At 34.9% G+C, this 288358-nt stretch overlaps 8 protein-coding genes and 1 long non-coding RNA gene across 19 annotated transcripts; 4 read left to right on the plus strand and 5 right to left on the minus strand.

Moving 5' to 3' along the window:
* The first annotated feature begins 477 nt into the window (after positions 1–477).
* On the plus strand, positions 478–165288 carry LOC132560847 (RNA-binding motif, single-stranded-interacting protein 3-like). 11 transcript variants are annotated; one of them, XM_060225542.1, is made up of 12 exons: positions 555–635; positions 97597–98002; positions 120435–120595; positions 133970–134028; positions 137812–137903; positions 147032–147254; positions 148567–148661; positions 148774–148820; positions 149356–149500; positions 159276–159374; positions 159646–159704; positions 160130–165288. In XM_060225542.1, exons 2-12 carry the CDS (start codon positions 97943–97945, stop codon positions 160137–160139), a joined length of 1050 nt encoding a protein of 349 aa, XP_060081525.1. In that variant the 5' UTR covers positions 555–635; positions 97597–97942; the 3' UTR covers positions 160140–165288. The 11 variants fall into 11 exon arrangements, with proteins under 11 accessions (XP_060081522.1, XP_060081525.1, XP_060081523.1 ...); XM_060225540.1 differs by lacking the exon at positions 555–635 and adding an exon at positions 14766–14893; XM_060225543.1 differs by lacking the exon at positions 555–635 and adding an exon at positions 77917–77964.
* LOC132560859 (uncharacterized) lies at positions 3205–13642 on the minus strand. Its single transcript, XR_009554674.1, has 3 exons — positions 13223–13642; positions 7900–7986; positions 3205–3348 (listed from the first exon to the last, which is right to left on the minus strand). It is a non-coding gene; the product is annotated as an uncharacterized LOC132560859 (long non-coding RNA).
* On the minus strand, positions 165283–184240 carry LOC132560849 (oxidoreductase NAD-binding domain-containing protein 1-like). The gene is made up of 7 exons (XM_060225551.1): positions 184127–184240; positions 182719–182776; positions 173783–173889; positions 172965–173106; positions 172040–172318; positions 166818–166914; positions 165283–166008 (listed from the first exon to the last, which is right to left on the minus strand). The coding sequence occupies exons 1-7, from the start codon at positions 184213–184215 to the stop codon at positions 165842–165844; spliced, it is 939 nt and encodes a 312-aa protein (XP_060081534.1). The 5' UTR covers positions 184216–184240; the 3' UTR covers positions 165283–165841.
* Positions 184241–187797: 3557 nt separating this feature from the next.
* On the minus strand, positions 187798–194684 carry LOC132560855 (cobalamin trafficking protein CblD-like). The gene is made up of 8 exons (XM_060225559.1): positions 194667–194684; positions 192696–192764; positions 191946–192081; positions 191220–191401; positions 190773–190875; positions 189626–189762; positions 188915–189001; positions 187798–188602 (listed from the first exon to the last, which is right to left on the minus strand). The coding sequence occupies exons 2-8, from the start codon at positions 192711–192713 to the stop codon at positions 188408–188410; spliced, it is 858 nt and encodes a 285-aa protein (XP_060081542.1). The 5' UTR covers positions 192714–192764; positions 194667–194684; the 3' UTR covers positions 187798–188407.
* An 817-nt stretch (positions 194685–195501) lies between these two features.
* On the plus strand, positions 195502–202858 carry LOC132560845 (RISC-loading complex subunit tarbp2-like). Its single transcript, XM_060225537.1, has 7 exons — positions 195502–195522; positions 196638–196800; positions 197244–197355; positions 197943–198118; positions 198495–198628; positions 200012–200270; positions 200983–202858. Exons 2-7 carry the CDS (start codon positions 196638–196640, stop codon positions 201117–201119), a joined length of 981 nt encoding a protein of 326 aa, XP_060081520.1. The 5' UTR covers positions 195502–195522; the 3' UTR covers positions 201120–202858.
* Positions 202859–211843: 8985 nt separating this feature from the next.
* On the plus strand, positions 211844–213244 carry LOC132560864 (mucin-3A-like). The gene has a single exon (XM_060225568.1). It carries the CDS (start codon positions 211844–211846, stop codon positions 213242–213244), a length of 1401 nt encoding a protein of 466 aa, XP_060081551.1.
* A 10308-nt stretch (positions 213245–223552) lies between these two features.
* Positions 223553–238402, minus strand: LOC132560858 (protein white-like). Its single transcript, XM_060225562.1, has 19 exons — positions 238227–238402; positions 237752–237951; positions 237039–237087; positions 236610–236799; positions 235934–236005; positions 235040–235305; positions 234043–234114; positions 233643–233745; positions 231948–232046; positions 231708–231727; positions 230119–230224; positions 229596–229733; positions 228011–228103; positions 227083–227140; positions 226003–226080; positions 224956–225061; positions 224639–224739; positions 224118–224209; positions 223553–223746 (listed from the first exon to the last, which is right to left on the minus strand). Exons 1-19 carry the CDS (start codon positions 238400–238402, stop codon positions 223642–223644), a joined length of 2124 nt encoding a protein of 707 aa, XP_060081545.1. The 3' UTR covers positions 223553–223641.
* A 7311-nt stretch (positions 238403–245713) lies between these two features.
* On the plus strand, positions 245714–252981 carry LOC132560865 (E3 ubiquitin-protein ligase TRIM45-like). The gene is made up of 5 exons (XM_060225569.1): positions 245714–245880; positions 247808–248912; positions 249477–249644; positions 249759–249797; positions 250293–252981. Exons 1-5 carry the CDS (start codon positions 245725–245727, stop codon positions 250904–250906), a joined length of 2082 nt encoding a protein of 693 aa, XP_060081552.1. The 5' UTR covers positions 245714–245724; the 3' UTR covers positions 250907–252981.
* A 2947-nt stretch (positions 252982–255928) lies between these two features.
* LOC132560866 (bifunctional 3'-5' exonuclease/ATP-dependent helicase WRN-like) lies at positions 255929–287149 on the minus strand. The gene is made up of 29 exons (XM_060225570.1): positions 286945–287149; positions 286212–286502; positions 284180–284871; positions 283359–283451; positions 282594–282681; positions 282175–282250; positions 280825–280892; positions 278173–278281; positions 277781–277855; positions 276484–276566; positions 275609–275715; positions 274892–274998; positions 274154–274311; positions 273305–273396; positions 272118–272190; positions 270171–270279; positions 269940–270044; positions 269105–269185; positions 268271–268394; positions 267739–267845; positions 266999–267030; positions 266365–266557; positions 265597–265756; positions 264364–264476; positions 262128–262281; positions 261421–261504; positions 259383–259542; positions 258960–259171; positions 255929–258472 (listed from the first exon to the last, which is right to left on the minus strand). Exons 1-29 carry the CDS (start codon positions 287147–287149, stop codon positions 258323–258325), a joined length of 4101 nt encoding a protein of 1366 aa, XP_060081553.1. The 3' UTR covers positions 255929–258322.
* Positions 287150–288358: the final 1209 nt, after the last annotated feature.

Here is a 288358-nt window from a genome sequence, read left to right on the forward strand (position 1 = left end):
ACTCGTGACTGTAACTCTACACACCAGTATCATACTGTCTAATTGATCTTGTGAAGAAATATACCTTCTGAAATAAAAACAGGTGAAATAGCATAGAAAGCATGAATATGATACAAAACAGAAGGAAAAATTGCACAAAACAATCATAAAAATTTTGTTTGGAACATTTTGGATTATTTATAAATAAATTTATGTGTGTTTAAGTTAATGGTAGCTTTATTTTGTGTACCTATCTGTGTGTACTGTTCTGATCTCGCAGATAGCCCCAAACCAGCCCTCAAGTCTATCAAACTTTGCTGTATAACTAGCTGTGTGCATACCTTGTACACTACAGAACCCTGTCTGATAGTATAAAATCTGGCCTCGCCTCTTAAGTGTTGTATATAGTATATTTTTTTTCCCTGTGATCCTGTTTCTACTAGAGAAGTCTATAATACTCAACAGTAGGGATGTGTTCAGCTGTGTATAATGCACTTGACCACGGGCTATCAACTACAGGACTGACCCCTGGCACCGCCTACAATCCCGACCCCCTCCGACTGTCAATGACTCAGGGTCGGAGGCCCCAGCAGGTATACACAGGAGTTCCGGATGTGATTCCCACATCACTGTCAGGAGGCTCCATGCATACCAAGGTAACGTAATAGTGTGTACTTTTCATTCACAGGTCTGGATGTTTGTGGGGGTATATACTTAACACGCATCCCTTGTGACCTTTACGTGGTCAGTCATCCATGCAGATCTACCTGTCACCAAACCTGTTCAACAGCATTCCCTCTCATTAAAGATATCGTCTACCCATTCATGAACGACTGGATGAGAATTGAAAAGCTTGAATAAATATGTTATGCCTACCTACAACACTGCACATGTATGAACATGTATATGGTCTTTAAAAAACGTGTTTCTTTTGGTTAAGATTACCAGCACTGTATTAGATGCTCAGAGCAACACTGAGAAATGTGAAAAAACTTCTTTAAAAATAGCAACAGAATACAAGTTTTTTATAAATATCTGTGACCTTTGACATTTGATTTTAAACAGCATTGACTTGTGGCAGTTGACCTTAAATGACTTTTGACTTTTTTCTTCGAATATTTCCCTTGTGATTTGACCTCTAGAATAGTGTCATGTGTCAGGTGATCAGACAGAAGAGGTGGTCATTATCCCTGTAGTCATTGAACATTAACTGACCAATGTCCTTATGTCACAGACAGGAATGACCATATTAACATCTAACACACTTGACAAGGATTATTTTTCCTCCAGCAATTTTTCGATTGGCCTGGTTCAAATGAGGTTATTCTTGGGTTGTCACTCAATCTACCAATCTTACATGCCCACATCAGATGCTGCTGGTGTGTTTCCACAATAGCTTTAGATCAGCCTCATTCTGGGAATGTATTCAACCCTGTCCCACAATGGGATTTGTACTTGGAATAGACACTTATGGAGAGTATACACCAAAATCAACAAAAAAATACCAGCATGTGAACATAATTATAATTTAAACTCGCATTCATTAAAACTAGAGCAAGTGTCCCAGAGGAGTAAGTATTTTCTACTTTGTTGAAACACACTGTACACCCAAACCCAGAGCTGTGTTCAACCTTGTCATATAATTCAGCTCTGTCCTTAATAGAAACTTGGAGACTGAGTACACACCAAACGCAGGGATGTGTTCAACCTTGTCACATAATACAGCTCTGTCCTTAATAGAAACTTGGAGACAGAGTACACACCAAACCCAGGGATGTGTTCAACCTTGTCACATAATACAGCTCTGTCCTTAATAGAAACTTGGAGACAGAGTACACACCAAACCCAGAGATGTGTTCAACCTTGTCACACATAACACCTCTGTCCATGATAGAAACTTGGAGAGTACATTCCAAACCAAGAGATGTGGACAATCCTCTTACACATGGGGATCTGTCTTTGAAGAAACTTATATAGAATACACACCAAACCCAGGGAGGTGTTCAACCTTGTCACACTAAGGGATCTGTCCATGACAAAGACTAAGACAGGGTACACAACAAACCAATAGATGTTTTCAACTCCATTACAAAAGGGAGTCTTTCCAATGTCAGAGTTTTAAGACAAAAGAACAGTAGATGTTTAACACTGTAACTGAAATAAACAGAGCAGATCTATGAAATACTGTAATTTACTAAAATAGAAAAAGAAAATCCAACACATGATTGTAGTTAAGTGTTCGTTAAAGTACATTGTTGAATCATGTGTTTTCACAGGGCTCAATCTGTGTGGATTATATTCCAAAATTTGTGTAAGATTGGTTTGTGTGTAAAAATATTATTCAATAAATATAATTGTAACAATTTTAATAGTTTGTGGACACATCAATTTGTGAAATGCATGTACACATCAATTTGATGAACATGGATTCCCCCATGAAAAGGAACGATTTTACGGTACATAACACTGGCTCTGATCAGTTAGCTATGAATCTGACCAATATATATATTGATAAATTCTGTAGTTATAATGAATATAGATAAATTTTCAGCTAATTTGTCTCAAGGCACAGATTTCTGTAGATCAATGAATGTGCATTGTCTGGTGGTCTGTTGTGAATCTTGATAGCACATTAGAACATGCTTGTGCTAAGTAAGTTAATTGTCAAGAGTGCTGCCTGAGAGATTTCTCAAATTATCTCAGTTGGTTCTGGTAATTGATGAAATCTAGTGTATCTTAGAACTGTACATCCCTCACAACTCTGATTCCATGGTTGTAGGCATCAGTGAGGGATTATATGGGGAACAATGATATTTCAAGGCAGTAAATACAATGATATACACAATTTTGAAACAAGACTTAAACCACCTTATATCAATCACTCTTTATCGCCTTGGTAAAGTGCCGATAAAGTCTTTTTGTGGCAAGAAAACCATGCAGACTCCATAGGGGTTTTTAGAACCCATGTGGTGTGGCAGGTAACCCATCCCTTTTTCTGTCTGATTGGGGAGTTTCTTCACTGAAAGAGGAGTAGATTCCTTACCATTGCATCACCCGACCACCCACTGTAAGGTGCCGTCATGATCAAATACATATTAATTTTGTATACATTTTTCACAGTGTCAGGTATAACGAAAAGACAAAAAATGTTGTGATATATATGTTTCTTATTAAATCATCTTGAGATTTCTATAAATAACAAATAATAAAGATGGATGACTTTACAAGAGAACAAATGTGAAATAAAAAACAGAAATTTGATCCACACTGACTAGTTCTGATAGGATGACATAAAAATACTGATAAATCTGAGAAATAAACAACATTATGGTAGAGACACAACAGCTTAGTTACAGGTAGGTCTAGAATCTGCAATAAGAAAGAAATGAAATTATAAACAAAGTGGAGATAATATATTAGACAAATGCAGATTTAACAAATAATCCAGGGGTCAGGGGTCAGGGGTCAGTGACCAGTATTCTTAAAAGATACTAGTCATAAGTATTTTCAAAGCAATATATTAGCACATTAAGTTTGAAAAAATGTTTCAAAAGATTTACATAGTGACTTTGCTTTATGGTAGTAGATTGATTGTGCCCTACTCATTGGAGGATGTGAGGTTGTGTATGTGTGTTGGGGAGACGGGGGAGGAAGCGGAGATAGCATTACCCATGTTGGTCCATCACATCTTGTACAGAATCAATGTCATTAAGTTGAAAACCACTTGACAGACTTTGTTGCCCAATAGTATCATAAAATCAAGTTCTACACCTGATCAGATTCTGGTTTGAATCCTAGGATTTTGGTTTCCATGTTCTATAGACATTTTCTAGTTGAAAGAAATTGGCCTCCTTTTACTCTGGAATCACACCTGCATTGTATGATGGCTAGTAGATTTCAAACACCTGTATAGATAAGTACTGATTTACTATCTAGGATAGCCATTATGTGGACATTACACACTATACTGGCACAGGAAGGAACGACAGAGGGGGAATGTATAATAGGAAGGTGAACCAAATGATATTGAGGGGTAAACGGATCATGTGGAGGTAGAAACCGACCATGAGGAAAATCATACAAACAGGCTGTTTTGTGTTAGTTATTTACAGGAATCTTTCTGGTAGCACCATTTATAAAAGAATATTTGAGAACTCAAAAAACAAAACATACAACCCCACCACCAAAACACTAAAACATACAACCCCACCACCAAACACCAACACCTACAACCCCACCACCAAACACCAACACATACAACCCCACCACCAAACACCAACACATACAACCCCACCACCAAACACCAACACATACAACCCCACCACCAAACACCAACACATACAACCCCACCACCAAACACCAACACATACAACCCCACCACCAAACACCAACACATACAACCCCACCACCAAACACCAACACATACAACCCCACCACCAAACACCAAAACATACAACCCCACCACCAAACACCAACACATACAACCCCACCACCAAACACCAACACATACAACCCCACCACCAAACACCAACACATACAACCCCACCACCAAACACCAACACATACAACCCCACCACCAAACACCAACACATACAACCCCACCACCAAACACCAACACATACAACCCCACCACCAAACACCAACACATACATACAACCCCACCACCAAACACCAACACATACAACCCCACCACCAAACACCAACACATACAACCCCACCACCAAACACCAACACATACAACCCCACCACCAAACACCAACACATACAACCCCACCACCAAACACCAACACATACAACCCCACCACCAAACACCAACACATACAACCCCACCACCAAACACCAACACATACAACCCCACCACCGAACACCAACACATACAACCCCACCACCGAACACCAACACATACAACCCCACCACCGAACACCAACACATACAACCCCACCACCGAACACCAACACATACAACCCCACCACCGAACACCAACACATACAACCCCACCACCGAACACCAACACATACAACCCCACCACCGAACACCAACACATACAACCCCACCACCGAACACCAACACATACAACCCCACCACCGAACACCAACACATACAACCCCACCACCGAACACCAACACATACAACCCCACCACCAAACACCAACACATACAACCCCACCACCAAACACCAACACCTACAACCCCACCACCAAACACCAACACCTACAACCCCACCACCAAACACCAACACATACAACCCCACCACCAAACACCAACACATACAACCCCACCACCAAACACCAACACATACAACCCCACCACCAAACACCAACACATACAACCCCACCACCAAACACCAACACATACAACCCCACCACCAAACACCAACACATACAACCCCACCACCAAACACCAACGCATACAACCCCACCACCAAACACCAACGCATACAACCCCACCACCAAACACCAACGCATACAACCCCACCACCAAACACCAACGCATACAACCCAACAACCAAACACCAAAACATACAACCCCACCACCAAACACCAACACATACAACCCCACCACCAAACACCAACACATACAACCCCACCACCAAACCATCCAACCCCACCACCAAACACCAACACATACAACCCATCAACCAAACACCAAAATGATAACCCAACCCCTCCATGCCTCCTGACTAATTAACTCCTCTGCCGTGCACTCTAAACTCTATTTCCCTTCTACATAAAAAAACATGCATTTTCACATGTACAGCTGCAAAGTCTTTGTAGGACAAAAATTGAACCGGAGTAAATGGAAATTGTTGCCGAGTGCTTGGTGTGGTACACATGCCACAGATGCTGTGTACTTAATGATGATTGAGATACAAGATTGATGGCTGTTGCAATTATTACACACAGTTTATAGACAGTTGCTTTGGAACAATAATCATCACATTGATAATACTCTTTGAGATTATGTCATTATCATGATATGGAAAATGATTTCCATATTAATTTGGAACACTGAAACTATGATGGACCATTAAAAGTGAGTAAGTGGTGTGTTTTTAATACATATCAGACCTGTTGATGTTCTATCAATGTTACACCAGCTGATACGTGCTATTGGCCTTGAACAATCTTTTGCTATGTTAATCGTCTTTCTGTAATTGATAAGTTTAATGATTTAATTTAACTAATAAAAAAATGATTTACCTCCAGATGTTTTTGTCATCTCTTTTTCAATACACTCCATATAATGAATCTTAACTAATATTCTCTCCTGTAATACTGACTATCAGTATGATCTATCAAAAGACTTTCCCTCATTTTTCTGCCAGTTATTGACTTAATCATTTAGAAAACTGACTTTCCCTCTATATAACGACAGTTATTAACAGTATGATCAAAACTAATTCCTCCATACCACCGTCAATTAGTGATGTTTTATTGACCTATTTGAGTGACCTTCACTGTTCTCTACCAGTTGACAATACTGATCAATCAGGATAACTATCACTCTATACACTACCAACAGCATTGTCAGAATTCTCTTCCCTCCATAAACTGCCCAAATAGCAACACTTAGATTTATTAGAGTTGTTTCCCTTTTCTAATTTTTCACTTTGACCTTTTGACCTGTTCCAGAAATTTGATATTAAGGCACAAGATATATATGTATCTGATCTCTGACAAAAAGAAATTAAATTGGAAGATGCTTACTGCCAATATCCAGTTTATTACCTATTGTGTTTGTTAAGGAGTTAACACTATCTTTGGTTCAAGACGATATCAAGTTTCACGTTCCTAGTTAACATTTTACTGCCTGAACTTATCAGGAGAATGGAGACCGAAGGTGTTTATGGCTCCAGAGACCTGTCATCATCCAAACGCAATCAACTGAATAAATTTTTCCAATCTGGACTATAAACTATTGGCAGTGTGCTAAAGTGATAAAAATGCCATTTTCTTCGATCCCAGTTTGAATACACTTGATATTAGGTGCGTCATATAGGCCACAGGGTTTCAATAGCACTATTATTCAGGCTAAATCCACAGGTTTTTTAATGGCTGGTTACCAATCCACGTTAATCATGAATTCATCATTGGACGATTAAAATGTGTGTGAAATATTTTCAAGCCTGTTACCCGAACTGGAGACATATGTATCCTGTTTGTGTTAAGGTAGATTTATCGGGGTCCCGACTAGGCTGAGGTATTGAATTTTTGCTGTCCTACCTAGATTTACCTGTGGCTGTAAAACCTCTGGATTCCCTTTAGTATCAGATGTGTCCTACTCCACATTAGCTTGCCATGCTTAACATATAAATTATCCCCAACAGACACAACATTTTTTTTAGATGTCATTGTCTGTGTTGTATCGTCATCTCCCGAGGACATGCCATATTAATTAATGAAAATATCCCAATGATGTTTTGTTACATTTTTTTTAGATCTACAGTTGTTCATAGATATATAAACAAAATTACTGTGACTTCTAATAATGGTAGGGTTGGGGTAGGGTCGGATGTGGGTGGGGGGTTTGGGGAGGAAGGAAGGGGACACCATAGATGTTTGGGAGATTTTTTAATCAATGAAGTGGCTATATTTGTTGAAAATTTGGAAAACTAGAAACACTAGTCAAACCTCATTATACTGCTATCATTTGTGTAAGTATCAGCATTATAAGGCAATTCTGTAACATTTTTCAAAAAGAAATTATACAAGTATTTATATAGCATTTCATATTGAGAAAAATTATCATGCATATGATGTGATGTGTATTTTATCATTTGACTGTCTACTGAAGAGTCATTTTAAGAGGTTTGTAACTTTGTGATGATATTTTGTATAGATTTTCTGCTTGTTTTCAATCCATATTTACAATTAGTTATTTGTTAAGACAGACAATAGGAGTTTTTCTACAGACTACATACCAAGGATATAAATGCCGTGTTCAAGGACACAGTAAAATTCTTCAATCTGTGAAATCTACAGTCATTGACCTTCTGTTGAAGCTATTCCTGAAAAACAAAAGAGAAATTATTCAGCAAAATGTAAATGAAGGCCTTGAAATAATTTCGCAGAGATTAAAGCATCTGATATAGTTTGAATAAGGGACAATATATCAAATTTTAATATTTTAAGAAAATTTTCTAAATGAAATTAAAATCCGCTAGTATTCTGTATAATTCTACAACACCAATACGTATGGTAATTTTGTTCAATTGATTTCCGGAAGATCCATATCCTAGGTTTAAACTTGCTGGAAGACAGACAGCTGTTGCTTGTGCTTTCATTGGAGTTCCTGTTTATTGATCTGATATTCCCTTTAGGTGTAGTAAAAAAAAAATGGTGTATTGATTCGTAGGTCAGATGTCATTGCCATTTACGTAATAAGTGAGAACGAGGCACAACATCCTCTGAGCGGCTGAAAGCACTTAGCCACAAAAAATTTCTGAATTTGATGTTGTTTTATGGGTTAAAATTTCCTTAGATTTTTTGTTCTTCCTGTGGTAGGAGATCAATCTAATTCATTAAGACAATGGAGTCTGGCCTTGTAGCCTTATTGTCAGTACTATAGGTAAACTGCTTCCTCAAATAGTCGCTTCACTGTGGGGACGGATCAGATGACTTTAAAGTACACTGCATGCCCATTAATTGACCAAGTGAAGGTGGTGACATTTTAAACAGAAAAGTACACCCTGAATTATTCAATGAAGACGTAAAAAACTGAGGCCAGAACACAAACCAAATAAATGTATTGGAGACAGATGTTAGGGAATCTTTTCAACAAAAAAATCATCTGTATTAGCCACTAACTAGGTTAGATGTTTTCATTCTATCACTGGATTAACATGTTTTCATATCCTTTATATCTCAATGTCCATGTCTATTGAAATAGTTTAATGTCATTGATGGTTGAAATAGTTTGGTGTCGGTAATGGTTGAAATAGTTTGGTGTCAGTAATTGTTGATACAGTTTGGAGTCAGTGATGGTTGAAGTAGTTTGGTGTCAGTAATGGTTGAAATAGTTTGGTGTCAGTAATGGTTGAAATAGTTTGGTGTCAGTAATGGTTGAAATAGTTTGGTGTCAGTAATGGTTGAAATAGTTTGGTGTCAGTAATGGTTGAAATAGTTTGGTGTCAGTAATGGTTGAAATAGTTTGGTGTCAGTAATGGTTGAAATAGTTTGGTGTCAGTAATGGTTTAAATAGTTTGGTGTCAGTAATGGTTGAAATAGTTTGGTGACTGTAATGGTTGAAACCATGTTTTATATCAGTATCAGTGCTTACTGAAACAGTATGGTGTCAATGCTAGTTACAGTAGCTTGCGTTGATGTCAGTGTTTGTTGAAAAAGTTTTGTATTGGTGATTAATTAAAACATTTTGATGTTGGCTAGTGCTTGTCTGCAGATGTTATTTAGGGTTGTATTTTTTCTTTGAAAAGATTTGAAATTAATTATATGAGAAATTTTACTGCGAACTAGAAGATGTTTGCTGGTGGGATTTTTTTTCCTCTTGTTTAGCAGTTAAATCCTTGTTAACAAGGTGTAAATCACAAGATAAACACGACAGTAAAAAATTCGCCATAGTGATAAATGTATCATATAAACAGCGGAGATCTGGTGCAAGAATGTACATGTAATTCTGTGCAACTGCCAGATACTACAACATACAGAATATATACCACAGGGATTCTGGCTCCACCGGATGGGATGTCAAGAGATCAAACAAATAAACAGGGCCTATTATAACAAAAAATAGGAGGGAGGGACCATAAAGAAGTCATTCAGCAGGTGTAGATGATGGCAAAAACATCCTAAATTATCCACTTGGCATTTTGTTTTAACTTCATCGTAAAACTTCATTTGATTTTTATTGATTTTTTTTAAATGATCTTCATTTAGTAGTTAGTCTTCAAACGTCATCTGTAGATACACCGAAAACTTAAATAAATTTCTACAAAACGTTTCAGATGAATATTGACTTCTCATACAGAGTCATGGTAAACAAAAATATCAGCTGATCATGAACAAAGTTCAAAATGTCCTCTTTTTTATGAGGGATATGATAATGGAACAGGCACTGCTTACATCAATTGTTTGATGTCGAAATCAATAAAATTGTTTGTCAATGAGGTATAGGGAGGATGCATCTGACAAGTACACAACATGCAGTAATGTGGCTTCATACAATGTTGCACATGAGCGATTACACAGAATGTTGTGACGGTATTTAGATTCCAATCATGCATGCAGCAGGCTTGGTTGTATTTATATCCTGGTTAACGATGCATTAAAAAAAACCTGGTTTACACAGAATCCTAAACGATGGTGAATGAGTCTTTGATCTGCTGTTTAGTACACAGCTGTCAGTCAATCTACCCGATAACAAGGCAAGAAAATTGATTTGATTGTTTAATCAAATATTAATCTCAGAGTTTGGAAGCCATAAAGATATGGAAATCAAGCTATGGAGTATCTTGTAGGTTTGTTTTTATGAGAAATGTTAACTATCTGGTTAACATTAGATGTGGATGGTTGATCCTGAAGTCCAGTACAATATCATTTCAGTTATACCTTAATGTGGTCCGAGACTATGTAAAGTCCAAATGTAAGTTGATTCACTTTGGTTTGAGTTATGGAGGTATGTTTTTGTTAACAGGTTTGGTAGTTTGTTTCATAGTTATTGATTGGTGTTCGATTCTGATCTGTATCACCAGGGTTGGTGTATCATAAGACCTTCTGTATCCTAAACATATAAGGTTTGGAATTCTTCATCAGTAAAACCTGTTTGATAGGTCACTTGTAGAGACCAGACAGTCAACTGAGTTCTTATCATCTGATCTACCAATAAGCCCATGTCTGTTAATAAGCCCACCTTTGTATATTGCTTTGAAGCACCAGCAACTGCTTTTTTTTTAGTGGTACTTCGTCATAACTTCATAATACATTTATTCACTGTCATCCATTGAACAAGTGCCATTCTGTAATAAGCCCACCCTTGACTTACAAAAATAAATATATAGTGTAGTGTATAGGGAGTGTGACATGCAATTGTGTTCGTTGTAAGGACCTATGGCATTCGTCAGCCAAAAGAATTATCATGACACCTAAATTTACACCACAGCTCCAAATCTAACTTTATAACTTTGTATTTGTTATATGTTCTATGTGTATTATGTAATTTATGTAATATTTGTGTCTTGATAAAGGGGCAGATTGCCTCGAAAATTTGACAATTCACATGTCCCTACTGTCATTTTTACTTCATTGATCATATATTTATTACTTTACAATAATTTCTAAGCAAGCTATCAGCTTACATTAATCTCTCTTGTTGACCCAGGTGGAAACCAAAGCACTAGGGACAAAACCCCATGTGTTCGGGCAGGTGACCCATACCTTTTTTATGTCTGTTGCAGGAATTGAACCCTGGATGGAAAGACAGGGGTGTTACCACTGTGCCACCTGACTACCATCTTATCTTGATTTGTTTGCTAAACTTTCTCTATTAAGATCAAACTTATATAGTATATGCCTCTGTGTAATCCAGACATTTTGCTATCAGGTCGTAGAGAACACTGTCTGAGCAGACATATGATCTGTGTTTATTAATTTATAACAGGATATTGGTATGATAGGGTTTTAAAACGAGTCATTTCACATGAATGTCTTGGAATGGATGGAATTCTATCCTAACATGGACTAATTGCCTGATTTGCAGATGAAACTTAATTGATTTGTGTTTGGCTGTGACCTTGTGTTGGTTTCCAGCATCAGAAACAGATTAAGTGATAGCCTAATTTTATGTGAAATCCTTATAAGGGTATTCCTGTTAGTCTTGTTGGTATTTACATCTCCTACAATCATTTCTGTTCCTTTGGCATGATTTAAATACCAGTATTTTTTTGGATTCATTATGCACTCATGCACTGATAAAATTTCATTTTGAATATCAGCCCTGTATTGAACCTAGGCAAATAAAGCAGACTCTATTTTGGATAGCTGCGGTAAAAAAACAAGTAATCGTGTTCGTTCAAGGTTTTCCCAAGATCCTTTTAAGAACCTGCATAATGTCAGTATGTTGATTAACTAGTGGTTTGAGTGTATAAAAATCTTAATACTGTCAAAATGGCTGCACTTAACAGAGTTGTCTCTCCTGATTTATTTCAAATTCCTAATTTAGTGTTTTCATTACTCTAGTAATGACTGTTGGAGGTATTATTGTTGGTGATCGTGTTCCTATTGATCCCGATGTTAGCCTCCCTTTTCTTTGTCACTTGCACTTAAATAAATAATTTGAAATTTTACAGAAATAAAAAAAGATCATGTCGCTAGAAAATTCTGTTTTCACATTGAGCTGAAAAAGTAATTATTGGAATAAAATTATCTCTGTTTGACTTTGTCATAGTCACTGCAGGGCTCGGTGGCGTGCATGTCAGGATGAGGCTTGTCTCAGTGGCGATTTTTGTTCATCATAAGAGCCTCACCCTGGAGCCAGTGTTCAATTTCTGCACAGACATAGATTGTCAAGTTTTTGAGAACAATTAACTTTTGGGAAAATCATGTCCTGGCTAAAAAGAGAAATGGCTTCAGGGGCTGATTTCAGCATGAGAAACAGGATTGATCACGATTCTCTTTTCGAACATTAATATTTTTTCACTTTTTTGTTTTTAAGGAGTAATGTAATCGGCATGTGGAAAATCTAATCTTCAAAAACTAGAAACAAGATCGGATAAAGTTTCTTTTTCTTTTGTAAGTCGATAATGTATCATTCTTCTTACAACCTTGCATGTTTGATGGTGTTTCAACCATTAAACAATTAGATTTAAAGAATGGAATTAAACAGATAATTACTGGAATGTGCTGATTAAAGATGGATCTCATTTACAGGCAAAATTGATTTAGATGATAATTGAGGTCAGAGTTCAAATGATATTCGATCAATGAAAACTTAGAATTTGATAATGAAAATTTGATTGGAGAGCTCTATAGTCTATTAGCTAATTGAATCAATTGTTTCTGGCTGTAACAGGATTGGTAAAAATTGATTGATCTGGTTTTTAGAATCCAGTTATGTTATCAAATCTCACTGTCTTTAGAATCCATGATTTAATCAGTGCAAAGTTTGATAATCTGTTTCATTATGCATCCCGTAATTTTTAAAGGGAAGATTTGGAAAGAGGGGGTTGGAGGTGTTAAGGGTTGGGGTGGGGGGGTTGTCATTATAGCATTAATCTTGCCCTTCAGACTTACTTGACCACTTGTTATGAAAGGTCATTTGTCATGGTTGGTTGGTTGAAAGGTTTTCCGTCCTTGCGACTCCTCCCGTGTCCAGTATCATCTCGCTGATGGACGCCAGTGTTCTGGCAACGTTTTATCTGTCATAAGTGAGCACCAATCATAAGAGACATTCTGTTACATCAGATCACCTGTCTTAGGTGATCACATCAAGAAAGACCACCTGTCATAAGTGATCACCTTTCATTTGAGTCCTCCTGTCACAAATGATCATCAGTAATGAATGATTTTTACTCGTCTTAAGTGATCATTTCATAAGAGACCACCTGTCATAAGAGACCACCTGTCATAAGTGACAACCTGTCATTAGTGACCACCTGTCATAGGAGACCACCTGTCATAAGTGACAACCTGTCATTAGTGACCACATGTCATAGGAGACCACCTGTCATAAGTGACAACCTGTCATTAGTGATCACCTGTCATAGGAGACCACCTGTCATAAGTGACAGCATGTCATGAGAGACCACTTGTCATTAGTGACAACCTGTCATAGGGGACCACCTGTCATGTAAGAACACCTTTCATAAGTGAAAACCTGACATCAGAGACCACCTACTGATCAATATTGATGCATAACGATCAGTCTTAAGTGTCCTCCTATGAATAGGGACCACATGTTGTTACAGATCAGAATAAAAAAATTAATTACAAAATTCATATAAATGTAGAAACTTAAATGGCAAAAAAAAAAAAAAAAACCCAGAAAATTAACTTAGCTAGTATGTCGGGGGAAAAAGGATCAAATATTGAAATCTGAAGTCTGAAGATTTTGTTCTTGTAGTTACTATGATGAATCTTCTGCGGTCTTATATCCTAACAGTTTGGGTAACAGCTAGCTATACATATAGTCTGTGTGCCATTAATCTTCATAGTTTTTGGCCAGGGTCTATATGCAATGACTTCTACAAGGCACATCATGTCAGGCCACGTTACTCCATGTCGCCACAATATGTCCGTGGCAATACTCACTAACAATAAATGATGGGCGATTAGTGAAATATCAAACCACGGAAACCGAGCTGTGGTCACCCTAGAGACATTCAATTCTCTAAAAATGTTTACCCCTTGGAGAATTTCAATCCTTTCCATCGATCCAGATATGTAGAAAAAAAGCAGGATGAGACAAGGCTGTTAGTACAAATTGGTGCTAATGATTTTTGAGCCATCTCCAACAGGTCTGCTGTCGTGGTTCTATATAGGTCTGTAATTGACGTTCCCTGTCACAGAATCGAACACTTTTAACACATATAGCTCTATTCTAACCATGCTGATCTATAATAAACCACGTTATCATTTATGCAACCGTTTTCCTAAATGCTTGGATCTATGTTAAATGACATTTATCGGAATGTCTAAATCTGATAAAACGTTTCCGTATTTGACATTCTTGCCCAATTCACTCTGACTCGGAAGTCCTAGCTGGTATTGTCAGTAGCTGCTGCTGTATTCTCTGGTTCTACAGTCAAATGCAGACAATATACGAGTGAGTCGCTGCAGGCGTTGAATACTTGACGTTTCAGATCTTGTAGTAGGAAAGCACCATATATTCTTGTATTGCTACTTTGTGCATATTATAAATTAACTCTCCCAGCAGGACGGGATTTCACCCTAACCTTAACCACGGTAAGCCATGTCTATTAAGTTGTTTTATATGAGATACTCTGGTCGTGTTTGTAATTATAAACGGCACCTTGTGTTCCTATTTATCTGTCTAATTGTATCATCTAACTGTAGGTATCCTGTCGAATATAACTGCTTTTTTATCTTAGTTTTTGTGAAGAAATACTCTGCATGCTTTAGACTTGTACATTCTGAGATTAAAAATTTCAATGCAAAGAGTAGATTTCTATATTTAGATTTAAAAGATCAAGGTCAATGTCATTTTCAAGGTTATTGCATTTGTTTCTGCTTGTGTGTGTATATATGTTTAACAATGGCAGTCCTGATTTGAAGGATGCCGACTGTTCTAACATTCCTGTAGTTCTGAGTGGTGTGGGAGAAGTCCGATTCTCTAGCTCCTGTTAATGGTTTCTTTCATTAGCATGGTGGGAACATTTTGTAATCTGCATATCTGTATAACTATTGGTGTTTTGGAATGTCTGTGTGTATGTGAAGATGTTAATAACGATATATATACTGACGCCTCAACATGAAATTATGGCCATGATATAGCCTACTAAAAATGCACGCTATAATGACAAGCTTTGATGGCATGTTTGTAAGATGAATGTACTTTTATTTAAATGACTTCGTCTTGCTGTTGAAATAGAAATGATTTCATAGAAGTTTTGAAGTTCCTATACCTAAATAATTTGAAAGCAACAGTTTTTTTTTTTTTTTTTTGCTAAGTATATGCGTTTGTAGATAAATGTGTTACTGGTCTCAGTTTCTGCTGGTGGTCAGAGTGTGTGTGATTGTATCAAAATTTGGTTAAGAATATTAATGAAACATATCTCGTAGGGGAGAATTGGTTAAGTTTATAGACAGTCAAACTTTGTAGCAGAACTTTAAATTAAGCAATACATCTGTATAATGATAGAGGAAATAGCTGTCACAGTTGTTTTTTTGGCCAGGCATTTAAGCAGGGTGTAATGTGTGATATTTAAAACAATTTGGTACAAACCTTTCCTTTACATGTTATTTATTTTCGAAAATTTCATAGTTGAAACAGTTAGCAAAAATGATTGCCGCAAATTAAGACAAGGATGATAAACAACAATTACAGTGTAATGTATTCTGTGTCCATGAAAGCTAGTTCCCGAGAATTGTTGCGACGCAAAAATTGTGAACGTTAGAAGCCACAGTATAATTTTAATATGTTTCTGTCGTAATGAAGCGCAGTAATTTATAACGATAATAGCAATAAACGTCATTTCAGAAATGATTGGGTCACTTTCATTTCAGCAAGCATTCAGCAGGTTTATTCTTATCAGTCTGACCAAAATTCCTTAATTCTATGTCCTCTCTAATAACACCAAACAGAAGACAGAGTTTGATAGTAGACAAATCCTTAATTAGATTATATAAACCGCAAATGGTTTGTTTTCAAAGTCATAAATAGAGGTTTATGGTCAAGTTGGTGTACCGATGTATTAAACAAATGACAAGGTCATTGTTGAAGGTCACATATCACAACTTCTGCCTCATTTTCTACTTTTTCCAAGTGTTTTATGTGTCTGTGCCCGTATTTCGCACCTTTGTAAAGTTCAGGTCAACTTCAGTCTCTTTTTGCTGCCATAATGAAATTATCAAGAGAAATTCTGAGTTTAGAGCTATAAATGGTGGTCACTTTCAAGGATCATATGTCACCGTTTGACAAAGACTAATAAAATATAAAATTATTTCAACGTAAAATCATTGATGCCTGTATTGATCACTGATATATACGTCAGCTTCAACTGATATCAAGTGGAGCTAGAGCTGAATGTAGTTTCCAAATCCTACATCGTAAAATCCATACCGTATTTAATCTAAAATAATCCTGTGCTTAAAAATAAACCTGCCCACATACATCATTGTTTAATAGAAATAACTAATGCTATTTCATTGTCCTGTAATAAGCCCAGCGTTTTGACTTTTGAGACAAGTTGAGGTAATGTGTTGGCCTCTGGGCTTATTGTTTGGTTTTATTGTTGTGTAAAGGCCTATTAACAGCCAGGGTTATTGAAGTACATGCCAGATTTCGGTGGTGGAGGAAATCAGAGTTCCTGGAGAAAATCCACCGCCCTGCAATCAGTACCTGGCAATGCACCATGTAGGCATCGAACCTGAGACCCCAAGGTCAGAACAGCGACTGTCAGATACCTAGAACACTCAGCCGCTACAGTTTATTGAAGGTTATATACAATAGGAATGCTCTGTCCTATCTCTGAGCTTTCTTTTTCTTTGTGTTGGGACTATTTCTGCTTTAATTCTTAAATACATTTTAATCCTTAACCTCAACGATCATCAATAAAAAGAGTCTTTGGTATACAAGATTAACTTAGCAATCAAAATTTTTTTTTTTTAAAGTTTGGTTGTCATCTACAAAATATCCGAGAGAACTCTGGTTTTAGAAAAACATTATGTTGGTAGATGACTATACAAATAATGAAGGATGGTCTTGAACAAGAAATTCAACAATAGACAAGTTGAAATATCTGCATTTCATTTATGGACGAGAAAACAATTTCTCTATTATAATCCACAGGCAGTTATTATGTTGAAAAATAGAAAATTATGTCTGAATCCCATCCATTTAATAGAAACTGGCAGTAATGAGCAATTAGGATAATTACTGATATAAATAATGGAGCTTGATGGATCTGACTCCTGGACTATGGCAAAAATGTGAAATAATTTTCTAGATCACTGTGTGGATAAGCAGTATTATAACAGGAAAATTGTGATGCACTCTTCATGTAGGAGTCTGGTCTGACAAGATGAGAGGTGGGTGAGGGGATGGGGGTTAAGGGGCAGACTGTTGGAGTGAGGGGTTTGAGAATGGGATGGGGTTAAGGGGCAGACTGTTGGAGTGAGGGGTTTGAGAATGGGATGGGGTTAAGGGGCAGACTGTTGGAGTGAGGGGTTTGAGAATGGGATGGGGTTAAGGGGCAGACTGTTGGAGTGAGGGGTTTGAAAATGGGATGGGGGTTAAGGGGCAGACTGTAGGAGTGAGGAGTTTGAGAATGGGATGGGGATTAAGGGGCAGACTGTAGGAGTGAGGAGTTTGAGAATGGGATGGGGGTTAAGAGGCAGACTGTTGGAGAGAGGGGTTTGAGAATGGGATGGGGGTTAAGGAGCAGACTGTTGTAGTGAGGGGTTTGAGAATGGGACGGAGGTTAAGGGGCAGACTGATGGTTGGTGGAAGATAGATTTAGATTTGAATGGAGAAGTGGGTAGCATGGGTAAAGGAGATTGGATTGGGTGAGGGGTAAATTACTGTTAAGATAGACAGGGCTGGGAACTGCTAGGAGTAAGGATAGGAATGGAACGTCAGAAAAGTCGATAATGATCAATAATAATTAAGGAAAACAACTGTTGGCATAACTAAAGACCAAGACTTGATCAATAAATCTAACATGAAAGGGAAACCCATTTTATTTTTAATGTTTTGTCAAAAAACGATGGGTGCCCATACATCCTTCCTATTCTAAACAAATGAGGCAATTTGATCAAATTATCTGTCATTAAGAAATGTCAGTGTTATGACTGTGTTAAGGCAGTCTGATGTCAACTGAAATGCACTGAGCGCTTATCAACAGTTCCTTATCGTAGATGTCTTAGTATCAGGGCTTTATATGATATTCAATGTATTTTTCTGTATTCAAATCTATCCTTTGAAAGCTTAAAACTGATGATTTGTAAAACGTCTTTTTGAATTATGTTTAAACATTCCATATGTTTATCGGGCATCATATTGTGTCTACAAAGCTGTTAAAAAGTAGTCTACAGAAGAGAGGCATTCCCTGCTATTGAAGGAAGGTTCAAAACAGGACAACTTAGCTAAAAAGGGTTTATTCTCCCGAAAAAAGAAAAAAAAAGATTTTATTAAATAAAATATTTTCACATAAAACCTGTAGGTTTTCAAGTTACCAGCAGACTATGCAGTATATCAACTGTTCCCAGCTCTCAACAACTGACAATAAGGATATTACATTTTGATGCTTAAAATTGACTTCATTGCTTCCAAAGGAAAGCGTTCTCAGTATTCAGAAATAATTTTTAGATCTCTTATCAAATTTGAATGCAATAACTGTTCACAAAAAACATTAAATTTCTACTAGTATTTTAAAGTTTTTATCAAAATCTCCTCTGTTCCTAGGGGAGTCCAAACAGGCATCGTTCCACCTGTATTCTGGTAGTATGTGTTGTTGAATACTGTTAGATATAGATGTATGAGTTCTAACATTAGATTATAGACAATCTCCCAGAAAAGATGTATCACAGAGCTGCATGCTGATGGCATTGTGTCTGCAATTTGTTCTCATCTTTTGGTTCTAGACAAATTATAAAGCTTAGGTGACAGACACACAATGTTAACAGGAACATATTATCCCATTGGAGTTGGAGGAAACAGGTTGACGCATGTAAAATATCTGGATCATGACAAATCAGGGCGTTAAAAAAAATAAAATTGGTAGGAGAAATGGCTTTATAGATGATGGGGAAAAATAAGAGAACTTTTAAGAAGATATATATTGAATTACATGTAGTTATCCAACACTTCATTAAACATAGGAACCTGCTTACAAACAATATATGTAATCTTCCATTACAATGAAAGTACTATCGTTAAGTAGGAAGTACCCTCATTACACAGGAAGTACTGTCTTTACACAGGAACTACTGTCTTTACATAGGAAGTACCGTCATTACACAGGAAGTACTGTCTTTACATAGGAAGTACCGTCATTACACAGGAAGTACCATCATTACACAGGAAGTACTGTCTTTACATAGGAAGTACCGTCATTACACAGGAAGTACTGTCTTTACATAGGCAGTACCATCATTACACAGGAAGTACTGTCATTACACAGGAAGTACCATCTTTACACAGGAAGTACTGTCATTACACAGGAAGTACCATCTTTACACAGGAAGTACTGTCTTTACATAGGAAGTACTGTCTTTACATAGGAAGTACCATCTTTACACAGGAAGTACTGACTTTACACAGGAAGTACCGTCTTTACATAGAAAGTACTGTCATTACACAGGATGTACTGTCTTTACATAGGAAGAACATCTTTACACAGGAAGTACTGACTTAACACAGGAAGTACTGTCATTACACAGGAAATGTTATCATGTATCATTACACAGGAAGTGCTACCAATACACAGAAAGTGCTCTCATAACACTTTATATAATTTTGTTATGCAGTTACACCACTTCATAATTCATTCAGGTAATTCTGTGCTGTTTTAAAAATAGCGCTTACATAGACAATGATTTGGCACAAAGTACTATTATTAAACAGGTGTTGTCAACAAGTTATACATTCTGTAAGTTTATAAAAAAACTTATTCAAGTAAAAGATTGTCTAGATGTGTTCATTCATTCAGCACATATGTACTATTGTTCCAGTTGTATGTGTAGTAATTAGGGTAAAGGTCAACAGAGGTCATTACAGCTGTCAGGGTCACACAATGTAACACAGGGTGCCAGCTACCTATATCTTTCTGGGTGTTGAATCTGTTGTTCTTGTCCCTGGTCATACATTGTCCTCTACAGACTAAGCATATCTTCTATACTGTTTCCTCACATCCATCGGTCAGCTTTATGCATGTTTAGTTTATAATTTAATCTGTTTTGAATACATTTAAAGTATTTCCAACTTCATTTCCATTAAGGTATCGGTTTGAACTATTTTGGTTTATGAATATGTGGAGTGAAATGGATTTGAAATGTTCTTAAAGGGAATTGAAAAAATGAATGAAGTTGACTTCTCAGTGAGAAGACAATGACAAATAGTTGAGGACATTAGCTCCAGTTCACTAGAGGGGACCAATATTACACACCACTATGTATGTTGTCATATCCTCCAATTTATCTTACTGTCCAGACATATAAAATTCTTAAAATGAATTTACAGAATAAAATCATACACCGAAGAGCAACAGAAGCATTGAGCTTCTCACTTAAACGCTTTACACTCTCCTCCTCCTCCCTGTTCACTCCTCCTCTTCTGAAATTGATTTCTGTGATGCTATATACATTTATGAAATGTCAGTGACGAGTTTCTGTAAATTTATCACATTCTGTTCAAACATTTTTGTTGCATTCAGTCATATATCCAGATCATGCTGGTATATATGTTTATAATTCTACTCTGGGTGTATGTAATTTCCAAAACACAGTACAAATTTAATGCTTTCTCTGGTCGTAAACTTTGGCTAAGTTAATTAAATTCAATACTGACAGACAGTTGGCACCAGCTGGAATTGTGGAATTTTCGACACAAGGTTTTTGCCTGTTGATAATATGATTTAACATGTCTGTTTGACTATTCTTCATATGACAAATCTCTGGGTAACAATTCTGACAGTTAGGATATATAAATCATACTAATGACCTTATGACCTTTCACATACATAATTATTGAGACATTGTAATTTCATAATACTTTGTCCTTTGCAGAATATTGCTCAATGACATTGACACAATTTGGACTTAATCTACTCTGTTTTGATATTTCAAAATATCAATTTAACAATGGAGCTATTAAAAAAAAAGCGAAAAAGTATTTATCTGTAATTATATAAGTAGGTGTTTTGTGTTTAAATGTTTCTGCCCTTGAGTCCATCATTATATATATAAGCTCTGATTTTTTCAAGTCAATGGATTGGTTAGTTCAACTGAGTGGTTGCAAGGTTACATAAAGCTGACATGTCTCTGTTGACTGTGTGTAGCATAATGAATGTTAGTTAAAGTGTTATACACTCCTTTAAGTTAGTTCAAATAATTTACAGTATCATTCACCTGAATTAGACTGGATAGTACATGTATTTAGCAATTTTCTTAAGCTTCATGAATAGTGGACCACCTACCTCCAAGTTGAATTTTAATAAAACCCTTCTTGAAAAACAATTTTAATAAAGTTATTCTTCAAAGGAATGTTTAAAACTTTAAAATCAAAATAGAGAAAAAAATTGAAACTTTCAAAGTGAGATAAATATATCATTGCCAACTAATTACTTTCGTCTCACCCACGCTATTATTGATATGAAAAATGTTTAATGGATACACTCAACATACTTAATACAAATAATTGGTACAATATGTAAGGGAGATAACTGATATAAATCAATGGTATCATATGTAAGGGAGATAACTGATATAAATGATTGGTATAATATGTAAGGGAGATAACTGATATAACTCATTTGTATAATATGTAACCGCGATAAGTGATATAAATCAATGTTATAATATGTAAGGGATATAACTCATTCATAGAATATGTAAGGGAGATAACTGATATAACTCATTTATATAATATATAAGGGAGATAACTGATATAACTCGTTCTTATAATATGTAAGGGAGATAACTGATATAACTCATTTGTATAATATGTAAGGGAGATACATGATATATATCAATGATATAATATGTAAGGGACATAACTGATATAAATCAATGGTATAATATGTAAGGGAGATAACTGATATAACTCATTTGAATAATATGTAAGGGAGATAATTGATATAAATCAATGATATAATATGTAAGGGAGATAATTAATCATTGGTATAGTATATATATATGGGAGGTAACTTACACAAAATCAATAGTATCATATATAACAAATACTAATGATTGGTAAAATTGTTAAGGGAGGTATTTAGAACAAATTAGTGGTAAAATATATAATGGCATACTCCCTTAAAATGTGCATGATTTGTAATAGTAGCCTTGAAGGTGAAAATGCAAATGTCCCCATCAGAACAAATGATTTGATATGATCGTTTGAAGGCCAAATTACATAATATTCATCTCCATGGTAGCAGCTCTGGGGAGAATCAAATCAACGGAGCAAATTGACAGATTTATCAATATAAAACTGTTTATAGCAAACAATTGTGTACAACTGACTGTACATATCTACTGAGGTATGCTTGTAGGTCTGCTACATAATGATGAACATCACACATTGAGGCGGTCTGATTGGGCCTGCAGTTGTTTGTTATTTAAAAGATTTGCAGAGAACTTGTTTGCATCATTAGCAGTTTCTGGCTCTGTGATCAGTGTGGCATCAGATACATATGTTGTCAAATGGGCTTTTTATGAAAGGATATATACATATATTTTCTGATTTACAGTAGTGTTTCCTGTGTATGTTAGAGTTTTATACAGTAATCACTTAGTGCTAAATTCTTCATTGTTTATAGATAAAATTCTGTTTCAGAAAAATTCCAACTTCAAAAAAAAAAATTGTCTTACTTTATTGGTTTGTATTTTGTTTTCCTTTTTTCAATCTCTATTTATAGAAATCAGATAAAAAATACTTATATATATATAGGTAAAGATGATCAGGACAATCCTTTCATTTATCACTGTGTCTATCTAATAGTGTAGCTAGTTATCAACTTGTCTGAGATAAAAAAATTATTATTTACATCAGTACACCAGCAAACAGAAATATAATGCATCATGTGAATTCATATGTCAGTATCCCTAAAGGACTTCATTTGTCTATAATTCAAAAGAGAGTAAATCTGATCAGAAATGTTTGATTTAAGGTATAGTCGAGAATTATGTTAAATTATCATAATCTTTTAAAATGTTATATCAATAGTTTTATTGATAATTTTAAAGAAAAAAATGGCTTGATGTAAATATGCATATCATTTATCATCAATTCACAAATATAAATCAATTTTGTAAAAACACTGTTTGTAAGCTGTCATTCAGCCTGATAGGATAAAGGATTTCTGGATTATTAATTGGGCACGACAAGAAAACCTTGATTTTAGTCAATATCTCAATTTTAATTATTTATAAGGAAAATTAAAGTGAAAACATTATTTAGAAAAGATTTCAAGATAAATGGCTATTAAAAGTCATCATCATATTAGAAAGTAATTCCCAGAGATGACAATTACCATATTTATTTGTCATGAAATAAGCCTACTGATATAAATTAATGATTGTAGTTCCAGAAGTCATGCCAGCAAATGCTACATTAATTTCCTGTGGATTACCTCCCTTTGTTGGGTTCGAGATTGTGAGTTATCACCCCTTATGGTTGAACATAGTGGAACAATCTAAGTTAGGTTTTTTTTTTTTTTTTTTGAAAAACATTAAACAGGTGCTTAAATGGTATCTGATAATATACTGACCTGAAAGGGAGGTAATCACAAACTGTGACTTTTGTATGCAAGGTAAACATTTATTGCATTGTGAAACCTGTGTTGGTACTTGAGTCAAAGGTTTTAGGTAGATAATTTACTGTTTGAAGTTGACTAGCTGTGGCAGCTAGCAGCTTTGGTGTACTGCTGGACACATGCTTTGAATACTTCACTTTGAAATTGTACCCTATTTTACAAAAACAAAGCTTTATAACCTGTGACAATTGTCAGTGTGAATGTCCCACCTTTCTTTTGTACACAGGTAGACCTCGCCTCTCTAAAGTGACACAAATGTCACATCTCTATTTCATCAATAGGTAGACCTCACCTTAATAAAATAAAACATGTGCCACATATCCTTTTTTCATCAACAGACAAATGTCACACTTTCAATTTGTCCACAGGTAGACATTACCACAATGAAATGAAACATGTACACCACACCTTTATTTCATCAACAGACAAATGTCACACTTTTAATTCATCCTCAGGTTGACCTTACCCCAATAAAATAAAATGAATGTCACACCTGTAGTATGAAAAGAGAGGAAGAATTTTCATTGGATGAATCAGTTAAATATTTGGCTTAAAATAGATACTAATTGACACTAGTTTAGGCCAAATTAAAGTAGTCATCACTATTTAGTAGCCCTTGTACATGCTGTACAGTTATTGGGAATAACTACTCACAAAAAGAATTCAACTAGAAACCAGAATATTTTTTTGAGAATGTCTTAAACAGACTTATTGATCTTGGATTAAGTCTTTGCCTGGTAATAAGCTCAACCGTATGTAATCCTATTTACTAAAATTATAAACAAATCCTATTTAATTGTCCTGTATTAATCACATCCCCTGAGCTGGACCAACTTTGACAAATACTCTGTGGGATTATAGCAGGAATAAGGCCATATTTGTTTGGACAGTAAGCCTATTCCTGGCAATAAGCAACACTTTCTTATATTCCAATCTCAAATATACAACCAGCCATTTTTCTGATTCAGTATTTACTATAATAAATTAATCCTCAAGTTGAATCGGAAGTAATGTGTCGTTCCCCTAGGCTAATCATAGTATAAAAACATGAAACTACAACATTCAATAAAAATTCAGAAAAATGGATAAAAAATATTGTTGAGGATACAGTAATGCTGAAGGAAATGATGATGTTTCGTACCTTCACGCTCATTATGATATTGCAGCCATAACCTATCAAGGAGATTAAAAATTTTATTGGAAATTAAGATTGGATAGGTTCCTTTGAAAGAAATTGATTTTATGCTATATATAGATTTTGAGAGCTAGGGTAGGGGTTCATTTCTTGTTGAGTGTGTTTTAAAAGGCGTAGAAAGGAAGTGATATTATTCCCGAAAGATTTCTCCGGAAGCTTGACAATGAAGCCAAAAAAGTTTCCCCTGAAATCAAAAGCCAAATATGTCCATAAATATGATCCTCTCCTGACATAATCTTTAATCTGCTTTTTGCTTTTGATTCATTTGAAAAAAAAAATTATTAACATACCACATGAAAAATATAGATTTTGGTTAAAAAATAATTCAGTTTTTTATATTTGTACCTGTTTAGCTTGATTAGGGATGTGTTAAGAAGCTTTAGATAGCATTGTGCACTTACACCACATACAGATTTGTCAGCTTTAAACTATCATGAGAAAATGTTCCAACAAAAGGATGACTGAGAAGTAATGTGGCCATGATTAAATTTGGCTTCCTTTGTTCTTGATAACATAAATGAAGGTATTCTTGCCATCTGGACATCTTGATGAAAGCTAAAAATAAAAAAATGGCTTAGCATGGGCAGGTTTTTATTGTACATATGATGGCTGTTGTCACTCACTAACTTCCTGTGACAGGGAATTTCCATTTAGCTCAGTATGAACAAGTGATAGAGTGGTTGCTGGACTGGTCCAGTGTTTAAAAGGCTTTGGTGGAAACAAGACAGAAACAGTGTCATTGGACTTCCTGTGGTGACTTTGGAGTCAGGGATGGTGTCATTGGACTTCCTGTGGTGACTTGGGAGTCAGGGATGGTGTCACTGGCCTTCCTGTGGTGACTTGGTAGTCAGGGACGGTGTCATTGGACTTCCTGTGGTGACTTGGGAGTCAGGGACACTGTCACTGGTCTTCCTGTGGTGACTTGGGAGTCTGTGACAGTGTCATTGGACTTCCTGTGGTGACTTGGGAGTCAGGGATGATGTAGGGTTTGTGTAAACATTCCTGGATGCTGTAGTATAGTGATGCCGAATTTATAGGGTGAAAACACATAATGCCCATGATAAGCCCACCCATATCTACAGATTTACTACATTTACAATTACTAAAAAAGGCTATTTTATTGTCCTGAAAAAGTCCGGTCTCCGATTGTTGATCCTGTGATAAGACAGAGGTAACCTTTGTCCTCTAGTTTACCAATAAGTGTAATTCTTCTTTTCAGTTGGTAGAGTAGTGGATTGGAAAGTCATTTGTCAATGGTTTGAACCATTGCTTTTTTAATTGATTAGAAACACTACCACTACTAGCCTTGTTTTTAAGATGAATATATTTTGAAATGCAAATATTAGAAAACTTCTATCTTGTATGTGCAAGGCTGTGACTGTATCCAGATGTTTGTATTTTCTATAAACCTGTTGGACAAAACATAAAATGTCTTACATAAATGTGTATAATGTATTCAACTGCATTTTAGGAAAAGTAAATAAACTCACGGGATAGAGAATGTCAACAGAATGAAGAAAATGTCAGAATTTGTGCCATGGAATGTATGACACTGAATATGTATGAAATTCTTGTGAAATATGAACTCTTTTAATATAGCAAGTACTCTGTCATTTGGTACTTGACATATCAACTTCTTAGATTGGTCCACACTTAGAGACATTCTACACATGCCATGTTGGCCTGGTGGTGTCCTGTTGACTATTTCACCATGATAAGTCATCTTCTCTTCTAGAAAACGGATCAGTTCCTTATATTTTGATTGTCTTTAAAGTTAACATATAACCAGGGAACTAAACCAACAGATGTGATTTACAGCTGATTGTGTTACACTAAACAACCCAAAGGAGATTCTACAGACCCGAAACTTCAGTCATATTTGACACTTCCTTGTTTATCATATTGCTCTTGCTATGACCTAACAATGGGCAGACAACTCTTGATGAATTTACATGTGTCTGTGATGGATAGAACAGCTGCAGGCAGATCCTCCAGATCTGTGACAAATTATGTTGTAGTTGTCCTTCTGATCCTTCGGTTAGGGCTTGACTTTATTCTCCTGACACACTTGAAGGGAACAGCCTTCTACATTAAATCACTTGTACAACTTTATTGATGTCGATGGAAGTGATTGGCCCTATTTGCTGGTGAGAATAAGATGGTGTTGGTAAAATATTTTTAGGGGACAAACTGTTTAGCCTACAATAAGTCTACAAGTGTGTTATTGAGTGCCTTAGCTTGTGTCTTGATTGGTGATTACACAATATGTATATACGGCAGCGATGCAGACAGACTGAGATATCTCGTCATACAAACGTGACAGAGGAAACTTGTTTCTCGTCCTCACTATCAAGTATTACATTGTTATTCCAGTCTACTTGTAGTACCCCCTAAATGTCGTATTAAACACTCATCACACATATATAAAGTGATGTAACAATATGTTGCTAGCATTGCTCCACATAACTACACATGGTCCCCCTCCCACTTTACCACACGCTAATCCTCAGTGTGTGATGATAAAACACAATAATGGGAGAATGTACTATGGTAATTTATAGTGTAGTAGTAACACGATTTATAGTGAACTTATAGAATGTACTTTGTTTAGCTGGGTTTTATCTGTGGTAGGTATTAGTTAAGATATATGTTTTGTAGTCAGTTAAGGCCCTAGTGATGGTTGTTTTAACTGCTGTAGGCATTGGTAAAAAATATTTTGAAAATAAAATCGATGAAGCCAGTTAGATGGAGAGGATATGATTACATCTGAATCCTAGAAGATGTACGTTAAAAATATATTTTGTTTGGAATTTATAAAAAATGCTTTCACAAGTGAATGTAAACTGTAATGCGATCTTTTAAACACTGGTAGGTCTAGTTAAAAATTCATTTTAGGAAAATGTACCACAAAAAAGTAATTTTACAAGCTCCAGTAAGTCTGAAGATGATGGAAGTTGGACTGTTGTTGAACTTTAGTAGTACTGGGTTTAAGATACATAGAAATCAAATCATGTGTTTTTACTAGTCCTATTAGAATACAAATACTATTTTGTTCAATCCTATACATAATGTGTTACATGCCATGCCTGGATATAAAAGTATCACTAATTAATGTGATTAAATCAGTTTTGTGACTGCTGTGACAATACAAGTTATAATATAGTTCCAAATGAATTGATTTTAAATATACACAGTTATGGCCCTTTATTGAGCTCTTGTCATGTTGGCCCATGCTTAACTATGAATATAAAAACTACGGTTGAGAAATTTTGTATTGTAGTAAATATTGCAGTGTCACCTATGAATGTATTATTAATGTTATATTTGGTTTGCAAAATTATCATTCTATTGCATAGATCAAATACTCTTCATATTGAAAAAATCCTCTTTACTGAGAATTTAATTTTTAATTTCAGAAATATTAAAATCTCTTTGTGATATTTTTCACATTTAAAAAATAAAAATTCTTGATATTGAAAAATCATGAAAAAACAAATTTGCCTTCCTATCCTTCCCCTGTTTAGGTGACAGAATCCCCATCTACACATATTATCTGTGAAACATTGTGACATATTTCTTTTCTGCATGTACTGGAATGTACAGTACAGCCACTTAATGTCAGCATGCGTGTGTTATTGAATATCTGGTGTGTTGCTGATAATGCAAACATCATTTCCATGTAAAAGTTGCATTTGTTCTCAATAACGTCGCAAAGGGGGAGCAGAGATTTCGTTTTGGTTTTATGGGCATCAACTGTACTCTTAGGATAGTACAGTAGATTGCATGTCTGTAAATGATCTGTAGGAGTGGGTGGGATGAAGTGTGGGATGTGGGAAGAGGCTACCTTTCTGTAAATTATCTGTAGGAGTAGGTGGGATGGGGTGTGGGAAGGGGCTACCTTTCTGTAAATGATCTGTAGGAGTAGGTGGGATGGGGTGTAGGAAGGGGCTACCTTTCTGTAAATGATCTGTAGGAGTAGGTGGGATGGGGTGTAGGAAGGGGCTACCTTTCTGTAAATGATCTGTAAGAGTAGGTGGAATGAAGTGTTGGATGTGGGAAGGGGCTACCTTTCTGTAAATGATCTGTAAGAGTAGGTGGGATGAAGTGTGGGATGTGGGAAGGGGCTGCCTTTCTGTAAATGATCTGTAAGAGTAGGTGGGATGAAGTGTGGGATGTGGGAAGGGGCTGCCTTTCTGTAAATGATCTGTAGGAGTAGGTGGAATGAAGTGTGGGATGTGGGAAGGGGCTACCTTTCTGTAAATGATCTGTAGGAGTTGGTGGGATGGGTGTTGGGTGTGGGAAGGGGCTACCTTTCTGTAAATGATCTGTAGGAGCAGGTGGGATGGGTGTTGGGTGTGGAAAGGGGCTACCTTTCTGTAAATGATTTGTAGGAGTAGGTAGGATTTTACACACAAATCTAAGCAAAATTTTATTTTTGAGTATCCAAATGCTTCTAGTAAGGTTGGAGAAGGTACCAGGGGAAGATCATGGAATATAAGTTGTGTATAATAATCAGTTTTTTTAACTTAGGATAAGGTTTTATTATTTATCTATTTATCGTGTAATTGTTTTGTGCTATTGAGGTCTTTACCGTGTCTAGTCTTGTCTGTGTCTGACAAGGAAAGTCGACTCTGTGTAACATCATGTCTAAGTTATGTGGCTGCAGCAATTGTATGTTTGTTATAGATATAGTGTAGCATGATTGTCTGTGCACCATGTTGTGTCCAGCAGAACGAGTTGTTTACCTGTATGTCTGATGATGCCTACCATAGTCATTCTGCAGTAAGTCCAGGTGGCCAAAACATAACCTCGGACTCAAAGTCACAAAAATGGGCATATTAAAGGAAAAATGGAAGTCGGTTAATTGATAACTTTTTAACAACACTGGGCTTATTACTCACTGTTGGTTAGATTTAAGATATGTAGTAAAATCTTTTATGATCAAATGGTTAGTGAATAAAATATGGACCTATCATATGACAGGTATTTAATTGTCTTGACAAGTTTTGATGTAAGATGTTTACTTTAATAGCATGTAACATAAACTGTAATAGCACTTCAGTGCTGACTGGTAATAAAGATTCTGTATTCGGTCTGGAGAACCACACAATACAGACAGCCAAGATAAATTTGAAACTTCTTGCTCATTGGTGTAACATTACAGGTAAGACAAGAATTATTCATTTCTCTTTGGCCACCCACATGCAGTCCTTAATGCAAGAAAAATGCAGGTTTATATCAAAATTAACTTTAAGGCACAGTTGGAATGCAGTGACTGGTAAATAATGTCCAGTATATCTGATATTTACTAAGTAACATGTTTATTTTATGTTAAAATTCACACACTGGTATTTAGTCAAGTTACTGAGCCTGTATAGATACGCTACCATATATATCCCAGGAATGTTAAGACCTGTATTTACTTAAGAGTAAGAGTGAACACTTCATGCTGTGTTATATTGTAAAGCAATGAAACCAAGGCAAAGGTCTTTTGCTTCAATACCTGCTTCTTCTTTTCAGCTCACTTGGCAAGCGAGTCTACGCCATGGTAGGGTGTTCATTGTCATAGGATAAAGCCTGACAAATTTCTAAAAGAAATGACCTTGACCTATATTCAAGTTTATAGGGGTCAAACACTTAAACAACTGCTTCTTGTTAACTGAAACACCTAAAATCAAGGAAAATAGTTAACAGATTTCTGTGATGAAGCCAAGATAGTTTGTAAATCGAAATGACTCTGGGGTTACAGGGGAAGAGCTTTTTCTTCTGATTAACCAGGCGGCTCTGATTCATATCTGGCTGATATGTTTCTCGAAAAAAGTTTGAGAAAAGAAAAGAAGTTGAACCATATCAAAGATTACAAGTATCAGATCAAAATGTTAAAATCTTGAGAAGACTGCTTCTCATTAACCAAGATTTTAAATGTTTATGATGTGGAAAGTTACTATATTTGTAAAAAGCATTTAATTGCAGATGAGGTATGCAGGGCCCATTGGGCCTCTTGTTGGAAATTTACTGTGAATTTATTAGCTTTTTAGCCCGAAAAGTATCAATATCAAATCAGTATTAAAGAAAAACAATTTTAAAACGAGGGATAGATGTCCGGAGTATTTTGCCTCCTTTATGTTTAATATTTAATCAAGGTCAGTAACTATGTAAAAGAAAGACCAATCTGCTTTTGTAATTTTTAGGTCATATATGGTATTGAATCTATTTGAACTTGAAATGTATAAGATACTTTGTGTGATAAATTTCATAATATTTTATATGACAAATCTGATTATTGGTGAAATACTGTTGTTCTGTCTCTGTTTTCTTATCAGATCCCAGGATAAGTTTTAATAGTATAAATCTGGAATTCAATAAAAATGAAATTTCTTGATAGGGATGAAGGCTACTTCATCATTTATATAGTGAAATAATCATGATGGTAATTATGACTATTTATTGACTATTAGATTCTAGCTGACATTTACCTCTAGAGTATCAACTGAAGTTACAGGTATATAAATCTCCATATCGTCCTCAACCAATGACAATAATTGTATAATATTGACTTCTAACAGCTTGAGAGCATTAACAAAGATTTCAGTATAATTAACCATTTATAAGATAATGATAAGAGATGATATAGTATGAAAGTGTCACATAATTATCTACATCAAATATATAGTTACATTCAGCTTAAGATAATTGAATTACAAATTGATTTCAAGAGTTGAGCCGTATATTGTTAAGATATTGTTAAGACTAAATTTAATTAAATGTTTGCTTGTGCTCCAATTATCTTTTAATGTGAGATTAATGAAAATTTAATGAAACCTCATTAATGAGTCCCAAACTTCTCCAGTTCAAAACAATCTTGAATTGGTTTTACAAAAGAGTCTTTCGTTTTAGCATTGTAGCAATTTCTCCAATTCAAAAAACTTTTGAATTAATTTTGCAAAGTAGTCCTTGGTATTAGCGTAGTGGCAAACTTCCCTAAATCAGAAAAATCATGAATTGGTTTTGCAAAGAAGTCTTTCATACTTGTCAGCTTATCAGATTCAAACTGAGTGAGAAAAGAAAAAGCCTAGATTCTAAGAGTAATTATAAGGCTCTGTTTGATGAAAATGATGTCACATTAACAGACACAGTGTATTAACTTTGCTTCATTATGCTATCAAATTAAGGAATTATGAAGAATCCAAATATGACAATTTATAGTGATAGTTTTGCAGAGTCCTGAAATAAAATGGTCTTTTATCACATATATCAAGCTGGAATAGCAATTCTTTGCAAATACATTGTCAAGGCAACTTAAATAATCGATTCCAGTGGGATTAACACAAACACCTGTGCAGCTGACTTAATGCGATTGTGCTTTTTCAGAGAGGGTAATTTATTACTATTATAATGATATCCTGCCATATACTGATAATTAAATACGCAACTACAACTATCTCCCAATCTCCTTTGATACTTATGTTTACTTGTTATGGATGATGGACACTTACTTAGTGGAAACCATCTGATTTGTATATCCATCACAGGAAAAATTTTATTCGACCATTATTTTGGGACTTTTGAAGTTGACTTAAAGAGTTAGATGACCAGTTTTTGTAATACCTCCAACCAGCGAACAGTTTCTCAATAGGTATGAGAATTTTTGGATACTGAAAATTGACTTAAAGTATATCTTGACCAAATTGTTTTGTACCTCCAACCAGCAAAGAGTTCCAATTTGTCTAGAATTAATAAGACGTTTGATTATCTACCATAAATATCCTGTATTAGGTCCAGGGAATCAAAATCATACCAATAACTCAAAGCAGGGAAGTGGTTCTATTACAAGACAATGACTTGGCATTTACTGGCATTACTACTAAACCTCTGGTAGATGTGGGTGGGCTTATTACCAGGCATGGGCTTATCACTGGTAAAATATATTGATTTGATAACTCAGTCATTTCTGCATTTCCAAAGGACTTAATGATTTGCAGTTGCATGACTTTATGTTTTTGTACAGCACATCTCTGACTCAGATTTTTAATACCCAAGAGATCGATTTAAAAGAAATGCATTCATTTTAATCTTTCTTTTTTCACAAAAGCATCTTTGCCACAGGGATTTGATCCTAAGAACTCTTGCTGACGAAGTGGGAGTCAAATCATGATATTTGTTATGTTAAAACATTACTGCAGCGGCGTTACTAGAAACAATTTTAAAAAGGTCTCACATACCATTTAACAAGCTCGTAACTTTCAAGTTGTTTTATAGATTTAAAAAAAAAAAAAAAAGAAATGATTGCATTGAGTACAAGAGTGTCAAGTTGGATCGTCTACCTGAAGACATAGCGTGTATGAAACGTGTTTCAGCTGGAATAAGTAGATATCTGGAAAAGAGAGCATACCTGGCATTCAGGTATGTGTGGATTGCCTTACTGTAACAATATTGTATACTGTGTTCCTCCTTGTTTCACTGTTACGTTACACAGTTAGAAAGTTAAATACTCATTTTTTATCCCAGAATCAGAAAGAAAGGAAATCCGATGCTACACAAAGAAAAAAAAATGGGAAAAAAGCCATCTCTGCATCATTCTTATTAAAGACAAAAATCCCTGAAAAATCAATTTTCAAGAAGTGTTTCTTTTCGGATGTTTAGCACCATAAATCAAGTTGAGGCTGAAGAACTGTCAGTAGAGAAGGGTAGAAGCTTAGAAATCCAAAGATTTTCCAGATTTCTAGACCTTAAGGACCAGACACTGGAGTATAGCTTATTTGTTATAGACACTACTGTGATGTACATGGATTTATTTTTAAACTTTCTTCAAATATATATACTCAAGTTATTTGAGGTGAGCATGGACAGATAGGTTTTTCATTGGAATTTTGGCTGAAGAATGCATACGATTCATTTACCAAAAAAAAATTTTAAAAAATGGGATTTTGAATTCTTTCCCATTGTAAATAAGCATTGCTTTAGTATAGGAAAGTATTCAGTGCCAAGTATGGGAATTGAGTACTTTTTCAGCTAGGTATAATATTTTAGCATTTTGATGCTAATTAAAATAATTGGTTACAATAACCATTTAAATGTTTGTTTCCTGTATCTGAGCGCTTTAACATACTTTGTATAAATAAAATCTTCTCTCATGAAAAAATGGCATACTTTGTATAAAAAGAAATGTTCTTTTATGAAAAAATCGTACAGAGACTCTGTATTTGCAATCCAACACCTGTCTAACCTACAGATAATTCTTTACAGTACACGTTGTGTGCTAATGGACTGTATCACGTCTGTGGTTGGATATTGAACTTTTGTTATGTAACACTGATTTGAAATTGTAATTTAATATACAATCAATCTTATAGAGATAATTACCCATCTGAGCCCTCGTGAAGTACTCTGTTCGTGCAAGCTCAAGTTACTTCTATTCGCCTTAACAGAAAATGCTGTTCAGATTAAAAAAAAGAATTTCCTTGCTAAGCACATAATTATTAAATATTGGAAGTTGTTAAATCTCTTGGTGATTTATAGGATGTCTTTATTGAAGATTCTATACTACACCTCAGGTCGAACATTGTTGTTGATTTATGTACCTTACAGTAGGTGCTAGGTGTGATGTAAGAACTACCTTTAACATAAATGAACAACTTATTTAGTACCTTAAATTTACCCGTTGTTTGCTTCAATCCATTTTGTTACAGAATAAGAGACCAATGGAATAGAGTAATAGACGCACATACACTTGTCATTGAATACAGGTTAAACCTGTCGCAATTCGTCAAGGCTGGGCCTATTGAGATGTATTTGGAACTTTTAACAACAGTGGTATAGTGTAGTTGATAAGAGCAGTATACAGCTTTAAATCTATTCAAGCTTGGGTAAAATGAACCACATTATCAGACTGTGAATCTGACATTTCGACCCGATTTTAAAACACTGGGCTTGAAAAAATACCAGATAATGTCCAATACCATAGATAAAGACTCTAGAAGTCTTTTGAATATTGGTGTATTGAGTGACGAGATTGTTGGACCTAAAATATGCTAGTTATTGTCATAGCTGACTTGACTGTATCCTATTTAACAGACCCGTAGTTGGTTGCCTAACTGTACCAACTGTTGGTCAATCAGGTTCTTATAGATAACCACTCACCAAATTTCATAAATTTCAAATATTTTTTTCATTTCTTCCAAAAATTAACAAGAAAATACCTACATGTCAACATAATCATAACCAAACTCAACCTTTCAGCACTACTTTTTTTTTCATTTCTACCAAACTCAATTTCCCATTATAACAAATACAATCATCTCTACTGAGCTAAATTTTCAGAAAAAAAACTCAATGCTTGATAATCAAATACAAAACTCACTTTCCTGTCAGAAAGTAACTGCTTCCATCATTACCAAATTCATTATCCGATCGTAAAGAAACACAACTAAATTGAAATTCTTAGCAAACTCAATATATCGTTTGTTCCAAACTCGAATTCTTATCGCATGCTCATTGATACATCTCTGTCTTTTCGAACTTACAAACTCAAGACTGTTACTCCATCTTATCTATGGTATAATAATAATAATAAATTTCTATTTTTGCCTTTAGATATTTTTCTGTTTAACACAGATAAGGCCGATGAATGCCTCGGGGTGTTGAGAGTGTAATTTTATATCAAAGTATAACCGATTGTTGACTGCCTTTTTTGACTCAAGCCTGATCTCAATCTTTACCTGATATTTTAAGCTGCTTTCGTTTTAGTCATTAAAATCTATATATCTATGTCATAACAAAACTGTGTTGTGTGTCACTCTCCAGCAGTAGCATGTAAAATGTCATAAGTGTCATAAAAACACTAAGGAAATTAATGTAGATGACATGCTTGTAACCTACATTTTCTGTGCACTCTATTAAGGGAGTATGTTACCGTTCACATTACAGTGAGTTGTTTCCCTTATTAATCAATCTTGTTTTTTTCCCTTTCACATTGTTTTTTTTTATTTAATTTGCCTGTGGTTTGTTATTTATCCTTCCTACCTAATGTCTCTGTGATTGGCAAATTACTTCCCTGAAATTTTAAAATGTTTAATGTGCCAGAAGTACACCCCATCCCACTGCCTCAGTTCAACTATCAACACATTTACAACTGATGCTTTACTTTTGTGGACATTTGGAAGTTAACATGTTCTGTAATCTATATTTTTCAGATTGGATAGTGTAAAATATTGTGTAAAAATGCAGGTAGATGTTAAAAATATGGCTGCGTATGCAAGATACACTCTGTTTCATAGGTATGGGATATTGTCTTTTCTGAGTGTTAAAAAAAATCCTCTGTGAAACGTGTGTATTTTGCGATATATAACAGAACGGTATCTGTATTTGTTTGAATGGTTGAGTGTTAATGGTTATTAGGGTGATTGGCCGATATCCTCCCTTCACTGTTTTGTTTCTGACATTATCAGAAATCGATACAATAGTTGATCGGCTGTAGTAGAATTAGGTTATATGACCTAAAGAGGAAATGAAATTTGATTGCATTAATTGTGCATAGTGTTTTAATTGATTTTTCGGCCTGGCGTGTGATTGTAGCGACACACTGTTATAATGGTAATTAAATCCATCCACACTCAGCCATGCAAGTTAACCTAACAGGTATTGATGCCACAGCCAGGCTTTTACTAGGAAAAATCTACGCTGTTTTAATTGCACCACATATAAAACACCATTTTACGAATGCTGCATTTAACATTTTGCTCAGTAAAGAGTGAAAATGGCCATGATTTCTGTCACATTAATTCGCCAATTATTTTTTTTTTAAAAGCTTCCATTTGCTGTTGTGTACTAAGTGGTATATATAGATGTAAGAAATGGCTCGGGAACTCCGCAACATTACACAGAGATGATCCGACTGTAGTTTTGGGCGCTAGATCTGGTTTATATTCCCATCTCTGCCAGAAAACATTGAACAGTTGCTGTTACAACTCATCGCTGGGAAAATATTTTGAGTGCTATGTTTATCCTATAAAGACCATTGATGGGAAGATTGAAACACATGAAATTCAAATTCCCACCAAATTATACTCATCTGTTGGTTTCTTAAATCTTAATTGCAATTTGTAAATTGCTTTGAAATGTTTTGAATGACATATCTAATCAGTGAAATGCAATGATGAAATATTCTGATACACATGATGTTTAAGATCTCCCATAATACTGTGTTCACATGTCAGTGTCTCAAATGTTAAGTACTATAGTGATGGATTAGTCATGCACATTTTAACAGGTCCCTCCAGGTCATTTTGACGATTGTTCCTTAATAACACAAAAAGAGATCACGGGTGATTTTAAGTAGTGTTTTCATAACAGATAATTTATACTGGTCCTGTTCAGAGAGGTAACCACCAAATACCGCAGGAATGTCCTGCCTAAAATTACCCTGGCTGGTCACAGCGCAATAAACCCAGCTTCTGCTTTGATTTCCTGAAAGACAAACGATGAAAAAAAAAATGTAATGTGAAATGTGTTAGGAGATTTGAGAGTTCCTAGATGATATCTTTAGTGTGTGTCTTTCAGATAAAAAAAAGAAAAAAGAAAACGAAATGTGATTTGTAGAAAGTCTTCGAAGGGAAAATCGACTGTAAGTTGGCATTGAGGAAATGACATATTTGATGCTTGGATTACAACTGATCAATCTTCATTTGTAATATTGAGAGATTGGACTTTTCAATCGAGAGCTCTAGAAAGGGGAGATAATCTAGCAATAGGATGACTCTGCTAAATCTCAAACCCCTGGGAATTCGCTTCAGGAGATTTCGCCGTTAGACAACTGAACATCATTTGTACACAACGAGACAACGTCAGATTCTATCTCAATAAACATATCAGAATAGTAATTCACTGTTATTATGTAAAGTGCTATTTCTCACTTGGCCACATCAGTTACCATTTCTGATGCCAATTTTACAGTTGTCCTTATGTTACCATGGAAATGCCATTTTATTTGCCACAAATCAAACAACGGTATTTGCCAAATTTATATAAAAACCTTCCTGATTATTAAAAGACTACAAAACTTTAAAATGACTTAAAATTTATATTTAAACTTATATTTCCATTTGAAGAATATCAAGAGCTTCAGTGCTAAACGGCACTAGTTGAAAACTGAAAGTTACATTTTCTGTACTTGATAATTGAACACCTAATAAACAGTACTTTCTGTGAGAGACTATTATAGGAAGAAACCCAGAAATGCCGAACGATATACCATATAGGGTAATGTTCATGAATAATAACATTTTGGTTCTATTCTGAATCCTTTTGTTTGGATAAGTCCATGGAGAGTGTCCTTCTCATTGTGTTCAATTCCTCTCGGAATAAGCCCAGGTACATTTATCTCTCTCACTCTCTTAAAATTTTTCTTAAAATTATATTCCCAACACACCATACTTTGTGGCAAAGTTCTCCAAAGTTGCACCATGTTGTGTATGTATATATTGTCAACCAAAACATGGCCCTCAGAAAATGAATGTACACCATGTATTTCAGAGTGTCACTTAGGGATATGACCATATTGCTGTGAACATACTTGACACAATGAATATTGTTTATCTCTCATCTGATATGAAACCTGTATTCAAAGTTTAAAAGCCACAATTCATAACTCTCTATAAATAATGTATGTGTTAACGTATGTCTAATGGTTGGTGTCAAAATGGGTTTTTTTTTTCTTTTTAAATGATTCCTCTTACAACATTACACATATTTGTAATTTAACACATGATGTGTTAACATAATATAAAAATGTTATTGTATGGTACTTTGTCTGTGTCAGCTTTTCTCAGAAAAATTTGAAATTGATGTATATACTTCTTAAAGTCTTAACACTAATCATAATTTATCTTATGAAATATGCAAACTTTCACAATAGAAAGGTTTAGGTTTCTGTAGACATGGAACAAAAATAGAAAATTTGAAATAAACATCTGTGACTATATGTCCATCCTATCTTCTTCATTTCATGTTGTCGCTAGGCTCTCTTCGTGTCGGTAGTAATTAACAATGAAAGGTCGTACAAAGGTTAATTATTAGAATACCTCTAAGAAGCTTGTGTTTCTGGTTTCACAGTCAATACTGCTGTTTCTATTTGAAAAAAAAATATATATCAACTTATATCATTGGAGGAAAGAAACCCAAGTCGTAGTTTTAGAAACATTCCACATGTTAACTTATTGTCAGTTCCAGTGTTTATGAAATGGAACAAGATTGTAACAGTTGCCATTACAACTTTGAATAAATTTGTCAGAGAGAAAAAACCATCTTAGTTAACTTAATCAGAATTTCCATAGATATTGAACAGTGGGTTCCTGGTCTGGATGTCCAGACGTGTAAAACACTACAGGTATTTGTATACATTCATTAACATAGTTCACTTTTCATCATGGTAGCATTAACAGGTGAATGGTTGTGATTTAGCTAAATGAAGAGAAAAATTGATTTAAATCTGCATTTTAATCATTGTCTATCACAGTATAATATAGAAATAAATACCAATTGGAGATTCTATCATATAAATGTGTTCAACACCCTTTCAGTCTGTGAGATAAAATTAAATATGTTGATATATAACTTACACGTGGTTTCATTACTTAACACCGTTTTTAGTTGGTATTTTTTGTGTATTTAGAATCGGTGTCCAATGACGGGACAGACTTCCATACTATCTAGCTACTTAAGGTACATTAGCTGTTCTTGTCATGTATACTGAAGTAAGGTTGTCAAAGTCTTTATACTAACGATAATGTCACACAGCGCATGCATTGCATATTAGCTATGAAGTATATACGATAATAGACTGAAAACCCTGCCATCATTATCTAGGCACGATAAAAGGCTTTTTTCGTGTGTATAGAATTGTCTCCCTTTGAAGTCAGTCTATTAGTATTCTGTACATCAACATCAATAGGACAGTGTCTTTTAAAGCTTTTTAATGTAGACATAAATGCTCTATTTTGATGGTTCATTTCGTTTAATATTTTAGAATGAAAAGTATCATATAGATCAATACAAATTGACCAACAATAAATTTTGAAAAATTATGGTCCCCTTAAACATGGAACTTTCATAACACACATATCTGGCTGTGAATGGTTTACTCCGTAATATGCACAGATGATAGTATAATCTCCCTGACAGTGTTAGGACCCTCTAACATACAGAGATGATAGTATAGTCTCCCAGACAGTGGTAGGACCCTCTAACATACAGAGATGGTAGTATAGTCTCCCTGACAGTGGTAGGACCCTCTAACATACAGAGATGATAGTATAATCTCCCAGACAGTGGTAGGACCCTCTAACATACAGAGATGGTAGTATAGTCTCCCAGACAGTGGTAGGACCCTCTAACATACAGAGATGATAGTATAATCTCCCAGACAGTGGTAGGACCCTCTAACATACAGAGATGGTAGTATAGTCTCCCTGACAGTGGTAGGACCCTCTAACATACAGAGATGGTAGTATAGTCTCCCTGACAGTGGTAGGACCCTCTAACATACAGAGATGATAGTATAATCTCCCAGACAGTGGTAGGACCCTCTAACATACAGAGATGATAGTATAATCTCCCAGACAGTGGTAGGAACCTCTAACATACAGAGATGATAGTATAATCTCCCTGACAGTGGTAGGACCCCCTAACATACAGAGATGGTAGTATAGTCTCCCTGACAGTGGTAGGACCCTCTAACATACAGAGATGATAGTATAGTCTCCCTGACAGTGGTAGGACCCCCTAACATACAGAGATGGTAGTATAGTCTCCCTGACAGTAGTAGAACCCCCTAACATACAGAGATGATAGTATAATCTCCCAGACAGTGGTAGGACCCTCTAACATACAGAGATGGTAGTAAAGTCTCCCTGACAGTGGTAGGACCCTCTAACATACAGAGATGGTAGTATAGTCTCCCTGACAGTGGTAGGACCCTCTAACATACAGAGATGGTAGTATAATCTCCCTGACAGTGGTAGGACCCTCTAACATACAGAGATGGTAGTATAGTCTCCCTGACATTGGTAGGACCCTCTAACATACAGAGATGATAGTATAATCTCCCTGACAGTGGTAGGACCCCCTAACATACAGAGATGGTAGTATAGTCTCCCTGACAGTGGTAGGACCCCCTAACATACAGAGATGATAGTATAATCTCCCAGACAGTGGTAGGATCCTGAAACAAACGGAGATGATGATACACTCCCCCATTAGTGGTAGGATTTTCTAACAAAAAGAGACAAGAGGTGCTTTGAGGCCAGAAAAGTCACATCATTTGGCTACATACCAAATGTATTATTGTTTTCTGATAGTTTTTTGTTCTAGATTAAGTGCAGTTGATTATCTCCCCCTGGACTACCAGTAGGGGTCTTGACAAATTTGTATCGTCAAAAATGTTTAAAAGAACTCTCACAAGAAATCATCATTCATATCTTTATTTCAATTAGAGAAATAAAAGGTACACAATATCGCAAGCTGACTACTTTGTAGATCAAATCCTTAGCAAATTTAGTTTGTTTTCATTTTAAAATTCAATTGGATTAATTGATAAAAAAATTTGCAATAGGTAAATCTAAATTTATGTAGAATATATTGATATTAAATCATTTAAATTTGGTTGAGTCCATATTGGCTCCAGGAAGTTCTCCAAGGAAAGCCTATTACCTGTTTCTGATACAAGTAGAAGATTCAGAGATTGAAACTCTACATGTATAATTACACATCTGGTACCTTGAGGAAATCTCAAACAGAAAACTAGGTATGTTTTTAACTGTTGCCTTACTTTGTATGTTTTTTTACTGTTCCCTTACTCAAGCAGTGTTTTTATCACTCAATTACAATAAAATTGTGGCAGGAATGTGTTTTATCAGAAATGTAATCTCATTATGCCCTGCAGGTGACATTCACCTCAACGAAAAGTATTTCGGATCTAATTAGCACACTCTATAAGTGTAGGTAATTGTGTAAGTGAAATGTGTGACTGACGACATCAAGGTATGTTATATCACCTGTATTTTACCTATAGTGATTGTGGGAAGGAAGGCTGGATGTGTAGTTAGATGATCCTGACCAGTTGCAGTTTTTTCGTTTCTGAGGAAGCTGAGATTTGAAGACTATCCTGGTTTTGTCCTTAGGGAAGACACTTTTACTGACTTCCACTCCATGCCATGTGAAATTGCTCTTAATGACATGTGACTGGTCTTCCATATGTTGTTCATTGAGGGAGCCACCAGCTTCTACAAAGAGACTTTGTCTCCAAATGGCCCTAATGGTACAGCTTATAAACAAAACTTTAACTGTAGTGTTTTCTATATATTAGATGTGATCCCAACACCAAGAACACTGGAGACTTTACAAAATTTCATGTAATTGATAATAACAATATGTATGTAAAAATAACTGTTTGTTTGTAATGGCTGTGTAGTTAGTCTCTAGGGTAACGTTTTCACTTTAACTTAATCAAAGTTGACCAGAAATGGGAAGAATACTTGCAGTCGTTAGAAAATCTTGTTCTATTTACAGTGTCCAGGAAGTAATGCCATGTGTTTATAGAACTATTAAACTTCACTTCAGGGAAACATTGTTGTTTCATTGTCACACTGAAAATGTTATTTTAGATGTTCTAATCTTATTTTATTGGTTTAATTGAGCTGAAATTTCCCCGTAGAGTCATTGACTAGATTTAATGTAAAGGTACTGTCTCCGTGTACATATTAACATTCTCACTACAACAGTAATTAGCCATTAATGTTGGTTTCATAGAAAATTAAACTGATGGTTGACAATAATTAAACTTCTATCCATATTTAATCATTTTCTAATAAAGATTACTTAAATCTAAGACCAACAACACAAAATGCTGCTAACTAGATCCTTTAGAACTGTTAAAAGAAGAAGTTAAAATGTTTTATATCAAACACGTTAAATCTCATTGGTCACTGTACTTTAAGAAAGCTATTTATAGCATTGAGTAATGAATTAATCCTATGAATATTCGCGTGAAATCTTGATGCCTTGATCCATTCATGCAGTATCACTTCTATGAAGCGGAACTTGGTAGCAGAGATGTTGTCGTGACATTTTCAGATTTGTCATTTCTGATTTGTATGAGTAGATAATGTTAAACTTACAAAGCCCTGGAATCTTGTTTAGATAAGGGAGATAATCTTTGAGTGTTAGCACTAGGTGAAGCAGACACGATAATCGATAATCGTAAAAGTACAGACACACAAAACCGTCATATGTCACAAGTCTGATATATCACATGCCTCATCATATCCCCTTGATGATATCAGCTTTAAAAAAAAAAAATTCTGTTTTAATTCTTTCTAATTAATGCCATGTAGTTCTAGATATATTTTGTTTTTGATATAAAAACATATAATATGTGAAAGAAATCTTGGGAATTTGTTTTTTTTATTTTATGAAAAATTGAGTGAATGTGATCGTTTTTCTATGGAAGTTTTATTATGTTAAGCTTACATAGCACATATACACATCTGTAAATAGATCAATATAGCCGATGTGTTGAAACTCAGAAGAATTGTTATCTTTTTTTATGTGTTTGATATTAATCACATTATGCCAGTAACTAATATCAAACCACATGAATTATCTAACAGGATAAATATAGAAGAATTGATAACACGTCGATAAAAATCTGGTTCATTTCATGGTTGACCATTTTCTATGGTTATCAATATCAATTCAAATTTAAATCGCTAACAGACATTGTTACAGCGTTTCATTGTTGTTTCGGATTATCAAGGTCCAGGGGTTGGCCACATTTGGATTGTACTTGTTCACACATGCGTTGATAATCTGGTAATTAATTATATACATAGTGCCCCTGTCTGACTGATATTGTTTTTATTATGACAGATTTTGTCTGATTTTACAAGTCAGATTATATATATATACATTTCTTGATACTTCCATTTAGTTTGGTGCTTATAATCATTACTTATTAAATCGGTGAATAATTTTGTCATTGTCACAGTGTAATAAATAAGTTAAGTCAGTCCAACATAAAATACTGACTTTCCAAAATCATTTAAAAGTAGCAAACTGAAATAAGACTGACTCATTCCCTAACCTCCTCCCCAACCCCCTCAACCCACTCTTATTTAGCATTAATTGACATTAAATAATCCTGTGGGGTATTCTTGTTTTCTGATTTAGCTGCAGCAGGAAATGGTTTGACTTTTATAAGTTATAATTTCCCCACATTGTGCCCCACTCTAACATTAATGACACATGCACACACACACATACAAGTGCCCCATGTCCAGACTGTTACAGTGCTGACACCCTCTCCATAAGTCGGCTATAACACTCAAGCAGGATACCAATAAGGGCATCATACAATTTTTTACATTTAGACATTTCCAAACCAGGGGTGAGTCCATCTTATTTTTATATACTAACAATGTCTTTTCAACTCTGTGTCTGGTAGCATGCTGGTACTACCCTACAAACAGACATGACACTTGATGATCTTAGCCAGTTCTGACTCGGAGCTCAGCATCAGTCAGGTTTACAAACAGAATATGGCTGCCCCCTGATGTATCCAAGAGGTCAGAGGCTGACCTACACGGAAAGGGTTCAAGAATCATGATAATATTTGTCTGAATTGGGGTTTTTAAGGGAAGGAAGGAGTTTGTTCTTGAGAGGAGTGGATTCATCAGGTCCTAACTGGGACATTAAACTGGATCAGATTACAATACTATCTGTTTACATACTGACTCAGTTACAGTATTGTTAATAGATGATGGAGGTGGGGGGTAAATCCTCCTCCCCAACACCAAACAATCAGTGGTTGACCGACATCAGGGATGATGTAGAGGTGATTCATTGTTTCAAACACACAAATTACTTAAGTATGTATATATGTGGAAACTAAACAAGGAAATAAGTAAATCTACCTTCATTTAATACATCCTTTTTTCAGAAATCCAGTATTAACAAATTTGGAAAATAACCTGCAGTTAATTCCTACATACAGACTACAAAGATGTAAAAACTCATCAAATTCCAATGATATGTATAAGTCACGTATATGCCCCTAATTAAGGTATTGTGCTAACTGACCACAATATTGACTCCACTGGGTTGACCCTCGGTTATTCATCCTTACTAATCCACAACATTTGCCAGACTATGTCCATTCCTTCCCATTGTTATACCTATGTACAGGACACCTGTAGTATGTTTACTTATGGTAATTTACTATTTATCTCAACAATGCAGTTTTGTGGTCTAAATGTGTAATTAATGAACATCCTCCTCCTCACCACCACCACTACCACCACCACTACCACCACTACCACCACCACCACCACCACTACCACTACCACCGCCTCCACCACCTCCATCTCTCTGCCTCCTTCTCCTCCCACACCACCACCACCACCACCACCACCACCACCACCACCACCACCACCACCACCACCACTACCACCTCTACCACTGCCACCTCCTCTCTGCCTCCTCCTCCTCACCACTACCACCACCACCATCTCTCCGCCTCCTCCTCCTCCTCACCACTACCACTACCACCACCACCTCCATCTCTCTGCCTCCTCCTCCTCCTCACCACCACCACTACCACCACCTCCATCTCTCTGCCTCCTTCTCCTCCTCCTCCTCCTCCTCCTCCTCGCCACTACCACTACCACCACCTCCATCTCTCCACCTCCTTCTCCTCCTCCTCGCCACTACCACTACCACCACCACCTCCATCTCTCCTCCTCCTCCTCCCCCTCCTCTTCCTCCTCCTCCTCCTCGCCACTACCACTACCACCACCTCCATCTCTCCTCCTCCTCCTCCTCCCCCTCCTTACCACCATCACTACTACCACCTCCATCTCTCCGCCTCATTCTCATCTTCCTCCTCCCTTCCTCCTCCCCCTCCTCCCCCTCCTCCTCACCACCACCACTACCACCACCTCCATCTCTCCACCTCCTTCTCCTCCTCCTCCTCACCACCACCACTACCACCACCTCCAATATCTCCGCCTCCTCCTCATCTTCTCCCCCTGTTCTCCTCACTTAAACACCTGCTGGCTGTACAAATATTCTCCCCTACTTTCTACTTTTATCTCTTACATCTCAACCATAGTAGTGATCCAACCAAAGAATGCAACAGAAATTAAACTTGTTATGTTTTGTCCTATGTTCCTAATTCCCAGGAATCTCTCTCGCCCCCACCCCCAAATCAATCACTGCTCTATCCCTGGGGAGACCTTAGTACAGTTAACTGTATCAACAAATCATCATGTTGTATAAATTTTCGTCTTAATACAAACTGATCACTGAAGATAGCTTCCATATGCTGCTGTTCTTTCTTTCAATCTAATTCTGTTTGAACCCAAATTCACTTAGATACATCGCATGAGAGGCCTGCCCTTGTGAATTGGTCTTAAATGTTTACTGCTGCTTGCATGTAATTCAGTGTAGGTCCTTAGTGTAGGTTTATTTTCTCTTCTGTTTTATATATAAAATATTACATAATGATTGATTGTAGTGTGTATCTGTTTGTCGGGGATCAGATAAATTGACAGAGCTTTCCTTGTTGTCGCAATCACATTGTACACCACTACACAAAAGGGTGTCTGTACTTTCAACATTAACCCAGAAACAACTGTTTTAGCTTAAGGCTTACTTAAAATTTGTCACAAATACATCATAACAGAAACATGACCAAAAAATTAATTTCAATATTGTCAATGCAAAATGGCTGTTAGTTGTTGTCTGCAATAACCTGAAGGGAAGAGGGACTGAGGGGGCTGGGAGTGCAGGATGTTATGCTGATAATATTTGATCATAGTTCTACTTAAAAGCAAGCAGTATGAGTCTAGCACACTTCATTTTTAAGGTTTATAACCAGATATTGGCTTATTTGTTCAATAACTACAGTATGTGTTGTGATATGTTGAAGAAAACTGATGGAATCTAACGAGCGTTTGAATAGAAGGTTTATTTCCAGACATGGGCCTATTGTTGGATAACTACAGTATGTGATGCGATATGTTGAAGCAAAAATAATGGAATCTAGTAAACGTTCCAATGGTAATCAATGAAAGATGGAGCCGCACAAATAATCTGGAAAATCTCAAACATTTCATACTATCATTTGCATCAATGGAGTCCAGGGTTTCCAGAATTCTGCATTACTATCCATAAAACCAGACCAAAATTTAAATTAATTGAGAATTAGTTGAGAAAGGAAAAGAGACAGCAAGATGGGGAGGATTGATGTGAAGTATTTTTGGGAGAATATGTCATTGGCCGATGTTCCATATAGGAATTTTTTTTTTAGATCAGGGTCAAGTAGCCCCCACTTAGACATCAAAGAGTAAGCATTGATTCAATTTTAGGTTTAGGAAGTCAGTGGTGCTGTAATCACTGTGGTGATGTTGTCGCTAAGTGTAACTATGGAACATTGGTAAGATATGGCTAGCAATGATACATAACTCCACTAGTGTTTTGGTTGCTTTTGTCTTATCTTGTGTTTTCAAATGGAAATAAAACACCAGTGGCTGGCGATCCTATCAGTGCCTGTTGGTTTCCCAGGGTTCTTTGAGGGATTTAAATAGACATAGGTAGGGGACATAATCACATTGTAATTACATTTCCATGCTTTTTATCACCCTCATCCACATTTACCCTTTAAACAGAAATATTTCTGTCCCCCTAGGGTCCCCTCACAACTCTGTCAAGTACTTTATTTTAATTAGTGTGGCAAAGGAAGAGCTATTTCCTCTGTTTAATTATAGTTTTTGCTTTTGGAACTCTTTCACCTCGGCTGCAAACCTTCAATGATATTCTACAACTTGTAGACATGAATATATTAATGGTTGCTTATTTTTGTATATATTCTCAGTGGTACAGTTTTCTTCCAATTTTGTAGATGTGTACAACTGTAGTAATATATTTGCTGTCAAAAAGAAGACAATCTAGCGGTAATTGATTCGTTGAAAAATAGGCAAAAAATGTTAAATTAAAATTGCCTTTGGTCAAATATTTATAGATTTAATTTTCTAGAAATAGTGGATGTTTCAGGTATACCCAGGGAATTTCTTCAATCTGTATTCTCCTTTTTAAAGCTCTTCCAGGATAAACAAACACATACAATACCTATTAATGATTAAGACAGGTGGCTCCCCCTAGGATACCTCAGGTATGGATAAGCCCTTAAGTAAGTATTAAATACTTATACCCATTAGGTACCTCAGTCGTGGTAAATCCTTAAGCACCCACCCCATAAGTGTCTAGGCACTGAGTCCTTGTAAGTACCTGCACAAGTCCACTTAATGAACATTGTATCAGATTTATTTGTAAACATATGACATTTGTCAAAACAAACAAAACCCAAAGGTGTTCATTGTCTGTTATTCATTGTTAAACATTCCTCCCTTTCAACTCTCCTGCAGAAAATAAAAAGGAATATTGTATATTTCCTTTAAAAGCATCAATTGTCAATTTTCAAAGGGAAATGTTACATTAAGCAGAAAAGTGATATTAACCACTGTTGATAAATATGTAATTAGCTAGTGTATTTTACATTGATACTCCGTGATATATATTTCAGCTGTAAATATTTCTTGCCCTAAATTGTGTTAAGTTGATGATAGAACCCAGAATGAACATTTCTCATAAAATATAAGTATGTCTGGACGTACTGAGTTATGGTTGACCATTAAATGTATTATATGTCTGGTCATCAGGACCAGTTAAATTTGTATTACCTATTTACCTTTATTGTTATTGTACCTAAATATGATAGACACAACATTTAACCATCATTCCACCAGTCACCATGACCACGATATGCAAATATGTAATTAACTTTTAATGACACAAGGGACTAACTTGTTTTGTATTCATGACAAACATCAACGATCAATGTCTTTATCATTGTTTTTAAACAAACAACTATCAATCATTGTACTGACCATGAACAGGAAGTGGTAGAAGTCAGTAACACACAGATGAGAAAGATGTCTGCAGGTAGTGAGGCAGTTCAGCTTCGAATAAAGTATTCTGAGACTAAAATGAAGCACTCTGGCCAGAAAAGGGAAGGCTTTCAAATACTCGGTAACAATATGATGAAGGAATAAAACACTCCGGCCAGAAAAGGGAAGGCTTTCAAATACTCGGTAACAATATGATGAAGGAATAAAACACTCCGGCCAGAAAAGGGAAGGCTTTCAAGTACCCAGTAAACATATGATAAAGGGAAAGCGTTCCCAGAATCAATAGGTGGAACACTCTGGCGGGAAGAGAGAGTTCTGGCTAAATAAGGGTAAAAATTCACAGAACCAATAAATGATAAAAGGATGGAACATTATTGCCAGAAAAAGGAAAGGGTTCATATTGACGGAGCGGTCGGACTATAAGAGGGAAAGGGTTCAAATAATCAGTGATGAAGGGATGAAACAGCTGGACCAGAAAACAAGAAACACCTATACAGGATAAGATAGTCATCATTTTGAATGATGAGGAAGTATTCTAATAGCAGTATTACATAAACCCCTACAATAATACTTCACTATGATATAAAATTGATTTCCAGCATTCTGCTTACAGTTATTTCGAAATAATGACTAGAACAATATAGCATTAGTCCCGTGTATCTATCTGTGTTACAGAATGAAACTGAAGAGATTGAGAATGAAGGAAGGATTCTGTGTACTTGATATTCAGCAATATTGCCATATGATCAGAATTCCAGAATGATGTTTGCTGTAGGGGTGCATGTTGCCATATTTTAAGATTATATCTAGTGTCCTGTTCACTCCATCAAGACCTGATGTATATAGACAGTATATAAGCTTTGTGGATCTGTAAGCCCACAGTGTGATGGGTTTCATGTTCAAATGGACCAGTCATATCCTGTGCATGGTGGTAATCAAACACAATAGTTCAATGTCAGATGTCAGTCCTGCTGATTCAGGTCTCCGCTCCATGAATGTATGATACTAGTTCCGAGTACGTCTGTTGACTGCTATTAACATTACTGATATGTGGGTTCCTTGTCAGTCCAGCTGATCTCCCGTCTCCTGTAAATTAGAATATGATGTAGGGTACAAACATGACATTAATGAAAAACAAACTCACTTGTTTCTGATTGGTTGATATCAGGAGCCTTCACTAACCAAATAATGCTCAAAGTGATATGTTGTATCATATCAACGACCATCAAAAATACAGTATTCATGCCATGATTTTCGTTGATGAATTCATGAATTCATATGATGTTGCTTTAATAACCTTGAAGTCAAGACCATTTGTGTACTGTATTCATGGCCACCAAGGTATTGTATTCATGGCCACCAATGTACTGTATTCATGACCACCAAGGTACTGTATTCAAGGCCACCAAGGTACTGTATTCCTGGCCACCAATGTACTGTATTCATGGCCACAAATGTACTGTATTCATGGCCACCAAGGTACTGTATTCATGGCCACCAAGCTATTGTATCCCTGGCCACCAAGGTACTGTATTCATGGCCACCAAGGTACTGTATTCCTGGCCACCAATGTACTGTATTCATGGCCACCAATGTACTGTATTCCTGGCCACCAATGTACTGTATTCATGGCCACCAATGTACTGTATTCATGGCCACCAAGGTACTGTATTCATGGCCACCAAGCTATTGTATTCATGGCCACCGAGGTATTGTATTCATAGCCACCAATGTACTTTATTCATGGCCACCAAGGTACTATAATCATGGCCAGTAACATACTGAAAATAAGGCCAAAAAGATTCTGCAAATTATTACTGCGATTCATGGCCACAAAGGTACTGCAAAATTATAGCCACAAAGTTACTGCAAAATTATGGCCACAAAGGTACTGCAAAATTATGACCATGAAGATGCTGCACTCATAGCTACAAAGGTACTATTTTTAAGATCATGTAGGGATTGCTATGATAACCTGCTTTTACCAAGAGTTTTCAAGGTCCTGTTTTCATAGAGAGACTGTGTCTATTTGCAACATCAAATGATATGTGTCTGTTAGTAACATTCCCCACTGGATGTGTAGCCCTAGAACTAGGAACTTAATGTCGGTTGTTATGATGGTATTCACAAAGACACACTGTGATGTACATGTTAGTAGGTTGATTAGGAACAACTGGAACATCAGAAGCTGAACTGCGGACATATATATCATACTACATACAAGTGACCATATAGAAAGTGGGCATAAGACAATTAGAAACAGCAGCAATGTCCAAGCAAGGTTTGTAAAGTCCTAGCAAACATACATACACATTCCTGTCCACGTAGGGTTGAGTAGACTGAAGGTCTCTATGCCGTATGGTGAGCCATTTTCCTTATTGTACATTTCAGACCTAAGAAAGACAGTTAACAGTATATCACAAAGGTGTCTTCACAGTATCACCAACTCATTTGGTCTTGTCTGGTCAACATGATATCGACCGTATAATGACCTGCTCAAATCATGAGAAATGCTCAAAGCTCTTGAGTATTCAAAAGTTTGGGATTTCATTTCTTGGATCCAACATAATTATAATAATGATCAGACATAACAAAAAAGATCAGCTCACCACATACAAATGTGATATAAGATAGAATTGATTTTAAGGTCTTTTTGCCCGAAGACCCTTTAAAACGCCCTCTAGCCCTTGATTTTGAAAGTCTCGACCAGATATTATTTGACAAGAGGTTAGAAATTCTGTTCTGTGCCATTTTATTCCAACATTTTAGACATATAAACATAGGACAGTATATCACTAATTTGTCTTGGTTGTTTAACTAAGATCCACAAATTACCACATTAAAGATACAGGTATCAGGTAGGAAGACTGTATTTGTACGGACTAACCGTCTGTAGTTTATGTTCATCAAGGTTTTATTAACAAGATTGGGTCTAGAGGTATTGAGATGTTGTCCCGGCCATATTGGTTGCCTTTTTATTAATAAATGAAAAACCTCCGGCGCATTTGCATGCAGATCCACAATATTGATAGGTATTCTGTGTTAATGGTTCTGACATAAATCCCAGCTAGGATATTGTCAGTTACCACATCAAAATTGTGACAAATCGTTTGAAAATCCCAATTTTTGCAAAGATGTGGTTTAGCAGATGACAATTATGAAAATCATTGTGATAGATTTTAGCTGTGAGGATTGGTTTTGGTTTAGATATGTAATACTGTATGATTGACATATGGTTAATGGGATAACAGAAACGGGGAATCACCTTACACCTGGACTGACATATAAGGATGAGATAGCTGAAATTTGAGAAAGAGAGTTACTGGGAACAGTTTTGTTTGACAATATACCATAATTACCCAAAAATGGCATTAGTTGTGCTTAACATGATGTTCAGGAGCTGGAAAAAGACAAAAAATTTTAAAAACTGCATCATATTGAACACTGCCATATGAAGAAACGGCTCAAATAGTTGTTCAGTTTTCTAGTTGTAGTTCTTTGTTGCATGAATCATGATATTAATAGACAGCTTGGTTCATTCATTCTTTATCAGAATCAATAGAGCACCTGTTTTTTTTCATTAATGTTGCCTAAAAATGAAAAATGTATGACGTTCGAGTACAAAATCCCTGAAGACCCCCTCATGAAGCTAAGTATATTAAAAATTGTTTATAGATAATTTATATTTTCGCAGTTTGAAAAAAAAGGATTGCTTTTGACAGAATTTATGAAACGGAGAAGGAATACTAATCAATAGATTTTGCAAGGTACAATTCTTTACAATTTTTAGTTTTTTTTTCCTGTCCTTGAAAAATAGAACCTTCCAAAAAATAGCCACATTAGCAGGGAATTTTTTTTTTTTTTTTTAAATTGAAATTCTGATGCTGATTGGTTGAAATGAAGACCCTTGAGTAGGGAGAAGATCAATGAAAAGCCAAACAGTCTAGAGGTGATTTGTTTTGTGTCCTTCATTTTGTGGTCTATAGAAACTGGACTTTATTGATAGCCGGACTGGGAATACTGAGAGCAACACCCCATATTCTAATTTTACAAAGTAAACATGACACCACAGGCTATAGATAGGGAACTAGGTGTGACAAAACTCTCCATCGATTTTGTTCCTCATGGTGTAATGCTCTCTACAAATATTATCTCATGTCGTTAGCTTTGAGGAAATCTCTGGGTAATGTAAACTTGGACAGATGATGCTCACGACCAAATATGGAAAAGAGATAAACAATTTGTTATTCTAGCTACTAATACTCTACACAAATAAATAGTGCACAAGGAGAAGTATGACAGGACAACATCTCTTTAAAACAACCCTCGGAAAGCATCTCTCCAAAATATTGATCTGAAGAGAACAATATAGTGGGTTCCTTCATGAAATAGACATATATCTCAATGTCGGAGATAGAATCAGTCATTTATGAGAGACCAATTTTATGAAGACAGTAAGCCTTCTATCATACCAGCAATCCTATGTTAAAGGTCTACACGATAAAAACAATTTACTCTTGTGTGCAGGGTACACCACCGTATTGTTTACCATCAGTAATGGCTCCTAACGAAAAGTCGTATAGGCTATCATGTGATTTGAGCTACTTTTGGAATTTTGGTCCCATGTGATCTGCATAATGAGACATGATATGTGACATACTTTTAGAGAAACATTCTTTTGGGCATTGCTATCTTTCCACTTGTAGTCTGTTTCCATGAAAAGCCTAAATATCGTTTAGCTAAAGAGTGTGTGTTAAATTCATCAGAACCAGGATGAATGTTTGTTTGTCATTTATAATGTGAAGGAAAACCGTCTAAAATAAATGAAACGTTCCCAAATTACTAGTGAATATTGATCTCAGTTGTTTTATTTGACATGGCAGCTTTTGTACACAAGTTGACATGCAGTCGCCACTGATCCTGACCAATCAGATAACTTGTTAAATGTTTGAACACATTATCAGAGGTACCGTCTGAGAATGTCACTGTCATCAGAGATATGATATCCCCTTTGTATGGTAGAAAGGGAGCTGAAGGTAAACCCTGGAATAGAGATACCGCAGTCAACTTGTTGTTAAGGTATAAGTCTGTCCCCCACAGATAGTCTAGGATTCTCACTAACTCTGTGCAGTATTGATCCAATCGATTGATCTGCACATATATATATATCTACACCATGACATCTGTCTATACCTTAATGGATATTTGTGTTTCATGTCTTAAATTCCTGTGTGAACAAAGTAAAGAAATGTTTCGTCTTTTTTTAGACACAATGACTCTCATTGAAATATCCTGCCTTCCTTTATTGGATGTTCAGGCTGTATAGTCTACTTTCAGTTTATTAAGTGGAAAATGCAGATATACACAGTCTACAATATATTTATCTTGGACACTTTTAATTGTACATGTTGTAGTTGATATTACAGAAAAAATCTGTGTCAGTTTCCTGCAGGTTTGGGGAAAGAATAGAGTCCCTCTGGCCTCAGTAGAACTTCTGTATTCTGTTGAAATCACCAAAATTGATGCCTCTACGTTTCTGATCAACCAGATGCCCCAAGAGTGAAAAACAAAAATTGATGCCAATTCACCTCAGAAACCAAAATTATTGCCTCTTCCCACAGCAAAACTAGAATTCTTTCCCCCGACAAACCAAAATTGATGCTCCTTTCCACTGACAAACCAAAATTGATGCCCCTTCCGCCAACCAACCAAAATTGATGTCACTTCTCCCAACCAACCAAAATTGATGCCACTTCCCCCAACCAACCAACATTGATGCCACTTCTCCCAATCAACCAAAATTGATGCCACTTCCCCCAACCAACCAACATTGATGCCATTTCCTCTCATTCTATTACATCCCTTAGTATGTTTTTCCTGATTCTCTTTAGATGTGACTCCCTATGTATCTCTCCTTTATTAAAGGACTTTGCCTGTTGCAAGAAACTCCAACACTGAACAAAACTGTAACAATCTCTTTCTGATTAAACATTTATATCTGCATTCCTATAGTATTGTAATGCATTGAATATTTTAAAAATTAACTGGTGTATTGATTGAAGAGATTAGAAACGTTGCTTTTATGCTGAAGTCTCCTGCAGCATGTTCTGTAAAGCTTCTTATTGCGTTTAGACGTCACCCTGATTTGGTGTTTGACACCAAAGACGGAAAAAAAGACATAAGAGGTGATATTAGATGATGTCATCCAACAGACACAAGGGAAAAAACTGGGGATCTTATGTTGTGTCACCATAAACACTCATTAATTTCAGAGAAAAATAACATATAAGGATATAAATGTAGAGACGTAACTTGATCCTATCAAATTAGGACCCAAAGCTCTTCAGGTCTGAAAGTGATATAAAGGAAGTGTCATTCAATTTCACCACATCAACACTTGGCTACATCCTTAAGCTTCACAGATCTCGCAAGTCCTTATTCTGGATTTTTTTCAAACCACAAATTTATTCTTGATCATATTCTTGATTGTGATAAAGGCTACTCGTTAATATAAATTCCTTCATTATCATCAAGGGCAATAACTCTCTAATGTTTTCCTTTACGATTCTCAAAGGAGAATACTTTCAAGCAAATTCCTACACGATTATCAATGGAGACTATTTTTTATCATATTTCAGTACACTCATCAAGGGTGACTACTCTCTAGTATATTCCTTAGCAATTATCCTGAGAGATTACTCTCTAGTATGTGTCTAGATGATTACCAGTACAGTACTACACAATTACCAAGGGATATTTCTCTCGGGGGGTTTTTCCCCAAAGAATATATATTGAAACTATTGATATCATTTTCTCAGACTACAATTTTGGCAGAATTAATTATATTTTCAGGATATTGCCAGTGTTAAAAGTAGATTAGCTACATAAGTATCCAGAAAAACATAGAAGGTAATTTTTTTGGTATATTTGAAAAGAATTCCCTGAGATATTGAGATAGGACACCATGATCAATATGAAATCAAAACTAGAACTCACTTTAAAATCTGAGTCGGCCTAGATCTAAAGACTGGTTTGCCTATCATTAGTATCCTGTATATTACGGTAATAAGCCCATGCCCAATGATAAGCCAATCCAATTTACTGTAAGTAAATGATAAACCAGCATCATCTTATTGTTCTCAGTAAACTCAACCTGTTAACTTTGAATAAGAGGTAATGTTTTGGAATCCTCTGGACTATCTAGGACTTGTACTGTTTATGTATTTGAACAAAAACATCAATGAAAATTTGTTTTTAAGGATTTAAAGAAAAATGTTTATGTTTTTTTTTATTGTTATAAAGTAAAAAAATAAATGGAAATATTTTCTATATTGGTTTGTCAGATAATACAGTATCTGTTGCATTAAAATGGTTATGTGATACAATATAATGGGGTTTACTGTCACAGATGGCCGATGCACTAATCACTATATGGAGATAACGTCCCATGATTCATTTCCAGACTCCTTGTATTACATCTAAAATTGCATGTATATTCAATTCTTCTGTTGCTATTTTTAGAAAGTATGTGATTTAAAAATCACATGATTTGGATGACTCTGTCTGCTGTATGCCGAGGATATAAAGGTTTTTTGATGTCATCGTTGAATTTTATGAGACGTTCTATCTTTTGTTAATTTGTATGCTTTGCAGGTCTCTAATCTGTAATGTGAGTGTTTTTATTTGGTTGAATATTAGATTTACCTCATAAAGTTTGAGATATGAGTCTATACACAGAATCTTTGTCCTCTTAGTGGGTTTGCAGTTTTTTCTACATATTAATATCCTGAATTATATGATCTCAAACTGCAGTATCAGTATAATAGGTGGTGGAACCTTGGAAAATCTGAACTACCTGGATTGTAGGACAACTGTCTCATCGGGACAAACTAAAGATAATTAGATAAACTTTGACGAATTCAACACTCTAGTATATGTGTAAAAATTTCCAAAATTACATAATATGAAAAAGTTAAAAAAAAAAAAAAAAAAGATAACCTCAATATGAAAATTGGAAAAAAAATAGGATATGTGAATTAACCAAAAAAAAAAACAGCATTAATTCTATTAATTATTCTTTTGTTACACGTTTAAGTACCCCAAAATATGGACCTGACCACCAACTCAATATTTACTCACAACCAACTTTCATATTCTGGCTAGCACATACCAAGGTCCTCTTAATGACCCACAAACAGTTTCTTTTAAAAATACTAAATACTGTAAGTAATTTAACTTTCAAGCAAAAATGTTTTTGATTTTTGTAAAACAGTAAAATCTAACACTGGTAAATTTTAAACTTGATGAAAGGACAGAATTGGAAACCAGCATTTCTACATACTGTTGTTGATCCTGTGTTAATTCATCTTTGTTGTCTCCTTATGGAATGTTAATGAGTAAAAGATTATTACTTACATTCTTTATAGGTCATCTGAAATGAAGCCTTGTTAGCTTAACATTACTATACAGCTTTATACAGAAATTTCCAATACCGAAATCTGAAATATTTTCCAACTTTATCGTTTGAATTAGACATGAAGTACTCTACGAAGATGTTTTTTATTTGTTAGATTTAGCAAACGATTGATGTTAATATTTACATCAATTTTAGTGTAAATTTTTTAACAGAAAGTTGACTGAAACTACTTAGAAAGCAATGTTGATATCTGCAGGCTGATGGGATTTCTATAGGGCTATGTCAGGGAGGTGTCTTTACACCCGACTGTTTATGTAAGTAGAGATCTTGTGATAAGTGTTGGTCACACCACCCTCCAGCATACTAAACCACTGTGGATGAATTGTTTACGGATAATACCACAGATCTATCAGATAATGAAAGAATTTCTTCTTTGTGTGTAAAATAAACTGAAAGAATTGTTAAGTGGTATCTTATTGAACCAAGATTGCAAAAATACCCTGGGCTAACATGGGTGGACACTGGGTGAGCTTCAGATCTGGAATGTAGAAGATTTTTTGGTAAAATCTACTTATTTATATTTCTTTCCAAGAAATGCCTTCAGACAAACTTTTCTTATTGACAAATGTCCACAGCAATATTTGATACAATTATATTTCGTACAATTTACATAAAATAACACTTCGTCAGGATATGTCATGAGACAAAATGACGAATATAGAAAAAAAACCATTTAATTATAAGATTTAAGCTTACATGTACATATCTACACTCAATAATCAGCTGGAGAGAGAAAAAAAGTCAAATATGAAGTATTAATTACGAATAGATTTTTAAATGCTTATAATATAATTAATTATTGATAAGCTGATAACTGAATTTCAGAGGGGTTGGATAACATAGTTGGGTAGGAAATTAAACGTAAGGTAACCTGTATTATGTATGTAGCATATAACCTTAACTTAAAACTATAAAGGAGGTGAGAACTAGATGTAGATTATTTAATGGGAAATATTGTTTACTGTTGGTGAAATTAATTCAAACACGAGTGTTCATTTCATTTAAACAACACCCACTGTGTGGAGGTCAAAAGGTTTCTAAAACGAGAAGGCATTTAGGTTGGAATTACTGTAATCAATCTTTGTCGTAAATCTCTATTCACTGAAGTCTTACATCACAGAATAAATAAATACATTCAGCTAGACATGTATGAATGTCGGTTGAGAATTTTGTTTGATTTATATATAGATTTTATTGTTGCTCCCAAACAGATATGTATCTCATGTCGTTAAACAAAGTTTTCTTTTACGGAATATTTTTAAACGTTTGCCTAGATGTTTATTTAAAGAAGAGTGAAAATGATGTAAGACCATTACCTGTCAGCTTCACTATTGGCAGGTCTGTCATTACTGCTACATGCCACCACTGTCATTTTGTCAGATAAGATGGTGGTCAGACTGGTCTGTTGCAGTTATGATATTTCAGTGTTATGGCACAATAAAGACCCCTGAGTGATCTTAAAATCTGGACTTGAAATGATTTTATCTGTAGGAGAATAGTAATACTTCAGTGAGAAAAAAAAAACTTGATTTGAACAAACCTCCCTATTGAGGGAGTTTTACACTTTCTTTGAATATTTTGTGATTTCTACCTTGAGAAACACCAGTGTGACTACTTAAGAAATTCTCAGACTACCATTACAACCCATTGGCAGTGTCGTTATCTGTATTATAATTATACTTTGATTATTAAAGATGTTACTTAAGGTTATAACATACCTTACCGTGACCTACAACTACTTCCCAAAAGAGTCCTTACCTTCCCTACATGAGGCCATTGTGATAGGAGCAGATTTTGCATATGAACACTTGTTGCTAAGTTGCAGGGATGATGGAATATTGTACTTAATCATATTTCAAACCACTTTATGTATATTTATTAGCCCTCGATTTAGGATTGTGTGCCATATTATGCAAAATTCAAATTTTGTTTTGTGTGTGTGTACTTCTTGCATGTAACATCACATTCTCAAATTAGATCATGTATTCTTTGACATGCAAGTAAATTTTTATGCCCCCGCCATTTATGGCCGGGGGCATATAGCATTGCCTATGTCCGTCCGTCCCGTCCCGTCGCGTCGCGTCCCGTCACGTCGCATCCCAAATCAGTATATACCACCTAACAACTTCATTCGGAAGGCAATTTTCATGAAACTTCATACAAATATCAAGTATGGAAAGACCTCATGCAGTGTTGAATTTCTCGCCATTCTAAAAAAAGATGGCCACCAGGGGGAGATAACTCATAAAAGAGGACCATCATCTTATTTCTACATAATTTGGTACTTGTGGGTTTTAAGGCATAAGGAACTTATATACTCCCTCATTTTTTCCAGAGAACAAAATTCCAAATTCATGTACGTTAAATCAACTTGTCAATTTAAGTATGAAACTTACAGACATTTTCTAGTTTTATACCAAAGCTTGGAGTTGAACATTTTCAGTTTGTCCATCTTGAAGACATGATGATTTGTTACAATCTATCAGGTTTAATGTCTTTTAACTGAATTATATTGTTAACTTGTACAATTTAAGAACATCCTCAGGGGCAGATAACTCCAATGAAAATAAAGGTATGCTGTGCTTTCTAGGTAGCATGTATCCTTAAGTCTAACGATCTATGTCAGTCAGATGTTTCAACAAAAGCTATTTTAGTTGCTGATTAAACAGTCTAAATCTCATTAATCTATTTCATGTAGGTGCTTGTCATAGTCTTGTTATTATTATAAATATAAGTAGGCATTTTATTTATAGATGAAGAGTTGGTATAATGCTACAGAATTGTTTCCGTATGCAAATCAGTGCCTATTATCATTAATTATATATCTAGTAATGTTTTACTTGACATAAGTAAATGCCCATGAAAAAAGATAAATGTATTGTAGCAGAAATAACTTTGGCAAACAATGAGATGAATACATTGTAGATTAATATAGGAAGACAATGCTATCTGTAGGTAAAGGACAACTATTTAACTGAGCTAGCATCCCAAACACCTGCTCAGCCAAATCACATTTTTTGTAAGGTAGGTTGACAAACTTGCTGTCACAAGTGTTTACCAATTTGACATGTTATATTTATCTCGCAGTATGACCTTGTCTGATAATAAGCCCACCCATATACGTCTCTGTTTAAAAGGATTACAAATCAATTTTCTCTCATTGTTCTGTAAGAAGCCCACCCCTGACTTTCGGTAAGAATGGATAAATACTGTGATTCGTCTGTGAATACTTAAAGGAAGTTCCGACAAAGTTTGACTTGGGAGGTATTGCAAACAGCATGTAAAGTTAAAAAGATTACAACACAAATTTCTAAAAAAAAAAAAATTGAAGATAGAATCACAGTATGATATTTATAAATTGCAAATGAATATTGATTAATCGATGCTTGGTAAATAAATCGCTGTTTGTAAATTAGTTGGAATCCTCACACACCTCATACATCTCATCCACGAGCACATATGTTTGTCATGTGAGATCTCCAGCCGAGTCTACTGCAGAGGTAAAAAACTTAATTATTTACCTGGCCCCACTTGTATAAAACATCTCAACTTGAGATTTCCTCAAGTCGAGATTTTCCTCAGCTGATATCTCCTCAAAAACGGCTTTTATAAAATTTTCTCAAGGAACAGGAGGAAGTCATCGGCTAGGATGTCCTGAAATTCCTTGAGGAATTTTCATACAAGATATTTTCAAGGAGATATCAGCTGAGGGAAATCTCGACTTGAGGAAATCTCAAGTTGAGATGTTTTATACAAGTGGGGCCTGTTTCTTTATGTAATGCTGCGAGTACTCACCACACTTGGGGGAGGTGGAGGCTTGTCATACATTCTATTATCAAATAAACCGTTTATCAATGTTGATATACTGCAGATATGCTAACTGCTTAATACCTTAATTAGGGACAATGACCTTGACCAAGGTTAAGTGTTAAATTATATCTATAGCCAAATACATATGATAGATGTATGTAAGTAATCACGTCATACATAAATGGAATGTTTTCACTTACTCATACTCAAATTTTAATTGGACAGAGGACAGGACTCTGGAGTGTCTGTCCCTTAGTGGGCAAAATTTCACAACCAATATTCATGAAAATTATGATAAAAATCTCCAGTAGTTCTACACTGTTTTTATTGAAACTTTTGAATTTTTCAAATCTACTGTTTGACTTTTGTTTAAAAAGCACTCCTTTCTTTCTGAAATAATTGGTGAACATACAGATTGACTCCAAATAAAACTTTTCCCGGTCAATACACATGCAAATTTGTGCAGACGTTTAGTACTATTGTTACACAATGCAGACATTTTTTATTTGAATTGAACAATATTGTTGGGAATTTTATCTCTTTGACATCTTCAAGTATCGAAAATATCAAATTATTCTGTGATTCTGTCTTTATTTGGTAACATAAACATTTGTTATATATTGTAAAGGAATAACATCATAGAAACATCTGTGTCACTTGTAGGTTTGAAGCTGTTGGTCCAATAAGTCATGTGGTGAATTTTACCTGAAATGAAGAGCTTAATGACTCCATTAAATCCGTGTCATGATACGTATATGAAATACCTGAGTTGGTAGGGGTCCTTCTACTTGTAACATTATTACGAGAACATCAAGGTTTTGAAGTGTGTATCCCTTTGGTATACAAATCCTTCATGAGATTAGCTTTTTAGGGAGGAGGTGAAATTATGTCATTAAGTGGATATATACTGTACAGGTAGAACCAGGTGTATTTCTGTAACACCTGAGAGATGACATACCTACGTGTCGTTAGGAATACCTGTATAAGGTATGTTGAAGGCCCGGGCTACTTATCACTACAGGAGAATCAGATCAGCGGCTGACCCACAGAGAGGCTGCTGTAAACACCGCAAAAAAAGAACACCTGTAACTAAAACCACAAACAAAACACAAGTACCTGGACAAAACCAATCATCAGACGTCTAAAAATGTAACAAGTGCTCAAACATATGGAATTAAGGTCACAATACATCAACAATTGTCCAGATTTCTCATATAAGCAAGGAAAAGGGGATCAGAGATTTAGTTCTGGGTCACGATTTAGAAGGACCTATTTGTTGTTAAATCAGGCTTAAATCCAACAATGGCTTTACAGACGCCCGATTCTATACCAGATACAAAACAAGACAACTTGATGGGACAGAGGTAACACAGAAAATTTCACACTGTGCTATATGCCTTAAGAAAAAACATGCTGATGAATTTTAAGCAGATTTTGTCTGAAATCTGAGTTGTTTGTATACAGTGTTGTCGTGTCACCCCGCTGGTAACTCTTGATTATCATGACAAGAAAAATCAGTCCATTTAAAAACTACAATATTCAACTTATACATCCTTTCACCGGGATAAGTGCTTCATGAATTCCCATAAAGAAAACAATTTTAATATATATTCATTTTTCATATAAACTATCTTTGACAACAAAGAACCCTTTCATTTGCTAATGTGAGAAATTTTCATGCTCCAACGTATATCGATTCACACTCATCACTGAAATGGAAATTTATGGGACACCATCATGTGGCAAAGTGTTTTGAAAGATATAATTTTGTTTAAAAGTAAAAAGTACTGGTTTCTCTTTAAGAGATATTTCCCTGAGATTGAGTGCAAACATGTAATTTTTTCACACAATTTGAGTGTATCTGGCCTGCTCAACCATGTTATGGAATGTCACCAAACACTAGAGAAGTTTTTATTTTTATATGGCATATCAGAAATTGGATCTGGTTCTCTAATGTTTTAAATAATGTGTAAAGACAATTTTGAAAAAGAAAATGCATAGCGAGGAGCTTTAGTAACCTGTCTAGAGAGACCACCTCCTATTGCTACAGAGACTCTGTTCCGGTGACTAGTTTATAGAATCTCATTCTGATTCCTCAGTAGATGTCTTTAAAACTTCACATGTTCATTAAGATTTCTTTGCTTCAGAAGACAATCTGACCTAAAAATCTACCACATCTGTAATAGAAAAAAATGCCATCCTATTGGAACAAGTGACCTCTTGCAGCGTGCACTCTGTAACAAGGTTTGAGGGAAATTCCCTACATTGGCACAACATAATTACTAGGATATTGATCTAATTGGGTTTTATTTTTTTTTTTTTTTTTTCCTCTTTATTTTTTTGGTCTGCATCTACTATTTGTCTTTTTTTTTTTTTTCAATTTCAGTGTGTCTGTGTTATATTTTATTGTTGGGCAGTGTACGTTCATTCCAGGTTTTCAGGAATACTTTAGATTTAGAATTGAAAAATAGAAGACAAACTTTATACCAAATCTGTTTTATCTTGTCCTGTCAGATAGATATTTCTGGGTAGACAGCTAACTTAGACCAGATGCTGAATAACCCTGTCTGCACAGTGTTCACAAAAATATTCCCAGCATGCAACATATGATATCATGTGACATTTCCCAGCATGCACTATGGTTTATTTCAATGAAATATAATGTTGTTTGTGATGATGTGGTTTGAAGTAAATCTCAGTGAAGATAAATGAAAAGGTTTCTGTAACTATATTACAGAATACCAACCCACTTACATAGTAGCAGATTATTGAAGCCATCCTCAGACAAAATGTAACGGATGAGAAAGTGATAAAAATGACATGTATGTATCGGATTAATGGTACAAACATAAGATCAGAAAAACATCGTCTTATCAGAAAAATCATTTTTAGAAGATGATATCGAAAATCTAGTCGAAGTTTTTACATTTGAATTATTATTATAGTGAAAAGTCATTTAGACAAAAAAATAGCGGGGTTTAGACCTACATGTATTTAATAGTCATAGCCAATAACGCGCATAAGAGTTGCAAAAGTTGCATGACATCGAAACGATGGCTTATACTTTGCCAAGGGAGATAACCCTATATATCCGAAAACATTGTGTTTTGTTTTATCATACTGCGTTTTTTTTATGGGGAATGCTGAAATAAAAATGGAAGATAAGATTTGAATTGCAATATTTCTTCTTGATTAAGACTTGTGTTATATGCCCTGTACTTTATCTCAGAATTAAATATAAACATGATCTTGAATAATCTTTGTATACATACAAAGATTATAATTGTATATAAGATGTTTGTTTCCATCTGCAAGATTTATAAAGGCTTCAATTTACAGGTCCAGCTTTTATCAAGCTTTTTCAATGATACTTCACCAGATTATCCCACGCCTGAATTATTGGGTTGATAATTTTACCATTCTATAAGGGAGAGTTGTGTCCCATATCAGACACGTTATCGGCTAATTAAACAGATAGCATTTTGTGGGTACTCCATTGAGGTCAGAGTTCACTAGATCTGCATTCATGTTTTATGTGTGCCAGACAAACATTGGTAGTAATACGGTAACTGTTGATAAGGTAGTCCTGTTATAGCCAGGAAATTTCATATTCATACAAGTGTAGCACCGGACATACAAAGATATTACTGGAAGCAGCCATTTTGAATTATCGTTACCATAGCAATGTACCTGAATCAACAGCAGCATCTGCCACAGACAGCTGTCCCTCTTGTTCTGGTAAGAAAATGCACAAGAACATTTTTTTTTTTTTTGCTGTTTCAAGATCTGCAACCCTTGATCAGGAGAACAAATGATTTGTACTTATTTCAGCGTGCTGTCGGTTTCGAAGTTTTCTTTCAGCAATTTGATAATTACAGTTTAGTACTGTGCAGAAATTCTTTCAAAGGAACCTGTCAAATTTTCAGGTGGTGAATAACTCCACATCTAGCAAAAAAACAAACAATCTTGAAAGGAATGTATACAACTAAGTTTTTGGCAGAATAACTAGATACAGTCTTTAATTTGTTGTTCATTGCTGTCAGAAAATTGAATTTTGATTAATTCATTAAACAAAAAAGGATGATGTGTGGGAAAGGTAAAAGAGAAGGATAGTATTTGCCATTTTGCATGACCTGCTCAATTACAAATCCAGTTCCTGTAATAAACATTTCCCATTTCTAATTATAATTGTGTTATTAGACTTTGAAATATGGATTACAAAAACAAGATAATCTGTTTATAGATTTTTATGCTTAATTGTCATTGTCAAAATGTTGTCACACTATTGCATAAGCACTCACTGAATCATCAAAACCTATATCTGAAATAACATAAAATAGTTGAAATTTCTTCTTTTCACAACATGAATCTTTTTAAGGTAATATATTAACCAAATTCATGATATTTCTTATAGATATTTTTGAAGATTTAACCTTGAGTGTCCTTCACAGAAATGTATCTTGTCCTACAGGATTGAGTTTGGGAGTGTCAAACACAGCCTACCTGTAACCTGACGATAGACACCAGTGTATCTAAAGGGGATTGAAATAGTTTCGTGAGGGATGGGGCAGAAATGCTACGGTGATTGTTACACGTACCCTGTACTGTAGTTATCGTATCTCCGTAAGGTAGCTGTCATGGTTATAACAAGGTGGCAGAGTGGCTGTCATTTTCTCCACTCACACATGTTTCTATAAGTGCTAGTTGCCCGGAGATGCTTTGGTTAAATAAATAACTCTAACACTTACAAAGGTTTCTCAAAGAAAGGTCCTGAAAATATCCCCAGGTTATGGTCAATCTTGAAATAACATTGTCTTATGACACGATATGTCAATTGAACCTGTAAAATAATCAAAATGCGTCCGTATATCTTCTCTACTCTGGATTTTGAACTATATTTTGTCTAGAAAATAAATCAGACCTTTAATCGAGATATTATATCAAACTTCTGAAGAGCTTTTCTTCTGTCGAAAGATTAAAAAGCTATAATGGCGGACATTAAGCATGATATGTAAGTAAGTAAAGGACAGTCAGATTTAAGACAAAATGTACATAATGGTAATATTAGTATGAGTGATTAATTGTTTTATATTTTTTATCGGATCATGAATCTTAATTATGTAACTGTAACAAAGTTATGTAATACTAATATCATAAGACTGTTTGTACCAGTACTTACCAAAGTGATCAGAAGTGGAAAAAAAACACTGGAGTCTCTTAAGAGACATACATCGTTGATAAAAAAAAATGCAATGAGTGGTTTGGGTTTATAGTTAGCTGTGTTTACCTACCTCAAGGGTAAAAAGATGTAATATTACCCAAGAGCTGCAACAATTCATCATGATGTTGATTGTATTTAATTATTTAGATTAAAATCAATTTGTTGCTGTGGAAGTTTTCCAATGTTTTCATTGCTTTCTATGGGACATATCTTAAAATTTTATTGAATCATTTTTTTTTTATTTATTTTTTTTTTTTTTGTGGTGTTAATGAAATCACACTTTGATATGTCAATAAATTTTACAATTTTTGGGCCTGCTATATCTAGAAATGTCAGTGTTTTTATCTTCTGTTGGTATCATGTGACCAAATATCATGTGATCGTTGTCAATAGTGACCAAACTGTAGTGCTATCTATTGTTGGATTGATAAACCGCCGAAGTTCATTAGTTTTGTTAGATTTGAATGAAAAAAAATGACATTAAGAATTAATCAATAGAACCTATCAGTTTGTTGGAACATAAAAATTTTGCAGTATAATACCTGTTCCTTCAAGCCTATCACTGGTATTATAGTGGCTCCAGAGATTAAAAGGAAATGAAAAAGTACCACTGATCTCCTTGAATTACAGTCTGTCATAAACTTTTAATTATGGCAAGCAAGGTGCTGGCTATGAATTAAGGAAGCCTGGCTTAGGAGAAAAACAGATTGTGGTGATGATAGCAGAAAATTGACGCGTATGACACAGAGAAGATTAATACCTACTGACAGCACTTAAATTTATTGATCAGGTGTAAAATTCAAACATATTTTTTCCCCCAAGTTCTTATAAGATATTCAATTACCAGAGACAGAATCAAAGAAACATAGATCTGTTTGTAATTTGACTCAATTTAATTTTATTCAATACTTGTTTATCAGTTGTATGTTGAGATTTTATTGATTAGGGGAATACATTTCTTTAAACATTTAGACATTTAAACTAAATGGGTTCAAGGATTTTTTTTTTTCTTTTTTGAAACTGATATGAAATTGGTTTCAATATTTCTCTTCATTCATCGATGAATTACATGCTTGTTTCAACTTCACAATACTTAACCAATTTTTAATTTCATTTGTCTACATTTGAAAACCATGAATAATGGTTAAAGGTTTAAAGAAATTACCAATCTTTGATGTTACTTTACAAATGAAGTCATTAATCTAGACACTGGATGTTTTGGTACAATTTGTAGGTAATTTCTATTGGAGTTGATCTCTCAAAACATTTCGTTTCTGTCCGGGGTGGTTTATGTAGACAGATTTCCTCTGTGGAAGTTGGTCACTCCAGACAGTTTATTTCTGTTGGAGGTAGCCTATCTCTAGAAAGATTACTCTAGACAAGTGTTGTTTTAGAAGGTGGTCTCTCTAGACAGGTTACTATAGACATGTGTTGTTTGTAGGTGGTCTCTCTAGACAAGTGTTTGTAGAAAGTGGTCTCTCTAGAAAGATTACTCTAGACAAGTGTTGTTTGTAGAAGGTGGTTTCTCTAGACAGGTTACTATAGACATGTGTTGTTTGTAGGTGATCTCTCTAGACAAGTGTTTGTAGAAAGTGGTCTCTCTAGAAAGATTACTCTAGACAAGTGATTGTAGAAGGTGGTCTCTCTAGACAGGTTACTCTAGACATGTGTTGTTTGTAGGTGGTCTCTCTAGACAGGCTATTTAGTTAAAAGTACCCTCTTTCTATACCAGTTACTCTAGAGAAGTGTTGTTTGTAGAAGGTGGTCTCTCTAGACAGGCTGTTTCTGTTGGAGGTAGCCTCTCTGAAGACTGATTGTTTGTTGGAGGCAATCTCTCTACTTCAGTTTTCTCTGTAGAAAACGGTCTCTTTTCAGACAAGATATTGCTGTAGGAGGTAGCCTATCCAGACAAGTTTATTGTGTCAGGGGTAGCCTCTCTAGACAATTTTCAATAGGAGCTGGCCTCTTTAGACAAGTTTTGATAGGAGCTGGTCTCTCTAAAAAGGTAATTTCTTTTGGAGGTAACCTCTCTAGTTTCTATAAGTAATGGCCTTTCTAGACACATTTTCTTTTTAGAAAGTGGTCTCTCAAGAGAGGCTTTTGCTGTTGGAAGTTATAGGAAGTGGTCTTTCCAGACAAGTTTGCTTTGTGAGCGGTTGTATATATTGACATGTATTATCTATGGGAGGCGGTCTGTGACAGCTTCAGCCTAAGTTGGTTGTCCCAGTAGACAGTTGGTTTCTGTTTGAAGGTGTCCTTTACTGGCGAACAGTTTGGAGCAGACATGTTTAAACATTCAATCACAGTATTTGTCTTATTTAACATCGATAAATGTTAGGTTTTGTTAAAATCCTGTGCCCTTATATGGACTGTATACCTGGTGACAGGGTTGGTCTACCTTCTTAGGGGTATTAAATAGTGATTACCATGGCCACACAAATATTCTGACCACTCAGATCTGTCAACATATCTTATCTCACTGACCATAGTATTTCATAATAGAATGAGATATTTCTGTAGACAGATTTACTCAAGTTTCCTCCCACCCCCCACTTTTTTTAATTGAACCAGTACTCTCATGGATAAAACCCTGTCACTGGAGTACACCTACATACATGTAATATTTGGAATTCCCTATTAGGGATAATATAGCTGGACTGGCCACTAAAAGATTGAAGGGTCACCCAATAATTGAATACCGATCCTATTTCAGGGTTTGTTATCTCATTTAGCCTATATATATCGGTGGAGATAAAACCACTCATTCCGAAATCCTTCCAAACAATGTACAAACAGCCTGCCATTGAACCGACATAGCCCATTAGTCCAATATACAAAACTTTTTCTCCTTACTAAATAAAAGTGGTCATTGAGAGAAAGCCTTTATACAAAGATCCTATCTGTTCCTCAACAATTACTAGGTCTAAACTGTCGGCCAACAGATCTACAGGTTCAGTATAGTTTAATCCCTTGATTGCCGTTCTCTCCCTCGAGATAGGAGAAGATCTCTCGTACTTATGGAGATAGAATCCGATTAGTACCAGTCTCACCTGTCCACTTCTAGTTCAACAATTTTCTTTTTGATTTGTCATTGGCTGTATTCTATTCCCAAAGACAATTTCAAAGTTTTCTTTCAATTTGATGAAGTCAAAACCGAAAAGGTAAAATGAATTAGAAAAAATAGGTTTGTTGGCAGAAGAAAGGAAAAAATTTATTGCAGTGGAATTTTACCCTTCTGCTTGCAATAATGTCTTAGTGATGGTTGACATGTTAAGATTTGAGAAGTTTTTAAGGAAGTGTGATATTGTGTTTGACAGAATTCTGATGTATAGCCCTTTCCTAATAACCATTCATTCCTAAGTTGTTAGGTATATCAGATTACAAACATGATTTCATGATGCCTAGACTTGTTATCAACATTTTCAAGTGATCATAACATTCTAACTAAACGGTTTTGTTGTTTGTTAATTGAAGATGAATTTTAATGCAGGTTTCAAATTAACTAGTTCATTTACATTTGTCTCAATATCATTTCTGTCAACAATGACAAACATTTCAGTGAAAGGAAGTAATGTGTTACATTTATCAAAAATCAATTGTCATGTTCTTTCATTTTCTTTTCTGTTCTTCATCATATTGAATTCAACTAAAATGTAGTTGAATTACATTTATTTGAAATGTTGACCAAATATTGGCGACTGTTGTTGCTTAATAAATCACATGTAGAATGATATTGATCGGTATTAGTTATCCTGTTCTCTGTGGCGTGTGCTTGTCTATAAGAAATATGACACCAGGCATTTATACTGCCAGAATCTTGAGAGCAGACATAATATCAACTTTCCCTCAATCAGCATTGCAAATTTCTCCCGGAGTCATTTAACTATGCCAAACCCAATCTTTATGGTTATTTGTAACAAATCTTTACATATTTTATTCAAAGGAATTGAATCTTTAATTTTATACTTTCTGATAAAGAGAAAGATCTTAGGGAAAAACTCCACGCTTTTGTTGATTAGAAACACTAGCTGTTAGATTGTGTATTAACTAGACGTATTGTGTTGTGAAACAGCATTAGATCTAAATGAAAAGCACATATTTAGATATAACACAGCTAAAACATCAGATACAGTTATAAGATGTAAATTAATGATAGAGGTTTCCTGTACAGTATTTTGTACTTTTCAAACCTCATTGCATCTGATTTGTGTCGGACAATAAATATTTTGTAAATGACTGTTATAGTATTGTAAACAATTCCGTAAGCCGCTGATAGTTTTTCAATTAGGTAATTACTAATCAGGAATTTGTGATGGCGTGTTCCAGAACAGTAAAAGCCAAGTATGTTGCATGTTGTGGAGACTAGCTAGGAGACTGATTGGGAGGGAAATTCTGCCACATGACCCAAGCGGACACAAACACACAATACCCCTGGCTTAATTCAGTCGTTAATTGATTGACATTGGTCCAAAATTGTCGTTAGCTCCTAATTATAATCTTGATTGTTGTATTGCAAGCCTGAACATGCTGCTCAACCCCTGCCTGATTCCCCCTCCCCTTTCAAAATAGCAGATCACGGTATTTCTATTCAAATATCACAGTGAAATACCGGGGCCCCCAGGTTAGCATGATTTATCCATTTCGAATGGAAGCAGGACTCGAAATCAATTACACAGTAGAAAAAAATGTCTATGTTGTTGAACAAACTACTCAATTTATACCAAAATTACAACACATTGCTGGATAATTGATGGTTGTTGTGATTTTTACGACAGGCCTACAGCGATTATAAAGAAAAACATGTATTTTAACTAGATTGATATCAAGCATACAAAAAAATGAGATATCTCGTCGGTTTTTGAAATGCATAGCAAAAGTAAACGAAATAGAAGGTGATGTATTTGTATGGTAAACAGACATCAATAAAGTAGGTCACATGGGGTGGCGAGAAAACACAGTTCAATGGGATAACTTCGAAAAAAACATGTTTTAAATTGCTCGTCCTTAGTTATCAAAAAGACCTCAACTCTGTCCTTTATATCCTAATTTTTTTTTCCCTCGGTGAACTTTGTTCTGAAAGTGTCAGAAGAATGAAACATATCTTATGCATGTATTACCAGTAGTGTTTAATTATCCGTGTCATGTCCAACATTCATAAGATCGCTTTGCTTATTCAAGCACTCCTGGTAACCATGTGTATTATCTATCTTTCACTCCCTGGTTACAAGCCTTGGGAAAATGTTTACTAGAGGATGGACAAAAGGCTGAATTTGAAGCTATTTAAGATATAGATATGGTTACTTTCTCAGATCAGTGGCATCACTCAAGTGGAACTTTGTATAATGTATGAAAGTAGCTCAGACTAGCTTGAGGTCCTCCCTCTTTAGTGTAGAATTTCTCCTGGAAGGAAAAATGATCCAGGGTAGATGGGTTGAACTCGTACTTGTTTATTTAATGACCAGGGGTCTGAAATCTGTCTACAGAGAAAAAAAGCTTGTGTCCTCTTGTTGTTTTTACAGTGTATATGTTAGCTTTAAACCATATCTGAATTTATCTATCATACAAAGATAACAGAGATATTACTGACACATTAGCATAACCTGTTTAAGATCAGATTACTAGAGCAAAATTTGAGCAAAAGAAAGATCTACATGGAGACTTCCGAAAAAGTAAAAGGAAAATAGGACCAGGTGTTCCGGAAGGGTAACATCTTCTGCAAAGTAATGGCATGTTTTCACTTGATAACAAGGTAAACATTAACAGAGCCACTTGGCATACTAATGAGCATCAAACACATCCAACTTCATATTGTAAAATTCATCAATGAAATCATTATGATGCCTGTAAATCTTTCCCTGATCTTCATCAACTTGCATCTCTTAGCTATACAATGATGTAAATTACCATGTCAGTTGTCAACATGTTGAAACATGATATAAGGTACAATCCCTGGTACATCAAATCATCTGAAATATGTAAGCATCATAGGCAATGGGGATACAGTTAGTGTTGCTAACCAGAAATGGAAAATTCAAAAAAAGTATTTGCTGCTTGTAATATCTAAGAAATTACAACTAAAAAGGTATAATAATTACTTGTGTTTTTATCCCTTCCCACACCCAGTCAACCCCCCGCGCCCCCATCCCCCTCACCCCCTCACACACAACACAAAACATATTAGTAGTAACAGATCACATGACCTAAACTTGCTGACCTTAAAAGAATTCCTAAGATGTATACCAGTATAGACGAGGTATAAAAATTATATTTGGAAAGCAAACTTAATCGGACAGAAAGGAAACAATATGTGAGATTACTACTATAAGGATGACTTTTGGAGTCTACTCTGTATTTGAAAGTTTCACAAAAGAGATGAAAAAAATAGTGACAAATAATGCTGGAATCTTTTCATCTCTTATAAACGTACTTAATATAGTACAATATTGAATAAGAGCACACTAATTTCTATATGAAGAAAACTGTTCTTAGTGCATATATTTTACTGCAAAATATTCAGCAAGAATAGGGCTAAACTCAGATTACAATATGGATGTTAACATTATATCCTCTCTGGGTGCTTTAATTTGTATTGAATTAATTTCATGCCCTGGAAGTTAAAAATATTGTTTGAGGTCAAGTTGAGGGATTTATGACCTTGACACTGATAAAGAAGTGGACATTTGATTCTGTGGAGTCTAATGAACTCGGAGAAAGTCAATATTTATCTGGAGTCTTAGCTATTTGGTGTTGTTGATTTTGACAATTGCTTGGAGAATATTTCCAATTATTATCCGTATCCAAGACAACACAAAATATGTGATATAATATAATATAATACGAGGTGTATTGACGACTGTTTTTTGATGGAGTTTAGAAAACACACCACTGATAGCTTGACTAAGTGATTTCTATTGTAGCGCTAATTCAATCTTTTTTACTAATGGATTATTGGGAAATAAAGAGCTGTTTTCTCAAAGATATTAGATTTTCATGTATGTAGTGTGGAGTATGTGTTTAAGAACTGCACAATATCATACACTGTCAAAATCACTTATCTTCACTCTGCAGCCCCTGAAATCGCCATAGGATATTCTATTAAACAAAAAAAAAAAAATCAGAAACAGCATTATTTTACCATCATTCAGAAAATTATGTTTCAGTGTTGTGCTTTTGATCATGATGGAAGACGGACACTAAAAATCACTGCAGGAATGATGAAATGATTGGTCAATTGAATTGATTTGGTTTTCAGAAAGGTGTAATCCCTACAGGGCATTGATAATCTGTATTAGAAACGCATGGTTTCTAGCACTACAATATAACAGTGCCAGCTATACATCTCATTGCTACCTTCTACAGAGGGTTTTAATTAACATTAATTGATTCTAATTGGATATATCCAACATGATAATTGTAATTGTAGTAAATATGATATCACACTGTGACAAATCTATGATTTTCAGGATAGTAGACAATGAAATATCTACAGAGTTAGTAGTTTACTTGCTAATGACAGCGTACCTTGAACTGGTACCTTAATGCTTTATAACAAATCTACTGTATGCTTGTGCCCTCTGGTACCTCAGTAGGTTTTTTGGTTGATAATTGAAATACATTTAATATAAGCCCATTCATTTTTACTCACTCTGTTATGCCTCTGCTGCCTTGATAAAAGCAAATTCTTGATGCAATAGTGTTTTAATACACTGCAGATAAAACTGCAATGTTCATGCTTCATATTTCTGAAATTGTTCTTTGTTTACAAAAAAAGTTTTTTTAAAAAGCAAATACATAATTTAGACCCAAATATAAGTTTGAAAGAAATGGACAAAATGAAAGTTGCATTCACTAAGGATGATGTCATCAGATTGGTGCTGCAGTATACTGTTGATAGCATGTCTCAATTATTTTCTCCATCATTACTGATGTTGATAATGGTTGGAACGTCGCACAGGGCAGGAACACTGTTAGATATGCAGACTTGTTTAAAGTCATATTGTTACACACTGAGAGGATTTTTCTTGCAAACTTCATGTCAGCAAACCTGTCCATCTCTAGATTGATTGGGGAGGCAAGCTTAACACGATCTATATTTACATGTTGCAGTTGAGTCGATATTCAAGAGCTTGTTTCTAATATCAACATTTCCTGTGCAGGGTTTCAACAGTTGACATAAACTATCAACACAGGCTTTTGAGTCTTGTAAGTTGATAATGATTATGGAAAAGCCTTATGGTTTTCACAAAGACCTTGTTTGGAAATATTCTATTTTATTGTGGTATATAAAGTTGAATGTTTTTTAAAGCCCATCAGTATGTCTTGTTGTTCTGTTGTTGTTTCTCATTTCAGAACAAGACATTACTTATATTTGGTCTTGGATTGTCCGAAATGTATAGAACATGGTTTATTCTCAATGATCAATTTAATGGTCACAAACAGTCCGGGATGAAACATGCATTGTCATTGGTCCTCAGTCACCAACTACCAATGATGAAACATGCATTGTCATTGGTCCTCAGTCACCAACTATCAATGATGAAACATGCATTGTCATTGGTCCTCAGTCACCAACTATCAATGATGAAACATGCATTGTCATTGGTCCTCAGTCACCAACTATCAATGATGAAACATGCATTGTCATTGGTCCTCAGTCACCAACTACCAATGATAAAACATCTGTTGTCATTGGTCCTCAGTTACCAACTATCAATGATGAAACATCTGTTGTTATTGGTCCTCAGTCACCAACTATCAATGATAAAACATCTGTTGTCATTGGTCCTCAGTTACCAACTACCAATGATAAAACATGCATTGTCATTGGTCCTCAGTCACCAACTACCAATGATGAAACATGTGTTGTCATTGGTCCTCAGTCACCAACTATCAATGATGAAACATGCATTGTCATTGGTCCTCAGTCACCAACTATCAATGATGAAACATCTGTTGTTATTGGTCCTCAGTCACCAACTATCAATGATGAAACATGCATTGTCATTGGTCCTCAGTCACCAACTATCAATGATAAAACATCTGTTGTCATTGGTCCTCAGTCACCAACTATCAATGATGAAACATGCATTGTTATTGGTCCTCAGTCACCAACTATCAATGATGAAACATGCATTGTCATTGGTCCTCAGTCACCAACTACCAATGATGAAACATGCATTGTCATTGGTCCTCAGTCACCAACTATCAATGATGAAACATGCATTGTCATTGGTCCTCAGTCACCAACTACCAATGATAAAACATCTGTTGTCATTGGTCCTCAGTCACCAACTATCAATGATAAAACATCTGTTGTCATTGGTCCTCAGTTACCAACTACCAATGATAAAACATGCATTGTCATTGGTCCTCAGTCACCAACTACCAATGATGAAACATGTGTTGTCATTGGTCCTCAGTCACCAACTATCAATGATGAAACATGCATTGTCATTGGTCCTCAGTCACCAACTATCAATGATGAAACATCTGTTGTTATTGGTCCTCAGTCACCAACTATCAATGATGAAACATGCATTGTCATTGGTCCTCAGTCACCAACTATCAATGATAAAACATCTGTTGTCATTGGTCCTCAGTCACCAACTATCAATGATGAAACTTGCATTGTCATTGGTCCTCAGTCACCAACTATCAATGATGAAACATGCATTGTTATTGGTCCTCAGTCACCAACTATCAATGATGAAACATGCATTGTCATTGGTCCTCAGTCACCAACTATCAATGATGAAACATGCATTGTCATTGGTCCTCAGTCACCAACTACCAATGATGAAACATCTGTTGTTATTGGTCCTCAGTCACCAACTACCAATGATGAAACATGCATTGTTATTGGTCCTCAGTCACCAACTATCAATGATGAAACATCTGTTGTCATTGGTCCTCAGTCACCAACTACCAATGATGAAACATGCATTGTTATTGGTCATTCTTAGGGTTGTTTTGTAACATCTGGCCTGAATAGAGGGAACTGTCTTTGCTTTCCCACTTTCATTTTCTTAGAATCAATCATTAATGCATGGCCATCGATCAAAAGGTCTTTATACCAAACTAACCTCTATAAAAGAAGATTTCCAATAAAAAAAGGTTGCTGCCTTATAAATACTATATGGAGCTATTTAATGCTTGAGGTATTCATTTCTAGTTATTACACTTTACGGGTAACTTGCTTCCAATTAGTTGCCTATAACATGTTTTGATACATGCTTGAGTGCCTATTCAGACTGCCTATACTAATCACACTTAAATGCATATGTTATATGGATGTTTGTTCGGAACTGTATAAATTTTTATGTCTTCATTTTATGAATTTCCACCTCATTTTTAGTACAAAGGATCTGTTTGATTTACAAGTGACAGTGAAGTTGTAAGGGTTACGGCTTCATTAATAATGTTATAGGTATTTCGAGAAATGTTCGTATTCAAACCAGTTCTAAGGATTCGGTTTAATCTAACCATTGAATGAGAGGTAGAAATCTAGTTTAAATAATCTTGTTTATGTTGAACTTGCATATCTTACTTCTTTTTGGAATTTACTAGACAGTTTTTTCTTCTGTTTCCTTTTCTCAGATTTTATCACTTTAATTTGTTGTTAATCTAGCTAGTGATCTCAACACCTCTTTTGAATTATAATCTTTTTCCAGGGGACCATCAGGGCAGCTGGATTTGTAAAAAGATGGTGTTCAGTGTCCTTTTACAAATACATAAATATTTAAATGCATATCAAGTATCATGGATTTAACTTCAAATTCTGTCTTTGCAATATAAGTAAGATTAGAGCTGTCTTTTGATTCTGTGACTTTCTTTTATTAGATAAACCTGTTCATCCCTTGTTTTAAAAATACAGATATATGTCACTGCAATGGTTTGGATCAGTCTAAATTGTTGTATAGGGTTTGAAGGCAGTGATTTTCTCCTAAGAAGGCCCCTCTTGGCTAGGTTTTATAGCCTTCAAATAAACTTGACAAGTTTTACATGCTAGGATCAGTGTATATAGAACCATACTGTACCCAGCATGCATGAAGAAACACTGCAGTTCCTGTACGGCACCAAACGTGCACCAGATCTCACTCAGGTATCACTACAATTATTTGTACATTTATCTAGTTAAACTTACGATTAACTTTTTAACCTTTTTCATAACAGACATTTTGAATACTTTTATTGATAAATGATTCAAGCGAAAACACTTTAGAAAATATTACATAATATCTGTATTCATAGTTTGTACTAACTCCCTAGGTACCAAGTATCTAGAGCTTTTAATCATGTATATTCACAATGTTTATAAATAGAACTTTATATCTATATTACTCTGGGTGACCTTTACAGTAAGATAACTGTAGAGTTTGGTACATATTTGTATGGATGTATAACCAGTGTAGAGGACCAGGGACTCCAGTATAAAGTAAGGCAATGATGGGATAGGTATTATCTAACATTTCCAAATAACTTGTCAATATCTCTATTGTAATGTAAATGTATACTAACGTATAATATGTTTTTGTAAATGTCTGATTTAGGTTCTATTCCACATGTTTTATGTTTGCTCTTGGTTATGTCAGCCCAGATGTTAACTGTATATATGTGTATATATAAAGTTCAATGAAATCTACACCAACAAGCTGTACTGTACAGAAAGGATACAGAGGGGGACTCCATATTCTGTGATAAGAAAATTATGGAGTAATTGAAAACCCAAAATGGCTATGAACTGTTATTCGGTATGACGGTCATGTCTGAATCTTTCGCAGTCTTTCATTTTGGATTTTTGAAAATTTTACGCAAGGTAATCTTAAAAGGATGTTTTTTGTGTATTGAAGGGCATTTGAAGGTGACTTTGGGAACGGTCTTATAAAGGTCATTGTCTGGAATGTTATCAATTTTTAAGACATAGCGACAGTTGCTGCAGTAAAAAGACACCGCTGAGAGAGTTTTTCTTCTCAGTAAAACAATTATTTAAATTTCTGTCTGTCCATGGTAATCTTACCTCGACATCTCAATGATATACACTGTGGTAACTGCATCAGTTTGTGTGCATTAGGTCTTGTTGACTTGTCACTGTCATTGTTTGGTACAAAGGCCCAGAGGCTGATATGCATTATATTTGGGTGTAGGTGATCTGTTCAGCCCTGGGGGTCAGGCATGTTAATTTGTGCAGAAATGGCCATTAATTGTTTAGCTACAAATTATTGCTATATACAATGATGTCACTTCCACAAATTAGACTCATAGATTCATTAGGCTGCAGTGGTCAGTCACCTTGGACTTGGAAGTCTGTGTCTGGAATTGACCAACCAAACTTTACAGGTCACATATGGCACATCTATGACAAGTGTGCTTGACCACAGGCTATTGTGTGTGGTGGACAGATAGCCTGTCCATTTCTGTCATTTATTTTTCTATTACCAAGACACTGGACTTGGAGCCGTGTGATTTATTTAGCTAGACACATTCAGGTTGGGTTACTTGTAAACAATAAGGACAGTCCAGTACATATATCACCACATCACAATAGACTTTTGATTTTTCAGTCTGGTCACTCCTACTTCATCAGTGACTTTATCTGTAGACTCTGTCTAGCTGTATTCAAAAGGGCCATAACAACAGATATTTAAGTATGTATGTCCTCCATAGGCCAGAAGATAAACAGACCAGCAGAGAGACTGATCTGTAGGGACAAAGGATATTGAGTACAGATTTTAAACCAGATGCAAAGAAATTATAATAAATCATGATTCTTAGAAATAAGTCAATCTAGTGATACCTATTGATTGAGAGCCTTAAATACCTCATTCTTTATAATAATTACCCCACGCTGGTCCCTGTTTTGGAACTAAAACATATTAAGGTATGAAGATTTGACAAAATCATACCATGAAATATCTTTCTCAATCGGCAAAATAAAACAAAGAATTGAAAAGCATTAATCTAAATTATTGAGATTTTGAGTATATACAGGGCGTTTAAAGATCAAAGTCCTGTAAGTTTTAATAAGTGTTACTGCACTAGTGGATATTTTAGTGTACTATTTATTTTCATGGTTAGACAAAGGGCTCAGCTGAGATTAAACAAAATAAAGTGGTGAAGTTAAAATGAATATTTCCATTGATTCTGAAGTGAAGATTTTCTGTACACAACATTTACATGTATGCAATGCTCAGCTTTAACACTATTTCACTTGTGCCAAGGAAACCAGAACAAATTATCCTGAAAAACAATGAACTTTAAGACCACTTATCCATTGTTTAACAGAATTTAAAAGTTTGAGTTCATACATTTAAGAGGAAGATCATGCCAGGTTACATTCTGTAGGACCCTTACTGGAATAATACCAAAGAATGTTAGTCACCACCTCCACAAACGCTATCTTATTAGCAGGACTGCCAGAGACTTGAGGCACTTGGTCCGATACTGCCATTTCCTTCTTTCTCTATTTTGACCCAGTGGCCCTGTTGTTGGATCCTCCCCAGGCCCAACAGGCACTCTTGACATCAGCCCTTCCCCATGGACTGATACTAAGGGACCACTTCCTGTAACATCTGACCAACCCCCAAGCAACCACACCCTTTAGTATTAAATTAGCAATAGGGTGTCACCTTGGACTAACACCCAGGAACCAAATCCTCTTATCTTGGAATAATACCCAGAGACCCCATCCCTGATCTTTGGACCAACACCAAAGGACCATTTCCCTTAATATTGGACCAATACCCAGGCACTTAATCCCCTAACTTTGGACTAATACCCAAGGACCATTTCCCTTAGCCTTGCACCAACACCAAGGGACCACACCCCTTACTTTGGACCAATACACAGGGACCACACCTCCTTACTTTGGACCAATACACAGGGACAACATCCCTTACTTGGACCAATACATAGGGACCACACCCCCTTACTTTGGACTAATACACAAGGATCACAAACCCTTACTTTGGACCAATACACAGGGACAACACCCCCTTACTTTGGACCAATACACAGGGAAAGCATCCCCTTACTTTGGACCAATTCACAGGGGCCACACCCCGTTACTTTGGACCAATACACAGGGACCAAATCCCCTTACTTTGGACCAATACACAGGAATCAAATCCCCTTACTTTGGACCAATACTCAGGGATCACACCCCCTTACTTTGGACCAATACACAGGGACCACACCCCTTAAGTTAGGACTAATACCCAGGGACCACATCTCTGATTCAGGACCAATACCAAGGGACTACATTGACCTTGTCTCAACACTATGGGAACAAATCCACTATAGTTGGGCTGACCTCTCCTTGTCACTTTGGACTTCTGTAGACTTTTCCCTTTTAATCCCTAAAGCCCTTTTCATATCCACTCCATTTCATCTTCTATTCCCCACCCCACATCCCAGATCAGCCTCACTGGGAACTAATGCTGTGAGCGACCAATCCAGGCCTATCAATTGAGGCTAGCGCTGACTGCTTTGGAGCTAGGACATGCATCACGCTCATTTGTTTGTCCAACTGCGTATACTGGGCACGGTGTAACAAGCGTTGTTGATTGGGACAGTACTGGCCACACGCTGTATTCCTGGCTGGGACAGTGGCGATAGGTGTTGTGTGGTACTACTGTACAGAGGAGGATCATACTGTGAATCTGTAGGCTCAGGTAACTGTGGAGAAGGTACACACGGAATTCCTCGCTCCACTCAGCCGTGACCAATGGTAGGCTATATACTGTGATAAGACCTATCACCTGAGTATTCCACCCATTGGTTCAACCTGTATCTGGACAGCATGCTTTTGGATTCATATCAACTCGTTCCATTAACATCAGTCCCATCTGTGGTGAGTTGAGCTAATTTTTTATTGTCTTTCTCTCTGTCTTTATTGGTCTAGTTTTGTTGACAGAGGCATTCAGTGTTTTGGGGGAAAAGTTGAAGCTAGTTATATACTTACCTGTGTACAGGTATTGTATATAGTACAGGTGTGTCGTGTAGATACTAGCGGCCTGATTGTGTTTCCTCACTCGGTCGCTGTAATCACCACTAACAGGACCACTCAACTCTCCCTCTCACACCTGCTGGTAACTCTCAGCACTAAACCTGGTTCCGAGGATTTCACAGGCTTCAATTGCTGATTTTTTCATCTTCTCAAGAACAAATTTTCAAGTGTGTGATTTTTTTTTTTTTTTTTCAATTTTGTGAAAAGTTTCAAGGAGTATAAAATAATTAGGTTGAGCTGACCACAGAACATTGATGGGTTCACCTGAGTATTACACGATAGCGTGGTTGGACAGACAGGTAGGGTGTTCACTTTTACCAATGTTTTATTTTAATGTTTTCTATCTTGTTAGTTTCTTCCTGAGGTTTACACTGGTTTTGTAAATCTACCTGGTCCAAACTGTTCGTTGTTTGTATACACCTGTGCACTAGCTGCAGGTGTTAAAAGACGTATGGTTATGTGCTGTCAATGATATTCTTCAATTTTAACTCATCTTCATTAAGATTTCTGACATTTGAAAAGCAAATTCAAAGAAGCCCTTTTCTTCTATAGAAAAATAAAATCTAGCAACAAAGTTTAAAATTTACATAATGAATCTGTTAGAACGTAAATATGTCAGCATGTGTAGAGATGCCATATAGATATATAAACATCTGTGGAAAAGCTCTATACATGGAATATCTCTGTGGTGTGTACAGAGAGAAGTTTGTAAATAGGACATAATATGTAAACCATGCCAGGGGCAAAGTAGATCAATATTTGTAATCTACATTTTCCAAAAATCTAGGTTGATTATGCAATGTGTAGAAACCATGCTAATGACATGCCGAAAGTCATTGTTCTTTGTCAGCTTTTAAAACATGTTCATGAATATCAACATCTTCGATAGAATCATATCTCTTATCAGGATTTATTTTTTAAAAAAATCCCCAAAAAGTGCTTTGACATGAATGTAATGTAAAACAGATGTTGTGGCCACAGGGAGTCCACCCTCATAGTACAGCTAGATAATCATAAATAGCTCGACTGTACCAGGTATGGCTTACATCAGACTTCAAATATCGTTGACACAAGGAATCCCCACAATTTTTACTGCCATGATTTTCAAATTGAATTAATTTTTATTTTTTCTGTTTTTTAAATTTCCATTACATTTTTTTCATTACTTTAATTAAAGTTCACAAAAATTTGTGTCATTGTTAAATTGCTGTAAAGTCAAATTAAACAAAAGTCTTCTCAGGTGTTTTGAAAATCGGAATTTGAATATTGGTTTAAAGCTGTCACCTGAAGGAAGGTTAAGGTCGGTGGTAATCAGCGCTGTCACGCATCCAACAATTGTGTTACTGTATAGGTATCAGTTTCTCTCTTAGGTGTGGAATGTCACTCAGGAATTTTCTGGATGCGGTGGTGGTGGTAGCAATACATTAGAGTTTTCTCATGCATGACGGCTACACACAACACTGGGTTTACCTTCTCTTGTTAAAGGCAAAAGCTATGTTAGCTTACAATCAATAAATTCATTTAAATACATTTTTTTCAAAAATATCTAAATCACTCTATTGAAGAAATTTTGTTTTAAACAAGACAGTTATGATAAATCTATGCAGGATCAGGCTTGTTCCGATATAGCACAAAACATAAGGTAAAAACAAAAATTTTATAATGGATTCAGTTTTTTTTGGGGTTTCAAAAGCAAGCTTTTAAGAAAATTCTCGGGAACTATGAAGTAGAAAAGGATATACAGCTCCTACCCTGAATAGAGGGGAGGAAATGCCTTGGTAAGAACACCGCATATATTCTGTCAATTTCATGCTTGACAATGAAACATTAAACTGTCAGGTAAATTTTAACTTCACCTTGATGTGCGGATGTTTGGTGGCATGGTATTTGGGAGGAGAAAAGCAATCTTATCTTGTATTGATTTTAAATTTTGATTTACCGTAGTTATTCTACAATGAAAACTTGTTTTTTTATAGACTTTTGATTATAAGGACAATTTAGAAATTTTCCCACGTCAATATTTGACAGTTATACTGCTAAAGATATAAAAATGTAGTGTTTATTTCTTCTTTATATTACCAGATGTTCAAGGCTAGTTTTCTGACTTGAAAAAATTCATGTTTACAAAAAGTAAAATGAAATTATGGTAGAAAAATCCCTTTATTACTGTTTTCATTCATTTCACACACATTTAAAGATGGATTAGGTATTTAGACTTTCATAATGTTAGTTGTTAGAGGATAAGGGTGGGGTTGGGTGGATGGGGTAGAAAAGGTCAGAGTGTGGGGGTGGGGGGAGTGGTGCAGGAGAGGGGGAGGGGACAACCAGCTTTAGAATAGAAGTCTCTAACTCACCTAAGCTTAGCATGTGTAGCAATAATTTATAGAATTGTTAGCATATTAACTATTTATATGCATATGTTTAATGTATACTGTTTTTGTATTGAGGCTAAATAGGACAGAAATGATTTATAGATAACCATTGATTTAGCCTCTACATTTTCATTATTGTTATCAATGAGGAGAAAATTAATGTACCATTAATGAAGTCACTGGTTGGAAAACACACTGTTAAATGGATAATGGTTGTCCGCCCAGCATCAGTACCACTTTATTCTTTGTCATTTATCATAGATTTTTGTATACAATATATATTTTTATATATGTATTTATCTATACACCTCATTCCATTGTATCCAAGCTTTTATATAAAAATGTATTAAAATTTTTAATATTTATGAAATGAATATTTACTACACCTTTTTGGTCCGATTCTATTAACATAACTATTAATTTTTTGATGTTTCATGTTTGAATTTTTTTTTATTTCTGTTGGTTTTATATACGTTACTTGTGATTGCAGTTTAGCTTTTTATCACCAGGAGGTTGACAAGTGATGTAAGCTTGTGTATCTACAGCACACATACATATAGCCTAATATTTAAGTAAGGTATGTGTATACATACAGCCATTTAAAATGATTATCATTTGATAACCCAGATAGACTGCCCATATCCCCATTCATGATCTCTGGTTTTTATGAGGCATAGGGGGCAGAAAAACTGTGTGGTGATTGAGAAAACATCACAGAGATTTGTAACATCTACTGGTATAATTAGCAGAAGCAGGTGTAGGATATTGGGAAGGATATCAAACCCACAGGGAGGGGAAATGTATATATAAAAAGATGCCCCCACGCTGCATCATCACAATCTCAGTCACACAAACTCTTGTGGAAATTAACGGAAATGTGTTTGAATGACTAAGAGTTTATCTGATAACCCAGATCAAGTTTAATTTTACAAAATGATCATAAATTCCCACACACGTACATTAAATTACACTTTAGGATAAAAATAAATCGTTGCACTGTTTCATTCTTTTAGAGATTATTTTATAATTGGCTTCGTATCAATTACTTTGACTGTTTCAAATGAAGCTGTATGTTCATGTTTAACTCTCACCATCCCAACTGAAAACGAGTACAAAGTTTAAGTGTGGCAGCTATCTATATACATAGCTAATTGGGCATTCAGATCCCGTGTGTAATCTACAGCAGAAATGTTGACTATAAGTGTCGCAACTTATGTCAAGTTTTGATAGTCATGATAACACAACTATGTGCACAGAAAGGAAACGAGCTTTACTGGAGCGATTACTATATGTAAATATTTCAGCTATCATTCAATCGAGGAGATAATTTCCTTGAATTACATCAAATAGGATATGTACTTTATAAATCGCCGTGAAGCTGACTGGTTGTGAAACATAGACAGGTGATTTAGTGACTATACACAGTGATAAACTCGCATTTCTGTTGGATTACTGATGCTGAAAACATCTTCATAGGGAAAACTCTGTGGTGTAGGACTTTACATTTTAGGTCACATCAGTGCAAGTTTAATTTGAATTCAGCGAATTTTGGATATCTAATATCTAGTTCAATAGATTGAAACCTGGAAACTATGTTTAGATTTGATCGACTCCCACCATTGACTGAGGTAAGGACCACTCGTATATCTTTAATGCTTTTTGATATACATTATCAGATGCTGGAATTGTAAAAGAGGTTTTATACGTCGGTGTTTCATATAATAACACCAGTCTTTGGCATGACAGGAAATTTTGCGACCCTGTCCCCCTATCTGGTCAATCTTAACCTTTCCCTCCCCCTTTTCTAACAAACACACCACACACAATTATACAAATCTAGAGCATAACTGACTAAAGATATGTTTGATAAAATGAAAGTGAAAGTAGATTTATGTGGGAATTCTTCAGTTGGTAATGATATTTGTCTCAAAAGTCAGAGTTCAATATAAGACTATAGTACAATTTGGGCGATGAGATGCTCGTCAACTAGCAGTGATTTACCATCACTGCAACAATTTTTTTCCTCCGGCTTAATCGTAGGAAACATCTGTGTACATATGGCAGGCAATTAATTATTCTGACGGGAACATTGATTTTACAAAACTTAATTGTCTCAATAAATTATCTCCCCCTGAAATGATCATTGGGTAGTCAGAATTATCTAAATAAACCCTTAAGGCATAATTATAGATTTTTCTGGTCAATAATAATCATTTACTACTGTATGCTTTTCCTGGAATTTCTCGGAGGCCTATCCCATGATCTGGACATCAGGTTTACGCGCAGATCCCTATTAGATAAAACATGGTTTCGGATCAGAATAATAACCCTCTGAATTGGATCGGTCAAGTGCCGGAGTTTCATTGTATGTAAATGTCATGACTGGCTGGCCAGACCATTATGTTGGAGATCTGTAGATTCAGAAATCTGATTTGACAAGTGTTAAACTGTGGTCCCAGACCATATCATATTGTCAGCCTGTAATAACGAGAAGTTTGCAGTCACTGCCGGAGAAATCTCAAAGGTCACTAACTGGAAAAGTAGTAACTGTCTTTTCCATATAAGGCTGTAAGGTTTAGGCAACTGAAGGAAATTACAGAAAGTAATGACAAGACTTCTTGGAGCTGTTGTATAGACAAATAATGTTTTTTTTTTTTTTTTAAATACCCCACAGACACATCATGTATGTATAGAAAATTGAAGAAAATACCTGTGGTTTCAGATATCCTAGGTTTAATTTATTCAGGTGTATCATGTATCCTGGTTCCTATATCACAGCTGTGAGATAACCAGCTGAGATTTTCTATTAGAGGTGCGTATTATCATACTGGGTCATTATATACAAACACATGAGATTCCTCAACTGTATATTCATTAAGTTTCAGATTCCGCAGACATAAATTAAGATAAAAAATTATTTTCATAACAACTGTGGACATGTGCCAACACATCAGCAGAGTTTTGTCCTGGTTTTTAATAAAAGAGACACTAGCACGCCAGGATGAGCAGTCATGCTTGGTTTAGGAAGTTGTATACCACCAACTCTATGTTTTCTCGACCTGTTGCCTAAATGAAATTATTCACGTTTTTAATGGGACGGGAGAAATAGATGTATGTGTGGAGGTTATATACAGTAGATAAGACTATTATGAAAATTCATATTGCCTGTGGCTTAGACAACACAAGTCCGCATGAAGATTGAAGCATACCTGTCATAGTAAATAGAACAGGTTGGGGATCCTTCCATTGTGCAGCTCCACCTAGGGGGAACAAACCATCCAGTCACCATATATAGGTACCTAGATCACTGACTTCCTTTATAAAGCCGCCTGGATATATACCTGATCACATGCGAAAGGAAACAGCTAACGATACCTGTCCAGGTAGGAATTTATCCGCCTGAATACCTGTCGGCCATACCTGATGAAAAGGGCAGTTTTAGGGCAGCCTGATAGCAATGTGTTGGTATGGGATAATGTTACCAATAGGATGGTCAAAGTCTGATTCCTCTGTAGCTAGTGTTACATTGTCCACTGTATCTCATTGGTTGCCATTGGTTACTTGGAATTTTAAATTTGCTACTTTTATCAAATTTTAGCTTCCTCAGCTTTTTATAATTTTTTTATTCTTGTCATGTTTGTGTTTCTGTTTGGTTTTGAGGAGGAGTTTCTGGTTGAATATGTAGATGCTGTTGGGTTTTTTTTTTTTGGGGGGGGGGGGGGGGGGGGGGGGGAGGAGGAGGGTGATTTAGATTTATGTGTGTGTTTAGTCCTGCTTTTCATCTCATCCTGTTTAGTTGTGCTTTAGTTGAGTTGACAGATCAGTTGAGTTGACAGGTTGTGTCATTAGTCTAGTCAGCTGGATTGAGTTGTTTTCCTTGTGTACACTTAAAGATTACATTGATACTAATGCATCTTTCAGGATCTATTGTTCATTTTTCCAAAGTCAGATGAATGTGTTTTCATGTGATACTGGTAGTTTATCTGACAGGTCAATTTGCATCACCTGGACACTGTCCAGAATGTACCTATACCCATTAAAAGTTGGCTAATAGCTATTATTTCTGTCTCTGTAAATAATTTCTTTCTGATACAGTACCAGCTGTACATGTACTAGTCTAATGGGTCAGAGGTCATTGACTGATTTGAGGTCAGAGGCCGCATGTGTGCCTTGTACTAGTATGATCCTAACATGGATAGCTGACAGCTAACAGACATTGTACAAGTTTCTACCATTGTGGTGACATAATGGCTTATTGGTGAACATAGCACTGTCATGTTCAGTAGCCCTCTTTTGTGCAGTGTTCCTAGGTCATAGATTCTTGCTTTGGGTCATAGGTCAACAGAAAGGTCGACATAGGTCATTAGTGAAGAGGTCACAGGTCATTTACCCTGTTGTGAAAACCTGTATCGGATGATTTTCAGATTCTTGTGATAACGACTGTGATCTATATCATGACAAACTGTAATAGACTCCAGCTTTCCTTTGTGTCCTGATGAAGTGTGGAACTTCCGATACTAATCTTCTACCTCCTTCACAAGCACAGTAAGCATTGTGTTTTGAATAAGTAGGCTCGGCTCCCTGTAGTGTTCTAAAGCGGTCATGACACCTGTCAGACTGGTATTTCTTTAAAAGTCTTCACAGTATATTCTAGACCATGGTACCAGAAGATGGTCTATTCTTATCAATCTTTGACTAAAAAAAAATTACGTCAAACTGATATCCTTTTTACATGTTAAGATTTGAACAGGGTCTTGTTTCATAATTCCACATGCTAATTTTTGAAACAGTTACACCATTATAGTGGGTTTTTTTAAAAGGATGGTATCAAATTTAAAATTCAAAAATTTACAAATTTTACATTCTAAGTTCTGCACATGACTCAATATAGGAATTTAGGTACACTTCAGGGTTTTCTTGATAAAACTTTTCTAGGTTAATATTCTAACACACTGTCTCACTTTTATTGTAAACATTAAGAGATACTTTGATTGTATGCTTGAATGGATCTGATTTCTTTTTAACCCACAGTATTTCAGATTTATTTCTTTGAAATTAACTCAATGCTGTTATTGCTCTACTTTAATGAGAAATTTTAAAGAGACATTTAGAAAGAGGATTTGTGATAGTGTAAAACAGAATTAGTGATTTGTTTGTTTTCAGTCTGGAAAAAAAATACATCTAACAGAAAAAACCAATTAAACTTAAAGGTTAACTGTTTATCTCATTAACTACACAGCTCGCTTTGACCTCTGTTTTTAATAGTCCCATAAAAGTCATACTAGTGTTCCCAGAGGTGTGAAATTAAGAACTAATCTCTAAGGTTTAAAGTCAAAGCTCTCTCCTAGATGGAGATCACGAGAGTTTGATGTCACCGTTAAGTTAACTAGGTCCACCATTGAGACCTGTTGCAATGAAACTCTATCAGCAAAACATGTATTGATCTGTTGCTTAAGGTCTACTGTGCATTTGTAAAGATCAAGAAAATATATTTAGATTTTTTCATTGTATTTTTTTTCGTCAATTCAAGAATTGATCTTTTTAGTATTAGTATGTAAAAGAGCAAGGTGGGTGGGGGGAAGGAAATTTGTCAAAAGAATTTGGTTTATTTTTGTTTATTTTACTAATTTAAGAAAAAAAAATAACCCGTTTTTCAATTCAGTATCGTGCAATATTAATTTCATGTTTAGTTATCAGGTTCTGTTCACAGCTCATCCACGCATTCTCAACTCTATTCCTTACCTTTCATTTCAAACCAGTTCAGCTGAGTAGTCAGTAATATACCTCAGAACTAACCTTTACATCAGATTTTTTTTCTTTCATCTACCGAAGTATTTATAAAACTTGAACAAGACCTTTTCCAAATATTTGTAATTGACTTTATTAAAGGTTTGATAACCCATAAATTTAAAAAGATGGTACCATTTCGTAGATGTCTATCATTTAATGAAGGATGGCTTTTATGTTAAAAATCACTAAAATGCCTTCATGTATTTTATTTGATAAAAAACTTTCAATTGTATAGATATTTTGATGTGTTCCACATTCACAAGGTGTAAAAGTGTAGTAATGGAACAGAGGAGTGAAAACAGGTTCTGTGAATTAAAGCTATTGTATGGACAAGAATTTATTTATTAATTGGTTCCCCAGAATTAATAAAATATTGAGACTGACATTGAAGTTTGGAGACTGTGTGTACTACACAAAGCGGGTTGATAACTTGTACAGAGCTGGACAATGAAGGGTAAATATTGATAACCATTGGCAAACAAAAGGCAAACTCCATTCTATCTAGGTCCTCGGGGAATGAGTGTCAATATTTGGTCTCCATTCTACCTACCTGATAAGGTGTGTCTCTGTGACTTCACCTAACTGTGCAAATCAAACACCACTTGTCAACCTTGCGATCCTAAATTACCTCGACTTTCATGGTCACACTCAGTTCTTTACGTCCAAATTATCTCCCTTTGTTGTGAAGTTTACTTTTTTGATTATCAAACCAAATATGAATAAAGTACATGTTACCCTGTGTTTGATAGGTACAGGAGTATAGGAATACTGTATGTTAGATAGAGACTGCTACTGGAAGGAAGGAATGTCATAAACAAGGGTTAGAAACTAGAATTCTATCTATAGAATACATGTTTTACAAATTAACCAAAAGTAAAACATATTTCTGCAGCTTGATTTACCAAATTCATATCACAAATATAATGTTTTTAAATATGTTTTGGTGATTTTTGAAAGAATCAATTCAAAATGTCCTTTTACAAAGTGATATGCTTTCTATGTTAATATCAGATTTCCAAAATATGAAAAAGTCCCAGATCCTGATCAAAAGTTATATCAACCTTGAAGAATTTTTAAGTTTGAATTTTCTTTTCGTATCTTGACCAAAAGATGATGATCTAACAAGAAATTCAGCAATTTTATTTACCAATATGTTATCATGCTCATATGTAAACAAATGAAAATAAGGTTGTTTTAGTGATCAATGTAAATACGGTCTCAACGCGACACGTTCACCTTTGGAGTTATTCTGCCTTATGTGCTAAAAATAGAAGTAATTTTTTTATTTATGATGCTCATAAAAAAAAATTATTAAAAAGTTGTGAACCGTTACTGCTTGGCTTCAATCCCACTTCACAGTCTTCTTTGATTTTCATTTAACATAAAACCATAATTCATGATCCATTTTGGGGAAAAAATAACCAGACAGCTAAGTGACTTCAGAACACTGTGCAGTGCATTCTCAGCCAAAAACACTTAATATTGCAATTGGAATGTTTCTTTGAAAATTTTTAATGTAATTTCTACAAGATGTATTCAAATGAAAATGAATTGAATACTTCCATTTGATAAAACTTCTATCAGGATTGACAAGCCAAAAGCATAACGTCCTGGTGTCTTCTCTTGAGTAATGACCACGGTTGAAAAGACGTTGATGGGATATGGTTAAAGACATTAGGATGTACGACCAACTTTGTATGGTCTCCTGATCATGTTCAGACTACAGATCTTGCGGTAAAAGATTACCTCTACATTCATTCATTCCTGTGGTTCGAGATGCTGAGTTTGGATGTCAGTTTAAGAATATTGTCATTTCATGTTGCTCGCTGACATACTTCATTATCAGTCTGTGCTATGGTATTTCTAAATACTTGACCCTTTTAAAACATTCTTAGCTTTCTGAGACTTTTAAAGGCCTTTTGTGCTATCTCTACAACAGTGTAATAATATTTAATATGTCAATGCAGAATAGTTGTATACAAACCTGGGATTATAGAGCTGTTTACTTGGGTATCATAACTCTAAGTTGAAGGATCATGTTTGGCCAAAATCTCCACCTGAAGCACTAATAATAAAGGGAAAGTAATTGTGGTCAAACAGTCTAAACTGACCAGTTCAGACTTGTATTATTGACCCAGCTACTTGTAGATATATTCCCCTATCAGTATGTTACCTTTCTATTATGTAGGCGGACAAAGTGTTTATCAAAATGGCTTCCAAAGAGAATTAATGTGTAGATTTCCAATTTGGAGTGTGGGATTTTGTTTATAGAAAGACTTAATTGCTATATATTTAAACACAAAGCCAACAAACACGCTTAAAGCTTAAGTTTACATAAAATTAGTTTTGGCTACCATGGAAACACAAAATTGGGGTAAAAAGTGCTTGATATACTATTTAACAACTTGTTGTTTCAAGTGTTAGTGGGCTTTACAAATTTTTCTGATCATATATATTCAGGACCGTTCCAGATTACCAGTTTTTATTCACATGAAAAGAAATTTTGTATAGTCCCTCTCAAGACAAGTTAAAGCAAGTCAGATGATTTAAATATCTATGAATATTTAGGGGGAAAAAAATGCTGATTTCACATTTTCATTGATTAAAATTGAATTTTACCATAAAATGCGTTCTTGTTATGTTAGAAATTCAAGTTTCAAGCAAGGTACTACAACTGTGTTATTGAGCTAGTCACACTTCCATTTAAATGTACACCGGAATGTCGTATAAAATGTGTTTTTATCGTTCTATTTGGTAGAAATTGAAAGCAGAATGGACCTGTAAATGTCAGTGATGTATTTATTTTTTCAAAAGGGAGCTCAGAACATTGCAATTTAGTTGTCAACTTTCATAGCCTGTTCTGCTGTGTGGTTTGGGGAACTTATACACAGATTAAAAGATCAGTTGCCCCTATAGATAGACACATTCTATAGCCTTACATAATGAATCAATACTATGCCCTTCCATACAAATCCCAGCCCATACATCAACCATCGTAACCCTGTTTTTCTTGCGAGATTATGTGTCCATTTAGTGATATATTTTATATGTGCGGGTCTCCGCGTATTACAGACAACCTTTTTCTGTTCATCTGTTATTTTTGAATGACGTATTGTATATCCTGCATATGCTGTGACATGCACCTTAGCAAACAAGATGTTCAGATATTGCCAGACTTTTTAAATAATGAAAAAAAAAAACATATGATGACTGAGATTACGGTCAAGCTAGAATGACAGGCACTATTTATTCAGGGTTTGATTTGAAAAGAAAGCAAAAGCAGTGATTAGGTCATTTAATATCTTCAGTGGATAGGCATTATAGGGGTCGACGGCAAAGTTTCCGATTTGGATGTGAATGGTTGTGAAAATATTTGTCTTGTGGAATTGTAGCAAGTGTTGCGTGCTTGCTTACACATTGGATTAGGAGAGGCCATTGTGTTATGGAGATTTTGCTGGCCATGTGCCAGACTGTACTCTGTAATTATTCTAAATTCTTCATTATGTCCAGAAGTTACTGTATCTTTTCTTCCATGTTCCTGGGAGTCAATAATCTCGGATCCTCCCATGTTCTGCTTTTGATGGAAACAGGTTTTATTAAAATGCAACAGGCTTTTGCATAATGCTTTAAAATTGGGAAATCTATAATGTTGAAGGATTACCAAAGCAATCCTAATAAAAACTACACTAGGGAGAAGAATTAGGTTAGTCTCTCTCTAGAATCAATAGATCTGTATAAAAGAAACAGTATATTCTTAATATGTAAAAAGCAATTAGGAAAATAAAATTGTTATCTTGTATCAGACATCATGTTTAGTTCGCATTAGGGTCAGAAACACCGCCATATTAGTGAGGAAGGCATTCTTTTATTGATAAGTTAGAGGTGACTCAATAAAAAGGAACATGTATTGATTCATACAAATGTCATTTTTTAAGGGCTAGGTAGTTAGACATCAATTGTTAGTTTTGACATGAACATAATGAAGTTGGCCCTCCATTCTTTCTGTCGATGAGAAACAGAACAGAAATATCTATTCATGCTCATATGTTCTGACAATGTGGCTTGGTTATTTCAGTGGAGATAATGAACAATTTTGCTGTACGTACTTCGATCAACGTTCCTCTAACAATGCTAATTCATTTTTACGCGCATTAGAAATATTTTAATAGTGATATTTGAATGAAGTGAATTGAATGAAATGATTATCGAAAGGGTGGCTAGTTTTTTTTTTGTTCAAATATGTCTGAATTTGACAGCTCATATATTTGATTAATCAATCTGACAAAGAAAACTTTATTTAAGTGTTTATTTGAAGAAATAAACTGTCTTATTCAAGATATTTTTATGATATAATATAAAAAATTGAATTTTTTTTTTTTTTTTATTTGAGGGATTGTCAAAATAGTTTTATAAGTTTAAGTAAATATTGTTGAAATGATATAGATTTCCTTTGGTAAGGTACACAAAAAGACCCCGAAATACAACATGGCTGCGGATAAGGAATAATCAAAGAAATACGAGCAGTCTCGATAATGAACAGAATGTTAAACTTTGTAACGGGTATTGTCTGTAGTTGATATATTTATCACCTTGTAGTTCTAGGCCCTTACTGGTAGACATTAAATATTTGCACAGTTATAAAACACATTTTTCACCTGGAACAAACAGAATCAGTTGAAAGTGACAACTGTATATCTTCAGGGTATTTTGTAGTATGTGACAACATTCAAGTGCAATCTTTTGCTGTTTAGGGTGTACATGTAGGTACGTGTATGTCACCTGTACACAATTAATAAACAATCCAGCAGATTACAAATGTTAAACTTTTAAACTAAAAGAATTTTCATTTTTGAAATTACGAAGATATAATGCCAAAACAGCAAAGGAAATTCCAATTTGACAGTAAAATCCTAATTCTAAATCAGATTTGATAAAGCAAAACATGAAAAAAAAAAATTTACAGGGACTCCTAATAATGTATTAGAAGAACAGACCAGGTGTTCAGGAAATATAAGAGTCTTTTGCTTTATTGACTCAGTAAGGCATAGGATGTATTATAAAAAATTAAAATGAAAAATGAAAAAAAAAAATGTATATATATATAAGATAAGATAAGAAGTGATATATCAGTTAGGGAGAAGTTGTTATCTGATCCCGAGGTAGGGAGAAGTCATTATCAGGTGCTGTAACATTAACCAGGACTTAATTGATTATCTATTAAGGTACTCCTACACGTGAAATCACATGCATTATTTAGGGAGGTTCTTTAGGAGCTGATACACCTGAGATAAACAGTGTAAATCTCGTTAAGGGATTCAGTCAGTTTTTTCTCAGGTCAGGTGCGACTATATATTACAGGTATAATCATATAATAGCAGGTGCATTTTATTCTTCAAAAATGCTCAGCAGCTTTTTATTGCTACCCTTTGTTAACATTAATACTAGTTCTTAGTGTCGATATCAATAGAATAATTTAAGTATTTAAAACCAATGACAAACTCCATAAATATTGATACAAAGCTTTTTTTGTGATGGAAAATACTTAGAACAGATACCTGTATATAAGATGTTCTGAAATGCATTCAAGTTTGCTGACAGATTTTATTGAAAACTTGAATTAGTTCTAATTAATTAACATAAGACAGTATATCCCCAGGGAAACAAGAACTCAGGATTTAAATGGCAACAATGAATTTAATGGATAGAGTATGTAAAAATATTCTGTTATATAAGACGGAGCGACTAATGAGATAGGACTATTGACTGAGGTATGTTAATAATGGACCCCTAGCTACTACAGGCTTGTTCCTGTCAGTCCGTGCGGGATGGGATGCATGTCGGAGTGACTTGTCCGATATCAATCTCATTCTGCTCAGTGCACCAGTAAGGCGACGAGAACACAGCAGGGACAACTGTGATGAAACAACGTGATTCTCTTGTGAGTTTGGGAAAATATTGTTGCTTTCTCTGTAGGTTTAAAATGTGTTAGAAGGGCAGACATTGGACCAGTATTGTAATTTGACTTCAACTGTACTTATATTTTACAATCTGGATATCGATATCGCAAGATACTGTAATTTTGCTGCAGTGTGAAAAGATAATTTAAGGTTTTGTCACAGTAGATTTTAAATTTGATGATCAGCTGTACTTTATACTTGAAAAGGAATGTTTATAGTTGATTAAAATAGTTGATTCAATTTGAATTTTGAAGACTGTCTTCTCAAGATAGTTTGTGTTAACAACTCCTGTTAACAACTCCTGATTAGACTATCAGCATTTGTTCCAATTTGCTGAAAAATTAAAATTTATAAGAAAATATTAGATGAGTGAATTGAGAAGTCTGATCCATGGAGCGATTTGGTTTTTTTGTGGGGTGATTGGTTTGCTCCTGGAGGAAGGCTTATATGTTGTGGTCTTGTTGTTGAGTGTGTTCATTGGTTGTGATTGTTTTCGGTCTCTGACAAAAACAGCAGCAAAATTACCGTGTACATGGAATCACTTGTTGTTTGTTGAACAGAGAAAAGTTACCGATATCTTTGTCAGGTACATCCATATCTTGTAAATTGAAATATATCTGCTGGTAGAGAAAACAAATAGCCGGAACCAGGTTAGCTGGCTAAGGATCCTGGGAGAGCAGTACTGCGCTTGTAGGAGGTGATTACTTCGTACTGAAGTGAAGCATTAGAACAAACAGGCCAGGTTAGCAAAGACGAATGCGGAGGTGTTTACTAGTTCTTAATTTCAAGGCTGTTTCTAAATGGGTACAGATGCTTTTTGTTACATAGAATGGCCATATTGATATGTTTACAGTGAGTTTCATGTGTATGAATTTAGTGGCTGTGAAGTTGTTTATTTTTCATCAAATCTGTCCAATTTTTAACGTTAAATTTCACATCTGATTTTAATGTTATGGTTGAGTAGTGAAGATTGTAGAATCAGGCTATAATTTTTACCCTGAAATGTGTACTCTACAGAGTTTATAGTCAATTTTTTCAAATTTTCTCACTTTCAAGTCACAAAATACTTTTCAAAAATTTCTTCAGCATTTTAAATTGTTAATGAAGTTTTGATGACAAAAGAATTCAGAAGTTTTTAATCTTAAATCACTAGAATATATTTGGCTGATAAATATTTCTGATTTAAGTTTAATCTTCAAAAATAATTAATTGTCATATTGCTCACGAAGAAAATATTTGAATCATTCTAAAGGATAAAAATATTTTGACGATATAAAAGCAATTACATAGAAAATTAATGAGGTGTGTTTGTTAGGTGAATGAACGCACATTTCACGGTATTAAGAAAGGAGAGTAAGAATGGACGGTGACCAGGCCATGTGAGATAGTTGTTGTTGTTATGGCCGTGTGATCTCTGATTGGACTTGAGCCATGACGGAGCCGTGACAGGCCTTAGGGGTACAGTTGTGGGTTAGATCAATACCTGATCACTGATAAGTGATTAAAACTTGTGATCGGCGGCACACCAAACATTTATACAACTATACATACACTGTCCAGCGTTGATTCTGGTATTATGAGGATTTTCTTTTCTTTCCTTCCTAATTTAGTTTGCCATTCACCTGTAGCCCAACGACCCTGGGGTGAAATCTCAGACTGTACAGGTATCTCCACAGTGCTGTCAAGTGTCCAGTACGACATCACTCCCAATCTGCAATATACATATGAAAACGGTCAGGACAATGAGAAGATAACTCCGCACAACTGACTCTCTGGTGATTTGTTTTATTCGTACCCGTTGGAGACATACTTACAATTATAAAGTGGTGAAGCTAGGAGAACTCTTCATTGTTAACATTTGGGATAAAAAAAACACTTGAGTTTAAAGCCCCTGTGTAAAAGTTTGGAATATTTTCGTTTGGTGGACCCTTCTATGGGAATATAGTTGTGATAAATATGGTGGAATATAAAGTAGCACGGATGCTGCCTGATCTGAAGTACCACCCCTACCTACAGGTACGTACCCAACAACGTTTTTTAAAAAGTTGATTTAAAATCCACCTCCCACAGCATGACTGTCCTGTCCACACCCCAATGCCCACCATACCTTCCAACCCTGAGTCTTCCTCTACCCATTGTAATCCTACCCATATCTATATAAAATCCAGGTGAAATTAGTTCCACTCAAATGAGAGTGTGTATCTAGGGCTGGATATGTAAAGGGACACGTTTATCACATAAGCCGTAGATCTCCCATACTACAGGTAGACACAGGTATATACACACAGGTGTGCACTTTACTTCAGCCCATCACAGGTAAGACAGATAGGTAAGTCATTAGCCGACAAGACAACAGGTCAATCCTTGTCATCAATGGTCAGATGTACAGTACATTGTTTTGTACTCTCGGTCAGTGTAAGAGATTTCTTATATAGCAACTTGGGACCTACAACATTTTTGCTCCAAGGTAAGGACGTACGATTAAGTACTGGACATGAGTCAAAAAGATAGAGTCATTAATTAAGATGTAGGAGTCGGTATGAAAAATTAAACCTAGGGGTTAAGAAAGCTGGTCGGTTTTTATATGTATATCTCACACATAACATTGGGAAGGGAAAGAGAGTGTGTTTGGGAGGGGGAGGGGTGTGTGTGGTCTATTGTGGATTTTGTCCTTTCAGAAAAGATAACGAGATATTAGGTTCTTTGGAATGTTTACCTTAATTCTGGACATTCCTTTGTATCTATCAGTAGCTTGTAACCTGTCTTACAAGTCCAGGTAAAACTAGCACAGGTATACCATCTCACAACTACATTCCTGTAAGATTATAACACCCAACACAAACAAGATACAAGATTTGTAGATGGATTACACTACCAATGAATTAAATTTTTTAGATTTCTTTCACATAAAAGAATGCAGAATTCAGTGTTTACTATCATTACTACATAAGGCTGTAGACTGTAGGATTGGGATGGGCTGGTTCTTTTGGGGTTCAAATCAGGGTGTTTGGACCTCAGGCGAGACAAACATGCCTTTTAATTCCTATTTTCATTCGGTGTTCTGTATAACTGGTCATTAAAACTATAAACTGAATATGATTTCACGCTCCAATGTCTACGATAAGGTTAACTATACACATGAATTATTCACACATCATTTGGTATGCCCTCCTCATTTGATGGTTCCTTGTGTGTGATTTGCTTTTCAGGTAGCCCATGTGTATATAGGTAGGATATACAAATGTGTTGCATGTGATTTTATCCGTATTCTTTTGGCACTGACTCGACAGAAATCTTCTTCCATAGACCTGGCAAATGAACAATTAATATAAGATATGTAGGCAGTTATCTTAGATCTGGAAATTTGGATGCTTTCACTTGTACATTTCCCTGTAACATTGTTTTCCTTTCTATAATCATGATAAGGATTTTCCTATCCTGCACCTGTGGAATGGTCAAGTGTCTGTCCATTTTTAAATCAGCCCCAGTTTTGATGTTGTTGAGTGTGTTGAAGTCCTATCTAACAAGGGAGTCCAGTTCAGTTCAGTCAGTTCTTGTCCCCAGCACACATACTCCTCTGGACGTGGGATGGTCGTTCGACATGCAATCAAACAATTCTATATTACTCTGTTCTCCAGGCCATGACTGATTGCAAATTAACTTGACATCCACAACAGCGCCATAAGCGGTGCTCTGCCAGTTAATTTTGTTTTTTTATATCATGATAAAAGATATTCCAGGAGTGCTCATTATGGAGGGAATATTCATTAACTGATGTTTCAGAACTAATCATTAATTACAAAGCTGCCATCTTAAGATGCCTCTGTCTTGTGTGTGGTGTTTAATTAATCTAATAATTGAAGCATGAAAAAGAATTGTAAAAAAAAAAAAATCTTGAAGAAAGCTGCCAAAGGCAATGGCTGCTCATGTAATTCTCTCTCTCTCCTTTTTCCTGTCCTTTGGAAAGCTGTTCTGTTGATTGAATTATCTGGCAGAAATAAAACAATATATAAACACAGTAGTAATTACAGCAGGAAAAAACACAATAAACCCTGAGGGAAAATCAAAATAGCAAGGGAAATCGTTATATCATCATGAATAACATACAGTTGTAGACCCTATAACACAAAGCGTATGTGGCACTTCCACAGAAAATGTTAGATTATAGTGTGCATGGATGACATGCTAAAACAACGTATTTAATATTCTACAACTAAATTCAGAATTTGTTCTTGTAACACGTAAATCTGCGGCTTGATAATGATGATTCACAAGCAAATTTCTTGCCTTTGGAAAATTACTCCCATTTTAGGTAGATTAGAGATTAAAACTTTCTAGTATTAAGTATTAATCTGGAATTAAATCTCCACTCCTGTCTTCTCTACAACCCTTTGGCAGCTCTTCTTCAGGAAGAATTTTCTCTTGTCAATCAGTGATTGAGCAGTAAGTTTGAATCACATAATGTTTTTCCAAGTTATTTGAAACCACCAGTTAAATTTTAAATGATTGTGCCAATTTTCTATATCAAACAGGAAACAAGACAAGTTTTGTACCTCATTTACAGGGGATTTTTTTCCTTTATTTTAATCTCTTTAAATCCTCGATGTGTTACAAATTTACCCACAATTATGTCATGGGTATCTCTATCCTGGCAACACTCAATGACCTGTAATGGAATGGTCCAGATCAAACACTGGATGATATCAAACAGAACATGGAGGGGTTAGAGATTATCAGATTGAATTGGAATGGATTGTAGTATTAGTGGTGAGATCTGATGGAATTTGAATTGAAGGAAGTAGTGTCAAGAGTGAGTCATCTAATACAAAACTGAATGCTGCAACTGCTTCATATGGAAACTGGAAACAGTTTATTCACAAAATAACTTGCAAAATTCTGGTTTTATTCGAATGTCAATAAAACTTTATTGAACAAAATTTATTTAGAAAATTATCATTTTAGGATTCCATTTTAGAGATTATCAATTCAATATAGTAAAGATGTAACAAGGTTTCTTCATGCAGAAAGGAAACGATAATTAGTGGTGAAGTTACGAGCTCGTTAATTCACATACAAACAAACTTATTATTGATTCATTATGTTGTTGCCCAGAGAAACACAGATAAAAAAGTATTGATTTTATTAGTAACAAGAAATATATGAATATTTATTGCATATGTGTTGTTTTATTATCGAACAGATTAAAGAGAATTAATTATTGATGAATGTCTCGTGTAACTACGACCGACACAGCTATAAAGAATATACTAATTAAGGGGATACACGAATTCATAGAGGGGGTAACAAAAAATAAATCCAAAGAAAAATCAAATAAAGTGTGTATTTACTGACATGACAGCACTTATTTCATTGATTTGATATAACAGGTTTAGTACAGTGGACTAATGATACTCTAACATCTACCTGTGGGTTGTAATAACCGGGTCAATACCCTGCTGGGGGGTTAAAGCATAGGAATGATAGGGACATTAAGAAATATAAACAGAACTAGGTCATTGGTATTATTACAGTTAATAAGCCCATGCCTGGTAATACACCCACTCAGAAACATTGCTGTTTAGTAGCCTTACAAACTGCAAGTACTGTTTTGATTTCATGTAATAAGCCTAGTTCCTTTTTTTGGGTTAGAGGTGATGTACTCTATCCTTCAGACATATTGCATAAAAGGTGCTTATCTCTATGTGAAACTCTGAAGATAAAGATAAAATCTACAGAGTGTCATGGAAAATAAGGAAGGATATGAAGAGGAAATTTATTTGCAAAAAGAAATATTGTTCGATATTAGTTTATCTCATGTTTGTTTTCTGATATGTTGGATGGGATAAGCAAGATATTTCGAAAAGCTGGAAGAAGTCCTGGGAGGTTTTGGGCGGGTATGGTTGTTTTCTGAGGACAGTTCTAGTAAGGGTCAGGCATACAACATGTTCAAACATGAGTGTGTGTAAATAACTTCTAATGGCTGACCAATGTTTGCCCTTTACCTCATAATGATGTATGTACAGAAGTAAAGTTGTCATTTTCTTTGAAATTGTAATATTGTTGCAATCAGGTTTTAGAAAATGCTATGAAATACTGATAGACAGTACAGTAATTGTAGTATTATGTAATATCTCGACAGTGGCAGGTAGTCCTTCATTCCTGTGCCTGTTTGAATAAGATTGGAGTTGACACAGTGCAGAAAGTGAACTGCATATAATCAAATTTGTTCCAAGTTTCCGATTAAGTTAAAGTCACAAGGTGTTCGGAGTAAAATGTCAGAGCACATGTTCTGCTTATGGAGAGATCGTATCTCAAGCTTTTATCACAATGGAAATAAATTTAAAACATAAAATTGACATGCATGCAGTTATGACAGATGAATTCAAATAGATATGGACGTTAATAGATCCCAGCAAATTTTCACAGAAATAAAAAAAATTGTCACTGCATCACGATTCTTAAAAATTGCGAATTCCATAAGGAAGATAATTTTGAATAGAAAAAAGATAATTTTTTTTTATATCTCAATATAACACCATTTCAATTTTATATTAAAGTACACTTATAAATTGTCAATTATGTTCTAACTCAAAATACCATCAATTTTGTTACAATTTTACGAAATTTCAAAATAAAGTGCATGTCCTGATATGAAATGCATGTCAATGTTAATACAGTCTCTCTGCAGAGTTGAATTGACAGATATTACATGCACAAGTCAAGGGCCAGAAATAGCACTATCTTAGCTTGATGGGACAAGACATTGATGTGACAATGCACAAATGCAGTAAGCTAAGGATTATTTTAAATGGCAATGCCATGCCTAGAAATAGTGGAAACGGAGCTAAGAATAGCACCGATTTGTAATGACTGGAAATACAGCACATCAATGGAAACCAAGTGTCCGGGAATGTCGAGTAATGTGCAGTGTGGAATCAATACCATTTCAGCTGTAGTAAAGTTATGGGAACTGTGGCATGACAACAGGTTTGATTCATACCACCATTTTGTAGCTATAGCCACTGTCATACCAACGGATACTATTGCATACTGGATTCTTGAAGATTCATTGGAAAGATACTACATCACATGTGTCAGATAGATCTTTTCACCTTCCTAGTAATTAGTGGTTTCAGATTTCTATACTTTGGGATTGGAAATGTGAAATAGAAGATATTTTAGGTGGTGATAAAAAAAAATGTCTATTTATGATGTCTACTAGAAATACTGGATCATTAACTTATGAAGGCAAAATTTTTCTTGGGAATTATTTTTAGAAATAATGTTTGTAATTGATTTGCCAGCATTCTGAAGGAGACCAATTTTGATCTATTATACAGAGATAAAAAAAACCAGTGATATTTGCTGTTGAGTGTGTTACTTGGATTGAGATAAGTTTTACTGAAGACAAGCTCTCTTCTGTGTGAGGAAATTATCTTCAGCTTCATATAATACAGTACACAGTTAACAGGGTAGTAAAGTCTTTCAAAGTACCAATATCAATATACTGTTTACTACTAGGGTAGGTTAGTCTCACTTCCTACTGATCTGTTTCTGGTACAGTTTGCCATTTAACATCTGGAAGTGGTGATTAGTAACACAGCCTTCACCATTGAACTGGCCTGTTACACTAGCTTGGTATGCATGCATGCACACACACTGATATGGTTGGGTGCTATTGGGTCTTTCTCCTATAGCAGACCTGTAGTGTAAGAGGAGGGGAAATCAGAGTAGTGTTAGAGGAGGGGAAATCAGAGTAGTGTTAGAGGAGAGAAATCACAGTGGTTCTGTAGAAAAACCACAGTAGATAGACAGATAGTTTAGATAGAAGCTTACTGAAGGCAAGTGGAAGTATATCTGTACAAGTGGACCAGGCCTGGAATAGTTGCTGTTCTATCTCTCACACCATATCCCAGCCACTGTATCTCCTACAGGAGGAGACTCACCCGACCACAGGGGACCAACAGGGACCTTACAAAACACTGCCCTGTATCCATTCAAACATCACTTGAGGGACGTGTGCTAGTGTGTGCTCAATCTACATGTAGAGGAAGGAAGTATTTTTCCTATTTATCCACAAGGCCTGTGTGATCTTTGACCCCTTTCCTGTTTGTGTGATCGGCTGTAGAGTCAACTACTACAGATTGGATTGACGGAGGCTACATCTAAAGCCACACATCTATATTGCTTCACTCCATTACTGAATCGCTGTTACCCCTCCCGTACGTATACTTCCCCTCCATCACAGTGTAGCTACTGGTATAGGTTTAAACTGCTATACGTAACACACAGGAAGGATTCATCACACAGTGTTCCAGATGAGGATGGTAAGACCTGCTTTTTGTCAACTTTTCTGCCTCGTGTTTCTCAATCAGATTCAAATGATCCCAGTCAGATTCATCAGTAGCTATTTTCATTTATGTTGATATGTATTGAACAGTATGGCGAGTGCATATAGGACAGATAAAGTCACAGCTACATTCAATTTATCATGTATTCTTATGTACCGTAGTCATTTATTTGTAACTCGCATCCCCTCCGGAACCTTATATTGGTCGATAAGGGTAGCAAACTCAGTTCACTCTACATTTTTTCACTCCTGTTTTGTTTTTGGAGTTTTTTCAATTATTTTGGTTTTTGTTGTGTTTTTTATTTTCTAAGATGAATATTTTCTGTTGATTTTGACTGTGAGGTGTATAAAAGATGTGTTGTAAAATACCTCTTGATTTACCAGTGTCAAACTCTTCATGTTAAAAATTGGTTTTCAATTAGAGAATGCTTTTTAGGGATTTTGCGTTTTTATTTATATCTGTCTTACCAAACATAGGTTAATTTTGTGTAAATAGCCTTGATTTACATTCTAATTCCCGTTGAGTTCGCTGTTTTGTCGACATAGTAACCATCCAGCTTACAGGGTATTCTGCATTGATTAACACTGTAACAACCTGTTGATAATTAACACATCAGATTTAAAAAGGATTAACAAAATATTGGTCAATTAATCAACGAGTTATTTAACTATATATTCATAGTATAATGAATTCTGATTTCTGTCGTTTGGTACTTGTTGGTCAGATAAGTGAAGTATGTTTTTAATATCCAATCTTGTACAATCAGTCGATAGTTGATTATGGATGCTTGCTATTCTAGGTTATACTTGTAGCTGTAGTTACAGATGGTGGTTATCCACACAACATACTGATTAACAGGTTTTTTTTAATTAGCATGGTTATGACATATTTAACTACCATGTCCTGGTGTGTGAATGAGCAGGATTATGTGTCTGTGCAGCATGCCTTGCCATATGGCATTCACTGCAAAGCTGCACTAGTGCAACCAACATCAATTGTTGTTACTGGTGTAAGTGGGAGACTATGAAGCTAGCAGGGGCCTTTTGTGTGAGGCTAAACGACTCAATGCTATGTTACGATAATGCAGCCCTCTACTTCACCAATTAATGAGTATAGATTTTCCTACAGAGAAAAATTGTGCAGAAAAATGTGTGTAACATTTGGTTTCATTGAAAGGTAATCTGTTCAAGAATAGTTTCTCGTGGATTGATGAACTTTACAAGGCAACACTTACATCAGAGATTGTTGGACACCCTTTAAAAGATTAATTCCTTTCAATTCACACTTGTACTTTTGTGTTAAGGCAGGGAATTAATTTCCTCCGTTTGGAATTGAGTTATAATTGATTATTAAGCTAAATATAGAGATCTGTTCCTGTTGACTGGATCATTTGTAGCGTGGACAATATAATATCTTGTGCAGCCTTTTCACCGCTCCGGTTCCTCATGACTCATTCATCATCAACTGAGAAATTACTTAGCCTTCAAACGCACAGGCGACACTGTCATTGTGAGTGATAAACCCCTAACTAACACAAAGATCATGTATTGGAGTGCACCCTCTCAATTGAAGGGTATTTATCATAGGATCCACCCATTTTTCTGTTGTTAAACACTTTTTACGACTCTTTTACTTCTCTAGTAGGGCCCCCTTCTTAGCAATTCTCCATCTTGGGGATGACAGGTGCTCTACATAAACACCACAACCATTTCATCCCCCTTCATGTCTCCTCTTGAATGATGCATAAACCTATCTGCATCCTTCTTTTCCTACTTGTCAAGTAGCTAGCCCCCCTCCCTCTCCTTCTCTGTTGGTGATGAAGATAGAAACTGTGTAGTCAGGCCTACACAGGAAACAGAAGACTTCGTCAGTAGATAATACCTACATGATATCAACCCTACAGCTAATCTGAAGTACAGACTGTCAAACAGAAAATATTGTGTACCAAAAATCATCTGATAACTACTCCTACGAAAAATAGATTTACTTATCATATCTATTTATCGTCCTTCTTCATGCCATATCTGAAAATTTAATGGTCTTCATATCAATGGTATGCATGTAGGCTATTTAGAATACAGAAAATTGGATGAGGGTTCTAAATGTGCTTGGAACACAAACCTGATGGATGGATTTGTCCAATGGTTCCTTTAACACCACCATCTAACATAAAAACATTTATTTCCAAAATTACTGATTCATGGATTGACACCCTGTGGTTCCTAAGTATACATATGGACTCTTCCTTCGTTTGATGTAGGTAATACCAAGGATAAGTATAGGGATGGTCAATCTAATAGCATGGATGATTAAAAGTTGAGTGGGTCATGATTACACTAAGGAAATGAGAATTAGTCCTTGTAAGGTTTAAGTCCTCAAGCTTATTGCCTTAAAACACATTAGGTGTTGTGTCTATGGGGACCTGTATGGGGATTAAAAAGGGCCCCTAATCCCAGAGGGGGGTCATTTGGTATCACAAATCTTACAGGATATTGTAGGGTAATGAGTTGAGTCTAACACAGGATGTGCTTGGCCTGGCCCCTAGAGCCAAAATCTAACATACCAAGTAGCATTTCCTATCTACAGGGTAGTGTTTCCTGTTAGTACCAAGGATTACCAAGTACCACTCCATGAAGCTGGAAAATGTTCTCATCCGATGATGTGTTTAAATTTTAGGAACTATTGAACACTTAACTAATCCTTGTCATTTGAAAAATTATTGACCCAGGTCAAAATTTCCCAGTTTTCTGTCTGAATGTTCAGCCACAGACAGGAAATTCAAGGTCACTGCTCAGGTAAATATACAATTATTAAAACTCAAATTCATCTACATATATCTTGTATATTCTGTCAAAATAAAAATGAATTAATTTAACACAGTTAATCGACAGTTAATTGTTAGTGACTTCTAATTTTGAATCTTTTCCACTGACATATTTGTTTGTTTCCAAGCATAAAAGAAATTTGATGTGCAATACTACCAATTATGTGTTCATTAAGCACAACAGAATGCATTGTTGAATTGGCTGTTCATGCATAGCAGAAAGTCTGCTTCTATGAATAAATGAAGGGGCATACTTATTTACCTTGTCAGTACATCCACCGAGGGTGAATACAACATGTTAGTGCTATTTGCGGTTTTATAATTTTTTTGCTGTCGTTAATTTGTTTACGTAATGGATTTTGTCTAGTTTGAGACTCAACAGAAGGGTTTCAGTGAACATTCTCGGAACTTATACGATGTTACAAACGGATCAATATAGATCTCCTCCCTGTCTCCATCATTCCAAAGTCTACTTGTCCTCTCTAACGAGTGCAGCCTCCATTTCTTAGACGCTGTATGAAATCTACACACAATGTGTCCTACATGTATGTTAAAACTTATGTATCAGATTCATTTCTCTTTTAAATCATTGATTTATTGATTAATTGATAAAAATTTTAAAGAGCGGCCATATTCCTTTATTTCAGGCATCAGCCATTGTGATAACGACATGATACACAAAAATATCTACATATATAAAAATTTTGATTTTTCTTTGACTGTTTTCGTAGGTTTTTATATATATAATGTATAAAGTTACATGAATGTTAGATAACATTAGAGTCATAGTGTCTTGTCCGCTCTTTAATACATGGATATGATTACCATGATACAGACTGGAGATTTGATTCAATATTGAAAGCAATATAATGGGTAAGGGTTTCAGACAGCTTAGAGAGCTGTCTAATTAATGATTAGAGGGGGGGAATGGAGGTTGAGGAAAGTGTATGATGGGGGTGGTGGGAAGCTGACGGAGATCAGCTGTAACAAAAATCATTCCAGACAAGAAACAACAATTAAGTCACCCGTATATACACTAAAAGCTTCCTGCAGTATCATGTCGGAGTAAAAACATTGTGGTGATGTAATGATGGTTTGTGATCTCGTTAGAAAATGTGCTGCCCATGGTCGCCAACACATTCACTACCAGCTGACGCCAGTTACAGACTCCGGAACATCTTATTTGAATCATTTGTTTTTCACTCCTATCAATGTATTTTGAATGTTTTCCAACTCTCTTTACCAATGAACCCATCCGTTTTGTTTTCATCACTGGACTTATGCCATGCTACAAGGTTGTTGTTGAGGCCTGTACAGTCAATCTGTAATTTTGGCCTATTGTAACTTACTCCCAGCTACATCTGACAATTCATTTTAAGAATAAATAGGGTAGGGATTTGAAGCAGAGGCTGGTGAAAAATGGACAGTTTGTTAGTAGCCATGGGGAGTATGTGTCATCCTTGCTATGGTAACCATGGCCGACAGCTGTGGACCCTGGACGCCCTGAATTACCCAGGATGCTATTTGTTGGTCTTTTTACCTATCTCAGTCCCTAATCGGAGTGGATGTGTTCCGCAAATATTTATAGGCTGCCTGCATATTTGAGATCTGTTGATTACAGTGAAAAAATATTTGATATCATGCATTTGTGGTATATTATGAAGTAGACATTTAGCAGCATGACACAGCAGCTGTGTAGCTAGTGTTCCAGCCATGATACCAGCGTAAATGATGCATCGAGATCACTGATGGAAACAAAATGGATGGCAGGAAGTTTTTAACCTCTCACCCCTATCATTCTATTGAACTTGTAATTCATGTGTGATGTCCTGGTAGGACAGAATGGTCTAATTCTTAAGAATGCAGGGGTGAGGAGGTTACCTCATCATGGTGTCCGTATCGGAAATGGGGGTAACCAGGCATCCATGTTGGTTCCTTATCTTGGTCTCTGCTGGGTGTTTCCGGTGGCCTCTGACTGGTGTCGACAAAAAGTTGAATCACAAGATGGTTTGGAGGAAATTGTAATCTTGTCTTCAGGAAAGGAATCGTGTAAAAAAACTATTTGTAGGGATAAATTTGGATAAAGAGTAGGGGGCCTTGTGTTTCAGCTGTTAAAGATGTCAATGCCAGTGGCAGGGGATCACTTAACTTTAACTCTTTAATTTGATATTAATAAGAGCACCTGATATTTCCTATACCATCCTGACATGACCCTAAAATCGTAGAGTCAGAAAAACAACAATGGAGCTGAGACCACCCATCAAATTAAGAAATCTATAGAATGAAAAATTAGCAAATGTGAATATAAATTCTAGTTATGGCCCTAGCAGGGCATTAATGTATGCTAATTAGCATGGAGTGTTGTATTAAGATTTATCAATTAGCATTTGTTACGATAAGACAGCTACAGTATCACCTGGACATCACCGAATATTTCACTATTTGGAATAGGCTGTCTATAATGTACACAGTTCAACAGAATTATAATTTCTAATCACAATGAATCGGGCTTAGACACATAAAGAGCTTGGCTAAATAATCGAGCGTTTCTGCTTCATGCTCCTCTAAGCAGTTAATTTGAATTTCTAAATATTTAAAGGAAATGTTGTAAAATTCAATACCCTTGCCAGTGTGATTTGCGGTATGGGGCTTGCTCTCAGGATTCCTTTCGAGATCTGGCCTCTCAGCTTTCCTGTCCATGCCTGTTTCCCTTCAATAAAACATTAGCATATTTGCCGAGAAGGTAAAACTATACAGTGGAGACCTCTTGAAAACTTGGTCTCATCTCTAAGAAAGGCTGGCAGGTCATCTTAAGAAAAGGTCAAAAGGTCAAGTGGGATCTACCTGCTCTCTTTGTTAATCAGACAGTGCTCTGGGCCAGGGAAAGAAAAAGCTCACATCAAACAGACATACTTAATCTTGGTCACAGTTGTGTTTGTACATTTTGTTGTCACGCCTTTGGTCAGAAAACAGGTGTTGACCAATGTCAGTTTTGATACTTTAATCTTTTACCTGTAAGTTATATACATGATTGATTTTTAGAAGCATACTGAGGTCAAGTGACTAGATGATTGTATCAAACAGTCTGTTGATGGCCAAAGGCATGTACGTACAAAATCTCATGTATATTAATATTTTGTTCCTTGGAGAATTCTCAGTAAACATTCTGCTTATGCAGTGTATGTCAACATAGCGAAACACATGAATGTAAATATTATTCGGAGTATTTTAAATTCTTCATTGCTTTAGATGAAATCAGTTCAGATTTGGTGAATTTAAAAAGTGTAGCTTGTTTGAGCATGTGTTTCATGGACCCTTAATAAAGTGTTGAGTGCTTCCACAGGTATATACAATAATACCTACTGGTCTTGTTTCCTAACACTAAAGGTAAACGCGTCAATTTCTGTCAATATTGACGCAGTATACACAGATATTCCTCCAAGGTAAATCTTTTTCTCTCTTAACAATAAAAGTTTGCTTTTTTGTGTACAATAAGATTTTGTAAATTGAGGTGTTAACGAAATCTTTAAACCCGTGAAATTTGTATTGCGGATGATTTGTTTGAAAAATGGACATTATAAGTGTATTGATATTTTCTCTATGTGTGGGCATGATCAAATCATACGTATGGGTCAGTGGTATAGATATAAACTGGCTGGAGTGGTCTTCAGTCAGACTCCGTATTGTCAGGTGTAAATTGGATTAGGAATAGGAATATAAGTAAAGAAAATGTCCAATAAATTTTTATTGACATAGAATTTGAAAAATGATTCGAGCAAACAAATAATATGATTGATATGAATTTATTTGATAGTTAAATCACATTTGTAATCACACAGCAAATTCAGATTTGGACAGTTTAATAAATTGCCTTAGATTTATTTAATTTAGTTGAAATCACACATCTCTGTTCTTTAGCAGAGCTTTTTCTGGGGCCTTGTGTTCAGCTATATAGCCAAGCACTGACCCTGACTCTTAATATAGATCTCAATTATAGAACTAGACGGCAAAAAGCACCTGTCTGTATGTAGATCTGTTTATTAACTACTATAACAGGCCTCATGGAAATATTATAGTAACAGGCACATAGAGTTTTAGATTGAGTCTTTCTAGGTCACACTTAGCACTTGTTACAAGAGAACCCAATAACCAATTAGTCATGGTATTGATGATGTTTACCGATCCTGTAATTATTGGTTCGACTCTCCCCTAGCTCCATCAGTCTTGATATGGCCTACCTCAGATTGGCCCACATTTGTTCGGCCATCTGTTTCCACATCTGGAAATTCTGGTCGAAGCAGCTGACCTTACATTTTCCCATTGCAGATCTGCTGCAGTGGTGAGAAGAGTTCCTGATTTTATGGTACTCATGATATCTTAAAGTGCCTGCTTTCCTTGAGAGATGCTTTTATTCAATTGAGCAGAAACTTCCAAAATTTAGTGAAAAATAGATATGTCTGATCTGGGAGTGATTTAGGTTGAAAAAGAAATGCCCGCACATCTCATGTTTCCACTAATTATACCCCAATAAATCTGAACCGAATTCACACACTGTTTTCAAATACTGAATCTATTGATTGGATTTGAACGAATAATGTCCCAATGTCTTTTAGAAACTAGCTTTTTTATACCTTAATAAAATGCAGGTGCTGGTTTCAAAACTAGTGTTTATCTAGTTTATAATATATAGGTATAGAGTTTATCTGGGTTAAAAACTGACAGTGTATCTAGTGTAATAGGTCTTACAGACTGGCGGTATACACTATCAGATCGGAGATACACATCAGAACTATTCAGGCTTTTTAAAATACACTGCTCTCAAATTAAAGGTCAAATGCTGTTAGATATGATGGACAAGTAGATACAATTTCAAATCTTTCATACACAAGGTGACCTTGGCAAATATTATTTGGAACTGATATCCCTACAGTAAAGAGAGTTTATTTAAATATTGATCTGAGCTGACTTCAGTCTGTCAGGCTTTATTTTAATAAATATGTTTAAGTATGTGCGTGTAAATTTATTCTTGTCTTCTATAAAATAAAATGCAGTGTTCTTCTTTTTTTCAAAAAACATCTCAATTATTTTTCAATTGAAATAATTACAAAATCAGTTCAATCTGAATTTAAAAGTACATCTTTTAGAAATTTTTTAAATAAGACTTTTTTTCTTTAAATTAACCAGGAAAATATTGATATATTTGAATCCAGGATTTGGCACTTCAGTATACATATCAACTGTTGCTAATTTTCTACTGAATAAAATTGAATGCTCCTTACAGTACAAACGCCCTGTAAATATTGATTATGTTTCAATCGAAACCTTTGAAAGTGTGCCAGATAATGAAATGATATGTTTGAAAGGTCTTTCTTGTTTGCGGTATAAATTATCTGTTGTGAAAGTAAAAAGCTTTTGAGAGTTTGATTCAGAAATCATTTTAAGTGTATATGCAAATATACAAATGGAAGTTTGAAAAAAAAAAAAAACGTAACGTCTGCAAGAGCTGGTCTAATTCGTAGCTGAAACACAGTGTACTTGGGAAGGTACATTCCTATGGTTGATGATGAGGTCCCAGAAAGTACGTGGGATGCTATCAATGCTGAATATATTTTATGTAGCAAGGTTTAAAGACCTTGATTATGAACTAAGTTTATACTGGCTAGGGCTGTACAAAAATGAACCAGTAATGTGTGTAAGCCCCAGGAGAGCTACACATTAGAAAGAATTGCCGATGTAGCTACAGATATTGTACCTTTTTACACTCTTGATACCATCAACATGGCTGCCATCATCACTCTACAAACAACTCGGATCAAATGCCTACTGCAATGGCTCCCTTAAAAGCTGAAATCAATACACATGGCTTTTATTCAACAGTTTTAAATAATAAAATATTCTGGACAATTGTGGGAATTTACACAACACAAGTTCAAGGCTCTTGTAGATTTCATTATTGTAATGGCACATGGAAAGGATCATTTAACTTGTTTAGTTGGGTAAGAGCTCTTAATTAATGGAGGTAGAAAATGTATTTTGGCATGGTGTCTTAACTTAAGAGCTGATATTATAAAAGTGCAGAATTCAGGATCTATAGAACAAAGAACAGTGATGTGTAAAGATGTTTTGGCAGTTCATGTGCATGCACCCAGCTGTTTAGAAAGAATCCATTATCACATGACATTGGATACTGACCCTGTCTTCTAATTGTTTTGGGGATATTCTCAACACAATCCTGGTCATCTGTTGATTGGTCTAGTGTGACCTTAGATAGCCTAACACCCATCTCGTGTGATCCCAGAGTTAGATGACCTCATAATCAGCCACCATTGGTCATTCCTACCATTGATTATGGCTGTAGTAATCACACTGGCCAGTCTAGACAGAGAAGCTATGGTCACTGACCACCGCAAGTTCTTTGTCTGGTGAGTGAGAAGTGGGAAGGAGATTGAGTTTTCAGCAAAAGGAATAAGGATCGGTTGGTGGGGGTGGAGGGGGGGAATTCTTGGACCAAAGAAGGAGAGGGTTTGGGAGATTCTCTGACTAGAGAGAGGGTGGGAGCTGTCAGACCAGTGAGGGAAGAGGGTGGGAGGCTCTCAGACCAGTGAGGGAAGAGGGTGGGAGACTCTTAGGCCAGTGAGGGAAGAGGGTGGGAGGCTCTTAGGCAAGTGAGGAAAGTGGATGGGAGGCTCTTAGGCCATTGAGGGAAGAGGGTGGGAGGCTCTTAGGCCAGTGAGGAAAGTGGATGGGAGGCTCTTAGGCCATTGAGGGAAGAGGGTGGGAGGCTCTTAGGCCAGTGAGGGAAGAGGGTGGGAGGCTCTTAGGCCAGAAAGGGAAATGGGAAATGGATTCCACTGGAAATTTTGAAAGTATTGTTTGTGCTAAGATTCTAAGAAACAGCTGGAATAGTTGATCCTGAATTTCAAGATCTGTCATTTGATGTACCTCCTACGTAGATACAGATATAAAAAAAAAACCAAGTGTCTTTCAATTTCTGTTTCACTTCTGTACTGAACTTACTTTATCACACACACACTACAGTGTAATTCCATTGTTGTGCTTTAAATTTGCTCACACCATTCCTGAACCAATTTAACCTGAAAGTGGCACCTAGTTTAATCTTTTTGATCAGAAAACACTTAACAAGATTCGATTAAAGGTTGGTTATGCTTTAAACATTTGTACCTTATTTGATATTCACTGGGGCAAAAATAAAAAATGTTTAATTAGTTTGTTAAGGTAAGTGAAACGTCCAAAATTAGCTCTGTCAATGCCAATACAATTACACACCGTTGATGTATTTCCTCTCGCCCAGTCTAGGGTCAGGTAGTACTAATGTACCTCCTTTTATTGTTTGGAAGCAGAGCAGTTTGAAATGACACCAGCTATTTTGATGACTCTTGTTTAGGTAAAATGTCAACTGGCATTTAAATCAGTGTACCATTTTATAAAGGTGGAAATGTTCACAGAATATTTCATTCATCAAACTTGCATATAAACACAATCTGAATTCAACCTTGTCGTAGAGATACGATTTCTTGATTGGTTGATTCCTCGTATAAAATAATTCTCTATTAATCAAGTTCACAATACGTCAAAATTAAAACATCGACGATGATTAGGATCAAATTATTCATTCTGTACTGACATATCGGCTGCTTGACTACAACAATCTTCACAATACATCAAAATGTGACTTTTAGAAACACATCTGTAATATTTTCTCTAATGTTTAAACCATCTGATTTGTAAAGACTTAAGCACTGTCAATCACCATTGCCACACCCATTAAGTGTATTTATAACCCATTCTGTTCCTGTCAAACTAACATTATTCCACTTCCTCCTAGAGAAATGATTGCCTTTCTTTTTCCTTCGGTTTCTGTCAAATAAGATGTATTATGGATGGAACAGTTTCTGTCCACTCCCTCAAAAACAGCTTCATCATTAAATCCATCATTCCCTAAGCCATGTCTTATCACAAGTTTATCCTCCCAAACTTTCATATGGTTCATTTCAAATATCACTTTTCATCTGACACAGTGTTTTGATACTGGAAAATGAAAGTAGATATAGATTTCTGAAATGCCTACTATTGATCCTAGAAGTAATTCTGATCATAGAGAACAGTGTCTGTCAGATGATATAAGGTGATATTACCTAAATTATTTAGTGACAAATTATATTACTTTTTGCACAAATCCCAAGAAATATTCAAACTGAGCTCTTCTGATACACCATATGGTGATGTGGGATCTAATCTTAGATTTACACATTCAGTCTGTTTATTTTTTCACAGCTTCGCATGCAATTTACATAAACAGCTGCATAATCTGCTGTCATTTAGAGAAGTAGCTAGGTTGACACCACATGACTTCATAAGTATTGAATGAGATTAGCTGTAAATATACATAAATCCAGTGATGGGAAATGCATGTTTTGGTGTTACTATTAACATGCTAGAAATTCTTGAGGTCTGAACACTGTATATTGTGATAAGACAGCGCTGCTTTAATTTCCATTATAAATCAAGTGAGTATATAAATACATGCGATTTACAAGGCCACATCGTATACTCCATCTCCTAGGTAGATGTGTCAATGCTTATATTCATTCCATGGGGATTGATGTCGGTTTCATATGGATAGTACACACCTTTGGAATAAAATGCAGTCTATTACTTTACAGGTTTTGTATAGAGAAAACTCCTAAATCTACCTGTGCTAATCTTACACTGCACGATATATAGCCCAAACGTGTGTGTGTTTTATTAGGTTTTTTTTTCATAGGAGGTCATATGTCAAAGTTGAATGTTTTTACTACTGCATAGCTTGGAATGCCAGGTTTACATAAATGACTTTTGGCTATTTAAAATCAAGTTCATTCTCGAACAAATCAAAAGAACAAATTCGGCCTTTCACAGTTCACGTGCCACAGCCTATAATCAGGACTGGGTTCCCCTCAATCCCTGTTCTCTTCTTAAGTCAATATACACAGAGCACCCAGGTGAGCTATTTTCCGTAGGTGTATCACACACAGGTATTTATATACTTACCTGTAGGATAGAACATTCTGTAATTATGGAGGAAGGGCACCAGTCGTAAAAGATAGACCTCGTGTGTTTAGCTTGAATTACTCCACCAACCAAAGGAAATTACTCAACACTTTCTAACAACCGAGAGAGAAAGATTTTTTGGACAATATTCTATCATTACACAGGTAAGGGCTCAACAATGCTAGACTTGTATGTTATCAAGAAATAGTTTTACTAAGGAAAGGTTCATCCTGTGAAGGATATTAGTCTGGGAGGGGTCGGATAAGGAGGAATCATTGAAAGGGATGAGATAGAAAAGGGTCTTTTAGGTGGGTGTGTCATAGAGAGTAACGGGGTAAGGAAGGGGTTGATAGGAAGGGTCATACAAAACAGAATAATTTGAAAAATTCGCTTTGGATGGAAGTCGTATAAGGGAGGGGTCATACTTTGAAAGAAAAGTGTTGTACTTGAAAAGTTTGCTGTTTGAAGGGTTTGTATTTTAGGAAATCAAAATTGACAGGTTTTTTTTAGAGGAGTGTGAATGATGGAAAATTCATATAGAAAGTAGGAAGGTTATTTTTACAGGGAATTTTACTTAGAAATTCCCTTAAACATCACACCAACATCTTCATTATACTACATACCTCAATAAACATCTCACCAACTCGTCTATACATATCATTTTAGTGTCTTGGTCATAACTTTTCCTGCAGTTTTATTTAACTTCAATCTCCAACATTTTTTGACATTGATGGTCGTATTTATGATAATGTCTGTCATTTTAGATTTCTCTTTAGAGTTGTACAGTCGGTTGTAGTATTGTCATTTCTGTGCTATGTTGAAAGATAAAAGATGGTTTACGAGCAAACTTCCCTAGAGATGAATCCTGAAAACAAATTTACAGTTTTATCATGCCATGTAGATACATATTTATATATAAATGAAAATGTATGCATAATGGATTTTTACTCTTTTTTTTTTCAAGTTTAATTTCAATAGCTGTTGTGCCCGTTTATAATGTACACACTGTGGCACTTTACATTAAATAGGGTGTTACCTGATTTAGCCATACATATATACCTTACTTTTCATTCACATGACCACCAGATATGGTATACCTTAACTTGCACACACCCATAGCATGTAATTGAGGCCTTTATTTGTGTAATACAATATAACAAGCAACCCCCTGCTAGTCCCAAGATATTATAGCCACAAAGAGCCAGTCAACAACATTATTCTGGATTTGAAAGCTCTTTATACAACTATAGATTTGTCTGACTGATCTGTCAGTAGATCAGTAGTGACAATAAGGTGTTTAAAACCTAGTGTCTCCCATAAGTATGATATAAAAATCATATCTCATTATCATTAAGGTAATTTATGGTATATCTGAAATCTACAATGATATAACTATATCATAAGGGTCTGGAGCGCTGAGAAGGAATCCTGTCACCCTGAAATATTACTACTCGAACCCTGCTGCCATCCCTAAATAACACAACCTTTAAATCTTAAAATCCTACCACCTGAGGTTTTCCAGCCTTAAATTATACAATCCCAAAACTAACTCAAAGCCTGCCAAACCCTAAAGTGTACATTTCTTAAAGCCAGGTATTATAAGACCCGTATACTAACACTGAAATACTAAATATACAAATGTCTACCCATAACTGGTACCACTAGGACAATCAGGAAGTCATTTTGATGTCTAGGAAAGGGAAAGCTCTTGAACTTTGACTATTTTCATATCCAGCTTTTTTTTTTACTGGGTTTTACCAAAGTTTTTATCAAATTTTCTGCATAAAGTCAACTGAAAAATAGCCGATTGTCAATGTTTTGCCACTCTTACACTAAATTTGATTACAAAAGCCCAAGCACAGATGACAGGTTGCTGCATACCATGATGTTTTGTGACATCACTTCTTAAATGAAAACTAGGTCGCAGTTACTTTATAAAATAGTTTTGGTAACTGATAATGTCCATTAGAAATCTTCGTCAATTTCATAAACTAAGGAAACAAGAAAGATAGGTCTTTCTGATAATTCACAAAATTGCAATCCCCTAAAAAGAAACTTAATCAATTTGACAAAACAAAAATTAAAAATTAGGTCACTTCAACAGAAGATCTGTTTCATTTAGACAAAATCGGACAACATGACAAGTTGATAACCCTGGACCACAGAGTCTACATACATTGGTAGATTTATGAATGAAGCCAGTACTGTAATCAGTAGTTAGAGATTAATTAATAGATAATGTAACTAGCCTATTGTTAAAGATGAATTAGTTGTCATCATATTGTGATTTGACATGGTGTATTGGTTTACACATGTGTAGAGTTTTAAAGTCTTGGCCAGACTCATTGTAAAATCAGGATACGTGTGACACTGCAAGTCACTGATCAGAAACAGGATTAGTACATGGTTGTTTCTCGACCCTCCACCACCCACCCCCCACCGACATACAAGGTCAGTGAAAAAAATCACAAATGTACATGATGTATAAAAATATCCTGGCTAGGGTAACAGAGTTGGCTCACCTGTATGTCAGTATGGTTTAGACATGTATAAAACAAGTTTAGAACATTCCTGTGGTTACCTTAGTTTTGTTTTTCCGGAAACTAATTGATAAGAATTTTAAAATTGGTGTGATTGTATAGGTATTGAGCGATCAGTCACGCTTCACTGATTCGGCCGACCTCATACACTACAATCACGCCTATCTGACTGTGTCTCATTTCAATTTGTCTTCTGCTATACTGAGCTACAGTTTTTTTTTACTGAATGGGTAGTAAGTATGCCAATCTGTAAGTTGTGGATCAGCTTTTGTATGTCACCAATCGTATAAGCACTGAGGCATTACACATACTAGGAGCATAGTGTCAGGTGGTCGTGAAAACAACGAGTATTGTTATGTTGATGAAGTGCTTGGTACACAACCATATTTATTAAAACTACAGAATTCATTTCCTCCAGAAAGTGAGTATAAGATGATGCTGTAATTAATTAGTGTCATTTGTTCTTACCTGTATGTAGGAATTTCTCAATTAACGTTTTTTTTTTACTAGAGATCTTTCACTGTTCATCAACAACACCCACGATTTCAGTGTAAATTCAAGTGAACAAAGTATTTAGACATATATTTATTTACATGTGTGTGATTTATTATGATATCATTCATTAAGATATATCACGTCACCGAGACAGCTTCTGTCGGATGATTTATCACGGAATTTAAAGAAAAGGTCGCGACATATATACCTAACTATGATGTCAAAAATGTATGTACTTTCTTGGTCATCACCTATTGATATTAAATCGATCACACATATGATGATTTTATGTAAATTTGTCTGTTCTATATAGAGTGACATGTATCTCTCCGATAATGATTTATGATCATTATCGACCCAATGTCTCAGGTGTGATCCGCGATATCTACCTGGTGAAATTCCAATCACATCACGAGTTGCCATGATTTACTCCGGTATTTGTGACAAGAAAATTATTGCCAGAACTAATAAACCTAATTAAAACCTAGATCACAAAATGCACTCATGCGTTCAAATATTAACCGGTAATTACGATGCTTAATGGAACGTAATTGTGGTGTACGACGTAGAATTTATGGGAGTGTTAATTCCGGGAGGGTTGTACTAGTTGTTGTAAAAATGTTTATGTGTTATTTTTAAAGGATATTTTTAAATTAGAAGCTCTTTGTTTAATTTGAGTGATTGTATGAGAAAGATTTTAGTTTATTGTGCCCAGGTGGCTTTGTAAGACTTTAAGACAAATTGGTTCAAAATCCCAGATTTGTTAGCTCAATGTACACAAAGTGTTTGTACAGAAGTCTAAGGATCAGATGTGTAGTATGATCAACACTCTAAAAAGGAATATGAAGTTGTTTTTTTTTAACCTTCCCAAAACGTCTTTTATGATACAGACTGTAAACACAATGCCAATTAAAGCAGCTGACAGTCCAGATTTAGAAATCTGGTATAGACACAGAGCCTAACAGGACAAGGGTCAGTCTGGACAATTCACATTGTTGTCCTGAAATTTTCATACATGTGTCTTCTTAAAATATATTCAGAGTTATGTCCCTTGATTATGTCTTTGCAGGTGGTACACATTTTCAGCTTTCAATTTTTTTTTCAATACTTTAAAATTATAATATATTTGTTATATTGACAGTTGGTTTGTTGGTCAATATTTAATTATTTTGATTTTGACATTGCAGACATACACGCCCCGCAGCATGCCGTCCGCAAGCCCAAACACCACGAGTAGCCTGTCCACTAACCAAAGCGGCCAAAAAGAAATGTTGAGCTGCAGCAACTTATACCTCCGGCACCTAAGCCCAAACACAACGGACGAAGATCTTGTCGAACTTTGTCAAAGGTAAATATCCCTTTAACCACGCATATTTTGATCTGTCCTAGCATTTTTACCAGGTGAAATAAAAAAAAAAAAAAAAACAGCTGAGATTGAAATGTATGTGATATTTACACAGTTGAAAGCATCTCTAAGTATATAAGACTTTTAAGAAGTCTCACAAGGTTTTGATGACAATGAAGTATTGCTGAACGATGCGTTAACCTAATCGTTGCTATGGAAATCATAGGGATGAGTATGTCAATGGCATAGGATACACATCATGATAATGTGTTTTTCTGATGTAGGTGAAATCTTAGTATTAGCATGTCATCACAGAGTTTAGTTTGGTTTCCATTCTCGTGGCTTTTCAAAAAATAGTAATTTGTTGGTATTTAGTCCTAAATTCTTCGTCAATAAGTACAAATGTACTTCTGAGTGGGTTTCTGTGGCAGTAAGTATGGGTACCTATTAAGTCATTGACTAGTGGTCAAAATGACCAATCAGAGACAGCCCTTCCCCATTTGTGTAAGTGCAGGATGATCACAAATGTCTGTTTTATTAGAGGGACTGTCTGTTGTGAAGCTCCCAGCTCTGCTGTTAAAGTCTACACATTCGCTTCTTGTACAACTCCAGAGGAAATTTGAATTTCTCCAATGACTGTCATTACGAAAACATTACCAACAGTTGGTTATGTGAGTGGACGTAGCATGGGTGAAAAAATTGATTTTCTACGTCGGTGGTGTCTAAAATAACATCCACGGCTTGCTTGAACAACATTTAGCATTGTTTGGATTCTGTCTGTTGAAATATTTTAACCCACATGTTGTAACGATTTGTCTCCCAAGAACAGGAAAAACGGCATATCGTGTTTCATTTAGGGTACTATGGTGTCAAATCCTTACAATAAAGAGAGCACAAGGAAGAACAATAAAGGCTCCATTGCAAATTAAAGCTAGAGACATGTTCTTCTTTGAGGAACCTAAAAACCTGTGATCCTTGTAGACAGGGCTTTACTGGTTTAACACGAGAATCAGAGATAGATTTAAGTGGCAGATGTAATTGTTTTTACTCCAGATTCGTCAGTGATACCATTGGCATTTGATTGCTTTTGGAATGATAAACAGTCTGAAGTGATTAACGGGAAAACTAAACACAAAAAAAATTACCTTTCTGTTGACAATTATGATGCTAGATGGTGTGCTCCGGAGGCAGGGTGCTTGTATCGGAAAGGGCAATAAGCATATTTTGCGTTTAAGCAGCCATTGCTTTCTGAGGTTTCCATTAGTAAGAAAATGACGTTCACCTTTGAAAATTAGTTCCTGCCCTTTTATTCAGATATATTATTATTTCGGTGCACTTTAAAGAAAATTTGAGTAAAGTTATATTGGTAGTGCTTAAGTACTTTTGAAGCCTGTAGCTTTGCATTGTTAGGAAGTAGATGGATGTCATGTAAATTGATGGGGATGAGGTGAAGGGGTTTGTACAAAACATCTTCTACACAGGGTAATTCATTATTTACCTGTACACAAACAGGATATAGGATCTATTGTTCATCCTTTCGGGGCCTGATGACTGGACCTGACTCAGTAACGGTCCCAGAGAGGGAGACAATGGAAGAGGTTTGAGGGGTGTTTCCTGTCTTGATGGCAGTCATCCAATATGTAACACAAAATGATGAAGGTGTTTTATAATGACTGGTCTGGTGATGTTGGTGACTAAGCAGCACAACAGCAATTAAATGTCATGTTCATACACACATTACTCAATACTGTAACAGAACAGGTGTTACTGTAGTCACTTATGTAATACATCAAACATTCCTGTTATTAATTTAGGAATCCTATTAATTCACATGCATTAGTCTGTGGTAAATCTGATTAGGAGATTCTTAATTAAGAACTACATTTATTTAGAGACTATATTTCAAACTTCTGATTGGCACTTGATATCTTGTCAGGTAAACTTGTATCAAAGGACCAGGTGTATAAAGAGATCAACTGTCTTTATATGAGAAAGTATCGGACCATTTGTGCTAACTTAACCTGTTTTTAAAACGCCACCTCTGTAAAGTAAACCTCCTTTGTAAAGAGATTATTTGAAGCCACTTTCAAGTTAATTGAACCTGTATTATGAGACCACTTGTTTAAAAGAAATCTCCTTTATACAGAGGTTGTTTCAAGCTTCTTATTACTATTTCTTTCAGCTTAACAAAACCTCTATAACAAGACCACCTGTAGAAATAGCCTTATGTACTTTAAAAAAGTGGCCTCTTTATACAGTTTGTTTGAGCATTAATTCCAGTGTACCACTTTTTTTCATCAATAAGCCCATATTGGTAAATGAACCCATCATGGTCAGTAAATATTAACAAAGGCTATAGCACTGTCTTGTAATAAGCCCATCCTAGGCAGAGTTTCGATGTTGACTCCCTGTTCTAATTGCTGGAGCAGAGAAAATTTTGAAATATATTTAGTGGCTTACACTGTACTTAATATACTGAATGACACAGTGAAAGGTTTAATATATTAAAAAGAATTGCTAGGGTACAAGTTCTGAGATAAAGATATTTCAGAAACCAATTACAAATATTCATGGAAAAGTTCAACTTCAATCCTATCTGTGTCTGTTACCATTAGTGGTAAGGCCCTCAAGTCCGCAGACTCCCAGTAAGATGTTACTTCCTTTCAGGCGGTGTAATTATGTAAACCAAGGGCTGGGGTCACACAGGGTAGGAAGTACTAGAATAATATCTAAAATCTAGTTCCTGTAATGGGGAAAAAAAATTATTTGATATAAAATATGAAAAATAGCTTTATTACACCATATCATTTATCACCAAGAAAAAAATCAACTTGCTAATAGAATGGATTGAAATTATATACATTCAGAGAAAATGATTATAAAGATTGTTGATTTTATTTTTTAAATTTTTCTTTGGCTACTTTTTTCACAATGCATAGGTTTAGCCTTAATTTTGGTCATCGTTTGTTTTCACTACAAATATCGGTCACTCAGATGTCTGGCCACAATATTAATCTCTTGAATGTTTGGCTGCAATCTTCATCTCTTGGATGTTTGGCTGCAATCTTCATCCCTTGGCTGTTTGGCTATAATCTTCATCTCTTGGATGTTTGGCTGCCATCTTCATCTCTTGGATGTTTGGTTATAGTTTTTGTTAACTTTGATATATTGCTACCGTATCGATAGTTTCACACAGACTTCACCTGTATAGTCTTAATCATGGGTACCCAACAGAGATAAAAATACACATTTTATCAAGACTGATGAAGATAAGATAGCTATCAGGTCAGACTAAGTTTCATATCTGTTTGATATATCGGTTTCTTTACAGAGATGTAAATTGATGAGAAATTTTCCTGTGAGGATTCCGTTTCTGTATCTTAAAAATTGCTCCAGTTGTTTTATTCTGAACAAGTCTTTCACTGTAAATGATATTTATGTGATGAAAAGACATTAGATATGGAAAGTTATTTTCCAAAACTGGCAGTTCAGACATAACTTTCTAAAGAGACCACAAAATTCCCTTTAGGTGATATCATTCTGCGTATATTTTCTCAGTGAGGGGTTATTGTAAATTGTTCCCTGACCACTGTGGCTTCGGTTGTTGACCGTGGTCATAGCCGCAAGCCAGATTTTATAATCAGGAAAAATATTTGAATACCAGATAAGGCCACTCTCAGCTATGAAAACCACACTCACGTATGTAATCCTGATACAGAATGAAAGTAATAAAATGTTATTTTTCTGAATTGATGTATATTTCAGTTGATGTATGGCTATGTGTTTTATTGAACTCTGAAAAGTACATATACCTAATGGTATGTAGATTATGTCAAATTCCCACTTTGATCATATATTATCACTGAAGTACAGCCTATATCCCTGTGGAAACACTAGGGACTTGGATGCTTGAGTGGTCAGACTATTCAGTCAATGTGAAAATATGGCTGATTTGTGTCTCCTTTCTTGAACTGAAATTGCTGTATTTTCTGGCAGTTTCTGTCTTTCCCTTAATCTTTTATCCAATTTATCATTTTCAGAAGTTAGTTCAAAATTTAAATACCTAAAATGCCAGAAATCAGAAATACCCTTAGTGATACTTTGTAATATATACATGTATAATAGGCTTTAACAAGTCCTGAAGGTCAAGGTCAATGATTTTGAAAATATAAGATATAGGAAAATACATAGGAATGAATGACATTGTTTTAATTACATCATACTACGATAATGTTATAATATATATGTTCTGGGTCTTGGTGGCCCCTGGACCTGAAATGAGAAATATATCAATTTCTATAGAATTCTTCTCTATCTGTAGAAATGACAAGGCACTAAACAAATTTGGTTTATAGCATCAACAATTGGACACAGACCCCCTGGATGGGGGAGGCGAAGGGGTGGTGATTCAGTTGAGGTAGTAGATATAACAAATTAAGTGATTGATTAGCAATACTGGCCGATGGATGTTGCAAAAACCAAAGATACTGTAATATTGCAGAATCATTCTGATCTTTTAATCAGCAAAGCTGGTTTTGTAAACACTTTTTTTTTAAGTTCTGTATACTAATCTGTGTTGCTCTAGAGAAACTGTATTTTTTTTTCCAATAGAAAGCCATATGACTTAAATTCTATCACCCAGCAGATGAATTGCATTAATTTTCCGTCTGGTTTCCGTTTTTGTTAATTTCAGCTCTGAGATTGCTAATAAATGTCTCAATTTGAATCAATATATGTCAGAATTAAATGTCAAACTCTACTGCCAATATATCCAAACTGCCCTGTCTCTTGTTAATTCCATAGATCCCTTCCTGATTTGAGAAGCTAATGTAAATAAAGTTTGTTCTGTTGAGTATTATCAAATAATTTCACCAAAATTTACAACCAAGTCACACGTCAGGTAAAAGGGACGCTTTGTATGTTTTGTCACCAAATTCTTCACAATCTGTGTACAAACAGACTACTTTAATGTTCTGTGCAGACTTTTTAAGTCGAAGTGAGAAAGTTTGCTCATTATTATCTGGTCTTTATCCATATATGTTTTCTGAATTTGACCAGAAATGAAAGTAAATTCATAAAAATGCTAACCAGTATTATATCTATTGAATTACCTGTATGTCATGTTACATTTTGTAAAGAAGTTGATGAAACATATACAGCTTAACAAGGAAAAATATGAAATATCAAAGCACTGCTGGTAATTTTCTTTTTCTCTTTTTATTTCTCAATGAATAAATTTATCTGTTTTTGATCACTGCATACAGTAAACATTCTTGGATACTGGCGCCAGTCGTTCATTCAATTTTCAGCCAACAAAAAAATGACAAAAACCTCCCTACACACTCATCTTATCAGTAAAGTGTTTGTACATAGATCTGATTCTCTCAAGTGCTTTAAATATAAATCTTCTTCACCATGTATCTTGTATTGATCTAAAAACCAAGTGGGTTGTTTCTTCAATTGTCAGATTTGGTCTGAATTAGGATACCAGCTGTACAGGGGGCAGGGATGAGGATGTTGTTTATCTGTAAAGAAAATAAACTAAATGTTCCTTTTTAATTGTTGTCAGATTACTAGCAAATGGTGGCTGGGACTGGCCATTTATCAAAACCAAAGAGATGGCACGACACACATAAATACAGCCCATTAGTATTGATCTCTTGCTTTTTTAATACAAAGTCAAAATTCCAAACTAAAACAAAAATCTAGGATTGTTAAATGGACTTTGAAATTTTGTTCAATTCAAAATATGTAAAAGAGAAAATTTCACTGTTGTTCTCAATGTCTTCAAATGAGTAAGTCTCAGAGGATCAACAAAGTGGAAATCAATTTTAATTTCAAAATGATTACAAAACTCAGGCGCCATTGATCGTGTAAGAAATCCTACTGCTGTAAGATTCTACTCTTATCTACCACAAGAAGAAATCAATGCTTTGACTAAAGGTTTAAACTTTTTTATATTTTGCTATAAGTTATATGTAAGGTTTTAAATTTTGTATTTTGTTATAAGTTAAATGTAAGGTTTAAACTTTGTGTTATATTTTGAGTTAAATATAAGGTTTTAAATTTTATATTTTGTTAGAAGTTAAATGTAGGGTTTAAACTTTTATATTTTGTTATGTTAAATGTGAGGTTTTAACTTTTGTATTTTGTTATAAGTTATAAGTCAGGTTTTACTACCAAAATGCTTTTAATGTTATTCAGGCTATATTGTAACATTTTACTGCCATTTGGAAAAAGCTTTATTTTAGGAATTGTAGTTATCAATGAAAGTCGATAATTCCATTTACTTCCCTTAATTATGGCAAAAACACATCAGTAGTGTTAGTCAGGTAAATTTTCACAACTTGTTGAACGATAAATATGATGGCAGGCGATAGAGATGGTTGCCATGACAGTTGCAGCCACTTCCTGTTGTAACCATGGCAATGCTATGACACTTGAGTACTAATTGTGATAGATTAACCAATGTCACAACTGTCCCAGGATGCTGGAATTGTCTGACGTTGCCCGCCATTTCCTGTCGTTATGACGATGATTTCACTTTCATCCAGACAGGCAAATAGCATAATTGTGTCATTTACATAAAACTGGCCAAACATACTGGATGAGGAAGTAGCATGTGGCATCTCTATCCGAGTTAGTGTCCACATTTAGACTAGATATATTGTAATTGGAATAAATCAGGGGTACTAACTGCTCGAGGTTGTTGACCTGCATCAGTAGTTATTTGGCTTTTTTCTCTATCTCATCTCCTTTTGTGTCCCTACCCTTCTTTCTTTCTCATCTCCTTTCATGTTCTTTCTTTCTCATCTCCTTCCCTACCGTTACCTCCTCTTTCTTTCTCTGTTCTCTCTTCTGTCTTGTTCCTCTATTTTTTTACCGTAATGATTTTTCTTCTTTGCTTATCTTTAATTCAGTACTCCAAACTGGCTGTTTGGTTTTCAGTGATACTGACCCCCTGGAGTTAAAGCTTGAACCCTACCTCTCCTGAAGTGACAATCCCTACTCTGACCTCTTTGAGGTGACAACCCCCACCCTGACCCCCCCTGAGGTGACAGCCCTTGTCCTCCCCCTCGTACTATCCTAGCAGTGAGAAATTATTGGCCTGCGGTAACCTATCTCATTCTGGATCAGACACACTTGATAATAAATCATTTTAAAGAAAAAATGAGTCATTGTCAGTATTCTTGTGAAGCTAGGTCATTAAAGATAAAGAAGGATACAGGATACTACGGTGTAGTGGATAAGGATACGGAGGCCCACTCATCTGACACTCACCTGAAACATGGTAAAACTATAAACACAGTCATTTATTAGCTCATCTTTCACATCCTGGCTACCTGCTGCCTACCTGTGGATCATTAACAAAGTCATACCTGTATCGCTGCTGGCAGGTAGATCTTTACAATGGCAGGTACGCCCTTCCAAATATGGTCACTATGTCAGGTATTTTAGTGGGTGTGGGAGGGGTTTGAAAAGTTAAAGATGTTTCACATCATATCCTGCACTGTCAGGCAATTAACAATAGATATAAAAATAGTAGGTATGAACACAGAATCCATCGGATACCTACATCCAAATGGCAGCCAGTTTACAATAATAAAATAAGTATGTTTCTTTACTGTAAATTGAGATTAGAGATATATAAAAGAAAGACCAAGGATTTTACTATAGAGAATTGTGACATTCAGGAGAGATAGTATATGACACGTTCACACATGTAAGAAGTGCCTTAGTAACCTGAACAACTATAGAACTTGTCAAGTAAAGGGAAACTCCAGTAACAATGGTAGGACGACTGATTGGATAAATCAGTGTGCTATTTCAGTGTGCTATTTCAGTGTGGTAAAAACATGTCATTTAATATTACAATGCTTTAATCTTATCTTTAATTTACACTCTTCAACAAATACTGATTGTTAGATAAAGAACCTGTCCTAACATGTTATGGACATAGTTTTTTCTGGGACCATATTTGGGATTGTATGAATAACTGTCACTTCCTCTGGTCTGTCACACAATAATGGGCATTGTACCAGGGAGATGATGTATATTCATACGGCATGATCACTATCAGTCTGTATGTATCAAGTTCATTTTTAAAACCGGCAATTTTTCCGAAACCACTCAATCATCGTTATACCTAGTTTATCTAAGGAATTTGATCATCATTATAAATTCTTTATCCTCAGCCAGTCCAAATTCAGCTCTTGTTACTTCTGGTCTGGATGATATTTCATACTTGAATGTCTCCCTTTCTGTTTAATTCTACAATAAACTTTTATGAAAGGAAAATCTCTCTCAAAACAGTGACCACACAGAAGGTTAGGAATGGGTTGTTGACCTGCAGACTTAAGGATTGTCCGAGTAATGACTGATGAAGGTGTGAGGCTGGACAGAAGATGTCCATGCATCATAGAAACTCCTTCCTGTACAAGTATTACAAGGTATCATCAGTGACAAAGTTAATGTCAAAGGTCAAGGAGGAGTAGAATAATGTCAAAGGTCAAGGAGGAGTGGAATAATGTCAAAGGTCAAGGAGGAATGGAATAATGGTCAAAGGTCAAGAAGGAATGGAATAATCTTAGAGGTCAAGAAGGAGTGGAATTGTGTCAAAGGTCAAGATGTAGAATAATGTCAAAGATCTGTGGGAGAAGTAGGAGTTATGTCAAAGGTCAATGGAAAATTGAAGTGGTTGCTTTAAGGTCACAGATGAGAGGTTGAATGTTGTACATTAAAGGTGATGAGGAAACTGTGTAAAAATGAATGTCAAACGTGAAAAACACGTCAAAGCAGAAATGTTAAAGGTCAAAGGAGAAGAGAGAGTTTGGAAGTTGAAAAAGTAAGCCAGATATTGTTAATAAAGCGGTAAAAGTTCAAGAAGAAGAAGGTGATTTATTTCCAACTATAAAAAGCCAGCTCTTTCACTGTTGATGAATTGCAAGCTTTGTTTTTTTGCTGGACAATGACATGAATTATGACGGCAAGTTCTATCTTAATATGAAATCCCCTTTTAAGGCTTTAAAATCCAAATTTGTTGTGAAATAGACATTAATCTTTATGTTTGTGTTTACTGTTAGAGGAAAATTGGCCGATTCAACATAAAAAAGTAAGATAATGTTATTAATTGTACAGTGTTTGTGACAGACAAGCACTTAATAATATTACTTCTATTTACATTTTATCTTTTAATGCTTTACACAAATTAGCTTAATGTAATATTTGTACTAAAGCGTTATGATATTTGATCTGGTCTGAACTGTCAATGCACTCTATCTAGAATGGTCTCGGTTTTCTACATGTTCGACAAAGCAGGCAGAATTGATTATGTTACATAATGGTGGTCATTGTTCCTGATGGAGCCCAATATGGAACCACCGAGTACGATTCACTTATCCACCCCGTGACATATGATTGGATGATTTAGATCGGCAAATAAAAACTACCCTCTCTCCCCCAAAATAAAAAATGGGCCCACTATTCTCTTAGAGAAGAATATTAATCTATCCCTCCATATAGGGTTGAGCACTCATCAATTACGTGTCGAGATTCAGTGCACAGAGACACTAGTCTTAAACACCATGCAACAGCTGATAAATTAAAAGACTTGATTGATAAACTGGTAAAATGACATTTTAGTGGGGGATTAAATTGAAAGCAATTTTTTATTTTCTAAATGAAAATATTTTCTAAGCAGACAGAATTGCGGGCATTGTGTTGTGAATTTGAGACTGTCTCTGAGCTTATTAAGTCTGTCCCTTGTCTCTGTTAGAAACAATTACATGGTGGATAGTTTTCCAACTTTTATTTTAAATTTGAATTAAATTTTATGCTTACACAAGTTGATTTCTATCTCAGATTTAATATACCTGTTTAAGATTATCAATTTTTTTACTAACATTTTGTGTTTATTTTAGATAAATTGAAGATAAACGTATCTTTACACCATGCTATATCATTTTTCATATTAAAATATTTCATTAAATCACAATGATTTAATAGGAATTAGGTAACAGACTACGCCTATGAATATAAGCCCTCTCGGAATACACATTTCCATCAATAGCAGCATTGATAATTAAATCTTTAACATTATCATTTCAACACTGCCTTGTTCATTAAAAAAAAAAATTTGTCATTTGGACAAATAATTACTCCATTCTCTTTCATGCCAGAGCTATCATCAGCGGTTAACAAAGTGAACCCTGATAGCCTGGTAATAAGCCCATGCCTGGTAATAAGCCCATCCACCCCTGTCACTATTCACTAGAATAAGTAAATGTTGTTCTATAATCTCACCATCTAATTTTGAGAGAGAATTTTTGTGTTGGCCCCTGGGTTTATTGCACCGAAGATACAATAGCAGAATTTACTGGGAGACCAGGTTATTTCAGTCCAACTTGGGTGTGCTGTCCATTATCACATGGAAATCTAGGACAATTTGGTGATTTCTAAACACTTATTGATACAAAAGATAAAAAGTTAGGTTAGAAACACAGCATTAAAAGTATGTACATAGCTGCACTAGATAAAACACACACTACTGTCTTATCCGGGGTAGGAATAGGGGACACGGATTGAATATGCATACTGAGATTATATGGAGGAAACAAATATTTGGAAGAAATATTTCAGTTGTTTAGGTTTATTGTAGTGTGCATTGTCATTGTTGCAAACGTTTACCTAGATTGTCAAATAATGCTCATGTCTACAACTGTTTGCCTCTGGAAAAGGTCAGCTAGGAAAAATATTTAAATGAACCTTGTTTTTCAACTATATTCAGTATGAAGAAAATTGCTAATTATAAAATCAATTTGATAAATAAATAACCCCACACCAAAAAAAATTGCCAACTATAAAATCAATTTGAGAAATAAATGCCGAGGTTGACATCTGTATTACTGACCATGTCCCCCTCAATTGATTTGATTATGTCCAGTAACAGATAACAGCAGGAGACCAGCCACTCCAGCCGTAGGTCAAACCAGGAGCATAAGGACAGACTAATTTATATCAAAGATAGATTTTTCTCTTACCCTGGACAAGTCCATGTTTTTAGTAGGATTTCACAGCGCAAATTCATCCATGTTACATCAATAATAGACTAACATTATGTCAACAGGGCTCAGCAGTGAGATAACAATAATATTACATGATTTCCCTCTTTGAGAGTGAGATAGGGGAATCTCAGCCTTAGGGGAAAGATTCTTGAGTTTATGAACACTAGAATCTCTCCCATATGGATGATGTTACCTTACTTACCCTCAAAAAGACAGAAGGTTCTATTACTCTGCCTCTCCGTGGGAGTGAGGGTTGGAGGTACCAAGGGACAGTGGTACAGGTACACAGAGACAGCTTGTACATGACCTTCTGGTTCAGAGGATCAGAACTTGATCAACATGTGTTGGGAATCAAGGGTCATCTCAAGTCCCCAATCATTTATAACATCCCTCCGAAAAGGATCACATTAATTTTGTCCGTCTACACCAGCATTATTAAATTGGTATTTCCGCCTGAATTGGTGGGAGCCCTGGAACATTACGGCTTATTTGTTGACTACTCATTCTGTAACTATCCTGGATAGCATTGATCTTCCTTCTTATCAATTTGTAACGATTACATTTATCTTGTACGGTTTTATTGCATAAAAATGGCCAGATTTTACAACCAAGAACAACCGATTACAACCTACTGCAAACAAACATTGATTTGGTAGATACTTCAGCATATTTACAGCCATCCCTGTTTGCACTGACAGATTTCAAATGCATTAAAAACTCAAAACAGTCATTTCAAACTTTAATAAAATCTGTTCATGTTATCTTAACTTCATTCATTGTGATAAAAATTTTTCTTCAACTTTTTTTTTGTTAATAATTGTATGAGAAATAATGAAATTAACTCCACAGCCTTTCTGCATTGACAGTGATGACCCCTGATCTCCTGCTTTCCATATCCATTATCTATCGTGAACATAGAAAAGCATTTTAATCACTCAGATTTTGTGGTTACTATCAATGTGAGATAACTATGAGAGAAATAGATTGTCCTATCAAGACCGTAAGATGTGTTTATAGACCTTGATAAAACAGCTTCCTGTGCTGCCAATAAACATCTCTTTCTGAAGGGACTTAGATATATACTGATGGTTAAAGCTTTATTGTAAAACACTATTGCTCAAAGAGGTGAAAAGACCCAGATCTGGTATATTCAGAGTGAGGTTTTATTATGAGTGTAAAAGAATTATATTTCTGTTGTAATGAAATTAGCCTGACTTGTTGAAAACCAAAAGACACAATTGAAATGGGAGTGATGATCCCCAATCCCCAACCGCTTCATGATATTTAAAGTCTTGGAGTGAATGCTGGATCCTAGGGCTATATATTTTAATATTTCATTACTTTTGCCTCTCTGCCCAATGTATCTAGACATTGAATGCTGGTCTGCTTTCCAAGTGGAGCTTAACATGTTGTTTTTATTGTGATGTAGAGAATGTCGACTAAGAGTAGTCACCTGTTTCTTGGTCGTAAATGCCAGAATTAAATCTGACTTATGAAGCAATCTTCCCATCCAGCCTCCATGCTATGTGTATTGCATTCAGCATAAAATCCCTCCTACCAGTAATCCACGCCATTAAATACTGTGAAATTGTCGTTTGTGAGCCGAGCTTGTGAATAATCTGTATGCATATGTATTTGCCATTCATGAACTGAATTTTTCAGTATTGAATTAGGTTTTCGATCTAGAATTTTCAAATTGTCTTCTAACAATGATCTGTGACTGGTTTTGAAAACTTTTCATGGATTTGAAATTTGAAACATGCCTTCCCTTGAATTAATCTTGAAGAAAGGCTAATTTTGATATTTTACTTAACAAAAACAAACATAAAATAGAAATGATATCATTATGTGTGTAATAAACAGCATATATTTAAAACAAGATGTCTACTTAGAGAATAAAGAGATTTACAGAGGGAGGAGGGAAAATCCTCGTTTTGCTGCATTACAGCATTATTAAATCACGTAGAATGTTCGGTTTACTGCCACTGTTATAGGTAAGACAAACAGAAACAGAAGTGGTTGATGCTTCAGAAAAATCAAAACTAGCTCCCATCCATCCTTCACTTGGCAGTTCATTCATTAATCAAACAGGTGTTTGAGACAAAAGCTTAAATTTACTTGTCAGAGTGTATGAAATCTAGTAGATATATTCTACCTCATATGTAAGTGAAATATGTGGTAGAGAGTATAAAGTTTCTGAAGTGGTATGTTAGAGTATATTTTGGGGATGAATTAAAGACATGATATTCAGTTATGTGTTAGTGTTGGTATGGATACCAGTCGGTAAAACTTGTCTATCTTTGTATCTTTTCAGATATGGCAAGATTGTTTCTACTAAAGCCATCATGGACCAAACTACAAACAAATGTAAAGGTAAGAGTCTTCAGAGTTACAAATACAATGGGTTACCATAGAGGAATGTTGCATCAGAAACAATGGGTTACCATAGAGGGATGTTGTATCAGAAACAATGGGTTACCATAAAGGGATGTTGTATCAGATACAATGGGTTACCATAGAGGAATGTTGTATCAGATACAATGGGTTACCATAGAGGAATGTTGTAACAGAAATAATGGGTTACCATAGAGAAATGTTGTATCAGAAACAATGGGTCACCATAGAGAAATGTTGTATAAGAAACAATGTTGTATCAGAAACAATGGTTGGCCATAGAGAAAAGGTTGTACCACAGAGGTAAGATCTTCAGAGTGATAGAAACAAGGGCTACTATAGAGAAATGTTGAACCTGCAAGGTAAGATCTTCAAAGTGACAGAAACAGTAGATTACCATAAAAATGTATTGAACCTCTGAGCTAAGATTTTCAGAGTTACAGAAACAATGAGTTACCATGGAAAAATGTACCTCTGAGGAGGGAAACTAATTGTAAATTCTCTAATTAGTATTGTGTTATTTTGGGAGGCTGTACCAAATTGATCTTAATAATTGAAAGTAAAATTACCTTTCTACTGTAAAATTAGCCGAGACTAATGCACAATGTTATGTAATGGTTGGTGCCAGCTTTAATCAGTATGTGTAAGTTACGAGTACGTTTTGGAATGTACAATCAGAATATTTACATCAGAATCGCTATGAATATAAGCAAGATCTTATGCAGTGATGACCGCATTTTCTCACACATGCTCTTGATATGCTTGGAAATACATGGTAAGCTGTAGTGTCCTTACATTAGAGTTGACACCTCAATATGTACCCTTCTGGAGGTGTTGATGGCATGTCTCATTAACCAGAACATTACAGATACAATGGGAAAATCGGCAGGCTTTGAGAATGCTAATTGTAGCCCTCTAAGCCTCCTGTAGATAAGATATGCTTTGTCGTTAACGCCTGGCGCCCTGACAAATGACAATATTTTTCTGTTACGAAAGACAAATAGGATACAGGTATAGGACAGATTCGCTGTTGAGGCATACCTCACCACCATCAACGACTTTTTAATTGGTGTATTAACCCCCTCCTGTGTAGATATGACAGCTATAAGACATGCAGTAATGACATCAATCCCCCTCTTTCATCCCCCACTTTGGTCCCCAACATACGGAACGAATCTGCTAGTTTATGCATGGTAGTGTATTCTACAATGCCAGTGCTATTGCACCTTTTCTCTAGAACTTACTCATTGACACCTGTTATAGCAGTCACACAAAAACAATTGAATTTAAATTTGGAAAAGTACAGAGAAATGCATGAATTTTCATAGCATGACTCCATGGTTTATTAGAAATTGATGTTTTCATTCCAAATAGACGAACTTTCCAAATACTTCTGTCTAGGGTCATATAGAGGTCATCTGGTACTTTTCATTATCTCCTGTAAATTATAACCCTGATTGGACAATTCTTTCACTGCTGTCCCGTTATGGGATGAAGTGTGAAGTCTAAACCCTTTGACCTTTCCTTTAGCTCTCTTAATTGGACATTTAATTCGGATCAAACTGTTCCAGCTATCTCATTGTGGTTTAATTTGTGGTCAGATGTGACTGTCACTTCACAACTCAGGCACCCAATCACGTTTAAACAGAGAATTATTGAGATGTGGCCACAAACAACTACAATCAGGAAAACAAATAGATATCTTATACAACAAAAAAATTTATAATTTTCTACCCTTGTCACATGACATGTTAAAGCATACTCTTTATAATGTTTTCATTTTGTATAAAGATTTTACATTGAGGTTCATGCAACTAAAGATCCAAAAGTTGTCAAATTTCATTTAGACTGAAACCATTAGAGCAATGTAAGGTTACCGTGACCTATATTTTATGTTTGAAATCATTAGAGTTGCGGTGACCTATATCTCATGTCTCGCTGACTATGTAGGCCTTACGCTAGCTTTATTCCTTTGGTAAGGTATGTTTCAGCTGAAGCAGAACCTTACAGTGGTACATGTATGTTTTATTAGCTGATGTAAATAAAAACTGACAAAGATCTTTAAACAATTAGGTAGAAGCATTTTTATCTTTCATGTTCTGTCAGTGACTGAATAATTAAAGAACTTTTAACTTACAATCTTACGAGGTAAATGTACTGGAACATCAAACATTCTTTCTTTTCAAAGTTAAACAACTTTCCACTTCAGAAATTTTCATTGACAACAGTGGGTAAGAGCCCTATGTAGTAATTGTATGCCTCTCTTTAGTTCTCTTTTCAAGTCTGTGACGACCATTTGGGTGGGGAGACTTAGTAATAGAAATACAAATGCTTGACACTCTCTGACGATTCATATCACTGGCATTCATGTGATCTACCCTACTTATTGAGGTCTTGTGTCTGAACACACCTTATTTCAAAATGCATATCAGATTGTAACCTATCAGTAAAAATCAATATCAAATAATATCTGGCAGTTTGAAGTTATAATGAAAATATGTGTCTAGCCAAAATTGGGGTGTGGGGGTGGGGGGATGTTATCAAACTGGAGTCAAAATTTAGCTGATAAAATGTTGATGATGACTAACACTATTATATAAATTTCAAAACACGTAGTTCTCAGGAGTCATCAGTGTGATTTGATAGGGAGAAAAGTTAGTGAATAAGCATTTATATTATCATGGGTGATCACACGATATTCAGACTCCATGTCACAACTAATGAGTATGTCTGATATCTTATTGAGTTAAAAAAAAAGGGGGGCGGATTGTTAGTGTAATATATCATCCGTCTGTCTCCACTGTTAAACTATACAGCTCATATTGAATACTTTTAAATGAAAACAGAGACATTTTTTTTATCAGTTTTTCCATTAATTACAATGATGTATTCTTCAATGCAATAAAATAAACAGAAGGATGGTTGGTTTCCTTCACAGATTCTAGGTTAACAATATATTAGATATATAGATTTGAATGTTTTTTCTAAATCTACAAGCTTGTACACACATTTTAGCATTTGTTTTACACTAACCTCTTTAGTTTATATCAAAGGGTGATCAATAATTCAGAGGCCATGATGGCTGAGTGGTTGAGGTGTCTGACCATTTTTATCACTAGCGCAAGTTTGAGGCCTATGTTGGGGCAGTCGCCAGGTACTGGCAGCAGGGCAGAGGTTTGGGAACTCTGGCTTTCCTCCACTACCCAAACCTGGCACGTCCTTAACCGGCCATGGCTGAAACAAGATGTAAAGTTTCAATAAACTAAATATATTCAATAATTTGAAAGCCTGTTTTCACACATTTCTGAATTGCTTTAAATCACATTAGGAGAGTGGTATAATATTACACCTGTTTCTGTGTATCTGTTGTCTAGTCTATGAATACCTGAGCTAATCTTGTTCAAATATGATCTCAACAGCTAGTTTGGTTACCTTCATTATCAATATTGGTTTATCTGTTCATTGGGAGATATACACATAACACCCACTAAAACTAATTTTTGTATACATTATAATATTTGTTTGGACAATTTAAAGGTTACATGAGGTCATCAACTGCTTACAGTACAATTGAAATCAGATTGATCCTGAACAAAGTTTCTTTCAAAGAGTGCAATGGAAAGAATTTTTCATAAAACGAACACAGAACAGATGATGTATGCTTAAGATAAGACCATGCTTTGTTTTCAAATGGTTACAGTTTCCATTTTCATTAACAAATATTGACTTAAAATGTTCACACAGATTGTTTCTTTTCTCCAGGATATGGATTTGTTGATTTTGAAAACCCTCAAGACGCTGCGGTGGCACTGAAAAATCTACAGGCACAAAATATGCAAGTTCAGATGGCCAAAGTAAGTAGCACTGAAGTAAGTCATTTTACACATACAAGTCTTGCTTGTCTGTAAACAGAACACATCCCAGGATTCACCTTGCTTCACCTCCAAAGGGAGACTACTCTGTTAATCTGATTGATTTGCATGAAAACAGAAAAATAATTCTTTGCACATGTCCTTGGAGACTAGAGTAAATAGCTTATACTGTTTGCAAAATCAGTTAGAGCATTATTGATGTATAAATGAACACTGCCCATGGACTGCCCAAAGAGTCATGATATTCAGCTCTTGCATGGCTTTCAGAGAGAACCAATGTTTCCACTGATTTTAAAATGGAGGTTTGTATATTTGATAACTACAAACAAAAGATTGCTCAATGAAACATATAGTCCAGATAATTTGACAGAGATAGGAAACACTTCTAAGACGATGCCAGTAAATTTAGTCTAAAACAGGTTATCTAGCATTTCACTGTGCCAGAAAAAGCTATAAGCAATATACGATATGTTTCGTTGAATGACTTGAATATGCCAAAGAATTCAAGGTGGATCAATGCAGACACAGCATCAAACATTGAAAACCTTTTATTTACCAAACTTGAATGTAAAACACAGACTTTCAACCTGACTTAAATGGCCCAGATGCAAATTAGCTAGATATTTTGCAATGGAGACACAGAAAATCAATGGCCTTAAACATATCTGTACGTCTTATTGGTTTTGTAGGCTCAGATTTTGTTTCTAAGTATTTTTGCATTTGAAATAAAGCATGAAATTTTTCCCTTTTTTTTTGAGACATTGCTATGATATAATTGTACAATTATATGATATTTTTCAACCTTTGAAATTTGACATGAAATCCCCCTAGTCTTTTCCATAAGAAAATGATCAACAAAATGCAAGTTCTTTCTTGACTCAGATTACATACTGTTAGCATGATCATGGTCATTGGAAAGCTTACTTTCGGATTGCAATTAGGGAGAAATGGCAACCACTAGAGAAGTCTATGAACATACAACATTGTGTTCCGTGCTCCAATCTAAACACCCAATTGTGTTGTAAGTACATCATCCATTAGGCCAAGAGCTACACCAGACTTATAATCAATTTGTCCTCTACAACAAGTAGTGCTCCAAAACCACATCATAAAAACACTGATTGAAGTTGAAATTAGTTTTATAAAGTAGAGAGCTGACTTGTGATCACAATATAGGTCTCTTACAATTGTTCTGATCGCACTTCTCCCCTGCCTGATAGGGTCATACAGCTGTAGATATTGTCATTGATTATGAGTTTCTAGCAAATTGTGAGCTATTGTTAGTATTATTCTCGTCTATGGTTACAAATAACATATAGAAAATTTCAATATATATATAAGTTCGGTCAATTTTAATTCAGCTATCTGGAAACTGTTTTGGTTTATTTGTTGGCTAAATATGGCACAAAGCTTTCCAAATTTAGATTGACACGGCTCAGAGAAATATACATCTGTATTGTGGCAGGTGAGATCTAGTATTGATTTCAGGTTCTTGCCACCATTTGATGCAACTAGGGATTTAATCCAAGTTATGGCTCAGGAACAACATCATTTGGAAGGCATTTGTCCTTTATAAGTACTTCATCTATTCAGTGGCAGCATTAGGGCAGTTTTCTATCCATCTTATGTGTTTTTGTCGCAATGCCAAATTCGTACATCAAATCTTATGATTGTCGCTATCGAAACACACCCAATAAGCTCCTTCATAGTAAGGATACAATTGAGTTTCTGGCAGTAGGCGAAATGAATGAGTAATGTACATCAGTCTAAAGATAGATCACTCATCTTAAAGACAGTGAGGACGGATGTTTCTTAGTCAGATATCTGTGATTTTTTAATGCACAAAGATTCTGTTTCCATGTGAAGCAAAATTAAATTAAGATATTACAAACCATTGGGAGAGATTTACAAAATCCTTGGTTATTTATCACTCAGGAATCTTATTGATGCCAAACAGTACATTCTGGTAGTTATTTTTTGTCAAGAAAGACAATAAGGACTAAGATAAAAACACTATATTAAGATTTCAAATGTTAGCTTGATGTCTAAACAAAAATCTTCTATGAGTATGTATGTTTGATTAAACACATACGAAAGAAAACAAACCCTATGTTGGCAGAGTATTGGTGCTCAGAAGATATGTAGTAACTTTTTGACAAAAAAAATCATGATTGCTGTTCATTTTTATAATTCATTCTTATTTATGTATACAATATTCGTTAGTGCAAGTTCAAGGTCATTTCTTTCGAAGTCTTGAGTACATTTTGAATGCCCAAACCACACATGGTGTCTGGTTAAAGAATCATCTTTAGAAAGTGTGAGAAATTAGGTGAGGCTGTAGAGCGACTTGTGACTAAAACATATAAATACTATGATGTCTTGTACATTTGTTATGTGATTGTTGTGTTTGATTTTGGCTAACAGGCACTTGATAACTACTTCAAATTCTCTAGGATCTTCAAGTTTCTCCTACCCAGTGACAAAACTACATATTTTCATGCTGTTTAACTTCGTAAGAGCTAGTTTTATAATTTCTAGAGATGTACAAACATTGAACATTTTTGAAGACTATTACACTGGAAATTGTTACCCTGTGCTAACAGGGCAGACCAAAAATGATCAATTGATCAAAGGAAAATCAATCTTATCATTACTAGAAACTTGACAAACAGAAATTGACCAATCAAAATTAGGGTGACTTTATCAAGGCCAACTATTGATGTTTGCCATCCTTCCAAGTGGGTTCTAGGAAAAAGTCGGCTATTTAATTGTCGTCAGACATCAGATTTTGAGAGGAGATTGAGTATCGGATAAGTACTGCCCCGATTCTGTTGGTCATGCATCAGTCAATTGTTGTATTTCTGACGTTAATAGAACGTCATATTTCCCCTGCCATAGCCTGTTGGGACAAGTGGCTTATCAATAGTAATGACTTGGAGTAAGGGAATACTTGCTGGCCAAAAAAACCCTTTCATTTTAATATTGTCTTGTCGATTTATTGTCATGGTAACAAAGCCATGCTGAGCTGGTCAGATCTCTCCAGAGTAGCCTCCAATGTACCAATACATCAGACATATTATATATATTACTACCGAGCATGCAAGGATTGTCCAACACTTGGACAATGAGAATGGCTGCCGTGATAAAACCTGTCCGAGTTTTACAGTCAAAAGTGTCTGTGTCAATGGTTCACTTTATAAACCTATGTCTGAAAGATCCACTCTCCTAGTCTTATCTTGTGTTTGCTTGTCTTTGCACTGTTGACAAAGGATCATGGATGAAAGCTTTTACTCTGTTAACTGGCTATAATCATCCCCTTTGGTCAGTCCAAGTATCCTAGCAACTGTCAACACACTTGATCCTAAGTTCATTCAATGTATAGCTAATTAAATTGTACTTCAAAGGTTGGTCACTGCATCCATTGGTCATTTGTCCAGAATAATTGGTCATTGCACCCATTGGTCATTTGTCCAGAATTATTGGTCATTGCACCCATTGGTCATTTGTCCAGAGTTTTTGGTCGTTTGTCCAGAATTATTGGTCATTGCACCTATTGGTCATTTGTCCAGAATTATTGGTCATTACACCTATTGGTCATTTGTCCAGAATTATTGGTCATTGCACCCATCGGTCATTTGTCCAGAATTATTGGTCATTGCACCCATCGGTCATTTGTCCAGAATTATTGGTCATTGCACCCATCGGTCATTTGTCCAGAATTATTGGTCATTGCACCCATCGGTCATTTGTCCAGAATTATTGGTCATTGCACCCATCGGTCATTTGTCCAGAATTATTGGTCATTGCACCCATCGGTCATTTGTCCAGAATTATTGGTTATTGCACCTATTGGTCATTTGTCCAGAATTATTGGTCATTGCACCCATCGGTCATTTGTCCAGAATTATTGGTCATTGCACTCATCGGTCATTTGTCCAGAATTATTGGTCATTGCACCCATTGGTCATTTGTCCAGAATTATTGGTTATTGCACCTATTGGTCATTTGTCCAAAATTATTGGTCATTGCACCCATCGGTCATTTGTCCAGAATTATTGGTCTTTGCACCTATTGATACTCTCACTTGACTTGAGCTTCAATTTTTTTATCCTCCACGCTTGTCAAAACATGAGAATCAAACTCATTACAAAGTTATTAAATAATTTAACTCTCTTTCTCAATAGCAGTAAATTTGTGTTAATTACTGCCCTGTAAAATTTTCACTGTTACACAGAAACGACAAATATACAGTCATAACTGAATGCGGTTTGTAAATATACGGGCACACCTTTATAGATAGGATTCAGGTTTCAGGTCAAAAACCGTTGTACGATTCACGCTTTTCTCATTTCGTTTTGTCATTAAGACCTGTAGAGTATATCGTAATTAGGTTGTAATGTTCTTTACTGTCATCTTTCCCGCTGTTTCTCGACATCATCAGTTTTCCTGTCAGACCAGTAGAGATATAGTTGTTAGGGACCTCCAGCACATACATCTACCTGACTGCTAGGTTTCTTGTATAATCTATCAAACACAGCACAGCACATTAATTACACGAATATTAGGACACATATTTGTCTCGTGTTTTCTGACCACCATCTCGCTCCATCGGGAAAACCTGACTTAAATTACAAGAAAAAATACACCCAACATGATAAGAGGTGTCTGGTTTATTATGGGCATTGCCATGAAGTGTTGCCCTTGTTTTCAAAAGTAAATCTTGATTGTATCTTCAGACTTTTAGTACAGTTACTTTTGGAAAAGAGATACAATTTCATTTCTATTTCCTGTCTGCCTTTAAAAGGGTCAATGACTATCTGTGTGCTGGTTGCCAAGGAGACCTGTCTTTAAACAACACAGTCAAGTGAACATTGATAAGATATACATTTTTTTTTAGATGTTCGGTTTTGATGAAATATACTACTTGTGCAGTGGTCTGGGATGTGTCGCCTCTGAGTGAAGAGGGCAGACAGAGAAATATTTAGACACTTTTATAATTGTGTTATGTGACTTTCAGCATAGATATGCTGGTCACTGTCTAGGTCAGCTGGGGGTGAAATACTATACTGTTGTTATGGTTACCATAAGTATTGGTTTGATTAACCAGTAGGTTTACAATATCATTTGGCATGGAAAATTTCATTGTCCAACAACTCTCAACCTTTCAAAATCATGGTCCTGTGACTTATCCAATCACCATCAACATATCATTCCTTCTTGTACAAAATATACTTACTTATCTACATAGCAAAATCATTCATTTTATGGGAGTTTTAGCTTTAGTGATTTCATGGATATTTGTTATCCATGATATGAAATGTCAACTTAATTTCCATGGAAAACAACAACATTTTGAAATATATGATATTACTGTACTCCAATACCTCCCAGGTTCATTCTTCCCCACCCCCCCCCCCCCCTCCCCTCTGCTCACCTCTTACACCCCACCCCACCCACCCCTACTTTCAACCCCCACCCTCCATCCCCCAAAATAATTACAATCAGACCACTGGGAGAAGTCTGTTGTGGTTGATGACCTGTACAAGTCGATGGATCAGCCTTGTGTGCCCTACACACCTGAAATCACTCAGTGCTACGTGTGATGATGAATCTGTTTCTAGGGATCAGTTCATAAGTAGATCAAAACATGACAAATCTTCTGTACAAGGACTATCCCATCAACATCTGTCCGTGATAAATATCATTGGCGTCATCCTATAGTGTCATTGGGAAAAAAATCAAGAGGATTTTGTTCTTGGAAGGATAGCAGATGCCTTTTTATTGCTGCAGTTTAGAACAAGTTCTGCGTTTGAAATGAAATTAGGGTTGTTTTTTTGGTTAAAGCAGTGCATGCAATTTCTTTTGGAAGTTGCGTATAAAAAAAATCAGCTTTTGAAGCATATTTAGGAAGGAAAAAGCATTCCCTAGAGGCCAATATGTTGATGTTTTATAAATGACTTGCTATGTACATCAGTAGAACCTTATCAACAGGTCAATCACTAAACCCTCAACTTTATTGAAATATTCATGAAGTAAAAATTGAAATTCTTCGACTATGCAAATCTATGATAAATACAATTTAAATCATCCTATTTGTATTCCTAGGAGTAAATTGTTATCCCTTTACACTTAAACTAGATCAGACATGTCCAGAGACGTTTTTTCATGATTTTACATATTGCCACCATCTTCAAATGATGTGAACATTTTACTTACGTGACTGTTTGTTAGAACGAAATATAAATGGTCTCCCTGGCACAAGTAACAACATCACATGCATACAACATGCAAACAGAGACTCTAATTCTGCCAATAACTGCCAAGGTTCAGTGGAATACATGCATGGACCACTTATTTCTCCCATCAGGCCATCTGAGTGACTTCTGACTGACATATCCCTACTGTAGGACTCTGAGTTACTGTCCTAATCACACTAACATCACAGGCTGTCTACCCCAGCACCAACATTTTGAAATGTGGTGCATTTTACTGGTCTGGTTCACGATTTAGAGACTTTCAAGGTAAAGTATCTCCAATTTCACTGATGTGCAGTGATAAAAATGGAGCTTTCTTTTGATATAGATATTTGAAGCTGAGAATTTTTCCCTTCCCATTTAATTCACTGTATGGTTTTGACTGTTTATTTTTTCCTTTTAGTTTAAGCAAGATGTTCCTTTGGGATTCTGATAACAGCACTTTTCAAATGAATAAGTCGACAAATTTCTTCACAAAATTACATTCTTGCCAAATTCCTAACAAGTAATCTACATGTGAATTGGATTGGTTCTTCCTTAAACCAATATTTGACCGCTTAAACACAGATTACTGTATTTATCCAGCAGCTAGCCCATGCCTGGTAATAAGCCCACCCATGTACATAGTACAACAGAATGCTCTCTTGTATTTTGAAACTTGGGGTACAGTGTAACCTGAACTATGTAGGACAAGTTATGAATTTCACCAACTTTGGGTGTATTATACCCTCTTTAAGGTATGATGGTAAACTGTAGTAAAACCCACCCCTGACTTGAATAAGAATAAATAATATATGCCCCATGTCCCCTTCCCATCAATCCCCCACTAATCCTACAACCCACAAACCCAACCCCTGGGCTTATTTCAGGATATATACAGAATATATACATTGACAGACTCACTATGCCAAGTCTCTCTCAGATTTTACCTGTATCAAGAGACCACTTTATAAACATTCATTACAGTTTTTATCATGTCAATAACTGAACCTGTAAGAAGAGACCACTTTATAAACATACATTACAGTTTTTATCATGTCAATAAATTAACCTGTAAGAAGAGACCACTTTATAAACATACTTTACAGTTTTTATCATGTCAATAAATTAACCTGTAAGAGGAGACCACTTAGTTGACTTTAAGATAGAGGTCTCTTAACCCAGGATCAACAGAATAAATACTTGGAAATCTTTCTATATTTAGTCTGTGCAGACTGCATATTTCAAATTTGATTTTCAGTGTTATATACTTTACATGACCCTTTAAATGACAAGAGGCTGACATAAAGTTTCACCTTGTGGTCTTCAGCAATGGTTTTCCATGCTCAATATATTGTTTTTTAACCAGTGTATTTTGCTCATCAAAATATAATTGCACTCAAAATCGGATTTTTTGTCATCTTGTGTCATTGTGTGAAGTTTTATTTTATTTAAATGTCATGTCCTGAAAGAATCTTAACAGGATATACATAAAAAAAATTTATGTTTAAAAAAAATCTACCTTTAACATTCCTTAAGAGACATTTTTGGTTATTTTCCTCATACGAGAATTTGCATAACAAAAAATCTTATGTAGATTTAGAAATGATGGTAGGATATCTTGCAGTTTTATTCCCCCTCTTTTGTCCTTACCTCTGTATACTAGCTCAAGCTCGAGACTGTCTGTGACTTCTATCAGGGAGATTTCCCATTCCAAGCCTTTTCATTAAATCTTTATGGCTAGAAGGCTTTGGCTGATAAGCCTCTTTTTCACTTTTATGATTTTGAAGATATGTATTCATGTGTGTAGAGAACATTTCATTGGTACAATATGGAGCGTAGGATTTTATAGGTGTTTCGTAGAAGTAAAGTGTGAGGTTTATATCCAAAAAGCATATAAAAGTGACTCCCATGATGCAAGTGTTGTAACAGCGAGGAGTAGATCAAAGGTGTTTAGCGATTTTGTTGAAAAGTGATTAAATTTTACAGTGTTAAATGCTCTTCACATAGTGACGTCTTGGAAAACTTAAAATAGCTGTCGAGATCAAGCTGATTTAAACTCACCATCAGAACGAGATTGTTATGTCGAGAAATGAGAAAATTTAATCGAAAGTCAGCGGTGACATGAGAAGTTAATATTTCACAGTATGTTGTTTAAAAGATTGCACCAATTTGACATTTCTAATTAATTAAATTGAGATTTTTTAACTCTCAGGAATATTTTTTTGAAACTCTGAACTAGCCTTTCACCTTCTAAACAATTATGAAATGGGGAAAAAAAAGACAGCATTTTTAATCAGCAGTAATTGGTGTACTGAAGTCCTGAAATGGCCACATACATATCTGACCTAATGAAATGAACTCATATCAGCTGTGAATGATATTTAATGACTGTAGTCTATGGTTGTCAACAAAAACCTCATAACACTTCAAAAAAAAAATTAAAATCTGTAGAGGTAAAAAGATTATTATGTTCCAGTCTCACAAAATTGTTTTGTAAACTTGAATATCTGTGCTTAAAATTTTCCATGTGAGGCAATACAGAATTCTGGTACTATTCAGAAAGAATTAATACTTTCCAATGAGTAGTGTTATGTAAAAGAACTTCTTTAAGCTAAGGAAAATTCAAATGTCTTTAACATTTATTCCAAAAATACTGATAAATATTTGTCATTTTTAATTCTGTTCACATTTAACAAGAACAATTTTTTTGCATTGGAATAAAATATTTTTGAGACTCGGTAGAATGAACTGTTTATCAAATAGTAGAAAACACAGTAAAATGTAGCCCGATTTTAAGAAGACACAAACATGTTTATTATCTATTGAGTATATGAGAATTATAAACTTACCATTTATTTTTTTGTGTCATTACAGCAACAGGAACAAGATCCCACCAATCTGTATATCTCCAACCTTCCACTGTGTTACACGGAGACAAACTTAGAAAACATGTTCAAGGATTTCGGAACTGTCATCTCCACACGAATCCTGCGCAAAACTGGAGACAACACAAGCCGAGGTGTTGGTTTTACACGCATGGAGAACAAGGAAAAATGTCAACAAATTATTGACCATTTTAACGGAAAAGTTCTGCCAGGTATAAAACATATTCTAGTTTATGCCTTAGATTACGTATAGTACATGTCATAATTGTAAATATGTATTCATACTAATTGTACATTCATTATACCGCATGTATGGTATAATGCAATGTAAAATATTACCAAAAATTGAAAACACAATAAAAATTGGATTTTGCCCAAAAAAGGATATGAAAGTATTCCATTTAGCTTTTACTGACCCATCTTTTCCCATCTACCAAAAAGAGTTTTTAAAATTACATTTTTGGGGGTTTCTTAAAAAAATCCCAAAATGTAATAGAGTTCGTCTCAAGTTGCCTTGTGATACTTTTATCTCCAGGAAAGTATGTATTATAATTGGGTTTGACTCCAACAGTGCCATCCAAGCTTACAATCCCATTATTTTAAAGTACATAGGTAGACTTGCCTTGTTTTAATTTCTCATTGCTGGATTTCACAAGACATTTGCACAAAAAATTCCAAGCTAGATACTCGGTGCTTGAGGCTTGAGACTCGTGCTGGCCGTACTTTTGAAGTAATCAAATCGTACAGGTGACTCCGATCATCATGGCAGTAATACAGCCATACATATTTAATCCAGCAATCAGAGACAGTATAGGACAAAACAATTAGAAACAGTTGTAGCGATGGCAGGACATTGTTTGTGCCTACATATCTTGTTAGAATGTACTTCCATCAACCCTCTGTTTTTCTGAGGTTTCCCTGCGTGATGAACTCCTACAATATCTGTAGAATATTGTTTAATACAATGCTATGAAACTACACACAATCTTCATTTGTATGGCATGAATGTTTAATTAGTCTTTACTCAGAAAAGGTTTGAAGTTCTTGACTTCTGAATATTGGACACATTGCACTTGATTGTTACTGGATTTTAAGATAGCTTTCCTTTACAACCAATCAACAGATTCTCACTTATATGAGAACCATTTTTGTTTGTTTGTTTTTGTTTTTTTGGGGTTTTTTTTTATCTGTTTAGTGTACAGTGTGTGAATTTCGTCATTTGTAACTTTAATAAAGAAAAAATCTTGTAAAGTACATAATATTAAACCATGTTGAACTTCCTGGTAATTTTGAAGTTTAAATACATAATATGAAACTGAAGCAACATTTGTAGATATTTGCTTCTAAAAATGAAGATTTCCATTTAGTATGAATTGATACAATGAAAGTGAAAGTAAATTGGACAATTATTTTCAAGTGGAAAATAGAATGAATATATATATTTTTTTTTACTACAGTTTTTTATGTTTGCATGCTATGTAATGTAAATGGAAAGTGAAAGTAAAAATGGTTATTTCTTTTCAGGCTGTACATTACCTCTCCTTGTGAAGTTTGCTGATGGTGGTAATAAAAAGAAAAATACACAGATCCAACAGAAAATCTGGCCAGAAAGGGAAGGGGTATGTCTTCTCCTTAATCATAAAATTATGCAAGTTACCAGATTGGTATGAATGTTTGAACTTTATGTATCAAGGGAGACAACTCTTACAATGAATTTTACTTTCATTTCAGTTATTCCCACTGGCATCGTATGACCAAGCAGCTTTTGCTCAAAATGGGTAAGTAAAGGATCTATATCAGTGTTTTACACAAAACAATTTGTACTGCTACAATCTTGAAATGTTTGAAAGACTTTAATGATTTTTTTAGCAGAGCTGTTTTTGTTTACCTGTTTGACCAGTTGGATTGGGTTTGTTTGTTTATTAGATAAGAGCAGACCTACTGACCTTATTTTGTTTTGTGATGAGTTTCAGCTAAGCAATTTTGGAGCCTGTATTGATATTTTCAAGTCCATCCCAAATTTTGCCTGAAATATTACATTTAAAATGCCAAAGAACCAGTTTGTTCACATCAATGCTAATATCACTTGGACATGATATTATGATAATTTTTTTTGCAATTCTGAACTGATCATTTTACATCAACAGGCTTACTAGATAAATTATCATGATAAAAAGTAGTACTTTTTCTTTTATAGTAAAACAGACACCCATGTTAGGAAAACTTTAAGAATGTATTCATGTCCTATATATTAAATCTGCTTTGATTTTTATCACAATTAGATTTTTACCTTTACATAACACTTGTTTTCAGAGTGGCCCAGGCCTTGATGGCAGCCCCACAAGGGATCCTTCCCCGCTACGCAATGTCAACACCTCAGACTACCTATCAAGTGCAGTCGTCCCCTGCCTGGGGCATGCCTCCCGGTGGATATATTATGCAGCCTCATATGCCAGCAGTAAGCCCACTTTCCTATTATGCGGGCCAGTCCGGTATCGTAGACCCCAACCCCTAAACATGGGCAAATTATTATTACAAACGAAGGTCTTTTAAAATGACATTGAAATTTTTTTAATTCAGAAACTTTTTTTCACAAATTGTCTTCAATTTTCAGCTTTAGAAAATTTTACATTGTTTGGTTTATTCCATTTCTAAATTTTTTTCAGTTTCTTTGAAATAATATTTTCAGTTATAATTACAAACTGATGTTCTTCCTCTAATTTGCGTTTTGCTGAAATCAGTTTATCCTGTAATACCTATTTCACTGCTGCATGTTGAAAGGAAACAAAGGGAAACAACTCCAAGCGACACTAACATCAAGCCGTGTGGCAGTGAGAGTGTGTTAATTAAGGACCACGTTGTCGTGGGAACACAGACGATTGTGTGCACATGTATGTGGTGATTAGAAAATTGACATTTTTTTGTTACACTTTCCAAAAGTGCACTTCACACATGTTAACCAATGGTAATCGGTTCCAGTTTTTTTTTTTTAATAATTTGTGTTCCTTCAACTAAAATCACACAAGTTGAAACAGGCATCACTTCATAATTGACACCATAATTTTTAAAAAGTGTCCAAATTTTTCATTTCTCTTTGTTTATCTATTGTGTGTCAATTTTAATTTATTTTTTTTTTTTTTTCTTTTAAAATTTTTGTGCATATACTATATATGAAATCCTGATCAAAATTTGACAAATTATAACAAAGTGCTATTGGTGCAGGGGTGGTGCTGTGCCCAGTAGACATGGTTGCTAAAAGGGGCACACCAGATGGTGTAACAGTGTTAACTACACCAATCTCTTGTAGATAAATTCATCTTTTTTCCTTCCTTTCATTATTTTTATGTCCTGTACATATTTTTTTTCTGATTAAGGTGAATCATTGTATTTTTTGATGCTATGCTTTTATTTGTACAAGAGATAGGTAAAAGCGTTGCCATAGTAACCATGGACATGTCTGCCTTTTCAAGAGCTCTGGTAATCTGTGTATTTCCCATACAGCAACCTTTAACCTATCTACCCTCACGTAGAAAACTGTTTTGGAAGACAAAATCTATGGCCAATAAGTTTGACATGTATATGTCATAATACAACAAAATGTGGACACTTTCTTGACTAATTTTGTTTGCCGTGTTTGACCTTGATGGAACTCATGACCTTGGGATTCTGCATTGGGTGTATATACACTAACAGAATTATTTGCTACGAGGCGACGCTGATGTTTCCACTTCCTGTCACTAACTCACGGATGGATTTTTTTGCCCTCGGTTTGGACACATGCTAACAACAAGGTTGAGCGGAAATTAAACAGGACCTCTACTCTGCCTTTCTGGATTGGATTTGCAAATTCTCATTTCAGATGCTTCCCCAAACCATGAATTCTGGACCACCTGGAGTTGACCCACAAGGGGTGGTCCCTAACCTCTCCGCTCAGATGGGACAGATGCAGATTACGCAGGGCTCGGTAGGCCATGGTCCACTATAGCACGCTAACACCAACCAATCACCTCAAGCTTAGTAGTGTTGTTGTCATGTGATAGTCACATGCTCTAATTGTTGATAATGGCTGCCTTACTGCTAGGCTGTGAGTTGTGCGGTTTGATAGAGAATGGTCAACATTTTCACATCTAGTTTTGTTTAAAATGAAGCTTGATAGACTATTGTTAACTGCAATGTTTTTTTTAATTATCATTTTTTTTTTATCATAGATCCATTTTTTTAGTTCTAGATATTTCACTGCTGTGTTTTACCATGGTGTCAATCAGCTTTATAGTTTACATTTGTTGCTATAGCAACTATTATTTATGCAACTGTTGCTACAGATTTTTTTTTACAGATATCCCATTCGCATATTTGTTTTAATTATCACAAAAGATTTTAAAATGTCTATATTTCAAACAATTCAATAAAGTAGAGAGTTTGTTTACTTGAATGGCTCTGATCCTATAAGGCTGGTTTGTCACTGTGTCACTCCACTCATTCAAAGAGTTCAGGAGATCCATGTCCCGCATGTTTATCAGAGTCAGTGGTGTGTTTGAGTTTTATGTGATGTAAGAACAATGGAGCACTTATTCATTATCTTCCCAAATCTTGATATAGTTATACAAACAAGATAAATACATACATACTATAGGGCTGACAGATACTGTTCGAATGAGCCTCAGGATTACAGAAATATTGTAGTGTTGTCATGAATTTACACACTGAATGGTTCGTACAATATGACTGTACTTTCTATCTAGAAAGTGAAAGAAGAGGATTGTGCTTTTTAGATGGAAAACAAAATTAGAAGATTGCACTTTCTATATAGAAAGTGAAAGTAGGGGATTTTGAATTTTGATTAGAATTGTGTTCCTAATGTTCGACATGCATATAGGCAGTTAGGCAATGAAAAGAAAGAAGAGATTGCTTTACGTTATGCAAGACATGTTTATATTTAGAAACTTCATTGGTGTCAGGAACTTGAGATTTTAAGTACTGAAGTTTCAGAGAAATTTGAATGGAAAAGGGTTGGTGTTAGAATTAGTTGGAGGTACACCAGTGTGACAAGTAAATTGTAAATAGTGTATATAGTTTATCACCTAACATTCATTTAGAAATTAGTTTTACACAACAGCTCTGTTTACATGTTATTTTCATATATTCATCCTATTTTACCATATTTCTGAAACCTTAATAGGTCAATCCCTTATATAAAATCCTCGTCTCTTTTCAACTTCACACCAGCCAACTTGTAGTTCATGACTTAGATATTCAGTAACGAAAAGAAAACTCCTTTTGGTATTTGTTCAGTATCCAATACACCAAACACAAAATTTTCATTCATAACGTATATGCATTATATTCTAAAATCCACATTTCTAACAGAGTTAAAATTTTCGATATAGAAAATATGTAAACTAAACTTTCAGTATTCCGTGTGTCATACTATATAGCTATACTTTTGCAGTATAATTTTTAGGTATAATTTTTGCAGTATAAATTTTAGGTATAATTTTTGCAGTATAATTTTTAGGTTTAATTTTGCAGTATAATTTTTTAAAAACACCTTCTCTAGTCAGTGTTTGATAGTTCAGCAGTAAATTAACATTATCTAGATGAAACATAACAACATAACGTCGTTTGGAAATAAGCACATTTTATCCAAAATATATATATTCTTGGTTTAAACATATTTAGCAATAAGTAAATCTGTTTGGAAATTAACATATTGGCATTAACCTGTATCCTTTAGAAATGTGTGTACATTCTTTATATGTATTTTGTAGGATATGTTAATCTGAAGTTTTAAAATCTACAAAACACACTCTCAGGGCGTAATTACATTCATGAAATTTTTGCAATAATAGAATATTGACTAGACAGCAAATCCTATTATTATTACACCAAAACTATATACCATGTGTAAATTGTAAAGAAACTATTATATATACCCTGTATAAAGAATAAGAAATCTTGGGATGAGCTGGGATATAGCCTGAATATACTCCGTTGACTCTCTTAAAACTTTAACTGCTCAACTATCCAAATTTAAAAAAAAAAAATGTTCATTTTTTAAAACATTAAAATGAGTATAGCTATAAAAATCATAGAATCATATACGCAGTGCTAAAATATAGAGATGTTTATTTGTTTACTATTTCTCAAGCTGCCAAATTGTTCTGGGGTAACCTAGTATATATACAAGTAGGTCTATAACCATATAACCCGCCCCCAAATATATCAAAATCAGAACATGGTATTCAACACTCGTTAATGTAGCAATGAGATAATAAATATACACATAGACAGGTTTAGCTTAGAGCAGACATAAAATATTTCTATCCCAAATATTGATAAAATTCTTCAGAGAATTGTTTGGAATGTTGGAAAGTTATGCTGAATGTTTCTTCTTTTTCTTTTGTTAAAAGTTATAGGCAATTTATATGGCTGTTATTAAGCATTGTTGCTTGGAGGGACACATTGTAAGATTTTACAAAACATACCTGGTATAATTATTCTTGTAGTAGTTTGTTTCATAACTTAGTATCCATGGTAACCAGTTTGTTCACTTTTTTCGTGTTTTGTCTTGGCCAGTCAAAAGGTTTGACTGAAGTACTCCAAACATCAATGTGATCCTGACTGAAGTACTCCCAAACATCACGGTGATCCTGATGTGCACCACTACCTCAGTATCAGATCTGTGTTATGATGAAGTGTACCATCCGTTTCAATTTCTTACATGTGTTTTTGTTTGTTTTATATTTTTTTTTTTTCCTTTTTAAACTCAACTATCATAACCATTAATGCATATTATTTTATAAACAATTATTTAAATAATTAATAAACACCTTGAAATCAGAGGGGGAAATTCCAGTTTTATATATAAAATGTTTCCAGATATGTATATATGAACCTTGTAGTTTTTACAGTTATTTTTGGTACAATATACCATTATCATTGGATGTGAAGTAGATCATCAATGAAGCATTTCAACTGGTGCTAAAAACATTATTGAGTAGATCTTGGCCCATTGTTCAAAGCCTGGTACCATGTAACTTGTTCAAAATGAATTTTTTCCAAACTCTATTATCTTCAGTGTTTCTTTCTAAAACGGACCATGTTGAATCCACAAGCGGTCAGCTTTAATTGAATATATGACCAGATGAAATTTGAAGAAAACTATCGCAGTGTAAAGTTGCGCAGCTTTGAACCTGTGGGTCTGTGTATAAAGAGAATGTATTTTATAGAATATAATCCATACACTGTCAGGTAGATTTTTTATACAAAATGTTTTAAAGTGAACTACGACATATATATATAGAAGCGAGTCCTTTAAAAAAAAGATACCACATACATAGCAATTTTTGTACTTTTTTATTGTTTGTTAAACTTTTTGATATTCTCCCTGTCTCTTGCCAATATTCAGTTTACCCATAGACAGGTTCTTATTGTTCAATTGAACTATTGACCCTTACATCTATGAATATTCATAACGGACATGTCTTACTTTGTATATATTCAGCAGTACAGGTGTGTTGTGACTGGCTAAGCTGAAAGGGTTTTGTTTTATTTCCAAGTACTCAATTTTTTTTTTTTTTTTTTTGTGAAGAAAGAAATCGGCAGGAATGCTGGAGTATAAATCTTGAATGGCAATATTAAGTATAAGTGGGTCCAAAAGATAATATATTAGTGTATAGTAATTATTATCTCTGTGTAGTAGCATATATCCGTTAAAATTTAAATTTGGAATACTGTAAGATGAAAAAAGCCAAATCGCAAAAAACATATTTTAGTATTTATTAAGATTAGTATTTATTGATAACTTCGCTGTCCATCTTGGCAGATTCTCCCGTCAGGCTAATTTACATATCTTGTTTTCTGTTTAAAAACATCTCCTAGCCTATGACATGCACATGTAACATATAAACAACACAAACATATAAACAGCGATAGGAGTAAGTATCCTTTTTAGATTCTCTTTATGATATAAGGTTAATTTACAAACCTTATCAATTCTCTGTTCGGTGCCTCTTGAAGTGATAACCAGTATTCTTCGACGTTTCTCAAGTGTTAGGCAATGTCTGCAGGTATAGAAAAAAAGGAACATTGTAAGTGACAAAATACATTGAGGCACACACCAAAGTGATACTCGTATATGGCGTTTTTGAATTTTTTTTTTTTTTTTTTTTTATTTTCCTTCATTATTGACATTTTTAACATGATCAGCAATAATTTTTTATTGAAAATTTCTATCTTTACTATTCTACAACAAAAACCTATGTATGTATATAGTGTGGTGTTGTCATGTGACGGTGGTGTCGAAGGATGCTTTTCCGTTTTAAATGTAACTTGTAATCGTCGTAGATTTTTTTTATTGTTAGACACGTCTTATAGGTGTAAGGAAACATTATGTTAGAAAATGGAGCTTTAAAATTTAAATTTAAAGATTTTCAAGATTTTGTTCAATTACAGAAAGTCACACTGGGATTATATAGAATCATTTTGAGTTTAAATATTTCTGCAGTATGATACTTGAAGAAAACACTGGTTACCTGTAGTATTTACTATTCATCGGTAAATCTAAGTGATGTTTTACAATAACAATTTGTAGAAAATTGGGTAAAATCTTATTTAGAAGAAACTTCAAAATATTGCATATAACTTTATTGTGACTTTTTTGATGGAATCATTTTGATCTTTTATAAAAAGAAAGTTTTGGTGGTGGGCACTTCTAATGATTTTGTACATACCGGTATACACACATTATGACACAGTCTGTAGCCATCACAACGGCTGCTGTTAAGTCTGTGACTCGCCTTGTAGCCTCATCCTCATCCACATGTGAAATATGCTTTATTTTTTAGATAGAAATGATAACATTTTCACCATTTTTCAAAGAAATTTTGTTTTATTTTTACACAACTGCATCGAGATTACATATTGCAGTCTTGATATTGAGTATTTGTTTCTTTACAGTTTTTTTAACTGTAACCTATGTGCTGTTGATAAGTTGTTGGCAAATGACGTTTTAGTATGAATGGAATCACGGGAATAAAAGTCATTTGTTCTAGAAAGATTTCTTTTGTTTTTTATGAGATCAGGAAACTTGACTGACAGACACCTGACAGAGAAAGGGCTTCTTATTCTTCGTAACTGATGATAAAATGGAAATAACATATGTAGATTAAACAGAAAAAGTGATATGCTATTTCATTCAAACTGATATCTGATTTGAATCGGGTTTCTGAAAAAGCCTTCTTTGTGGAAAAATCCCATTACCCTCTCCACCCTCTTTCTGGGCAGTGTATTTTTGCTTGTGGTTAGTTTAAGAGGCAGATATGTTTCTAATTTCTGTACAAAATTTAAGTCACCTTCAATCAGAATATTGACCTTCAATGTAATGTTTGACCTTTGACATCACTTATATCATTTACATTAGTCAAGAAATTTTCAATTAGCTGACATGTTAACCTACTGACAGAAGTTAGACAGTGGAAAGATGAAAAATCAAATTCAAGTTCTGCATGTGGAAGAATATAGGAAAGTCATGAGTCTACAGAGGACATCTGAAGGTCATCAGAAGATAAAAAAAATATCAAGAACTCAACTGAAAATCATGGAATATCGAAGTATCAGGCATGCGTAATATCACCAACAAGACCAGAATGAACCACATTCCAACGTAACCTTGACTTTGAAGATCACATTGGAAGGAAATATGGATCTCCATGGTAACAACTTGGTGGTTTTTGGTTTTATTTCCATAATCAGCTTTGTGACTAGTATCCGAGTGTATATTTAATCTACTCCATTAGAGGGCTCCACTGTGCATGGTATTCTTATTGCTTTCATCTGTATCGCCAAAAAGCTTTATTTCCAGGTTTTTACAAATTTGTACTCCAACTTCACCATGTATATACTGGTTGATGCTCTTCATATTACAAGCTTATTTCTGAATTGGATGTGCATTTTTTCATCTTAATACACATGTATTCAGTGTTCATATATTTGATGAAAAAAAACTAACCTTTTTGCTTACAAGAAACAATTACTTAAAGCGTTTGTTTCTATGTTTTGAAATATTATAGATTTTCTCATCTGTTAAATTTAATTGAAAGTTGATAAGACAAGCTCCAATTAAAAAAAAGGAAATATCTTTTATTTCCGGGCAGAAATCAGCTAAGTAATTGGAGAAAAAATATATGTACAATATGTATACATGTATATATGCATACAAGAATTTCAATCCACTTTTTGTGTATAAGATATATATATATATATACCTGTATATTCAATAGGCGTTTTATTCCACATGATTAACATCACTGTATATACATATATATATATAAATTTGTTATATGACTTTTGAAACATTCAAGTTTAAAAAGAAATACCGTATGCATGAAAGCCATGTTGTTTTGATGTACACAATTTTGTCATGGCGTCTGATGTTACGAACATGACTAATGAAATCAATGGTATTTTTAAATAATTTTTTTTTTTTTTGAAAGTTTGAAGGTCATATAATAAAATATTTACTGGCTTTCTGTGGTGAATATGAAATAATATATATATATAGACCAACCACAATTTTACTAAACTAAATTACAAGACCATATTCACCACAAAGAAAGTCCTTGTTTGTTATACATTAACATATATATATTTATATACATCTGAAATCTATTTGTTTACTGCTTTAGCACCACATATATACATATATACTGTGTATTTAGTTTGTGAGTGTCTTTACTAATGATTAGAAGTATATATATTCAGGCACTATATGTAGCGAGTTTTTGTTCATACCCAGGTGCCTTACAAATATTGTATACTGGAAGACACCCTATAAAAACACATACCTTGACTCAAGCTTGTACCATTTTCAAGTAAAGGAAGCTATTCAGCACAAAACCTTTTTTTATTATATTCCTAAAATTAAAATTTAAAATGTATTCAACAAAAATGGTACATGTGTTATTTTAAGGTATATGTTAAATCATTTTATAACCATTTTTCTTCCTGTGTGAGATAATTTGTTTTTCAAAAATATATATTTTATACCTTTCCATTCCCTCAGGTTGTCTTGGACCATTCCATCCATTGTTAAGGAATGGTCCATGTCAGTCTGTGGGGTTGATAGTCTGCATGAGAAGTTTGAGGTGATTGGCTGAGGAGAAACAAAATTTTACATGTATGAAAAATTATATGACACTTATTTACTCAGAATGATGAATGGTTCATGCATTGACCTTTGTATACTTTTGAAATGCTGTATATTTCTGTAATATATCTGTAAGCTCAAATCTGTTACCAAGACAACATTTCTTTATCATGTACATATGAGGTTTTTATTTAATTCATCTGAATATTAGATATGAAATTTGATTATAAAGTAATATATTATATACTAACAGGATTTGTCAGTTTTATATGATGTGTTGTAACCATGCTAACTATACTCCAAGGATATTACCAACAGAACCCTTATATTCCAGCAAATGGCTGTCGAATAGACCCTGACCTTTGACCTTGTAACCCTAGAACCTACTCCTAATTCTGTTATGTTCTGTTACTGAAATAGTCTCTGTCTAGATATGTAGTTTGGGGGTCAGAATCAAGGCATATGGGACAGTCTACGTCATTATGATATGTGATCTACCGTTCAGATATCTTAATTACAAAATTACAAAATATATATACACATTATGTATTCTGTTTGGATGCTGCCACAGTTATGAAAGTGAACACAATGTGAACATCGTTAAAATAAATACTCCTTTTTACATTAAAAATACAGCACCTAAGATATTCTGACCAAACTAGATCCATTTCTGACTTTAATGTATTCATATGTTATATGTTTCTATAAATAACTAAATGGGTGATCAGTCAAATTTCAACTATTTGAATATTTTCATTCCTATTTCTGAAGACTTTCATTTCATTGTTATGAATCATATATTGCATGATGTATCCAATATTTGTTTACAACCTATATATACACATATATATTATTCTGTTCCCCTTACAGTCTATGCTTAATCACTGCATATGTAGGACTTCATCATATATATGGTTATTTATCAATAATTCATGCTTGATTGAATCCCGATGATAATATATAGGTATCATATGACCTGATAAATAACTGTCTGATCAAAATAAATAGCTATAGTTTTTTGGATCTATCAATGGTGACAATGATGTGATCAGAATTCCAGGATGATGATGTTGATTTCTCTTGACAGTTTGTGGCGGGTCATCCAGCAGCCTCTGCAGCGGCGTTCAATCAGATGTATGCTCAGCCCCCAGGGACGACTGCCATGTTACAAGCCCTGCCTTTAGAGGTAGGAATATCACACAATGTTAAAGAGAGACAAAAATTATTAATGAGAAAATAACTACCTTTCAATCTTTATATGGTGTGATCTGGTGTGATGATAGGTTTTCTTAACACTTTGTTAAATAACTTCTTCTCAAAAATGCTGATCAGATTTAAACCAAAATAAATTGTTCAGGAATGTCATTTTTGTAGCTCCATATTTTACATCACTACACAAAGATAAATATAGATATTAAATATCTCCACACTTAATATGATGCTGGTCCAATTTTCAGGACCATGATGCTTTGGACAATACCCCACACTTCCAGACCTACGCAGCCACACCTTCAAGGTAAGATCGGAGTTGTCTGCTCTTGGGTGATTTACAGTTTGGTTTATGTGCTGGTATTACAATCATACCTAGTCTTACAAAGGCTGTAGATTCAAATTTTCCCATTTACCACAAAAAGCTGAAGCAAAAGGATGCACTTTTCCTGTGACAATTGTTTTTCTTTATCAATTTTTATTTCCAAGTTACCTATATTTTTTTTATTTTTTATTCCATACTTGAAATAAGCAAAAATTAGCGTACCCCTCAGTAACAGAAATGCCATTTAAACCAGCTTGGAGGTTATTTATCTAGTCTAAAGATCAGTATTGGTAACATAGGCCATAGGGATTGTAACATTAGAAAAACAGAAAGCAGTGACCTGTGTTGAATATATGTAACTATGATAGTATAAACGATTTCTAACTTATCACATGTTTTGTTTTCAGTTTTACGTGATTTCATCTCGTGTGCCAACAGAATCAAACATCAGCAACCAATCAACACAATGTGAAACAGATCACCATGGTAACAACCTACGCCATCCATATTCTGTTCAAAGTTGAAGGGAGAACAAACTTATGATTCAGACAAGGATATTACAGAGAAATTGTTGCTTAACGTCGCCCATTTGGGGTTAAATTTGTGAACATATTTAAATAGGAAAACTAATTCATAATAAGTGTATTTGTGAACATTTTGAAATAGAGAAATTCAAAATAAATATTTTTTAGGGACGGTAAAAGTGTATTGTTGACTGTGAAGTGGATATTGCCGTGGTAGTATATTTATGAATTTCCCAAAGACATGAGATAATTCCATCACTACGGACATTTTGAAGGCTCACCAATGGGCAGTTACGGCACTCTCTCTAGAGGACAAATTGAAGCGGTGATTGATGCATCAAAAAAACTTGTTGAGCTTAGTGACGGTAGAATAACTTTGTCTATGCCATTGCCTAAAAGTGATCAACTGGATATTATTTTTGTTTCTTCAAAGAAATGTGATTCAAAGATGCGCCATTTTTATTAGTAATCAGTAGATAAGGACTGAGAGTTTTTTGAGTGAATGTGTTGTTTTGAAATATGTTATTTTTTAAGAACTGTCAAGTTATATTACAAAACTTTACAAGCACCTCTCTTCCAAAGCTGAGATTAATCTTTATCCTTATGGAATAGCAGCAGGACTCTCTTTGTGTAGCCACAAAACTTTTCATAGGAGTAAAATTACACCCCCCATATGAAAACCTTTTGTGACAAAGACTGTCCTTACATGTCATACTACGACTTATTTACTGTATAGTTCTGCTATCCCTGAGATATATCGGGTCAGTAGTTTTATCATGCAAGTACAGATATGTGTTTTGTTGGCGGTTTTTTTCTCCTTTAGGAAATGAAACGCCATTCTAAGGAGTTACTCAAGTTTTAAATGGTTACAGACGGTCAATTCAAAATGTGTTTAATTTAATTTTTAACAGTTGGTGATCTTTTTTCGCAAATTAAGCATTAGTTGTTTAGCACCTTAATTAAGTATTGTTAATAACAGGACGTCATACTTTCTTGATTCCAAGTTGATTTCACCTTTAACATCAATCACTAGTTTCAGCCAAATTATATTTAAGAGAGGGAAACAGGTGATGTATTTTACACCGATATTCTTCATCCTGTTCCCAGAATAACGGACAAAATGTCCTGTTAGAAATTGACTGTGAATTACTTGTAACATCACAGAAAACTTGAGCAATTCCATCCCGTTTCCGACTGACAGCATAGGTGTTAGCGATATGTGAGCAAGAATGATATGAGCCAGGAGTCTATATATGAAATACCGGACATAGGCGCCTGATTTATTGTATTACCGGATGACAACTTGAGTGAATGATTTTTATACGACTCTTATTGATAATGTATCTACCAAGTCAACATTTTTAACTGTACATACATATGCTTCAATTGCAAATAATAATTTTTACCGTTTCTTATTTTTTTTTTTTTTTTTTTTAAGATTTTATTTTTAATTCATTTTATGATAAAATATCTTGTGGTCATATGTGATTTACTGTATGCATCCTCAAATGTTCATGAAATATTGCTAGGAAAAATGAAATGTTTTTTAATGACCTGCGCTACCTTGACAGATGTTTTAGTTTTATTTGTTTTTTTCATTTTTTTTAAACATATGATCATGTATTTTACCAGTACATGTTTAACAATCAGAAATACACTTAAAAATTCTGAAACTTAGAAGAATATTATGTCACTCTTCATTTGAAGACCAAGTGAGTCAGTGATTATCGGTTTAAATCTACTTGGGGAAATGGTATTTTGTATAAAAACAGCAAGGTTTCTGTGACTAATATTAAACAATATTCTAATATTATAAAATTGATTTATTATATAAAGTGTTATGATATCAATAAATTTTAGTAAATCTGGTTATACAAACATTCAGACATCAATTAATTTTAGTAACACCAGAATAACATCAAAACATGCTGTTCAAGGTAGCGACTAAGAAATTGTAGATAGTTTTAGTATCATTTCATTGTAGGCCACATTAGTGTTCACTCTGCACATCATTGTAAATATCATCATGTATTTGACCAATCAGATTGTTTCATCTATAATTTGGTTGCTGGGCAACAGTAAACCAACCACCGAAGCTACCTGAAATATCGTCTAGTTTGGCATTACTCTATACTTGAAATAATAGTATCGATCAAGATATTTCAAAGATTGTAAAAGTGTTGCTTAATTGCTGTTTTTTTTTTTATATATATATTTTTATTTTTTAATTTCCTTACGCCACAAAGACAGAATTTCCGGTAGCTGCGGATGCTAGTTTTCGGTATAGTGCTTCTTCAATTCATTGATAGTCTTATGTTTCATACTACATTTAGTTTAACATAAGTTTGGGGAACATTTGTCACAGCTTACCACAACATGAGAACCTAACAAGTTTATCATTGCTTACATCGTCAATAATGTTTTCATCAAAAATAGCAATTTTCCATTTTTTTTTAATTTTTTTTTTCATTTTTCTTATTTCTTTTTCCCCTTACATGTTACAATGAAGTTCACTTGTAATCGATTAAGAACAAACATGAAATATTCAGGGCAATTTATCAGAAGGCACGGGGCTATCTACATATATGTGCATATATGTAAAATGATTGACAGGGGATCCGTAAACTTGTCTTGTACTTATATGTATAAAAGTGTGTTTTTGAAACAAAAAACTATTTAACCATTAATTATCAAACGTCCAAGAATTGTCTTCCAGACTTTAAATATTATTGAAATTATACCATACCTTGCACCTACTCCTTGGCCCCTGCACATTGTTAAATATATATGTAACTTCCAACGCTATTGGTCGAAGACAAATCCTTCATTAATAACACAATATATATATATATCTACATTATGCAAAATGTCACAGAATGACTGTATGCACATTTACGGTAATCTTCAAACATACAAATTTTCTTTTCTTTAAAAGCTTAAATGTTTCTTGTTTTAAATTCTGAAATGATTTTGTTTGATATTTTGAGCTATTGGTAGAACAAAGACTGTTGGATAAGAGAGTTGTAGTGATAATATTCCATGTGGGGCTGATTGATTGACTTGTTCAAACTGATGTCGTGTTTTTAATTTAAAGTTTACCTTAAAGAGAGAATTAAGTGAATTTGAGAAATTTTTGATAAATCCTTATCAAAATTAAGTCAGATACTCCTATTGAACAAGTCATTTCGAAGTTTTGACAAAAAATACACAGTAAATCTTGTAAATGTGAAGGAGTACTTAAAACGTCTGGTTGGACATCTTTGGTTTGTTTGCAAACTTCAGTTCAACACTACAACCTACTGAAGTGAAAGCAAGATGAACATTTAACAAAATGATCACTATGAAAAACATGTCAAGCTTTTTATTTTTTTTTGACTGATTTGTCCCTTTCAGCAATCTGTTCACCACCCTTATCAACAGGTGATAGATAGTTTTAACAGTCAACGTAGAGGTCCCTTTGAGCTGCTTTTGTTTAAGTCTACACAGTCTTAAGATATAGAATTTTAAAAAGCCAGAACAAATAGCTTTTTCAGTTGATTCAGTATAATAAACGGTAATTATCAGGTTTTAAAAACCGATAACTTTGCTAACCTTTATGTAATAAAATGCAGCTTATGATTGTTTGGAGTGTATGAACCTGAAGTATGACCACACAAAACAGTGCCAGTATCACTTGTACAGACTCAATGTGCAATAATCAAAAATACTGTATAAAGATTTGTTAAGTTTCATTTTTCTTTTTGATTTTAGATTTAAGAGAATGTTCAGAAATTGTTTTTTATATAAATATATTTGCTGTACAGATTGATATTGTGTGTAGGGGAACTGTTTTAAGGCACAGGTGTGTAGAATTCTCCATTCCTATAAGAATGATGAATTTCTGTTCACTAGTAGATGTGGGATGAGGAAACCCACCTCACCAAGAATATTGTACATCGGTGAGGTCTTGCACATTGGAAATGAAAATGTGACAAACGTATGCAAGAGGCAATGTTATATTGAGGATAGATAGAACTTCTTTCTTTGTTCGTCCAAACTATCCGTGCATCTCTACTATGGGCTTCAGTTTACATGTTTTTGTCTAGTTTTTTCTTTTTTCATTTTTATACTTGAATGTCAACATTATCCTACGAAGTATACTTCTTTCCAATGCAAGTCCCGTCTTGTGTGGACCTTATCCCATTTCAGCAGGTTTTTACTATTTATCATTAAGACATCAATTTTAATTTCATCATCCTCGACAGGAAATCAATTTGATCATCCCTCTTTGTTTAAAATTACATCATTGAATCATTTTATACAGAAAACCTTCAAAAATATCAATGTTGCATGCCCATTGTTACCTTGACCCAAATGTGACCTTGCTCTTTTCCTTAAATATTGTTTGGTGTTTTGGAGTATGATAATTGCTGCCTAATTTTAAGTGCCAGCCAACCATCAATCAAATAATGACCTTTGAACCCTAGCATGTATGCCAATTAAATGTTTAGTGAGAGGTACAACATTTATTTTGGGATCAAAGGTGGCTTTACCCCCCCACCATTCATGGTCTTTTGTAAGGCTTATTGAAGCCAGGTCTGTAGTGGGGATGGAGGGGTAGGCGCCAATCATGTTAAAGGAGACTAGATGTTGAAGGTGGATATTTTTATTAAATATTCGTCATGTTGAATGTTGAATTTGAGGTGAAATGTTACATGTTGTATGAAAACAAGACCTTTTTTTCATGTGAATTGTTCAAAAATGTTATTTTTTCATCATTAGTTTTTAGTCTGTAACAGTTTAACATTGGTTATCATTGATGTCCTTGGGAAAATGTCAAATTCATGTCAATCAGCTAATTTTCTTACTCCCGTACAACCTGCGTCTCTGTTGACCAGGCCCTTGTTGTCAATAGTTACAAGTGAAGCTTGTTGCTGCGACAACTTGGCAGGAGGTATGACGTGTGTTTGTGTGATGATTTAAATGAAGCGGTAGTCTTAGATGTTCATCATTGTCATGAAAAAAAGGAAAAAAGCAAAAAATAAAATCAATGACTGTTAAAACTGCCTGGATTTGTTTTTATATACTGATTTTAATCACTTCAAATAAAAACAAACAAAACACTGAATTTATCTAGCAATAAGCCCATGTCTCATCATAAGGTCAATTGGTACATTGGTAAAACACTAGCTTCTAACCTTCAGGCTTTGGGGTTTGGTCCCAGAACAGATGTAAATAAGTAGAGGCTCATTTGTTGGACCACTTGGATTTTCTCCAGGTACTACAGGTTCTTCTTAAAGTATAGAAGACTCCATGCATGCCTCCACCGGGCCAACAAGAGTGATTAATATAGACTGGAAAAAGTTGTGTCATATAAATGACGTCATCGACAATAACCTAATCCTAGGGCGACGTAAAAAGTTGTTTTGTACTTACTAAAATAAGTTATACACAAATGCTATTCTATTGATCTGTAACAGGCCCATCCCCTGAATTTTCGAAATAATTCAAATGCTGGGCATATATAAAGATAAACACAGTTAATTGAAAAATCTGCAACCAACGTTTCAAAGTCGGTAACCTGGATAAAAGCAGCTACAGTTATCAGTCACTCTGCTACCACCATTTCTCAAATAGGATCTGCTGTTGACCAATCCCAGCTCCGAGGAGAATAGTTTCCATGGTTTCTATCATAGGGGAGGGGCCACAAATATAAACCATGGTTTTCTCCTTTCTTAGTCTCCTAAACGAATCTTGTATATCTTGGTGGTTAATTCTTCGGTCTAAAACAAAGCCATAACGTTGTATAGTTAACAGATTCATTTTATATCATATTCATCAAGTAGAAAGCTCATCAATAATTATCAACTGATTCTAGGTCTTTGTCTTTAACAACCACACTCTGAGTTTGATTTAGAAGTCTTCCACAATGATATACTAGCAACACAAAAAACGAACTACCATCCTTACTGATTCATATACAAGTCCAGAGAGTATGTCTGTTGCGGGCCGCAATCTCTGGAGACCTACAGTACCCAAAAGTTTTAACAGATATCATGATGATGATTAAAACTTTTTTGTCATGAACACTGTCATGTTAACCTTGATTTGTGATAAATTTCCATCTTATAACATAACTATAGCATATCTGTGCCAAAGGTTGCTGTATTTTATCATCCCATGAACTGCCAACAGAAATATAACAAGGTAATGAAAACTAAAAACTGGTCTAAATCCTCCAAGTCATTTAACACTACTGATTTTAGAAAGACATTGCAGTATGCCATAAGCATGCATATACAAGACGGAAACTGAAAATGATAGAAATATAAGCATTAAACTGCTCTTAGTTTTTAGTTGATATTATGAAAGCCATCTGGATAAAGGAAAATTCAACATGAAGCACAAACTCTATTGAATTTACCCTTGTCTACTTTGCATTCATATTACACGTAAATGCCAAATAAAAGTTGTTAAATGTATGTGCAGTGGAAGGCGTACACTCTAGCATGGTGACAAACAGGAATAATGCATTTTTCAAAAGACCTTGTAAATGCACCTTATAAAAATGTCTTATGAACATGAAGCTTACTTTTTACAGGCAGTGATGTTTTTTGAGTGGTTTCCCTTGTGAGGAAATACTGACAGTCAACACATGGATACTGTTCGACTGCCTCAGATAACTCTCTCTGTAAGATCAAAGTTTCAGATATATCATACGTGGTACTGTAATCTTGAAAAATAATAAAATGATTTTTTTTACTTTTTTTTTGACAAAATTTAAAAAGAAAAGTTCTTTGGCAACTTACATGATCTACCAACTTCATAAGAGTTAGCTCCCTTAAACAGTCGGACGATTGCGGATTATGCGTGAAATATTACCGTTTATATTTTGAAATTGACTGATGTCTCTTTGCACTACTACATCAACAAAACCAGAAACTACTATCAGGGCTGCAGTCTATGATATTTTTATAAACACTACCCCAGGTATCATAATGATTGGAAATTTCAACGTTTAACACTCAGCTGCCATATTGAATTGCAATATCCCTCACACTTCAAGGCACATAACCAATAACAGGCACAATGGGCCTGCATCACTCACCTGGTATTTAACATTTTCACAAATACATTTACCAATACATGTCTTAACTGAAGGACTGGTTTGAATCAAAAGCGAAGAAAACATCAATATGTTAATGTGATCATATTTCAAACACAAATTCGATAATAACAAGGATTAAGAAAGATGAGAAAGATTTATTTGGATGCTTCTGAAAAAGTACAAAGATGATAAGACCAGGTCTTCCAGAAGGGTGCAAGCCTCTTTTGCTTCATTGAAGAAATCTGTCGTCTTAATCCTAGGTCAATGCAAGTAAGTAGTCATATTCTTAAATTAAATTACACCACAATTCATCTACAACAGTGAGTCATGGCAGACTTCAATTAGTACAATTAACAGAGACAAACACTTTGAACAGGTGTTTTATGGTGCCATTTACAGAGACAAACATTTTGAACAGGTGTTTTATGGTGCCATTTACAGAGACAAACACTTTGAACAGGTGTTTTATGGTGCCATTTACAGAGACAAACACTTTGAACAGGTGTTTTATGGTGCCATTTACAGAGACAAACACTTTGAACAGGTGTTTTATGGTGCCATTTACAGAGACAAACACTTTGAACAGGTGTTTTATGGTGCCATTTACAGAGACAAACACTTTGAACAGGTGTTTTATGGTGCCATTTACAGAGACAAACACTTTGAACAGGTGTTTTATGGTGCCATTTACAGAGACAAACACTTTGAACAGGTGTTTTATGGTGCCATTTACAGAGACAAACACTTTGAACAGGTGTTTTATGGTGCCATTTACAGAGACAAACACTTTGAACAGGTGTTTTATGGTGCCATTTACAGAGACAAACACTTTGAACAGGTGTTTTATGGTGCCATTTACAGAGACCAACACTTTGAACAGGTGTTGTTTTATGGTGCCATTTACAGAGACAAACACTTTGAACAGGTGTTTTATGGTGCCATTTACAGAGACAAACACTTTGAACAGGTGTGGTGCCATTTACATGGTGCCATTTACAGAGACAAACACTTTGAACAGGTGTTGTAGGGTGCCATTTACAGAGACAAACACTTTGAACAGGTGTTTTATGGTGCCATTTACAGAGACAAACACTTTGAACAGGTGTTTTATGGTGCCATTTACAGAGACAAACACTTTGAACAGGTGTTTTATGGTGCCATTTACAGAGACAAACACTTTGAACAGGTGTTTTATGGTGCCATTTACAGAGACAAACACTTTGAACAGGTGTTTTATGGTGCCATTTACAGAGACAAACACTTTGAACAGGTGTTTTATGGTGCCATTTACAGAGACAAACACTTTGAACAGGTGTTTTATGGTGCCATTTACAGAGACAAACACTTTGAACATGTGTTTTATGGTGCCATTTACAGAGACAAACACTTTGAACAGGTGTTTTATGGTGCCATTTACAGAGACAAACACTTTGAACAGGTGTTTTATGGTGCCATTTACAGAGACAAACACTTTGAACAGGTGTTTTATGGTGCCATTTACAGAGACAAACATATTGAACAGATGTTTTATGGTGCCATTTACAGAGACAAACACTTTGAACAGGTGTTTTATGGTGCCATTTACAGAGACAAACACTTTGAACAGGTGTTTTATGGTGCCATTTACAGAGACAAACACTTTGAACAGGTGTTTTATGGTGCCATTTACAGAGACAAACACTTTGAACAGGTGTTGTAGGGTGCCATTTACAGAGACAAACACTTTGAACAGGTGTTTTATGGTGCCATTTACAGAGACAAACACTTTGAACAGGTGTTTTATGGCCATTTGCAAACATTTACAGAGACAAACACTTTGAACAGGTGTTTTATGGTGCCATTTACAGAGACAAACACTTTGAACAGGTGTTTTATGGTGCCATTTACAGAGACAAACACTTTGAACAGGTGTTTTATGGTGCCATTTACAGAGACAAACATTTTGAACAGGTGTTTTATGGTGCCATTTACAGAGACAAACACTTTGAACAGGTGTTTTATGGTGCAAACATTGAACAGGTGTTTTATGGTGCCATTTACAGAGACAAACACTTTGAACAGGTGTTTTATGGTGCCATTTACAGAGACAAACACTTTGAACAGGTGTTTTATGGTGCCATTTACAGAGACAAACATTTTGAACAGGTGTTTTATGGTGCCATTTACAGAGACAAACACTTTGAACAGGTGTTTTATGGTGCCATTTACAGAGACAAACACTTTGAACAGGTGTTTTATGGTGCCATTTACAGAGACAAACACTTTGAACAGGTGTTTTAGTGCCATTTACAGAGACAAACACTTTGAACAGGTGTTGCCATGGTTTACAGAGACAAACACTTTGAACAGGTGTTTTATGGTGCCATTTACAGAGACAAACACTTTGAACAGGTGTTTTATGGTGCCATTTTTTACAGAGACAAACATTTTTTGCCATTTACAGTGCAAACACTTTGAATTTACAGAGACAAACACTTTGAACAGGTGTTTTATGGTGCCATTTACAGAGACAAACACTTTGAACAGGTGTTTTATGGTGCCATTTACAGAGACAAACACTTTGAACAACACTGTTTTATGGTGCCATTTACAAAGACAAACATTTTGAACAGGTGTTTTATGGTGCCATTTACAGAGACAAACACTTTGAACAGGTGTTTTATGGTGCCATTTACAGAGACAAACACTTTGAACAGGTGTTTTATGGTGCCATTTACAGAGACAAACACATTGAACAGGTGTTTTATGGTGCCATTTACAGAGACAAACACTTTGAACAGGTGTTTTATGGTGCCATTTACAGAGACAAACAATTTGAACAGGTGTTTTATGGTGCCATTTACAGAGACAAACACTTTGAACAGGTGTTTTATGGTGCCATTTACAGAGACAAACACTTTGAACAGGTGTTTTATGGTGCCATTTACAGAGACAAACATTTTGAACAAGTGTTTTATGGTGCCATTTACAGAGACAAACACTTTGAACAGGTGTTGTAGGGTGCCATTTACAGAGACAAACACTTTGAACAGGTGTTTTATGGTGCCATTTACAAAGACAAACATTTTGAACAGGTGTTTTATGGTGCCATTTACAGAGACAAACACTTTGAACAGGTGTTTTATGGTGCCATTTACAGAGACAAACACTTTGAACAGGTGTTTTATGGTGCCATTTACAGAGACAAACACATTGAACAGGTGTTTTATGGTGCCATTTACAGAGACAAACACTTTGAACAGGTGTTTTACGGTGCCATTTACAGAGACAAACACATTGAACAGGTGTTTTATGGTGCCATTTACAGAGACAAACACTTTGAACAGGTGTTTTATGGTGCCATTTACAGAGACAAACACTTTGAACAGGTGTTTTATGGTGCCATTTACAGAGACAAACATTTTGAACAAGTGTTTTATGGTGCCATTTACAGAGACAAACACTTTGAACAGGTGTTTTATGGTGCCATTTACAGAGACAAACACTTTGAACAGGTGTTTTATGGTGCAAAGTTACAAGTAATTCTACAGTCAAAAAAGACAAAGTCTTTAGGTATTACAACAATTTTGACCCCACTGACTCAAATACAAGTAAAGAAAATTTTTTCCTACATTTTGCAGCACGTAAGCCATCAATTACAAGTCAAATCATATTATTCTATGACTTTTTGGTGAATCAAAAGAAGAAATAAAAGTGATATGATACGATTAAGCCCTGTGACATTTAATATGGATTAAGGTCATTTCTTCTCACATGTGAAAAGCTTCAACCTATTACCAAGTATAGTAAGCTTAATTCAACTATTAAACGGCAGTTCAGAAGAAGCCATTTAAGGAAAATTTGACTGATGACAAATGGATGACCACAGATATTTTACCACAGCAATTTGTGCCAGGTGAACTGAAGCTGATTTTAAAGATTATAACTCATTTCTTCTGGGAATCAAACATGTGTCTTTGAGCACTCATGATCTATTTCTACCAGAAAATAGACACTGACCATACCAAGTTAGAAATACCCTTGTTGCAACTTACCAGCTGATAGTGTTGTTACAGACTGTTTTCTCAGTGATATCTTCTGCTTAATCTTTAATTGTTTTAAGTTACAATTTTCATATCAGTGCATTTCAGTTGTGAATTGCATATTCGAACAAATCAATGATATGATAATGTGTTTGAAACAGAGAGATAGCCTTGAAATCATAGCAGGACTTAAAGAGTTATGTAAATGTAAAAATTTGCTTATTTCACAACAATTGGAAAACAAGCATTTACCATTATATTAATCACTCTTGTTTGTCCAGATGGAAGCACATGAGGGGTCATATTTCAGGGAGGAAACCAGAGTATTTGGAGAAAACTCACTTGGCCAGGCAGGTGACCCTATACCTTAGCATGTTCTGTTCCGGGAGTTGAACCCCCGACATCTAGGTAAATAAGTACATTGTGTATGGATATGAGAGGCAATATTGGCCAGGCAGTCAATTCTATAACTTTCCAGGATGCTGGCATATTCTAGCCATGAAGAGACAAACATTTGTATATTTATATCAAACATACATATTGTATATATATGTTTCCACTTCTTGTAAGTGTCTCTATTTGGTCTCAATCATACAAAGTGTGAAAGATTTAAGATACTCTGATTCCAAAGCTCTTCCATTAAACATGTGCTTCCATACAAACTAATTAATATTTAATACATACCTGAAATATCAGTTCATCTTCAACGCTGGCGGAATACAGCAAGCAAACTTTATTTGGTGCATGGTCGAAGTTGTCTGCCCCTGCTGTATTTTTGTCTAGTATTACAAAATTCTCTTCCTTTTTCGGTAACAGATCTGTTACATGACACAAAATACTGTACAGTGGATTGATTCCGATTCCTCCGGCCAATAGGAGAAGGTCTGGTTGTGGGTCGTCAGGTTTCGGGTCGTAGAATGTATCACCTCCTGATCGTATATTCACTTCAATACCTTCTCTGCACTGTAGACAAACAAGTTATTGAGGAACAGCAGTCACAAACTGTTATTTCTCTGTACATACTCAATAGTTCAATACTATTTTTTCTGTATAATAAAAACAGTGAACCCAAGATTTTTTTTTTTATATATCTTTATCTCCATTTTTTCTTCATTTCATTTTTTTTCTTGTTCATGTCAAAATCTAACAGATATAACCTAGAACCCGAGTCATCTATCAAACATTTTTCAGGAAAAAGAGATAACAAGAATAGTATGAGGACAGACAAAAGATAGAAGGACAAATTGAACGTGAAGGGAGATTTGAACACCCCACTCTCTGACAATGAGTCATTATTTAACAGTTATTTCAACTTACACATGTAGTTATATCATAATGTTACCCTGGTAAATTTTAGCTGCAATATACCGCTACGCTAGAGAGAAAGTCTCTTTAACTCAATCGGTTGAGCGTCAGACTAGTAAAACCTAGGTCCCAGGTTTGAATCATTAAGGACCTGTTATTAGTTAGCCATGCCCCTTATGTCTTTACTTTACTTATCAGACTAGTAAACCAGAGGTCCCGAGTTTGAGTCCTAGAAGATGTGTTGAAATAAATAATGACCTCTGTTGTAATGATTAGATTAACAGCCAGATCACGGGAGTCTTACCTGTGTATGGACCCAATGAGCTGGTGGGTGATTACTTTTCTTAACTGCCAGGTCCAACAAGCCATCCTGAGCTAGTTTCCGTGGTGAAGAACACATTGAAAAACCACCCACTTTTTCTACCTTGGGAATCATCATGTCCACCCTGAAATACAACTTGATCTCTGACGTCAATCAGATTTGGAGGCATAATTGAAAAGTGAGACACAAGGAAAATATGGTTGAGGATTTTTTTTCTTGGTTTCAGAACAATCCATGAATATAAAAAAGAAAAAGATGACTGTCTAATAAGTCTCAAAATTAAACACACAACTTGCATGTAAAATTTGAGATAAATCATACCATTTCTTGAGAAAAGTGAAAACAAAAATTTGTTTATAATGATGATCAGAAAGCCTATGACGAGATGCTGGGAAAAATTTCTCAGCTGACGTCATCTCCTACAAAGGACTGCAGTGATTTTACGAAGGATTTTTTCATGCGAGTCCATAACATCAATTCCAAAACTTTTATTGAGTCCCACTTCTAAGAGATATGGTGGGTTCTGAAAAATCTGAGTGATTTCCACAAGAAAAGTTATGAGTCAACCAGGACTCAAATATCTGAGTCCTAAATATCACTATAGGAGGACAGCTGAAGCATATTCTTGCTGCAGATTTGAACAACAACAGATAACAAGGACGATCTATTGTAACTACAGTCAAAAGATTGATTAACAACCCCGAAATTAAACGGAAAACACCAATAACACAATTGACACAGTCCACATGAAGTGGAAGAGTACAGAAAGGTGCGTTTCACCCAATCAATCGCGTGCTCACCATTGCCCTGCCTTGAAGAAAAAACGCTTATCATGGACCTTCAAGGTCAGCTTTTTCACTGTTGACGACTCATCCTTCACCTTGACAACTGTCGCACCAGACACAACCTGCAAAACACCATCACCCAAAGTTCATTTCATTGACAACGGCAACAGATCGTGGAATAGGGTTTTTCTTCTTGGATTAATTTCTGTAAAGTATCATAAGTATAACGGAGAAAGTAATCAATACCAATAAAATTTGTAGCCTTTATCAAGTTAACGGTAATATTTAGTTGTTGTTGTGAGAAATGAGATAGATTGTAGCTTGCAGAGTGCTGGCCTATGCAACCTCCTATGAAGATTTAAAGTGAATAGTTCAATACTTGTGACTTTTCATGACTTGTTTTTCAGGAAGATGACAAATGGACAAATCAGTGCTGTTGTGGCTGTGTCCGTGTGCTAGACATTTTACCCCAGTATAACTTGTTGCATGCGATGGGTCCATAGTATTGTTCAGTGATGAGGTGGCAGCCATCTTAATAAAGGACAGATGGACGACATGTCAGAAGCATTTTACTGTATAAGTAGAAATATTCCTGGGGGATATAATTTCACTATGTCTGTAGTCATTAGGGATAACACGAAATTAAATGACCAAGGAACATTTCTAGATTAAATGAAAATAGATGTTACTATTGTTTACATGGACATCAGTTCATAATTATGTGCGAAAATTTATATCTGTGAAATAGCCTACAACCAGGTTAACCACGATATAGACATGCAAGGTGCATGATACCTGCCAAGGATTTGTGATTAAAACACACAGAGCAGACAAGGTAATATGACACAAGTAGATACACATCATGAATAATGCAGTCTACATCTGTTAGGTAGACATAGTTATAGGATGTGGGTAGATAAATGTTAAGTAGACATCATCACAAAGCTTTGGAGACAGTCATAAAACTATGTATGGTACATGTGGTGAATACTTCATCACAGCATTTCAGTTTTCTAATAACTCATCACAGTCTTTCAGTTTTCCTGAACACAGAAAGTGTTTCATATTAAAAAATCCGCAAGAAAGTGAAGTCCATGTCAAATGATATTCAGAAATCTGCATAGCCATAGATCAAGAGCTCACACTCATACATAATGGATATCTTGTTTACCTCCATCACTGATTAATGATGACGCACTTTTCAAGTTGACGAGCAGTTTGACATTCATATCTTCACCAATGTAAATACACTTATTGCTGATAAAGCACCACTGCAGGTGTATTATTTATGTAAAAGTGGAGCGTAAAGATCACTTCATCGTACAAGTTTTTGCTGGTGTCTAATGGTAGGGTATTGACAAAGAGAGCAAAAGATACTTTCAAGTTACCCATTAAAGCCATCATGTAAAAAATAAAGCTGATTTTAAATGGCTTTTGTAACTTCAATGAATTTTTAATGAAACATACACAACCTTTTAATGACGTTCAGCAACAGTAGTATCACTTGAGACCTAGTTAAAGCAGGACATTTTATTATGCAATCCTATCACTTTTAAGGCTTTTGACCACTCCACTTGTCATTTGTAAGCTACATCCTTTAAAATTATTGTGAAACAAGAAATGGGTGTTTTTAATAGCTTTGGTAACTTTAATTGGTTACTTTTAATTGTCCTGGTAACTTTAATTGGTTACTTTTTATTGTCCCGGTAACTTTAATTGGTTAGTTTTAATTGCTTCGGTAACTTTAATTAGTTGTTTTTAATAGCTTTGGTAAATTTAATTGGTTGTTTTAATCACTTTAGAAACATTAATTGTTTGGTTTTAGTTGCTTTGGTAACTTTAATTGGTTGCTTTGACTGTTTTTAATAGCAATTTTAATGAGACTTTGCAAGCACAAATCATCCCAGTTTAGCAGCAATTGATTATCTTGTTAGACTGCCATTTGACAAAGCTGGAGCACACATCCACAAGTTGCATGTAAATGATTTCCTTACTCAAAAGAATCTGGATCTGCTGCCGGCAAAATTATCTGACCTTTCACTTAATTGTAGCACAAAACCAATACATTCAGATGAAATGTTGGTTTAAGTAAACTGATTAAAACTGACGTTTGTCTAGATTTCTGGTGGATTTGTTTGCGTCTGAAACAGCATTCCCAAGGCATTTTTCTATAATCTTGTTGAATCCATGCTGCACTGGCACAACATTTCTGTTGCTACTTACAATAGACATACCTAGTATTGACACAGGACATTGTGCCTTTACTATAAAATAGGTGTTCTTTAGACAATTCTTAGCAAAATGATCTTGAATAAAATTTGCCTTTTATAATTCTCAAACTAATTGTACTTTTTGAAGATAGTGTCTAACATACAGGTTGTGTTAGTATGTTTATAACAAGAATATAAAGTATGTAATAGGGGCCACAGTGGTTAAGGTTTCTGACTGTCTTTATCACTATCCCTCCACCTCTAGGTCACTGGTTCGAGGTCAACGTGGAGCAATTACAAGGAAATGACCGCAGGTTAGTGGTTTTTCTCCTGGAACCTCGGCTTACCGCCACCATCCAAACCTGGAACGTCCTTAAATGACCCTGGCTTTTGATAGGACGTAAAGCTACTATAAACTGAACTAAACTTACTGTTTAATATGTGTAAAACTAATCCAGTATCCAAATTAGATTGAGTCCTCTTTTGATGCCAGAAATATCAAATTAACTCCATATTGTTATCTTTAGAAACAGCCAATTTCATTTTCTGCAAGACATCACTTAAACTGTTACTATGTGCTTTACCAAATCCAGTGTACGACTGATTACAGTCTGTAAATATGATGATAAACATGTGGACACAAAAATGTGATGCTATCCTAAACTTTGTGGAAATCGGTACATTTTATTTGTTCTTCAGCGCAATATAGCTTTACAAGATCCCCTCAGCTACTCTCACATGTTAAGGATTATATCATTCAAAATTGTCACATTATTTGTAAAAAAATTTTGATGATAAAACACTTATAAAGGAGGGAAAGATAAGAAGGCAGAAAATGTAGAAATGAGATCCAAACATTCTGGAGTAGAAATTCATAACTCCTGCATCAGTTTCTCAGATTTTCTTCCATCGTAAACATCTACATCAATCTGTACCAAGTTATGATGAAATCCAACACATCTTGTAGAAGGAGTTGTCTCTAAAGCAGACAAGGGCCATAGCTCCAAAATATTTTGGTTATCTGCAACTTCCTTCAGTTCATTAAAGAATATCCTCATATCATACATATGTTTGTATAGATATGCTTCCTATGTGCCAAGTTATAATCAAATTATGTAAAATTAAATACAACAAACTCATTGTTGAATTAATTGCCCTTACAAAGGAATAACAGAGAAAGTGATTTTTCTATCAAAACTTGACTGCAATCTATATGGTCTGATCTTAGTGTGTAAACCGACAGCGCGACAAAATACAGATCCACAATCCATCTGTTGTTGAAAGAAAATGAGCATTTATTTGGCGAAAGACTACACGAACATTTTTGGCTGTAATATGGTTATATTATCGTTACCTTGTAATGATCAGAAATAGGTCAATGATTTTAATTTGGTATGAATACAGTATTCTGTCAGAGTTCGCAAATCTGCTGGTAGCTAAGTTTGTAATCAAGTCACGTTATTCTCCGAACAATTTCAAAAATGACTGCCGCTAAACATTTAATAACGGGTGCTCAAAAGTGATTTACATCCGTAAAAAAATATGACAAAATCAAATGGTTTGTAATCATTGTGTAGTTTAATATTCACTTCAATACCAAGGGTTATTTTATACACATACAAAACATTTTGACATAATTTTTTTTTAATTTGTTCAATAACATAGCTTGGTGCCATACCTTACATTACATTAATCCACATATAAATGATCAGATCATGTACTGATAACAAAAGGACTAGAAAAACAAGGACGTTTTAAATAAATTTTAAAAAAATCTAATTACATTTGAAAAAGCTGAACCTACTTCAATTGAATGTTTATTTAATAAAGCTCACACATTCTTATGTCACTTCAAAGATTATTTTTTTACATATTCAATTGCATTATGCACATAAATATCAGAAACTTTTGATCACCTCAAGACAATGTTAATAAATTTCAAAACTGACAAAAAAAATTGAATCATATTTTCTAATCAAATGTGTTGATTTTTTTAAAAACAAATTCTAAAATTCTGCAATTTAAAAAAAGTATCACAAAACACTTGGAAGATTGTTTTTTACATGTTATCTATGATGCATAACCAACATGATACAGCTGCTAGCATGGGCAATGCAGATGATATATGTTATATACTGTATAATCCTTTTGTGCAAATTTGTAAAGATCTGGCTTCTTGCTTTACAGGTGATAAGGATCCTTATGTTTCATACCTCTTTACTCATGAGTTCAATGAAAATGATAATTTAATGTAGAAGTTCCTTTCAATATTGAAATCATACATTTGCTTCAATGTAATTTTACTTTACAATGCAGAAACCACAAACACAACACAAAACTTCTCATACTTGAGACAGAAAAAATTTAACAAGCTACCTGGTGCTAGATTTTTCTGTTCCCTTCAATCTGTGTGGTACCTTTATTCAATATTTGGCCTTAAGATATCAAAATTAAAATCACATCCTGTTTTTCTGATGTTTAACCACAACGGGAGGCAACCTTATTAATTTGAAGAATTTGGAAATGAGACTAGGTGAGAATTTTTTATGCAAATTTGACACTATAATGTAGGAAAAAAAGAATGTTACCTGTATATGTTAAACATTGATTTATCACAATCTCAGCTTCCTCTCAAATGAGATTTTGTTACGAAAACTATTCTATATATTAACTTGCTTTTTCTTCAATTCAGAAACTAAAAATCTGTGTAACTGTTGTCAGTATTAAAGCATTGATTAGGTAGAAATTATCAATATAACTACAGCACCATGAAGAATCGGTATGATTTCATGGACCTTGTCAGACTCTATATGGCAAAGTTACACATAAACCAGGGGCCTATTCATATAAATGGACAAATCAGTTTGTCTGAACATTAAATAAATGTAATATTTTTGGCATACATTAGGACAAACCTGCAAATGTTAACACAGGCCCTGAAAGATTTATTCGAAGCTTATTAGAAAGCAAATTAAGATCAGTAGGTTTGCCCATAAATGAACAACTCATGTCCAGCTGGTCAAACTGCTAAACAAAAATGGCTAAATAAAGCATGTAAGCAACTACATAGATCAAATTAGTTAGAAAACACACAGCAAAACTGCAAACCTTGCCAGCCATCAATACAGTACTCATCCTTATTAACTAGTGATAAACTCAGATTAGTGAACTTGGACGATTAAAAGAATCATGATTAATGGAATAGAAACTGGTCATATCTAATGTTCAAATGCAAAAGCTTCCTTGGTGGGCTTATTTCATCACCAGAACAGACTCATGAAATTGCCACATTAGTGAAACTGATTTTAAGGGCTTTTTGAGGTCCCAAGCGAAATTGTTCCATATTTAAGTAATAACCACTAGATTTGCAACTTACTACTAAAAATTTTCTTTCAAATTCAGCAATGTTCTTCCTAAAATGAGACAAAAATGCCCAATCCCTAACTGATGAGAAAAACAAAACAAAAAAGTAAATGAAAAAACAAAAATTCAAAAATAAGAGTACCAGTAATATAAACATATTGATTAATCATTCAGTCATTTGTGTTACAAAAGGTACATTTTTTATATAAAGCTGGTGTGTCAATAGACTATGCATGTTCAAAATCATTAACAACTAATTTTTGTACAACAATTTAAATTTCTCGTGAAAACAACACACCCACAAAAACAAAAAAGGTCAATAAACATATACCAGTATATCCCACAAGAAAAAGCATTGGTCCATACCTTATACAATGGAGTCAGGCGGGGCCTGTATCACTCACATTATCAGAATTATGTCACACAAATATGGATCTAAGTATGAAAACATCATCAAAACAGGCTGAATATTTCTATAATTGTCTAATAACCATTTCATATTATGGATCTTTTTAAAAAGCAGATTTCATATTTTTTATGTTGTGTAAAAAGCAGATTTCATATTTGTATATGAATAACTAAAAATGATTGCTAGCAGAATGAAATGATCCTCTTTCATCATATGAAATTTTTTGTTACCTTTCTTTTTTTTATTTTTTTTTATGTCTTTTTTATTATAGCAAACTCATTCATAAAACTCACTTTAGCTGTTTGACAACAAATTTCACGCATGACCTAGTTCTGCAGCCTCTTGGCTATTGACAAGATGTCATAATTTCACCTTGAAAAATTCTAGGAATACTTAGCATGTAGATCTCTTAGTTGTTTCAAAGAAATAAAGTATTTGCTGTTTAAATAACAAAAATGTTGACAACAGATACCCTACACCACCATCTTGACTCATGATTACAACTCATCAAAGATTAAACAATATGTAAAACCTTTTAATACTTCTTCATTGCAATATAAAAAATGTCTTTAATATTTTGATTTACAATCGGAAGAAATGAAACCAGGATATGAGGATGCATAACAACAAAAAAAACATATAGTCAAATTTTGAATAAAATGTTTAACTTTGTATATTATCATGTAACTCTACATTATACATATAAATACATGCAATTAAAATTTTTTAAAAAATTTATCCTTTTGTATTGAGTCTACCAATATCTATGAAATGAGATTCCTATAAAAATTCTTTGATCAATAATCTTTATTGTAAAAGCTGATTATGGTAAGTAAGAATACAAGTACATGCTTGTACACTCCGTTAAAAAAAAAGATAATAATAAACATCATTTTATTCTGTCAATAATATCTTCCCTACATAGTGCCATTGACTTACTATCATCTATCCATTCCATCACTATTTCATAGCTATGGATAATGGTTAGTGTATTTACAGAAAATAATTGTCCTTCTGGCATACCGACGTTGTGTAGGATTCAATCAATAGATAAAATAAATATCTATAAATATGTCACGTTATCATTCATATGTAATTGTTGCACAATTTATGTATGAATGTACTCAACCTATCATTTTTATTCATTTTTTAGATGCAGTCTTTGCTTAATGCATCAGATAATATGCATCCTTCTCAATAAGTTTCAAAGCCCCTGTCCTTATATCATTTACTCTGCCTGTCTTCATATTTATTCCCATACATATGAAAAACAAGAGGCCTAAGGGCGTTAACAGTTACCCGAGTCACAAAGCTTGTTGTAACATGTCATAGAAATTATCTTTTTTTTCAAAGTTTTATAACTTTAACTTTATTGTACACATAATGCAAATGTAAATTGTATATACATTAACTGCTCTATGCTAAGGCTTCTAACCGAGTTTGAATTAAAAGTATTTAAACTTAAAAGTTGAATTTTCCTATACCTTCTGACAAAAAGTTGAAATCTCAATACGACTCCAGGATACAAATCACCTTAACAATGACTGGCTAGGTTCATCTGAGAAGAACATTATTTCAATTTGAGAAGGCTTGGTGAAACTCTACGGATAAAAATGCTGAGAAAAATAAATAAAAAATAATCTCTTTGTACCAAGGAAAATGTGACTTCATGAATTTTGTTTTGTCATAAAGTATGTCTCAATTTAAACATCAACATTGAGAGTTTTTGGCTTCTCCCAAGTAAATTCTGGTCTGCCAAAGTGACCATAGCAAGCTGTCTTTCGATAGATTGGGTCATGAAGATTTAATTCCTTAACAATGGCACCAGGGCGAAGGTCAAAGTTATCCTTTATGACCTTGAGAAGCTGTTCCTCTGTCAGTTCAGATGTACCAAAACTCTGTACCGTTATGGAAAGAGGCCTGGCTACACCAATGGCATAAGACACTTGAATGAGAACTCTCCTACATAAACCTGCCGTCACCAGAGATTTAGCAATCCAGCGTGTCGCATAAGCTGCTGATCTGTCAACTTTGGAGAAGTCCTTCCCTGAGAATGCCCCTCCTCCATGTGCACCCCACCCTCCATAGGTATCCACAATGATCTTTCGGCCAGTCAGACCAGCATCGCTCTGAGGACCTCCAATGATAAATTTTCCCGAGGGTTGTATGTGAAAGATTGTGTTACTGTCAACATACCTCTGTGGAATTACAATGTTGACAACCTTGTCCATGATCTGCTGGCGTAGTTCTTCTGTGGTCACTTCCTCGTTGTGCTGAGCCGACACGACAATGGTGTGTACACGTAATGGTACACAAGCTCCACCATCATATTTATATTCCACCGTAACCTGGGTCTTTGTGTCTGGTCTAGCCCATGGCAGGCCCCCATTACGACGCAGTTCAGCAATTTTTTGGTTCAGCTTGTGAGACAGGACTACAGTGAGAGGCATACATTCTTCTGTCTCATCGGTAGCATATCCAAACATTATGCCCTGGTCCCCAGCTCCAATGTCATCTTCTGAACGATTCTGATGCACACCTTGAGCGATATCTGGACTTTGTTGTTCTAGCGCCATCAGAACATTACACGTTTTGTAATCAAAGCCTTTGGCAGAGTCATCATACCCAATCTGCTGGACAGTATCGCGGACAACCTGTTGATAGTCAACAGTAGCTGAACTAGTTATCTCACCTGCAAGGAGAATCATGCCAGTTTTTGCGACTGTTTCGCATGCAACCTTTGCCTTTGGATCCTGCTGTAACAGAGCATCTAAAATGGCATCACTAATTTGGTCACACATCTTGTCTGGATGTCCTTCCCCAACAGATTCCGACGTAAAGAGGAAGGTTCCTATGTCGTCCTGGCTACATTCCTCAGCATAGTGTTTGTGGATCTCAGTATAGTGATCCTTTCCAGCGTCACAGTTGTTTGTGAAGTCAGACATGTTATGTTTGAATGTTGTACTTACGTTGTGTCTAGTGTTACTGGCTGTTCTTTGAAGGTGGTCCAAGGACATGCGCCTGACACTACAAAACATAACAATGTGTGGTCTTCAAGGATTGTTAGTCATATGTGTGAAAATTACATGAAACTATGTATGATGATTCCTTAGTTACAAGAAACTGGTTTGGAATGCATTTTCAGTTTTGATAACACAGTGTTAAATAATGTTCCATGTCATATATAGCAATAGCTACAACATAATTTGAAAATGTGATCACAAAATGCAATTTATAACTTCAAGATACTGGTATACAGGGACAATATATCAGAGGTTCACTACTAGTTTTAGGTGGTTAGCAATTATCTATCTTTTCTGGCCAACACTGTAAAGTTCATGACTGAGAATCGTAAGTTGGTAACATTGTCTACTTATTTTTGTTTATTTTTAGTAATCGATGATAGTTAAAAAAGAAATTTAAACAGATATACAGTGTAAGAAAATATCAATTTCATTTGAAAGGATTTAAACAAAACTTGGTATGTTATAATGATTAAGTAATAGAGCTCATTATTTCAATTCTTCCCCTAGGATTTGAACCCAGGACCTCTGGAGTACTAGCACTTAACTGATCAAGCCAAAGAGAAGTTCTCTCTCGTCAATTAGTATTTTGCAGTTAGTATTTTACCAGGGTTACATACTACCCCTCAAGGAAATAACTCATCTTCAAGTTTCCAGCAATTCTTGTGGAAGTAATGCAAAGTCTGAGTCCCTATGTGGACGCCCATGTAACATAGATTCAGTTTTATACTCAAGTGATTCTGTCCTAGTCCTGGAATGAGCATATTTGTGATTTTTTTAAAAAGTATTACAGTGTAATCATTAAAACTACTCCTAAATTATCATGGCATTCAGTCGACTCTTATTATTTGACTTGTCAAATCCCAAATTACATACATATCATGAAGACATTCCCTTCCACAAGTCATTTTAGGGGTCAAAACCTGCTCTCAAGGGTCAACTGAATGTCATAGGGTCTACTGGATGCCTTGATTATCATTACAAGTAATAGTCTCTTTGGCATATCAAACATAATTCATATAATTCAGAGAAAAAATAAATCCCGGTTACTTTCTCGAATATAGCGTCAGACCTCTTTTGTTTTTGTGGAAGGCTTAAATGGAGAGGTTCGACATTGTAAGTCGTTACGCAGGGAAAATTATCGCGTTGTAAATTTGGTTTCAATTATGCAGGGTTAATGGCCTTAAATACGAAAGTTGTTAATCGTATCTGACAATATGTCGGTTTTAATATGGTTCCTGCTTAACAAATTGCGATTACATAAATTCGGGCACTCACCTATCAACAGAAAGCCGACTGTTGCGAGAATACAGAAATAAGTTTAAGCCGGCCTACATACACACTTATTACTTACCAGAATCTCGTGGATGCTTTCGACGCTATTCTCAAAAAACTGACTCTCGAGAAATTTGATATGTATTTCAGACAATGATTGGTTATCATATCAAATATCTTCCTCACACGGACTTTCGCATGTTGTCAGAGTGTTCCCGGAAAGGAAGTAGTAATTAGCTTCTAAAAAGGAACCGTATGTCCGGATTATGGTGACACGAGAAAAATATAGCCATACCTCTGATTATGACAAAAGAAAAAAAAATTATAAGATAAACCGGCATTATCATATTTAATGTCAGAGAAATTTTTAACGTGCTCTTCGTGGTTTTGTTTAGTCGCATTCCGTTTTCATTTATGAAACTGTTAGTTCCTCATATTGCTTTCTTTTCAAACTATCATTCGACTTTAATAGGTTGATAATTGCAAACACATGTAGGACTAGACAGCTTTTTAAAACAAGCAAAACAAAGAACTTTTCCAGTTTGGGTCCCACCATAATAAAAGTCACACGTACTCATTTGAGCTCCTACCAAAATTTCCACAAAGTGCTTGCTAGTGATTGATTTAAGATTCAAAGTTCAAAGGTCAGAATTAATGTTACCAATTTTTTTTTTTACACAATGCCCCAAGTTCTCTCAAGCTGATTTATTTTACTAATTTCATTGCTTTTTCATAGAAAGTGCAATAACTTCAGTTCTTTCTGGCCAACGCCATTTATATCACTTCCAATGCTTCCTCACATTTACTTGGTTAGTTGTGTTTTTGTCTCCTTGAATCGTCCCATTTCTTGGTGTTGCCTCTCCGCTGAACATCTATGTTCTGGCTTTACAGGTCTGTAGTTCAAAGGTCCAAGAAAGTGTTACAATAAATGGGAAAATTCATTATCCACAATATCTAGATCTTTTTTAATTTCCTTGCTCTCCTTTCACTAGGTTGTCAGTCAAAGCTTCCTCAAAGAAAACGCTCACTTAGAGAAAATGCTCACTTGTGATTCCTTTTCAAGATTGTATTTGATTTACATGATGCTGTTTATAAACAAGAGGCTGAAAAGACCTGTATCACTCACATGGATATTAAAGAAAGAATAACAAATTATGGTATGTTCTATCATCCCTGCTTAGGTGCCAATACACATCATAAACATTATATTAGTGTTGGTGTTCATGTTTTGAAAAATAATGAACATTCTTAATACTTCTATAAGTGTTTGCATATTTTAGCAAATCTAACCCTAGTGAACATGAAGGCCTTTTTTTTGAAAACCTGTAACATTCCATCCAAGATACATGCTCACCAATTATCAAAACCCTGAAACGTTTGAAATTTGCCCCCCTTTTTAACTTTGAAAACATGTCAAGGTCATTTATTTTGAGTAGCTTCATAGAACTCCATCCAGGTCCCTTCTAGCCAAATAATAACCAACAGTCTTATTGAGCTTTGATGCTCAATGATGGTTAACATGTTTTACTCCAGTGACCTCGAAAAAAGTTAAGGATTTACTCGAGAAAACTTTGTATCACTCCATCAGTGGTATCCTCTGGTTTATCAGAACTAGTGTGTGTTCGATCTTATGAAAATTAAATTCAGATGAAAAAAATTCTTTTATGTTTTAAACAAAGTTGACAACTTTGACTCCAACAATATGTCAAGGTCATCTGTATAAGGAAACATGATCACACTCCTGTCTAGATCTTATTGAACTTGAGAAGAAGTTTCTTGAATGATTTAAACATCGCTGATCTCTTTGACTTTAAAATTATCTATGTACCTGCTGGTATAATATATGGACTATTGGTCTTATGGAACTTGAAAGTAATATTTAAATCTCTTTTTAACATATTTGAAAACCGTGACCTTAAACATAAGGTCATTTATATGACAATGCTTTCAGGTGTTCTATCCTAGGTGTCTGATTGCACGAACTTGGGTTTTACCCGGAGAAGAATACATTTTAAACATATCCGACACAAAGGACTTTGAACATATGCAAGTCATTTATTTGAGGGATCTTAACCACACTCTGTTCTACATACATAATAAATATTACTCAGGTCTTCTGGAACTTGGGAAGACTATGACAGCTTTAAATATATTTTACCCATATGACCTTGAAAACTTGAAGACTCGAAAAAAACATCATTTATATGAGGAAACTGTGAAGAACTATATCTACTACCTGAGGATTTCTTGACATTTGACCTTTGCGGCTTTGAAAATAGGTCAAGGTCAACTATATAAGGAAACTTTGTAGCACTCTATCCTAGGTAAGTACTGATACTGGCAAAATAGACAGACTCTGGGTCTTCTGGAACTTTGAAACATTGGAACTAAATGGCATATCTTCACCATGTACTGAAATAATGGTTTTATGAGCTGCATGTGAATTCCCAAAACACCATCAAGAAGATAGATATTACTTTGATATCCTACATTAATATGTGACCTTACCTTTGCCCTCTGCTGCTGAAAACAGAGGGTTCATCCTCTCATAATGAGGGGCGGATAAATATTTATATAATTATTTTCAGTGTCACTTTTTTCCCTACATGCTCTAGAGACTTTGACCTTGGACTAAATTCTGAAAATTTACTTAACGTTTCTTCTTTACACAGTAAAAGTAACTTTATCCTTCTCCTCACAATTTTAGTATAATGTTAATTAATTTAGCTATACAAGTATGACCCAGAGTAACCTTGTGATCATCAATAGGTCCATCCCCTCCTGAAGTACAGGAAACAATGAAAAAAAAGTCAGACAATTGATACATTTGTATAAAGTTACATTTTTCCTTCATGTACAAGTTCAACTACTGTGCATATGAATTAAACACGAGACCTAAAGGGCTTGTGTAGCCCATCTGATCTGCAACTTTAACGGAGAAGACCTGATAGTCCTGATTGTTAACTCTTTATATTTCTATGTTCGTTCCAAATATCATATCCCTCTTTACAGTATTCTGTTGCAGGCAATTGAGTTAACGAGGTAGCTCTCCATCTCGAAAATCTTAAAAAATGAATTTGAATAACTTCGTAGAATTTTCTCCCAGTATGATACTGACCCTTTTAGTTATCATGAAAAAATTCTGTGAATGATTTTAAAAAACTAGATGCTGGACAAACAGACAATTGACAGACACCATGTCACCAGATAAGCTCACTTGCCCTTCATGCATCAAAACAGAGTATTTAAGCAATATTAAATAATTTATGTCTAAATGTCTAAAACACGTCTCTCCAGGTGAAAGGTGACCATCTTACTTTCATCACGGAAATCTTTGACACATCAAATTTTGATGGCAATGTCTGTAGGACCGTCTGTACTAAAGCCATCTTTCTCATCTTTCAACTAATTGGTCGAAAGACAGACTTAGATATAACAAACTCCATATTGAAATGACAAACGGAAGTGTTTTTTTAGAGGAATTTTGATTTGATAATAATAGATACATTTCCATATTTTATGCAATTCTATACTTTGGCAAGAAATAGACTTCAATCTTTCCATCTCTCATTTGGCTCTGTATATAAAACAGTTTGGTTTTCTTCTTCAAAAGTTTGAAAATCAATAGTAATAATGAAATATGAGCCAGGTATTGAATTTTAGTCGACTTGGTTAACATGTGGAAGAAAAGTGCTTAAAAATAAACTAATCAGAAAAATAGTTAAAAAAACAACAAACTTTTATCTCAAATATTTTTGTTTTTTTATTTGACACTCTTAACATTCATGAATTAATATTTCAATCCACCAATATACTTAAACAGCAATCATATCTACAAACATCTGTATCATTCTTCACTCAAACATTCTGAGACAAGGCAGTAAGAACTCTTAACAGCGACCATCATAACATAACTTCGTTAGTTAATACAAAATCCTGTTCTTTTCAATTTCCATATCTTGTAAGTCCTTTCAGATGATTTGTGTGGATCAAATATGATGACCTTTGATTCTAAATAATGTGCAGTTAAAATTAAAGACTCACAACCTGGATCTTACCAGATATGTAATTCTCAAAAATTGGAAAAACTGCTTTGCATTTTTCCAAGATTGAAGTCTCATAAAACAGAGCTATGAAAACAAATGAAGAACTCAACAAATCATAATACCATCACAATGATAAACAGCTTAATTTCCCAAAAGATTTCTGATTCTCTAATATCTCTCAAGAGATAATTCCTTGTTAATATCTATCAGGTCACTGAACAAACTGTCTCAGTGAGTTGATAGAATGTTAACAAGCTGCCTTACTGTATTTAGTTAAAACACACATGAAAGACATGGCACAGCAGTTGTCACTGTTATGAGTCTATCATCATTTCAATGATTGGGTGTGTGAGAGGTGCATTGGTAAACAAACATCCCACATAGCATTTCGTACCCCAGATATGGTGACGTATCACTTTACAGCACCCTAAATCTTCTATTTCAAATCCTAGTTTACGATATACTTCGTCAGTTTCAAACATTGTGGCATTTGTATGGGGTCCATAGAACTGCAAGAGAAAAAAAATCATTGAAGTTTTTTCTAAATTGTTCCATTACAAGAAATATTGCAAAATTAAAAGCCCTATGCGTAGTAAAACCAGCCGCTAAACCAACTTTTCTGTCAGTATTTTGCTTGAGAAATAGAGAAAGTTTCAGGTCTACTGGGAATGCCTCGCAAAATGAGGGGAAATTTACCTCGTTATATCCCCATACCCATATTTTGTGATAAAAATAAATGTAAGATCTTACATGGATTTTCCTTTCATATGAGATTACGAAATGAGTCTTGTAAAATTAGAGTTTTTCATTTGATTACTTACTGGTTTTCCACAAGATGGATCAATGAAATCTGCCCAGTAATTTCCACTCTCTAGAGCTTCACAAATCTCCTTTGCACCCTGTACAAACTGTCAAGACATATAACACACAGTAATATAATATTTAAATACAGACAAAAGGAATTATCTTACCAGTGATGTTACAAAGCTAATCACTAACATTAATTCTTCTACCCATTATATTTCTTATAGACTTTACAAATGTAGCCCAGATTTAAGCATTACTTTTGTTTTGAAAATGGTTTAATATCCTCCATCAAGGCTATTAAATGTAATCCCATTTACTCTTGACCGTAACATTTTCTCCCAATCGCAATCCTCTTCATCATTCATCCTACATTTCCCCTCGCAACTTCATGTCCTCATTTTTTCCTCCATCTTATACCTCCCTTCACCAGCCCCATTTTATCTTCTACCTAACAACCCCCCATCTTTATCATAAAATCTGTATTTTCCCTCCGTTACAGGTCCCCATTTTATCCTCAATCCCAAATTTCCCTTCCTTTTTATGCTCCTTCCCAGATCTTCCCTCCCACACAAGTCTTCATTTTATCCTTCTTTCCCAAATCTTTATCCATCTTCCTATATCTCGCCTTCTTTCACACATATTTATCTCTCTTCCTTCATCTCCTGTTCTTTTCTTCCTCATAACCCTCCATAATGTTTCTCCTTGCCCAGGCCCTTCCTACTTACAGCTGCCAAAAGTGCCTCTCTCTCTTCCTCCACATCCGTATTCCAGCTAGTCATATCATTGTCTGTCTTCTGGCTGATTGTAACAAGCGTCAAAGTACCATTCATGATGTCTCGGCCGGGAAAAAGGTCTTTAAAATCTGGAATTTTCAGTAAATTTTCTCTTCAGAGCAACTTCAAAAAGAAACCTTGGTGCTTAGATAAATCTATCTAAAATAAACCGATAGATGAACCCCTACTGGTTTATCCAACGATTCTTCATCTTATATTGTGTTTTACCATAGGCATTTTAACATATGAAGTGTCGCTCAGACATTGCAAATCATGTGTATCCGTATATCCATTGATGAGGATAAACACTGATCTAGTAAAATGTCAAAATTTTTCAGTGTCTTCTCTGAAATTTTGTCAAACAGATTCTTACTCAAGCGGGCTTATTGCACAACTGTGAAATAGAATTTGCTTATAATTCTACTTAACAATAACATGTATGGATTGGCTTATTACCAGACATGGCCTTTATGCCAAAAAATACAGTATTCACCAAACCTTAGATTTTCACAAACAATATGTGCTCTGATATCAGGTCACACGGTTTTCATAAAAACAGCTCTCAACACATTTCATAAATAGCTTCCTGTGTCATTATTCATAGGAAAATACTAATGTCTACTTATGGGGCTGCTCAAAAGATGTGTATGAAGAAGTCTTCTTGTCGTAAAGATCAAAGTAGACAGAATTAAACTGACATTATACACCTACTATCAGCAGTAAAACACTCTGATTTCAAAATGTTGCCTTTTAATTGCATTTCTAACTTTGTTGAAGTTTTATAATAATAAGACACCAACAGGTTCTTTCCTCAAGACTATTACATTTACCTGGCACAGAGTATGAAACAGGTGTGTCAATAAAGAGGTTGTGGGTCATGATTCTGAAACCCAGATTTAGACAGAACCTGACGCATGAAGATAATGTAGGCTTCCATCACAGCTTTATGCAATAGAAGTGACCATTAAAATAAACGATAAATTACATCACTTTTCAAATTATAATCAGGTTTTCAGCAATGTTACAAAAAACCAACTGACTAGTTATAGCAAAACTTTCACAGCTGACAAAAAGAAGCTAAAAAACATGGCTTACTCACCTATTCTCATGAGGTATGGACAGTCTTGTGCGACATATTCTAGACGATCTGATTGACGCAGAATTTCCGAATCTTCAGACATGAATCCATCTTCCTCCTGAAACTTTACATTACAAAGGTCGACTCATGAATAATTTATTTCCACAAGTCTTTGAAATCCAGTGATGAGTACAAAACATTTGATATATACTTGTTCTAAAAAGCCTAAGACTTCTTGTGTCAAAGTGACAAGTTCACAAAGGTTTTAAGTCTGGAATCTAATAGTTTGGATTAAGATTTTGAACAAATCAGACAGGAGAAGTTAGCAGCAAATCTGAGGTTGCGAAGGATTCACAAATCAAAATATGATCTATGTAAATATTGGACTTAAACCATTTCACAAACCACTGGACAGTAAGCTACCTCTCAAGGGGAGGGAACCCAGTTATATCACAATAAGGAACATACCATGACTGCTTGTTCTAACACATTACAATGACGATATTCAGGCTGGTTTTCTAGTAAAGGTTGAACAATGTCCATGTCTTCTGGACTCTTTCTCACAGCAAGTGTTGGTGGCTTTTCAAATTTTGGTCCAATAGATCCTGGAAGCGGAAATCTTTTATTTTGAGGTCCAAATGGTCCTAAGTCTGAAGAAGTAAAGAGGAAAAAAAATACACACATGTATCTATAAGCTCACACATGAAAAGTTTTCCCAGTTTTCTCAAAAGATAACTTCATCCATACACACAAACAAATTGTAATTTCATAAAAGTTGTAAAAGAACTTTGAACTCAATCCGTACTTGTATCCAAAACAACTACCATCTCATCTGGCTACTGGTTCTTTAGGTATCAGATACTTTTTAAATATATCTCACTACAGTAAAAATATTTTTATCGTGCAAACGGAAGATTTTCTTTTGTTTTATGATGTATATAGGCCTTGCATGGAAAGCATTGTTACATAACATATTGATTTTTTTCAAAATTGAATTTATTGTGACACTATTTACATTCAATAATGTAATTTGAGAAAGATTGATCCAGTAGTTTTCTTAAGAAAAAACAATAACAAAAATTGTTCACAGTCTGATAGATGGATGGACATTACAAGTATAAAAAAGAAAGTTTTTTTAGCCAGGATAATAGTGATTATACATGTAACATCTACCATCCCATCATACATTATTACCTTGAACAACTTCCTCTGGATTAAATTCCTCTTTGCCCCATTTGTCGCTGCCATTTCCGACACAGAAGGATCGTACATGCTTTAGAGCAGTGTTTAGATTTGGTAAATAAGCCACCACTCTCTTTCTAGTCAACAACTGAAACACAGAAACAAACCCTTTAAAGTGATAATTTTTCCTTGATTTTTAAGGATAGTATGAATAATCTTAAAATGCCAAACTGATCACACAATGGCCAATGAGGTCAATGACACACATGTAGCTGTTTTAATATATCTTATCATTCCTAATAGGTTGCTATATATGTATGAACCAAAATATGGCTGACCATAATGAAATGTACTGAAGATATGACTCTGGATTGTACCAATATATATTACCGTTTTAATTAAAATCTAGCAAGTCCCAACACTGTTACACATCATTTTTTATTCAGTTTTATTGTCAGTGTCAAAACTGTTGACCATAAATACAATATTATTGTTGATAGTAGTTTGTTGTTATATCAAACATTATGTATCAACACAACTAATCTCATAAGTGTATCAGAGTATACCTGAACTTAGAAAATGTCAAAAGGACTGATTATCATATACATGCTCATAACTGGGCAATTTGGATATATACATTATATATAAGGTGTAAGGTAGAGAGCTAACACAAATATCTAAGCAAACAAACTTACAGAAGTTTATCCCAATGCTGTTGGTTTCTTCACCTCTAATCATCTTCATACTTATATGTATACATACCCTTCTGGCCATCGCCATCTCTGTCTTTCTTCTTTCAACTTTATTTTATTAGCTCTTGTTTTGCATTATCTGAAATAAACAACACACAATTCTGTTTATCTTAACCAAATTGTATGAAAACCCAGCATGAAACACAAGCATTGGTTTAAAAAATTTACATCAGTACTTTCTAGAGTAAAACATGATAGCCATCTTAGTTCTTTATTACAACAAATTAACCGATTATTTACCAAGATGCATTACAGATGAGGAAACAAAATAATTTAATATCAAATTGCCCGAATTTGGCAAGGTATGAAACTTGAAGAAGCTAGGGAGCCATTATAAGACAAAGAAACCTTTTTCAGAAAAAATTTGGAAAGTGTTTTCAACTAGAACTATTGCACTATCTAGAATCAAACAAACAAATTCAATAACAAATTCAAAACATACTACATGAACATAATCAGTTCACTGGTGTTGGCAAAAGCTATTTTACTCTGGCAGAACACGGAATTGTCAGTTTTTTCAATAAAGCAGCTGGCATTGGGTATTTTTAATGTGAAACTTACAGCAGCATGTATCTGGATAGATTAAGATTTTTTTTTTTTTTTTTTTTTGATGAGGAAGATTTTTTTATTTTTCTATTTCTGCATTTTGGGAAATATGGCACAGTTTTTGACTGGGGAAACAGTCTACAGTCTTTTCGGTGCTGTAAAACAATGCAAACAAAATCATTGTATAGATACATGTATATATGAATACTGTAAACAGGCTCCTAGCCATTGTAAATGTTTTGATGTGTTTGTGTATCTATTTTGATTGTAATATGCCCTTGTAGTGTAACATCAGGAACTTTGTCAACAGTATCAACATTAACATCAATCCTTTGATGTGAGAGGATGCACTGGAACTCTAATATATCCTCTCATTACAGAGGATTTTTCTCCTCTGAATTCAGACACATTGGTGTATAGGCAGGTTAAAATGGGTGCAACGATTTACCCAAATACACCCCAATCTTACCCAAATTAAGCCAAATCTTACCCATATATACCCCAATATACCCAAATTAAGCCAAATCTTACCCAAATATACCCCAATATACCCAAATTAAGCCAAATCTTACCCAAATGTACCCTTTATTTGGGTAAATTTGGTTATGATTTGGCTCTATTTGGGTATATTTGGGAAAGATTTTGGTGTATTTGGGTATATTTTGGTGTATTTGGGTATATTTGGGTAAATCGTCACATCGGGTTAAAATTAAATGCACAAAACGTCTTTTTCTAATTCACAGTCTATCTAATTTTACAAACATATCTACCATATCATCTAACTGAACACACACATTCTGAAAATGACTTCACATATATTACCTGTACGTGATTTTTTTAAAATCATACTGTGTAATTTACTGCTGTTTACGGAATTGTAAATAAATAATTAGTAAAATTTCATATGATTAATATCATCCATGCCGTTTAGTTATTGTGAAAATGGCGTTTTGTGTGTATATTTTTTCTCAGATCAACTAGCATTTTCCTCTACAACAATGTGACTGAGTATAACGTTAACATTGCCAGCAGAAGACAAGAGAAAAATCCTTTGTAAATAGAATACCGATAAATGAGACTTATATCTAAGACACGTGGAGTTCTAGTTCGTCCTCTCAAATCAATGGACGTTCCAAACCTGGCCAGCGGATTAGTGTGAATTGATCACAATGAATATGTGTGGTATATATTTTATGGAGAAAATAATATCAAAATGAAAATATCTAAATAGATATTGTATTCGTAACCTGGTGATTGTCGACTTACAGAACGACTGTTTCTGTCAACTTGTTTAACCATTTTAATTCCAATATGTCTAATTATGAGTGTTTATGACAAAAAATCATTCTAAACCACTTTTGTAAATGTGTTTCCATTTTCAAATACAAATAAATACCATAAATCTGTATTACAACGCCTATGATTCGTTCGTTACCTTCAGTAAATTTCCGATTTCCTTTTCTGAGGTCAGACGATTTACAGTATCGGGCAGGATCGGGCAGAATCGGCAGGATCGGGCAGAATCGGGCAGGATCGGGATAGAATAGTGCCGTTTTAATGATTTTTATAAATTTCTTTTGCATTGATATCGTCATATGTAACACATTATGAATAGCTTTTAGGGAAAAATGAAGACGTATTACATAAAATACTCATATCTGATTTGGTCGCGCAAGACCGAAAGACGATTTACAGGATCGGACTAAATCGGACGGTTTATATGTAGAATTTGGGCATTAAATTGTTTTTAGTGTAATTATTGTAGTGTTAAATGACATCAGTTAAAATATCATAATTTCATATTGATCATAAACGACCAAAAAATATATTATGTTCTTTTCACATAACATAATGTGCCGCAATGGACCGAAAGACAGGTTGCTTAAAATTTTCGGGACGTTTACAGCAGTCATGTAGAAATCTCTGTGGGAAATATTGTATTCCTATGTGCGATATGAAACCGCATGGACGTCTTCGATGCTAGTTAGTTTGCTTACTGCTTACGTTACTGTAAACTTTGTTCACGTTTTACGAACGTGACTTTACTTACTTGGATTTACTGTGGTAAACAACTAAAAGGTTTTCTTTATAACTGTGTCTCATGTACCTGTAGTTGTAAGTTCATAAATACATGTCGGTCAAAAGCGCTTCACAGTATGTGTTATTTCTTTTTACCTTTTCAGTTAACTCTGAATGCAATTGTTCCGGTTTTGCAAATTCGTCTTTTAGCGACTCCTTCAAAAAATAACTAATTTGGCGGCTTCCGGTCATTCTCTCCGAGCAGCATAAAGGTGAGAGAGAGAGAAAAAACATGTCCAGGCACTTCATTACTCATAATTATTTATCTAGAAATCTTTCATAAGTAAATAAAGGGTTTATGCATAAAAATACTAACCCTGCTTCCGATTAACGTGGTTAGTTTTTCCAAATGACGATGCCGCACGACGGACACGTCTTGTCTGGAAGTCCGCATTCCACACTCCGTGTTGGTGGCACTTGAGGTTCTTGTTCTCAGCAATGTTTTTTATGATGTATTGCTCACTGTTGAATTATCAGCTTTGAAATTAAAGAAGCAGTCATTTTTATGTAAATAGTTTAGACGTATTGAGCACTAGATAATTTCCACTTTCAAACTAGCCAGGTTTACAGTTACCTATGTTTACAGTTACCTATGTTTACATGTAGTTCTGCCTGCAGGACCTATTGGTCCTCTAAATACAGTTTTGTTTACTGGTAAACGTATAAGATTTTAGAAGGTTAAGATTTTGCTTACCGTTACATCAATGTCCTTCTCACATTCTATGAGTTCCAGTGTGTTACCCGTCCATCATATGTAAACATATTAGTGTTGACTGCTTCACTTCACTTTTCCTTTCCCATACTTATTGTAGCCAGTTTCCTCCATGAGAACAACCATGTATATCAAATGTCTAAAACCATGTATTGAAGCCAGTGGCTATATTTCATAAGTTAAAGTTGTACTTGCATGATGCTTTTGACCTAAACTTTACACTACTTTATTGAAGCTCCTTCACAAAGTCTTTGACACCGAAGACAGCAATAACCCATGTTAATATCCCCAAGGAAGCATCTTATTCTCCTATAGCTTCTACTATTGGAGTGGTCCAAGACACTAAAAAAATGTTAACAGGAAGAAGTAACCTGACGAGGTTTGCACTAATGATGCTTCAAATCTCTACCCGTACACACTACCACTTGAATGAAGGAAAATTTCCACTAACCAGTACTAGTAAGGCAAACTGATTTTTCAACATCTACACTTGTATATTTTATATAAAAATTACTCTTACTGTCACATATTTGTACTTATTTTACATCCTATGTGTTACAGCAGATGGCATACATGTATTCAGTGTTTGAGTTATCAATTTCATATTCCTTGTAGATGGCAGTCCCTTCTGGAAAAACACCAATCAGTTTCCTACAAGAGCTTTGTACAAAGAGAGGGATGACCCCTCAATATGACTTACTGGCGAATGAAGGTGCTGTTCATGAACCAGTGTTTATTATGCGGGTAACTGTTGGTGACATTATTGCCACTGGAAAAGGTTAGTTACTCACATTTTGCAAATCAGTCCGTGCATCATATTTTCACAACATTATTGTTTGAAATTTGAGCTTTATTCAACAACTTTCTTTCCAACACTTCTGGGAATGCAATGTTACAGACAAGAATGTTTGGATTGGGGGCACATGCAAAAATTAAATAATAGGCGATGGGGCTGTCATTTCAAATGAATTATGGGTAGTGGACATCATGGTATATCCATATTATATCTACTGTTAATTTTGATGGTCAATGTTTATGACTCATTGTAAAAATTCAATGAATAGAATATGAAAGTCTCTTACATAAAATAAACTGCTATGACACATATATATATATACACTTAATTGAATTTTATGGAATCAATCTTTTACATTAAGAACTGGTACAAAATTTCAAAGATTCAAATATCAAATTTTATCTCATTTTTTCTGTCACATCTAGGCACAAGTAAGAAGAAGGCAAAGCATGCTGCAGCACAGAGTGCACTCAACCAAATCCTGTGCATGCCTAACGGAGTGGAAATAAAAGAAGGATCGGTGCCTGAGGCTACCCAGTAAGCTGAAAACCCTGTAGCTATGGATTAATCTCTAGAAAGCTACTGCTATATGATGCAATGAATTCTGAAACAATTGTTAAGGATTTGAATCTCTTATTTCAGATTTCATAACCTGTAGCTATGGATTAATCTCTAGAAAGCTACTGCTATATGATGCAATGAATTCTGAAACAATTGTTAAGGATTTGAATCTCTTATTTCAGATTTTAATGATTGAGTGAGGCTTTGTTTAGTTAGATTCATTGTGTGTTGGTCTATCTATCTTATTTTCTTTTAAGCTGTAGTCAACTCAAAATTTCTTCATTTCTGAAATTGCATTGCACAACTAGTAAAGAATGAGTCCAAATAAGTCACTTCATATTTGTATGTACTTTATCATTGTAATGATGCTTTAAGGTTCTTTCTTAGTTTTCAAGATTGAAAATACTAAGTTGTTTTTTCAATTTTTATAAGATTATGAGGGGAATGGAAATCCATGGTTTGACAAATGCTCTTCCCTATTAACTTTACGACAAACCTACCTCTTATGAAAATTGAGTTCTCTACATTTATTTTAATTGTAAGTCAATTATTTCTTTCTCCAGACAGAGCCAGTCAGACAGCGAAGAGCTGGGAGCTGGTAATCCTGTCGGGGAGCTTCAGGAGTTCACACAGAAAAGACTCATTAAACCCCCCGTGTATGAGTTCACTACCGAACAGGGCCCTCCTCATGCACGCGAGTTTGTCTGTGTGGTCAAGCTCGGCAAATTCACTGAGAAATGTAGGTAACAGATAACAACAAGGAATGTTACAGTGTGCATGCAAAGTATAATGAAAATAAAACCATAAGCTCTAACTTTGATATAAATATATTTCATATACAAACCTGGACCAAGTTTCTCAAAGCCTTCTTAGAGTTAACCAGCAGTTGGCAAAAAAATTGACGTCACTTTAAGTCAAGTACTTTCAAAGCAAAATTTGCAAATAGAAATGTTAATATCGTTTGTTAGAGCAAAGAAATTTTTTTATGCATATACATTTTGTGATTTGAATTGAAAACAAAATTCATTTTGCTATGTCGTTACAGGTGAAAATTTGTTACATTTGATTTGATGAAGACAGAAATAAATAAAACATTGTTTGATCTCGTTATACAGCTACAGGGCGGTCCAAAAAATCAGCTAAGCGTGCAGCAGCGGCCACCATGCTGATGCACATCAAGAACTTGATGCAGGATGGAGAAAAGACCACGAACATTGAAGAATCTGATGACGATGATGAGATGCCACTGGTACGCTTATATTCTGTTGCGGAATAGTAGAATCTCCTTTTTATGATGTAGACAAGAGATCAACTTGATCATATCAGTCTTTGATGTTAGTCTAGTGCTGATCTTCAAAAATCTTATCCCGAAGGATAAGATTTCTGTCTTGATCACACAGAGATGATTACTTTTCTCACACTTTCCTATTGAAAAAAGTTCTTGTTATGACGGTGAAATCAATACACCATGATATCATTAATGGTGCAGCAGTCATAAGATTTGAGGTGAATAAATCATGTTATTCCTTAGTGATACAGTTACACTACAGATGGGGATGAAGTGACATAATGAGGAGTGACAACATTTTAGAATAATGTTGCATAAGAACTGTATTTGCTTGGGTTGATGGATCAAAACGAATTCATCTTTTCTTAAGTTTTTGAGGAAAAAAAGGAATTCATATATTGAAGTTGGGGAAGAAAACCAAAAGTTTAAAAACATTTACCCAAGATTCAGCTAATCTTTTTATTGGATTGTTACTGAAGCAGGGCCTGGTAAGATTGTGATAAAATAATGATAATTCATTTGCGTGTTTAGTTTTATTCCTTACACCAGATCAGAAGCAAACAAGCTTGAATTTATTCATTTTCCATAGGCTGTTACAGCATGATAACATTTTGAGTGGCCTTGTGAGTAAGAACTGATCATCAGTTTATGAATAGACCATATTTAAAAGCAAAACAAGGAGATGCTAAAGTTTTTTCCATTATATCAAAAACAATGATTTTGGTGGTTGCACTGGCCCTTTCACCTAGATGTCAAGGGTTTGATTCCTGGAATGGATGTGAAAACGTATAGGGTCACCTGCCTGGTCACATAGGTTTTCTCCAGGTCTCCTCCCCTAGGAAGACTCCTCACACACTTCCATCTGGGTCAACAAGAGTGATTAATATAGAAGGGGAAAATTTGTTTTTCAATTTTTGTAAGATAAATACAGTTTAATTTTTTGAAAACAAAGAATCTCCTATGACCAGAATTTAGTCTTTCCTTCTAACTAGTTCATTAGGGTTGACTCTTGTAAACAAATTATCTCCCACAGGTTAGTGCAGGTTTGGTCAATCTGAGTAAGTAATGTCATATTCTCAAATGAGAATAAGGTAAACAATGATAAAACCACCTGGTTATTACTAATTCTATCTGGATGGATGATACAGACACGGGACACCCACTAGTGAGTTTGGCGTTGTCCTTAATTGTTTCAATAAGGTATGGATCTGTGTCACATTCCGCGTAGTTATCATTTTGAAGATTTTATTGCTAATATCGGCCTATGTAAAGTGGTGATGTTGGTGAATGTTGTGATTTCTTTTATTCAGATAAAAATATTGATTTTTTTTTTCATTTGTTTAGTCATCATCAGAGTTAAGAGCATCCTACACCGCCCTGAAGGAAGGCAAGAAAAAGATCCCAGTACCAAACCCCCAGCAGAGCAAGGAGATCCAAAAGTTTTACGAGAAAATCCTAAAAGCAGATAACAAAACCATGCAAAAACTGAAGAAACAGCCACTGAACGCTCCATCAACCAACTACTGCCAGATGCTACAGGAGATTGCTGAGGTCCAGCGCTTTGAAGTCAGTTACATGGACATCGCTGAATTGAGTGCTTCAGGTAATTCACCTATTGGTTTCAACACTTCAGGCCCCTAGCATCCTAGACGAGTGATGAACCAGCTGTATGTTGTAGCAAGGTTCATTATTTGGCTATACTGGATGTGATTCTTAAATTGAATTGAAAGGTGATATTCACTGGTGCATCTTTTTTAGACTCCTTTGTAAGAAAGTCTATGATGCAGAAATATCAGAGGCTGCAAGTGATATTCTAATTAAGTAAAAAATGTAAAAATATATTGATTACCCCATGCTTGTAATTTATTTAACCTAAACGCCTCGATTAAACCATGGATACGGATTTAGAATTGGAATATAGGTTGTGGAGGCTCAAGATTTACAAATATTGTAAGCTGTGACTTAGTTTTTATGTGTTTTCCTTTGTTATGGAATTGGAAATCAAAACTTTTATTGGGAAACAGAAAAAAAAATGACCCCTTATGTAATGCAATGTATATACCGGTATAGCTTAAAGGAAATGACAAGTAAATTGTACGTTCATCAGCATGTAAAAATTGTGAGATATCTTACAAATTGTTGGTGACACAATAAAGTCACCATAAAGCTGCCAGTTGTGTTCCAACTGTATCTATGTTTACCAGTCTGGCGAGAAAAATTATGGTAATTATGGTAACGTGTAATGAGGTGAATTTTATAACACCTCACTGGTTTACTATAAGACATGTATAGACAAGGGCATTTTTATTTTCCAGCCCAGCACCAGTGCTTGGTCCATCTGACTACCCTACCAGTCGCAGTTTGTTATGGAACAGGAAATACGGTAGATGAGGCCCACGCCCAGGCGGCCCACAATGCACTCCAATATCTGAAGATTATGACGAAGTCTTAACAAAGTTCCCCAGGACGTCCCATAGCCTCACTTTGAACAAATGGTTGCTATGGCAACAAACTGCCATAATTAGGACTTGTATTCAGTTGTATGTAATGTTTATTTATCTTTGTTATTTTGATGGAAAGTAATTCTAGCCAGTGGTGATCAATGCATTTATGTTCACGTTACAGAACTATTGGAGATAAAGTGTTCAGTTTTTGATAGTTACATATTATATCAAGTAGCATCTATTTTTAGCCATGTTGTTCAGGAAATAACTTTTAAATTCGTAAAATATTGTTGATGTTAGAATCTCCATTGACTCCATGGAAAAAGTTCTCTATTTTTTGGGGTGTTCATATGATTTAAAAATATGTATTATTTTTGTCTTAAACAGAGGTAATTTTTTTATTTTTAAAGTTTTGGAAGTAATTTGCAGACTCTTGAAGCCCTTTCTGATTTACATATCAAAAGAGAACATGTCATACCAGACATTTTTTCACTTGATATTTTCTAAAGTGTTTATTGGAGTTCCAAAATGACATCTTAACATTTAAATTGAATGCTGCATTTATATATATCTTGTAAATGTGTATAATATACAATGCAATATTTCATAGAAATCGTTTAGGTATCAAATTGTAGTGTTAATGATATGTCGAAAGAGCCGGCCTCTTAAAACTTCAGAACAAGAACCTTGATGGCATCACTGAAAGATGTATAACATTTTAATACATTATATCATATTTCTCTAATCCTTTCATTATCATGTCAAATTGACTTTTTTTGATATTGTTAAATGATTTCAAAGTTTCATTGATATATTATGTACACATATTTAACTGTTACAACTAAAAATCAGTTCTCCAAACATACAGGGTGTGATAGGAAAAAGTTATTTAACTATACGGTATCAATATTCAGATGAGAAAGAAACTATTTTTCTGTGCGATTAGAGTAATTGCCTTTAATTTGATTACCAAGGGAGGCTAGTCAGTTAGGACTGACGTACAATAATTGTAGCTATTTTTAGCCCCTCTACTCTCTATTTCAAACATACAGTGTACTAGTTTAAAAATTATATTGATCATATCAAATGTCTATTTAATAAATTTGAAAAAAATATTTTTTTGAATTATGAGCTTTTTAACTTAATTTATTAATTGGAGAAATGGAATTTATAAGCAAAAGGATGAATATTTTGTTATAACTTATATACAGAAATGTTTTAGAAGGTAAATATGAAATTTTATGAAAAGTTTTGATTCTTAACAGAATTTAACTGTGACATCAGCGTTCACCTTTTTGTAATAATTTAAGGAAAATATATGATATTATTACCTCGTCAATAGTATATGTCATTCTTTTAACTCATTGTTCCTCATCTGATCAATATCTTTGTTGATTTTTGATCAGGTGAAACAGAAACACTTGTGCGGGTCAGTATGTGTATATGTTTGTGTTGTTTTTTGATGATATTTGATATCGGCAGTCAGAGTCGCTGCTAATTTGACAACAGTGAGGTTATGTAATATCCTGGGAAGGATAGCATTTTATTTTATTTTTTTTTTTTTTTTATACAACTGTATTTTTTACCTTTACTTCCCTATTTCTAGTTAGGTATACATGTTTTACCAGCGTTGATGTGTACAATGGACAACAGATAAATATCTGTCACTGTGTTTATCATAGTAATGTTTACATTGTATACAGTGTAGATGTATGTATGATTCATGCAATAAAAATGTACAAACATTTCTATTTGTTTGTTTTATAAAATTACATTACCACATAAACATGTCTACACTTACAGAAGTTGTTTTATACAAGAGATTTTACCTCCCGACAATAGGATAATATTGATGTTATCCTAACTCTGAGGAACAGAGAACAGGACATGACAAAGGAAAGATTTATGCCAAAACCATTGAAAACCTGGGTGCTCCTGAATTGCAAGTGTCTTCTACATCATAAGCTGACAGGTTTTATGTAAATCTTGGTCAATGTCACATTCAAAACGAGATCAAGGTGCTCAATAAGGAAACAGCTAAGTTATTACTATTCCGTTTGAGTGAAGGATACAGAGACACCTACACCAGTGACTTGAACATTGTCCATATTTTCAAGAAAGGGCAGATTTTTGTCATTTTCAAAATGGTCACAATCTTGAAAACCTTATTGCAACTTTTCTAAACTGAAACTTAATTTGACACAGGATTTCCACTAATGAGTTCCTTGTGGTCCACAAATATTCACTCAAATGCCATATTCAACATGGCAACCATAACTGCCATCTTGAATATAAGACGAGACTATCACTAGAGTGGTGTGTATGGTCAACAAACGGTCTTGACTGCAATTCAAACCCATGCCACATAAGGCTACATTTGAAAACTTTTAAGTTTTATTAAGACAGGTCTTCCACTGATGAGTATGTAAGTTCCTGTTACCAAATGACATTTAGACTCATGTCACATTTAGGATGTCCACCTTTGAAAACCCTTTTTAAAATCTCGTGATCACTATTTTTCCTGTATGGAAAGTCCCTTCTTAAGATATGTCGATATGATTAGCTCTGAATTTTACAATTCTCGAATATAACTAAAAGGAAAGGAGGGAAAAAGAATGGCGCTTTCAAGGTACAGTAGTGGACTCCTATCCTTCTGGGGAAAGCTATATCCTATTCAAGGTCAAGGTTACAAAAACTTATCAAAGGTCAAATTGAAGTAACGACATTTCTTCATCAAATCAAATTATACTAACCGGGTTTATCAAAGAAAAAAACTCCCTGTACAATCTGCCTGTAACCCTGTGACAGTTTTTCTTGTTTTGTATTAATCACACGTGACAATTACACGGCAGACGGTCACCAATTGCTGTCTTCCGTTTTCTGATTGAAGGCACTTTGACAATATAAGAGCTAAAAACGGATTCCGAATTTTGATGGTTTTTTTTTCTCGAACAAGTCAATCACATATTTCAGAGAGGTGGTATTAAATGTTTTCAATGTCCTTGGAACCTGAACCCGACATGTATATATATATATGTGTGTGTGTGTGTGTGTTTGATGCTCGTTGGTCTGCCTGTTGACTCCATTTTCGTTTATCTTGTTCTCATTTGAGAACGTGATATTACTTTCTTGGCTAGACTAATATTTATATGGCGGATGTCGATGATGACGGATGATTGTGTTGACATGTTGGCATTTTCTGCTTGTTTTCGATAGTGTTACTAATTTTCACATATTTATCTTTAACACCTTTGGAGTCGCGCTCCATACAACTGAAATTTGTAATTTGGACTTGTCTGTATCTATCAATAACAGAAAATGCAATTTTAAAATGGAGAACTCGGTAACTAAAGGAACTTATACAGTACTGCTATGATAGCTGTACAGAGTAACTCGACCGGTTTCAGAACTCTGATCTGGAAAATGCGTAAGTACTAATACATGGACGGACGGACGGCCTAACGCATGGGCAGAGCTCAATCATTTCCCGCAATGGCGTTTCGCTGGGGGTAATAGGGACTAAACAAATTGGGTACACCGTGTCGCGTTGCGTCATCCGTGAAAATCGCGCGAAAAATAACATGCCGTTATACGTTGTTTTGACGTCACTTCCTGCAGTAACATTCTTCTGAACAACGTTATTTTCCTCACGGAAACACTTGAATAGTTTGGTGTATTGTGAACATGAACGCTTGCTTTCATATACAACATGGGGAAGCGGTCACGTTTCACAAGATTTCGTGATCAAGTGGTCAGGTTTTTAAGTAACATTCGAGTCTGCATGCAAGAGTTATGGTTTACCATTCAAGAATTATGTACACCCGAAGAAATTTTCAACAGAGCTGACAGCCACGAGGGATTGATTTCGCTAACTGACATTTCAAAACCTCAGAGAAAAGACCAATGTACAAACTGTGAAGAAATAGTGAAGGTCAGTATGGCGTGTCAAACCGATGCACAGTTATTTAACAATGCACTGAAAGCTTTAGGAAACTCGGCAGATGATTGTAATTTTGGGAAAACACTGAGACATGCAAATAAGAAACATATATCAAAAACACCACAGAGCGAAGATGCTTTAGAGGGATCAATGCAACAAAATAAAAGAAAACCTTCAAATTTCAACGAAAATTATAGTGCTGAACGAAATCGTAGGCAAGCCGCCACATCTAGTGCCCCTGCCCGTGTCACACGTTCTTCGGAGCCGATAGCAACTCAAACCCCAAAACAGACACGATCTGCTGGATTTGTTGAGAAAGGAACATTAATGCGAGAGGGGAGTATTATCAAACCACAACGCCAACTGAAAGGCATTTTCCATCCCTCTGTTTTCAGCTCGTCTGCGAGAGACACGAGGGGATCAATTATTTCGAAGACAATTTACCATGCCGGTAGACGATCTATCGGAACTTCAGCGATAGTTAAATGCCATGACGCGTCTACGCAGACATTCCTGAGTATAATACCTACAGAGATTTTTCTCCCTCCATCAACGACCCCATCGAAAGTTAATAGAAAGACAAATGCAGTTAGCAGTAACGAAAGTGAGGAACTCATAAACCAGCCGAAAAGTATACAAGACAACCAAACTGCTATCGCTGAAACTCAGGAATTACCAAGTAACAATGTGTTTTATTTTAAAGCTATTTCACCAAGTTGCAAGACAAAGCTTGATAAAGAAGTGAAAATGAATATCAATGTAATGGTTGACAAACAAGGAAAGACAATGAATTCGACCGAGAAGGATTTGTCTGTAACCGAAATGTCAATGTTTAATGATAAAGCCAAGATGACACACGAAGCAGGTGGGAAAGATAGAAAGTCTACAAGGAAGAAAGAACTTCAGTCGCCTACCCAGTCAAACGGAAACAACCAAAAACTTAAAGCAAAGAAAATTTACACGACATCAAAAACGCCTGATGAAAACGACCAATTGTCGACTGAATCCAAATTAGTTAAACCTGCAGAAACAAAGATTGATTCACCGAATTATATTAGCCCAAACACAGTTACTGTTCCCAATGTCGTTATGTGCTCGGACGGAAGGACTGAAAATGGCGATGCATACGGACGTGAAAACTACATTAAAGTTATGCTTTTGAAAATAGTGGAAAGAATCCCGCATATTAAGAAAATGAAAGCAAGACAAGATTCATTACCAGAAGACGACCCCGAGAGGGACCGTCTTTATAAGACAATTAATAAGGAAATAAAGAACAATATAAATGATGGTATGGAGAAATTCTATAAGCATTACAATGCACTACAGCCATCAGAAAGGGCTAATACAGCGGAACTAGAAAAAAACTTCCTCATGGATTTGATCACGGACATGAAAAAAACAGACAATGAATTTCTTGCGGAGGAAACAAAGGCACACGAAGAGGCGCACCTCAGGAAAAAAGGTGGTAACCAATTTCAGTATCCGGAGGTAAAGAAATTGAAGTTGGATACAGATATGGAAGCTAAACATAATCATGGAGTGAAACAATCGCAGGAATCCAAGAGATATGCACAAAGTTCCGAGAACACGCATATTGAGATAATTCAGCCAGCGCCAGCGGAAGTCGAAATAGAGACGAAGTCAAAACATCGAAACAAATCCAGACACCGAAAAAACGTAGTGATAGAAAGCGCAGCACCGCTTCCCGAAGACACCAGAACGTCACATCCGGAACCAAAGAAAGAGGACCGGGATGTAAACATTGTCACGTCAGAGGAAGAAATACACAAGAAAACAGAGGACGCGGGGAAGTTAGTTGAGGAAAACTCATCTGAAACCGGTTCTAGTGAGTACGGCGAGATTATTGATTTGATGAATGACTTTGAAGATGAAGCTCATCGTGATGGTCTTTTAACAAACTGGGACGCAACCCCGTTTGGTGATATTGCCGAGTTTTTCGACAGAGGCCACTACCGAATCGACGGTCAAACAGTTGTTAGCAAGGGAAGCAGAGCAAGCAAGGTAGATGTGCGTCCACAAAAGGTAAAAAGACGAGGCATTCCAAACAAACACCTTCAAAATACAAACAACTATCTGCAAGAGAGTGCCGGAGACATATCAAAAGACTGGCTGTTAGAGGAGGAGGATGTTAATGAAACCAATGCTTATGGTCCAGTTCTTGAGGAACTTGTAGAACCTTTAGGTTCAAATATAGCACATGAGACTTTGGCATGTTTGGATGGAACCGAAAAAGGGAATGACCTTCTTGCCAACGAAGAACCCGTGGTTGATACACGGCATCTGCAGGATATGCCTTGTGATGTCATCGTAAAGAAAAAAGGTGAATGTGATTTACTTGAGGAAAAATATGCAGTTGGCAAACAGCAGAAAAACAAGGCTAAGCCAAAAAAGAAGAAAGCAAAGAAATCGACAATATACGCCGTAAATTATAGTAATAACGCGGATGATGAATGGTCTGACGACGATGACGACGATGACGACGAGAGTGACAATGAAAGTAGTGATGAAACCAACCAGTTTAGCGACGATGAAACAGATTGTGAAAGCGATGAGTCAGAAGACGAGGCTTTATATCAAGCTAGAATTGCACGATATACAGAAATTTTGCAAGCAATCCCCCAACCAAACATGATGGCGAACACCAAGTCTGCGAATCTGTAAATGTCTTCGTCAATAGATTTAAACGCGGAAGTCTGAAGATTAAGAGTTTCTGTCCCTGTCATTTCGAGTTGCTTAACATTAGATTAATTCCTATATTGACACTTCAATTGAACTGGTATAAATATTGATGTTTCTAGTACAATTAAAATTATGTATAATCACAAGGATTGTTTGTTTTTTATGCTTGGTAGAATCTAAAATGTGAGTCTCACATGCAGAGACATTACATACCTGCCTGTAGAAACTATTCGAAATAACTTTGAAGTCTCAATTTGAAGTCTCTCTCCTTTTGCTAGGGTAGTGCGGGGAAACTAGTCACCGTCCAGTCTTACTTCTATACACTGAATGGCTAGAAGTAAAATGTCCGGAGTAAACGCTATATGCGGTAATTTCCTTATTCCATCTTCATCGAGTAAGATTTTAAATTTCCGGATTAATTACTACATACTGTATTCATAGGTTGACATCAAAACTAGGTAAAACTTCGGGATCAATTCAGAATCTTCAGTCCGGACTAACACATCACTACGTACACTCAAGTTCAGAATCTTTAGTCCGGACTAAAACATCACAACGTACACTCCTGGTCAGAATCTTTTGTCCGGACTAAAACATCACTACGTACACTCCAGGTCAGAATCTTCAGCACGACACCGTACACTACAGGTCAGAATATTCAGTCCGGACTAAAACATCACAACGTACACTCCAGGTCAGAATTTTTGTCCGGACTAAAACATCACTACGTACACTCCAGGTCAGAATCTTCAGCACGACACCGTACACTACAGGTCAGAATTTTCAGTCCGGACTAAAACATCACTGCGTACACTCCAGGTCAGAATCTTCAGCACGGCACCGTACACTACAGGTCAGAATCTTCAGTCCGGACTAAAACATCACTACGTACACTCCAGGCCAGAATCATCAGCACGAAACCGTATACTTCAGGCCAGAATCTTTAGTCCGGACTAAAACATCACAACGTACACTCAAGGTCAGAATCATCAGTATGACACCGTACAATCCAGGCCAGAATCTTTAGTCCGGACTAAAACATCACAACGTACACTCTAGGTCAGAATCATCAGCACGACACCGTACACTACAGGTCAGAATCGTCAGCACGACACCGTACACTACAGGTCAGAATCTTCAGTCCGGACTAAAACATCACTACGTACACTCCAGGTCAGAATCATCAGTACGACACCGTATAATCCAGGCCAGAATCGTTAGTTCGGACTAAAACATCACAACGTACACTCAAGGTCAGAATCATCAGTATGACACCGTACAATCCAGGCCAGAATCGTTAGTCCGGACTAAAACATCACAACGTACACTCCAGGGCAGAATCATCAGTACGACACCGTACACTCCAAGCCAGAATCGTTAGTCCGGACTAAAACATCACTACGTACACTCCAGGCTAGAATAATCAGTACGAAACCGTATACTCCAGATCAGAATCGTCCATCCGGAGTGAAAACGCCACACCTTACACTCCAGACCAGAATTGTCCATCCGGAAACAACATTTCGAAATTTACTGTACAGTGCACTAAAAATTTTAACACGGTTAAGACACAACTGTCAGTACAACAAGCAGACAAATGAAAAAAAATCGCGCATCTTACAAGTTTCAAATTCTCAGGTACATTAACATCGGATCAATATTGTAAAAACATCAATGCTCGGCTGTACCTTTCGTATAACTGATGGTGTTCAACTTTTCTGTCACGAGATCCACACTGCACAATACTGCACAATAACTTAGGGATCTGAAAACTGTCGACGTTATTACCGTACAGAGCGCCTTGTCGGTGCCATCTCGAAACCTCTCCGGACCACGTGCACAACAATGAATATTGGGTTCTTGAAATTTATAGTGGAAAGCATAAAGATACATTATATTACATTATGTACGTGTTTTGATCATTGTAAATATTACTATTTTTCATAATGTACTCTACAGTTAAGAGATAGTTGCAACCAACTCTATGAACAGGACCAACAGTGAGAGGTCAAAATGTCAACGCCGGCGGCCATGCCCAAGTCAATACATGACGTCAACTATCCAATGTTATACGAGCGAAGCTCTTTACCTGTAACATGTGCAAGATCTCGTGTCATGGAGCATAGGTGCTGTGCACTTAATCCGTAGTTAGTGTTAATTAAAAGAAAATACCATGACAGCATTTTTGCTTTCCTGAATTTGTTTGGCTTACTTTTAGTTATTACTGAACAAAAAGTTGATTTTACACAATTGAAATTTGCTTGACTGAGGTTTAAAATATATTCCTTAGAGTACTCGGCGCCTAACGCCAATCAGTATCATGACGTCATAACATATACACAAGCACACACAACGCCAAACAATAACTGCGCGATCGACCACTCGCTGTAGTGCGCCATATTTGAATTCCTTGAAACACAAACTAGTCAACAAAAATTTATTTATTTATTTTTTCACTTTCTACCAAGAATGCAATTATGGCATGTAAGCTTCACTTTTTCCAGGATGCCGGACTCATATTGCGTTTTAATCCACGTTGAAATCGTTGTATACAATACTACAGAATACTAGATAATGATTTCAATGTCTGGACAATTACAAACCGATAAAACATCATCTTCTTCTTCAATTATGTTTCTGGTACATTTCAAATGTAAAATACGTTGGAAGTACTTTTTGCGGGGATTATTATTTTTTTGTCATATGCTTAGAAAAAAATTGGCCAGCGTTCCTAAATAACACGAAGTCATAAATACCCAAACTATCCCAATCATGCCATCAAAACAGCGTTATCAAACAATGATAAAACAAACTTGTCGAACTGCTTAGCAACATCACTTAGACCTCAGAAGCATTAGTGATAAATAACAATCCTGGATAGACGATAATGGAGCATGGGAGTGCCTAATCACTGTGTGACAGGAGCTCCACGTTATAGCAACATTTACCAACAGTTTATCTTGTTCTCACGTCACATTCCGGTATTGGGTACAAACGATATGTACCTTCCGGTCTCGCGAGATTTCAAGACGGGTAGGTTATAAAAACTACCGATAACGCTCCTATTTCAGGTGATACTTGAAATCGTCATCGAAAGGAGGGATTTCAGCGTTCCTAAGGTAAGAATGTTCTTTTTTCTATTAAAATGAGAGACAAGGTATTTTATTTTTCATTTCTTCTTTTTTCCGGTTTTCAACGTTCTCGATTACGGTAAAAAAATTCACAACTCAATCTGTTAAAAAAAAGGAATATATGTTAAATAATTTTTTGTTTCATATTGTCAACAGCTAAAGTAATTTAGAGACGGTGTCACGGTATTTTATATATATACCACATCCAGCAGTCGATTTGCAGTAATCATTTGCACAATCTCAAAGCGCAGTTTGATTTTAGTCTCTCTTTTTTGTAATTGAAATCAGTAAGTATTACTAAACAATTTTTATATATCGAGTTATTTTAAATTATCGAACATCATTCTGACGGACGACATTATAGACGAGATCAGTGATGAAATTATTCTCTGGTGCGCCTTTTGCAAACCTCCACGGATTTGTTCTGGCATTTTTGCGCAGGGTGGTATGCCATTACGACAGGTCAATGTTAAATGTTCTCCACAGTATATATATCATGAAAAAATACTCTGAAATATAGATACACTAGTATTTCATATATATCTCTATGCTTTATTAATAGTGTGTAGATATGGACACGCTTGAAGTGGAGATACACTCTAATATGGCAGCGACTTTTATATACTGCAGTGTCTATACATCGCTTCTATAGAAATGAAATGGTAGCTTGAGATAAGGTGTTTGTGGTGATGACAGCGTTAAAAACCAAAATATTATATGGCATTTTATTGACAAAAGAAATATCATGTTACTTTTAAGGCTATGAATTATAAATGTAGCAGTTGTCGGCTATAAGTTCTTATGCTCTCTTTGGTCGCTTGCTTCAAAAATTCATAAAGTTTAGCATAATTAGTATGATAAAGCGGAGAGGATATAAACTACGAAAGGCACTCTATGTTATAAATTTTCAGGTCACAGTACACAATTTATTTATTGTTCTAATAATTTTGTTTCAGTCATGCGGTCCTATCGGATTTTTTGGACATGTGTAATTGGCATGGTCCATGTAATGCTACCTTTTTCCTTTTCCTGTGACGTACCTGGCTGTTTTTGTTTCGAAGATTTTTTGAGCTGTCACAATCTGACGTCATTTCCGGCTAAATTTCCGAAAGATTTAAAAGACATACATTTCTATGACATCACGTTTGAGAAAATACCGACATATGCATTCCGTGATCTGACTGACTTGAAGACTTTTAAGGTATACCGAGGTTCTGTGGAGGTGATAGAAAGTTCTTCTTTCAATGGATTTCAAAGCTTACAAACAGTTTACTTCGATAATGTGTCGATAGGGGAGATTCAGGGACGAGCCTTCGGTAAACTGCGCAATATTTCGATAACATTCCTTTTATCGTCTATTCGCACCGTACGATCATATGCATTTGAAAACATCGGAAAAGCGAATAACCTTGTTTTTGCTAACCTGAAGATTGCAAATATAGAAAGCCATGCGTTCGAAAATATATCTGATGTTAAGTCAATTTCGTTTCGTATGTGTAACATCACATCTATGGCCCCTCGATCTTTTCACAACTTTGACAGGATTGGATCCTTTGGGTTTCACACTAACAATGTGGATTCTCTTGCGTGCGGTAATATCGACAGTGCTATCTCCGCCGCAACCAATCAACTTATGGTGTACTTTTTCAGCAACACGGCTTCTTGTAACTGTGATCTTACCTGGGTTATAAAAAACCCGACAATGACTCATGTATTGTCCTATTCTAATAAGTGTATTCTGCCGGGATCAAAAGGACATGTCAAAGTCAGCTTGGAAGATTTAACATTAGACGTGCTAAATTGTACCCAGCAAGACGCCACTTGTCCCGAAGACGAATCATCAACAGCAACAACGGAAGTGACATCACAAGCGATGTACACGTCTTCATCGACTATAGACATGGTGTTTTCGACATCGACAACTTCTGTATCAACGGACAGTAAACGAGACACTATGACAACCACTGCAGCCTCTGTAGCAGTCGAACCGGATCACATAATGACGAGTACCGTAATATCAACGGAAACCACAGCGCCCTCTAGATCTGTAACCACAGGAGACACACCGTCGCTGACCAGAAGCGAACATTCTTCACCATCCAATCACTTCTCCACATTCATATCAACCACACAGACCAATTCTAGTGTCACGACTCCTCCTACCATTACCAAGGTAACAACAATCACTCGCTCAGTGTCAAGGACATCAGCGATTCCATACCAAACGACGTCTTATATAGAAGCTCAGCACAGAGAGGCCAGCAGCGCCAACTTAGTCATGTGGTCTGTACTGACCTTGACCTTGACATTGACTTTAAATTGCTTATTGTGCCGAGCAATAACATCCGTTTCATTGTGAATATTGGTAGAAACATTAACATAATGTTTTAAATTTTTAAAAATGTCATTGACTTTTTAACATCGTATTAAATGATGAACGGGACGAAGAAAAGAGACAAGCATTCATCTGATATGCTTCCTCTGGGTGTCATATGATACGGATAAATCTGTATTTGTTTAGTGATAAACTTAGTCAGACCACACGACTAAGTTTATCACTTGACAGTGTATCCACCAGTCAGAAAAAACCATTTGACGTAGTCGTCAGTTCTATTCCCACAATATTGACGTCGTAATTGTCAGGTGCCTGCATATCATTTATAAAAAAAAACCTTACTTACTAAATGAAATAGGCATTGTTTTACAAATGTAAATATTTACACGATAAACTGTTACCTTATGAGGTTTACAGCTTATATGAAGCCAGTCCGTTGGAAAATAAAAAGAATGACGCCGTTAGAACGCCATGAATAATTATCTTCCGCCCGGATTGACTTCATATCAACTGTATATCCCATTGGTAACAGTTTATCGTTGTCAAACATGTATAAAAATCAAAACAAAAAAACAGGAATACGTCGTTTATGTTTGCTGACGTCAGCAAGTTCAAATCCTCGTGTCATCATAAATACCCATTGTATTGTGACATGGTGTAGTAGCAAATTTAATTTTATTACTGGTATTAAAGTTTTAACTCTCGCATTTGTTTTCAATAAAATAAGTACATTATTTTACAATATATTTTTTCGTTCGTTTTGAATGAAATTGTACATTGTTATTTCGTTACAACGTGCTGCAGCGCTCAGTCAGATTTACCGAAACAGTATGTCTGGTGCTTACGATACATCACGTTAGTTATTGAGGTTTTCATGTCGTGTCGTGGATTGATGCGATTTTCCGGATAGCATAACCACGGAAATTGTAAATGGCAATCAATCCTGTCAGTAAGTGACGACATTTTATTTGTAACGGATTCTTCACTTTAAATTTTAACTGAAAGGTCGACGTCTACATCAGCAGACGAAATTGGTAATCAAGTATGTTATGGCGATAATAGTGATTTTATGAAAAAATTACATGTTTGACAATAAAATTGGTATTTCAAAATTCGATAGCTTTGCAAACTTACTTATCTTTATGAAGGTCTTACTGAAGTCCATCGAATGTGTATTCAAACGCTTGACCAGATGGGCGTTCATAGTCCGATGTACTCCCATCTCATTTACATAGAAACAGGAATCTGATGATAAAATGGAAATATGACGTCATGCTGTTTGTTTATACTGTGTATTGTGTACATTTTTATTGTTTTAGCATGTCAGTTATATATCATTATTATTGATTTTTTTTAAAATTTAAATTAGAATTTAATGAAAATAAATAGATAGAATTAATAATCAATATAATATATAATGCTAAAATAAGAGAGAAACTAAATATTGAACACTTAACGTGTAATAATAAAAAACGACACTTTTTTTAAAATCGATCTGACAATTCGGTTTTAAAGAAAGACTGATTAGATAAGACAGAGCTTTTTAATTTTCTAAGGAAATCACTGTGTTCCAGTGTATTCAATGTACTTTTATACTAATCGTGTGGAGAATTAGTAATCATAGGCTTGATTGATATGTCAGTAGTACCTTATATACAAGTATATTCATTGTGTGGAACGTAACTACCATTTACAATTTATTTACTCCTGCAAATGTTGATGTCTTTATCATTTTTGTTATTGAGTATCATCTGTTATTTTGATATTGAAGGTTGTTAAGCTTCGCATATAGACAATTTTCTAATCTAATACTGACAAAATTTCTCAAACAATCGGGTTTGTGCACACTCCTTCAATACTAGCATTTGATGTCTTGTTTTTAATGGAATTCCTTTAATTCCGTGCAGGACTCCTCAACTGCTCTGTCAATGAAATAATATAAATACTATTTGCTGTAGTGTTATCCGACTAGATGAGACGGATTTACACGAAATTACATAAATTGTATATATGACTTTCTCTCCGTGTTGTTTTGTATTTAAACATGTCGTTTTGTTTTGTCATTATGTATTTTTGTCAAACTTTTTGTGGAAAGGGTTTAATATAAGTTGGAAAACTTGTGCCCAATCCCATTGAAATTGTTCAATTAATTAATTGTTTAAATGAATTTGAAGTACAAAACATGTATAGAAAAAATTATCATGACCACCGGTAGGTCTTAATACTGGGTAGTTAGGTATAGAATTCGCAAGACTGCTCATGATTTGTTCTGTTCATTTTTAAGTTCATAATTATGTCCATGTTTGTTCGTAAAATAGGTCCTGGTGGCTCAAAGGTTATCTAAGAGTTAACAACAGTGGTAAGTGAAAAAACTGAAGTTGTTTCTGTTGATAAAACAAAGCGCAGTTAAATGCAAAACTAACACTCAAAACATGTCACTCGAATCTACCATACTACAAAATGTACACCTATACAGTTTTTGTGTACTTTAGTTGTAAAATTATGTCCTTGCTTCAAATAAAACGTTACACACAAACCTTACCGTTTTGATGTCGTCATTTGATTTAGCTTTAATCTGGACTGTGAAAACATGTCCTAGTCAACTTATCCGGATTTGTGTACAAACTAATAACAAAAACGACCTAATTCCTTGGAGTTATTTCCCTTTGTGCCGTAAAATATGATCTAATTAGATGTCTCACTGCATATTATAACATTTACATAACATCTTAATAAAGAATGATTTCAATTTTCTTTTATTCATATCTGAATATTTCCATTGTCCCCTGATTATCTCTGACCCGCCTTTGAACAACCGGGACATGATGTTTGTATTGGAGGGGAGTTCTCTGACAATGTATATTGTATCATAACTCCTACCCAGTCTTCATGTCGCTTTTTTGGCAAGTAAATATGTTTAACTAACTGTTTACGCTGACGTCTATATCATCACTGAAGATTTCTATAAGAACTAAACAACAATCACATTTTTTATTCACTGTCCAGAATTCATCATGTCTATTTCTTAGATCATTTTAAAAGTTGCTAATTTTTGTACCTTTTATAAAATACAATGTATTTATTAATGATTTATTAATTCATCAACATTGATGAAAATTCAATGCCGTAGATAAGCGATAGCAATAATAAAAGTAATAGTAGACTTTATTTCAGGAGTATTTAAGAACTTGTTTAGCCGAGGCTAATCTTCTACAGGGTCCTCTTGTTAGTAAAGTTTTTACGACCAGGGATCAGACGAAATGCCACACATCTATATCTGGACTGTGTGTTATACATTGTTGATGAAACACGGCCACAACAGTCATATCTGTCTCCCTATGATGAGGATCCAAACACACAAACAGCCGAGGGAGGGCGCGATAAGCTGGCCTCACTCAGATCGAGTTTACGTAACTGTCTCCGTAGCCAGGTAAACCCATTATTTTATCGTGTACAAACCACACCTTGACGATAAATGAAATGTACCCTAATTGTTCGCTTGATAAATGCATTAGGAATTCAAACATATTTCATAAAGAATGTTGTATACTTTTTTTCTCATTTAAGAACGTTACATTACTTACTTGGATTAACCAAGGTTTACATGGGAGTGTCATCGATGAAGCAGAATACGCTTACTCTTTCGGAACACCTGGTCTTATTCTTCTTCTAACTGTAAAAGTTGAGAAAGCCTAGATTGAAATATTTTGAGTGTTAATTTTGGCTTTTCACGTTATTGTTTCATCAACAGCAACAAATTAATTTTTTCGCTTAACACTGGTTAACTCTAACCAACTTTTGAGGACCTGGGGCCAAGCTGAGGATTGAAGGTGTCCGACAAATCATCGACGATTCCTGTAGATACACTATCAGTGTTTAATTTGGATGCTGTTATAATACTTTTGTGTTTTTCGGATGTCTTTTAATATTATTTTGGTGTTTGTTGGCTGGATTTATCGCCAAGTCAACATCCAGAATAATTTTGGGTTGACTACAGCACTGATAAAATGCGAGAGGCTCGTCGCATGACATGCGCAGTAACTGGGGTAAAGTTTCTTGCTTATGGACATAACCGCTTCAGCACGTGGCTATCCGTTTCTCAGCTTCCGGAGAAACCCAAATCACTCCGAGGAGGGATAGTGGAACTAAGCACCTCGGATATTCGCCCGACTCGGGTAGCAGAGTCAAAGTCCTTGTGACTAATTTCTAGCGCCCCTCTGTTATTATCAAAGCGTTATTGTACAGAATGGTCACATCATAAAAATCTACCTTTCAACTACAAAACTACAATATATGACATAGTAGTTCACGAAACATGTTTGTATGGAGGTTTCATAAAATCTAAAATCACGTCCGGCATTGTTTTCCACGATGCAGTGATGTCGACTCGTTCGTTTCACAACAGTATAAACTTCCCTACCAGTTATCAATATTTCGCAAACCCGCGGAATTCAATGCAAACAAATACATGCAATTTTGTGTCTTGTCGTGACTGTTTTAATCCGTCCACGAAAATTTTCAGGACAGGTTGACGGTACAAACATTTAACAAAACATACAATGTTGTCGGTATTTATAAACTGCTGTTAAGTTAAGTGATGATAAACGTGCTATTGCCAGGATGTTTTCATTTTCGTTTTTATTAAATTGCAATCTAGCGACCCCAATGTCTAACAAACACTATTGATATCGACAGTACTGGTACAAACAGGTACCACAGACTTGTCGGGTAGGTCGATTTTAGACACATCTTGACGATTTGTAAACACACACGGTTCCCACGGATAGACATTCAACCATGCTCGATTGATGTATGTAAATTGTAAAGTAGGATTCATATCACGTGATTTGGAGATCGAAAGGGGAAGGTACAGAAATATTGAAAGAAATAACAAACTGTTATGTATTATGTAATGATCATGATATCTGAGACGAGTGCCATTTTGTAATTAAGTGTCCATTTAATGTAGATATTCGCTCGAAATTCATTAAGCCATTCTACGTCAATTGTCCAAACCTGTTTAAATATTTAAGAATTAAGCCATCGAGATAAATACACAAAGTTAGCGTCTAAAAGAAGAAAGGATAGGATAGATATAGGGGATAGAATAGATAAAGAATATAGAGTAGAAATAGGGGATAGAATAGAAATAGGAGTATAATAGATGTAGGGAGATAGAATAGATATAGGGGATAGAATAGATATAGGAGATAGAATAGATATAGGGAGATAGAATAGATATAGGAGATAGAATACATATAGGAGATAGAATAGATATAGGGAGATAGAATAGATATAGGGAGATAGAATAGATATAGGGGGATAGAACAGATATAGGGGATAGAATAGATATAGGAGATAGAATAGATATAGAGGATACAATAGATATAGGGGATAGAATTGATATATGGAGATAGAATAGATATAGGGAGATAGAATAGATATAAGGGATATAATAGATATAGGAGATAGAATAGATATAGGGAGATAGAATAGATATAGGGAGATAGAATAGATATAGAGGATAGAATAGATATAGGAGATATAATAGATATAGGACATAGAATAGATATAGGGGATAGAATAGATAAAGGGGACAAAACATATAAAGGGAGTGAAATAGATAAAGGAGTGGAATAGATAAAGGGGGTAAAATACATTTCATCTATATAACACTATCCAGTGTATGTTATTTGTGTGAATTATGTAACACTAATAATGAAATGAATGTGACGATGTATGTAATGTTTATTGTAAATGTGGTTTGTGTGTGCAGGATGTAAAGTTGTATGTATTAAATATGTTTGTGTTTGTTATGTTTAGCAATAAGCTGTGAAAAGCTAATAAATAAACTGAAACTTTTGTGTATTTTGTACAACCCCTGGAGACTGCTGACGGTGGGAACTGTGTGGTAACATGTAAGCCACATTTCCATTTATTGGAACAGAAGTGATAAATGCCCATGCTTCTCTGTGCATTTTATAGTAATGGTGACTTGTGCCCATGGATCATGATGTAAAAGTCATATGCAGTATTGATGTAGTTGTCCTTTGTATGAAGTCTGACCTTAAAACATGAGGCTGCTGGAGTGATAACATAGATTTGAGACAGAACCCGACACAACAGAAACAGAGCACAACATGACTAGACCCCACACAACGGAGACAGGACGCGACACAACAGAGACAGAACACAACATGACTGGCTGAGACAGGATCCGACACAACAGTGACAGAACACAACATGACCGGCTGAGACAGGATCCGACACAACAGAGATAGAACCTTATGACTGGACGAGACAGGATCCGACAATGGAGACACAAAATGACTGGCTGAGACAGGATCCGACAAAACAGTGACAGAACACAAGATGACCAGCCAAGACAGGACACAACACAAGGGAGACAGAACATAACATGACTGGATTAAACAGAACCTGACATAACCAGACGAGACAGAACCCAGTACAACCAGATGAAACAGAAAGCAATATGACTGGACAAGACAAAACCTGACACAACTGGACGAGACAATTTGCAACTTGAGTTGACGAGACAGAACACAACATGACTGGACAAGACATAATGCAACATGACCGGACGAGACAGAACACAAAACACCGACTTGATTTAATGTTGTTAGATTTGTGTATTTCAAATGCGAAAAAACAAACAATGGATCTCTTTTAGTTCACGCAAAAATTTATTTGATGTAATATCTACATACATAATTACATAATGCTTGTCCTGGACACATTATTCTGCTATAATTATGTATCTATATAAATCAGGAACTGTCTGCACTTTCCATAAAATGATTAAACAGATATTTCCTTGTTATTTCTCATTTTATAGAAATTGCAGACAGTTTCCACATTGTAGTTGAGAAAACTCAGCACTTCCCGGCTGAGGAAAGCTAAACAACAATATTGAAACAGACATCGCTCATTATTGTCAAGCTGAAGAACAATTGACTAAGTTCTTTCCAAATTATACATTGTAGAACTATGAAGATTGCTGTTGAAATATTCTTAATGTAGGGAAACGATACAGGTTTTCACAAATTGGACTAGAAACATGACTACAACTTTAGCAGTGTGTGACCTTTGACCTTACCTGAAGCTGATAAAACTAAAATGAAACATTGCACATTTAAAGTAAACTGAATAAAACTTATAAAAATATCTCAAATATAAACAAATTTCTTTAATAGATTTAATGTATCAACAAATACTGGAAAAGTATCTTCATTTTCTCTCAGTCTGTGGACACTGTAAAACCATTAATTTTTGTCTGGAATTTATTTTCCTTGATTTCGTATGTATTTACATGTCCTTTAATTTTCCTTTAATTTTCAAGTTTTTTTCAATTTACACAATCAAATGTCCACCGAAATAGCGATTTTTCAAAAACCACAAAAAATTAAGCCCTATAGAAAAATACATGATTTCACTGTAAGAAAATTAAATGAATTTTGTCCGTCCACTTCATGAAAGTAGTCAACAACCTGATACAATATAGATATATATAACAATAAAACAATATATGCAGGTATACCACAAAGCATGTACCTGATTTATCTGGCAATAAGCCCAAACCCAGTAATAAGCCCACCCATATATGTATCCGTTTAGTAGAATTATAGACAAATATTATTTCATTGTCCTTAATAAGCCCAACAACATATATTGATGTTTAGTAGAATTATAGACAAATATTATTTCATTGTCCTGTAATAAGCCCATCCCCTGACTTAGAATGTTGGTCCCTTCGTTCATTGTAGGGAAGATAGGGTACAAATAAAATCTCATCACTTTAATTACAAAAAAATAGTGCAGAATAACATTAAACCAAAATCATCTTATCCCCTCATAACAATTCATTTTACAACATTAGAATGATAATATATCATAGACAAACTCAGCCTACATCTTGTGGTCACAATTTAATTGTATAAAGAAAAGAGACAGTTTGGAGGAGGCAGAAAAATCTAGTACAAAGTATTGCGTAAGATTTCCCTATCTGATGTACAAGAAAAATATGGGATTTATCTGGATACATCAAGCTGGGTTTATTTTTTTTTCTGACAAACCAGTTGGTCAACATTTTAAACGTAATATTTCAGGTGTAAATCAGAATGGACCCACAGGTGTTAATTCAGTCCTAAACAGCTTCTGTGAAGGTTTGTCAGAATGCATAATGCTGAGAGAAGGTCTCAAGTCTGTCTTTATATCATTTATGATTTACACAGTCAATCATTTTTGTTCTTTATTCACTAATTTACACTTCTAAACATGAAAAATAATGTCACATATAAGTAAAACTATTGGGGCAATAAAAAAAACTCTTGAGTATATGTTTTTTGTTCGGTTCAAGTCTATAAACAGCAAAAATAAATATAAACAAAGATTAAAAAAATATATTCAGTATTTACACAAATATTATGTCATGAACACACTACTAAAATTAAACAGTGAATATTGTGATCTTTAACAAATGTAACAAGAATTTATAAACCAACCACAGGTCCAACGAGTCTGCATCACTAACCTTGTATTCAGTGTTTTTCACAAACAAATAAATGACTTTGACATTCAAAGTTGGTTTATATCAAATTTATTTAAACACTTGGAAACAAGCCTTCTTTCATCATCTTTGTTAATATTATCTGTCTAAAACTGAAATAAATTTTTGGCATGTTTTAAAATGTTGGACATTTTGGTCAATTCTTTATGCAAATGATGTCAAGTTATATCCCAGGAACTGACCTGCCTAAAATGATGACCTTTGACCTTTTGAGAAGGAAACTGATCAAAGGAAAAAATATAAAATAATATATTGGACATTGCACCTTGGCATTAGCTCACAAGGCCGTTTGAGCCAAGTAAGAGAAAGAAAATCCTTAATGGACAATTTCAAAAACAGCAACTCATTTCAATCAGTCATTGGCCAAGACAGCTATTCTGGTGTTGAATGAAATTTGACATCAAAAGTTTTCATGAATCGATTATATACTGAAAAACATCAAGGTAAAATCATTTGTTAAAATGATGTAAACATTTACATGTAAATATTGAACAAGAGGCCCAATGGACCTGCAGCACTCACCTGGTATATACAAATATGATAACCCTTCTTCCCAGCATGCTACTGGCCCAATATCATATCCTTGGACCAATTCTTAATTGAGAAGAAGTTGTTTAAAGATTTCAACCCATTTGACCGCTAAGAGCCTTGCAAATAGGTCAAGGTCATTCATTTGAATGAACGTAGTAGCCCTTCATCCCTGCATGCTACTGGCTCGATACCATGACCTTGGGCCTTTTGGATGTTGAGAAGAAGTCAAAATGTAAATTGTTTATGACGCACTACAGACAATGCACAACGCTGGACAAAAGATGATCGCAATACATAACTTGAGACTTCATCTCAGGTGAGCTAAAAAGTTGATACCGGATGCTAGAAAAATGCCGCACTATAGCATAAGCTCACTTGGCCTTTTGGTCCAGGTGAGCTAAAAAACATGAAAACTACCAGTGATAATGGTGTCAGTTTTGAAACATCTGAACTTCTATTGAGTGTTTAAATATATGCAAGATAAATGTAACTTTTTGAAATTATCTATCAATAATCACATAATCACCTATGTGTCAATGAATGAACAGAGTATTCATAACATTTCAGTATTAAGAAATCAAAGAAGTAATTGAAAACAATGGTGGCCAATAGTGGTCTTAAAGCTGTCATACATTAAATTGATTTTACATATTTTAATAATTTTGTATGCTAATTTCTTAAAACTTGATCAATAAACTCAAATTCAAGTAAAAATAGATTTTAAGTCAATTACAATCAACAAAGCTAAAAACAAAACAAAACAATAAAACGTTTTTATCACAGTCAGATATATGTCATTGTCACAACCAGGTATTTACATCAATTTGTTTATTATGATTTAAGAACACTGCAATTTTCAGTGCTAATTACCATCATAAGAAGTTTACAGTAAAATGAATGCCTGGACGTTTTGGGCCAGATGAACAGTTTGGTTTCTTTCTAGGGTTTATTTCCAATCAACAGCAAGGGTCATTTGGAGGAAAGGTTTCCTTGTAGTAGCTGGTAGCTTCCTGAGAAACACAAACTGGTAGGGAGGTGTGAACCATGCACCTTGCACCTAACCTAAATTTTTATCTTATAACCATGTCAGAGGTAAAGGTCAAACCCCAATCAATCTAACAAAATCAACATCTATTTCTCACATTTAAATCCTGAGCCAAAATGACTATAAAAATGACTGTATATAGTTTATGTTACTGAGGAAAACTAAAGTATGAACACCTTAAAATTAATTTCTTCAAATTCTTAACCTCCATCTCATGGACACACTTGATACAAACATTTTAGGAGGTGAGCCTTGATTTCAAGCTTTGGATCGTTTGGCACGGATAACCAGGAAAATGAAAGAAATCAGCCGGAATCCCACAAATAGTGCTGCCAACACCACCAGATCCAGCAATTTGTTATCCTGTAACCATGGAAATATTAATGTTCATTAATGGTGATTTAAATGCTTATCAGTTTTCAACGTAACCTTGAAAATGCATATAACACAAAACTGTCTTAACTTTCATACATGCAAGTCTTATCCAGAAATTCTAGTGATGGCTCTCACATTGAAATTCAAGCTCTAGAATAGGCTCGAAATATGGTATTAGTTTTACCCAAATTCTTAAGAAATGAAATTGCCAGAATGATAAGTGATCTGGAAGGAATTGAGACAGAACAGGACGTGATGGACTCGGGTAATGCTACATGCTCTGCAGTAACATACTTATGACATACAGATCGAAAGTAATATTTACTCTGATACAAATCCCTCGACATCAGCTGACTTACCTCCTTGAAATCAAACCCGTCTAGAATGGCAGTCCCACTACCACATACAGGAGAGCCTTCCGGGGCTGGATAATCTGTCACATTGGCACAGTCTGTAGTAAAAAGATTTACTTAAATCATCGATCCTCCGCTAAAATCAACCCAAATTTTTAAAGATTCAGATGTGGAAGACAAAATCAACAGGTGTCTTTGATTAAATGTTTGAGATACCTTACAGTATAAACAGTGCTTATTCTGCATGTACATATTTTACTGTAAAATTTTACTGTAAAATTTCATCTGACCCAAGATGAGGTGCAGAAACCAGAGGTATCAATAACATAACACAAAGTCTTAAGATTACTATTTACAACCAAAGTACGGGAATTTACACAAATTTTTGCCGCTTGTTTTGTTTATAAAAAATCTCAAATTATTTTTGATATATCCTATGAAGCAGCACAGTTTTAGCACAATCTTGCACAAGATACAGCAGTGACCTTGACATTAGAAAGATCAAACTTGTCAAAATTACAACTCACAGACAGAGTCGACATCTTTCCATTGGTTAATCGAAAGCAGTTCGTTGGAGAACTGGAACCAGGACAGGTACTTGACCCAAATCAACCAGTCAGGAATCGTACTGACAAAATAATTAAAATTATTGATTATTATTAAAGTTATTCTGTTTGACTAAACATGTACAATTGTATCACACAAGAATTGACATCTATTTTCAAAATCTTCTTTATTGTAAAACATTGTCATGAATTTGTACATTTCCAATTTTCGTTATTTTTTAACTTTGAACCTGATTGTATCTGATACAACCCTTTGGACTCTATGTGACAGTATGTACCTGTTGTTGAGGAAAAAGCCGCCAAACAGAAGTAAGGGTGTTATAATAGCTGGAGCCACTGCTAGGGCTACATTTACGCTACTAAACGCCGTGGACACCATGTAACCTGGAAAATAAACAATGTTTATCAGAATATTTTCATCGCCCTATCTATAATTGTGAAACAGGCTCTAAAACTGAATGCTTATACTTATAACAAATTAATGTTACCTTTATTACATAATTTTATTTAAATATATTGTAAATCAATTACGGTGTATTTTTTGTGAGGGAATATATTTCATATTTATTTGCCAGTAGCAACATTGGCGAATTCAAATCCCTCGCAAATATACTTTTGCTGATGTTGTCCTTATATATATATATATATATATATATATATATGACTTTGGTAGTATGGTACCCATAAAATCATATATTCATGAATAAAAAATCAAAATTTCTTTTTATTACATGATAGATTTTCTATTTCACAACATTAAAGATTTTCCCATTCACTAACACTTGGGTTCTGAATGTAGTAGAACACCAGAGAAATTCCTAAAAGATTGCAGTTGGTGACCTACTACCATTACACATCATGAGTAGTACTGGGAATAAAAAAAATTGGAAGCACTATTCACATCCAAATCTCATCATTCAGCGTATTTTACAAATTTTCATGCCAGGGTTAACAACCCACAAACAGCCTGTGTCAATTTGAGGTGTGGAGTCCTTGTAGAAGCTGATAGCTACTTTACTGAACAACATGCATGAGACCTGGTGAAAAGTGTCTTGCCCAAAGACAAAACTATGACAGCGATTACAGAAATCGGTCTGTTTTTCATCTTTCTGAGAAACACAAACCTATATCACCATAGTGAAAGTGGCATCACACATACTGGCCCTTCATCTGGGGTTGTGCAAGCCAATGTTCTATCGACCGTATTATTACTGCACACCATTTCATTTGAAATTTAAATCAACACATGGACTAAAAAATCAGAACAAGAGAAGATATAGGGTAGAGAGCTGATCAAATTTCCTGCTTTAATCTTCTTTACCTACCAAAGGAGCCCGCAATGTTGGCTGAAAATATGATGATTCCACAGAGGATGAGGTAATTATCAGCTGCCTGGTATAACCCTGAAGTGTAAGATAATTACAGGTAAATTCATCATCTTCTTCTTCTAAACAATAAACCTAACAAATTCATTAATCTACACGGTATTTTGTAACAACATTGTAACCATTAAGAATCATTCCCCAAATGTACTAAAAAAAATAGTTCTTAGTTGATATTTTGTGGGAACCATATAAGATCCACTATGAAAGGGTACACAATACATAGATACTATGCTGCATCAACTTCAGACCCAATTTTCTGCTGAAATGTCTGATTCTGAAGTCCCTGCAAAATTACTTCACAACAAGAGTATCAGGGACACTGATGAATGCTCTAATATATCCTTGATACTCCTGGGGTTACAATCACTTTTGTCTCTGCACCCTGAGAACATGTCATGGCAGAATTGAAGTTTCTATGTATTAACTAGACGAAAAGGTTACTTTGATCTTTCGATGTGCATGAAACAAATCTCAAGGTCACGTATTGGTATATTGTAATGGCTTTGAAGTTGGGTGCTGCTTCTTTGTAATATTCAAAAGGAGCATATCAGCCTGTGATTGGTCAGCATTTTTTCTCCTGGAACCAATCAAATTACTTCACTTGTACCTTCAATTTGCCACGACATGTATCGAGGATGTCCCCGAAAATGACTGTATTGGACACAAAATTTTACCAAAGGGCCATAATTCAGTAATTAAGGGGTTGCAGGCCCTGAATGTGGTAAACTGCACATTTTCTTAATACGACCAGTGTATGCACCAAGGTTCATTATCCTAGCTTTAATGCAAGGAAAGCTAAGCTCATGACACAAAATTTTAACAAAGGGCAATAACTCTAACATTTGTACACTACACATTGTCTTCCTATGATTGATATATACAATAAGTTTCATTATCCTTTCTTAAATGCAAGCAATATTATGCTCTGGACAATTACTTTCAACAAAGAGCTTGCTTAGCTGTTGGTAAACTTGTGTTTATCAAATTAATGAAAAAAATGTTAAGGAGTATTCAACTTACCTGCCATCCAGTAGAGGATTGTACAGAATGTAAACGGAAAAATCGTAAAGGCTGGTAGCTGTAAAATAATATAGACTAGAAAATGTCTGTAAGACATGAATGCCCCCCCCCCCCCATGTGAAATAATAGTGAAAGGTCCGAATGAAGTTGTTAGGTGGTATATACTGATTTGGGACGCGACGCGACGTGACGGGACTGGACGGGACGGATGGACATAGGCAACGCTATATGCCCCGGGCCATAAATGGCGGGGGCATAAAAATGTATGATCTGTATTGAGATCATCGATTCACATAAACAATAGGCTCATGGACCCTAACTGTCATTTCATAATATAATAAATGATACAGTAATGTTATCTATATGAACTACTTCAGGGAAAATATGCCGATGTTTTTGTTTATACTATGAGAATTGTAAACTTCTTTTATGCATATATCATGAATTTTGGTTTTAACAAGAGTTGCAGTCGAGTGTAAAAATGACAAAATTCTTTATCTAACCTCTAGTATATGTAAAAAAACAAGCATACTCTTCCCATTCTGAAATAATTTGAGTCTAAAAATGTTGTAATCATAGCTGTATCAATGAAAGGCTAATGACCTGCATCATTTTATTGGAAACGGTCCCTCAAATTTTATCAGCCAATAAAACCAGGTCTTTTAACTATTGATGACATAAATTTTCCATTTGTTTGCATAAACAAACGGGCCCCAGGTCTCCACCAGTCCAAATTCCTGGAGGCCTCAATGGGAGATAAACATGAACAGATTACAGTATACATGTATACTAAGACAAAGTTTCCGCGATATTTTCCTACTTAATTCCTAACTGACACCCCCACCCCCCAAACTCATTAATGTCTTCCTCTATGAACATTGTTAATTTTTTCTTTAATAAATTTACATTTGATATTTTCTGTCCTTACCTCAGCAATGTTCTTACTGAGAAAGTACACATCCACTCCGTAAAGGCCTGATCCATATTCTCTCAGGAATATTGGTAGCTCTAACGGGAATAGCTGCAACACATTGAGAAAATATAAAGTTCACGAGTGTAGACAGTACAAGCAAATAATTTTTTTTTTCAAATTTGAATTCATGAAGCATTGATGTTACCATTTCAATAGGAAATTACTTAATGTGATATGTAAATTTTGAGGAAAGTGTGTAAGACTGATGGAACATGGTGTGGTGATAAACAAAACAACAACTGGGTTGTGTGAATAAAGCTTCTATCTCATGACCTTTTTTATGCATTCACCAGATTGGTAGTTGTAGTTATATAAACTTTGCTAGCCACAGAAGAATTTTTTGGCCAATTTCACAATCAATTATCAGTCAGCGATTAATTCATTAAGGATGGTAACAAAGATGACAGTTTAACTTGGTCTCTTTGCAAAACACAGTGTTGTAAAGTGGAAATTGAAAAAGTAAGTTTGTACATGTATATAAAGCATTTGCCTCCTACATTTCAATACACTATAATACATATCAATGACACAGTCTCTATATATTGTATTACTATTAAGGTGTTTTTTTGTTTTTCTTGCATTTATCTTTCAATATAAAAAAAAAATTATGTTTACAAAAAAGGTTTGCAAACAAGCAATTTTTAGTGATGTCACCCCCCCCCCCCCCCCCCCCCCCCCCCCCCCCAACCTACTCACTCATGTCTTCCTCTAGGGACTTCATAGTTTATTTTTTTTATTGTGATAACTGAGAATACAACAATGAATGGAAAAATTAACTGTTTTACAGTAAACCGTGAACAACCTCACACCCCTCATCTTTGTCAATCAACAAATCTATCCCTAAACAAGAGACCAAAGGGACCTGCATCACTTACCTGGCTTATTCAGCTATTCAGTCATTCAACAAAGAATTTCAAACATGACAAAGAATTTCTGAACTAATTTCCCTATTAGGTTCCAGCCTTGTATCAAACAAAAGTCAGATTTACTATTCATAAAACTTCAGGCAAAACTTGGACAATATCCTGATACAGAACAAGGATATTTAAGAGTATCAACTTCCTTTAAAACCATAATAGGTCCATCAAACATGAATTGCAATGCTCTGATGCAGCCCAGAATAGGATGAGTTATAGAACTTGATGTTTTGATGCTATGGTACAAAATCTGTTGTGTGATTCTCGATATGTGTCAGTGATTCAAAATAGGGCATGGTCCTAAAAAATTGCAAAGGCGTAAAAATATCACTAAACTATGAATGGAAACATGATAAAGAAAGAATTTCTTTAGTCTAGAAAATGTCTGTAAGATATGAACGCCCTCATTCCTAGATAAACCAGGTGTAGAAATGTTTCGATACTATGGGTTAAACATGAACCTAATCTGTCAGGAGATTCTCGAGTAATAAATTTTGGAAAGGGATGCGAAAGGACACAAATACACAATGAGTAAACAGTCTCTGGAAATTGCAGTCTCTTTCTGAGCTTTCAAAAGTGTCTTACAATCCAGTTTAACGATCAGTGATCTTGTAGAGACTTACATTGATAACAGCGAAGAGGTTCATCATTGTCATCTGGATGAGGAGTAGAAATAGGAGTCCGTTGATGTTCTGAACGTCATTCTGGTTGTACTCATCGTTTGTCTTTAGATAGATCAGTCCAAACAGCACAGAGATAACCTAAATATACAGAGATTAATTAAATATACAGAGATTACATAAATCCTTGAGAACTTTAATCCATGTCAACCTTCATTTAATAATCATTTCATGTTAATATGAATTCGTGGATTCAGAGTAACCACTAATTGAAGGAAAATAAATCCAAAAATAAAAAAATTACAGTATAGTATGAAAGGAAAATAAATCCCCACAAAAATAAAAAAAATTATAGTATTATAAATAGAATATAAATCCCCGCAAAAATGAATTTTTTTACAGTATTGCCTGAAAGGAAAATAAATCCCCACAAAATTTTTTTTATAGTATTGTATGAAAGGATTACAAATCCCCACAAAAATTTAAAAAATTACAGTATTGTTTTTATTTGAAAGAAATGTCTTACGCAGGTCTGGAATATCTTTGCTTTAAACACCATCGGATCACGAACATTGGTCACCCAACTTCTCCATAAAACGTTGATGAACTGAGAAAACCAGCCAGCACCGTATCTGTTGTAAAAATACATCACTGTCACCACCGTGTGCATGAACACACTTACTGAAACTTCATTTTTTAACAAACAAATTTGAATAGGTGAAACATGAACTGGTTCCATAAAGTAATAATTTAGAATTTAGATTTCACCAGGTAGCAGTACACAGTTTCTCAGTGTGGCCATGGGTGATTTTTTTGTTCATTAGATTACCCCATTATAAAGGTTTTAATTAAAATTAAAAAATAAATCCTTGCTAAAATTGGTCTTGTCACGTTAGAGTGGACAATGTGGGGGTTTCATTTTTTTCAGAATAATATTTTAGCTTTATGTTGGAGATTACTATTTGGGCAGTCTTGAATCTGTGTCTACACATCAAAAACTAGCTTTACAGGAAGTGAAATTTTCATAGTGTTAACATGTGGTCTTGTTATGAAGAATTTCCGCATTGGAATTTGCTGAAATGTAAGTACTTTGTTACCATGACAGTGTTGTTGATTTTAAGATAGGTGTTTATAATCAATTTCTTCTAGAAAGTTGTAGTGTTAGGTTGGAATTAGCAGTATTTTTGCATTTTTAGCAATTTTTCAGTAGGTAACCATGGCAATCACATGTCAGAAATCAGAGGAAATTTTTTATTTACACAAATTTTATCTCTCAACTGTTAATGTAATTGTTATATAGTTTATAAATATATATACATGTAATGATGTATTTTTCATAACCAATCAGCTATACCTCAAACATGACCAATAATTTCAGGAAAAATGCAAATTAACTGTTTCCTGCTACCTTATAACAACACTATTCTTTCATATGTAGGGGTGTAAGATATTCCACACAAGAGGTCACAAAATGTTGTAAAACCTGAGGCTTTGACAAGGATTTTAACTCATTTTTTTACCTCAAAGGTGGAACATCCCATCCTACATCCCAAAATAAGGAAAATTATTTTTCTTTTCATTTCTGATTCTAAAACATTGAAAAATTATAAACTTCAGACGTCGACAATGTACTACCAAGGACACCATATGATATGAAAATCACATTTTTTCAATTTTGCAAATAATCCACAAGTTGACACAGAAAATTAATACTGAGATACTCCGTATCTACATTTTGCAAACAAAGTTTGCCCTAAAAAATAAAACAAAATATCAGGCAACGATGTAAATTGGGAGGGAACATGTCATATTTCTACGAGCGCCTGGTTGTATCGCATGGGCGGATGTGTTTTACAAGAACAGTGAACCTGGATGTATTACCCTGGACAGACCAGTGTTACACAGGTACAAATAACACACATGCAATTACTTGTTTATTGTTGATTCTGAAATGTATATCAAGTGACATATTAATTAGCCTCTCCTTTTTTTGGGATGTGGGCTTATTACAAGACTATGAAATATTTGTTTTCCAATTCTACTTAACACCTTTATAAATAGATAGGCTTATTACTAGACACAAACTTATTGGTAGATACTGTGGAGTTTTCTTACCTTGAAGAGTCAAACTCCGACTGAAATACAACAAGCACATATTAAAAATCAAATTAAGAGAGTCTTTGATCCTGCAACTGTGTAGAGATTAAGTGAATTTTAACTCCAGGTTTAAAAACATTACATCAGGACCATTATTCTGAATTCTGATTCAAACTTCAGATTTATAGTAAATCAAAGATTTTTTCTCAAGGATTTGGTAGATAGTTTGTATCACTGTATCACAAAGAATGAACTTACACTCAGATTGTGTCCAGTTGAAGAAGTGTCCATTACTTTAGCAATGTCCTCCATAATTGCCTTACAGGTATTGGTCTTCTCAAAAGAGTTACATATAGACTGGAAATGAAAAGTGGTGATCCTGTTATATAATTTTGTAAGTAAAATACAAATATAGCAAAAATATTTTATTATAACTAAGGCACAATTCATTAAAAAGATATTCTGCACAAACCTGGATTTCATCTAATTTTTTTTTTTTTTTTTTAATAAAATCATAAAATATCTACTTATGTTCTAATTGTATGCATCAATCCACCACATACACAAACATGAAAATTGATTTTGTAGAAATTCTATATATAGATCTAGCTAGATAGATTCATAAATATTAGATTGACCAAGAGGGAGCTATAATAACAGTACAAAGTAGTTTTTAATATTTTAAATACTGACGAGAAAAATAAAACACAGAAAGCAATGCAGTTCCGATCCCAGTAGAAATTATAGGTGAAGACTTTTGTATTTACTCCATACTACACATAAAATCTATCATCCAATCAGTCACAGAGTTCCAGATTTCCCAATGGTCTATATTCAGACAGTCAAATTTCATAATGGAAAAGGGGTATTTCCACCAATTTTATAGATAGATATATTGTTGTGAACTACAGTTTTAAAAGTCATTAGAAAAAGTTCCTAAAAGGCACAAAACAACCAGAAATTTACAAACTAGTGCAGAATATCCATTTAAAAGCATCAATATATAATCGAAAGTCCTTTTAATTGGGGACATCTTCATGTAATATAGATATCAAAAGCACATACTCTGGATTTGGAAAAAGTCTGAAATACTGCAAAACCATTAAAACTTTTTGTATATTATTTAAGTATTATGCCTAAATCAATGCAATTTTTTTAATACCTACAACTGTACATGAGAAAATTTTCCTTTCCTCCGTGACGGTTTTTCCTACAGAGCACAATGTTTAGGACTACCACAGCACAATGTTTAGGACTACAAATATGACCGTAAGTCCCCTTCCCCATCCCCCACCCCCTACCCCTATTTTATTTCCTAACAACCTTATATTGTTAGTATTACTGGTCACAGATCACAAAATGTGCAGTTCTTTAATGCTGATAACAGAAAATGATAATCTATGTATCACTGCCACTGTTTCCATACATCAATGTCACCTTTTTTATATATTTTTATTCCAGGAAGCTAACATCAACACATTTCACTTATTTTTTTCAAGGTAACCGGGTCGACTGTATTGTTTTCTTTTTACTCTCACTCTCTATAGAATGATTAGTGTCAGTGTTCAATGAAAAGTGCCCATACATTTACACTTGACAACTTTTCATCATAACATAGAGTGATAATTGCCAAGGTCCGAAACATTGGTAAACATAAATTTTTGACAGGAAATTATTATTTTACAACCCTTGTACACTAAGTTCTAACATCACTATGGAAACAATGGGAACCTTTGTCCACTTACAGTTAGAATCAATACATGTGAAAAAAAGACCTGTAAGCTTAAAGGTGGCAGATTTCAATAAAACCCTGAACAACAATATACTGAGCTAACTACCATAGCACAGTAAAGCAACACTAAAGTGCTTGTAAATCTGCAAAAACTGTCCCCGCTTCTCCATCAAGACACCCGTCCCCTTTCTATCAACAACATACATCTGTCCTCAACCTACCTCAGCTCTGCGTTTACAATTTTCCACACTATCTGGAAGGATAGCAAGAGTCAAGATAAAATGGTCTGCTGGATTGTAGTTCGGGGGGCACTGGAAATTCTCCCTAAAACAAAAGATTTTATCAATTAAAAAAATATAGAGAATGATCAAGGAAATATTGACCTCCGACCTTGGGTTTGTTTTAATTTTCTTTTGAAATAGCGAAACTAAAACTATAATGCAAAATAATTTTAGGAAATAGTCATAACAGATTCTCGTTCTCGTATATTATTCAAAATCATCTCTTAAAACCCTGGCTGTATTGATCAATCAAAGTTCTGTCTATGTGAATTATCCATAACTTAAAGTGTGGTATTTCTTTCCTTTTTTTTTTGTCTGATGCAGAAATGTATGTACAAACCCAGTGAAAAATTCTAATGCTTCTTTGGCAGGTCCAAAGTATGCAACTCGCCCTTCTGTTAACAACAGCAATCTGAAAAAACAAAAATTGATGTATTTTTTTAATGAATTAAAAGTAATGTTTGTAGTATTTGCTTCAGCATCTTTTTTTATGATACTGTTAGGTTTGTAAAAAAACCCAAGTTATCCAGCCTACCATGTTTAAAAAAGATTGGCTGAAAACTGTGGGAGGAGATCTTTTGACAAATAAAAGTTTACAACTGATGGACAATGCCATATCACTATACATCCAGTCAAAATTTTTGATGGGCGTACAAAAATATATCCTTCGAAATAAAACCATACTTTGAACCATAGAAACTTTCAGGAGTTATATCCATTTCTTTTGACAATATCAATACAGTCTTTATCAGTTCTGAGATCACAATGTCTACTAACATTTTAACGAACCTGAAAATGGCAGAAAGACAAGAATGTCCCACCTTCCATATATTAAACTTAAGTGTTTGATGAAAGTTGCCAGATGTGACCTTTGACCCTATGATCTTGATTGATGACCACATCAAAATAATATAGCGTAAAACTTGATGTTATGATAAAATTTAGAATACAAATAAAATCTGTCGACGTTCTCCAGATATGACGTTGATTCAGAACAGGATGGGATGTATGGTGTCACAATGTGACAGAATGTGAAAGGGAGACAAGAGTTACACGGTAACACTACGTGCCTGCATTAAATCGGCATTAACATAAAATGATATTGATACAAATGTTTTCAATGATGTGCTAAGCACCCTGGTGTGGATCGACTGAGTTCACTTACAACATATACACTACCTAACAGATAAAAATCCATATTGATTTATGTTCAAATTATTATAGAAAGTAATAAATCCTGGAGCATTTACAAATGTATTGACAACATGATTAAAAACAGCGTTCAAAATCCAACAATAAAATTTTGAAAAAAAAAAAAAAAAAAAAAAAAAACTTACTGGTCAAACATTTCAAAAACCTCGGAAGATGGCTGATGAAGAGTAGTGATAATTGTTCGTCCTTTAGACACCAGTAACTTAAGGGTCTGTACAATGTTCTTTGCCATGTAAGAGTCAAGACCAGAGGTGGGTTCATCACAAAAGATCAGAGGGGGATTCGACAGCACCTCCGAGGCAAACGCCAATCGTTTTCTCTCTCCTCCAGAAATCCCTTTCACTCGACCTGGTGTTCCAATCACTGTGTTTGCACATTTGGTGAGGCCAAGCTACAACATTGACAACAAATCACACTTAGATCTATATCATTCAGCTGTGCACCAAAAAAAAACTCACAAATAAGGGGGGAAAAAAAGGTGGAAAAAAAACCCCAAACAAACAGATGTATGCATTTCCACCACAAATTTTCAATTAACCATTAAACACTTGTCAGATTTTATTTGTTGTCAATAGCATCTATAGTGATAATGAATAACATTTGACAACCCTACAATAATTATAATTACATTTTCCGATGTTTTCCAGTTTTATCATTTTGTCTAGATTTACATACAGGTTACAAATAAACCATCCTTTATTTCCCAATGAATTTTACGTTATAAATTAATCACCCAATATTTCCCAATGAACTTAAGCTTATGAATAAATTATCAAATATTTCCCAATGAACTTTAGCTTATGAATAAATTATCAAATATTTCCCAATGAACTTTAGCTTATGAATAAATTATCAAATATTTCCCAATGAACTTTAGCTTATGAATAAATTATCAAATATTTCTCGATGAACTTTAGGTTATAAAAAAAATCACCCAATATTTCCCAATAAACTTTAGGTATATTTCGCAATGAACTTTCAGTTACAAATAAATCTCCCAATAAATATAATTCAATTACCTCATTTATAACTTCCTCAACCTTCTGTAGACGCTCTCTCTTACCAATTCGCTTGTCCATTCTCAGAAGTGCCTAAAACACCAGATCAGAACAGCACATGTAAAACATCTACTACAAGCTATTAGAACAGGGTTGAATCAACAGTTCAGAACCTATATATGCGCAAGAAAAATTCCCTTGTGGTGTTCATCTCAAGATATGTCTAACAGATATATAAGTAAGATAAATTTGCTGATGTTCAAGTCTCTGACAAGATTTCCAATTCCATGAATATTGGAAAATTATTGATGTTGGATATTACCTACCCTGAATTTGAGATGCTACAAGATCATAAAAGACACCACCAAGAGTTATCTACCTTGAATATGAGATGCTCCCAAATGGCACAAGACACCCTTAGGTGTTATCTACCCTGAATATGAGATGCTGCAAGATCATTAAAGACACTGCCAAGAGTTATCTACCTTGAATATGAGATGCTCCCAAATAGCTAAAGACACTCTCAGGTGTTACCTACCCTCAATATGAGATGCTACAAGATCATTACAGAAACCATCAAAAGTTATCTACCTTGAATATGAGATGCTCCCAAATGGCTCAAGACACCCTCAGGTGTTATCTACCCTGAATATGAGATGTACCCTTACAGTTAAAGACACTCTAAAGAGTTACCTACCCTGAATGTCAGATGCTCCCTTACAGTTAGAGACCCTATAAAAAGGTCATCCTGTTGAAGGTAGGCGGACATGTTGCGAATATTTTTGCCAACCTCGACTCCGTTGAGTCGCACATCGCCTTGTACCACTAAATTCTTTGTTTGGTTCCTGTAGGTCAACACATTCATCAGCGTAGATTTCCCAGCTCCACTGTGTATGGAATTCAGTTATTTATCACATGACTGCCGTGTTATTCAGTGAATATGTTGTTTTCATATATTTCAATATAAACAAATGCAACATAACTTTTTTTGATGTCAGGAAATGATGTCAGGCACTTAACAATTATATTGTTATGTTAGACTGCACATAATAAATATATAACAATAACAAGCTCAAGAATAAGCAAAAGCAAAAAAAATTGAATTTTTTTTACAGTATGCATTTACCTAGCCCCTAGGATAGCCAGCAATGTTCCTGGTTTCACTATTCCAGATACTGAAAAAATATTAAAGAAAATAAGAAATAAATATTGTACATGAACACATCTGATTTTATTTCACATCCTTGTTCCAGGTTCAGAGTCATATCTTATCTTCATCAGGTGTACCCATACTTTCAATGGTGTAAGATTTCCTTGTCTTACACTTGAGTGGAGACACAGGGATTTTCAATATCACATCAACAATAAGAAAACAGCTTATACATTTGAAGGTCAGAAGGATAAGGAAAAAGTAAACCCCACTGTTGGTGATATAGGGAGATTTCAACCTTTCGGGAGAAGATTGTCTAGTTTAAAACAATCAACAAGCCTTGTGTTTGTCAACTTAATAATCTTTTCCCTTTGGTTGAGATTCCCTTATCTCAATACCAATGAGGTGAACAATTCTATCAATTTATCCACTCATATGAAGGGTTTCCCCAAAAATAAGGAAATTGACACACAGAGCAACTTAAGGTGGCCTTATCTGGTCAAAGCTGTAGATTCCTCTTGACAAACAACAAATCCCTTGACCTGGACAGAACATAAGCAAACTCCATAATTTTGGAAAAATTGCAATAGCTTAATTCCCTGAAGTGGATTGGACAACGTTACAGTCATTACGTTCTCCCTCAGAGTAACAAAATATCTTTGAATCAGAAAATGAATGATATGATTTACCATTGCGTAGAATGTGTCTGGGCTCTGCACCTTTTGGAGGACCCCGACAACATCCCCGGTCTTGTGGCATGGCATACACATTGATGTCTTTCCATGATAGGTAGATTGGCTGTGTTATTTCAGCTACACTGGAACTTTGACGTAAGTATGGATTTCTTGTAACAAGAGGACCATCATAGGGCTCATACAGGAGGTTTTCTCTGATACAAAAATCAGAAAAAAAATAATTTGAAAAAATCAAAAGGAAACAAGTTCTTATTAAAACAGAACTTATTTATAGTTTAGTCATACAGAATTTGAAGTACAACAAACACATTATCTTAAATCTATCACAAAATTTTCAAAAGCATTTGATCAGGTGCAATCATAATATCATTTAATCATAGTTCTAAGTGTCTTTGAAATGTGATCTGTTTCTAGAACAATGTTAATGGCCAATGTATGAGATCAGTAGTTTGAGGAAGATCTTTGTTACCTGACATCTGTTGAGCCAGAACCACTGGAATCTTGAGCAAACCTTGTGTCCTTGATGACCTGAGAAGTGGTGTGGTCATGAGCGTAATTCCCCGGTCCTTTGTTAGGGACGACGTTAACATAGGTAGACTCTGTGTCATCTTTTGCGGTCAGCAAGGGTGTTCTCTCTTCAGCCATCTTAGGCGGAACTCCAGGCACTGTTGAGGTAGCACAGTAAATCTAACACTGGGTCAAGGTCACGTTCACAATATGGATCCAATTCCTACAAAAGAATTTCATAACACATACATACTGTAAAGGGGTCTCTTCAAGAGAGGTTTTAGTCTTCCAAATTAAGACAGAACAAAGTCACGAAATGTAGACATCTTGAAACTAAAATATATGAATAATGAAATCCTTATCCATTTCATAATACCCATGAAAAATTCTAATACATCATTTACTTTTCTAGACTTTTAAAAAAAATTGAACCATTAAAAATAACCATCTAATCATGAGGGCTGCTGATTAGTTCCTCATTCCTGATCTGCATATTAGCATTTCAATGATGTGAATTCTACTTTTTCTTGAGTGTGTGTCGAGTGGGTAGTTGGCATTCTTTATGACACAATAACAACAAAATCACACAATGAAAAAATGAGATACATGTATGTATGTAAATTGTATAAAATTTTTAAAGCCAACACTGCATGAAATGGACTTTCATTCTAAAATTGTTGCATTGAATTGATATGACCCTAATTTTTGTCATCAATAATGGCAGAACAGTGATGAGATATAAATCAAATGTTACAGAAAATGTACAGTATGGAATCTAGATCTAAATCTATTTGTAAACATTGACTGCTCTAAACAAGAGGCCCAATAGGCCTGCATTGCTCACTTGGTATTTAATGTTCATCAAACTTAGTATTAAAGACTTTCAGTTTACCAGAAGAAATCTTTGACAGGTTTCAAGAAATTTGACACCCTGACCTTCAATATGAGTCAAAGTCATTTTTTTTTTTTTTTGGCAAAATTTGTTTGGCTTCATCCAAAGAATCTATCATCCAAATATCATACTTCTGTGCATTTTTGTTAGTCATCAGAAGATGTTTTAAAGTTTTAACAAATTTACCTTTATGTGACTTTGAATTAAGGTAATGATCATTTCTGTATACAAACTTTGTCAGGCTTCATCCTAGGAATCTATCATCCAAATGAAAAAAAAAAAAAAAAGAGCTCCTTGTGATTAACCAAAAGGCACTAATACTGTACTTTAGTGCCTTTTGGTTAATCACAAGGAGCTCTTTAAATGTTTTAACAAAAGAGTACCTGTGACCTCAAATCAGGGACTAGGTCATTTTTTTCTTTTGCAAACTTTGTCAGGATTCAATCTATCAACCTATCCAAATATGCTTCTGCGCCTTTTTGTCAGTCAGAAGAAGATGTAGAAATGTTTAAACAAATTTGACTCCTGTGAACTTGAATAAGGGTCAAGGTCAGTTCTTTTGCAAACTTTGTTGGCGTTCATCCCAGCGACCAACCAGCCAAATACCATGGCATTTGGTCTGCTGGTCATTGAGAAGAAGTTGTTTACATGGAAAAGTTGATGCCAGATGGACACTGCATCCAAGCATAAACTCACTTGACTCTTCAGACCAGTGAGCTAAAAATGACAGCAACTTATTGCATTGTGATCACATTTAAAAAATAAAGAAATGCAGATATAACTGATATCACATAAATTACTATTTTATCATAATCAACTTTCAGTTGTTATTTTTTTGTTCTTTGAATTGATGTGATTTTGTTTTTGTTTTTTAGCGTTCTAAAGTATCGTTGAAAAATTAACTTATGAGAGTCGAAAATTGAATTGTAATGCATGAGATTTGCAGGCACGTTTTGAAATGGATATTAAATCTCGATCAATATCTGAAATTAAGTCTGGTTTAACACATAGCATTACATAATCTGGTATCCACAGCCTTGTCTGTTAATACACTCAATATAGGTACGAGTTTACTGAGAGCGACGAGCCTGGTACCTATACATATGTGTCAACTGAAAGGGAATGGTGTCAACATGGTGACAATACATCTGTATATAGTATACATTATAATCCTTAAAAAAAAATTTGCACAGTTCGTATATATTTTTTTTCTTTAAAAACGCACTACTGATGGTTCATAGATCGACATGTATGTAGCAAATGTTACAAATACCTGTCCGTGAATGAGGAAATCTGGTCAATAAATAGAACGTTGTTAGCACACTCGTAATATTACCTAATCGTGCAATTAGATTTGTATTAAGCAGCACACATAACGCACTGCTTTATGTATATAAGATCCTCTGTTGAGTAGTTACTGTAGTAGCTGTCTTACCAGTTGTCATTTTAGAGGTAATGTTTCGATTTTGTTCATCAAACTTCGATAAAAAAACTACTTACTCCCTCCATCAGCTGTCACTGCAAACGTGTTTTCGGGTTCAATTCACAGGTCAAAGGGCACATCATCTCGGCAAATTCCGTTTATCGATTCCGAGCATGTACGGAATTGGCCGACCTATTCCGATTGGACCTTGATTGACGTGCAGTAGTAAGATGTAATAAAGAGAAAGTAGATTGAACGTCATACAAATAATAAGGGGAAATGCATTCAAAAGTAACTTCATCGTGTAAATGTCTTAATGATTTACGTATGCTGCATGCAGTTATCGTAGTAGACGTGTTAGATAATAAACATGATCGAAATACTAAGTCTACCTTTGCTCCGTGTAATATCAAATAAGTAATGGCGATAGTATGGACTAGTAAACTGATCGTAATATTTTCGCGGTAATCCGCCCCTTAAATACATAAGTTACATACTATATAGAACATAAAACAAAGGCGAAGTTACGAAATATGCAAAATATGACTGATTCGGCTATAACGACATTATTGTATCACGTGACCGACTTTTATCGTACCCCAACCGTTCAATAAAGAGTAAATATGCGCACGTTGTCGGGCCCGAAACAGTCTATATAAAGTAAGATACGTTTCAAAAAAAAAAAAAAAAAAAATGAAAAACACTGTTTAGATAAAGCATATCTTTGATAAACCTTTGGTCCTACTTCAAGTTGGAATATCCTACTTTCGTTTTAAGTACTTTTGCTTTGAACATCGGCGAGCAATGGAGGTAAGTAGAAACATGAATATATGTTCTAGTCAGTGAAATATGTAAGTGACAGTCATCTGTGCAAGTGAATCCGATTTGTCTATTTTGTAGACAACTATTTTTCGTTTACCTCTCCTTATGTACCACTTTTTATTCTGATAATCTGAGACTTTTTTTACTCGAATCTGGAAAAAAAGTCAAATCGACAAAACGCCTCTCTTTTTTGTTTGAACTTTGTAGTAGCATTTTTTATTCTACTAAATTGATCCCAACTTTATTCACAAGCTCTTCGCCGAGGGCGACTAGCCTCCGTCCGTTTTTAAGATTCTTTCTTTCTCGTGTACCAGGGAAGTATAATACTTTTTGATGCATTCTTGCGGTCCCACGGAAAAATAATAATAAAAAAATGGGAAAAATCATCCTGACTGACTGACCGGATATTAACTAAGATTAATCTGAGACGTTTCATCAACAAAGACAGGGACTTCTATAGGGCAGGTCGTATGATATTGAATTACTCGGGGCATCAATGCTTGAAGACCGTCTCATTCCTTTGATATGAGCAGAGGTAATCTCAATTAGGACCAATAGCTGGATCTAAATTGCACTTGAACACAGATAAAGCCCAATAGCAGAAGTAAATGAAAATTCCAAAAACTACACATATGTACTCACTCGTCATAAGAAATAGAATTTATACTGTAGGAAAAACACCGGGGACAAATTATCTTGAAAATACGTATATAGTAATACATAAGATTTTTGTTTTGTACCGATTTGATGTATTATAGGATAGACTTCTACGCCACAATAAAACATGAAATATCAATTTTCTGTGTCTTCAGCCCGACACAAAATCCTGATAATGCACCATACTATACCGTCCGATACACATTACATTACTCAACTACATATACATATATGTATGACTTGCGTATTCGCGTATTTAAAAGAATATGGGTTTCCATTTTTTTTTTAGAAAGAATGGTGAATCTTGATGTTGAAGAGCGTAAGAGAGTATTTCAAACTATTGGTTGCGTCTCAATCTTTTTAATGATAAGTAATTGAGAACTTTACAAAATTTATATCATATGTACAGTGTATATACATTTTTATACGAAACGATTACAAATGTTTTCTTTGCTAAATCTTCAGATGTTTAACAACAGTGACAATAATTATCAAGATATACATATATATCTATATATCATACTCGGCTACAATTATGACAGGTAATTCAAAATTGGAACTTTCGGATCAACAACATTGCCGTATATGATGTATTATGTTAACTTTTTTTTTTCCAATTTTGAACATTGTAGCACAAATCACATTACCATACCGTCATCTGTGTCACATTTCCCAATATATATAAACTACGTATTTAATTATTTACCTTGTAGATCAAGTACTCATATTTATATCTGAAGTCTATATTTAGCATACACCCCACCCACGTGATTAATAAATACTACGAAATACCATGTCTTGTTGGTATTTCCGATAAAGTGACGTAACGACTACTTTCATTTTAGACCTGTCAACCAGCAGGTAGCCATTTTCTTGTTGCGTCTAGTAGAAACTAAACGTACATATTTTTCAGACACCTCAAGACGAAATAAAAGAAGAGAAGATGACCATGCTTGTGGTAAGTACATGGAAACGCATTAACAGTATGTGCAAAGTTTATTGAAGTAAATACGTATATATAAAGACATTAAAAAAAAAAAAAAATGAAAAATGCCCAGTCAAACTTATAAGATTTTTCATATGAAAATATCAATTAAAATTTGACAACAGACATTTTAGCAACATAACAGCTATATTTCTCAAATAATATGTTTGGTTCCTATGGTGCCAAATTAAGCATTTAGAAAACCTGAATCCACTTGATGTGAAATGCATCAAAGGTTTTTTTTTTATAACATTACAGTTTATCTAGGATGTTACAATATTATTAGCTTTCATTAGTTGGTGAATTGATGGGTACTTAAAAGTCCTGATTTTTTTTATCCATATGACGTGTAAGCCAAAAGGAAAACGAAAGTACTAAGGGAAGTAACTCTACAAGTGGGCAAAACAAGTTCAATGATTTGACACACTTAGATAAACTTGTTGTTTACATATTTGAATGAAAATGTTAGATAAGATATGAATAAAGTGAAAGTTGTAGTAATCTGAGTTCTTCATTGCTATTTTCTGCGTGTTTATTTTTAAAGAAAATTTGGAATATTTTCGGATTTGTAGTATTGCGCAGTCTCCCAAAATAAAACAGAAAGTAGATAAAATTTTTCCACTTTGTCGTTTCCTTTTGGCCTAAATTTGTTTCACCATCAAATATTTCCATAGAATGAATAACGAAAAAAAGACATATAAGCTATGTTTTAAACGATATTATCAGGAAAGAACTAATAATCAAATTATGATCTTTTTAAATTTTTAAAATCTATATTTGTCGATGTTAAATTATAAGAAGAAATCATTTTGCTGAAATAAATATCAGCTACTCTCCTTATTTTCCCATTTAATATACCATGATAATAAATATTTTTCTCTGTTATATCATGGGCCTTCTTTTACATGTATTGCATGGTCTCCCAAAATTTAAACAGAAATACATGTGATTTTTTTCCCCAAACATGTATATATTTTAAAGAGAAAGTACACTTTTCTTTCTGAAAATGCTATCTCATGATTAAATCTTAGATTCTTTGTATTATTATTACAGTATATGGGCTAGCACTAATAATTGTTTGTATCAATCAGTTCAGGTGTTGTATATTATGAAGGAAGATTTACCCAAGAGAAGATTATTAAGATGATAAATATTCGATATCTGAAAAGCTGTGCCCAAAAATGAAATTATTAAATATTTTTTTCATTAAATCAATTAGGTAGTGTTGACTTGAAATAAATTTATTCTAATAGCTACTAAAAAGGAAATTGTTGGTTTAAAATTTCTGTAAACTTATTTTAACATTACCTCCTATGGCAGAAAGTGCAGTATGGTCATGACATGGTAGTTATCATCTTCAGTCTAATCTAACTTCGTCCGTCGTTGTCCGCCGTGCGTCGTCCGCAAACTTTTCATTCAAAAAACTTCTTCTCAAATACTAGAAGGCCTAGGGGGCTAATACTTGGCCCATAGCATGCTGGCATGGAGCCCAAAGTTTGTTCAAATGAATGACCTTGACCCACTTTCGAGGTCACAGGGGTCAAATATGTTAAAGTTTTTAAACAACTTCTCAACAATTAAAAAGCTCAGAGTGCTGATATTGGGCCTGTGCCATGCTGGGATGAAGGGCTACCACGTTTGTTCAAATGAATGACCTTGACCCATTTTCAAGGTCACAAGGGTCAAATATGTTAAAATATACAAATGACTTCTTCTCAATAAGCAAAAGTCCAAGAGTGCTGATATTGGGCCTGTAGGATGCTTGGAGGAAGGGCTACCAAGTTTGTTCAAATGAATGACCTTGACCCACTTTCTAGGTCACAGGGGTCAAATATATTATAATATACAAACAACTTCTCTTCAATAAGCAACAGTTGGGGCAATAAAATTCATAGGGGTTAATATTGGCAATCTACTTTATCTGAAGGCATTGCTTCACAAGTTCAAAGCACACAATCATGATATTCATATAGAGTGAAAGTGTCCGAGTGTTCAAATCTTTCAACAACTTCTTAATGACCAAAAGGACAGAGGTACAGATATTTGGGCTGCGTCATGCAATGATGGTATTTTAACAACTTGTCAATAATTGGATGGCCAACAGAATTGACATTGAAGCTCCAACATTCTCAGATGAAGTTGTAACTATAAAGCCCTCTGTTTATCGGCAGACTCGCTTTTGTTAGAGTTTGGCTTGCTTTTTGTCAGATGACCGTTAAGGCCCATGGGCCTCTTGTTTCATTTAGAGATATTCTTATAAATGACCATGGTCTACATTCATGGTCATAGCTGGGTCCAATAAATTAAAAACCTAAAAAAAATCTTCTTTCTCTAATTCTTGGAGACACAATCTTGTTATTTGACCAGTTGTGATGAATTGCTATATTGTATCCTCATATACATGACTTTGACCTACTTTACTTAAGGTCACGGGGATCAATGTTAAATATTCTATGACCTTGACAAAACATTAAGTGAAAAACAAGATATGAATTAAGAGCAATTGTTTCTCATGTACATTGGCACGTTGTACATTACAAAACTTTTTTTTTGAGGAAGAATATTATTTCACCATTTTAGCTTTTAAACGAGTGATACTAGCCCTCTTGGTTTATTTTAAACTAATATACCATTGTTGTTTTGTTTAGGGTACCATCCCCAATGCCAGCTTCAACATCACTATGGCATCTCTGTCGTCCATGACGATGGGGGTGGATCAACTCAAAGAGAAATTCCTTCGCTGTCACAACTGCCGCACTAGCTATGACAGTGATGACAAACATCCACGACTGTTGCCATGCCTACATACCCTTTGCTTCAAGTGTGTCAAGGACAAGGTAATATAGTTCAAGATCACTGAACGTGACTAAGGTCACCGTAATCAATTGTCACCATAGTAAACATGACTACAGACTCTTTAATTAGCAGTGTACACATTAATTTTAATCAAGTTTTTTTTATTAAGCATTTATTCAAAGCAAAAAAAAAAAAAAAAAACTCTGGATAGATTTGTCGATATTATAATTTATTTTTCATATGTTTTTCTCAAATTGAACTAAAAACATATGTTTCTCATTAATTTTTAGGTCGCCTGAGCCGAAGGCTCATGGTGACCTATTGCCATCATGATTTGTCTGTCGTCGTGCGTCGTTAACTTTTCATATATTCAACTTCTTCTCAAGAACCACTGAATGGATTTTTACCAAACTTGGCACAAAGCATCCCCATGGGAAGCCGCTTCAAGTTTGCGAAGAAAAAAGGCATGGCCCCAATAGGGGCCCCAGGAGGGGGAAAAGGGGGTAAAATTAGGTAAATCTTTAAAAATCTTCTTCTCAAGAACCAATTGTCAGATTAAATTCATATTTAATATTTAGGGTCCTTATAGCAAGATCTACAAAGTTTGCGAATAAAAAAAAAAATCGGGTCAAAAACGGCCCCACTAGGGGGCACTCAAAAGGGTCAAAATTTCAACTTTGACCAATTTCAACCAAATTTGGCAGAAAGCATCCCTTAGTGAAGGACATATGAAATTATGTTGAAAAAAGTTATTATGTCCCCTTTGGGGCCCATAAGCGGTGTAAAAGGGGCCATATGTAAAAACCTTCTTTAAATGACATCTTGTCAATAATTATTGGATGGATTTTGACCAAACTTGGCACAAAGAATTTCCATGGGAAGCTGCTTGAAGTTTGCGAAGAAAAAAGGCATGGCCCCAATAGGGGCCGCAGGAGGGGGAAAAAGGGGGGTAAAATTAGGTAAATCTTTAAAAATCTTCTTTTCATGAACCAACAGTCAGATTAAATTCATATTTGATATTTAGGGTCCTTATAGCAAGGTCTACAAAGTTTGTGAATGAAAAAAAAATCGGGTCAAAAACGGCCCCACTAGGGGGGCGCTTAAAAAGGGTCGAAAATTCAACTTTGACCAATTTCAACCAAATTTGGTAGACATCATCCCTTAGTAAAGGACATATGAAATTATGTTGAAAAAAAGTGATAATGTCCCCTTTGGGCCCATAAAGGGTGTAAAAGGGGCCATATGTAAAAACCTTCATTAAATGACTACTTCTCAAGAACCAGTGGATGGATTTTGACCAAACTTGGCACAAATTATCCCCATGGGAAGCCGCTTCAAGATTGCGAAGAAAATGAGCGTGGCCCCAATAGCGGCCCCAGGAGGAGGGAAAAGGGGAAACTTGATACGAATGTTCTACACAAGGTCCTGGCATGTGTCTTAATTTTTTGGGGCGATTCAAAATCCAAGATGGCCACCCTGGCCTCTGTATGGCTAAGACATTATGGACTTCCTTTCAAGAACCATTGGGTTGGGTCATGTTCAAACTTGGTACAGATGTTTTACACTTGGTCCTGCACAAGTGTTGTTACATTTTTGCAACATTTTAAAATCCCCAGATTATTGACATATATTCCTCAGGTGACCGTTAAGGCCCCTTGGGCCTCTTGTTGTATATATTGATCATAGTGAATTGATGTTTGGTATTATTTAATATTTTAATTTTATTCTTATAAACAGTACCAACTGTGTGTGACTTTTTTTCATAAATTCTAATTCATCTTACCACAAAAATAAAGAATTGAAGCATTAGTGATATAAAGAAATTCTACAGCTAAAAACGTACAATGATACTGTTGTAATTGGTGTCCAATTGTGTCCTTTAGTAAAATTAAAGACCGTAGATACAAAGAATATTCACGTTACTTGAGAGCACCATAAGTATTTATCATTTCGATATGTTGTATACAGGTCGCAGACAAGAAGATTATGTGTCCCAAATGCAAGGTTGAGCACAAGACAAGTTCCACTGACATGAAAGAATTTCCTCGCGATGACACCAGGGAGGATTTGATGGATTTTGTCCGGGTACAAGAAGCACCATCTGAAATTGCCTGTCAATCTTGTGGAGAGGAGAGTGTTGCCACTCACAGGTGCCAGGAATGTGGCGAGTTCCTATGTAACAAGTGCAAGGAGGCCCACAAGAGGCTAACTTTTACCAAGTCGCATGAGCTTATTACCATGGAGAAATTGAAGAAGGAGCAGACTTTGGGCCCATTCAGCCATCCTCAAAGATGTTCCCAACACAATGAGAAGTTTAACCTGTACTGTTCCAAAGTTGAATGCCAGAAGCCAGTCTGCTATGTTTGCGTCTTATGTGAACACAAGGATAGTGACGGGCACCAGATTAGCAATACTGATGAAATTAGCATCAAGAAAAAGCAAGATATCTGCAAAGAAATGGACAACCTGAAGAAAACAGAGGAGAAGGTGACCAGTGTCATCAGAGATGTTGACATTGAGACGACAGCTGTGGGCGAGAAAGGTCGTGAAGTAGAAATGCAGATTGATGCAGCCTTCGATGGATACATAAAGATTTTGGAGAACCGTCGCGAGGAACTTAAAAACAAAGTAGCAAGCCATGTAGATCGGAAGACAAAGATTCTGGACACCCAGATGAGCACATTGACTGCCCATAGAAATCAGATAGAGGAAGCGATTTACTTCTCTGATCAGGCTTTATCATATACTAATTCCTCTGCCCTTCTCAAGATAGAAAAGACCATTATCAAGCGTATGAGATCACTCAACTTACAAGCCTTCGACAAGAAGCCACACGAGACTGCTGCAATTGGTTTCGCACACAAGGGACTACATGGTGAGATACAGAAGGACTCCATCGCCATGGCAAATGTGTGGGCCTCTTCAATCTACCCACCGCATACTGAGATAGAGATTGAGGGAGATGCCATTGAGAGTGAGGTTGCAACATTCTTTGTTTCTACAGCTACCTATACAGGTGAAAAGTCTGATGACAAAGCGGGAGTGATCTCTGCACGTGTAAGGGGACCAAAAGGTGGGTGGATATATAATATTCATCTAGAGACATACCCATGTCTGGTAATAAGCCCATTCATATTTTACTGTTTAATTGAATTATTAACGTATGGTTTTTCATTGATGATAAGCCCACCCTGACTTTTACTCATAGTTACTGGGCTTATCGTACTGTTCAGTGTGTGTGTTTCGTATATCTGATACCACAAAGAGTTTCTGAGAGAAATTTGCTGAAATGATATCACTGATGATGGGTGTTGTTCTGAAAATAAATGTTGTGACTGCGAGTTTCAAAGAAACAACATTGTAAATGATGTCTTACAATCGAAGTCAGATTTACTGTAAATATGGAAATTAATGTGAGGGAGAAATTTACGCTAATTACGCGAAGGTCATTAGATCGCAAAAATTTCCCGCACGTGTAATATTTTCAGATGTGCTTAAATTTTATAGATAAAATGAAATGAAAATTGATCTCGAAAATAACCCCCACATTTGTTTATCAAATTCTCTTGGTCATTGTACAAATGTTTACACCACTTTATTTATCTGTTTCGAGTAAATCCTTTCTGTTTCATTGCAGGAACGGAGAATTTGGCACGGGTAGACAACAGTTTGCCTGGTTCAAATGATTGTTACCGCATCAGCTTTATTCCTTTCGAGTCCGGTGACCATGTCATGGAAATCCGAGTTATGGATCGTCCAATTGGGACATTTCCATTCCAAGTCATTCCAAACACAGATATTAGCAGTAAGTTGAATTGTTAAATAAAACCCTGTACGTTTTGTTGTTCATTTTCTGGCATAAAAGATTTCAACCCTTGCCGTGAATAAATATAATTTTTCTTTCCTTTTGTCTTTTCAGTTTCCAATATTCCAGCAGCCATTCTTCAGAAAGCAAAACGTGAGTAAGAAATTTTTTTACAGACTTAACTCTAAACAAAATAATTTTGATAACTTGCATTCTTTTTTGTCTTATGACCCAAAGTACCTGAAATGAAGTACTTCATCGCATTAACTAAAATAGTATTTTAGATTGTACAAATGACACACAAAGAAATAGCACAATTTAATACAGATTTGGATAAGATACAGCAGAGCTGAACAATGAATGAAACTACATCATACACTTTTGTCCAAGGACTTGTCAGTGATTCTAAGGGCCTAAATGTTAAAAAATAAGAGGCAGCTGAAGAAAATCGAAAGTAATTGTAAAAAATTCAAAATCAAGATGAGGAGGTGCATTCGCCTCATAATATACTAAATTTCGTATTTTTCATAAACCTGATAACATTAGAAGAGCGTCAAGTATTGGTACATGTATCATATAAAATGTATGATTCACATTGAATTTGTTTGATGGCTTCCATTGTAACTATGATGTATTTCGTCCCTACAGGAACCGAGTTTTCTTTTGACCGTGCCCGTGCACATAGAGATGTGACTGTCTCCCCTGATGGCAAGACTTTCCTAAACACTGCAGCAGGCACCGAGCCTCATGGCGAAAACCCTCTTCAAAAATACAAGGGTGCCATTAGCACTGTTCCCTTACCAGCTCCTGGTAGCCATTATTATGAGCTCTATGTCCGCTACAAGATTCGTCGCCCCCTTGAGAAATGCAACCTTGTATTCGAGATCGGCTTGGCACGTGGTGGCGTTGTTGATAATCGTCACCATGTAGAAGGCCAGAACTTTGCATGGTCGCTGATTGGTGCACACCACAGTGATTGCGACAGGATCTGCCTTCACATCGCTCATGGCAACCAGTGTATCTTTCACGACAGTCTGTCCATGAATGAGGCTGGAGCTACGATGAGTCGCAGCTTTGGGTTCATGGTGGATACCGACAAACAGGAATGGAAGATCTTTGATTGTGCCAAAGGCGAGCAGATCTGTGTGATCGATGCTGTCGATGGTTCAGAGCCACTTTATCCAGTTGTTGCAGGTTACAATCCCTTCCAGGTTGAAGTTACCATGAACCTGCGTACCGGAAACGCCATCAACCAGGAATAGAACAAGGATAACAGATGGTTTTGTGACTAGCTAAGAACACAAGACTGTACCATATTTTAACTGTATATAAGGATTCTGAGTATATGATACTGCTTTGAATATATCCTAGAGGTAATTTTTGCCAGATCAGCTGACAATATAATTTGAAGGGGAATTTGAAGCCAATCTTGCTTATTAATTGATATGAAAGTCACAATTTAGAGTTATGCATATATGAACATATAATCATTTATTATACTTTCATAGTGATTAGTCTTTTGGTTAGAGAGAGGAGTGAAGGATAATGTAACCTTAGACAGACAATTTCTGTCTGTGAAATGATAATGTAATGTCAATATTCACATTTATTATACTGTTATTTATATTGACATTCCCATTGACTGCGAACAATCAGAAATGCAGCTACTGATATTAAACTATCATTTTAGAGACAGAAGTTTTCAATCTTACCTAACCTCAGGTGAAGATCTGAGGTATGTGGTTCATCGCAGTTTGTGTTTCTCAAAAAGATGAGGAACGGATTGGTGCTGATGTAGCTGTGTCCTTTGACAAGACACTTTACCAAAATTGCTCTGATTGACATTCAATGGGCCTCCCGTATGTTGTTCAGTGAGGTAGCCACCGGCTACTGATGGAAAAACTGCCTTAAAATGACCCAGGCTGTTCGGAGGGCACTAAACCAACAAACATCTTTAAAGACCTTGTCTGAGGCAGGTGTCTGGAGTTGTCAAACTTATAAGTATCACTGAACTTGTCCAGTTTTTACGTTCATCACAGTTGTATATTGATTTCACTCAAGATGAAGAAGTTATGCCAACCGGTAAATAGAGTTTGAATTTTATAAGCAGTTTATCTGCTGATGCACATTCAATATCTTATCATTTTCGGGATCAATTTTTTTGTTAACAAGGTAAAGTGTTATAGCCAATACAGTGTAAGCTTACTTTGTAAATCGCAAAAATTATCATTTTAACGTTTTTTAAGGCATTACAAATACTGATCATTTTGCTCCAGTTCTCTCCCTTGTCATTTCCATTCAGTTCACATATTTGGTTGAATAGATTTAGTTACACAACATCTTGTTTTTCTATAATAAAACTAATGAAATAAAAACAGGTTTTTCAACCCAATCATGCATCAATATTTTGCACAAGAATATTGCTTCATTTCCTCATGACGTTTCTATCATGAGCTAATAACATAAATTAATTCCTGTTCACAAGGGCAGATAACTCTGCATTATGAAAAGACATAACATGCAGTTGTCATTTGAATTATCTCTTCTTTTTTTGAACTGAATGTATTAACTGAATGGCCATTATATTTTATGCTGAAATCAAATTTGCCATTATCAGCAACACAAATGTTTAGTTTCTTGTATATCCTATATAAAAAAAACCCCACATTCTTCCAAGTTTAAAACTTCTTAAGCCATCCACAATGAAGACAAATCACCCAACGCTCCCTATGCTTCAGACCACTAAATACACCAGACGAATCAGTAATGACAACACTGGTGGTAATGTTGATATTAAACATCTCCTTTTTGAAGTATGGTGTATAAACATGCAACTTCGTTGACAATACTTCTCAAATAAATTGGCCGACAGAAGTAACATTTTTCTTTTACTATTCAATATGTTTTTTACTTAAAAATTTGTTTATATCTTAATATTTTTTTTGTGTGGAACAAAATCAATTGAATACTTCATATATATTTTTGTAAGTTCTTGAATATGAAATTTTCTTTGTTATGGTTTTCCGTGGTGATGTGAAGTTTACGTTACTTATGGTTTTCCATGGTGATGTGAAGTTTACTTTAATTAGCATATACATTTTTTTTACACAAGTTACTGACAAATGCTGTGTTTTACTGCATAATGGTGTAAACCCTGATAAGAAAGTTAACTTACCTTACTTGTAGTCCAAACTTGTATGCTTTGTAAGACTTTATAGCATTTGTGTCAGTACTACATTAGATAGTTCTGTATACAATGTATTTCAAAATCCTACTATTTTACCTGTTGTAGTAGAATAATCTTTAGTTGAATTACACTGAATATATAATGGCAATTTTAAACATTTATTTGTGGAATTATGTATATGACATTTTTTTTTTTTTTTGTTCAAGTTTGCAGAAAGATAACTACTAATGACTTCTTAAAGCAAATTATTAATGGAACAACTTTGTCAAAATTGCATATTTGTGTTGTGATTTTTGCATTTCTATAATGCTGTTTTGATTGTATTTAAGCATCTCAATAAAATATAACAGTAAATGGCTTTCCTTGATGTATGACTTTAAGATTTGGATAATTAACAATAGATAGAATATTTGTAAAAACGATTCTAGCACTGCTCGTCTTTGAATTAAAGGGAAAAAAAATCATGGTGACCTTTCTTGGTCAGATGTCTATACCTTTGGTAGCCACAGTATTAGAAAGAGCATTAAATGAAAGAACAATATTAGCTACTGTTTAACATATTTACATATTACAAGTGGAATGACGTATAATTACAGCTGTTTAGAGGAAATTTAAGTGGAATGACGTATAATTACTGCCGTTTAAAGGAAATTTAAGTGGAATGACATATAATAACTGCTGTTTAAAGGAAATTTAAGTGGAATGACGAATAATAACTGCTGTTTAAAGGAAATTTAAGTGGAATGACATAACTGCCATTTAAAGGAAATTTAAGTGGAATGACGTATAATAACTGCCGTTTAAAGGAAATTTCTGATACAACTCTCCAAACATCAACTAGAATGTTTTATGAGGATATCCTAAAGCAATATTTAGGTACAGGAAAAATCAAAGGGTGATAACTCTTTTAAAGTTTTTGTGTGGAGGTACAAAGTCCCACAATCGATGATATTCAGTAAATTCTTCTGGGAACTGCTGTGGATACAAAAAGTAAACCAAGTCCTCTCTAAAAAAAAGGACAGAATGTAGGTCGACAGTGAAGACAACACAAACAGCTCCTTCCCAATTCATAATGTATTTGTGGATCAAATTGTTGACATGTTGGATCACTCTTGACCTATACACAGTGATATATTCTAATATCGGCATGACCACACACAGGACTGGAGAAGCATGAGGAATACTGGGACTATGTTTTCTGTAGTACCTTTCATTGATAAACATGTATTAGGATGGAATGGAACTTTGAAGACTTTCAGTAAAAGTAGCCGAAACTAAAGCTTTGGTATTCTTACACTATTACAGACTGTTAAAGGGACAAAGTCTAACTGAAGTGGTATGGAAGTAAACAAATATACGGCTGATTTTGTCTCACCTTATGGCCTTTCTTCCCATAAACCAGAGAAGACTCGATCTTCTGTAACACTAAACATGTTAGAATAGATGTTCTTATAACACAACCAGTAGAAGATTAATGTGTGACGTTTCTATGACTACACGGTCAACTTCATCTTATAACACAATCAGTAGAAGATAAGAGTGTGATGTTTCCATGACTACACGGTCACTTTCATCTTATAACACAACCAGTAGAAGATTAGAGTGTGACGTTTCTATGACTACAAGATCACCTTCATCTTATAACACAACCAGTAGAAGATAAGAGTGTGATGTTTCTATGACTACACAGTCACCTTCATCTTATAACACAACCAGTAGAAGATTAGAGTGTGACGTTTCTATGACTACACGATCACCTTCATCTTATATCACAACCAGTATAAGATTAGAGTGTGACGTTTCCATGGCTACACATTCACCTTCATCTTATAACACAACCAGTATAAGATTAGAGTGTGACGTTTCTATGACCACACGGTCACCTTCATCTTATAACCAGTAGAATATTTAAGTGACTTTTCGATGACCACACAATCACCTTTGTCAGACAAATGATTAATGTGAAGCATACTCTGGTACATTGATCTCACACTGACAAATGTAGTGTATGAGTTGGTAAGGAACTGACCAACTTTCTCAACCATACCATAATCCTATGTACAAAGGTAGAAAATGGTGTCAAATAACCAACCTGAAGAAAATATTCCTAAATTCCCGAGTGTGTTTGGTATTCCTTGGTTCCGTTGACATTTTATGTGTCCCTAGGATTAGGCATGAGGCCAAGTTTAAAAGTTTTCCATTTGAATCCAATGGATTAAATATGACACATGTTATTTTGCACTGCAGTAAAAAAAATGGCACTTAAAAGTTCTAAAAACAACCAAAACAACAGCAAGGTATATAATGCCTTCCTTTTTGTTTTATTTATCATCACGATTTTCTCATCATCACTCAAACAAAATAAAAAATGAAAAAAAAAATACAATATACAACCTAAACAAAAGCAATGAGAACTTGAATACTGATAATGGTTAAAAATAAGTTCAAAAATATGAAAAAAAAAAAAAAAATCACAACTGAATGTATCATCGTTAATTCATTATAGCTGCATAGTCTTTCAAAGACAAAAAGGAACACAAAAGTGATATTTTGAAATTCATGATAAAAAACTCAATTACAATTGAATGTATCATCGTAAATTCATTATAGCTGGTAGTCCTTCAAAGACGAAAATGAACACAAAAGCAGTATTTTGTAATTTAAAATGTCTTGCAAACATTGTTTTCTGATACAAGTTATGATTTGATATGCATAATGCTGAAACTGATAAACCATAGAAACCGCTAACACAAACACACACACACAAAAAAAAACATGAATTAGGAAACTGTACGTGTCAATCTAAATACTGAGAGAAGTTAATGATTATGATAATACATTAAAAGCTGTGTAGTATCTGTTAGGACTTTTCTGTATTAGAACATATGATTACACATTAAAAGCTGTGTAGTATCTGTTAGGACTTTTCTGTATTAGAACATATGATTACACATTAAAAGCTGTGTAGTATCTGTTAGGACTTTTCTGTATTAGAACATATGATTACACATTAAAAGCTGTGTAGTATCCGTTCAGACTTTTCTGTATTAGAACATATGACTTCACATTAAAAGCTGTGTAGTATCCGTAAGGACTTTTCTGTATTAGAACATATGATTACACATTAAAAGCTGTGTAGTATCCGTAAGGACTTTTCTGTATTAGAACATATGATTACACATTAAAAGCTGTGTAGTATCTGTTAGGACTTTTCTGTATTAGAACATATGATTACACATTAAAAGCTGTGTAGTATCCGTAAGGACTTTTCTGTATTAGAACATATGATTACACATTAAAAGCTGTGTAGTATCCGTAAGGACTTTTCTGTATTAGAACATATGATTACACATTAAAAGCTGTGTAGTATCCGTAAGGACTTTTCTGTATTAGAACAGGAGTCTAGATGGAGTTAATGAGAATACAGTGACAAGGGAGATAACATCAGGACAATCTCTGATAAGTAAGTGAAGAGCTGTAATAGAAAGGATTGGCTGTGTCATACCACCACTTAATAACACATCACAATTATTGTTATATCACATCATGCTAATTAATCATCAAAATCAACAAAAGAAACATTATAACAAATTGTTTCTCATTTCTTGTTTATAAATTTCATTTATTTTATAACAAGTTATTTCAACTTATACAAATCACTCTTTCTGGCACACTTGTAAACATGTGAGGAGTTTTCCTGTGAAAGGGAGTACTCGATTTATACCTATGAGGTCACAAAGGTGACCCCCTACCTTTTCACATCTGTTACGGGAATCCCAGACTTGTTTAACTAGATGAAATACTACCTTATTTTCCTTATTGGAGGGCATCAAAAAACCTGATTACATAGGTCTCAGTATTCGATTCTAAATGTTGTAAAGAATAATTTAATTCCAAACCAATTCAAACAAATGGATTACAAATTTTAACATCAAGTGATCTTACTAAAGTAAACTATTGATCTTACAACAATTGCAAAGCAAGTTTTTCCAACTTATATTAATTACTTTTGTTGGCTCGGATGGAAGCACACAAGGGGTCCCAGTGTGGAAGGAAACCAGAGACCATGGGGAAAACCCCGGTGATTAGCATGAGTGATTACGTTAATCATTCCTAGCACACACCAGTATTTTGGTACTGATTGATGGAAGTTGGTTGATTTTGATTCTTAGCAAAAGTCATATTATCAAACATCTCGACTTCTAATGATTCACAAAAATATTGATGGAAATTATCATAAAAATTAATCTTTCATATACACAAATCAAATAATTTTTCTACATACTTATTCTTCAAATCTAAAAGTTAACAAAGGTATTGTCAAAGGATTAAAATTCGCCAGCATGTACTCCCAATAAGCTATCAGGACGTGAAAGTGTTGAGTTTGATTGGTCCATGAGAATTCAATTTATTTTCCGAATATGATTATCAGGTAAAATCATCTATCTGAAATCACAGTGACCTTGACATTAATATTTTCTGACCTCAAAAGCAATCCCTAAAAAACCATTCACATTTAGAAAGCATTGTGTGAAGTTTATTATTGAATGTTTCAGAAGTATTAACATTGTTGTCGGGAAATGGTGATGTGTATGGATGGAGTGGTAGACAACATTATCATATAACCCCCTTCCATTCTTTGATTGAGCAAATCACATTTAACAACATAACAAATAATTTTAATCATCATTTTGTCTCCAAAAGCAGCAGACAAACAATTTGCATTGACTTTTATGAATATCACATTGAATAAGGTACTGTTTATATTTCCAGTATATATTTTTCCTCATCTATCACTGTCATGTTCATATTTCATATCACTGCGGTAATCTAGTCCATTTTAAAATATCCTGTTAGTCAGGAGTCTAAATTATACTTATTTTTAAAATCATCATATATATGTAGTCCTATAACAAATGCCTCTCAAGGTTAATATCATGGTTTTAAACATTTATATACAGGTATTTAATCTTTACATAACTGTGAAACCTGACAATTACCTATTAAATATCTGATCATAAACTTTATTTATCATGATATAAATCTTTGAAGGTATATATTATAGCACTAATAATACACAGGACAATTAATGTACACCACAAAATTTTTGTCTCAATTTAATTTTTGCCCTTTTTTGTCCATGAACGTGTAAGACAAAATCTCTTTTTATATAATCCCAGAGGGCAAAATGAACACGGGGCGAATTAGTGTATAATGGTCAAGGGCAAAAATAACCAGGTATACAGTATTATCAATTCTGAAACAATGCTTATTTTCTCTGTGCTGCTTTAGAAATCAAATTTTTCTGTCCATCACATTCCCCCCCCCTCCCCCTATATATGTATTTACTGACACCAACATTATACAAATTTTTATAAAAGCACTCACACATGTTACATGTTCTAAATTCACACTACACACAAGTATCCAATTATGCTCGATGTGATACAGTATCTTATAAAAACATCATCCCCTTTTATTCCCTCATCCATCACCGAAAGAGACGGTTTGACTTCATTTTTTTGCTCATTGGTTTATTTGACGACATCCATGATGGCAGTTTTCGTTTCGTTCCAGTAGTTTGCGATGATTCCCCCTCCATGTTCTGAGAGTGCTGAGAAGCATCCTGGGAACCTACTGACTGAATCAAAGAATAAAAAATTCAATAAGTCAGTTAAATAGTTCATCAAAAGACTGACAGCCAGGACAAACATTGAAAATTAACAACCTTCATGAAAATTGGAAATTACTGGATGGTACTAATAAAATTAAACTTTCATGTTGGAATAGTTGACATATTTCGGCAAACAAGGTATGAATCCCTTGTTCTGAGGATGGCATACCTAGTATGCAGTAAGCTTCAATTCATCCTACAGATGTTGTCTGGTCCTATATACATGCTATTTACACATCTTTGAACCAGACTCCTGTATTCCACCAGGAATCCATCCTTGGAAGACTGATGATATTACTGAATCTATCAGACCTGACTTTGGATCTTGTTTCCTTCATATTTTTCCATGTTTGAATTGAAATAAATTCACGAATTATACCTAAAATCAAGGAAAACGTCAATACATACAGACTGGATGATACAAATTTTCAAACTTAAAAAAGGGTATACACACCTCTGATGAAGGGACTGGCTCACTGTTTGTTGATGACACTGAAGCGCCCTTCAGTGGAGAGGATGTTACAGCACCACCTAAGATGACCAGCTCCCCAGTTGGTAGCACCTCCTGACCGTGTTTCCATGACAATGATGCAATAACTAGTTTGATGTGACTATATTCAATATATTCGGGCAAAAGGTCTTTGATCTTCGTCAAATAACTGATGTCTGGAAAAATAAATATTGAAATATTGTATGATTAATGGAACCCCCACACTCAGCAATGGGTCAAAATAAGTTTAATCAGGCACTGACAACAGTTCAAATTTTCTAGGCTTTACCATGATTTTAAAACAAAGAGGATGTATTCTGTGTGGAAATCATAACACGGAAGAACCTGTCCTATCTATATAAATTACCATTGTAAGAACAGTTGTACCTGATTTTAAAGGACCTCTTATAACCTCTGTGACAAGTTGCTCTATCCGAGAATTGACTCCCAACTTCTGAATGTCAACCTCCAGACCAATTTTCACTGCCTCGCAGAGATGAGATATAATCGTGTTGGTTTTAAAACAACGTCTGGATGCGATTTCTCCCTACAAATCAAAGCATCAAACATGAAAGTCACACTAGTAAATAAAAAAAAGTTGCTGAATGTAAAATTTTTTATTTTTGTATTAAAACAAGTTTGTGGAGATCTAATTTGACTGGCTCTGGTATGCTATACGATTATCATTTTTTTTTTGGTGATTTTGCTACTATTGTAAAATCCTTGGTTGAAAGAATTCTTCAGGACTAGTGATTTTTCTGTAATTTGCATATGCTAAATAATACAGGGGGACTAAATATTATAAGAAATTCCAGTGGAATCTCATTGACCATAATTGTATGACCTTCATTGGTTTTCCCTTGTTTGCTTCTTATTTATCCTTTTCAGAGGCACAGTCAGCCATTTTGTTTTTGATTTTGTTTTATTTTTATTTTTTTCTCACTAAAAACAAAATTGATCATCCACAATAAGGGGCCAAGCTGGGGGAGTGGAGCCAAGACTTGAGATTACCACGGTAATATATGTCTTGTCCTCAAGAAACAGCAATAACAAATTTATGATCCATGCAGTACTTCTCAAGAAACACAAAAAAAAATTCAAGATGGCCGACTGTTAACCATTTGTTTTTTGATCAGTCCAAAAACTAATCATGTGCAAATAATGACCAAGGGAAGTCTTCATATGATTGTGAAGATCTATTAAGACATGGGCCTTAACTGTCTTCTGAATACAGAGACCTATATATGACAGAACCAAATAGATTTAAATTGCTAAACTACTCTACAGCTTATTAAGAAGACATTGTCCATTCATATAAACATGAAATCCTCTTCCTTATACATACTACTACATAAATACCATGCCCCTGGACCTATATCTAAATTTTAAGATCTTCACACATTTGACCCCAAAGACCTTATAAATAGGTCAAGGTCAATCATTAGAATTGATTTGGTTGCCCTTCATCTCAGCATGCCACAGGCTCAACATCAGCGACCTGGGCCTTTTGGCTATTGAGAAGAAGATTTAAACATTTTATATCACTGTGACCTTGAAAAATGGTCAAGGTCATTCATTTGAATTAACTTGGAAGACTGTCATCACAGAAGCCCAATATCAGCATCCTGGGCCCATTTTGGTTATTAAGAAGAAGTTGATTGAATGGAAAGTTCATGCACAGCGCAAGGCAGATAGTCCACAATGACAGGTGAAACATGATGGCTATTGATCCTTTGGGTCAGCTGACCTAACAAAGTACATCCAAATACAAACAGCTTCAAAGAAATCATCATTAGTGTAAGGAGAAATGTATTCTTAGTTTGCAGAAAGTGACAAACATTTCTGAGCCTTAAACTGGAAATTAGGTAAACTAGAAAACATAATTATGTGCTCTTATTTCAAAATTTTTTTTTTTCAAAAACGATTTGGCAACATGAATTTCAAACCATTTAATGTATGTATTTGTTAAATTTTCATAATTAAAATTATGTTTTTATTTCCACATGAAAGTTAGAAAAAATATTTTGTCGGTCAAAATTCTTTTTTATCCAATCAATGGGTCAAAAGTTTTCGTTCCAGCTACAGTAAAAGTTCCAGCGATCAGCTCTTTAAAGCAGATAACACATACAATTTATTTGTTTTTTTAATCACTTTGAATTTCCACACACAGTACTATAAAGCACTCTCTGTGCTTACTTAAAGTCAAAATCCAAGATGGCTGCCAATTGGTCTTATTGTTTTCCTAATCAATTCCAAATTCGACAGAGCACAACTAAGAACCAAAGGGAGGCTATATATGAAATCTGAGAATGATCCACTTCGTAGTCCACTGGCAATGGACAACAACAGGAGATTAGAACAGCTCATCACCTGATGAAGGATGGCTTAAAAGTGATTGATAAAGTTGTAAGAGCTTTATACTTACCACATCCATCTTTTCTTGATTGTACATGATGTAGGATGTCCGCTGAGTTTCTGTTAGTTTACAAATGTCAAGACTTGAGGACACCTACAACAACAATACCATGGAGGTTTGACTTCGAACCTGATGGTTAGAATTGTAAAAGTAATGATGTTTCTAAAAATGAGAGAACACAAACTTTAAACAGAAACTGGAGTTTTCATATAAAATGCATAGTTATCAGCTACTTTAAACCTATATATTTCAGCGGTAAGCACAAATTCATCATTGCACAAATTTGATAAAAAGGGATAAATGTGCTTAAGTTTGGTTGCACAAAACTAAGTAAGTTTACAGTATTCAAAAACTTTAATTAAATTTTTTTTTTGCTAATTTCTAATCCAGAATTATGCCAAATTCAATTTGATATTTCAATACATGTACTTACTTAAGGGTGTGGTAATTTTAAGCATGGGATAAAATGCTGCTTTCTTATTCCATTATCTCTTTATAAACAAAGATAATATGTACTCCTGCTGGGACAACTTACTGGACTGACTTCCATAATACTCTAATACTGCATGGTACAAAGTAATATGTGAAAGGATTATTCTGCCGTTTAGATTAATTCAAAGTTTTAATATTCTTTTCAATTTCATCTTAGTAATATCATCATTTTTTTGTACACACTTCAGCAAAATTCTCTCAGGCCCATGGGAATCGTAACAAACCTTTCCAACATCTATCTCTGGAAAATTGTCCATTTTACACTCTGAATGTTTGATGCAGAAAGAGGTGAGGATGGTGATGAACATGTCTCCAAACTTGTGAACTTTGGCCTGTGGGAAATCCTCTAGTTTCATCATCATATCTTTGGTACTTGGCCTGCAGGACACAATAAATCACCACTGACAAATCACAGGCCAACAATAAAGAGGTAGGACAACAAAATAAAATGTTTTTGGTGGAAGGGAATTGATAGACTGAAGTCTGATTTTTCATTTTGTCTCCTTTTTATATTAATTGTTTTAGCACAATCTCGTATATTTTCCTAAATTAGTTGTATGAGATTGTTATTTTCTGTCAGAAAAAAAGTTACATATTGTTTATTATTGTTTTGCATATGATCCAACCACCCAATCTCAAAAGTGGTAAAATGTTATCCTTTAATGATCATCAAAATCTAACAAGGTGTAAAATTTCAAAGTCATGATAGCATTAAAGTTGAAATGAATGTTTGAGCATTTGTGAATCAATACTTATTTCCCAAACTTTTAAATAGTGAAAATTCTGTACAAATTACCTCCCCTTATTGCAAACAGACAAACATTCAAATAGTGAAATGTTATTTGAATATTCTGTAGAAACTACCTCCCCTTATCACAAAAAGACAAACAAACAAATAATGAAATACCATTTGAATATTTTGTACAAATTACCTCCCCTTATCACAAACATAGACAAACATTAAAATATTGAAATGCCATTTGAATATTCTGTACAAATTACCTCCCCTTATCACAAGCAAAGACAAACATTCAAGACGGGTATAGGAAAATAATCAGATGAATTCAAAGAAATTTAAAGCTGAATGAAAGCATGTTCAGCATTTTTGTTAATGTACAAAGGCATAACATCAAGTGTAGCAAGTAATATCCTGGTAACTAATTAATGTATGTCAGAATGATGATTTCCCGGCCACTAATTAATGAAACTCAGAATGATTAATTCCTGGCCACTAATTAATGTATGTCAGAATGATGATTTCCCGGCCACTAATTAATGTATGTCAGAATGATGATTTCCCGGCCACTCATTAATGTAGGTCAGAATGATGATTTCCTGGCCACTCATTAATGTAGGTCAGAATGATGATTTCCCGGCCACTAATTAATGTAGGTCAGAATGATGATTTCCTGGCCACTCATTAATGTAGGTCAGAATGATGATTTCCTGGCCACTAATTAATGTAGGTCAGAATGATGATTTCCCGGCCACTAATTAATGTAGGTCAGAATGATGATTTCCCGGCCACTAATTAATGTAGGTCAGAATGATGATTTCCCGGCCACTAATTAATGTAGGTCAGAATGATGATTTCCTGGCCACTCATTAATGTAGGTCAGAATGATGATTTCCTGGCCACTCATTAATGTAGGTCAGAATGATGATTTCCCGGCCACTAATTAATGTAGGTCAGAATGATGATTTCCCGGCCACTCATTAATGTATGTCAGAATGATGATTTCCCGGCCACTCATTAATGTATGTCAGAATGATGATTTCCCGGCCACTAATTAATGTAGGTCAGAACGATGATTTCCCGGCCACTAATTAATGTATGTCAGAACGATGATTTCCCGGCCACTAATTAATGTAGGTCAGAATGATGATTTCCCGGCCACTAATTAATGTAGGTCAGAATGATGATTTCCCGGCCACTAATTAATGTAGGTCAGAATGATGATTTCCCGGCCACTAATTAATGTAGGTCAGAATGATGATTTCCCGGCCACTAATTAATGTATGTCAGAATAATGATTTCCTGGCCACTAATTAATGTAGGTCAGAATGATGATTTCCCGGCCACTAATTAATGTAGGTCAGAATGATGATTTCCCGGCCACTAATTAATGTATGTCAGAATGATGATTTCCCGGCCACTAATTAATGTATGTCAGAATGACGAAGACACAAAAGTGTTGAAGTAGTTGGTTACAAGCTCCAAAGCGATACAGTTTAAAGTTCAGGAACGTAATTCTATATCTATCATAACTTTCAATGCAAGATTGATAGCAGACCTTGGGAATACAAGGGAAATAACTCCTCTTAAATCTGACACCAAGTGGCCAAGTGACACTTCTATGTTTATTCTGAATGATCAGGAATACCTGAGATTTTAGCCAGGCTATTACATTTATCATTCAACGACAATCTCAAAGTGACCACTTGAAGATCAAGACTGACCTTATATTGGCCATGTCAAGCAGAACTTTATTGCTGGCAATAGAATACGGAGCATATCCAGTCTCGCCTGCCATTTCATTCCTCCTCTTTAACAGCTCCTTGTACAGTTCATTCTGTCAAACAAACAAATAAACTACTTGATTGATGTTACTTAAATATCCAGCTGTCAGCCCCAAAAAAGTCTAGTCATATCTAAGTACTGTGGTTTGTTTGCTTGTTTAATTGCCCAGTGAAAATTTTTAATGCACGGCCTTCTTGCTTCAGTAGAAAAACCTAAAAATGCAATGTATCTGTGTTGGTATCCTGGCATTGTCGCAGTGTGAATATTGCATGAGCAGTGAAAGACCTTCAATCCTGACTTTAAATCTAATGATTTTCCATAGTTCAGTCCGCTAACAAATGTAAACGAGACTAATATTGTAAGATATATAAGTGAAACACAATAAAACTATTTTCTTTAACAAAATTTGTGATTAAAGCAAAATCGTACAAAAAAGCCGTGAAATAAGACATTGATTGTGCATATTTATTTAATAGTCAACATATGTTCTTTTATGACACATGAGTTTTTACCTTATGGTTTATTCTTAATGTATGCGTAAAGCACAGCTGTAGTGTGTTAATAAATCTATCGTTAATTTCAGGTCAAAGTTATTTCCCTTTATTTTTCACTTCTTAGGCCAGTGTAAAGTACATGTTTACAAACCAGGTTGTTTTTTTTTTGTTTTTTCAGTGTTTTTGTGTTCAGTATGAAACTCTTACGATAATTAAGTGCCTGAAAGTTACAGTAAGTGTTTGATACATGAAATCCTGGCAGCAATTGCTAGCATATTGGAGTTCAATGATTGGATCACTTTGAGACACCTAATGAGTTAATTACACTGGTTTATGTGTCAGGATTATTGTACCACATTCACGTTTACGGTGTCTGTGTTCCAATCTATAAACAGATCATTACTCTGATCAGTGCCCCTGAAATGTTCTACAGCAGGCTTTTTTTTCATGACCAAATTAGCACCCCGATATGTGACTCCCTACAGGTATTTTACAATGGTGGTACAGAATTAAAGAAAAAACTAAATCATTGTGGACTTGCCGTATTGCTGAAATCTTGAAAGATAATTGGAAACAGTACCCATTTTGAATAAATAATTCGGAGAGGAGAAATCAAGAAAAGGTTATTTTCCTCAACATAATTTGTGAATGGCTTCATACACAAACATCACTACTGACCTGTAAAGCTGCCATCTGTGCTTTTAGTTTAAGTGTTGCCTCATCCACCACTGGTCTGATTTGAGGTGAAGATTTGGGTGTATGTTGAAACTTGTCAAGACTGACCTTCCTTGAACTTGAAGTTGAACTAGTTGAGGCTGTCACCACTGGGATTGATGGTCTAAACAAATTGAAAGTTGAGCTGAGATCAACATATGATCTGACAAGTCACAGCGGCAAAATTTTTATCATGGGAGATCATGTAACTTAGATGTATAAATGTAATATTTATTTTTATAGTTTACAAATGTGCAGATTTAGGTTAGAGCCTCAGAGAGTTCACAGATGTGCAGATTTAGGTCAGAGTCTAAAAGATTTTACAGATGTGCAGATATAGGTCAGAGCCAATCATATCCTCTCATACTTCTTCACATTCCAAAGTTATATAAACTTTTTTTTAACATCATTTTATAAAAAGTTGCAGAAATTTCTTCAGAACAAATGCAATGCTCATAAATATCAAGTCTCCTCTCTACCTCTGATCAACCCTTTTTTCCCTGTGGGAAGGGAAGTATTACAGTTAAATATGATAGTCTATTTTTGCAAATATTGTGTGAACTATGATTAGGCCTGCTAGATATTGTAGTCAGTTTCATAACTGTATCCTTCAAGAAAAAAATGATGTGTCAGATATTGCAATCTTTCTTTTAAGTCTCAACTAATCAGACAAAGGCGGTTTCTACTTATCTGCTAAAATGTAACAAATATTTCAACATCATATTTACTCACTTAATACAAAGGCTGATAGCAGGTCTTTCTTCAGCAGCCAAAGCAGCACTGGGTGTCATCTTGAGCGACACATCTGTAACTTTCCTATTCTTTGTCAGCCAATTTCTGCCTTTCTGAGATATTTCTACGACCGACCCAAATCCAAAATCAAGAGGCCGCTCCATCAGATATCCCTCTAGGATTAAAGCCTTACCTGTCATGTTATACACAGAATCATGATAAAGGGGTTAATGGTATATGTGTAGTGCAAACTGTCAAATACATTCATGAAATTTTTACAAAAACAAATATTGGAATACACATAGTTTAAAATGAAGTAAAAACATACTGTAGAATCATTAATTTTTGTGGGAGATCTTAATCCACAAATTTATGCCCCTGAAAATAAGAATTAGCATGAGTAGAGCCAAATTTATGCGATCAATGCCAATGTCCACAAAATAGGAAGAAAAACCACAAAAATTGAAATTTATAACAAAAAAGAACATGGGTATCATTCAATTTCCTGGTTTCTTAGAGGGCGTTTAAAGTCTAATTGATCATAACAGAAGATGTCAGTATGTCTATATACATATTCTAGGTCCTATATCACTCTGATGCAATTTCATTTCTCTTTTCACTTCAACTCACTTACCAAAAGCATTCCACCATCTGACCTTCCTATACCTGAAAATCAAGGGTGTAGTTATATTTTCTAATATCCATCACATCGCCAAAACAATTAGTATAAATACATTGATGACTACCTGTTATTACTGCTATGCTAGCCTTCCCTCTCGTAATCATTCAGAAATAAGTATGTCTGTAAGACAAAAATGTCTTCTTTCCTAAGCAAACCAGAATCTGATAAGACGTAAAACTTGGTGTTGTGATACTTTGGGATAAATATGAACCGAATCTGTAGAGAGGTTTTTAAGATTTGACATTAAGAATGGTACTGAACATGACATGATAGACATTGGTAGCCTTACATTCCCCTCTCCTTTAAATGGCATGGGACATAAACAAATTTCTTAAAAGTCAAGAAACATACAGAGAGTGAGTATTAAGTGATTGTTCAGCCTTGTTTTATTGACAATTTAAGATAATTTTTCTTTTTCATCATTTTCCCAAAAAATAAACTGAAGAACTTTTTATTATTATTTTTTTTTTTTGCATTTTATCGCCAAGTGCTATTAAAATTGGGCAGAACAAATAATGAATTATTTTGATATAGACAATTATTATTATCATTATCACAGTCTTAACGGCCCATAAACACGTAAAAGGTCATTAGGGCCATCAACTGGTGCACAAAACCATTGTATAATGTCTAAAATTTACCAGGAAACTTTTTTTCTTTAGTTAGGACAGAATTACACAGAAATGTCTTACTTTCCACATCCAAAGTCTTCATGAGTGGAAAAACGTTGCACTTTTTTGTCAACAGATCCTGTTAAAAACTTAATAGGGGCCATCAGTCCGTATCTGTTGCCAAGAATCTAAACATAAAACATTTAAAAAGCTTACTTAAATACTGGCTCTATTTGTGATTTGTGATTTATATTTAAATTCTACAATGTGATTTTACAAAGACATTGAATATTTTTTAATCAAGCATTTCTCAAATTTAAGTAAAACCAGATTGACATCATGGAATTTCTACAACTTTTGAAAAGAAAAACTGAATGGGAGGACCCTAAAAATTTTTCCTTTGGAAAAAATTATTGTATGCTAACATATACTGTACTTTTCCCCTGGAGATCTGAAATAAGAACAAATCATGAATTTCATAAAAAAAAATAAGGTTTCATGTTAAAGAAATGTCCTTTGATAACTGTAAAAATTCTTTACCTAACCAGGATTTATATGGTTTCAGTGACTACAACAACCAATAAAAGCATACAAATCTCTGACATGTACTAACGTCAATGGCTGAGAATAAATTCCTGGCCTCCTTCCCATATTCTCGTTCCTCGTCCGACACCAGACTGTCAGCCATCGACCAGTTCTTGGAGTCATAGTAATTCTGCTTTTGGCTCATCTCAATCCTGAAATCAGAACCAAGTCTTTAAAAAACATGGAAAAGTATGCATAGTATTTTTAAAATGTGAACTTTTCTTAAATGAATATTTTTGCTTACTCATTAGATATAAGAGTATATTTAACACAACAGCTTTGTGACATACAATATCTTGTGTATACATTATACAAAGAGGCCTGTGCATCTGTGAGCTGAAGAAAAAGCTACCCATACTGTAACTAACACTTGGACAGAAAGAACAAACTATTCTGATCTTTGTTTGTTGACTGTGGCAACTGATCAAATTTTGCAACCAGGATCAAATTGATTTCCTTAAAGAAAACACAAGACAGACAAATGAATATCATCTTTTAATACAAATTAAAGAGTGAGACACAGTAGAGCCAAATAACGAATTAAACTGCATCATACGACTGTTTCAGCCTTCTACAACTAGCTAGTGATGCTAAAGGCTTCAATTTTGAAATTTATAAGGCAACTAACGAACATCAAAAGAGAAACAAAAGAAATGTTGAATTCCATAATTCAATGAATTTTGTTATTTCCATATTTCTGATAATTTCCAATTAAGTTGAAGAATACTGAGTCCTTAATTTCGCTGTGGCACACTCCATGCGATTAAGAAGGTATATGACATTAAAGTCAGAGTATCAGGCTGTACTATGACATAACGAGTCTGCTTTGATCAGAAATCTTATTGTATCTACCAGTACATACTTTTTACGACAATTGTCGCAGCAATTTGCAGTTCCACCAATGTCAGTCAAGTCTCGGTTTTCAAAATGACCCAATAACAACCTGAAAAGTTCAAATGAAATAAAAATATTAAACAAAAAATCCTCAGTTTTTCATGAAATTTGAAAATTACAATTCCAGTCAACCAGCAGATTTTGAAAACCAAAGGCCCAAGGGACCTGTGTTGCTTGCCTGACTAATTCAGTAATTTAATAAAGAATTTCAAATATGATAAATAATTTTTGAAATAATTTTGCTACTGGGTAATGTTCTTGTGGTCAAACAGAAGTCAGACTCACCATTCATCAAAATTGTTTCAAACCAAACTTGGACAATATATTTGTGCGGAAGAAGGATTTTTTTTAGAACTTTAGAACTGATGCCAAACTCCTAGTTGATACCACGTTAGGTTACTTTCAAGTAGGTATGCTTCAGACCAAATTAGGACAGAAGCAAGGCATTCCCACTAAAGACGGACTTCAGAATATTTCCACTATTTGGTTCTGTCCCTGGCTGAGATCCACCATTTTTACCAATTTTATTCCCCTTCACTCAAGTAAGCTTCAGACAACAGACAAGCTTCTAACATCCCTCCCCCCATCCTGTCCTGGTAAAACAAAGCCCGATAGTCAGTTTTAAGGTATGTTAAAGACACCTCACTGTATACTTTAACTGGTATGTTGATTTTGTACATTCTGAGTACATATATATATATATATATATATATGTATGTATATCATACCAGTCTCTAAATTTACTTACAACAGTCAATACCCACTGTTGACTGGGGAGGTTCTACCACACATCTAAGACATACCTTCGACGACACTTTCCAACAATGGCCAGGTATTGCTGCATTTTTTTAAGCATCTTCATTTTGTGTTCTTTAAATCCAGTATTTCTAATTTCATTAATGAAATGCCTGAAAAATGTGAGACCAACTTAGTACACAAATCATTCTGAATGCATCATAAAACCAAGCAATCTGTCAGTCAATCCCTCAAACTTCTAATTATGTAATTACAGATTGTTGACAAATGATACATACCTGGCAGTGTTAAAGTCACCGTTTGAAAAGAAGACATGACACCTGCTTGGAATTCCATCCCTGCCTGCCCGACCCACTTCTTGATAATAGGACTCTATATCCTTGGGAGCTAAGAAAATGCAGGAAAAATAAAAAACCAAGAAAATACCAACATGTCATAATAATCGCAATCCAAACTCAAATTCAATACCAGAGTTCCTCAGAACTGTATGTGTCGCCTGCATAAAGTGTCACGGTCACCCAGAAATTGAACTGGATGTGCAACGATCAACCATAAAGTTGTAATACCAAATTGCATTTCTATAACTTTAAGCATAACCAAAGAAAGTCAAGAAAACAATATTCCCTGAGAATTTTCTAAGTTTGAAGGGGCATAACTCTGTCAAGAAGGGTCACAGACAGTAGGAAATCAAACTTAATCTGAACCCTTGCAACAAGAAACTATATACCAAATTTCATTTCGATAACTCAAAGCACAAGCCAAAGACGTACGGAAAACAATATTCCTATGAAATTTTCTTAGTTGAAACGGGCATAACTCTGCCAAAAACGGCCTTAATCTGTACCCTTGCAACAAAAAGCCATATGCAAAAATTTCTGATAACTCAAACCATTACCAAAAAAAGTCTGGAAAGCTTTCGTATGGAAGACGACGACGCCCATGATGAAGTGATCCCTTAGTGTCCGCCAGCTCTGCAGGGGACACAAAAACCAGGGCAAAAGATTAACAAAAGAAAGATTTGAACGGAAACTCCTGAAAGAATCCAAGGAGAATAAGACCAGGCGTTCACGAACAGTAAGCATCTTCTACTTCATCGACTACACCTGGTCGTCAAGCAACTTGGTCAAGCAAAGCAGGTAATGTTGACTCACAAAGAAATAGAATATTTCTTGTTGAGATCACCATGATGACCGTAAAACTTCCCCATATTTTTCAACAACCTGCATCTCTGTCAGCTGAGGACTAACACAAAAATCACGATAATGGGAACAGGTCCTAGAATTTCGACTCAACAGCGATCTGTTAACACCCAAAGGCTGTGGATTACTCCATTACTGAATTCTACCAATCTGACAATACAACCTCTTAATTTAGCTTTACACTACATTACACACTGTACCATAAGTTGCCCCTTATTATAATATATATATATATATTTTTATATGTCAATATGTAACATCTGAATGACACAATGAATCATTCTTGTACTTCAATTTTAATCAATATATGTATTCCAAGAATACTACTGACAATCAGACTTCTACTACAATACAGATTAGTACCTTAATATCTTTCTGGTTTTAGAAATATCTCTGTGACTTTGATACAAAGTACTGTGTCACTACCAACAAAAGAATCTAGAGTTTCTTAGACAACCATGACTTCCAGGAGCTACCTGTCTGTTAGTGTGAACATCCAAAGAGAATTATGTATCTTCCTTAAAGTAAGTTAACATTTAGATTCTCTGTGTCGTTCATTGTTGATGTTAAATGTGTTTAGAGATTGGCTGAACAGTTTCAAGTTAAGGTCCAGAAAAAGCACGCAAATTGTAAATTTGCATTTCTGATACTGTTTCCATGGTAACAGGAGAAAATATCAAATAACGAAACCTTCCCAAAACCAAAAGGCACAACTCCGGTATTAGGTTGATGTGCATACAAAGATTCAACGTAATCTACTGAATGGTTTCAAATTGTGGCCTGGCAAAGCCCCAGGACAAACGGATGTATGGATGGAGCTTAATTTAATATCCTTCTCAAACATATTTCACAGGAAAATATTTAGATAAAGTTAATACATGACATACTAATATAGAAGATAACACAACTTGATAAAAATACAAGTTAGGAAATAAAAGAATGATAAATTTCCATACAATGTCTAGATTTATAGTATGATCAAGTATAATCTTGTGTGATTCAGTTTCATTTACAGTATCAACTTACCTCCATAATGAATGACCCTTCGGACATCTGGCTTGTCGATTCCCATACCAAATGCTACTGTGGCAACTACAACCTAGAAGCAAAAACTGAATGTGCCAGAAAGTTCCATAGCAATATATTAGTAACATATCAGTACCATATTCTCAGGTTTATAAGCCGTAGCTATGCATAAGCTGCAGAAATGATTTTTTCGATTTGATTCACATATTAGCAACACTGGAATATAAGCCATACCTTTCTAATGGAGGGGTAACCATTATGCTGACCAAAGTCTGTTGATATAACAGACAATGGAGGGCAATTATACACAGATATTGTAAACAAGCATGGTGGTCATTCTAGAATTTGACCTACAACCCGATGACCTATAGATTCCAGGATGTAAAAGGCTACTGTCAACTTCACCTTTGACTTAAAGGAAGCGGGAAAGTCCAGAAGATATTGTGATTCATATTAAAAGGTATGATTAATTAAATCCAAGAGAAAGTTATTTCTATTTCAAACTTTGAATCATCCTGCATATGATTGCAAATGACAGTCCAAGGTGATCTGTTGAAGTCACAAACACATGATGGGCAGGTACTTGTAAAACTGGTGTACTGGTACACATTTGTTTTTTAAAATCCTGCTGATTTTTTTTCATCCACATATAAACCGCAGTGTATACCAGTAAGCCACATGCCAGACTCATGAGTAAAAAAAGTGTGGCTTATAATCCAGAAAATACGGTATAAATTGGAAAATCTTTGTGTATTTTGAATGGGAACTTTCTATACACCTGGGTACAACATGTAGTTTTATTTCTCATGCCACAATTCTCGTGAAATACTGATACTTTTATATACTAAGGTATGTAGAGATACAGTGTCTAAAATTCCTCAATCAAATAATTGACTGAAACTGTCACAGACTGTTTATCTTGTCATCCCCTCAAATATCTTGATGTCATGTACAAAGACATTCTGTAAAATATTTTTACTATATATTACTACGTTTTGACTCCTAAATTGACAGTCAAACTGTATTTAATTCCAGATATTTTACAAGGCTGATGTTTGGAAAGAAACATAGTATAAACTAATCCATCGTATTGTCTTCAATCCTAGTTACTTCCGGTTCCTGAAGAATTTTAGCCCTGTCTAACCTTGAACATTTTCCACTCTTGAGAATTTCAATTGGTAGAATACCTGTATTTGATCATTGACGAACTTATGGTGGGCATCATCCCTAGATTTTGCTGTGAGACCGGCGTGATATGGTAGACATGAGACTTGCATGGCTGTAAAAACAAACCAAATGTGTATCATTAAAAGGAAAGACATTCAAATTATAGTACAATCTTTATTTTTGTCAGACTCTTAACATTTTTATTTTACAAAAAATGTATTTTAATGGTTATACAGTTCATCAATCGAACCATTAAGACCTGTTGTGATGAGCTTATCAACCTTGATTATTCAAAATGGCATTTTCAACTTGCAAAAAGTGTAAGAAATATTTTTCAAATCAAAATCTACATGTATATGATCAATGTATGGGATGTAACTTTTGCAATATTGTGTGTCCAGATAAATTTCTAGATTGCCTCATAAATTTAACAATTTACATGTCCATATTTTTGTTACTACTTCATTGATTATAAATATCATTCAGCAATGTTGGTTTGTAAACCCCACAATGCTGAAAGTCAGAAGCATCCTTTGGGAAAGAGGTATCATAGTTTGTACAAATGATGTGTCACGGTGAAGAAATAGATGATAAGTTGATACTTTATAGCCTGATCAAAAATTTGAACATGGTAACCACAGTAGCCATTTCGTAACTTGACTGCATAACTATTTTTCATGAACACAAACTACTATTTGGGAGTTTTTGATGCTTTCAAGGAATGTTGACTTAATAAGATTTGTTATATCACTATTAGCAAATTCTGCTGTCTGTCTATCCATCGATCGATTGTCGAATGACCATTACTGGCCCTCCTATAATCTTAAATCAGTAATAGTTGGTGTTAGGACCCTACGACATGTACAAACCTGACAAACAGCCAGCTACCTCCATGGTAGTTTTCTTAGTAGGACAGTAAATGATGGTAGGTCCATCAAACTCATAACGAGAACCCTTCTTCGTCATCTGGGAACGAATATCCTCAATCAGGGAAGTCTTTGAACTCACAGCCAAGTATAAGTTTGGTCTAAAATAGACAATTTTTCCTTTAAAGATTATTTATCAATATTTGTATACATTATGAGGGCATCCTATACAGGTTTAGGAAGATGTACTAGCCTGTAAAATCCTATACAGACTCTATACAGGTTTAGGAAGATGTTCTTGCCTGTTAAATCCTATACAGACTACATACATGTTTAGAAAAATATACTTGCTGTCAAATCCTGTACAGACTATGAGTGGGTTTTGGAGAATGTATTTACTTGTCGAAGCCTGTATAGACAACAAGTTGGTTTAGGAAAATGTACTTGCCTGTTAAATCCTATATAGACTCTATACAGGTTTAGGAAAATGTACTTGCCTGTTAAATCCTATACAGACTCTATATAGGTTTAGGAAGATGTACCTGCCTGTTAAATCCTATACAGACTCTATATAGGTTTAGGAAAATGTACTTGCTTGTTAAATCCTATATAGACTACATACAGGTTTAGAAAAATATACTTGCTGTCAAATCCTGTACAGACTATGAGTGGGTTTTGAAGTTTGTATAAGCTTGTCGAAGCCTGTATAGACTACAAGTGGGTTTAGGAAAATATACTTGCCTGTCAAATCCTGTACAGACTATCAGTGGGTTTTTCAGGTGGAGACTTTTACAGATATCCCGTTTCACCTCAGGTGTGGCTGTTGCTGTCAATGCCATGATAGGTACCTGATAAAAGATGGGTTAAATATCAAATGACAACTTTTAATCACTTCCACTTAATCCTCAACTTGACCACATAACTCCCTTATAAACCTACTTGACAGTTTGATTTAGCTTCCTGCCCATTACCTCCGAGCTAATCATCAACTAAATTCTGTTGGCGGTATCCCTGAACAAAACCTTGAGTACTGGAGTAGGAGGGATGTTTCACTAAAGTAGCCCTCATTGTTTTGACATTGCTTGATAAACTTACAAAATTTAGAAATGTCCTTTAACACTCATTTCAGACTTCCTATCCAATGCATGAATTTTCTAATACAGTGTTCTATTGTGTCCTATTTTTGAAAGGTAACTTAGTTATGCAGCCTTCATGCAGGTCATAGTAGACTCCAATAAATAAAACATAAATAGTGTGATTTTCCAATTGACCCTGGTTGTCAATGATCTTGATTGTTACTGACCTTGGCTGTTAATGACCTTGACTGTTAATGACCTTGACTATAAAAACCCATTAAAACAAAATCCAATTTACTTCTAGGAAGAAGTAATGTAATCACTTGGCATTGGTAAGCAAACAGAAAGTCTCGCTTAGTGAAACCAAACAAAACCAACTTACGTTTGGGAAGGCGCTCCGTAATTTACCTAACGACCGATAAGCTGAGCGAAAGTCGTGCCCCCATTGACTAACACAATGGGCTTCATCAATGGCAATCAGATCAATACCTGCAGGAAGATGTTAAATGTAGTTATCGTCTGATAACAAAGGCTGATTATATTATAGGAAGATACCTTTACTCTAGAAACATTGATAAAATATCAGTGGGGAGCAGATTGTACTCAAGAGTGCCATTAGAAAATAACTTCAAACAAATTCAGAATTAAAATGAGCCCATTATCCAAAATATCCAAACACTTAAGCCGGGCATTCAGTAGACTCTTCAAAGTAGTTTTTGACTCCTTAAAAAGAGTTTTGTCTCTTGGGTTTCAAGGATATGTATATTTCACATATTTTTTGCCTCTTTAGCTTTGTGACTTGACATCTGAAAATGTCAAATGTCAAGAGTCAGCTGAAAGTCTAGCCGCAATGAATTCATAAAAGACATCTTACAAAAAGGATATTTGCCGTACACATGAAAACTGATTACACACCTATTAATCCAAACTTTATAAGCTGAAATCAAGGATTATCAAACACTTGCCTACATGAATGTATTATTTCATTACATTTCATTTGCATGACCAGAGTTACTTCCCTTTGTTTCAGTACAGTAATTATGATATAATTTAACAGTGCATCCAGAATGTTTCAGTATTCGCCACATGGCATAAGCGTTGACACTAAAACTCAACATTACCACCTACTCATTTTTGACAAGTATATCTTTAGTCAATGGTAAATGAAAGAGATGTCTGATGATTAAATTCCCCATTATTAAATACTTACGGACGGGTAACCAAGTGTAGATGAATTACAAACTATATAAAACTTACCAACACTCTTGTCAAGATTGTGCAAGATATCTGTTGCAGCACTAGCAAATTCTGGGGTGATGTACACCAGACGATACTTTCCCCTATACAGTAAAGACAAACATCAGATTAAAAAGTTATTGGTATGTTTGGCTTTACAAAATATCTGACAAACTTTTAGACTATTTAAAATGACTTTTTATATGGGCCTATTTTCCTGAGCTTACAGACTTGCATGTTCCATACAATAAAGTTTTACATGTAACATACTGCGTTCAATGAACTTAATCCCAATGCAATATGACAACCAATGTTATTATGAGATATCAGACAAACTTTTCACTAGTTAGTTATCTTCTTTATTTTGACCCAAATGTTATCGATATTGCATATCTTAACAAGAGTATCACTGAAACTGATGAATACTCAATGAAAACGACTATATTGGACATAAAATTTCAATAAAGAGCAATAATTCAGTTAGTAAGGGGTCCTGAATTAGGTACACTGCACATCCTCTTAGTATGACCAATTTTTACAAAATATTTCATCATCCTTGGTTAAATAAAAGCAAATCTATGCACAGTGCAAAACATTTTAGCAAAGGGCCATTTTTTGCTATTAAGGGGTTTGGGGCCCTAATTTTGATACACTACACATGCTCTCAGAATGACCAATGTATATACCTAGTTTCATTATCCTTATTTAAATGAAAGCAAATTTATGCTTTGGACACAAAAATATCAACAAAGGGCAATAACTCTGTAATTGTCGGGTTGCTGGCCCTGACAATGGCACACTGCACATCATCTCTATATGACCGATGTATACACCAAGATTCAGTATTCTAGCTTAAATGCACGCAATTCAAAGCTATGCAGGGGTTGCAGGGCCTGACATCAGTACAACGCACAGTGTCTTAATATAATCAATTTATACACCAAGTTTCAACATCCTAGTTTAAATGCAAGCAAAGTTATGCTCCAGTCACAAAATTTCAACAAAGGGAAATAACTGCATAACTGAGCAGTTGCATGCCATGAATGTATACACCAGGTTTCATAATTCAAATCAATATATGAGCTGACAAAGCAACAGCTGAGAAATTACATTGAAATCAGTTCATGGGTTTTTGAAAAGATTGAAAATGTTTAAAGTTAGTGGATGCATGACACCGGACAAAAGGCATTCACAATAGATCACCACCAGACTTTGTCTCAGGTGACCTAAACATTAGACATGGCAAAATATTACTGTTGATAGGTATTGGGTAATGAAAATATGGTATTTAGTATGAATAGGGGATTTTGTAAAATACCTCATCATTTCATGCTTGATCTGTGTCATGTTCTGTTGGGCTGATCCAAGGAAACACGCTTCAATGTTGGCCGCTCTAGAATGTATAAATAACATCTATATGGTGATAAAGTTATTCACAGCATTTATTGGTTACATTAATCCTCGTTATTACTGAAAGGTTTTTTCTGAGAATCTTATTGTACAATGATAAATGGACTGGTATAAAGCAGTTTAAATTGTTTTCTAAAAGAAAAAAAAAAGAGGGGGGGCGGGGCGGGGTGTTGTGTGGTTTGTGTAAACTTCAAATGGCTGAATTCAATGATTACCTAGTGATTCATAAAGGTTGGAAAACTTTTCCCCCTCTCGTTGTTGTAAAATAAATTAAGTTTGACAATTATATATATAACTTACTTCAGTCCCAATACTTGGTCTTGCATCAATGAGATGAGTGGAGAAATAACTACAGCTGTTTTACCAGTAAACAGGGGTGGATACTGGTAGCATAAACTTTTACCGTGTCCTGTGTAAATATCACACATATTTACTGTTAATTAAACTTTTACCGTGTCCTGTGTAAATATCACACATATTTACTGTTAATTAAACATTTACCGTGTCCTGTGTAAATATCACACATATTTACTGTTAATTAAACATTTACCGTGTCCTGTGTAAATATAACACATATTTACTGTTAATTAAACTTTTACCGTGTCCTGTGTAAATATAACACATATTTACTGTTAATTAAACATTTACCGTGTCCTGTGTAAATATAACACATATTTACTGTTAATTAAACTTTTACCGTGTCCTGTGCAAATATAACTCATAATTATTGTCAATTAAACTTTTACCGTGTCCTTTGTAAATATAACACATATTTATTGTTAATTAAACTTTTACCGTGTCCTGTGCAAATATAACTCATAATTATTGTCAATTAACTTTTACCGTGTCCTGTGTAAATATAACACATATTTACTGTTAATTAAACTTTTACCGTGTCCTGTGTAAATATAACTCATAATTATTGTTAATTAAACTTTTACCGTGTCCTGTGCAAATATAACTCATAATTATTGTCAATTAAACTTTTACCGTGTCCTGTGTAAATATCACACATATTTACTGTTAATTAAACTTTTACCGTGTCCTGTGTAAATATAACACATAATTATTGTTAATTAAACTTTTACCGTGTTCTGTGTAAATATAACACATATTTACTGTTAATTAAACTTTTACCGTGTCCTGTGCAAATATAACACATAATTATTGTTAATTAAACTTTTACCGTGTCCTGTGCAAATATAACTCATAATTATTGTCAATTAAACTTTTACCGTGTCCTGTGTAAATATCACACATATTTACTGTTAATTAAACTTTTACCGTGTCCTGTGTAAATATAACACATAATTATTGTTAATTAAACTTTTACCGTGTTCTGTGTAAATATAACACATATTTACTGTTAATTAAACTTTTACCGTGTCCTGTGTAAATATAACACATATTTACTGTTAATTAAACATTTACCGTGTCCTGTGTAAATATAACACATATTTACTGTTAATTAAACTTTTACCGTGTCCTGTGCAAATATAACTCATAATTATTGTCAATTAAACTTTTACCGTGTCCTTTGTAAATATAACACATATTTATTGTTAATTAAACTTTTACCGTGTCCTGTGTAAATATAACACATATTTACTGTTAATTAAACTTTTACCGTGTCCTGTGCAAATATAACTCATAATTATTGTCAATTAAACTTTTACCGTGTCCTTTGTAAATATAACACATATTTATTGTTAATTAAACTTTTACCGTGTCCTGTGCAAATATAACTCATAATTATTGTCAATTAAACTTTTACCGTGTCCTGTGTAAATATCACACATATTTACTGTTAATTAAACTTTTACCGTGTCCTGTGCAAATATAACTCATAATTATTGTCAATTAAACTTTTACCGTGTCCTGTGTAAATATCACACATATTTACTGTTAATTAAACTTTTACCGTGTCCTGTGTAAATATAACACATAATTATTGTTAATTAAACTTTTACCGTGTTCTGTGTAAATATAACACATATTTACTGTTAATTAAACTTTTACCGTGTCCTGTGCAAATATAACACATAATTATTGTTAATTAAACTTTTACCGTGTCCTGTGCAAATATAACTCATAATTATTGTCAATTAAACTTTTACCGTGTCCTGTGTAAATATCACACATATTTACTGTTAATTAAACTTTTACCGTGTCCTGTGTAAATATAACACATAATTATTGTTAATTAAACTTTTACCATGTTCTGTGTAAATATAACACATATTTACTGTTAATTAAACTTTTACCGTGTCCTGTGTAAATATAACACATAACACATGAAATGCTCAATATAATAACAATGTAGTAGCACAACACTGTAAAGGATATCTAATATTAAAATCAGCTTATCATACCTTTATATTCCCTTCTTTTACCAAATGGTAATGATAGAATATTTGTCACTTAATCTCAGTGATGCTGGACGAATCAATGATTCTATTACCACTCTGATTTAGTCTATTACTACTCTAGTATGACAAAACAGTAAAGTGGTTTATACACATTAATAAAATACAATACAACATCTAATAAATCAACAGAAAACTACAAGAAAGCTACTATCAGTAAAACAAATCATATCCAGCGATAGTCCAACATCACTTTGAACATTAGAATTCTAAAAACATTTTGGAGATAATCTATCATAGGTTTACTATTGCTTTTTACCAACTTGTGAAAAGACCTTTTGTTGTTGTTCTGTTTCTTGTCATTATTCTTATTCTTCGTCCATGATTTTGTGACATCTAAATTTCCAAATTGGTAAGAGATATGTTTATAGTCTTTAAAAGGTCTCTTATGATTACTTCAGAAGATTTTCTGTGCACAGCAATCAGCCATTCAGGTCACAGCATCTTCATAAGATATTTGCGGAATTAGATGATTATCAAACTTAAGAGAGTGCAAGGTTTTCAATAAGAATTTTTAATTAGTTACCTGTGGCCATGATGACACAAGTGTCACGGCGGTCATTGAGCACTGCTTCAATAATCTTCCACTGCTTGCTGCAAAACACATGTATCGATCATCATGAAGAAGCCCCTAGTTTGGGCAAAAACTGGTTGCCATCTCATAATAAAGTACAAGAGGCCAATGAACCTTTATAGTCATCAGACTATAAAGACCGATATATAAAAGAAGCCAAATAGACCTACAATGCTCAACTACTCTACAGCTAACAAAGACATTGTTGGTTAATAAAAACCATTTTCTGCATACTTGAAATCCTATTCCCTATCCATGCCACTGCAGAGATACCATGACTTTGGACTGATTATTTGTTGTAAAAGAAATTTTAAGATCTCAACTCATTTGACCCAAGAGACTTTGAAAGTAGGTCAAGGTCAATCATTTGAATAAATTTGGTAGCTCTTCATTCAATTATATTAAAGAACCAATATCAACAGCCTGGAACTTTTTATTATTAAGAAGAAGTCATCAGAAGGTTTTGACATATTTGACACCTGTGCCTTTGAAAGTTGGCCTAGGTCAATAATATGAACACACATGGTAGCCCTTCATCAAAGCATATTTCAGCCTAACATCAGCACCCTTGGCCTTTTGATTATTGAGAAGAACTTGTTAAAAGATTTTGACACATTTTCCCTTGTGACTGTGAAAGTGGGTCAAGGTCGTTTATTTTAACTTGGTAGCCCTCATCCCATCATGCTACAGGCCCAATATCAGCCCACTGGGCCTTGTAGTTATTGTGAAGTTGTTTAAATATTTCAAAACATTTGACCCCTGCGACCTCAAAAGCGTGTACAGGTCATTCATTTTAATTAACCTGGTATTTCTTTATCCCATCATTCTACATGCTAAATATAATAATCCTGGACATTTTGTCTATTGAGAAGAAGTCATTTAAATGGAAAGTTTACAAAAGGTAGATTGCACACAACGAATGAAACATCTGGAGCCAACCTGACCCCCACTGAAAGTAATGACGTTGGATTTACACTTAGATCCATGTATAACAGTATATGCAACATCCAATCAGGACTGACAAAAAGTTTTCAATTTACATATTTACCATAAGTTCATACAACTTAATCAAACTGCAATAGACTGACCACAGAACTACATACTCAACTCACAAACAGGTACCTACTTTGCACAAAACTAATGTTTAAATATTTGTCCATGCATGATATTCAGAAGATTTAACAGTGAATGAAGAAGTTTCCAAAGACATACTCTGTCTACCTTCATAAATCTACCTGATCATTAAATATTGGATGATAACAATGTGTTTTCATAAGTAATCTTACTTAAACCACCACTTACGGTCTGAACTTGGAATAACCAAAGTACTGTTTCAAAGTTGACAAATATTTCCTCTCACTGGGTTGATTTTCCAAATCTGTATAAAAAAAAGGTCTTTTATCATCATGAATATCCCTACTCCTGAACATGAGAGTGTTTTGTTTTGATGAATTAAGACATTGTCAAATGTGACCTTTGACCCTTTAATTGAAGACAACTTTTAAACCCTCCTCTCCTTATAAAATAAGGAATGTCAAACTTATAGTTTTCTAGATATGAAAAGCTTCCCTCTTAACTAGATGAACTGAACCCATATAAACATTTTCATCAATTTCAGGTAAGAAAAATCATAAGCATTGAATGTAAATGCTGGAGCTGAAATTCAAATTACTGTCGAAGAAATGATAAAATCTTGTCATGTTATCTTAGCTATTACAGACCATCCTTTTCCTCAACTTGGTCAGCATGTCCACTCATGTCACTGCTAGAACTCTCAAGTACCAGACTTTTTTCTGCTTCATCCAGTTGCTGCTAAATCAATATATATATATTTTTTAATCAAACAGTGCATCCATAAATCTGTCAAGGACTTCATTTTTCGCAATTTACTTCAAAAGTGGTGAAGTGTTAAGTATTTATAATTTTAATTACACAATGCTTACCTAAATCTGTCAAGGGCTTCAAGAGAGAGCTCGTACACAAGAAATTTATCTCAAAAGTGGTCAAGTGTGACTTTAACTTTGACCAATGACCACCACAATCTAATCAGGTCTAGGACTTCATGGTGTGATACCATGGTATGAATTGTAATACATCTATTTCCCCACTCCTCCTTACCCAATACATCATAGGTTAGGTAAGGGTATAATAAATGATAGATTTCAGAGTTAAACAGAATACAAGGCATTCTTTCTCTGATTTATTTTGAACAAATCACAATGCGTGTCACATGTTATGGTATATGATGTAAAGTATTTCCAACAATCTGTATTCAGGGCTCTCGATCTGCCAGATTTGGGGCCGATATTTGGCCCCATTCCCAATGCAAAATAGTATCTTTTTTCCCCAATTTAGACCTCAAGTTTTCCCAATTCTAAGGAAAACTTCGCTATTTTTCCCAATTCTAAGGGCCACGGGTCCCAGTCCCAAAATGGGGTGTGAGAGCCCTGGTATTGGTTTCTTGTGAAGAGTAGAAATATTTATACCAAGAGTATGTCATCGCTGAATTCATCACTGAAGTCATCCCTTGAATCCTCTCCTTTAATTTCCTCTCCTGCTTTGTTCTCTGCTGGTGGAGCCTACAGGTAAGATATGAATTAAACATCAACTTCAAAAACAGGTAGAGTGCAGGGATAAAATAAATTTTGTACTTCAAATCTTGGTATCAAACAAGGTATTCCATTTAGTTTAATATTCCTATTATCAGCTATGGTCATTTAAGGACAGACACCACATGCATGCACGATGAATGTGTGTGGTGAGAACGAGTGCTTGTGAAAGACATCAATGTCATTTAATAAGCCTCTGTGTTAGGATGAAACCTTTAGAGTGCTATTATACTGAAATATAATGTCTTTATAGTGCTATCACACTGAAATATATTGCTGAAGGCACTAGGCAAGACATATTACTATCTCATGCAACTTTATCAAAATTTTGCTGAAAAATCAACAAAAATCTGACAACGATATTATAAGAATAATGGCAAAGTTTTAAGCACACTGCAGGTTAATTTAAAAACTGATTGTGCTGGAACCAGGTAAGTTTCACACAAGAAAATATGTAGCACATATCTATGATTTGTTATTCCCTAAATTACTATGTCTATCAGCTGCCTATGTTCCCACACAATTTCTGTAACACTGTAAACGTGTTAATTCTCTAAGGGTTCTATTTTCTCTATAACCAAGAAAGGAAGAAAATTTGCATAAAAAAAAACGAAAAAATAGATACCTTGAAAACTTATAAACTTGAAAGTATATACAGAAAATCCTTTAAGGGAAACCTTAAAAAACATTTTTTTTACCTCTTTTCCTGAACTGAAGTGATCTTTCAAGTTTCCTTCTAATGAACAGTCATCAATACTTGCAAGGTCTATTACATCTGGTTCCCAACTATTCATAATCTCTTCTTTAACTGGGTTTTTCCACACCATTGTCGTACCACCATCATCCCTGTTATTGCTGACGTCTTCATTAGGACTTCCTTCGTTTGTATTGATCACAAATGGAGTTTCCAAGAGATCCAAGCTTTGATTACTAGCATCCTCATCCAAGTCGACTGTTTCAGCATCACTGACCGCTTCTGAAACAGGCTTGTTTTCCAAAATACCATTGTTATTATCAGTAGATTTCAACAGATCTAAACTGGAATTACAGGTATCTTTGTTCATACATTCCTCTTTCTTGGGAGTGATTACAAATGGAGTTTCCAAGAGATCCAAGCTTTGATTACTAGCATCCTCATCCAAGTCGACTGTTTCAGCATCACTGACCGCTTCTGAAACAGGCTTGTTTTCCACAATACCATTGTTATTATCAGTAGATTTCAACAGATCTAAGCTGGAATTACAGACATCTTTATTTACACATTCTTCTTTCTTGAAAGATTTACATGAAGTGTCCAAAACAATGCCATCTCTTTCTGTCTCATTATTAACAGAAGTAGTCACATTTCTGTTATCATCTACCTCTTCATCCAGTTCATCAACAGTAGTATCTGGAAAATTAGGTGAGAATCACATCAGAAAAGGTGCTCTGGACTTTGATGCATCTCATTTTTATCATTTTAATTTTTTAAATGAACAAAACAAATTAAGCATGAGACTCACCTAAAAGTGGTAAACAATCATGCAAAGTGTTATCCCTCTACTAAACACTGTATTACGTTATAGGGGCCCTATGAAAAGCTCTCAGTTTGAGAACTTAATCTTTAGAGGACAAAAGAAGTTGCTTTGTGACACACCTTCTCATAGTTGTTAAAAATGGGGCAAAGCCACAATTGACAGGATTGCGGGATGAGTGCAATGTTATATATCGTGCTCAAAACAACGTTTCAGCCAATGAGAGGCTATTGTGCGTAAAACAACATCTCAACCAATGAGAGGCTATTGTGCTTAAAACAACATCTCAACCAATGAGAGGCAAAGGGTTCCATCTTGGATTTTCCACGCCACACTGTTGAAAAAGACTAAGTTCCAAAGCCCAGAAAATCAAGACAAAAAGATCCAGAATGAATTCTAAATTGAAAGATGCACATCTTCAATATATATAAACATCCTACAAAGTTTCAAGCTACTACGTCAAAAACTCTAGGAGTTGATTCTACAAAACTGGTACCCCTGTTCCCTACCAAACTGCAGAAAATATCTAAGTTCTAAAGCTCGGAAAATCCCGAAAAATGTCCAGAATGAATCCATAATAGGAGGTGCACATCTTCAACATATATGTAAACATCCTACAAAGTTTCAAGCTTCTATGTCAAAACTCTAGGAGGAGTTGATTCTACAAAACTGGTACCCCTTTTCCCCGCCGCCCACCTACTATTCACCATTCTATAACCCAGATTTGCACCATATGCAACCCGGCCAATAATACACTGGTTACAATGTTATGAAGCAGTCTAATATTTTTTCCGAGACAAAGGGGGTAGGGATATACAGAGCAATCACTATAGGGCATGAGTGTGGGGGTGGGGGATGGGGAGGGGTGTGTGTGTTAAAAAAGCATCCTGAATTTACATTTACATAATAAATCAACATAACAAACTGTACCTGTATGCCTGTATGCATTGAACAGTAGTATCATTTCCATTTATTATCAACAATGTTAATTTTTCTCACAGCTTTCTGATAAATAATTTTGTGGGTATATTTTTAATATTCCATGCATTCAAAAGAATGCCTAAATCACTGAAAAATTTACAAAGATATGCAATATAATTGGGGTAAGTGAAAATTATTTATCCACTATGGGACAAAATCAAATGCCAATGAAAGAGCTTTATTTGAAAATCTAGTAAGTTACAATTCATTTTGAGTTTGTATTTCTACAATTTACCTTGTGAAGAATAGATTATCCCATCCCAGTGATCAACAATATCTTGACGCTTAATGGACAGTAATGTTTGTTTGAGGGATTTGAGAATCTTCACTTCTGACCTCTGCTTGGTAAGCTGTTTTTCACGCCAAATGATAAGGACCTTGTGGTTCTGTTGGATGGCCTGATAAGGATAGTCCCGTTCAATTTGCTCAAGCTCATATTGCTTCAGGCCAAGGTGAGTAGCCAACATTTTCCAGTCATGACCAAGTTTCTTAGCCACACCCAAAAGCCCTCGGTCAGACAAAGCACCTACAAAACACCAGAACATAATTATATCATATGAGTTGGTGGGATATTTGAAAATGTTTATTGGAGACTGATTGAAAATTAATACTGATGATTGATAATAAAATTGTGTCTAAATTGCAAAATATGTGCCAAATGTCACATATAAATAAACACAAAAACATCAAGAAAATACCAACATGACAAGATAATCATTAATCAGACTCAAATTCCATAAAACAAAATATGAACAAAAGAAAGATTTACACAGACACTCCTGAAAAAGTAAAAGAATAAGACCAAGTGTTTCAGAATGATAAGCGTCTCCTGCTTCATTGATGATACCTGCCATGTAAGCCTTGGTCAATCCAAGTAAGCAATGTCACATTCTCAAATGAGAGCAAGGTATACAACAACAATAACTTCATAATCAGAAACAAAACAAACAAAACAAGAGTGAAATTACCTTCAAATGATTTCTCATTCACATCTTCACTTGAGCAATGCAATATTTCTAAGGCATCTTGGACGCTCCTGGTTGCCTCTTTTAATTTAGCACAAGCTTTCTCTTTTTTAGCTTCATTTTTTGAAGGTTGCTTGACTACTGCTTCTAACCGTCTAACTAATTTGCACAATTTTTCCACGTTCTTGGAAAATGACAAGGAACTCATCCCAATATTTGCTCATTTCAACAGCAATATCTATATCTTGGCACAAGAATTTGCACTGCCTTTCAAGATCCTGAAATTTAAAATAGAGATTTTCAGAATACAATGTATAATAATATTTAGTTTAACATGCTACATGTAATCCAATATATTCCAATCCTTTGTAAACAGTGACCCATGGTTTGGACTTTCCAGCACACCACATGGTGACCTAGGCTATTTTTGTTTATCTGTGTGACCAAGATTTTTTCCTTATGAAATAAGGGCAGACCTAATGATCCTATTTCACTTTCTGATGAGCTCCGACTAAGCCTTTTGAGGCCTTATTATATTCATTGGTCTGTCTTGATTGATGCCTTGAATTCAAAATCTGTAAAATCACACATTGGAATAAGATATTTTAAAGTTTTAAAGTTATACTCAAGCTACAGTACACTATGAAAAAGGGTCTATTATATATATTCTATGATCAGTTGAGCATCATCGTACATTGAATTTGAAAATGTAATTTTTTAACAAGTTTTTTCTAGCTTCCAAAATCTTATTGTAAATGCATGGACAAACAATTGACTAAAAGTAACCTTCAATAAAACCAACATGTTTTTAGATGAACCTTTGTTTAGCGTTATCTAAAAGTTCAATAGTGAGTAATCAACATTTAAATAAATATGCCCTGTACTGCAGAGTTCTTACTGCACAGAACTGGATTACTTTACTCTGTTAGATCAGTTGGGCAAGGATTGTTTGTTTATGAAATAAGGATGAATCTAAACATCACATTTAAAGTCCTGATAGACTAATTTGTTTGTGTAAACCAGGCCCTAAATGTTGTTTCATCTGTTGGCGGAAGCCATCTGTGAAAATTGGCGAGCCATGAATGACATCAGCTATATCATCTCCCATTGCTTGTACATATTAATCTTAAACTCGTGTTCTAGGGGATCTTCCCAGCCCGTATTTTTTCCAGTTGATAAGAAAATCACTTAAGTTACAAGGTGATAAGATTACCAATTCAATATGCCTCCTAGGTAAATACACCAGAAGATATACATATTTTGTGCAACTGCTATTTTTTCTGTATCATTACGAATCTAATTCTTTTTCGTTCTTTTAAGCTCAAACTGAAACAGGTTAAAACTGCAATTTGTATTGTAGGTCAACATTGTTTACAATTTACGAGTGATACGATCGCGAGTTAACGGCGTGTCTGGA

This window comes from Ylistrum balloti, unplaced genomic scaffold (genome assembly GCF_031769215.1).
Source record: "Ylistrum balloti isolate Yb309-2 unplaced genomic scaffold, AGI_CSIRO_Ybal_v1 Utg371124, whole genome shotgun sequence".
NCBI lineage: Eukaryota > Metazoa > Mollusca > Bivalvia > Pectinida > Pectinidae > Ylistrum > Ylistrum balloti.

Bases quoted from the DNA above. Each gene is read 5' to 3' on its own strand.
- LOC132560847 (XM_060225539.1), top strand. From the start codon at position 546: ATGACTCAGGGTCGGAGGCCCCAGCAGGTATACACAGGAGTTCCGGAT. The intron at 636-120,434 runs GTAACGTAATAG...TTGACATTGCAG, and splicing joins GAGGCTCCATGCATACCAAG to ACATACACGCCCCGCAGCAT. The intron at 137,904-147,031 runs GTAAGTAGCACT...GTGTCATTACAG, and splicing joins TGCAAGTTCAGATGGCCAAA to CAACAGGAACAAGATCCCAC.
- LOC132560849 (XM_060225551.1), bottom strand. From the start codon at position 184,215: ATGATAACCAATCATTGTCTGAAATACATATCAAATTTCTCGAGAGTC. The intron at 182,777-184,126 runs GTAAGTAATAAG...TATGTTTTGTAG, and splicing joins AAAGCATCCACGAGATTCTG to TGTCAGGCGCATGTCCTTGG. The intron at 172,319-172,964 runs GTAAGACTCCCG...GTTTGTCTACAG, and splicing joins CTCATTGGGTCCATACACAG to TGCAGAGAAGGTATTGAAGT.
- LOC132560855 (XM_060225559.1), bottom strand. The intron at 190,876-191,219 runs GTATGTTCCTTA...TGTAATGTAAAG, and splicing joins TGTTAGAACAAGCAGTCATG to TTTCAGGAGGAAGATGGATT. The intron at 188,603-188,914 runs GTAAGTAATCAA...TTTCTCTTGCAG, and splicing joins ATCCATCTTGTGGAAAACCA to TTCTATGGACCCCATACAAA.
- LOC132560845 (XM_060225537.1), top strand. From the start codon at position 196,638: ATGGCAGTCCCTTCTGGAAAAACACCAATCAGTTTCCTACAAGAGCTT. The intron at 197,356-197,942 runs GTAAGCTGAAAA...TTCTTTCTCCAG, and splicing joins TCGGTGCCTGAGGCTACCCA to ACAGAGCCAGTCAGACAGCG. The intron at 200,271-200,982 runs GTAATTCACCTA...TTTATTTTCCAG, and splicing joins CGCTGAATTGAGTGCTTCAG to CCCAGCACCAGTGCTTGGTC.
- LOC132560864 (XM_060225568.1), top strand. From the start codon at position 211,844: ATGCGGTCCTATCGGATTTTTTGGACATGTGTAATTGGCATGGTCCAT.
- LOC132560858 (XM_060225562.1), bottom strand. From the start codon at position 238,402: ATGGCTGAAGAGAGAACACCCTTGCTGACCGCAAAAGATGACACAGAG. The intron at 235,306-235,933 runs GTAATTGAATTA...TCAATGTTGTAG, and splicing joins TTGAGGAAGTTATAAATGAG to CTTGGCCTCACCAAATGTGC. The intron at 230,225-231,707 runs GTAAGAAAACTC...TTTTTACAACAG, and splicing joins TCGGAGTTTGACTCTTCAAG to ATACGGTGCTGGCTGGTTTT.
- LOC132560865 (XM_060225569.1), top strand. From the start codon at position 245,725: ATGGCATCTCTGTCGTCCATGACGATGGGGGTGGATCAACTCAAAGAG. The intron at 249,645-249,758 runs GTAAGTTGAATT...TTGTCTTTTCAG, and splicing joins TCCAAACACAGATATTAGCA to TTTCCAATATTCCAGCAGCC. The intron at 249,798-250,292 runs GTGAGTAAGAAA...TCGTCCCTACAG, and splicing joins CATTCTTCAGAAAGCAAAAC to GAACCGAGTTTTCTTTTGAC.
- LOC132560866 (XM_060225570.1), bottom strand. From the start codon at position 287,149: ATGAGTTCCTTGTCATTTTCCAAGAACGTGGAAAAATTGTGCAAATTA. The intron at 282,682-283,358 runs GTATAAATATTT...TTGATTTAGCAG, and splicing joins TCAGCGATGACATACTCTTG to CAACTGGATGAAGCAGAAAA. The intron at 262,282-264,363 runs GTCAGTCTTGAT...TGTGTCCTGCAG, and splicing joins CTTGACATGGCCAATATAAG to GCCAAGTACCAAAGATATGA.